The sequence below is a fragment of the Esox lucius genome, chromosome 21 (assembly GCF_011004845.1).
Source record: "Esox lucius isolate fEsoLuc1 chromosome 21, fEsoLuc1.pri, whole genome shotgun sequence".
Taxonomy (NCBI): Eukaryota; Metazoa; Chordata; class Actinopteri; order Esociformes; family Esocidae; genus Esox; species Esox lucius.
Window position 1 is genome coordinate 19,304,916 of NC_047589.1, and position 288,358 is coordinate 19,593,273.

General features: G+C 41.0%; 5 protein-coding genes across 10 annotated transcripts in view; 4 read left to right on the plus strand and 1 right to left on the minus strand.

The window, feature by feature from the left end:
• Positions 1 to 26,132: 26,132 nt before the first annotated feature.
• neto1l (neuropilin (NRP) and tolloid (TLL)-like 1, like) lies at positions 26,133 to 144,568 on the plus strand. 2 transcript variants are annotated; one of them, XM_020042030.2, is made up of 11 exons: positions 26,133 to 26,879; positions 27,503 to 27,556; positions 27,805 to 27,939; positions 29,400 to 29,648; positions 110,776 to 110,817; positions 111,031 to 111,158; positions 122,979 to 123,207; positions 131,345 to 131,458; positions 136,385 to 137,003; positions 138,033 to 138,105; positions 143,679 to 144,568. In XM_020042030.2, the coding sequence occupies exons 1-10, from the start codon at positions 26,852 to 26,854 to the stop codon at positions 138,091 to 138,093; spliced, it is 1,659 nt and encodes a 552-aa protein (XP_019897589.1). In that variant the 5' UTR covers positions 26,133 to 26,851; the 3' UTR covers positions 138,094 to 138,105; positions 143,679 to 144,568. The 2 variants fall into 2 exon arrangements, with proteins under 2 accessions (XP_019897589.1, XP_010883977.1); XM_010885675.3 differs by lacking the exon at positions 143,679 to 144,568 and adding an exon at positions 141,565 to 142,466.
• On the minus strand, positions 116,024 to 118,724 carry LOC105019459 (zinc-binding protein A33-like). The gene is made up of 2 exons (XM_010885676.2): positions 118,619 to 118,724; positions 116,024 to 118,398 (listed from the first exon to the last, which is right to left on the minus strand). The coding sequence occupies exon 2, from the start codon at positions 118,394 to 118,396 to the stop codon at positions 116,738 to 116,740; it is 1,659 nt and encodes a 552-aa protein (XP_010883978.2). The 5' UTR covers positions 118,397 to 118,398; positions 118,619 to 118,724; the 3' UTR covers positions 116,024 to 116,737.
• A 274-nt stretch (positions 144,569 to 144,842) lies between the features above and the next one.
• On the plus strand, positions 144,843 to 149,162 carry timm21 (translocase of inner mitochondrial membrane 21). Its single transcript, XM_010885673.5, has 6 exons — positions 144,843 to 145,415; positions 145,622 to 145,684; positions 145,777 to 145,874; positions 148,063 to 148,136; positions 148,252 to 148,357; positions 148,501 to 149,162. Exons 1-6 carry the CDS (start codon positions 145,130 to 145,132, stop codon positions 148,591 to 148,593), a joined length of 720 nt encoding a protein of 239 aa, XP_010883975.2. The 5' UTR covers positions 144,843 to 145,129; the 3' UTR covers positions 148,594 to 149,162.
• Positions 149,163 to 151,289: 2,127 nt separating this feature from the next.
• si:dkey-118j18.2 lies at positions 151,290 to 161,259 on the plus strand. Of its 2 annotated transcripts, none has more exons than XM_034289411.1 (6): positions 151,290 to 151,697; positions 152,100 to 152,125; positions 152,260 to 152,327; positions 152,485 to 152,644; positions 156,757 to 156,886; positions 159,488 to 161,259. In XM_034289411.1, the coding sequence occupies exons 3-6, from the start codon at positions 152,308 to 152,310 to the stop codon at positions 159,706 to 159,708; spliced, it is 531 nt and encodes a 176-aa protein (XP_034145302.1). In that variant the 5' UTR covers positions 151,290 to 151,697; positions 152,100 to 152,125; positions 152,260 to 152,307; the 3' UTR covers positions 159,709 to 161,259. The 2 variants fall into 2 exon arrangements, with proteins under 2 accessions (XP_034145302.1, XP_034145301.1); XM_034289410.1 differs by having other exon boundaries at positions 151,291 to 151,697; positions 152,100 to 152,134.
• A 33,077-nt stretch (positions 161,260 to 194,336) lies between these two features.
• sema5a (sema domain, seven thrombospondin repeats (type 1 and type 1-like), transmembrane domain (TM) and short cytoplasmic domain, (semaphorin) 5A) overlaps positions 194,337 to 288,358 on the plus strand; it is a 121,744-nt gene continuing 27,722 nt past the window's right edge. The window contains exons 1-15 of one of the 4 annotated variants that reach the window (XR_004575098.1): positions 194,337 to 194,824; positions 233,624 to 233,852; positions 240,336 to 240,435; positions 244,070 to 244,115; positions 253,729 to 253,791; positions 257,631 to 257,729; positions 262,211 to 262,424; positions 263,880 to 264,165; positions 265,258 to 265,393; positions 269,557 to 269,761; positions 272,522 to 272,729; positions 274,045 to 274,162; positions 280,067 to 280,248; positions 280,578 to 280,721; positions 285,759 to 285,906. Coding sequence is in view for 3 of the 4 variants with exons in the window: in XM_034289437.1 (XP_034145328.1) it covers positions 233,687 to 233,852; positions 240,336 to 240,435; positions 244,070 to 244,115; positions 253,729 to 253,791; positions 257,631 to 257,729; positions 262,211 to 262,424; positions 263,880 to 264,165; positions 265,258 to 265,393; positions 269,557 to 269,761; positions 272,522 to 272,729; positions 274,045 to 274,162; positions 280,067 to 280,248; positions 280,578 to 280,721; positions 285,759 to 285,906 (2,115 nt within the window). In the remaining variant the exon portion in view is untranslated. Of the gene's footprint in view, positions 194,825 to 221,253; positions 221,273 to 223,057; positions 223,079 to 233,623; positions 233,853 to 240,335; positions 240,436 to 244,069; positions 244,116 to 253,728; positions 253,792 to 257,630; positions 257,730 to 262,210; positions 262,425 to 263,879; positions 264,166 to 265,257; positions 265,394 to 269,556; positions 269,762 to 272,521; positions 272,730 to 274,044; positions 274,163 to 280,066; positions 280,249 to 280,577; positions 280,722 to 285,758; positions 285,907 to 288,358 lie in introns of those variants that run through there. The other 3 variants (XM_034289437.1, XM_034289438.1, XM_034289439.1) reach the window with 3 other exon arrangements.

The window sequence follows — 288,358 nt, forward strand, 5'->3', positions numbered from 1 at the left end:
CTCCCATAAAAAAGCTTTAAAAACGTGTAGCAATTTCATGGCCTTTGTATTTTGTTGAGAGGCTGAATTAATTAAAAAGCATTAAAGTGTGAACAATTTTAATAGCTAATAGTAAAAGATAGCCTGGAAATATAAAACATCGCTGTAAAACAACTTTGAGGCAAAACCATTTTCGGGAGGTCGAAAATCCCCAAGCTCTGTATTCTTGCCACAGCTCTGACTCTTCGCCCCTATGAACACAACCACTGATGCCAACCGCTCACTGTTCTGGTAGTATAGCTGGGTCTCCTCCCTGCAGTTATTTATTTGACTGATGACTTCTATTACTTGGCCAATTACAGGATGATTCAAATGAATGGCACTTGAATGAATCTGTAGGTAACACTGGAAATAACAATCCATTACATCAGTGACAGAGATGTGCTTTATGTCCCATTGGGTTGAATGCTATGTTAATGCTATCTAGACTGTATTAGGTTGGCCTTGTATTAAGTATTAGAAGTTGCTGACAAAAAGGATTATTATAATGCCTTATAATGCAAATCATAAGTAACAAGTTGTGCTTTTGTCTCTGTTAATCTTTACTGTCAATCAATCTCTCTATTTCTCTGTCTGTTTGTTCATTTAATCGTCTTTGTATTGGTCTACAGCTGTAACTATGAACTCATCTATGGTTACCATTTCTTATTACACACTATGGTATTGGTGGTTCATAGTAACCCCTCGGCCCTCCAATACTTCTATACATATCACTCTCTACTTTAACTCTCTCTCTGGCCTCAGTCTGCCGTTCTATGTGAGACTTCTGGGTCCCTAACGAGATCCTTGGTCCAAACGAGGCCGACGCCTCACCCCCAAACCACACAGGTCCTCGCATCCGTTACATGACTCACACCTGACTTCTCTGTCTTTGCTAATCCCTTCTGGTACAAGCCAGCTTCACTAGTGTGTCTGTGTGTGAGATAACCTGGCTAACATCAGTGATGTGATGCTTTGAGGTTGCCAAGATGCTACATCTGTACTAATACACAACACAACTCAACAGAAGGCCTTGTGGAGGGCCTGCTAATCATCCGTTTTGTGTTGTTTATTTTCCATACCTAATCTTTAAAAGTCCAAAACTGTAATCTACATTGAGACTTTCAGATTACCCAAACTCAGCAACGTAAAGGCAATTACATCTAGATTACGCAGATGCCAACTGCTCACTCTTCTGGGTCCCCTCACTGCAGTTATTCCTTTGACTGATGACTTCTATTACGTGGCCAATTACAGAATGATTCAAATGAATGGCACTGGAATGGGTTCGTATGGTTCATTCAATTAATATTAAGCAGCATAGACCTCTTTTGAAAAATGCTTAATGTTCCGATTCAGATTAGGTTTGACAAGAATGTATGTTGAGACTTAAAAAAATAATGTTTTAACAACATATATGGTTGCTTCTTTGCAGTACCCTTCACTATTGCTCTCACAAACTCAACTACCTTTTTACCAACATGGGGGGGGGGTTATCCCTGTTCTCCTCATGTGCACCCATGTGACTTCTAGAAACATTTTCACTCAGTGAACCCCAACCTTCCTCAATGTTTTCACCACCCTAATCAAAGCCCAATTCATGTTGTTTTTTAGGTCATTTCTAAAAAAATATATATTTTGATGTCATTAGTGATTAATTTACTCTGCCACTGTTAACCCGGTTATGTAACATTAACTTTGGTTTTAACATGATTTGCCAATTCCTTTATGTGAAACACTGCTCAAAATGCATCCAATTGGTAAATTGACCAATGAACCAGTAATTTTGCAGTCTCGTTAGGAATTGACCCTGAAGGTCTCATTGATTAATGGTATACTTGTATACATAAAACCAGTGGCGAACCGTGACTATTGAGCTAAGCCCTCAGTGGTGGAAAAAAGATGTCATACACATACACTGATGTCATACACATACACTGATGTCATAAACATACACTGATGTCATACACATACACTGATGTCATACACATACACTGATGTCATAAACATACACTGATGTCATACACATACACTGATGTCATACACATACACTGATGTCATAAACATACACTGATGTCATACACATACACTGATGTCATAAACATACACTGATGTCATACACATACACTGATGTCATACACATACACTGATGTCATACACATACACTGATGTCATACACAGAGAGCTCGGATGCCTGTGTACAGTAGACCTATGTAGAGCATGACTGAAGACCTTTCTTTTGCAGACCTATGTAGCAGAAGCAATTCTTTGATGACAGAGTGAAACAGTCCTCAACCACGCCTTGTCTGAAGCAGCACACGTACACAACAGTTGCAAATACCGATAGCAGGAATGACATTACAAGAAAATACATAGCGTCATGTCAAAGAAACATTTATCAAAACAAACAGTCACTCAAACAGTGGCAGAACAAATTCAACCGCACAACTACTCACATTGTTAACTGACAGTACATGCTGTCAGAGAGAAAAGAATGTTTGATGTTCTATCTCAAGCATGCAACAATAAAAACATGCACCACAACAAGAAATGTCATGTACCCAGTACTTCCAATTGCAACTTCATTACCTTTGTTTTTACCACACAACCAGTGATCTAAAGTTGAAATAATGTTTTACATGTCATTGTATTTAAAATTATATGAATGACAGCGCAACAAAAAGCAAGCTGTAGATGAAAACAAAAAGTCCACTCATCATTATAATTATCATTTAAAAACAAAGTTCATTCTCCTGTCCTTCTTTATGCAATGGATGATGGTAGGTTCATCATGATTTTAAATCCAAAATAAGTAATTTTTTGATTGAGATCAAAGCCAAGGCTGACAGTAAGGCCATCGTCATTGTTACATACACTCACTGCAAAAAGCTAGCCAGCTAGCTAAGCTCAAGCATGAGAAAACAAGATAAGGCTTGCTACTGGCTCTGAATTCGTAACATATACTTAGGGAATTAAGGCGTCATACAATTTTCCCACCTATTACAGGACAATTTGTGATTGGTTGATTCTACTGTCATTCTAAAATGCAGCTCTAATTGAAGTCAATGTCTATGACGTTCGCTGGTGCCTGAGGGCCTAGCCAATGAACGTTGAGCCCAGCTAGATCATCTAGATTATCGAAACATTTTAATCTGATATTTTTTCTCATGAATATTAACTCTTCTTTTTCCAACACAAACAGAAGAAATTCCTTTCTGTTTTGCGGGTGTCTCAAAGTAAATTACTTGGGAATTATAAAAGCCAGTGTGTTATTCGAAGATTCAATACAACGTAGGACAATATGTTGGACAGTATACATCCAGTCTTCTGCCAAACTGATCCAATTGGTAAAAAATAATAAATAGTGGATACAAGATCAGAATTGGGCTGTCTGTATAAAATCAGAGTACAGTACTCTATGTTCTACCACACTATATACTGTAACTATATCCTACATTGTATTGAATGGAGTACTGGTTGAAAATGTATGTTTTCTCTCAGCAGTTTTAAACTGACGCCTAGAAGTCTCTTCCGCCTAAAAGAAGAGAGAGAGAGACTGAGTCCTCCAGCATATCTCATGGGGTGGATTAGTTGTGCTCCAAGTGCCTATGGCCCCTTAACATAGTTTGGTTCTCTGACTTGACATGGAGGTCTCTCAGCAATAAAAACAATGAAACCGGTGCCAGATGCAATCAAAGACGCATGTTTGAGTACTTAATTTAAATCTACATTTACACAATGGATTCACGTTCTGCAAAGGTTCCAGGCATCCCGGCAGGTAAGTTTGAAAAGCACCTTCTCCTCCATTCAACCTGGCTGCCCATAACGACTGACACGATAAGTAGCCAGCTGCCTTCATTTTGTCTTAGGCATGCCTGCAGTCTGGAGCCCACGTACAGTAAGCCTTCAGTCTGGCTGTAATGGCCATTGATGTCTTTCTAGTCCGACCAAATTCCAAAGGCTGTGACAGAAGGATTTTTTATTAAAAAACAACCACATTATTCACATTCCTCCCGGCACAACCAGCCTTTGTAGGACTAACTCTTTATAACCATTGCTTTAAAACATTCATAACTTAACCTTTATGCTGAAATGTAACCAAACCCAAGCGACTAACACTAAACCAAAGCTACTAATGCCTAAAACTAGTTTTGCCGTGAACCTAAACCTAAGCCAAAAATACCACTTTTCCTTGTGGTGACCAGCTAAAAGACATTATGGCAACCTAAATGTCAGTTTTCAATATATTTACAGGCACTGTTGGTCCCAGCATGTATTGCAAAACAAGGATCACACACACAATATGAGTTGTAAACATCAATAGCCCCCTTCACAACAAATCCCAGTCCAATAACAGCTCATCACTCAGCCAGGGATAAAATATAGCTTTTAGTAAACTTAACCTTCTTCTATCAGGCCTGAATTAAGCTTTCACTTACTCTTTCTTTATTTTCTATTCTAGCTTTCTTTCTTTTTTTAAATACTCAGTCACAAACAATCAGAATACTTACTAAGATCAAATCAAAACCTACACTACAAAAATAAAAGAAAGAAAACACTAAAATTCCCTGAGACTCTGATTCATAATAAACATTATGTTCGGCTACTAATTTCCTTTTGACCAATGTAATATGTAATCTACAGCAGCTTGACTTGCTGCCAGGCCATTGGCTGAGAAAAAGAGTGATGGCAGATGTTCTGTGTTTCAAGCCTATGGATCTATGGTTATGGGGATTGTGGGAGCTATCAGCTGGGTTCAGATTAATGTAACACTGTGGTCTTGGGATTCCAGAGCGGCAGGGTACGTTCTAGGTTCCGATTAATGTAACACTGTGCTTTTGGGATTGCAGTGCGGCAGGGTACGTTCTAGGTTCCGATTAATGTAACACTGTGCTTTTGGGATTGCAGTGCGGCAGGGTACGTTCTACAGTAGGTTCAGGTTAACGTAACACTGTGCTTTTGGGATTGCAGTGCGGCAGGGTACGTTCTACAGTAGGTTCAGGTTAACGTAAAACTGTGCTTTTGGGATTCCAGCAGCAGGGTACGTTCTACAGTAGGTTCAGGTTAACGTAACACTGTGCTTTTGGGATTCCAGCAGCAGGGTACGTTCTACAGTAGGTTCAGGTTAACGTAACACTGTGCTTTTGGGATTGCAGTGCGGCAGGGTACGTTTAACAGTAGGTTCCGGTTAACGTAACACTGTGCTTTTGGGATTCCAGCAGCAGGGTACGTTCTACAGTAGGTTCAGGTTAATGTAACACTGTGCTTTTGGGATTGCAGTGCGGCAGGGTACGTTCTAGGTTCCGATTAATGTAACACTGTGCTTTTGGGATTGCAGTGCGGCAGGGTACGTTCTACAGTAGGTTCAGGTTAACGTAACACTGTGCTTTTGGGATTGCAGTGCGGCAGGGTACGTTCTACAGTAGGTTCAGGTTAACGTAAAACTGTGCTTTTGGGATTCCAGCAGCAGGGTACGTTCTACAGTAGGTTCAGGTTAACGTAACACTGTGCTTTTGGGATTGCAGTGCGGCAGGGTACGTTCTACAGTAGGTTCCGGTTAACGTAACACTAAGTCCCGGCTTCATCGCAGTGGTTTAATGTATAGATGTGGAAATATATTTTTCTGTAACACATCTCAGTGAAGTCAATTCATAGTGAACCCAAAGGGCCATAGGGAACGCCAGGGTCATAGGTCATACAGACCTTGGCACATGAAAACTTTGGTCAGAGAATAAACTGCACTCTCCCCTCCATCTTTACTCCCTCTCTCCTCTCTCCACTTCCTCCATCCCTAATCTGTCATCCATTACAGCCATGTTCGGACAGGGCTCTTCAGGAACAGACTTACGCAGTCCTGTTGTACAGCACACAGTCTTTCAACACAGCATTATTTGTCCTTGCATTTCCCTCCACTCCATCTTTCTCTCCTTGTTGTTTCCTCTGTCTCTCGGTTTCTGTGTCTTTCTTTTTGTCTCCACTCAACCATCCAAATGCATTGTACTCTAAATGTTTATACAGCACAATTGATTTACTAAGTGTGTTTTGTTGATGTATCCTATGAGGGAAGTTAAATTAGATGTGTCCCTTTCTTATCAAAAATGTACAGCAAAAGTAAATAACAAACAAATATGTGTATTACCAGCAAATAAAGCACTGTCAATTCTCCTTCAAAAGATGCTGAATACATTTTGTAAATGGTGTGTGAAACACAGTTATTCCGTTTGCATGACAGGCATGCTGAAATAACACCGTAAATGACATTTATCAGCAGAAAGTGCACACGGCTGCACCGTACCCTGGAGAGAGATTATTCTAATTCACAGAAAGGCATTCAAATCGTGCTTCAACCCTTAAGGACCCACAGTTCCATTACCATCAGGATTCCATGAACCAGGGCCTACGAGGTACTATTTCAATATCGCAGGGGGAAATTACATGTGTATTACTGAACCCATCTCTTTATCCAGCTCTGCAGGGTGCTTTCACAACAAATCAATCAATTATACCGACACTAAACTACTCAATTCTTTCATAATTATCTTGTGTCAAAGAGAGAGAGATGGACAGAGAGAGAGAGAGAGAGAGAGAGATGGAGGAACGTGTGAAAGCTGCTACAGTCTACAGAACTTCTGTCAAATCTTATGGAATTTCAGAGAATTCCTCTGGGAAATTTTAAGACTGGGTTCTTATTCTCAATATATCCACAGTACATACTTCCAGAGACTAAATAATTGTGTGAACCAGAGCCCCTGGGAACTGTTGGGGTTCGAGGTTAGTTTTTAATCTCAATAAATCGTCCAAAACGACTTAATCTGCTCCCTAGGATTCAGTGTACTGTTCAGTGCTTTGACTAAACCAGATAAAATGTGTTGTTGCATACTGTTTGTGTTTCAGTAAAGCCACTTAGAGATTAGAGTAATGGAGAAACATTGATGTGTGTGTGTTTGAGCCTGCTTGTGTGTGGTTCTTTGTGTTTGAGAATGTGTTTGTCTATGTGTAGTCACCATCTTATACTGACCTAATTGGCATAGTCATTCCTAACAAAGTGATATGGTACTTTGAATGCCTCCTGTGGGTCTATGCATGGGATCTGACAGAGGAGCTTGAGTCTGGTCTAATAGCAGTGTTGATCTGTACTGTTCAAAGCAGCATCTGAGGAATCCCAGCCCTTTGGCAGATACATTAATAGACAGAGTACTGAGATATAGTATCTTTCACAACAGCTCTAGATTGCGGACGGCGTGGTCATGCCCAAAGTATAATTGAAGACCTAAAAGAAATTGAAAATACTCATTCCAATGACCCCATTCTAGATAGATAAGACTCGGGAAAATGTGTGTGTTTTCTGTTTTCTTCAGAACCCCTTATTGCGCAGTGTACAGGGCCAGGTAGCGAATCTGACTGGTGCAGAAAAACATCATCATCAATAATAATTGTGTTTTCTAGATGGAATATCACAGGCTACAAAATATTTTTCTAAACCGTACTTGATTCAGACTGGAATATTCTTAAAAAAGTATTTTTAAAACAAACCAGAAAGTAAATATTAGTTGATAGTCATTGTAAAACACTTTTACATGGGTCATTTAATAACGTTATATCATGATTGATATCAAGATTGCATCATGGTCTAAGAAGTTTTGGAACTTGTGTCAAGTTTCGTGTTTCTATTTACTCTTACTTTTGTATTCATAATTGGGGGCCTGTCTAGAGAGAGCCTGAAATAGGTCAAGTAGAGGTGAGGTAGAGAGTGAGGTCAAACCACATTAGACCTCTGGTTGAACGCCAATGTGAGCAGGTATGTCTTGTGGGTAAAACAGGAAGCCTCTGTGGTCTTGTGGGGCTGGTTGACCACCAATGTGAGCAGGTATGTCTTGTGGGTAAAACAGGAAGCCTCTGTGGTCTTGTGGGGCTGGTTGACCAGGTGAGTGACACTGTTCTTCCGGGTCTTCTCCCTGGTCTCCTCCCCTCGAAATACCTCCTAAAGAAAGAAACTCTCAACTCCTCAGATGAGCACAGGCCAAAACTGTCTTTCTGTGTGTGCACCTGCAAATCCTGGCTAACCTCAGCCCAAAGTCAAGGACCCAGTTGGCTCAGCGCAAAAAACTGAATTCATAGATATACTTTTATTAGCCCTAGGCTGATGTATAATCAACTCTCTAGAAGAGTTTCCGTCCCTCAGTGGTTCTAATTTGTGGATGATTTTACATGGGCTGAAACAAAGGTATCCTATCCACACCTTTAGCCCATATTGCCAAGCCCTGTTCTAGAAGTATCCTGATAAGTTCTACTATGGCAATAAACTTATAGTAGTTTCTTTGCATGGCATTGGCTGTGCTTCCATTGACACATGGAAGCCAGACAGCTCATGTCCCACCTGGGTGTTTTATGGGTCTAGCAGCAGACTAACAGATGTCCCTCTGGTTATCATCAAAGAGCTTTATGCAAACTCACTGTTAGATTCCTGCAAAAACATATTGGTCATTTAAATGAATGACATCCAGCTTGAGTAAACATAACCAAGGTTGAATTGAACTTAATGACAACATCGCTGAAGGGTTTCGCTTGACCGAAGGTACACAACACAATGCCAGATGCACTAGATAAAGGCAAAGTATAACCTGGCTTTACACCTGAGTTAAATCCGCTTCCCTTTTTTGTCTACTCGCAATCATATTGTAACATGTGGTACCCTGAAAGCATGAAGTGAACATGAAATTAGACCAGCAACAAACTATCTGTTAATTAGCCACTGATTGCTTTGTTCCCTTTGGGTCAGAGTAAGATTTGAAATAAGGTTTAGTGTGGGGGTCAGGCTTAGGGTTAAGACAAGGGTTTGGTTTAGAGTTGAGTGTACAAATGGGTGAGGGTCCATAGACTGTCTGGAGATCATAAGCAGGTGGACTATTCAAATAGGGTTAGAGAAGGTAACCATCTTTATTTATTGATCAAAAGGGTATAGTAACTTAGTGAACTTGAAATGTATGAACTACTCTAGCTACATTATCTTGCCCTGCGTCTCCAACAATAAGTCTTAAATTTAGAAGAGATTTGTCTTCTACACACACACACGCACACACACACCATCCTGTGGCACAGCAGAGATGGGGGGGTGTTGAAGGCAATGTGGTCATGGTTACTGCACAGCCTTAAGGACTGCCTCAGACAGTTAGACACCATGTGATAAGCACTGATGCTTTAGGGAGATTGGCTCATATTGGATGGGCTCTGAAATTGAACTACGTGTGTGTGCGTGCATGTTTGCGCATGTGACAGGGTGTGCACATATGTGTGCAAATGCTGCATGTGTTTGACACGTGTTGACACGTGTTGTGTTTGTTGCGTATTCATTGGGAGTGTTTTATTGCATGTCTTCTTTGGTTCCTCAAGGAACCGAGATTGGAGGCGGTGATTGTGAACAGAAAGGCCGGGCCAGAAGAGGAACATCTGACGGAGGAATAGCCACGCGAGGCTGTGAATTAAGAGATGAACACGTTTGTCTACTGGGTGGACATTTTCATTCGGAAACCTTATGATGACCCTGTATGTGTGCGTGTGAGTGAGCTGGCATGCATGCCTGAGTGAGTACCGGGCCTGTCTGTCAGTATCCCCTGGTTGGAGGCATTCTATTTCAAATAGCCAATTCAATCTAGACAGGCACCACCAGAGACTATGGCAACTGCTGCCACTAAGGGTCCGGATTGGAGCTGCCAACGGGAGGCCAGAGTGGCTGTGGCATTTAACACAACCGGCTAACGATCCCCTATACCCAGTGCTGGATGACTCTAGACGCGTTGTTAGTCTAGAATATTCTGCGTGACGATGAAGAAAGCCTCTTACGAAAACACCGTCGTAACACCTCAATCCCACTTGCATGCGTGATGGTTAAATGAATGAATAAATGCTGCCCACTGACCCGATCTGATAGACAAATGCGCCCCTTCATTGCAGTGTCGATCCACGGCTTGACAGGCCGTATCTTGTTACAGCACAAAGGTAAGACCTGCTAGACCAGGTTCCATCATGTTTGCCTGTCGACACCATTTTGATATATGAAAAATGAACAGCTAATGTCCTCTTTCAATGTGGGGATGTGACGGTAAATAGCAAACTAGTCCGACATCATCTCCAATTGTCTCTTATGTCATCTGTCATAAGATGGGCGCGAGTTAGAGCTGTTCAGTGTCTGGGGGTCAACAGAGCAGACCTCATCTCTGCTGTCAAACCCAAACTAGAACATGGTTGTTGTTTTGTTAATGCCGACAGGATCACTGAATCAAGCATCAGTCATGTATGTACTGAGGAATGGTATTGACAGCGCAGTGTTCCCATTGAGCTGGGTACCTGAACTCCTCAGTAGTGACTGTAGTTAAATGTCGCCTGCAGTTTATGTTCATACTATATCAGCTCAATCGATCATTTGCTAACCGCATGTCAAGTGAGTCTGCGTCACATTCCAAACCGTTTTGGGAATTAAGCTGGAAGTAAGCTAGAGATAGGGGGCATTGTGCTCTTTCTCCTAAATGCAGTGATTTGTGGAATCTGTGGAATTTTCTTTTCTTCTTTCTGTGTGTTCGGTTTCTCAAATACAGTTTTTCATTTTTTTTTATGTATGAATTGAAATAGCACATGTTAAATGTGAGACAGAACAATATTAAACAGTTTTGTCTATTTGGAATGCATGAGGTGGGGAATTTTGTTCAGTGAATGCTTCCTTTTATTGCTAGCAAAGGCGTAACTTTTTCATATACATATAAGTCATTTAGTTGACACTCTTATCCAGAATGACATAACAGTAGTGAGAGCAAATTTCTGTCTTGCTAATTCATCTCAGAAAGGTGGTGATGTGAATTTCTGTGCCTCTGCCTCCCCACACATTATTTACAAAAAACTAATTCCTGTCAGTAATATCAAATTCCCGGCCATAGTGTCTGGTTTTATTTCATGTGCCACACGATAGCTTAACTCAAATTACACTGTCTGGGCTCTCTGCAAAGAAAAAGATTATCTGCAAAGATTAAATTTCATAATCTGTCATTTGGCGAAATCCTTCATTTGGAAATCATAATGACCCACTGTGATCTACTGAAGGTACATTGCTACCTCAGAAGTGTCTTCTGCTAAAGATATCTACTGTCGTCAGCGGTTTGATCGTTATCGCTAAGCTAGTGCCATAACAACCCTTCACCACTGGATGAGCCAGGGCAAAAACACTGCTCATTTCAATACAGCCCTTTATATATGCATGGTGAGATGTGTATAATTAGAATCAGGCGCAACGCTTGCCCCTTGGGCGAAAGGGGTTACGTTAGTTTACTTAAACCACAAAAATCCTAATGCTGCCTAATGAGTTGATGCAACCATTTATGATAGTTTTTTTCAGATTCTGAAACCTGTTAATGTCCATTTAATTTTTTATTTTTTTACAATAAACCAGGTGTGTACAAATTGTTGAACAGGGGAGCCGTGATTCTCAAGCGGGTGTGTGAGGAAAGGCGTAAGGGACATTACATGTTTTTAATTTGGTTGTTCTTTTTAGACCATAAATATGAACCTAGATTCTTACTGAGGATATAAACTGGTAATTTGATGACTTTATTTTTTTTTATGTTAAAATCAATATATTTCAGTCACTGCTGATCTCGACACTGATGTCTAACCAGTTATGATGGGGATCTCCTTCCTGAACTACAGTGGAGTGTGTCACAGGCAAAACTGGCTGTATGCTGCAAACATTCTCACGCGAATAAAAGAGGGTGGCACTTTGGAAATCAAACCTGATTACTAACCAGGGAAATTAATTATTCAATCAAAGCTTTGATAAGCAGCGTTGGTTGAAAGGCGAAAGGATTGATTACAGTTATTGTCGGTTGCTTTAGTTCTGTTAACACAAGTAATATCTTACCAATTTAAGTACAAAATGCGCAACAGATCAACAAAAAGCTGTACAACAAACAAGATCAACCATAAGAAAAGTACAGAATGACCAAACTAAGGCCATAGATTTGTATGTGACCTCAGTGGCATTCACACCCACAACTGCATTGCATAAAAACTGAAGATATCCACTGCAATCTGGACATGATTTAATGGCTGAAGACAGAATTGACAGACATTAGTGTGTGCTAAACATGGACATGTATTTCATTCCTTTCTGATAATGTTTGTTACAATTTGTTAGACAAATAATGCTGGTTGCAATAAAAAGGTTTTGTGAAGACATTTTAGATCATTGTGGGATAGAAATTATGAAAGTAATTTTCAGTCAGTTGTGAGGGGCAGTGTCCATTATGGGTTTTGCTTATTGTGAAAACAATGAAATAAACTGTAACAGATTACCTTTAGCACTTCAATGAGGCAATTTGAAAACTAAACTGACAGAATGGCACTATGTTATGTTTTGATGACTAATCAATGTACTCATTAATTCCCCAGAAATGTAATGATTGGATCAATGATCTTCAATGATCTTGTGGTGAAAGATGTTTACAAAACAAATGAAAACAAAATAACGTGTTCCGAATGCAATATTTAATGGGTTAGAAGTGGGATCAGTTTAGAGTTTTGTAATAAGAGATGTTAAGACTCTAGCATGCTATTGTACTGAAGCGAGAGGGGAAAACACAATTAAAGAAAGAAAAAAAAAATTCAAGGAACTGCGGCCTAAAATGGATTCCTCCTCAAAATCGATTGCTTGTCAGTTGAAATTTGTTGATTATTTAAATTGATTGGCCGGCTTTCGTCAGATGAAACGTGTTTGTTTTAACGTTGACATTACAATGAACCAGAGTGCATATCTAATGTGATATATTTTAAGGGAGGAGGCACTCATACACACAAACACACTCACCCGCATCCACAAACAAAAATAACCTCATACACCAAAACAAAACACACTCACCCCCACCTCTTCTTTTCCACACCCTCCTACAATGCAGGTTTTTCAACCGAGACGTGCTTTACAGGCAGCTACTGTAGCATCTGCTCCCTGCAGTCCTCTGCCGGCTAAGCTTCTGTTAATTTCACTAACCACCTTGGCCATCTTCTCCCACAGTCATCATCAATCATCCCTCTCTCTCTTCCCCCACTCTCCTCCTCCGCTGCTACTGGCTGTGGCGTGGGGATGGCTAAGGACAGGAGTGTGGATATGGATGTGGGTGTGTGTGTGTGTTTATGTGGGTGTGTGTGTGTGTGTTTGCACGTTCTGGCAAGGACTATAGTGGGTTGCGTAACAAGCTGCATTGATGAGCTAATGCTATGTCGGCTAATGTTATGGAACGCAATGGGACGTGAATGACTATACGGTGTAGGTTAAAGGCACCATTCACCTCAAGGGCTAAATGCAAATTGAAATGTGTACAGACACACCGTAGTCTGACTCACCTACGTGTCAGAATTAAATGCTCGATTTTGCCTATAACTTCCTAGTGAGCAACATGATGGCTTGAATAGGTGGGATGTTCAATCCGAGTTCAGGGGCCTTTCAAAGAGATATGAGGATATGGTTGAATACACAGAGTCATTGAAGTGATCCGTTATGAGATTCTACCTCCAGTCCACATTGGCCAACGGTGGCCAACGACTAAGCTGCTTGCCGCATTGGTTCAGTTCCGGCCTTTTGCTTACTCAGCACACTTCTGTATGTACATCTGTCAACTATAATTAACAATGATTGTTCTAGGCAGTTAATGCAATTCTTTTAGGTACCAAACCTTAAACCTTCTGTTAAAATCAGCAAACTCAACGTTTCCAACATTTCAGGTCCATTTAGAATACCAGGACACATGCTCAAATACCTGGGCACGTGCTCAAATACCTGGGCACGTGCTCAAATACCTGGGCACGTGCTCAAATACCTGGGCACAAGCTCAAATACCTGGGCACGTGTTCAAATACCAGGGCACGTGCTCAAATACCTGGGCACGTGCTAAAATACCAGAGCACAAGCTCAAATACCTGGGCACGTGTTCAAATACCAGGGCACGTGTTCAAATACCAGGGCACGTGTTCAAATACCAGGGCACGTGTTCAAATACCAGGGCACGTGTTCAAATACCAGGGCACGTTCTCAAATACCAGGGCGCGTGTTCAAATACCAGGGCACGTGTTCAAATACCAGGGCACGTTCTGAAATACCAGGGCACGTGCTCAAATACCAGGGCACGTGTTCAAATACCAGGGCACGTGTTCAAATACCAGGGCACGTGTTCAAATACCAGGGCACATTCTCAAATACCAGGGCACGTGTTCAAATACCATGGCACGTGTTCAAAGCATGAAGAGACCAGCTGTCAGGTGTCTTCATGGACATCTTAAACCTCTCCCTAACCCAGTCTGCAATATCAACTAGCTTGAAGTACACCCCCATAGTCCATCAACACAAAGGCGACCTGTGTAAATGTTTACCATCAAGCAGCGCATCTTTAGCCGTGAAAGCATTGAAAGGCTTGTCACCACTCTCATCCCAGACACTCTGACTCTCATACCGCCCACCGAGGATGCAAAGTCGATTGCACTCCACACTAACCCCTCCCACCTGGACAAGAGGAGCACTGTTTGTCAGTCTGTTTGTCATCTACAATTATGCAATCAACACCGTTAAAGCCTTCAACCTCATCACTTAGCCCTGGGACTGAACACCTCCCTTTGGAACTGTATTCTGACCTTCCTCACGTCCAACTTGTGTACTCCCTGTTCACTCCCCACAACTGCTTGGCTCCACACAAATCCAACACCATGCTCAGGTTTGCCGATGACTCGGTGGTTGTGGTCCTGGTCACTGACGAGACATTCTGTGAGGAGGTCAGAGAATTGGCACCATGGGTGCCGTAGTAATCGTCTCTCTCTCAACATGATTGTGGACCATAGGGAGGGTGGAAAACATCCCTGACCGCACTGGCGGTGTGGTCAGGAACTTCGGGATGTTTGTGTCCCCGTTAACAACGAACCAACTTGGTCCACACGCACCTGACAGCACGGCAGTGCCTCTTTCCCCTTAGTAGGCTGAAAAGGCTGTTCTACACTGTAACCATCGAGAGCCTTTTGACACGCTGCATGCCTGCTATGTATGACAGCTGCGCCACCTTTAATCGCAAAGCACTTCGGAAGGCGTGAAGAACATAGTTCATTACCGGTACCGAGATCCCTGTCATCTAAGACCTCTACACCAGGTAGTATCAGAAGGCCTTAACGTATTCAATGTCAATGATTATCAAATGTCTCTTTGCACAGTCTCTTCAGTTTTTAATATATACCGGACCACTATTAAACAACTTAGGGATTATTTCAATTAAATACATCTCTGTTTCATTGTTAGAAGTTCATTGGCATTTGCAGGCGAGTCGCTCTGCTGAAAGGGAGAAAACATTACAAAGAATCATTGATAGGAGGATTGTATTAAAGGAATAAAAAGGGAGAGTAGGTAATGCTTATCAGTACCTGAAGGACGTTTGAAGTGTTTTTGGAAGTTTTTCAAAATAGGGCAGAACGCCAAGGCCCTTCTCTCCCTGTGAATTATTTAGCTGTCACATTGCATGGTTTGGAGTGAGTTTGTAACCAACACAGCCAATATGTTACCTTGTCCTCATCTGTGTTTCATTAAATGGATAGTTCATGCAAATCAAAAAATGATATATTTGTTTCCTTACCTTGGAAGTCAATCAAAATTGGATACCAGCAATCTAGGCTTTGGTTTGGTTTACCTGGACCTTAACCTAATCTTTTGGTCCAAATAATGTTTAAACCTTTGTGGCTAATAATGCAAGTTACTGGAAACTTCATTTGAATTTCCACACTTAATGTTAACATCCTCTTACAATATTTAAACTTATGTCAACTATTGTGCACTTAATGAAGTTACTCACAGTTTTCAGACAATCATAATTTGTGTCAGGGATTTTTAGAATCTGTTAAATAATTGAATGGGTAAATGGTTGAATGGTGGTGAATTCAAATTTGTTTTACTTTGAAATTGAAAAAAGTGATTGAACAGTTCCATTCTGACAAAAAATGGCAATGTGTTGCATTCATGTGCAAGGCTGTGAAATATATTTTACTGTATTATTTGCCTATTTTTGTTATCCAATTATTTTACCCTCTCAACTTCATGATGTCCAATTGACAATGTTGGTTCTTTTATGTTTTATTCCCTAACACGTCCTCTCTTAGCTGTATTCCTGTATGGTGGTGAACCACGGTACCATGACATTAAAGCAATCCCAATAATTGGAGTCCACCAAAGTGAAACATACACACCTGTGACTGATGACGTTAAACTGCATGTTTGTGTGAGTGCACGTCTGTGTACATGTGTATTCCCGGCCTACAGGTCTGTGTGTGCCTGTGATAGCGTACGCGTGTCGAAATGTTTAAGTGTCGGGGGCAGATTTCAGAGGCCTGGTTCTGTCCCCAAACACGCAGGCCAGGTGGAAAAGGTCATCAGAAATCCCCCCCGATCAGCACAACAGCCCACGCTCAGCAGTACACCTGGCATTTCTGCTGGAATTGACTCCTGCACTGTGGAGCTAATAGAGAAGTGAAGGACAAGCATGGTGAGGGTTGGAGAAGAAACAAATCAAAAATGGTCGCTGTTGATAAGAGGCCGAGCACATATCGACGCACACTCTCAAATAATCTCAAATGTTCCAGCGGTCGACAAAGGTCGTTGTTTTAATTTCATTGCTTTAATTCCTGCGCTTCCAAACACTAACTAGTGTTTGAACATTCTGTGTAAACAAACAGAATCATATGTTGCGTTAAACTCCGGCTGTGCTGCTGTCACTGCTGGTGTGCTGCAACAACTGCCTGTGGTTTTGGGTGGGAGGAAGTGTCATTTCCTCCCCTAAACTCTTCCAAACCGCCCACCCCCCACCGGGGGCGTCACAACCTACCAGGTGACACTCCACGGTCTTCTTGGCGCCCCTACAGAGTTGCTAATGAGGTCAAATTATGAATTACAAAGTTGATCTAGCAGGCCCGCAGATTTGGGACTCCAGAGCTGGTACTGCAGAATTGGTGCGACAGAACTGGTACTACAGTACAGAAGTGGAACTACAGAACTGGGACTAAAGAACTGGTACTACAGAACGGGGACTAAAGAACTGGTACTACAGAAGTGGAACTGCAGAGCTGGGACTACAGAAGCGTAACTACTGAATTGGGACTAAAGAACTGGTACTGTATACCACACAGTACTACAATGAGCTAGCACAACAGTAGCCAGATTGGAGAAGGGCGCAACAGTAGCCAGAAGCTCAGACACCAAATAACCTGTCCATTGAGTTTTTGTGAGAGGGCCAAAACAGAACATGGAAGTTGAGAGGATTGGGAGAAGGGATACAGGGTGAGTTAAAAGACATTTCAGTAAAATCACAGAAATGTCAAAGACACAGAGAGGTGACTGCCGAAGGTAAAATGCAGGATCAATTGAGAAACTACGCAGAAGTGACATATCCCTGTGAGCGTTTTGGAAAACCCAATGTTCCTGTCATGTAGTGGGGAGTGTGTCTACTCTGCATAAATGCCTGCGATACAGTTGACCATGCCTACCTAGAGAGTTCCCACAACTCCAGGAGAAGAACCAGCTTAATGGCCGACAGGTCAGCTTGCAATTCAGTCAAGTGACAATGCAGAGTCATTCAATTGGGGTTGGCTTGGAATGTCTCATTTGTCCCATTGAATGTTAATGTGGCCAGAAATCCATGCAATTTCCACTGGGGCAAACGTTTCCTTACATGTTACATTCTAAACTATTCAGCTGTGATGTCCAGTTTTGATATTACAGCCAGTGTGATGTCACAACTGTGGTGATGCAATTTCCATGTAGTTAAGATTCTCTGTGATAATATTTCCAACACAAACACAAGTAACATCTGTAACTGACCGAATCAGTTTGCAGCCATACCACTTTATCTTTCCTGATGTTTCACTCATTCCTAATGTTATAACATACATGCACAAATCATTGTGTAGGCTACAGGTAAACACCCCCAGGTGACCCCCAGGTGTAAGAGGGGGATAAAGACAGTCACAAAGTCACCAGTTAATGTAGCATCAACCGAGGCTCCAATATTTGCTCATGATCAGGCTCTCTCTTCTCTTGGTCGCACTGCTGCTGTTTAATGAAGCGGCAGCGTGTTGAATGACAAACAGACAGCACTGTATTAGACCAGAGTGACTGCTTGGAGCATCACTAATAAGGTTACTATGAGTCCCACTGGGTAACAGGCATTTGCCTCTGGTTTAGCTGCATTAGCCGCGTCACCCTGTTAGCACAGCAAGACAGAACCACCGTGGCCAGTCGGAGCTAGCATGATAGCGAACGGGCACTGAATGCTTGATTATTTCACTGGGTTTATTCATTATCTTTATAAGAAAGCTGTGAAAGTACACCTGTGTGTACGGGGAGATAATAATGTTGTACGTGTTGTAACAAATCTTCTACAGAAAAATCTGTTGATTCATCCTATCCTGTTTTTTTTTAACTTTAACTTAACTCAATTTGCCATACTGTGATTTCTAGGACTCTCATTAGTTGATTTGGGAGTTGGTTAATGGGAAACGTTGTACTGTAGGTATATTATGTTGACCTTGTTTTGACCTTTTAGCTTTTAAAGGACATGCCTTATGTAGACTTTTGTTGTATCAATCTAATGACTTAATCTGACTTTTACACCTCATCTGACTTTTTATGTGAAGTTCATCGGCTTGCGTTTCCACAGTGAGTGATATCCGTATGTTTTGCTGTGTTAATTAACAATAATGACCAACGAACGAGTTAGCCACCAACAGTCATCATCACTAGGCGGTGCAAGGCAGTTTTGAGTGTTGGAGCTAAAACAGGATTGGTTATCACTGGGGTGCCGATCACTCGCATATCGCTGTTAGGACCTGTCTGACGTGCGTCTCATCTGGGAATGGGTAAGACAGCCGCTGGAGTCCTTCACAGGCAGGCTGTCAATGGATGGCCGCAGGCCCAATTGATGCACAACCGAATCTATCTTGGATGTGCTAATGGGGGCGTCGGGCTTATGCCTTAGAGGGCTTTCGCCCTGTCTCGCCACGGCTGGGGCCACCCATGGTCATTATCCTGTAAAACCCATTCCTAAATATTCAAGAATAGTTACATTCATATTTTTGGACTAATTTACATTGCTTTACCCCAGTCAAACTGTAACAAACAATGTAGGCGTTTCTTCAATTGTACAGAGACCTACAGCATTAATATATGAATTCACTTCAGAATCTGTGACATTTTTGCAGACAATCATCTACATCAATTCAAAGTCACTGAAGATTGTTGTATGTTTGGTTTAGTCATTACATTTTGGGTGAAAGGTTGGAAAAGGCTTACAAGGGAAGTGCCTAGCACTGGGATTGAACATGCAATCTTTGGAGTCGGAGCTCAAGGATTAATCCTGTCCACCATCCCTGTCTGTACTGCTATAGCAAGCCGCCAGCGTTCTAGATGGTAACATCCCTCACCATTGCCCCTAGTGGCCAGTTTTGATCAATCTGGAGTAATCCCTCTGGTATTTTATCTTAAATACATGCATTCCTGCCCCTGCATAACCTCCCATTTCCCCTGAAGTGATTATAATTACAAATTTACCCAGGCAGACACAGCACAATGGTTATCTCGACCCAATTGATAAACTTCCTTAATTAAAAACGGCAGTCTTCGAGAAGAGCTCTGGAATGACTTTTTTTCTTTGGAGATGCTCTCTGCAGCCTGTCTCTTTGCTATTCACTCTAACACAACCAGTTCATACATGCCGGAGCGGTGCTAAGCTGTAGGCTGCTCTACAATTCTCCACCAGAGCTAGTGTTGCATACAGCAGGGCCAGATAAGCTTTCATTTGAATAATTCCCATGTTGCCGTTCTTTATCTTTGAGTTTACCAATCAGGAAATGTAGCTAAGTGAGTGATTGAGTGATTGTGCTGTTTGGTTACAAAGTTGTTTGACCATGGTATGCTAACGCTAATCAATCAAAAGCAAGCTTTGGGGAACTATGTTTTTTTTTTCTTAAATGCTATTGACTGTCATTGGCTATAGAAGATCTGTAATAGGCTTTTGACTGTGGACAGAAATTGGCATTTGAGTTCTTTCATTCGTGTCTTTGATGTGTGTCAGAGTGGGGATTTGTGAAGGGCAGAGAGAAAGAGGGTACACTATGTTACCATGTAGGATGCCAGCTTATTCTGATGTGATGGGCCTGTAGTGAGACTTGAGTTTAGTTACACTAATATGATATATGGTGCTTTCTAACCCTCTAACATATACACATCTTAAGTCTTTAGAGCTGTGTATTTCATGTCAGTGTATTTCATGATATACAATTTAGAACCACATACAAAGAAACTGGCAAACAATTTTAAATTGTATATAATGTGAAATCAATGGATTATGCCCTGAGGTCTACAGGCTCTTTGAATGCGTTTTCAAAGTTTTGTGTTACTGTAGTGAGTAAAGCTATAGCAAGATATTTCACAACAAAGTGCTTCTACAGTAGAAATCCCTCATGCAGGCCATGCTGTAAAGACGCTAGCTGGCACAGCAGCTAATGTCAATAAACATTTCTAACTTTTGCGTTGTGATAAAACTACTCATGTGGAGGCCATCAAATCAAAAGAAGACCTGTCAGTTTTATATGGTTATAGGACTGACAGTTTCTATATTATCTACAGTTGTGCTCAAAAGTTTTCATTCCCTTGGATAAATGGTAATATACAGTATCTCACAGAAATGAGTACACCCCTCACATTTTTGCAAAATATTTGATTATATCTTTTCATGTGACAACACTGAGGAAATGATACTTTGCTACAATTTAAAGTAGTGTGTGTATAGCTTGTATAACAGTGTACATTTGTTGCTCTACATAAAGATGGCCTAGGCTATAAGAAGATTGCCAAGACCCTGAAACTGAGCTGCAAAATGGTGGCCAAGACCATACAGTGGTTTAACAGGACAGGTTCCACTCAGAACAGGCTTTGCCATGGTCGACCAAAGAAGTTGAGTACATGTGCTCAGTGTCATATCCAGAGGATGTCTTTGGGAAATAGACGTATGAGTGCTGCAGAGGTTGAAGGGGCGGGGGGTCAGCCTGTCAGTGCTCAGACCATACGCCGCACACTGCATCAAATTGGTCTGCATAGCTGTCGTTCCAGAAGGAAGCCTCTTCTAAAGATGATGCACCAGAAAGCCCGCAAACAGTGTGCTGAAGACAAGCAGATTAAGGACATGGATTACTGGAACCATGTCCTGTGGTCCGATGATACATTTATTTGGTTCAGATGGTGTCAAGCGTGTGTGGCGGCAACCAGATGAGGAGTACAAAGACAAGTGTGTCTTGCCTACAGTCAGGCATGGTGGTGGGAGTGTCATGGTCTGGGGCTGCATGAGTGCTGCCGGCACTGGGGAGCTACAGTTCATTGAGGGAACCATGAATGACAACATGTACTGTGACATACTGAAGCAGAGCATTATCCCCTCCCTTCAGAGACTGGGCCGCAGGGCAGTATTCCAACATGATAACGACCCCAAACACACCTCCAAGACCACCACTGCCTTGCTAAATAAGCGGTTAAAGGTGATGAACTGGCCAAGCATATCTCCAGACCTAAACCCTATTGAGCATCTGTGGGGCATCTTCAAACGGAGTGTGGAGGAGTGCAAGGTCTCTAACATCAACCAGCTCCGTGATGTCGTCATGGAGGAGTGGAAGAGGACTCCAGTGACAATATGTGAAGCTCTAGTGAACTCCATGCCCAAGAAGGTTAAGGTAGTGCTGGAAAATAATGGTGGCCACACAAAATATTGACACTTGGGCCCAATTTGGACATTTTCACTTAGGGGTGTACTCATTTTTGTTGCCAGCGGTTTAGACATTAATGGCTGTGTGTTGTGTTATTTTGAGGGGACAGCAAATGTACACTGTTATACAAGCTGTACATTCACTACTTTACATTGTAGCAAAGTGTCAATTCCTCAGTGTTGTCACATGAAAAGATATAATCAAATATTTGCAAAAATGTGAGGGGTGTACTCACTTCTGTGAGATACTGTATGTACCATTTGTAAAGAAAGTGAGTAGGCAAAACAAATGTCATTTATTTCTTATGGGATTCACATTCAACTGCAGGTCATAACAGAATGGGACAATCATAAAACCAAAACATTTTTTTACTGACCCCTGTTCAAAAGTCTGCATACCCTTAGTTCTTAATACTGTGTATTGCTCCCTTTAGCATCAATGACAGCGTGCAGTCTTTTGTAATAGTTGTCTATGAGGCCCCGAATTCTTGCAGGTGGAATGCCCATTAATCTTGGCAAAAGGCTTCCAGGTCATGCAAAGTCTTTGGTTGTCTTGCATGAATCGCATGCTTGAGATCTCCCCAGAGAGGCTTGATGATATTAAGGTCAGTAGCCCATTTTCTGCTGTAATCACTGGAGGGTCAACTTGGCCTTGTGCTTAGGGTCATTGTCATGCTGGAAAGTCCAAGAGCATCCCATACGAGGTTTTGTGCAGAAGAATGCAAATTGTCTGCGAGTATTTTCTGATAACATGCTGCATTAATTTTCTTAAGATTCCCTGTGACTTTAGAGCTCACACACCCCCAAAACATCAGTGAGCCACCACCATGCTTCACAGTGGGGAAGGTATTTTGTTCACTATAGGCCTTGTTGACCCCTCTCACAAGGTGCTGTCAGGCATATTGTAACCAGGCTTTTTTGTGGCGCAGTAAAGGCTCCTTTCTGGCAACTCGACCATATTGCTCATTTTTGTTCAAGTATCATTGTATTGTGCTCCATGAAGCAAACATACCATTTTTTTCCAGAGCAGCCTGTATTTCTCCTGAGGTTACCTGTGGGTTTTTCTTTGTATCCCGAACAATTCTTCTGGCAGTTTTGGCTCAAATCTTTCTTGGTCTACATGACCTTGCCTTAGTATCAAGAGATCCCTGAATGTTCCATTTTTTAATAAGTGATTGAACAGTACTGACTGGCATTTGCAAGGCTTTTGATATCTTTTTATATCCTTTTCCATTTTTATAAAGTTACATTACTTTGTTACGCTGGTCTTTTGACAGTTCTTTTCTGCTCTCCTTGGCTCAGGATCTAGCCTGCTGAGTGCATCCACGTGAGAGCTAACAAACTCACTGACTATTTATAAACAGACACTAATTGCAAATTAAATAGCCACAGGTGTGGGAAATTAACCTTTAATTGCCATTTTCACCTGGGTGTGTCACCTTGTGTGTCTGTAACTTGGCTAAACATTCAAGGTAAACCTTTGATCAGGGCCATTTGGGTGATTTCTGTTATCATTATGATTTAAATAGGAGCCAAACAACTATGTGATGATGAATGGCTTTATATGATCACTATCCTTAAATAAAAGTCAGTCATATTTTGCATGGTCAGTCATATTTTCAAAAGGGTATACAAACTTATGAGCAAAACTATATGTAATGAATTAATTTACAAATATATGTAATGCATTTCAATACATTTAAAAATGAATACTGTTATTTGGATAAACATATTTATATGTCTCATGTATACATAAATACATCCTATTCAATGCCTTTCCAGTAAGTATATGGACACTGGCTAAAATCAACCTTTTGTTTTTAGGTTTATAAAAAAATAACAATTAAGGACACATATTTCACTTTATTCTTTGAATGGAAAATTTTTAACAGATTTTTCAAGTACATTGTGAAAGATCTCTACATTACCCACAACCCCTCTCACTGCACCAGCAGCCATTTCATACAGTATAAATCATGCAAATCCAACCCACTGAGCACTAACGAAGTTATTAGCATGCACACAGGGGGGCTGTGTCTGGGTCTGGGTCCAGTGGTGAGCTGGAAGGTGGCAATGGCCTTTCTGCACTCTGATGAATATCTGAAGATGGATATTGTCTGCTGGTTGCCAATACTATTTTGAGAGCGAGCTGGCTTAGTTTCTGGCTAACCTCCCCAAAATGAACCTCGGATCAGATGTACATACTTCCTGAATCAGATTGAGATTAAATCTGGTGTAACTGAGGTGGTTCAGTAAACCAAGTAACTTTACCTGGGACCTGATGACTTGGGCTAAAGCAGGCATGCTGGTTATCACCAAGGCAAAGTGCATGATCTGACTGAAAAACAATGGAGCGATCTCTCAATCTCCCTAGTTCCATTTCTCGTTTCAGGAAACTGTATACAGTAGGTGCACAACGCAAAAGATCCCTCATAGAGCAGCGTTATAAAGACCCAATGTGGTAAATTAAAACACACTTCACTTTATTGTACTCTCAGAACACATTTTAAATAGCAGGCTTCCTCATACCTCTTTAGTTAATTTGTAGTTCAATCATCTCTAATTATGAATAAACCCATTAACACTCTCCCAGTGCATCTGTGCTTCCCTCAGATGGGACTATATTAAGGATGCAGTCTGGGATTTTTGCAATTAACAAAATAATTGTTTGAACCTCCCATTTTGGTCTGGATGTGTAATATGTGGTTTATGTGTGCATACAATGTAAGTATATAATCACTAGCATTATCTCAGTTAGGTATGAAATTCCAAGTTTGAAAGGGAATGGTTTTGATGACTTTGGGGCACAAATAATAGGTACATTACATAGTACAACATTTTAATGATGCTTTTTGCCTCGAAAGGCAAAAAAAAAGATTTACATTTTTACTAGCACACTCTCTTCTTTGTAACAGCTGATCCACAATGTTTGGACTCAGAACCATCATCAAGCCAAATGAATTGAGAGCTTGAACATGAGAGGGTGTGGTTACACAGGACAAGGACAGTTATGTACCATGAAGCAGCTGACCAGTTGGCAGAACACGTATAGTACTACAGGGATGATGTAATCTACCTGTATGACTTGAGACAGATTTCTGTGCCTGAGATAGTTATTATAATGACTCAAAGCATCACTGATCTGTTAGTCTGTCTTAGCTCTCTGACCTTGCTTACTAAATTAGCGAGAAAAAACCCAGAGCAGATACCTTTTCGATGTTACTGACCTCAGTTGAACTCTTGCTGTCACGCCAAGCAGAGATGAGAGGGGAGGGGTGTAGAATACAGGATGCATTAATGCAGCTAATTGGAAAGTCTGAGGAGAGATTGACGTTTTTATTACAAAACTAGATTAATCAACATACAAAAAAATGATCCTAGTTATTTATGTCTTCAATCTATCAGCACTAGCATTAATTGATGTCAAAAGGGTGAATATATATTTCTCTGTTCCTCACACCACAAAAGAAAGTGTGTTGGTGTTTATTGGAGATATATAAATATATATATATATATATATATATATATATATATATATATATATATATATATATATATATATATATAAACATTATATATATATATATATATATATATATATATATATATATATATATATATATATATATATATATAATGTTTCTGACATATCCCAGGTCCCTATAAAACACATTTGGAGAGGGGATGTGATGGGTCAGCTAGGCTTCCAAAAACACTACTTGGAGTATGGAACATGTCTTTTTGTTGGGAAGGTTATGCTGTGTTCTTATAGGCTAAGGTTTTCATGTGAGCTTTTTGAATCACGAGATAGGCTACTGGAAATATGCAGTGATTATGATTAACTGCATAATTAGGTCCAGTGTTTATTTATGAATGAAACATCTACACATTGGTTCCTAAACGGAACATAGTTCATTTTCAGTTCAGTAACCTCATCCATTCCAGGTTCAGCGGGAGTCAGATAGACCGCCCATAGGAGCTGCAGGTGTTTCTGTTTGGAGTTACTGGTGTAGTCTATGGACATATATCTGCTTTCGAGTGTCTCTTTCATTTCCTCTGTTAGGGTGCGTCTTTCTGCATACCTTTTTTTTTCTCGGTGCGGCGTGGATTGAGGTATTGGATTCTGCAGTCTGCTTGCAGACAGATAATCTTAAAGAAACATTCCTCATCCCGGTACTTTTTTTCTACTCCTTGGTGCTACATCGAGGAAGTTATATATTCGTAAACACGAAGTATGCATTAACTATTGGTGAAAGGAGAGACAGAGCGAGAGAAAGAGCGAGAGAGAGTGCGAGAGAGAGAGCTAGAGAGAGAGAGAGAGAGAGAGAGAGAGAGAGAGAGTGAGAGAGAGAGAGACTAGTCGACCTACAAGACTGGATGATCCTCAACGAACACCATTCATCGCTTGATACAATAGAGGAAGAAATAATGAGATGAGCAAATTTTTTCATTTCGATTTTTTTTTATCGAAGTTGATTGCCCAGGGTTTTACGCATCGCGGAACAGTAAAACCAATTAGGATGGATACCCACTCAACAGCATGATTTTCTTTTCACCATAAACGGATGGAAGAAGAATAACTAGAGCTGATTTCTTCCGATATCTGTTTCATCGGAAGATTGTAAAGGTGGTGCGATCAGGGAAATCTGATGACGGACCTATTAATCTGGTCAGTGCATCAGAAGCACCAAAAGGTTCTGGAAACGTTTGGTTGGAAATGTTTGGACTTGCTTTTGGTTTTATACGAAACTGGTGACTAGTAGACTAGTTGGGATTTCTCTCTCTTTCTCTGCCTTTATCTCTCTCTGTGGAATGTTCATCTTTTTATTCAAGAAATTGAACTGAGGGGAAGACGTTTGCCGGATTATCAGTTATATTTTTATTGAATGTTTGGAAAGGTGGAATGGTATGCTATTGCGGTTTGCTGTCCATCTCCTTAAATCTCAGTCGTTTCCTCAAGTATTCCTTCATCTAAATGGAATTAGTTGAGCCTGAAGCCCCTTGTGAAAGGTACAGACATGGTACATGGGTACAGCCTCCTTCACGGTAAGTCGTCACTTCTATTAAACATAATTCACTGCCTATACCTTAAAACCTTCATTGAGTAGCGCAGCATTGATGATTTTATCTATTGACTAAAGCAGAGGATCTTGTTTGCGTTGTCAGTGCGTAACGAATTTCGTATGCACCAATCCCTAAAATAATGTGTAGGCTAAATTCTAACAGCATGCGTAGTGTACATTCCAATTGTACGAAGAGACATTATGGTTTATAGCTTGAAGACAAGGTTAACACGTTTTCAAATGTATGGTGAATAGTGCGTAAATGGCCAGTCTGCTGTATGGTACATTATAATGTACTGTAGTAGGTACCCCAAGCCTGCCTATTCGTTGCGCATCCAATTGCAAAAAAAGTTGAGAAACTTTGAGCAATGAGATTGATTGACATTAATATTTATGATAAATTCAATTTTTTTCATGGTAAGCATATTTTGTTATAATGCCCATATTTTAGTATTTTGATAAACGTGAATCTATTATACCAAATACACTTAATTAATGTATCTAAAACAACTATCCAGAAAAGAAAAATAATTTTGAATAGGGAGTTAAGCTGGCATTAAAATCTGCATATAGGTGCTACCAACATTGACTTGTGTCTTATTGCAGTTGTTGCAAGTCTACTCATAATTGGGTTGTCTGGGGCAACGAAGAAGGAAGCAGGTAGTCCTATAATTTTTATCTATCTATCTATCTATCTATCCTTCTATCTATCTATTTCTTTATCTATCTATATATCTATCTATCTATCTATTTACTCACCTCTCTGGTTGTCCATATGTCTATATACATTATATAGCCTAGCACTCACTTGATGGTTCTCTTGGAAGGTTAAAAGTCTATCCTGTATAAATGTATGAATACGAAATCCACTTCACCCTGCTACTGTGCTGTATTTTCATTATTTGTAGTGAAAAACAATTCTGGAGTAAAGCCTGCAGGTCAATGTGGCACCTGGGTGAAAGAAGGAGATGGAGGACTGTTTACTTCTCCCAACTACCCCAGCAAATACCCCCCAGAAGTAGAGTGTGTTTACATCATTGAAGGTTAGTAGTAACTGTCTTCATTACAAAGCCCAGTGCTTGACTTGGGCAGGAGCTAACAGGAGCTGAGTACCAACATCTCAATCTTTTTTATAGCTTGAGCTTTTGAACCTCTTGAATATTAGCTCTAAAGTGTTGTGGCTCCTGCACCTGAATGTAAACACCACCACTGATAAATGTTCTCCCTAACGTTTTCCGACACTCAACACATTTCAAAGGCTGAATGCATACTCGTTGTAAATATTATTTGCAACTTCTAACATTCCATTACAGTGAGCACTGAGACTGAGGCCTGGTTTAACTTACAGTTTTAACTGTACTTGCTATTGTGGCAATTTGATAACATAGGCGCATACTGGCCTACATACTGTCCATCAAACAGTGGAGAGAAAAGACATCCCATAACATTTAAACATGAAAATAGCTTTTGGAATAAAGACTGTATGATCCAGTAGCAGTCAATGTGTGGAGTTCAAAATGGCTTTCATTCCGTGAAACAAGCAGGACATGACTTTGTCTTTCAACACATATTTAGTAACTGAATATGTGGATATATTGCAGACACATTGTGTTGTGGAATATGATACTCTCTAACATGATGGTATCCTAACTACTTAATCATCGTAGATCCAGGCAAGAAATGATAACCATCTGTCTTTTTAAATCCTCGCTGACTACTTGAGTTCAGCCTTCTGTGAATAGGGAGGGGCCAAAGTTGTGGATGGAGGTTTGTCATCTTAATCAAATGTTGAGGTTTGTTCCCAGTAATAAAGTGTAGAGATTGGCCTGTTCAGTTGACACATGTGCAGTGGATGTTTGTCTGATGATGGTAATGAAATCAGACAGTGAGTTGAAATCTCAGTCATTTACATTTTCATACTGGGAGGTTGATATTTGATTAATCAGTGGAAGAGATTAGGTTACATCCCTAATGAGATTAACAAAATGAATACATGAAATATCTTCTCTACCGAAAGTCTTTATTACTGGACTAGAGGAAGTTTACTTCTGCAGTATCATCTGAGTTATGATTTGAAGTGGACCTCAATGATTTGGATGATGGCCCAGACACTTAGCCTCATTTAACATCCTGACCTGAGGGAATTCAGGGTTGCTTGATCAAGATTGTCAAACAAGTGAACCTGTGGGAAATTATCCGTACTGACCAATTGGATCAAAATGCTTGCTTCAAAATACTTAGAACATCCTTCACCAAAACATAACAGTTATTTTTATCAGAGGTGGTCTCAAAAAAGTTAGGGATTGTGTTTTTCTTAGAAGTTCATCCACGTAAGCCACATATAATTTCCCTCATCAATTTTAAGTTATTTTCTTTTTTTTAAACATTGTGCTCCCTGGGTTGTCAGTATTCGGCTTATTGACCTAAAGTAAACACATGCTGAACAATGTACTATGTATGTGATTTATTAATCCGGCTTATATACTCTCTTTGTCTCCTCCAGCTCCTCCAAGGCTGTGTATTGATCTCTTCTTTGATGAGAGATATTCTATAGAGCCTTCATGGGAATGTAAATTTGACAACATCGAAGTGCGGGACGGCCCCTTTGGCTTCTCCCCAATAATCGGACGCTACTGTGGCCAGACCATTCCTCCCTTCATCAGAAGCAGCGGACGATACCTCTGGATAAAATTTGTTTCTGACGGCGAACTGGAGGCAATTGGATTTTTGGCGAATTACAACTTCACTGCAGGTAAAAATCAACCCATAATATCCATGTTACTTATCAAACACAACATAATGATGGTGTTGACACGGCAAAAAGAGGCTAGTTCAGGAGTTCAGTGCAAACATTGACTCAAAGTCTCATTAGCAGTCTGTTCATACCGTATCTGCTGAAAAACACCTACATTGTTTTCACGTTTTTTAGCAGTAACCACTGTTAAGCCAATGCCGTCACTCAAAATGTGCATTGACTGTAATTTGCTTTATATACAATGTATACTCTGAGGGAGACCCTCCAAAAGAAGAAAAAGATGGTTGTAGGTTGAGACCTTTTTATGAACCTGTAAGAGAACAGGTCAGGGAAGCTGACCGATTAGGAGCTAGAAACTTTGAATGCACTGGGCAAGCTCAGAGGTGGACTGATCATTGATTGCATTGGTAGTGATATGACTGTTTCTCAGGAGGGTTAATGACTAGACACCTTGTAGTCGAAACCTCAAGTGAACAACTTGTAATGTCTTCCAGTGTCCAGAAGAGGGAATTATTGTACATTTCAGCTGAAATGCCAATTTATAAAAATAGAAACAAACTCTTAACCCAAGACTACCCAGGCCAGTTCCTGGAGATCTACTGTAGGTTTTCTCTTCAACCCCATGTGTGACTAACCTGATTTAGCTTTTCATCTATCTAATTATAAGAATCAGGTGCGTTAAATTAGAGTTGGAGAGAAAACCTACAGGACAGTAGATCTCCAGGAACAGGGTTTGGCTGCCCTGCCTTAATTTATAGGCATATAATCTAATGGATACATGTCCCTACATGGAGTTGAGAGGAAGTTCTCAGCTAGCGCTAACACAACAACTAGACGTCTATGGAAACAATTATCTTTGCTGTTGCTGCTGAAAGAAGTCCTTGGGGAAATACCTTGCTACTACACAAAGTGTGGCATTTATCTCAGCTTCTAGCCAGCAGCCACAATCACAGGCATGTTGGCCAGTGTGAGTTGCTGTAGTAACATCTACATTGTATATACAGTATATAATTGCCTTTGTGGAGATTTAGTTTGATTGCTTCCATCAGTGTTTTCTGGTCACAGAAGTGTTTAAGGGGGTATGGGGGGAAGTGAAAGTGTGTCAGACTAATTTGTACTGTTGAACAAAATCCTCCCAATTACCTCCCTCTGTGTTCCATGAGAATACTTGACTCTTCATTTGCATCACCTTCTGGCTGGTTTCCCATTAACCAAGCTGTGAATGGATTTACGACAAGCTTTCAAAGCCCAACCATGATTCAATATCTGCTTTTGTCTCCTGTTTGCTGAGCGGTCTGTACCCTTGGTTGGGTCCAGGTAACATTGTCAACCCCTTTAGCCTGTTGTGAAGGGTTCAATGGAGTACTGCCCACAACTGCCTGATACATAGGAGAATCACCATCGCAACTTTGGTAGAGTGACCTGCTGAATCAAGTTCCTTGGAGATTTGATTCTTCTTAAGAACATATATCAGTTCATATCTGGCATTACATTTTGCCCCGAAGCTCTTTACAGAGACATGACCTGCAACTGTCAATGGAGACAGAAGATAGCCCTTCCTCTACCCCCATAGAGTTTACAGACATGATTCTACACACATACATTTCCCATACACCCATATACCCTGACCTTTTATACTACAGCAGTTGATAAATAGACCAGCTATAATGGGGTGAGGAAGTAATGGGATTGTTGTTTTGTACCTGACAGTTTTTTTTCACTTGCTTAGGGTTATGCTGGGCAGCTGAACCTACCCAGTCAGATAGTTGAATAGAGATGGAGTGAGGTCAAGATCAAAGATGGGAAGTGGTAACAGGGTAGTGGTATAGTTAGTTAGGTTGATGCAGTGTATGTTTTTTTTTTTTTTTTTTAAATAATATTGTGGTTATCTTTGAAAAACTGCTGTCTACTGGTGGAGACTCTTTTCAAATTGCTGAGGAAGAAAAAAAAACATGTCTCTCCCAGTCTTGATAAGAAATATCTGTGGCATATGATTTACATAATTAAAGGAGATAAAAGTCTTGAATTCACTCAACTTGATTCTCCAAAATCTGGCTGTGTGGAGAGAGAGGTTCACATCTGCCTCTGCCTGGCTAATGCTCCTAGGCCATGCTAATTCACACGGGGCTACTTGAGATGAATGAAAGCAAGTTGAGAGGAGGAGAGAGAACTGTTCTACCCCCTTTCCTCACCTTCTCTTCTCCCTTGCTTTTTATTCATCCGAAATGCCCTGTCCACGTACAATGGAGAGGGGAGCAAAAAAGAAAAGTGAACTGAAATCAAATGTGATTAATCACAGGTTTTTCCACTCACCATGTCTTCCTGTCCCGCTCGGTTTTGTCAATCACCAGGAGATGAAAGATTAAATAGCCATTATGATTCAGCCACTCCTTCTGCTACAGAAAACTCCCCTCACAGCCTACATACTCTACTGCAGATAGAGGACTAGGCCTAGAGGCAAACTGACCGGAAATATCAGTTCAGATCATTGTAATCAATGGGCAAGTAGTCATATGATTTCAGGGTGGATTTAAACTAATTCCACTTGTCATTGTTTATTTACACAGGTGGTACCTTTTCTATGTAATCCTACAAGCAGCATTCAGACATTTACAAAATGGGCAAACAGATAGGAAATCATTCATTTCCTATCCGTATGTCATTCTCTGGTGAGGACTCACACTGATACTGCACTGAGGTTGGAAGGAGGACACTGAGGTAGAGGTAGAGGTGCCTGGAATCTCATCCAGCCCTGAGTCATGCTAGGTTTTGAAGTATGCCATGTGGAAGTCGGACGGTGCTGATGCCCATTCGCTGTCATTTCAATCCAAACACACCACAGCCCTGGCAGGATATGCTGCCTCAATTAGAACTATATTAGAGATTTCAGAGCAGTTTGTCAAAGCAACTGTAAGGAGAGCATGTCATTGTAATGAGAGAGTACATGTATTGAAAATAAGAGTATGTAATTGTAGTGCAGTGTTCCAATTTGAAACGCAGTTCAAATGCAAATACACTTGTTGGAATTATCTTGTTCAAACTAGATATTAATTAGTTCAAACGACTTCATTGTTCTTTTGTTTAATTATGCCTCGTTTGTTTTGCAGCACGAGTTATCAGACCACCTAGTGCCTGCTAAGGCCAGACAGAGTAATGGTTGCTGCAGCTATTTACTGGTTTCAACCATTGGAGTGATTATAAATTCACAGGTCTTGGATTGTCTTACACATTGCTGCATTGGAATTCCAGAGCATGTAAGTGGACAAATGTGGAATGACGAATGGAGTGTTATTGTTTGAGAGCCCTACTCTGCCGCTCCAGTTTCCACTTAGCTACAAGCATATTCTTGTTGTTTATCAATATTATTTTAATTACAACCATCCTGCTTTATTCTCAACCTACTGTAACTCTTATTAATTTGTATTAGTTTGTAATTTTATTTTATTTTCAAACTTTCTGAAAATATCTATTTTCTATTTACAAGGATATTAAGTGTGCCTTGACGACTGTCAAATGCCTTCAATTTTTTTTTGTAATAGAAGTTAAAAACCATGGTATTGATATATTCAACTCATATTTAAATTAGATATCCTTAATATTAAAGGCAGAATCAGATTCCTAAGTTTCTGTTTTTAGAAGGATTACTGTGTCCCTGAAAACCAGATGTTTCCATTTCCTTGGTACACCATGGACCTGTTGACCCAAACAATTAGGCGTAGAGTATTCAGTAAATATGAATATGTGTTGCCTTGGTCTTCAGGCCTTCAATAATTTTCTTACAAATATTTTGCAGTCATTATAAATTGAAACCACTCAGGACATTATGGTGTCACATGGGCAATGGCCACAGTATAAACTGCTCTAGGATCATCTACTGACTTGGAAATAGTGAAAACCCATCCATTCCTTCTCTTCCTCCCAAGGACAAGTTGACTGCCCACACTGTCTGTCTGATATACCGCCATGTCTCGTAAAAACCCCCAACCCCGTTCGGTTCAAGTTCTGCTGCGGTCACCCCTGCCTGCTCCGCACATTTCCAGTTGTGAAAGATGGCCGCTTTCCGTAACCTTGGACCGTTTTGTCCTTTCTAGTATGGCTATATCTAGTGCAAGGGGAGAGAGTCCCAGGGAGGGATCATAGTCTGAATTGTAATAGGGAAAAAGGTGCGTGCAGAACGGGTTGTCTGTCTGTGTCTCTGGGGCAGCGCAGGATAGAACAACGCTGTTACCCTTCACTCTAACCTTACAGAGATGCTGATGAGGGCTGGGAAACAAACTGCAAGAGGGTTAGCTAAACAAGTTGCACCCTGGGGAGATTTTGTGTGCTTGATTGTGTGTGCACACCCACCTCTGTGTGTGCGTGTGCGTGCACGCACTTACATCTGTGTGAGTTATGTGAATCGTCATGTGTGTGTATCTACCTCAAACCCCTCCCAGATTCCAATTACCCCCCCCCCGCCCCCGGAGACACTATTCATACTCTGATCTCACTGTGATCAGTATTGGAGCAGTACGGTCTGTGAGGCGGGAGATGGAGTCTAGTCTTTATCCACCAGCTGCTGAATGCTGTTGTATCATGCAGAGAAGAAATATTTCCTTTGTTGTTGTTTTTTTTTAACAGTGTAAAATATAGTTTCTGGCGTTGTGGCTGTGTTTTGAAATAAAGTATACAGGAGGTATAGCTCTAGTTTTGATCCTTTGGGGCGATTAGGAGGAGGAGGATTTACGGGTAGTGTATTTTTGCAGTTCTCTTACACTGTGTAATATTTCACTTATTTATTTCACTTATTTAAGCCCTTCCAGCTGTTTGTCTTATTGCACTTTAATAATTACCAATGCATTTATAACAACAGTCTCAAAGTTAGCTGCTTAGTTTCAAGGTGAAACTTATCTCCCCATGTCCAGTGGTTGATATATGCTCATTGCATCCGCCCTTTGAAATGCCTGGTCAGCATTATAATGTAAGCTCACACTATCATGACTTACAACCTCATCTCCTCCATTTTCCGGGGAGGCTGTTTTTTCAGATGCTAAGAGGTCAGGCCATGACTAATGAATGTGTAATCTAGATTAGATTTTGATTGATCCCAGGCACCTACACCCACATGCCTATTTGGCTTATAATGGACTGGGAATTGTATTTGATTGAAATCTATCTAATGACCTTAGAGATTACAGTTGGAATAGGATGTATGGACCCCGTCGTCCAGGAGGCAACTCCATGAGATTGGACTTCGATGAATTCAAACTGGAAAATTGAAAAGTGAACTAAAGCAATCGACCCTCATCACTCCTTGGAGAAGATATACTTCATAGCCAGTTAATTTTCCCTCTCAGTTTCAGAAATGTCTATAAAGGCACTGAATAAAGACTGAACGTTTAGTTCCTTAACATTTACTGTGCGTTTTTGGAACTGAAAATGTCCCTTTCTTTTGTCTTTCTACCTCTTTCTGTAATAGTAACAAAAAGTGTGAGCAGTGGCAATCGAAATCTTGGCAGAGGTAGAAAGGGATAATCACTCACCATTATTTCGAGACGGGTGAAGCATGTGAGCGAGCTTACTTTCACCCTGCTTAATTTGAGAGATGGCACCCGGAGTCTGGCAAAACAAATGGTTGGCAAGGCGAGGCTAGAGGAGTGTGGCAGTGTGAGGAATGAAACGAGAGGCAGTGCAAGTCTGGAACACTAGTCTAGAGAAACAAGGAGCAAACTGGGTAAAGGAGAGGGGAACTTGGGAAAGACAAGGAGGAGAGATATTAAGAGAGGAGAAGATGAAAGATAAAAAGAGTCAGAGAGAACTGTGGAGAGGAGAAGACAAGAGATAAGAAGAGGAGGGAATTTAGGCCAGGAGAATGGAAAAGGAGAATAATAGGGCACAGGAGAGAGGTGGAATATTCCTTTTTAATCTGTTGTCCCTTCTGTTGGGTAAAGAGCATATTATAGTGTAAAAAGCAGTGATATAGTGATAGTCTAGTGTTATGGCATCTCTCTTGGCTTTTGTAATGATGTGGAACAGAAGTCTACTTTGGTCCTTCCACCTGAGGCAGGCAAGCAGGCAGGACGGCGCTGGGAATATCATTTCATTTGGAGGGCCCAGGAATCTGTAGGGAGCCAACAGAGGAACCCAAGGTAAATGTGCCCTGAAAAAGTGGAGAGAGTGAGAGAGAAGGGGAGAGAGGGTGAGAGAGAAGGGGAGAGAGGGTGAGAGAGAAGGGGAGAGAGGGTGAGAGAGAAGGGGAGAGAGGGTGAGAGCGAAGGGGAGAGAGGGTGAGAGAGAAGGGGAGAGAGGGTGAGAGAGAAGGGGAGAGAAGGGGAGAGAGAAGGGGAGAGAGGGTGAGAGCGAGAGAGAGAAGGCTGAGAAAGTGACCTGGGGCCCTATTCCTGTCAACTGGGGTGATCTTCATGTAGGACTTACAACTCGTAATGAGCACACGTAGCGTCTGCTCATTTATCGCAAACACTGGGGATCGTCATGCTAATGTCACACATTAATGCTTCTTCTCATTACAGATATGAATGCAGCAACACTTAATACCTCAATTTCTCCTCTTCTAGAGAGATTTTCCCCTATGGGTGTTACTGTAACGCCACTGTTGTTAATATGAGTGTTGCTGTAATGCCAGTGTTGTTACTATGAGTGTTACTGTAACGCCAGTGTTGTTACTATGGGTGTTACTGTAACAACAGTGTTGTTACTATGGGTGTTACTGTAACAGCAGTGTTGTTACTATGAGTGTTACTGTAATGCCAGTGTTGTTACTATGGGTGTTACTGTAATACCAGTGTTGTCTGTGTGGTTCCTGCTGTACTACCAGTGATTATCTCTTAAAACAAACTGGAGGCCACGTACTCCACACAGTTTGTCTTCACTGTTCAAGTTATATTGGTTGCGTATGGCAGATGATTATGGCTGGTTTATGCAAAGTGCTGGTGAATCTAAATTCACCGGGGCGGTGTCTATATCTTATGATTGCCTGACGGTAGCAGCAAGAGTAGCCCATGGCTTGGGTAGCTGAGGTCCAGGATGAGGTTTCTGGTCCTCCTGTGGCACAGAGTTAATCTCCTGGAGGACTGAACATTACATCCGCCAAGGGGCCACCCGATTGTGGACGGTGCAGTTGCCAAATCTGGCGGCTTTGTAGCTTAAAAAATGACTTTCTATGTCAGATCTGTAGGTGTTTGTGATGGTCCTGTGGGACTCTGCAAGGGCTGGCGCCCCCACCATGTTGGCTGTGTTTTTAGATCTATCACTGTGGTGTTGTTAACATACTTGATGATTCAGTTGGAATCAAATGTGGACCTAATGTGGTGGGTGAACAAGGGGGTATAAGTATGGGCTGAGTATACACCCTTGGGTCAGTCACAGTATCAATGTCATCTCCCATGGCTCCGTTGGGATGGAATATGAATTGCAGTGGGTCATAGCTGGTTGGTATGACATGGTCTTAAAGCATTTTCTGATGACTGTAGTGAGTTTGTTCTACTGCTCAGTCAGTCAGCTTTGGTGACCTCGCAGTGTTTCGGTAGGGACAAACAACTGGGAAAGGGAGAGATTGTATATTAATATTAACATAGCAGCCTCGCAGTGGTTAGCATGCTTGAAAGTTGACCTCAGAGAATATAAGCCCACCATTGACATTAGCAGAGGGAGGGTAATGCTGAAGGCTCTTTTTTCATTTAATCGAAACATGAGATTTTTTTTTAGCTTGACTTTCCCTTTCATAATCCACTTTTATGCCTGATATAGTTCCCTCATGTTTGAACTTTAGAGTTTTGATTTTGACCTTATATTTATATTTACCATCTCTTTGATTGCTTTATGTGGAAGTCATAGCTGACACATTTCTACTACCTCACAGTTGTTATATGCTACAGTATGTGTTTGTCTGCAAACTTTATTTATGCCATATGTTTGTAGCTACTTTGCCTTGAGCAAAAGCATATAGATTTTGTCTTCCTGTAGCTTTTGTCACTTCCTGTAAAGGTAAATGCGTAGACGTGTCTTTCAAAGAGGAGCGATGCAGCACTATGCAGGTCTAATGTAATTTCCCAAAGTAATGCTATCAGACTGAAATGTTTGGCAAAGAAAAAGCCCCTGGCCAAGGTGGAACACAATGCAATGCAACACCACTCACTAATCTAGTATTATTTCTATTAGAGATGTTTGACTCATTTCAAAGGGACAATGAAAATTGCTTTTGTTACATAAAAATACTTTTTTTGTGTGGCAACCCTTTTTTTGTGTGTGTCTTCTATTGGTATTTTGTGAGTGACATTGAGAAAGAGTTATTCCTCCCTGTGCATTATAGGAAGGCAAAATCAAGAGAGGGTGTCTCTTTTGTTAAATTATCTGGCTTTTTTTCCAGCTGCACCAAAGCAACTGGAAAATAATAAGAACATTATTATTGTAATAATAAATAATAAGTTATTGTAATAAACAAAAGTGAAGCACATTTTAGTGTTTCATGTACACACAAAGTACAAAGGATAAAGATATTTCAAATGTTATATTAATATCCATTTCCAAAAAAATGTGACGCTGGGTAAAATGGAAATAAAAACAGAATGCTATGATGTGCAATTCATTTCATCCATACATTTAATTGGAAATTGTACAACGACAGCATATAAAATGTTGAACAGGATAAAGTAGATGTTGTTTTTTGGGGAAAAAATATATGCCCATTTAGAATTTTATGCAACACGTTGGTACATAGGCATCTTTATTACTCTGTTGCATCTCCTTCTTTTAACAGGGTTTAGGCACTGAGGAGACCAACTGCTGTAGCTTTGAATGTGAAGGATAGGATTTCAGCTTCCCAACAGTTCAGCATTATTGACGCCTTCACAGATGCAAGTCACCCATGCCATGTGCACTAATGCACCCCCATACAGATGTTGGCTTTTGAACTGTGCTGATAAGAAGCCGGATGGTCCCTTTCCTTTTTAGCCTGGAGGATGCGGTGTCCATGATTCCCAAAAAATAATTTCAAGTTTTTATCTCGATTTCACATTTTATTTTCCACTTTGTATCAGTCCATCTTAAATCAGCTCAGGCCCACAGAATGCACGGGCGGTTCTGAATATTCTTTATATATTGTTTCTTCTTTGCATGGTTGAGTTTTAACTTGCATTTGTGGATGCAGCGACGTAGAATGTCCACAGAAGATGGTTTTCAGAAGTGGTCCTGAGCCCATGCAGTGATTTCCACTACAGAATCGTGTCTGTTTTTAATCCAGTGTGGTCTGAGGGCCCGAAGATCATGGCCATCCACTATTGGTTTTCGGCCTTGTCCCTTGTGTACAGATCTCTCTGGATTTTCTGAATCTTTTAATGATATTATATACCGTTGATGATGATATCCCCAAACTCTTTCAAATTTTATGTTCTTAAATTATTTGCCTGTGCAGTCTTTCAGAGTGGTGAACCCCTCCCCATCTTCACTTCTGAAAGACTCACCCTGTCTGGGATGCTCTTTTTATACCCAATCAGGTTACTGACCTGTTGCCAATTGACCTAATTAGTTGTGAGATGTTCCACCAGCTTCATTTTTGTGTTACACAACTTTTCCAGTCTCTTGTGGCCCCTGTACCAGCTTTTTAAAACATGCTTCTGGCACCAAATTGAAAGTAGGCATAAATATTTTCAAGGAACAATGACATTTTTCAGTTTCAACATGTGATTTGTTGTCTTTGTACTATTTTCTATTGAATACTGGTTTAAATCTTTGCATTTTCATTTAATTTCATATTTTTATTTTCCACAGCATCCAAACTTTTTTAGAGACATGTTTGTATGTACTATATATTGTTCTGTCAATTTGCAGATTCTAAAATTAGAGTAAGAATGGCAAGGGAACATAAACACACACATTTTCTTGAGAGTCAGGTCTGCCTATGGCAGCCTCTCTCAAGAGCAAGGCAGTTGGAGTCTGTGCATTTTAATTCTGGGACAGTAAGTGTTCAGGTATTCTGCCACTATATTCCTTGTTTATGGCAAGGCAGCATTCCAATTAGTTCTGTTTTCAGTTGATTCTTTCCAGTTTGTCAAATAATTCTCTTTTTTGGTTTTCTCATGAGTTGGTTGGGTCTAATTGTGTTGCTATCCTGAGGCTCTGTGGGGTCTGTTGTTGTTTGTGAACAGAGCCCCAAACCAGCTGACTGAGGAGGCTCTTCTTCTGCACAATCATCTCTCTGTAGATGAAGGCTTTGTTATGAAAGGTTTGAGAATTGCTTTCCTTTAGGTGGTTGTGAAATTGAATGTCTATTTTTTGGATTTTAATCATTAGTAGGTATATTCCCAATTTTGTTTCTGCATGCATTATCGGAGGTTTCACGTTGTACTCTGGTGGTACTTCTGCAGAATTCTACATGCAGAATCTTCATTTGCTGTTTGGCCTATTTCATGAAGTGTTGGTTGGTAAGTGGTCCCAAACCACTGTTCTATAACTGATGAGTTTAGTTTTTTTTTTATACTGTATGTCAATTTGTCTTCATCTTTATTGTTTGTATTTTTCAGCTGTTTTTTTGTTATTGGTTCATTTTTGTACTGTTGAAGTGTTTTACAATGAGGAAGGAATATACCCAGTTTTTTGGGTATCTGGAATTGTTTGGTTTCTCAGTTTCTTCAGTAGGCCTTTGCATTCTTCATCAAACCATTTGTCATTGTGGTCAATAATTTTTGGCTATTTGGTTTAAATTTTTATATTTGTTAGCCTAGCTAAAAGATGAAATTCAGTTTAGTTTTTGTTACAGTATTGCCAGGCATATACCTACTCTATTACAGTGTAACAGTTTGTCCTGGACATTTTCTAAAGAGAATTGGAGTTGTTCTTAGCCAATAATTTTTTGGTAGGTTTCTACACTACTGCCCGTCCTCCTACAGCATTTCCTAATTGCATGCAATTTGTTCTGCTTTGGTGCCTCTCTCAGAATGATACAGAATAAGGCGCTGAGTATTGACCATACACTGGCCCATCAGTCCCAACCCAACACTCAGATTACGCCCAATAGAATCACACAGTGGAACTTAACTCACTATCCACCGGTCAGCATGTCTTCCTTTCAGTATACCTCTAACAGTGCTGCTCCGACCCCAAGCCAACTGCTCCACTAATCTATCAGAGAGTTAGCCAGCATCACTGCTAGCCTAATAGCGCTTCTTAGCCTTTCTGTCCCTGCAGTTAGCTGGCAGCCATACCCATATTGTGCTGTGGGGTTAAGGGACTGTGGTTGTTTTGGCTGGTTCTCTGCAAAGCAGTCAAGTTTTTTTTGTTTTTTTTCTGGTAGCAGTCCTACTGATATAGCACAGCTGGTATATCTTCCATTCTCTATGTCTTTGCTCTTAGTTTTGTCATCAAAGGATAAGAGTTGGACTTAACCATGTAAATTGACCACGAAAACAACTGGATGTATTTGGGCCTACGACTGGATGTATCATGGTGTTAGCCTGACTCCTTTCATTAGCCTGCCTCTGTGGTGGATGGTGCTCCATCATGGTGTTAGCCTGACTCTTTTCATTAGCCTGCCTCTGTGGTGGATGGTGCTCCATCATGGTGTTAGCCTGACTCTTTTCATTAGCCTGCCTCTGTGGTGGATGGTGTTCCATCATGGCGTTAGCCTGACTCCTGTCATTACCTTGCAATAACGCAATTGCATTCTCCTGGGTGTCTTATCACCACACACATTATAATGCCAGCTGGTGTTTTCTTGTTAGGCTGTTGTTTTATTAAAAGTGACCAAAAAATTCTGACTTTTTTGTGTCATTAGATGTGAATGACTTTGGGCGTCATGTTTAGTTGCCTATTCTTGATGATTGGATTGTAAGCTATTCTTTGGTTCTTCATCACAGAAGAGATTGCTTTCCACACTTGGGTCGTTTTTCCCTTTTGTTTTCAACAGAGATATTTCCTTGGAGGGTTGAGATATTAACTTACCTTTAGAGGAATGTAATAAATGGGTTGGAAAATGTATGAAAGTACAGATTTCTCAGTGTACGTTAAGTGCAGATTTGCATTGGGCTTGATCTTCACTCTACTCTTACGAGAGCTCAATTCAATTAAACCTGCATTGCATGGTTAAATCAAATATCACAGAGTGTGTTTGGGTACTGTGATTGAATTCTACCTCCATTATTTGGTAAGAGTCCCATCACAGGCAGATGATGCTAGTCTGACTAACACCAGCTCTCCAAGTCCAGGTCTATGCTCTATAGTTACGTTTGAAAGGCTACAATAATATGTCCGTCTTTCAGGATAAGAAACCTGCAAGCAAAGGCAGTCTGTAAACAAAGCACTACATACAAAGGCAGTCTGTAAACAAAGCACTGCATACAAAGGCAGTCTGTAAACAAACCACTGCATACAAAGGCAGTATGTAAACAAACCACTGCATACATAAGCGGTCTGTAAACAAACCACTGCATACAAAGGCAGTCTGTAAACAAAGCACTGCATACTGTAGTAATTGTCTTGGCTGGATATATTCATGTTGCGTCTTCGTTTAACAATAGTATTTAAATATATGTATTGAATTTCTCCATTATTTCAATTGTTGTTGTACTGTCGCAATGAAACCAGCATGTAAGCATTTTGTTGAATGGTCTACACCTTAATCCTGTTCATATATTAAAATAAAAAAGTGTGAACTTCTGTTAAACCACTTGGTTTTCTTTATGTCCTACTTTCTCTGTTATGCCTAGTGTATTGTTTTTGTTTTAGGCCTGGATTGGGTAATGGACTGGATTCTGTTATTTTGTCCCTGGATTGGATTAAATAAATGCAATGAATACAATTAAATGAATGCAGTGAATACAATTAAATAAATGCAACGAATACAATTAAATAAATAGTGCTGTTCACTGTGTCCACCTCTTGTTAGTAGAACCAAAAACTGACTGACCTTTGAACATCTTAAGATTTTTCTTACAATAAAAACATTTCATAATTGAAAATAAAATCTCTAGATTATAACAATGGCAATGTTTTTCTGTCAAAGACTTTGCAAAAGAACACCTGCTATATTATAAACAGTGGCAATTCAGCTTCTTATAAATGCATCAGACAGCTATTCAACAACATACCTGCATTGGATTGAATGCAAAGGCCTACTAAAGAAATGAATGGCAAGCTTCTTCATACTGCAGACAGTGCCCAACTGACGTGAGGAAACATAAGTTCGTACATGCATGAAAGAAGCTACTGTACAACTTCTCTGCTAGCATTCAAGCCTGACATTCTACAGAATTATGGACAGTTCACTAGCAACACAACATTGGTTGGAACACATTGTAATGCATGTACATTATTTGTCACTTTTAAATGGTCATGAATATAGATTGTCATTCTCACATAAGCAGAGTTTGTGCAATTTGCGAAAAAAAATTGTATATTGACTTAATTAACTGAGATGTTCATTTTAGTGTCTGACCTGCTGGCAACAATGAGTCCTACAAGAGGATTCATACACAGCCATACGCAGCAGTTGATACATACTCCGACTCTGTTTCATGTGCTTGGAGGAAAATACAGGCAGGATTTAAGAAGAACAATAAGTAATGATTTACAACCGCTCATTGAGCACAGTGCAAGAATTAATGCAATTAATGTATTGTTGAATGTAATGATAGATTAAGCTTTACCGAACCAAGACATAGGCTATACAGAGCCTGCTGAAAAAACCAAAGAACAAATCGTTTGCCAGGCTGCTATCGTTTCTTAGAAACATAATCCTTATTACCCTTACAGTTGTCAATCCGCAAAGAAACCACAACTCCAATTTTCTGAAATGCATGAAGATATCCTATTATTTGTTTGCCTATGAATCATGAATGTGCAATGATTAAAGAATAACTTCACAAGTTTCAGCTGCAAATGATTGCTTCAATAAGCCCCCTATGCTGAATGAGATGTTAATGAGAGGTTTAGAGAACCATAACCTCAGAGTTTTCAGTTAGTCGTTTCCCGGTAGGGGTCCTGTGTTCTCTTGGCATGCAGGACCCCTAACGTGAACGAAAGATATTAGTAAATGACAGAAATTAGTGGAAATATTTGTACCTTTTGACTAAACTAGTGAAAAAGAACTGAGTTTATAAAGAGGTCAACTTCCAAACTCTCGAAATCTCTTGCAACTGATTCCTGGGTGCAGCCAGCCAGAATACACCACAAAGCAGTCCTTACTCTCACAATTTATGGATATGGACCATAACAAAAACAAAGATGATTTAGGTTACATACATTAAAGAAACTAGGGTGTTAATATGCTTTACACTAGCACGAGACTTTCTTCAGCCAACACATCCTCCCAGGTAAGCCAATGATGCAGAATCCCTGGGCACTGAAGGGTAAATTGAATCAATATTGCTGCATCTTGTTTCCCAAAATTTTGGGTTGCTGTGTATAATGTAAATCAAAACAGAATGTAATGATGTTCAAGTCATTTAAACCCTGTATTCCACACAGGGATGAAATCCGTTGGTGTGAAAGTAGATTGAACAACAACCTCTACTAAGTCCATTTATAACCTTGGTGGCTGAGATCCCAGGGTGGGAGGCAGGTTAGAGGCTTGCTAAATATTTCCCTATACTCACGACCCGTCTTGTATCCTGCATGCCTGTGTTAGGCTGTCTCAACAGCTTGTCTCAGTGGGCCCTGTTAAGAGACAGCCACGGTTCCCAGAGGATACACTGAAACTTGGCCAAACTGCTTTTTCTGGAAAGACAAAGGGCGGTAGGAGCATGTCTCAGGACTACCTGGGCTGACACTACTCTAAACCGTCACTGTCCAAAGTCCACCAGGTCGTGTTGCTGGTCTATATTCTACCTGGTAACTCCTGTCACTGCCAAAACCCCAACTGGTCATTTTGCTATTTTTGTTTCAACCTCTTAACTCACAGTTATGAAAAACAGAGAAAAATGTACATGACATTACATTTATTTTCTGACCTGCCTGTCATCTGAATAATTGAATATTTTGATAAAGTATTCGGCTTTTATAGGTCCTGTGCTGGTATAATCTCCACCCAGCAAAGTCAGAAGAGGACTGCCCACCCCCCAGATCCCAGCTCTTCTACCTTTCTTCCTTCCGCCATTTTATAAAGTTTTCCAACCCACTGTGCATTAAAACCCTATATACCCTTTTGGGTTTTAGGTCAGGTATCTCTGAATGCACTTTGTGACTGCTGATGTAAAAAGGGTTTCTGATGGTATGCTGCTGTGCCTTGTTACATACCGTATGTCATGTTCAACATTAACCTTTGATTGGAATTGGTCACCCTCCGCTTATACACAACCTTGCCATGACTGTAATTACAGGCATCAAATTAAGTGTTTATACAAATTCTCCATCTGCTATGCATCTTTATCTATGGGTCATGCTGTCATTCTGCATCTGAGAGCCAGTCCATCATTTAAAATGAAGTGTAGGAGTGCACACCAGCACCCAGCGTCTCGACCGTCCTTCTCTCCTCAGCCTTGTTTACCACTGCATTTAACATGCCTGGCTAGTCAATTAAAAACACTACCTGTATTCCAGTAGGAATATCAAAACCCCAGGCAGGTAGTCAGCATCAAGGAGAGCAAGGTACCCAAAACATTTAAGAAGTTCATTGTGTGTTCTTTGTTGCAGTTTAGACAAAACCCTAAACAGCCGCTGCGGAACAATATGGCCTTCCTAGACATGTAACCTTTGGCAAGCTCAATTAGTCACAACTCCTCTATACTCTTCCTCTCTTCTCACACACTGGCTGCCTGCTCAGCCAGAGTATCTGACTGCTGCCTATTATAATTTGTGTTAAAATGTATTAATATTATCCTTGTCCCTGGGAACCTAGATTCAGGGACAAAACAGGATGGTGAGGGAGAGACAATAGTGAGATAGAGACCAATGGGAGGAGAACAAAAGAGAGGTGAGAGAAATGGGTTTCTCTGTTTTATTGGAGACATATTACAGCATATGGAATCATGGGTGTAGGCAAATGCTTTCATTTTCAGCCGCTAAAGTACAATAAATGCAAATACAATGAAATCGATTATCCAAATTGGCAATTTAGTGCATACATGAGTCCAAGTAGCTATGTTTAAACATGTAAAAAAGTATTCTGATAAACAGGCTATAAATCAGTGAAAAGTGACCATCGTTTCTAATCCAGTGTTCACAATGACCAAGGGGCCACAGTCTAGACTTAATGTGGGCACGCACGTGGGTGAATATATGTGTGTGGGAGAATGGTGTGTCTCTGGACAGCATGGGTGATTGTGGATGTGCATGTTGAGTGTGTGGAAAGGCAGGCTGGTCTCAGAGACTATATGAAGGGTAGTTTACATTCGTATTGAGTGCAGAACAGATGGGCTGGTGCTGTGTCACGTCCAATGAAAATGGCGCCCCACGCATTGATGAGTGAGACTTATAATTTTGCACTGTGATCAGAGGACTCTAAAGGTTTGTCTGAGAGTCCTTAAAAACTGAGTATCCAGGAGAAAAGGACATGAGTCAGGGAGGCCACAAAGAGGCCTGGGGTTATTCTGAAGGAGTTTGCAAAGCTGGTAGAGACTTTTCCCAATAGACTCATGTAATTGCAGCCAAAGGTGCGTCTACCAAATATTGACTAAAGGGGATGAATACCTATGGAATCAATTATTGTCTGTTTTTTATTTGTAATTTATTTAGAACAAGCTGTCGATTTTTCTTTTCACTTTCACTTTCCAGACTTTTTTTCATTGATCAATGGCACAAACTTCACTTTGATTTAGAAATGAAATGGGGCAAATCATTTTAACCCTATATTCAATAGGAAATAGTACACAGACAACATATCAAATGTTGAAACTGAGAAATGTTTTAGTTTCTTGAAAGGTATGCCCTCTTTCAATCTGATGCTGGCAACACATTTCAAAAAAGCTGGGACAGGGGCAACAAAAGACTGGAAAATATATGTAATGCTAAAAAAAAAAAAATGGTGGAACATCTCACAACTAATTAGGATTGTTGACAACAGGTCAGTAACATTATTGGGTATAAAAAGAGCATCTCAGAGAGGATGAGTATTTCAGAAGTAATGTTGGGGTGCACCAATCTGTGAAAATTATGCAATCATATAGTGCAATAATTAAAGAATAACGTTTCTCAACATAAAGTTGCAAAGAGTTTGGGGATATCATTATCTACAGTACATAATATCATTAAAAGATTCAGAGAGTCCAGAGAAATCTCTGTACGCAAGGGACAAGGCCACAAACCAACATTGGATGGCCATTTGATATGTATGATATGTTGTCTTTGCACTATTTACAATTTAATACAGGGATACATGATTAGCACATCATTCAATTCTGTTATTATTAGCATTTTACGCAGCGTCCCAACTTTTGGAAATGGGGTTATATGTCCATAATATTAATTTATACATTTTTTGATTTGACATAATTCAGAGGTATCCCAATAATAAAGATAGAGCAACAACTATAAAAAGAGGCAGAGAGAGTGCAAGAAGGAGCAAGAGTGTGCGTGTGAGTGCGTTTAGGGGAGTGAGCAAGGCTGATAACAGTTCTGGGCTGTGTATGTCTCCCTAAGGCTGTAGCTGGGATCTGAATATTCATTGAGCTGGGACCGGGTTTCCTGCCTCCATTTGTTAAAGGATAACTATCAGTTCGTACCATGTGTCCACGAATGGGCCTGTTTGCAACACACACATATACACACAGAGAGCTTTGACGCCTCAACAGTTTTCTTAAAAATATGAAACTCCAGTAATGAAAATCTTATTTCTTTTTCACAAATCACCCTTCGAAAGCTGTTATGGTGGTTTATTTTTCTGAAATACAAGATTTAATCTTTTTTGAAGGTCTGCTTTTTGACACACTGTGAAAGTCAGATGTGTCTTGTTGGAGGTCTGCATTTTGACACAATGTGAAAGTCAGGTGTGTCTTGTTGAAGGTCTGCATTTTGACACACCGTGAGAGTCAGGTGTGTCTTGTTGAAGGTCTGCATTTTGACACAATGTGAGAGTCAGGTGTGTCTTGTTGAAGGTCTGCATTTTGACACAATGTGAGAGTCAGGTGTGTCTTGTTGAAGGTCTGCATTTTGACACACCGTGAGAGTCAGGTGTGTCTTGTTGAAGGTCTGCATTTTGACACAATGTGAGAGTCAGGTGTGTCTTGTTGAAGGTCTGCATTTTGACACACCGTGAGAGTCAGGTGTGTCTTGTTGAAGGTCTGCATTTTGACACAATGTGAGAGTCAGGTGTGTCTTGTTGAAGGTCTGCATTTTGACACACCGTGAGAGTCAGGTGTGTCTTGTTGAAGGTCTGCATTTTGACACAATGTGAGAGTCAGGTGTGTCTTGTTGAAGGTCTGCATTTTGACACAATGTGAGAGTCAGGTGTGTCTTGTTGAAGGTCTGCATTTTGACACACCGTGAGAGTCAGGTGTGTCTTGTTGAAGGTCTGCATTTTGACACAATGTGAGAGTCAGGTGTGTCTTGTTGAAGGTCTGCATTTTGACACAATGTGAGAGTCAGGTGTGTCTTGTTGAAGGTCTGCATTTTGACACAATGTGAGAGTCAGGTGTGTCTTGTGGAAGGTCTGCATTTTGACACAATGTGAGAGTCAGGTGTGTCTTGGGAAAAGATAGTATTTTTACTGTCATAAAGTCTGGCTGTGTTGTCAAACTGGTGCAGTGTACTAAGGCTTAGCAGGTTATGGGAAAATGTGGATGTGATCAGATAAGCAGAGACAGTAATACCACAGTCAACATCCAATTTGCTGAAGCTACATGGCACTGAGGACATTTAATATATTGTCAAAGTCTCACTGGCAATGCCCAGCAGATCCCAAAGTTACCAAGGTTACAATGAAATTAGTTGAGTCAGGGATCAGGCTTGCAGAAAGTGCAGTTACACAAACTCTCAAACTCTGTAACACACACACACACACACACACACACACACACACATACACACACACATGAAGAAAGGAGATGCCGAGGAAGAGACAGATGGGATGAACAAAAAAACGAAAAAGTGATAGAGAGATAGAGAAAGATCGAAAAGAAAGTTGCAGTGGTTAAATGGATTCTGAGAATGGGTCTATTACGTTCTGTGCAGAGACTATTCTTTAACCTGGACACACCTGGGGCCACACTTATCAAGGTTCATGTGCACATAGACCTTGAATGGGCCTCTTTTTCTGCAACGGTTTGTACTTATCAAATGTTGACTATGGGTAATTGTGCATATCTTCACACAAATGTTAACCCGTTGGTAGGCGCAGCAACTTTCTAAGAACACTGCTTGTTTGTCCATAACTTTGAAATATCAAAGTAAGACTATATCTTAGAGTACAGAAACTTTCACTATTGCCGAAAGTACTATTAACAACAGTTACATCACATGCACATTAAAAAAAAGACTCCACTTTTACATGCTGAGCACATTCTCTTGAATTTTCTAATAACCATTTGTGTGAAAGAGAAACAAGACACAGTATGGGAGAGATGGGGAAGGAGAGATAGCGGTGGTAAAAAAACTGTGATCAAGAATTTGGAGAACAGAAAATCTGACGTTGCTGGGTGGGTATTTATAGTTCATAGAAATTATGGACTTAAAAATGAAACTATGACTCATTGGCTTTTACTCTTTATCTCATTAGAAGCCTCAACACTGTTATGATAGATATATAACATGGTAGCAGACAGAAAGTGACACACAATAGCGATCGGAGACTTTAACATTTATGCATATTTCCTTAAAGGCTTTACCATTTCTCAGAACAATAATAGACTGATGAGTTTCAGAAGAAAGTTCTTTGTTGTGGACAACAGAAATTGACCTAACTGTATGTATGTATATATATATATATATATATATATATATATATATATATATATATATATATATATATATATATATACATATATATATATGTTTATATGCATACAATTTTTATTCAAGGGGTGAAAAAAAATATCATATGAAACACGTTTAGGAATTGCAACCATTTTCACACACAGTCCCCTTATTTCAGGGGCTCAAATGTCATTAGGCAAATGAACACAATCATTCATAAAATTTTACTTTTTAATACTTTGTTGAGAAACCTTTGCAGGCAATGACTGCTTGAAGTCTGGAATGCATGGACATCACCAAACAGTGGGTTTCCTCCTTTGTGATGCTTTGCCAGGCCTTTACTTCAGCTGTCTTCAGTAGTTGTTTGTTTGTGGGTCTTTTTTGTCTTCAGCAAGTGAAATGCATGCTCGATCGGGTTGAGATCAGGTGATTGACTTGGCCATTGCAGAATATTCCACTTCTTTGCCTTAAAAAACTCCTGGATTGTTTTCGCAGCATGTTTTGGGTCATTGTCCCTCTGTAAAGTGAAGCGCCGTCCAATCAACTCCGCTGAATTTGACAGAATCTGAGCAGACAGTATATCCCTATACACTTAAGAATTAATCCAGCTGCTTCTGTCTTCTGTCACATCATCAATAAACACTAGTGACCCAGAGCCATTGGAAGTAATTCATGGCCATGCCATCACACTGCCTCCACCGTTTTTTACAGATGATGTGGTATGCATCGGATCATGAGCCGTTCCAAGCCTTCTCCAATACTTTTTTAACCCTCTTTATTTGCTCATGTGAAGTCTACTCTTCATGGTAGACTTGGATAAGGATATGCCAACCTCCTGGAGAGTGTTCTACACTTTAGATGTTGTGAAGGGGTTTTTCTTTACCATGGATAGGATCCTACAATCATCCACCACTGTTGTCTTCTGTGGACGTCTAGGCCTTTTTGTGTTGCAGAACTCACCAGAGCATTCTTTTTTCTCAGAATGTACCAAACTGTTGATTTTTTTTGCACCCTAAGGATGGCCTGTTTTACTTGCATTGAGGGCTCCTTCGACCACATGTTGTGGGATCACAGCAAAAGCTTCCAAATGCGAATGCCATACCTGCAATCAATTCCCTAACCTTTACCTGCTTAATTGATGAAAAAAGTAAGGAGAATAGCCAACACCTGTCCATGAAACAGCTGTTGAGTCAATTGTCTATGGCGTCACAGCAGTCTCAAAACTCACACGCACATAAGATAGAGTCGAGAGAGCTGAAACACAAGCTGCACGTGCAGAGGACCAAACTCGCGCGCACAACGGTGCCAGTTTAAGAGCCAAATGAACGGCTCTTTTCTGTTCGCAAATAGGCTCCTATCGTTCACCAAAAAGAGACAATCGTTTGCGAACGACCCATCACTGGAGAGCAGGGGATTTGAAAAGGCGCAGGTGAATTTTGAGAAGTCACAGAGAAATTTCACGCAACGATATCTGTGCCCTCACAACGTTGATACGCTTGCGCAACTGGTCATTCGCTCACACGGCTTGTGTTTCTCCTCTCTTAACGTCACATTCTGCTCTCTCTACTGTCTTTTTTCTTCTCGGAGTGGCACCGGCATTCGCGAGTTTGATCCTCTGCACGTGCAGCTTGTGTTTCTACTCTCTCGATGCAATTTATTATTTTCGAATTGGCAAGTGCGTGCGCGTGGGTTTTGAGACTGATGTGACGCCATAATTGTCCAAATTCTTTTGGTCTCTTGAAAAAGAGGGGGCTACATATTAAAGAGCTGTAATTCCTAAACCCTTCCTCCAATTTCGATGTGAATTCCCTCAAATTAAAGTTGAGAGACTGCACTTTAAGCCCATATTCATTATTTAACTGTAGCTTCGATATATTTTGGTATATACACATATATATATATATATATATATATATATATATATATAGAGAGAGAGAGAGAGAGAGAGAGAGAGAGAGAGAGAGAGAGAGAGAGAGAGAGAGAGAGATACATAAAAATATATTTTTTGCATTTAGCACCTAAGATCCATAAGTAAATGTTTTGGTAATTGGAATTCAGACTGCAGATGTGTGGACACTTAGGCAACAAATGCAGCAATCACATACCGTACTGGGTCCTCAGCCTGTGAGACTACTTTCTGACATCTGATTAAACCCCATCCATTCCAATCACTAAGGTAATGGAATTATAAACAGGTGTTCACAGCCAAACCCAGTGAAGTCTTTTCAGCAAAATGGAATGATCAACTGTATTAAAGGCCTTTGACAGGTTAATAAAAAGAGCAATACATGCTCATCCTAGGCTTTGTCAATAAAACATACATACTTTGTGGTGGCTGTTATAGTACTCCGCCCAGGTCTAAAACCAGACTGATATTTTTTTTCAAAATGCAGTCATGTGAAAAAGAGCACAGCTGTATTTTTACCAATTGCTTCATAATTTTAGGATGCAAGACAATTCAGAAACACAGGACAATATTATCAAGGTCACTATTATCCCCATACACCCTTCTGTAGTGTCTGGAAATGGAGCTCCTGATGGCCTGGGTCAAGTTTGTTGGCCTTGTGGCTTTACTGATGTTAGTAGCTAGAAAGCCTTCAAAGGCTTATTTTTCTGTGACAGTGTTCCTGTATAGTTGCTTGATTATCAGCCATTTCTTAATCGTTTATTTCTCTTTCATTTGGGGTAGGCATGAAAGGTTTCTTAAACATTTAGACTGCTGATAGCGTGGTGAAAACCAATTTATATTGCTTGAATACAAACAGCATAGCCTTTTCATGTTAAGATTATCAAAGGTTCTTAAAAAGACTGCAACAAAGTTGGTAAATGTACAACTGAAATTCAATATACTAGATTATCCCTTAAGGGACATAAATTGTTTTTACATTTATTAAATTATATCAGGAGAATGTTTTTAATATATCAGAACACATGCAGATTTATTCACAGTAGTGAGTACTGTGTACAAAACTGTGGTTTTGTACTGTAGTAGTGATGTTGTTTTGTACTGTAGTAGTGATGTTCTGCATGTGGAATTCCAAATTCTGTAATGCCATTCTTAATTTTTTTTTTGCAGAAGCTCTATCAAACCTGGCGTTCATTAGTCAATAAGAAATTGTAAGAATTTCCAGCAAATGGCTTATTCGGGTTAGTCATGTTTTGTGCCCCCGAGCACAAATCACTACATTGTGATGTTCTGTGGGACTGCTGAGCTTGCTTAATATATACTGCACTGACTCGGGGCAGAACAAGGCAGTTCTTACTTAATTAAAACATAGTTGTTGTGATTAAATTGTGTTGCTAGAGTAGCTAACTAGCTTATAGAAAGAAACATCTAGTGTTTTAGGCTATTAGCTGGTTAGCTTCTCTTTTGTATAATAAAGTTCCTGGGCTCTGGCTACACTGGATATAATCAACAAGTCTTTGCCTACATCAGGGCTGTTGAATAATATCATAATAACTTTACTCCCTAATGGTTAATGTAAATATCCACTTGAAATTGGGTACATTTTCACCATTTTGCATGGATTGAGTACATATGATTTGCATTGGGGGATTTGTGTTTAGAATGGGGCACTTCGGCAGTTATGCGTTTTCCTGTTTCTTTTTTTCAAAGTTAAAGATTAGAAGTATACTGTACAAGTTTTACCGTGTGAGAGAAATGGTTTTATGCGCCATGGGACCAAGGTCTACTGGGGTCTTCAGGCCAGCGTCAAATGGTTGTTGTGCCTGACTTAAATGAGCTGTGCTCAATAGCCTCTGCGCAAGGTTACAAAGCAGCTTCTGGTTGAACAACGACATTTAGCTCTTGCTGTATATTTGATACACCACCATATGTAATGCATTATTGCTTCATATGGATGTAGGCAGGAATGTAGTTCCTGTCAGTGCCCAGGAGTTCATTATTAAAATCACTGAGTCATGTTATCACTACTCAAGCACTGACAATAATTTGCTACCATGTTATGATTACAAATGGGTTGTAATTTTAACTGTCTTAGCGGCATAGGCTTCTCCCTACCACAAAATCCTATGACTTGTTTGATAGTTAGATTATCAAAAAAAGATTTTTTTGTAACTGAATCTTTGCTGTTTATTGGTTTAATTGAAACAAACAAACACTTAGCTTGCTAATGTGCTCATATGCAACCAGAATGATTTAGTTTGCTATTCTTTTCTATACATATCAATATATAGTTCCAATTAAAATGTCCTTGACATAGGATTTGTTTAATTTTAATTGTAAAAAAATTATTTGCAGTAATAGTGAAAGGATGGTGTTTTACAGTATTACCTGTCAGTGTTATGATTGACTGTGGTTTTTGCCTGTTGATTTGTTCTCCAGGCCTGGATTTGTTGACGAAATGGAAAAGCTGTTTAGATTCTGTGGCTTGGGCAATTGGCCAGTGTAGAAATCCTTGTCTTTTCTTGTTTGCTCAGTTTGCTCAATTTCAGTTCATGTGAGAAAACAGGCACTAAATTGTTTAGAGAATCATGTAAGGAAATATTGTTTTTTCAGCAGTTTAAAGTTGGTGGATTAAAGAGAAAATAAAAAGTTAGCCCGATAAAGGTCAAGCGGGGGAAGGGGAGATTTGTTTTGAATGAAGCAAAATGCTCTGTGAATTCATCTGTCTTTAACATGTGTAGCATTTCCCTATCGCTTCTTCCTAAGACGCTTAAAATTGACATAGAAAAGCTTACGTCCAAGTGGTTTAACAAGTAGGCTATGCTTTTCTGGTCTGTTCTAGGGCCCATTTTAGAGTAACCACCCACTTACAATAAACCTTTGCAACCAGCCCCTGGTCGCCAGACTGACACTCGTCCCTGACATATACCTGACAGGTCTGTGAGATGGTTCGCTGACTCTGATGGTGTTATGTAGGCTGTCTCCTTAAAAACCAGTACCTGTTTGAAACTGTTGAAAAAGTACAACATGGCATTGGATTATGGTTCATAATTAACATTCTAGGATGCCCTTTGAGATATTTGCTATTGATACAGTTCTGAAAACCAATACGTTCATAGTATTTGACACGCTAGAATTACCCATACCGCATCAACAATCAAACTGCATTGTTGATATTGGGATGTGTATTTGAATCTCTCTTCGTATTGCTTTAAACACTCAAACTGGTCTTACATGACTGGCCCACTGGGCCAGATCTCAGATTTTCATTAAAGGTAAATCTTTATTTGATTCAGATCTTTTAGTACATTTTCACGTTAATACCCTTTCTGATCTCTGATTAGAACGGATACAGTAATGTTCTGCACCCCCCCCCCAGCCCCTTCCCTACCACAAAAGCCAATTTGAGAAAATTAAAACATATTTTAAAGGGGATGTAGTTATCTCTTTTGCTGCAACATTTTTATGTAACTCAATTGATGCATGACTGCTTCCATTAACTCTTGATCCCTGGGCTAGTATAAATACTTTTTTCAATTTAGATAGAGTGGCAGAACGGTAAGTGGTGAATCGGTTCCGTTCTGCTCCGTGTGTGTAGCGGTGACCTCCCAGCGACTTCCTGACAAATTGCTTCTATCCGTTAATGATTAAAGAATGTTCACCTGACATTGCGGTTCTGCTGTACTCTTATTGGGCAATCAAAGAGCCAGCTAGATTGAGTGACAGCCAATGGAGTTGAAACATTCTCCTTTTATTACCTTTATGTCAACAAAGTAAGATTTAGAGCTCAATTCTTTGAATGGTTTTATGTCACCTGTGCATTCCATGGCAATTTTAACCTGAAACCCCAGAGGTTGATTTCTTGTCCTTGAGGCAGCATGATGTCGTCACATTAGGTTACAAATAGCTCAGTGTGTGTTTTTGGTAGAGACTTCCTGTTTGTTTTACTATGTCTGCATTTCATATGCCTCTTGTCCTGTGCATCTGGCTCCACTAACCCTAAATATACTCCACATAAATGAGTAAATACATGATAGCCAGTTTGTCTGTAGCTATAGGCTTAAGTGAGAATTGGATGACCAACTAAGTCAATAAGGCATTTATATACAGGTTTCATTCCCTGGCACCACAGAAGGAACTGATAGTGTACTACACATCCTTTATTAGACAGAATACAGAACGATTTCATTGAAACACACAGTGATAAGGACAGACTTGGACTTCAGGTAAGGTATTTTTTTTACAGTTTACAGGTTAGGTTTCTGTTCAGTTAATTTGACCCCAAAGATATAGACTATAGACTAGTCAGTGCGTGATTGGTCGCAAGCTGGAATGTCTACATTGCTATGTTGAGCAGAGCTATGTTGAGCAGTGTCATTTTTTTTAAAATAGGCAGCCTTCGTCGCTATCTTTTTTTTTTTATAGGCCCACACTATTATTGAATTTGGACATTAACTCTGCTTCTGGTATTCAAGCTGAACTATATGACCAAAAGTGTGTGGAACCTCGAGCTTTTTGGACATCCCATTCCAAAACTGTTGGAGTGGGTCCCCCCTCTTCCTATGACAGTGCCAGGTTTAAAGTCACTGAGCTCTTCAGTGGGACTCAGTGCACTGACCATTTTTGTCTATGGACATTTCATGGATGTGTGCTGGATGTTATGCATCTGTGAGTAATGGGTGTAGCTGAAACACCTGAACTCAATAATTAGTGGGGATGTCCACATACTTTTGGTGTATCTGTTGATTGGTGAACATGGGCTTCATCACTGTGAGTAGCACGTACATAGCCCTGCATTTGGACTCATTATATTAATAGCCAGTGCCTCACTTAATGTCACCAGGCTCCACAGACTGTATTATTGACCATTAATAGACATCTTTTACACACCATCTATCCAAGCAAGACATTTGATTCATAGAAATGTCTCTAATGGTTGCCCATTCCTTTTATGTTTCTAATTTCAACGGGAGGCGTTTCTGAAATGTGTTTCTGAAATTGGCTTTGCTTGATTGTGTAGAGAAGGTATGGTACACCCGTGAAGTATGTTCATGTTAAATAGATTTTTCTTTTTTAGATATGTCCATTGCTTGTGCACGCATTCTTAAATGAACATTTATTGGAAGATAATATGGTCTATATTTGTGTTGAACGTGGTCATACTGTAGCCTATAATGTTACTGTGTAGCCTACTTTTTTTAATGAATTAGTTATAATGTTTGACTGATACATTACGATGAATAGACATGACCTTCTGCAGAATTTGGGGTTGATGTCAACAACATAGTTTACTAAAGTTAACATATGCAATTGCTTTAAAATATTTTTTTCAAGGATCGTTTTGCATTTTGGTTTGAAGTTGTATTCATTATATTTTTTCCAAAACATAATGGAAAATAAAAGGAAGGTGCTTTTAGTGCAGTGGTGAACCATGACTATTGGAGCTAGGCCCTCAGTAACGGAAAAAGATCATACATATAGACAGAGAACTCGGATGCCTGTGTATAGAGAGCATGACTTGAGACCTTTCTTTTGCAGACCTATGTAGGAGAAGCAATTCTTTGATGACAGAGTCAAACAGTCCTAAGCCACCCCTCGGCTGTGGCTCAGAAACAGCACACGTACACAACGGCTGCAACTATCGATAGCAGGAACTACGTTAGAAGAAAATACGGTTGTGTTGCTTCAAACAAACATTTGCCAAACAGTCACTCAAATAGTGGCAGAATAAATTCAACCACACAACTACTCACACTGTTTCAAGACCACGGACAGTATATGTTGTCAGAGAAAAGCTGTGCTGTTTTCTGATGTCCAGCAGGCAACAATAAAAACATGCACCACAACAAGAAATGTCATGTACCCAGTACTTCCAATTGCAACTTCATTACCTTTGTTTTTACCACACAACCAGTGATCTAAAGTTGAAATAATGTCATTGTATTCAATATGATATAAACAAGATAGCAACAAAAAGCAAGATGGAGATGAAGACAAAAAGTCCACTCATCATTATCATTTAAAGTCCTTTCTCCTGTCATTTATGAAATGGATAATGGCAGGTTCATGTAGCTTTTCTTTTGATTTAAAATGTTTCAAGAGAGATCAAAGCAAAGGCTGACAGCCAGGCCATGGTGACGTATTTTTAGGCCCTCTTGAGGCGTCACACTATTGTCACACCTATTACAAGACAATTTGTGATTGGTTTATTATGCTGTCATTCTAAAATTCTGCTCTAATTGAAGTCAATGTCAATGACGTTGGCTGGTGCCTTCGATTCAAAGCCTGAGGGCCCAGCCAATGAGAAGTGAGCACAGCTTGATAATTTCCACCAAAGAAAAATTCTGATTGGATATTTTTTTTCCTTGGATATTAATTCTACTTTTTTCCCAACAAACTGAAGAAATTCAATAGGAAGATCATTACAATTAAGACAAAAAAGATTAAATCAATGAAAATAAAAGAGCAAATTATAATATATAAATATACACTCACCTAAAGGATTATTAGGAACACCATACTAATACTGTGTTTGACCCCCTTTCGCCCCTTCAGAACTGCCTTAATTCTACGTGGCATTGATTCTACAAGGTGCTGAAAGCATTCTTTAGAAATGTTGGCCCATATGGATAGGACAGCATCTTGCAGTTGATGGAGATTTGTGGGATGCCCATCCAGGGCACGAAGCACCTGTTCCACCACATCCCAAAGATGCTCTATTGGATTCAATCAATCAAAAAAAAATCAATCAAAATTTATTTATAAAGCGCTTTTTACAACAGCAGTTGTCACAAAGTGCTTTACAGAGACACCCGGCCTTAAACCCCAAGGAGCAAACAACAGCAGTGTTGAATTTCAGTGGCTAGGAAAAACTCCCTAAGAAGGTCGAATTTTAGGAAGAAACCTAGAGAGGACCCAGGCTCAGAGGGGTGACCAGTCCTCTTCTGGCTGTGCCGGGTGAGATATTAAGAGTCCAATTGGAATAATAAATAAATTTCTCTTGGCTAAATCCAGAGTATATTCGATTTTAGATTAGGTCAGAAGTATGACCAGGTGGACAAGGACAGGAACAGCAACGGTCCCCCCAAACCAGGTAATCCGCCGGTGTGGACCAGGACCTCATCTCCTTCTAAAATTTAAAATTGGAGGAAACTGAGAAAAGTTAGTAGTACATCCCTCATGTCCCCCAGCACAATAATATAGCAGCGTAACACCTTGGAAACTGAGACGGGGGGGGTCCGGTGACACTGTGGCCCTACCCGGGGGAGGCCCCGGACAGGGCCCAACAGGCAGGAAATCAATCCAACCACATTGCCAGGCATCAACCAAAGGGACACCCACCAACCGCAACCCCCCTGAATGAGGGCCGAGTATTGCTAGCAGCGTACAGCCCAACTGCACAAGTGCGCAATAGAGAGTCAACAACAAGCCAGTGACTCTTCCCCCGAAGGGCATTGGAGGGAGGGCATCCCAGTGGCGACGAGAGCCCACCTGGCAAGACAGCAAGGGTGGACAGTATCAAGCCTACTGGTCACCTTCACGCCCCCGGGCCAGGCTACACCTTATTATAAACCGTGCTGTAGAGATGAGTTTTTAGTAGACACTTGAAAGTTTGCACTGAGTTTGCATTTCTAACCTTAATTGGCAGATCATTCCACAGGAGTGGAGCTCTATGAGAAAAGGCCCTGCCGCCAACTGTTTGTTTAGAAATTCTAGGTACAATTAAAAGGCCTGCATCTTGCGATCTAAGGTTACGTGTAGGTATGTATGGCTGGATCATTTCAGCAAGGTAAGTAGGAGCAAGTCCATGTATTGATTTATAGGTTAAGAGTAAAACCTTAAAATCAGCCCTAACCCTAACAGGCAGCCAGTGTAAGGAAGCCAGGACAGGAGTAATGTGTTCAAATTTTTTTGTTCTAGTTAGGATTCTAGCAGCTGTGTGCAGCACTAATTGAAGTTTATTTATTAATTTGTCTGGATAACCAGAGAGAAGAGCATTGCAGTAATCTAATCTAGAAGTAATGAAAGCATGAATTAATTTTTCTGCATCAGTTTTTGATAGAAAGTTTCTAATTTTTGCGATGTTTCGAAGATGAAAATAAGCAACTCTTGAGACATATTTTATATGTTCTTCAAAGGAGAGGTCAGGGTCAAGGGTAACGCCAAGATTTTTTACAGTTTTTTGGGATACGACCATGCAGCCGTCGAGGTTCACAGTGAGATCTGCTAACAACGCTCTTTGTTTTTTGGGTCCTAAAAGGAGCATTTCTGTTTTATTTGAGTTTAAGAGCAAGAAATTCTCTGTCATCCACTTCCTAATATCTGAAACGCATGCTTCCAAAATAGCTAATTTAGGGGCTTCTCCATGCTTCATTGAAATATATAACTGTGTGTCATCAGCATAACAGTGAAAGTTAATATTGTGATTTCGGATTACATCGCCCAGAGGGAGCATGTATAGTGAGAAAAGTAATGGGCCCAGAACCGAGCCTTGAGGAACTCCAAAGCATACCTTTGACTTGTCAGAGGATATGCCATCCACACTAACGAACTGATATCTTTCAGATAAATAAGATTTAAACCAGGCTAGAACATGTCCACGTAGCCCAATATTGGTTTCCAGTCTCTCTAAGAGAAGGGAGTGATCAATAGTGTCAAAAGCAGCACTAAGATCAAGAAGCAACAGGACGGATGCGGAACCTTTGTCTGAGGCCATTAGAAGGTCATTTGTTACCTTCACGAGTGCAGTCTCTGTACTATGATGAGATCTAAAACCAGACTGGAATATTTCATAAATGTTTTTTGTCTTTAGGAAGGCATTCAGTTGTTGGGAAACACATTTTTCTAAGATTTTTGAGAGGAACGGGAGGTTCGATATTGGCCTATAATTGTTTAATATGTCGGGATCTAGATTAGATTTTTTTAGAAGAGGCTTAATTTCCGCAATTTTTAATGAGTTTGGTACGCATCCGGAGGAAAGGGAGCAATTTATTATGTTCAGCATTGGCTGACCTAGCACAGGAAATAACTCCTTAAGTAATTTTGTAGGAATCGGGTCTAGCTGAGAGTTTGTGGGTTTAGAACTCATTACAAATTTTGTAAATGTGTCGAGCGATACGGTATCAAAAAACTCAAGTGTCCCCATAGACACCTGATCAGGGAGGTTCCGGAAATTTTTTGGACAACTGAGATTTTTAGGACCATAACTATTTAAGGATTCAGTTATTTGTTTTCTAATGGTGACGATCTTTTCATCAAAGTAGTTCATGTATTCATTACAACTAAAGTGAAGACCCACTTCACTTGCTAAGCTTTGCTTTTTTGTTAACTTTGAAACTGTATCAAAGAGAAATTTTGGATTGTTTTTGTTCGCCTCAATCAGGTTGGAGAAATAAGCTGATCGAGCAGACGTGAGTGATTTTCGGTATTGTACTGTACTGTCTATCCAGGCTAGTCTAAATACTTCCAACTTGGTGGAGCGCCACTTTCGCTCCAATTTTCTGGAGGCTTGCTTAAGTGCTCTAGTATTGTCGGTGTACCAAGGAGCAAGTTTCTTATTGCGTATTTCTTTAGTTTTTAGTGGTGCAACTATGTCTAATGTATTTCGCAGTATTGAGTTTAGATCCTCGATTTGATCGTTTACAGATTTATTTACTCTGTCATTTATGAGCGAACTAGTAAGAATATCAAGGAATTTATTTGTAATCCGAGAATTTATAGTACGGCTTTTGAAACTCATTGTTTGGGGGGCAAGTGGATTTCTTGTTTTAACGGTAAATGTAATAAGACAGTGATCCGATAATCCAGGATTTTGGGGGTAAATTATTAGATCTACAATATCTATTTCTCGTGACAGGACTAAATCTAAGGTATGATTGTGGCAATGTGTTGGACCTGAGACATGTTGGATGAAACCCATTGAGTCGATTATGGCTTGAAAGGCTTTTTGAAGAGGATCATTGGGGTTTTCCATATGGATATTGAAATCGCCAAAAATTAGAATACTATCTGCCATGACTACAAGGTTAGACAAGAATTCTGGAAACTCATTGAGGAACAATGTGTATGGCCCGGGGGGCCTATAAATAGTAGCTATGTAAAATGATTTATCGGCCTGGTTAACTTTCATGAGTAAAGCTTCGAAAGAATGAAACTCTGTGATATGTTTGAGAGTAAGTTTATATTTACTGTCATAAATATTAGCGACACCCCCTCCTTTTCTGGACGCACGAGGGATATGATCACTAGTATAGCCAGGAGGAGAGGCCTCATTTAAGGCAGTGAATTCATTAGGCTTTAGCCACGTTTCACATAAACCAATAGCATCTAGTTTATGATCAGAGATTAATTCATTTACCGCAACTGCCTTTGGAGCAAGAGATCTAATATTTAGGAGTCCCATTTTGAGATGCGAAGTGATACAATTATTTTTGACTGAGGTGGAGGAAGGCTTTATCTTAATAAGGTTGTTTTTGTTAGCACTACCTTGTTTAACTTTTCTCAGCCTGGAACAAGTCACAGTGACAATAGGTAAAGCTGTACTAACTACTCTGGCTATGCTATTGACAGACTCCACTATGCTAGCAGGCTGGCTAACAGCCTGCAGCCTGACCTGCACCCTATCTCATGTTAAAGCTATAGGAGTGAGACTCCTGTCAATGTTCCTAGACAAAAGAAGAGCACTACTCCAGCTAGGATGGAGTCCGTCGCTCCTCAGCAGATCAGGCCTGGCCCTATTTCTGGGAGAGTCCCAAAAAGAAGGCCAGTTATCTACAAACTCTACCTCCTGCGACGGGCAGAACTCCGTTTTCAGCCAGCGATTGAGCTGCGCAAGTCTGCTGTAGAGCTCGTCACCACCCCTAGCTGGGAGGGGGCCAGAGACAATTACTCGATGCCGACACATCTTTCTAGCTAATTTACACGCTGATGCTATGTTCTGCTTCGTAACCTCTGACTGTTTCATCCTAACATCGTTGGTGCCAACGTGGATAACAATATCTCTGTACTCTCTATACTTGCCAGTTTTAGACTTCGCTAGCACCAACCCCAGATTTGCGGCTACGTCGGTGGCTCTGCCCCCCGGTAAACAATGTACGATCGCCGGCTGATTCTTTAGTCTAATACTGCGTGTGATGGAATCGCCAATGACTAAAGTTTTCAGTTTTTCAAGTCCACCGGTAGAACATGCCTGCCGACCATTCCCCTCCGAAGACGGCTCGGGCCTTGACTCCGACTCCAGTGGGGAAAACCTGTTCAAAGTCTCAGTTGGTTTTAGCAACGATTCAGGTTTAACTGGTCGACGGCATTTCTTCCCAGTGACCAAGAGAAAGTTATTGCCCGGCTGCAGGAGCTGTGCCGGGGGGCTAACAAAACTATCGTTTCTACCTGGTGGCACTGACGCAGATTTTTCTATTTCTACACTAGCATAATCCTTGCCTGGCATTTGCGTCAGAAGCCGAGCCTCTAACTCTGCTATCTTTAACTTAAGACGAACATTCTCCTCCGTGTTGTTGCTACAACAATTACAGTGAAAAGGCATTGTAATGATACTTAGCCTCCGGTGTTCAGGGGTGAGTAGTTCTGTTAATTATGTCCAAAAAGAGTCCCGGTGTAGAAAAGTTGGGTAAGAGGTCAACAGATAAATATTGCGTTGGAAAAACTCTAAAATAGAATTTTGACCAATTAGTTTATATCGAGTAAATTCGAAAAAGTTTGGCAGGTAGCCAGGTAGGTAACAGCAGGTAGAGTACAGCACGTCAACAATCCCACAATGCAGTTCGTCTCCAAACCACCAAGCATGCAGAGGTCTGATTGAGATATGGTGACTGTGGGGGCCATTTCAATACAGTGAACTCATTGTCATGTTCAAGAAACCAATTTGAAATGATTTGAGTTTGTGACATGTTGCATTATCCTGCTGGAAGTAGCCATCAGAGGATGGGTACATGGTGGTCATAAAGGGATGGACATGGTCAAAAACAATGCTCAGGTAGGCCGTGGCATTTAAACAATGCCCAATTGGCACTAAGGGGCCTAAACTGTGCCACGAAAACATCCCCCACACCAATATACCACCACCAGCAGCCTGCACAGTGGTAACAAGGCATGATGGATCCATGTTCTCATTCTGTTCACGCCAAATTCTGACTCTACCATCTGAATGTCTCAACAGAAATCGAGACTCATCAGACCAGGCAACATTCTTCCAGTCTTCAACTGTCCAATTTTGGTGAGCTTGTGCAAATTGGAGCCTCTTTTTCCTATTTGTAGTGGAAATGAGTGGAACCCGGTGGGGTCTTCTGCTGTGGTAGCCCATCCGCCTCAAGGTTGTGCTTGTTGTGGCTTCACAAATGCTTTGCTGCATACCTCGGTTGTAACGAGTGGTTATTTCAGTCAAAGTTGCTCTTCTATCAGCTTGAATCAGTCGGCCCATTCTCCTCTGACCTCTAGCATCAACAAGGCATTTTCGCCCACAGGACTGCCGCATACTGGATGTTTTTCCCTTTTCACACCATTCTTTGTAAACCCTAGAAATGGTTGTGCGTGAAAATCCCAGTAACTGAGCAGATTGTGAAATACTCAGACCGGCCCGTCTGGCACCAACAACCATGCCACGCTCAAAATTGCTTAAATCACCTTTCTTTCCCATTCTGACATTCAGTTTGGAGTTCAGGAGTTTGTCTTGACCAGGACCACACCCCTAAATGCATTGAAGTAACTGCCATGTGATTGGTTGATTAGATAATTGCATTAATGAGAAATTGAACAGGTGTTCCTAGTAATCCTTTAGGTGAGTGTATATGCAGATTTGTATCCTTTCCTAGGCCCTTGTCTGTAGCTCCGGCCACAATGAGCATGTTCCCCTGGCTCTATTCTTCCATTTGCTGTATACCACTTGTTTGTAGCACGGTTCAATATTTACCGACGTCTTTGTGACTTCTGTCTCTTCCGGCACTCTTCCTCAGCAAAAAGACTACAAAAGACTGCAGTGCAATAGATGAATTGCTTACATAGGCCGATTCACCGGATTCTGCAGCGCACACACTTATATGGTCACTGTGGAGAAAAGAAACATTCGCAAACAATGTTTTACTTAGAACGTACTGTAAGTGAGGAGCTTGTCAATAAACCTCGTAATTCAACTGGCTACCAATGGAACAATAAGAAATGCTCCACATTACACAGATCGGCAGTATAGTTGGAAATGGAGACCCTAATCCATTCACCTTTACTTTAGGTTTGGTTATTGGGTCCTTACAGTAGGGTTTCGCCTGGAGATCATGTCAATGAAAATGGCGTTGATCTGAAGCTCATTTTAAATTATTCTATTTGTCTTACATTAGGTGTGGTATGATGATCTGTCTTTTTTTTTTTCAAACTAACTCCATCTACTTTGTATTTTCCCCATTCCCCAAAAAATGCGGGATTCAAATCTAGGTGTGATTTCTCTTGGCAGAATCAGGCTACACTGATATCTCCACATAGGCTCCCAAATATGTAGTGCATGTTGCCATGATATTTTAATTGAGGAAGTGTGATCATAATTATTATTTCAGTAATCCACATTAGACAACCTAAATGCCCGCGGCCTGCTGATGAGAGCAGCACAGTTGTGTTTTTAGGCTATGGATGAGAAAACTTGTAATTTCCTCATTAGCTCTGTTGAGAACCTATCATCCTGCTTTGCAAGTTTTTAACAGCAAGAGTTTCACCAGTTATTATTTTATTGATTCATTTTTTTTTCAATCCATTGGAACACAGTTTAGACTCTAAATAAAGCTTTCACTTAATTTTATAAGCTTCAATTCTCAAGTCAGTTGTTGAAGCCACAAAAAACAGCTGTCAGTCTGCTTATTATTATAAATCCTAGAGGTCCTTCAGCCAAAGAACTATAGATTTTTGGAGCTATAATTATTACTCACCTGCTGTAGTCAAAATGGCCATGGCAAATGCAACATTGCACCTGGAAGTGGGGACAAGGGTATAGTGTCTGAGATGTAATGGCCATTTAGTCCATCCCATACGTTACCGGCTCACAAAGGCTGCGCCATGTCAACTGATTATCCCTCATGCCTGCTAGTGGGTGCAGATTTCCTAGCAGTTGTGTGGTTATCTGTTAGCGATTCCCTCTGCAGTATTTCATTTTGTGGTGGGTTTGTGGTTATCTGGTAGCAATTTTCTCCATGGCATTACTCATCCTGCTCGGTAGTTGGAGGGAGTATATTTTTCATGTCACGTCCCAAGTATGGGCAACAGCATAGCTGGAGTGCCTGAAAAAATTTGGTGAGTGGAGTAGGATCAAGAGTAGAGGTGGGAAGACCCAGCTGCTAGGTAGCAAACACACAATGGGTCCCATACCTGTCCGGGATGAGGTGCTTGCGAAACCACGCCTTAGAGGGTAAAAATGTATTTCATTTTTGCTCTTGTGGAAGTTCCGTATCAGTACGTCTGCCTAAAACCTTTGCCACTGTGCCATTTCTGTCTCACTAGACTTCCCTTGCTGTCTTCTTTCCTGCCATGCCTTGTTAATCGCGCCCTTACTATCTCTCTCAGCCTGTCTTACTCTACCTCACCAGACATGCCTTTTCTTTTTCCTTATCGCCCTCCTGCCCTCTATCTCACTTCTGCTCCATTCCTCCATTTACGTGTTCCCATGGTGCCTCTCTTCTGCTCTATTCCTCCATTTACATTGTCCCATGGTGCCTCTCTTCTGCTCCATTCCTCCATTTACATTGTCCCATGGTGCCTCTCTTCTGCTCTATTCCTCCATTTACGTTTTCCCATGGTGCCTCTCTTCTGCTCTATTCCTCCATTTACGTTTTCCCATGGTGCCTCTCTTCTGCTCCATTCCTCCATTTACATTGTCCCATGGTGCCTCTCTTCTGCTCCATTCCTCCATTTAAAGTTTCCCATGGTGCCTCTCTTCGTATGGGTGTGGCACCAGTGTTCTTCCTCCATTTGTGTGTCTTCTTTGTTTTCCTAATTCCCTTTTCTCTTTCCCTGTTTTCTGACCCAGGTTTAATTTGGCGGTAGATAATGTTCTTCCGGTGTGGATAGACAGATAGTGAGAAAGAACAATAACAAGAGAAAGAGAGGGGGAAAAGAGAAGAAAACAGGAGAGACACAGACAGGGACAAAGTAAAAGAGAGAGAGTTGGGTTAGAAACAAATAATAAGTGAATTTGGAAAAAAAGGGAGGAAAGCAATTGAAGGACATGTAAGAAATAATGAGAGAAAATGAAGGAAAAAAGACAGCGAGCATTAAGGGGTTTATCAAAGTCAACCTGGATCCAGAAGCATTCAGTCTGGTCAGTGATATCAAAGACTAGTGTTTTCTCTGTTGCCCACTGTGTGTCTGTCCAAAATGACCTTCTTGACATAGTTAAATAATTGGACCTTGGACATTCTTGTATTGTAAATGAACAAATAAGTTTGAAATGTAAAAACAGTAAATGTATGTTTGAAAAGCATGGTTTTGATAACTTGACAGTTCTGCAGAAACACAGACACGCACACAGGCTAATGAACACACACACACCTTTCCAATGGACTGCCTTGTGTGCGCTAGCACGTGCCTGTTTTTCACATCATATTGATCTGGGGGAAAAGATAAAATGTGATTTGTGTTGTGGTTAACGTTAAGTCTATTGACAAGACTTCAAAGCGATTCAAATCTTGGTGGCCACCCAGCCCATTTGCTCTGAAAGATCACAGTGGTTTCTCTCACTTTTATTAGACATCAAAGGTTGCATCCAGAATAAATGCTGCATTTTATTCTTTTTGATAAGCAGTGACTGTGTTTTTTGGAAGTGCGCTGCTTATCTTCTTGAATGTGTTTGTGCATGAAGAAATCTTTCTGTGTGTATGTGTGTGTGTGTGTGTGGGTGTGTGTGTGTGTGTGCGTATGCATGTGTGTGTGTGCGTGTTGCAGAGAGTGTTAAAGCGTGTGTGTGTGTTGTGTTTTGTATGTGTATGTTTTCCCGGCAGTGATAAATTGAACTATTTTTTAGAATAAAAATATGGAGGCCTCGATGCTTTAAACCCTGTAAAGGATGAAAATGCATTATGAGAATTGCTCTCCACATTTTCCGCAGGTCACAGAACACATACATTTGCATAAGATTGATCACGCTTCACTTTGAATTGCAAAAAGACAGATCATCTTCAGAGAAGCCATATTTTCCCCTCTCTCAAATGAAGATTGGTTTTACGTTGGACAGTGCAAGTGCGTAAAATAAGAATAGATTTTGATATCATGTCGCTTGGTCCTGAGCAGTAGAAAAAAGCAGGCAATTACAAATAATTCGTTGTTGAGTTCAGTTGTTTATATTTCACGGGAGAGGAAGGAAGTAGGAGACAGAGGGAGAGGTGTGAATATAAAATGACAAACGCATAATGTTTCAGTTTGCTGTAGTAATTAGTGCGGATGAGTAATAGTGTCCACTCAATGGAACATGATGAAATATTATATCATTATTATATACGTATCAAACATTGTCAGGTACTGAGCTATCTACAAATCAACATTTATTAAAAAAGCATGCATCCCACCTTCCACAGGCACTAACATAAGAAACTGCACAAACAGATATGGACAAATTCACACACAGGCAGATGGGCACATACATTAAGTGATGAGTTATTGATCGCTCTATATTATACGCTGAGACAGCTTATCTGTCACTGTAGGATGGTCTCTAGGGGAGACAATGGAGTTTGGCTGCTGGTTATTCTTTCCTTTCTGTGGGATGAGACCAGCTCTGTTTACAGCACACAGTTGCCCTCTTTTTAGTTTTCTCGCTCTCTCCCTGCTTTTCTGCCTCTCTCTCTTCATTTCTTTTTCACACTCTTCCTCCTGTCACTTCTCTCAATCCATCTGCTCAGCCTCAGTCCCTATTTCTTCCCTTCCTCTTCCCGTGCCTCCCGCACACTCTCCCTCTCTCTTTCACGCTTTCCATTTCTCTCTCCCTTCTCTCCCTGATGACAGCCCACCCTCATCTCTCTGTCAGTCAGTCTGTCAGTCAATCTGTCTGAGTTGGTCTCAGGGGACAGGTTGTGCCCTGGCCCTGTTGGTTAGCACCATGCTAGGCAACAGCAGGGTTACTTCAGGTTGTTTTGTTCCTAACTATAGTATCATCCCAATGTATTGAGATACATACACAAGTAACTAGGTAGTATCTGAACCTCACATGGGAAGGTGTAGCTGAAGGTAAACTAATCAATAGCTTTCAGTGGATGAATCAACAGAGATAATAATTGATAACTGGCTTGCATCATGAGGTAGACCAAGAGAGACACAAAGTGTGTCCTTGGAAAAATAGCGTAAGTAATAAAGGTTGGGCTAACCTCATAGTGTCATGAAAATAGACCATATTCTTTACCCTGCAATAGTAATCAACACTAGCAATTGTCAGAAATGTCCTGGTTTTAACCCTGATAGCTCAAGGGAGATTATGGCAGATGGGTTTATTTATTAATTATTTATTAATATTCTGAACTTGGACACATAGAGTACTGAAACATTCTGAAGCTTCGCTAGTGTGAATGTGCTAGGAGCTAACGCTAGTGAGCTATCTAGCACTTGGCTAACTTCCTCTTTACATTTTGCTCTCATCTCTGCCAGTGAGGCCTAATATATTGTGTCTATCCAAAAAAAAAAGATGAAGTATTATTAAGATGGAATCATCAGCTCTAATGGCGAGGTGGTGTTAACAGAGGTTGTCAGGAAAACACATGAATCTAGGGAGGCACATTTCTTGAACGATTTATTCTTTTAGAAAGACACGTTTTACTGCTTCAAGAGTGGAGAATAATATTTTGAACTGTGTTGTTCATTCAAACGGTTTGCAGTGAATTTCTACAACTTGATCACTGGTTTCTACTCAAGTGATTCAATCAATGACTGTTTAAATTTGCTGAGAAAAATAGATCAAGCTACAGCAGCATTTACAAAGACACGTTTATTCATTGATTATTAATTAACATAATTGGACGCAGGGTGCAAACATGAATGCAGTTCGTTGTTTATTGATTGTCACGATAGATGCAGATTATAGGAAACTAAACGTACACCAGGTTATGTATGTCACTGGGTTGGCAGCATTGCAAGAAGACAAAGAAATATACTGAACTCGATTTTTATGATTAGCACGATCTACTTACACTGACAATCAGATTTTGGTGACAGACAGATACTGTTGCTTTGAATAACTGGACTCAGAGAGCTACAGCTCTAACAACTTGGGTCATATCTTGTTTGCTTTCCATGCTTGCGATGCAAAACATCATATCCATTTCTGCCTGAGTCCTGTTTTTTTTTTTTGGGGGGGGGGAACTGAATAAAGATGCAGTACATTGCTGTAGGCTCTAAGCCAGATGTGACAACGCTGGTGTCACTAAAATGGATGTGCCCTGAATTTGCGACAGTTCAATGAGCAAAATGTTTTCATTGGTATGCAAAACCGTTCTACATATACAGATACATGTTTCAATCCTGCCTAGAAAAGTTCCCAAAAAGGATTCTCTGCATTGGTTAGAGTGGCCTTTAAGTTAAAAGGTGTTGAGAGTCGCTGAGTGGCTCGTTCAAATGTGTTATTAATTTCATTAACTGTTTTGTTAATTGAAACAGCTGAAATTTTTTGCTTCTCAGCTCAGTGTATCAACCAACAATGTTTTCTTATGTGAATGCGGTAAAATAGATGTTGATTATTGAATTTGATTTCTATTTTAAAAACAGGTGACAATCTACATAAATGAGATAGTAATAGAAGATGACAAAAAAAATTAGGCACTCACTGTTGTAGCTCTCTCTAGATGGGTGTCTGATAACTTATGTAAATGTGAGTCTCCTTTAAACGACCTTGTTGTTTGTACACACATAAGGATGGATCAGATCAAAATAACTCTTCAAAAATCGTGCGACCAAGATTCATATTTGGGTGACATTTTGCTTATTCTTTTGCTTACACTGAGCAGGTTTTGTTGCTCGGGACACAGTTTCAATTCATGAATTTGGACGATGCAAATCACGCTAATTCCAGGTTGGGACAGAGGTGAATTATGGCTTATTGTGAAAAATTACTCCATGGGCCTTCAAGAACAACTCAGGGTAATTGAAATTTCACCCAAATATTAATCTAGTTTAAACTATCTGAGAGTTCCTGATTTTAATTGTTACATTGCTTCATTAAATTTTTCTTTCAGTTTTATAAATCAGAATGCAAAAACAAAACAGTGTAATTTGGGCCCCATCCTGTTGCTGACTGCATCATTAAAGGCTTGAGAGGGATGTAAGAGCTAACCTTTCCAGTGGGCTGTGATTTCAATTTGTTTGCTGGGGTCCACATTTTTAGATCGCAATGTGAATGTGCTCGTTGGATTTGTCTCTAGTACACTGTTTGAAATACACAGACATGGGATGAAGAATGCAAATGAATGCTTCAAAGACTTCATTTGGTGTGGAAGGCACAAACAGTTTTTAAACTGCCAGTGCAAACAATGTTTACTAAAGTAATAAGGAAGGTGAAAGATTTTGGAAAGATTTTGCAAAAACTAATTGAGTATATTTGTGTATATTATAATGTATGACCACATATATTAAAATGTCCTATTATGTCATCATATTTGTATATGTTTTGCTGTAGTTTTATTGAATAACTATTTTATTTTTCAACCATGAATAAACAATTCCATGTGAAAGCCTAAAGCCATAGCTTTCTGAGGGAAATATTACTACATTACTCAAAAGACTGGCCTTCTTTCTTGATTTATGAATTCATTGCTGCTTTTGTGCAGTCAGTCATTAAAGCATTTTTATGAGTGGTTAAGATTTGAACTGGTAATTTCTATAAATCTCTCTGACTAACATGAGATATTTTTCCTAATTTCAGTTTTTGACCAAACATACCATCCAGTGAGAATGACAGAACTATAAATCACATTTCTCCGTCCATTTGGTTGGGTTGTACACAAAGCTACATAGTGGGCCTATATTTTCATAACATAATACTATGAAGTAAACCACTGACATTCTCTGGACTTGTCAATGGCATTGGCCTGATAGGAGTAAGTCAAGGTCTTTTGGGTCAAACCTTGAGGGTTCAATCCCAATTGTTTTATTGTTATTGCAAGCACTGAAGAAAGCATGTATCCCTGTCATGGGGACCTGGACAAATGTATAATATAGCCATCTAAATATTGACATAAGCTCCAGAGCTTAGAGCAAGATGTAACACACATATATACGCACACACAGTTGCATTGGTTGAATCTGGTCTAAAAGACACGCTCAGACATATGCTGCGGTTTTGTGTGGGAGAAGGATAACTGTGTTAACGAGATTCAAAACACACTTGTGCCCATTTTAGCCTCTTGTGTGTTTAGAGTGGCTATAACATAATATTCGGCATGACACTGACCGCCATAGACTTCGATGAGACGTTCAGAGCCAATTGAAAAAACACAGTTGTAGGAGATCAGTAAGAGAGCTATTTGCTTCAGTATTCCGATCTCACCCGCAGTTCTCTGGACAGAGGCAGTAGTCGTACAGAGATCACACATCGGAGACAGAAAGAAAGAGAGACAGAGACTCAAAGAGACAGACTACCGCCGCATATCTTGTTTGCTTCCAGTACACTAATGGACTCTCAGTAGGAGGTACTCTCTCTGCGATCAATTCTCAGGTATATGTAGAGACACACATTACAATGGACCATATCAGACACCGGTTGACCCAATAATAATGATGTAAAATATATAAAATACAAAATAAATAATGCGCTACATACCATATTTGCTAATCTCCCTGTTGTTACACTAAATTGGAGGCTAGTCTCACAATTACACGCCGACAACCCCATTTCGATACCTAAAAATTCACGACCCCAACCATGTGAAGAAAAATTATATAATCATTATGTTTGCCGGACCGCTTAAGCGGAGCCGGCGAAGAAGAGCAAATGTCTCTTACTGAGTGAGTGAGTGAGTGAGTGAGTGAGTGAGTGAGTGAGTGAGTGAGTGAGTGAGTGAGTGAGTGAGTGAGTGAGTGAGTGACTGACTTCCCATTGTTAAATAGCGTGGTGGTTAGAGAAGCGGACCTGTGAACTATAAGTCTGAGTTCATATCTTCTCGCAGGCAAAGCGCAGTACGTGTTATGAATTATTCCGTATAGACGAAAACTTTGCTGGCTAAAACCGTTATAGTAAGCCTGAAATAAAACAGTTTACAGTTACATTACGACTGTTTCTGGTGGATTTTCGAAGTACGCATCTGTGCATGCGTTTGGGGTCAGGATAGACAACAACATTTGCTGGCTACAACATACAGTAGTTACGTTATAGTAAGCCTTAACAAAAACTGTATACGGTTATATTGCAACTGTTTCTGGCATGGAAAAGTTCATCTTCAGTCTTGCTAGCAAGAGCTCAATTCTTATGATTATTCCTAGGAATCTAGGAATAATAACGTGGCGTAGTGGTTAAAGACAGTGCCTCTCATGTGTAAGACCTAAGTTTGAATCTATTGAGAGTAAAAAAATATATATATATTTCTGGTAGATTCCACGATTCTCTCATCTTTTCACTTGATGAAAAAGTTAGTTATCATTGCCATTATTGATTGTGTAAATGTAATTCACAAATGAAAGAAAAAGTATGCCACGAAATGAAATAGCTTTGGCAGACTCGCTAGCAATTGCTCAGTTCTTATGACTATTCCAGTAAGTTAGTAGATACCGGTAAAGCTTATTACTGGCTAATACTCTGTTAAAATGGCCAGTGGCTAACGCTATTCATAGACGCTATTTGTGGTGGAGGTAAACTTAGTAAGAAATGTTAGTCAGTTTAACTGTATCAATGTCATTCATGAATGGCCAATTAACTGTTAAAACGGCCAACCTTGCCTTGTTTCTTGTTTTTATTTGAGGCTATAAGAGTAAATTGTAAAACTATCTCCCCTGACCCCTATTTCATATCAGGTGACCCAACATGGGGTCGCGACCCCTAGTTTGGAAACCTCTGCCATAAACCATGAAAATGTTTAAAAACTATCTGAGAAATAGTAGACGCAGCAGGGTAATCACAAAATAGAACACTTGGTTATAATGGGTTTTGTAATGTCAACCATGGAAAACCAAACGTTTTGTGTTTAAATGATTTTAGTCTACCATAACTAGCATCACAGATTTCAATTAAAGTGAAGGCAGGCAACCCACATTTAAATGCAGTGCATATTGTTGTGTTTGTAGAAAAACACGGTTCAACATGAGAAAGCTAAACTGGCTCTAATTCATTCCCAGCATGGCGTGTGTGTTGCTCTAATCAGAGAGCTGGTGATGTAACATTATCAGTTAGATAATTAAGTGATAACGCAGAGAGAGTTATGGTGTGATATTATTCGGGCTTTAATGAGGACGTCCCTCTCTGCATTCTGATCAAGCAATATAGGGACAACACAGGGATTACAATCTTACTGGGTGGGCTCTTTGCTGTCTTTTATCAAATAGCCTACATATCGCAGAAGAAGGGAAGAAGAAACAGAACCCTTATAAGCCAGACTGCATCGTCCACTTGGCCCTGGCAGTGGGCTTGGCCAACCTTGTCAATCTGACATCTGCTCCATGGGCCAAGGGTGGAGGAGAGAAGACAGGAGGAGACATAAACCCTCTATGTGACAGCTGGGATCACACACACACACACACATGCGCACAGAAACACATGCAGACACACATACAGGTGAACCTAGAGACACACACCGGCTCAAAGATGAAACAAGGTTGACACCACTGTAAACACACACATCCAGTCTTCCCAAACATATTCTTTTTTTTTTTTTGTCTGTATACTCCGATAAAGATTTAAAGCTGTTGACAGGGATGGCTGTTAAAAGCCAATCACAAAACACAATTTTAAGGAGCATGAATTGTGCCCCGAAATTGCTCCCTAAAGACCATAGATTTAAACATATCCCAGAAACCGAGATGGCAATGATTTAGAGGAAAAGACAGAGAAGGGTAAATCCATAAAATCTGAAATTACGGTCTACGGCTGTGGGAGGATTGCTCAGGGATTATTTTATAGATTCTAGATTAAACTCTTATAAGTACAGTCAAGGCCATCACAAGTTAAAGGTTATGCAACATGTGCTACACTCAGCTGTTTGTTAGTGTTGTATTCATTTCCCGAAACAGTAAACAGATAAATGGAAAACACAGAGATTGTCACATAAGAATGTGGTTTGTGTTGTCGTTTGGATTAAACACTGTATCCATGTTCTATCAATGTTATGAAGGGATGGGACATCACTTTCCATTCGGTTTTGGCTCACTACAACAAGTGGTTATTTGAGTGCAGGAGTCAATGTTTAGGTTGCAGTGGGGAGGATCATTTAGTCCAGTGTGTGTGCAAGGTCAAACAGGGGCTCAGTTCCAATCAGATCATTAGACATGTCCCTGGTTACAGTCCACTGTGCATTCATGCCTAACTAGCCTAGATACAGAGAGATCCACCATCACAAGGGACATGCTGATTCCTTTTTTGGGGCTTTAATTCAGTCCATAATGTATTCAGTAGTACCGAAATGTCTTGCCTCTAGAAGTCAAAGTCATTGGTAAATATGGCACGTTTCTTTGTATCTATATTGCTGCTGTACCGCTTTTCCATAGTCCAAGAGGCCATGGCTGTTTTTGTATCTGAACTCATCATTGCAGAAGAGTAATTGTAAACTTGACTGGACAAGGCATTGGTTCACATGCTAGATGCACTCTCTTTGCAAACCGGCCATCATGTAGGCTGGGGGAAAAAGTATTCCCAGATGCACTTATGCCAAGCTTCAAGTTGTGTTACATGTGGTGTTGTTTTCACTCTTTCTGTGCAGGTAGGTAACAACTGATTTGTGCAGTTTTTTTACAGCTACAAGCACGTAAATGTTGAAAATAAGGCCACATGTAAAAATTACTGAATTATCACTTCTAATGGAAAGGGGAATAAAGGCTTGACTGAGACACTTGAAAATTCATAAACATTCCTTACCCCTGGACACTTCAACATACCCCTGGACACTTCAACATACCCCTGGACACGTCAACTTACCCCTGGACACTTAATCTTACCCCTGGACACTTCAACTTACCCCTGGACACTTCAACATACCCCTGGACACTTCATCACACCCCTGGACACTTCAACTTACCCCTGGACACGTCAACTTACCCCTGGACACGTCAACTTACCCCTGGACACTTCATCACACCCCTGGACACGTCAACTTACCCCTGGACACTTCAACTTACCCCTGGACACTTCAACATACCCCTGGACACTTCATCACACCCCTGGACACTTCATCTTACCCCAGGACACTTCAACTTACCCCTGGACACGTCAACTTACCCCTGGACACGTCAACTTACCCCTGGACACTTCATCACACCCCTGGACACTTCATCACACCCCTGGACACTTCAACTTACCCCTGGACACTTCAACATACCCCTGGACACTTCATCACACCCCTGGACACTTCAACTTACCCCTGGACACTTCAACATACCCCTGGACACTTCATCACACCCCTGGACACTTCATCTTACCCCAGGACACTTCAACTTACCCCTGGACACTTCAACACACCCCTGGACACTTCATCTTACCCCAGGACACTTCAACGTACCCCAGGACACTTCAACGTACCCCAGGACACTTCATCTTACCCCAGGACACTTCAACGTACCCCAGGACACTTCATCTTACCCCAGGACACTTCAACGTACCCCAGGACACTTCATCTTACCCCAGGACACTTCAACGTACCCCAGGACACTTCATCTTACCCCAGGACACTTCAACGTACCCCTGGACATTTCATCCTACCCAGAATTTAAAAAAAGTCTTGATGCAATCCAAGCAGTTGATCCAAAAAGCCTCTTTCTGTAACCGTTCCCTTGCATATCAGGATTTGGGAAGATTTGATGCACACTATTTGAGTGAGGGGTTACTCGGAATGTGAAAATGTTGGAGGATGACACTTCATAATATCTGTGCTTGCTCTGATCATACTCAGTAATGCACAATGTTGAGGCGACTGTCACTGTACTGTAGCTGGTTACATTGTACTGTTACACTGTACTGTAGCTGGCACTTATTATTATTTCACCTTAGTCTAAGCAATTGACCTGTAGGGATATTGCATTTTAGGCATTCTATTTATACATTTGCAGGTAGTTACAAGTGAGACTGGCAAAGGAAAAATAAATGAAGATGAGTATTACTTTGGCCCTTTCCTCATGGCAATGGGTCACACATTTTGCTGCTGTTATTGCACATTGCAGAATTTCCCCTTAACTATTCAGGAGTTTATGAATGTTTGATTTGATTTGGAATTCTTTGTGCGTTCTGGGGTAAATACAGTGGGGAGAACAAGTATTTGAAACACGGCCGATTTTGCTGGTTTTCCTACTTACAAAGCATGTAGAGGTCTGCAATTTTTATCATAGGTACACTTCAACTGTGCGAGACGGAATCTAAAACAAAAGTCCAGAAAATCACAATGTATGATTTTTAAATTAATAATTTGCATTTTATTGCATGACATAAGTATTTGATCCCCTACCAACCAGTAAGTATTCCGGCTCTCACAGACCTGTTAGATTTTCTCTAAGAAGCCCTCCTGTTCTCCACTCATTACCTGTATTAACTGCACCTGTTTGAACTCGTTACCTGTATAAAAGACACCTATCCACACATTCAATCAAAAAGATTCCAACCTCTCCACAATGGCCAAGACCAGAGAGCTGTGTAAGGACATCAGGGATAGAATTGTAGACCTGCACAAGGCTGGGATGGGCTACAGGACAATAGACAAGCAGCTTGGTGAGAAGGCAACAACTGTTGGCTCAATTATTAGAAAATGGAAGAAGTTCAAGATGACGGTCAATCTCCCTCGGTCTGGGGCTCCATGCAAGATCTCACCTCATGGGGCATCAATGATCATGAGGAAGGTGAGGGATCAGCCCAGAACTACACGGCAGGAATTGGTCAATGACCTGAGGAGAGCTGGGACCACAGTCTCAAAGAAAACAATTAGTAACACACTACGACGTCATGGATTAAAATCCTTCAGTGCACGCAAGGTCCCCCTGCTCAAGCCAGCGAATGTCCAGGCCCGTCTGAAGTTTGCCAATGACCATCTGGATGATCCAGAGGAGGAATGGGAGAAGGTCATGCGGTCTGATTAGACCATATAGAGCGTTTTGGTCTAAACTCCACTTGCCGTGTTTGGATGAAGAAGAAGGATGAGTACAACCCCAAGAACACCATCCCAACCGTGAAGCATGGAGGTGGAAACATCATTCTTTGGGGATGCTTTTCTGCAAAGGGGACAGGACGACTGCACCGTATTGAGGGGAGGATGGATGGGGCCATGTATCGCGATATCTTGGCCAACAACCTCCTTCCCTCAGTAAGAGCATTGAAGATGGGTCGTGGCTGGGTCTTCCAGCATGACAACGACCCGAAACACACAGCCAGGGCAACTAAGGAGTGGCTCCGTAAGAAGCATCTCATGGTCCTGGAGTGGCCTAGCCAGTCTCCAGATCTGAACCCAATAGAAAATCTTTGGAGGGAGCTGAAAGTCCGTATTGCCCAGCGACAGCCCCGAAACCTGAAAGATCTGGAGAAGGTCTGTATGGAGGAGTGGGCCAAAATCCCTGCTGCAGTGTGTGCAAACCTGGTCAAGAACTACAGGAAACGTATGATCTCTGTAATTGCAAACAAAGGTTTCTGTACCAAATATTAAGTTCTGCTTTTCTGATGTATCAAATACTTGTGTCATGCAATAAAATGCAAATTAATTACATAAAAATCATACAATGTGATTTTCTGGATTTTTGTTTTAGATTCCGTCACTCACAGTTGAAGAGTACCTATGATAAAAATGACAGACTTCTACATGCTTTGTAAGTGGGAAAACCTGCAAAATCGGCAGTGTATCAAATATTTGTTCTCCCCACTGTATGTGCCTTTAATGAAGTCATACACTTGGCAGAAGCTTAGCAAGTTGAGGAAATTGAAAGACAAAATGCTTTGCTCAATGTCAGTTGTCCCCAAATAGTCCATCGTAATCGACTAGTTGATCTCCAAGGCCTTCACAGGCGATCGCCAAACATTTCCAGAAACAACCAAGCAATGTAGACTTGCATTTCTACATTTTCAATTTGTATCACACTGTTGCTGATTAATGCACTTGTTTCAACTGCACTGTGCGGCAGGTGGGCTAAGTGTTCCCTAGGGTTCATTTGTCTGAAGATACAACATATGCCTACTCCACAGAACAAATGGAGCTCAACCGAATATAATGTGCTCCTAAAGTATAGACAGGCCAATCAGATGGCTTAGATAACTGAGCCTTCTGCTTCCTCACACACAATGCAGTTGGTGCTATGATATGTATAAAATGCATAACAAACAGGAGGCTGAAACAAATGCACCAAAGTTGATGTCTTTATGAGTGAGTGATGTTTGGTCATTTATTCAGCACTACAAAGACTTTAAGTCAACACTTTTATAAGCCATAAAATGGCCTTCTGCACTAACACTGCACAGACACAGCAGCTTTATGAGTAACAAAGTGTTTCGATAGGCTAAGGTTAACTGCTTGCTTTCTTTAATATCAAATAGTATTTTACGCTCTCTTCTCTGGTGGAAGTAGGAAAGGATGGAACGTTTTGGGAAATACAGAAGGGGCTCTTTCCCTCCCTCCCTCCCTCCTTCCCTCCCTCCCTCCCTCCCTCCCTCCCTCCCTCCCTCCCTCCCTCCCTCCCTCCCTCCCTCCCTCCCTCCCTCCCTCCCTCCCTCCACAGAGACTGACCAGCCCAGTTAATGAATGCTCACACTAGACCACTTGGTTCCTAGAATAAAAAAGTATTGTTGAAAGAATAATATCAGACTTTTTCAGGTTTGCCATTGTGTCTGTGTTAGAGTATTCTGCTTCATTTCAGAATGTTTTGCTAGAACCAAGATTTTGTCACTTCATTCTGAATTTTATTTAATACAACAGTGGTTTTCATATTCTTTAAGATTTTCTTTATTAATTTATTTGCAGAAGCATCTTTTGCAGGGCACGTCATTTGTGATACAACAAATTATTTATTACCAGTGTGATGAAATACCTCAAATCTGTAAATCTACAGTAAACTTTTAGGAAAATGATAATGCAATGCAGGGCTGCCCAACCCTATTCCTGGAGATCTACGGTCCTATAGGTTTTCAATTCAACCCCATTTGTGACTAACCCAGGTTAGATTAGGTTACAATCAACCCATAATTATAGTTGATAATTACAGGACAGTAGATCTCCAGGAACAGGATTCGGCAGCCCTGATTTAATGTATTGGCGTATACCCTACCTACCACAGAGACCTGAAAGTTGTTTCCCTACCTTTTAGATGGTAATGACAATATGTCTAACTGTTGTTTGTCTGGTCAGAGGCCCTTTGGTTGTGCTCAGCAGTATGCAATTGATCTGTGGAGGAAACAACACTGTGACATACATTAACAGATTTCAGTTTTTAAGTCATGTTTGGAAAAAAAAACTAGTTAAGTAAAACCTTCTAAATCGTTGCACATGTGTACATGCTCAGGTCCAACCCTGGTTCACAATGAGAACAGCTGAACACAACACAGCTATTTGCACCAAAAAGGTCTAAGCTATCTCTTGGCACTACATGAACACCAACCAGGGCTCAGCCTCAACTTCTGTGGAACTGAACAAGTGTATCTTATACTCCAGTGGTGGTAGAATGAATTGTTATGGAGAGAGACATTTTGGAACCAACTGCTTAGATTATGCCAGGCCAAAAGGTCTAAATGAACAACTCAATTCCTTTTTTTGTTTCATATATTTTTCTTTCTTCTCTTTTAGTGACCAAGTGGAATATGCACATGTCGGAATCCTACGTGATGATCAGACTCCTGTTTGCTTCAACTGTAGTTGACAGTACTAATACATTTTTGACTTTCTGTCAGTAATATACATCTTTTAGTTTTCTGTTTGACTGACAGCATGAGGATTGGGACAATGTCCTGAGGGTTTAAATGTGCCTTCCAAAATGTCCTACTCAGTAGTCTAAAGGAGACAAACTGTGCCAAAGGTTTTGCCTTTCTGATGTCCATAAACACGTCTTTCAACAGAAACAGACTGCTCATTTCCTTTATTCTCTCAGAGTCACAAGCTGAAGTATCCTGCGGTAGGAGGTCTGCAAGACATGAGGCGTAACCTCTTATTGCCCTTGGCTGTGCATCATTTTGCTAAAGGGTTTTTGAATTTGACTATTCTTCCAGCTGTAGATCATTTATCAGAGTGTTGTTATTTATGTGTGGTGGATATAGGCCTCCTGGTCAGGGTGGAGTGTGTTTTATGTTCTGTACGGCTCCGGTTCAGTGTTATTAGATGGGGCCAGGGTCCATGTGACCTCCAATTCTTAAAGTGATGAAGGTGGTCAGGCCATGGGAGTGTCCTTGTGACAGCTCATCAGGAACGCAATGAAGGTAATGACTAGGGCATACACATGACAAATGGCCATGTGTAAACGCACACACACCCACACAGGCCGCATTAATTAACATGGACACACATAAACAGATACACAGGGTTGCAAACGTGCGCAAACATGCAGCGTACAACCTCCTCACAACGCACACGCGCAGGTTCTCATTCCCCCGCGACCTCTCTGTCTATCTCTCACACGCGCTCTCTATCACGTTCTAGCATTCTGTATGATAGACTGCCGACCCGTAACCATCTTTAACCTTTTCTAATGAAATCCTCTGTGGCTGACAACGATCAGTCATGTCGTGAGAGGAGGGGCGGTAATGAAATGTGTTGGGCCATATAAATGTATCTACGCCTTCATCAACTTATCCAGAGAGAGAGGAAGGTAAGATATGGAGAGAGATAGGAGGGGTGGATGAATAAGAGATGGAATGAGAAAGGCTGACGGATAAGATGTGGAGAAATAAGAGGTGGAGGGATGTAGTTGGTTGAGGGAAAGAGAGTTGGAGGGATGAGAGGGGTTGAGGAATGGGAGGCTTTATAATGAGAGAGATCGTGGGATGAGGGGTGGAGGGATGAGAGGTGGAGGAATGAGAAAGGTGGAGGGATGACAGAGGTGAAGGGATGAAAAGTTAAGGGATGAGATTTGGAGGGATGAGAGATGTTCAGGGGGAAGGTGAAAGGATGAAAGGTGGAGGCATGAAAGAGGTTGATGGATGAGAGAGATTGAGGGATGATAGGTGGAGGAATGAAAAAGGTGGTGCAGTGACAGAGGGATGTGAAATGTTGTGGGATGAGAGAGGTGATACTAACAGAGGTTGAAAGACAGATAGTGGGGTAGTGGGTTTGTAGGGTCACTCGAGAGGCTGTCTCCTTCACCGTATGGGTAAATATGTGGTTTGTATTAGTGCACAAGTGTCCTTGAGTTTACTCGAGTTTCGTACTTCATTGTTGCGTGAGACTCGACGACGTGAGCCTATTAAATATTTTCTGGTGTACTTTGAGGCAGGACCTGTCCAGTAAAAAAAGTACATATCAACCTATACATGGCCATAAACTAAACAGTCAATCCAATTGGCCCTTACCTATGAACCCAGATGACCACACGCAAACCCTGAACGGTTTTCCCTCAAAAAGCAAGTCCTTAACATACAAAATGGATCCCACTGTGGCAGATCAATGTTCACTGAGATGTCACTGCTTCTCCCATCTTCTAACTTCTCTGTTTTCCTGATTGGAATTAACAGCCAACTGAGGTACGGTTAGGCAGAGAGATTAGGTTAGTATGTATGAGGCAAGTGTTGACGTCAGTGGGAACATCTGGTGACGATACGTAAGTCTGCTCTCAGGCCAGAAGGAATAAAGGTCTACCAAAGATTAGTTTAGTATAGCTGATGGAAAAGAAAGATTCAAGGTTATAGAATGGGTTTTTTGAGAAAGTGAGTCAAGTTTAATTTCTACTTATGCTTGAAAGTGGGTGCCTGGTCACCATTTTTGCATGCATATATTTGGTTTGTTTTGGTCGGGGTTTGTTTTTTGACAAGGCGGGCTTTGTCAGTTTGTGCACGTGTTGCACACTTGAACAATTACGACGACTTTCAGCATGCTTTATTTATAACAGGTTACCTCAGGGCTGCCCAACCCTGTTCCTGGAGATCTACTGTAGATGTTCTCTTCCACCCCATGTGTGACTAACCTGATTTAGCGTTTCATCCATCTAATTATACGAATCAGGTGTGTTAAATTAGAGTTGTTTCGAAAAACTACAGGACAGTAGATCTTCAGGAACAGGGTTGGGCAGCCTTGGGTTACTTTATTTCTGCAAACACACTTATGCCAAAAAACATAATGCAGAATATTAATCATTAGAACTTTAAATAAATTAACAAAATCATTTAAGGGGGGGCGTGGCTAACTTTCCAACAGGGTCTCACTGGTTGTTAGCTAGCTCTCCAGCAGGGTCTCACACAGATTATTTATTTATAATTGCTCACTTGCTGTAAATTCTGAACTGACCTCTTTTACCTTTATGGCCGTCAAATAAATTCAATGTTTTAAATGTTTAATAAGAATAAGTCACATTTGCAATTGTAACATTTTAATAATTTAGCAGATGTCCTTATCCAAAACAACATACAATTAGAATGATCATCTTAAGATTGCAGGGTAAGACTGTAACATATAACAAATATATCAATAACTTTTTCCCACAACATGTTATTCATCAGCCAAGTCAGTGCTAGTGGGAAGAGTGCCATTTTTGTATTTTTCTAATGGTTGTTAAAGATTCTGTGGTTTGTTTTTCCATCAAGCACCTCAAAAGCACTGAAGTGCTCACTCCGGAAATGTTTTTGAGTAGCATGTAATTGTGTTTTTGAGCGGGGTCCTGATTTTGACGGATGTTGTTTGTAGCGCTAACTAAAACGTTCACAGTACCTGCATCTGTACAGTGAGTTCAATAATCATACAGTAAAATTAGTGTGACAGCTCATCTGAGTATGCCAGGGATTGATGTAAAGTAATTGGTTTGAAATGCCATCAAGCGTCCCCAAAAAATCTGCTGTCCTGGGGAGAATTGACATTTTGCTACCAATCATGAGATAATCTCATCAGGAGTGATCTGCTGAGCTAGGTAAATATGTTCTACCAAAAATTGCCTTAAGACATCATCAAAATTGGCTGGGTAAATATAGTGGGCTAAGTGTGGGTCAGGGAATAGGCCAGAGAGAGAGAGAGAGTGGGGTGAAATAGAGAGAGGACAGGTAGGGAGTGTGAGAGACATAAATGAAGAGCAAGAGACAAGAAGTGTGAGAGAGTGAGACCAGGACAGTGTAATAGAGGTAGAAGAGTGTGAGAGACCAGGAGAGATAGAGATAAAGACACAGTGAGAGAGAACGATGAAGAGTGATAAGGAGAAAGAGCATTACAGCGACACTGTAAGAGAAAGAGACAGAGACAGGGAGAGACAGAGTAATAGACGTGTAAAGAGTGTGATATAGAGATACAGGTAGAGTGATAGAGAGATACAGGGAGAGTGATAGAGAGATACAGGGACAGTAATAGAAAGAGATACAGGGAGAGTGATAGAGAAGCACACAGAGAGTGTTAGAGGAGCACAGGGAGAGTGAGAGTGATACAAGGAGAGTGATAGAGAGATACAGGGAGAGTGGTTGAGAGATACAGGGAGAATGATAGAGAGATACAGGGAGAGTGATAGAGAGATACAGTGAGAGTGATAGAGAGATACAGGGAGAGTGATAGAGAGATACAGGGACAGTGAAAGAAAGAGATACAGGGAGAGTGATAGAGAAGCACAGGGAGAGTGAGAGTGATACAAGGAGAGTGATGGAGAGATACAAGGAGAGTGATGGAGAGATACAGGGAGAGTGATAGAGAGATACAGGGAGAGTGATAGAGAGATACAGGGACAGTGAAAGAAAGAGATACAGAAAGATATTAAAAGAGAGATCAGAAAGAGAGAGATTAAAGGAGGAATACATCCTAGGTTCACTGACTAATTAGCAGACTCCATTTCTCAGTTGTAATGGCTTGAGAAAAACTCAGTCCTGTTTTATCCAAAAATCTAATCTACCTAGGTGTTTGAACTCAGATGACCACCCTCTTCACACCATGATGAGTTCAGCCCTGATAATGCACATCTCAGTCAGTGTAATCATCTACAACTAATGGACATATGAGGTCCAGAAATAGATCTAGGGGTGATTATTTGTGTGAATGCACATGCATTGCTAGCAAACTATGAAACCAGGATATGCTATCAGATTGCGATCCTGTCATAGTAACAGTCTGTAAGGGGGAACTTACTATCATGTGGTGGAATAGAGCATACCAAAACTTGAATCTGCCTGGACACATCTTGTAATGAATGAACACACACACATATTTGTACAAATGCACCACACACACACACACACACACACACACACCTACATACTGTACAGTTGATAGAGAGGAGAAATAAGGTGATGGTGAGGCCAGTCTGTGGATGTCAGGGGAGCTGGATCGATGCTCTGCCCTTATGGGGTTATCGAACTGACCACTGACAGATCACTCAGACAGACAACACACTTCTTGTCTTAACTGTCCAACACAACGCCTCTGCGACCTGACCCACTCTGGATGGATGTAACCCATTTCCATTTAACTGATTAAAATCATAAAAGGTCATGAAATTTATAATGAAATTGTTAACTTTCATTTATTCATGGTTCTCATCACATTTTGCACAAAAGACTTGGAAATAAATTGTTTACTGTTCCCAGTCTAAATTAGAGGTTTGCCCCCCAGGATGTTAATGTGTGCCTTGAAAACCGGCCACTAAGGAAAACGTGAGTGCTACTACAGTGTAATAGGCTGACAGCTAACTGGCATTTTAATGCCTGGTTGGTCATCTATGGAAGGTTGCAGTGCCATCCTGCTTTCATTGGCTCACAGCAAATCATTCACCCGCATGTTTCAGTAAAATACAAACTACATTTAAAAATGCAGTCAGTGACTTTAGCTATAGTGAAAATAAGGATGTGTAAAGCAGTGTATTGGTACATGTGCATAATCTATAAATATAATCACTGTCACATCAGTTAGCCAAGAAATGTTGAAAAGGGAGTGATTTTGAGGACATAAAATGTGGATATTGTAAACTATTTTTGGGGACCCTTTTTTGCCTCGACTGGGCCACTTTTACAACTAGTGACCAAATTTGAAGAAGGCATCTTCAAGAAAATACAACATACTTTGAAACATTGCCTGCTCCTGAGCATTCTCACTACTTTCACTAGGGCTTTTCAACATACTTGGTTTCTGTTTCCACCTGGTAATGATTAAGGACATCACCTGGTGTGAAAAATAGATATTGTCCCCCCAATATCCAACTAACTCACACAAATCAAACAAGATGTTGACCTCAAGAAACTGCATTACAGAGAACACAAAAAGTGGGACCATAACTGGCTCAATAGCATTATTTTGACTACTGCTGGCTCAACAGACAGAACAAGTCAGTGGTGTATCTTCAAAGGTGCAGAAAGTCATATCTGAAGTTAGCAGATTCATAGCTGATTCCAATAAAAACACGTTTTGAAGTTCACTGTATTATGAATCTAGTGGAGACCTTTTCTGGGTCAGAGTGCAGCATTTATTTAATAAAATAGCACAAATATTTAGTAGCATGTTTCCCCCAGTTACCCGAGGAGGGAGCAGGCCAGCCCAGGCAAGTGCATGGGGTTGCCTAGCAACATGGGCCTCAGAGGGAGACAATGTCACAAAAGAGCAAAAAATTCCCATTTGGTTGGGATCTATCCGTTAGCTCTAAAATGGCTTCATAAAACAAAAGTTTCTAAAAATATAACTACATTATGGTATTTACTTATCATAAAACTACTTTTAAATAATATAATTTGCTCAATTTAATGCATCAAAAAATCTGTTATTGAATTCATACATACATTGTGTTTTAAAGGGTCTTTACTTTCTCTAAATCAACACGCCACAGTGAGTGAAAAAGCCAAAGCACATAGTTTAGCAGGAAAGAGCCCATCAGGTCTGCAATTTTAGGTGCACAAATAAAGACAAAACAATACCGATGGTGAAACCAGACACACACACACACACACACACACACACACACTCTACAGTACTTTGAAATTACATGCCCTAATGCCCAGGACTAACACATACATATCTGTGATTGTCTCTGATTCTAGATTAGCATTTCATTTCATGTGAATTCTGCATGAAATCCATTCCGTGGGAGATGAAAAAAAATGTAAAGTTCATGTTGCATTGTGACAACCCCAACAGCCCTCTCACTCTAGCTGTCTTTACCTATAGATGTATAGCAGACCGTGGTTCCTAACATGTGTGTTAGTCACACCGCTCTCTATGAAGCAACGGGAAGCATCTGCAGGCAAAAATAGAAGTTAACTCGAAGTACTGACAGTACTGACCATAACGAGGAAAAGCACAAGCCTTACAAAAGCAATGAGGGTTTTCTAACAATGGGTGCAAACGCGCATACTGAGAAACGCCCGGTGACCAGCTGGGGAGGTGGAGGCAAGGCAGTCGGTATGATTTCTTCATCCCTCCTGATCAAGTCTCACGGACTCAAAGTGAGACCGTGAGACTTCTTGACAGGCTGTCCTCAGGTGGTAAGTGTAGGGGGGAAAAAAACACCCTCCAGGCTGAGTTGTTACTCCTCTCCCACACAGGCCGTATGGCCATTCCCACAGCATGGTGAGGTCTGCTACCGACACGACGGCCCGAACCCAGAACAAGGTTGCGCGGTTGCAACGTTTAGAGCAGAGTGACCACTTGCATAACCCCCTTTTTGCATGACAACTCCGCCACCCTGCTTTGCAAAGTGCTTTAAAGGGTGGTGTGAATTGCAGCGTTTATCACTGTGGCCAATCTCCCTGCCGTCAGGGACATGTAAATGATGAGTTAAGAGGAGAGACAGCAGCCACCCAAGACATACACTTTGGACTTCTGCATTAGCAATACCTGTCACCGTAGTTTGAGAGTAGCCAAATCCATAAAACAGGGAAACGTGCAAAATAACTAGCCAGACTTTTTTATACAGCCATGTCTTGCCATTCGTTGATGACATTTGCTATTCATTGTGTACAGATTCCTACCTGGGCAATTCTTTTTCAGTATTTTGTATTTATTCTTATCTTTTTTACTCTACATTATTGGAAAAGTGTTTGACTAGTAAGTCTATACCTGATTTTTACGTGACAAGCGCAACTTGATTTGAGCGTTGGCTGTCAGTCAGACTGCAGATTTCATTTATTTAATTTGTGGGAACAATAAATCCTCTCAGTTTTCTGTGAGACGGACAGACATGGCAGAATAACCATAGGGTTTAGAGCAATTGCCTTCATGCATACGGTTTCAGCTAACTTTGGAAATGGAAAGAAGATTAGGGGAGCTCTGTGTGCTGTTCGAAGGGGGATATTTTATTCAATCATATTCATAATTTCCTTAGTTGCCATGTTTGCATTTCACCCCACAGTGAGGTTAAGTAAGCCTTATAATCGTCCTAATCAAAAGCTGATAAATGAGTGTGCCCAGATTAACTTCTGACATTTTCTTTCGGGAAAAAAAATCTCTTTAGTACGCATACGGGTTTTCGCAGTCTGTATTAAAATTCAATTTGGAGGCTGCTGTGTGTTTCTGTGTAGGTTATCCCAGAGTCAAATTGAATCCTGTTGTTGTGATGCTTTCTTTCACTGTGTTGTTCCACTCAGTGATCCTTGACAGAGCCGTAACCGTGGTGACAATTGAAAGATGAGACTGATATGACTTTCATATTTCTGTGACGGTGAACTGAGACACAGCCTCAAGAATGCAATCAGCATCTTCAATTAGCTTTTGGGCTGTGTTTGTTTGGAGATCAATAGAATATCACTTTTATCTGCTATCTCCCATCTCCCTCTCGACACACACAGTGATTCTCATGTGGGTGATGGGAAGCAAGAGCGAGAGGTAAAACAGTGGGAGTGGAAAGGTTAAGGGATGAAAGTACTGGCCTGAATTGGACACCCAGACTGCATATGACCCCATCACTATCCCCCAAGAAGGAAAGGAGCACAGAGCGAGGAAACCGCTTGATCAATGAGTGAAAGAACATAATATATACTGTATGGCCACAAACGCAGGCTCCTAATCTCATAGTACAACTGAATTGTTAGTCGGTTTCTCCCTTGCGGTTGATTTTGATTCAAAGATTGTAATGCAGCCACACGCCATCCACTCTTCCACCTCAACTCCACAAATCTGCACATACACACATCTCAAAACCCACAGCAAATAGACACATTAATCATCCCGAATTGGCACCACAAAAATAAACACGAGCACACACTGACACATACACGTGGGCGCACAAATCAACAAATTCGCTACGGCTCTTGGTCAAAGTGCTTAGCAGACTTAGCTGGGAGGGGCACATCCTCACTAATTACAGTTCATGGCGCAGACCCAGCTCAGTAAATGTGGTGAAATGGACGGTTCCCTGTCAGTTCCTGTGACCACTGTCATTTCATGCCACTGTTACCCTCCATCAGTCTCTGTTCACCAGCTCAGTAAGACACTGGGATGGGGGTGTGTTTATAGAGAAAGGAAACAATATAGCATACCCTTCAGTATAACATACCCTTCAGTATAGCAGACCCTTCAGTATAACATACCCTTCAGTATAGCAGACCCTTCAGTATAGCATGCCCTTCAGTATAGCAGACCCTTCAGTATAACTGACCCTTCAGTATAACATACCCTTCAGTATAGCAGACCCTTCAGTATAACATACCCTTCAGTATAGCAGACCCTTCAGTATAGCATGCCCTTCAGTATAGCAGACCCTTCAGTATAACTGACCCTTCAGTATAACATACCCTTCAGTATAGCAGACCCTTCAGTATAACATACCCTTCAGTATAGCAGACCCTTCAGTATAGCATGCCCTTCAGTATAGCAGACCCTTCAGTATAACTGACCCTTCAGTATAACTGACCCTTCAGTATAGCAGACCCTTCAGTATAGCAGACCCTTCAGTATAGCATACCCTTCAGTATAACATACCCTTCAGTATAGCAGACCCTTCAGTATAACATACCCTTCAGTATAGCAGACCCTTCAGTATAGCATGCCCTTCAGTATAGCAGACCCTTCAGTATAACTGACCCTTCAGTATAACATACCCTTCAGTATAGCAGACCCTTCAGTATAACATACCCTTCAGTATAGCAGACCCTTCAGTATAGCATGCCCTTCAGTATAGCAGACCCTTCAGTATAACTGACCCTTCAGTATAACATACCCTTCAGTATAGCAGACCCTTCAGTATAGCAGACCCTTCAGTATAGCATACCCTTCAGTATAGCAGACCCTTCAGTATAGCAGACCCTTCAGTATAACATACCCTTCAGTATAGCAGATCCTTCAGTATAACATACCCTTCAGTATAGCTGACCCTTCAGTATAACATACCCTTCAGTATAACATACCCTCCAGTATAGCAGACCCTTCAGTATAACATACCCTTCAGTATAGCAGATCCTTCAGTATAACATACCCTTCAGTATAACATACCCTTCAGTATAACATACCCTTCAGTATAACATACCCTTCAGTATAGCTGACCCTTCAGTATAACATACCCTTCAGTATAACATACCCTTTAGTATAACATACCCTTCAGTATAACATACCCTTCAGTATAGCAGACCCTTCAGTATAACATACCCTTCAGTATAACATACCCTTCAGTATAGCAAATCCTTCAGTATAACATACCCTTCAGTATAGCTGACCCTTCAGTATAACATACCCTTCAGTATAACATACCCTTCAGTATAACATACCCTTCAGTATAGCTGACCCTTCAGTATAACATACCCTTTAGTATAGCAGACCCTTCAGTATAACATACCCTTCAGTATAGCAGACCCTTCAGTATAACATACCCTTCAGTATAGCAGACCCTTCAGTATAACATACCCTTCAGTATAGCTGACCCTTCAGTATAACATACCCTTCAGTATAGCATATCCTTCAGTTGGTTTCGGCCGATGCGATGGCATTATTGCTGTTATAACAGCAGCGAGATGTTTGATGTTTTACAATGGGCCTTTGCGTTCCGACTTGTTAAATGTCTAGGCATTTGATTGTATGATAGGCTAAGTGTTATAACAGCTGCGTGTGTAACAGGTGGTTTATAACTGGTGGCTTGTAACCTTTCATTGTGTATGATGGGTGACTGCTGGGTTCTGTTCGTAATTATGTGGAAGTTAACATATACAGGAAGTTCCACCCCAGACATACGTCACACAGGAAGTCCCACCCACCAAACTGGAAGTACCGTCCACCTGTTAAATCACTTGACGGTAATGCTCACAAGGGTCATAAATCAGGAAATTAAGAGAAGCCATCCTATATAAACTACTTGCATAGCAGATGGTCTGATTTTGCATGACGATTGTCACGCTGTTAATCCATGTATATGAAGCCCATAATGTAGCCGACTAGTTGTCTTTAAAACTAATGTCTGGGGCTTTTCTTATAAAAACTCTTAATCTGTGCAGGATGTGTAATATGTTTTTTTATATGTAACTCAGCCATGAAATTTGAAAGTGAGATGTAATGATGACACAGGACACTTATCAACATAGAAATGACATTGTGGGTCAATTTCTTAAATCCTGCAATGCATCAGCAATTAGGAACATCTTAATGTTGTGTCTGACGTCTAAAAAACCCTCCTCCAGCGCTCCATGAATGATTGCTCACCTTTCAGTTGAGGCACAAGGGTATGAAAACGCTCTGAGTTCTGCCCAGGTTTGTCCTTAATAGAGTGGCAACAAGCGGTTCAGGAGAAATGTACTGATTTTAAGATTGCGTTGGTAGATTAGACCCACTCCAGACTCTAAATTATGCCCAGAAAATATGGTGGAATAAATGGGGTCATTGCTGAACACTGAAATTCCTCTGCTGTAGCCTACTGGTCTGAGCTATCAGTAATTCACTCATTCTGTGTATTTTGGAGTAATAACAATAAAATAAAAAACTATTGCATTTTTAAGCACTTTTCATTATAGAGGAATAATCTCAAAGTGCATAAATCGAAGTGCAGTATCACTTGTAATCCAATGAAACTATGGTTTCATGAAAAGCCTGTTTTAGGCTCTGGTTCAGTCCTTGAGCACTGTTTGGCTGCCTGTCTACTTTTGGTTAGTATGGTTCAGAATAGCCTAGTAAATAACCCCCCAGGCTTTCAATAGACCTCCCCCTAACCCTGAGAATCTTATAGGAAAACATGTATACGTTACATTGCTGTGAAGTTGCCTTCCTTGGCCATTAGATCCCTGACTAATTGAATCAGGAAAGTATGTAATGAAGGAGTTAATGACAGCCAGCCACCCTCTGGGAACCTGATTTTGAGCCAGGCTGTCTGCATTTTTGTGTGATTGTCTTTATGGTTTGCTAAGAAAACAGATTGTTTTGTGAAGTGGTCCCATGCATCATTTAAAACATTATTTTCTATATGAAGCTTTTGGATAAGCAAAACATCAGTGTCTAAAAACATTTAACGTCAGTCCCTGGTGTGTATTGACTAATGACAGTTGTTCATTAGACTGATAAAACGCTTCTGCATCTTAGGGACATTGCTAATCACCTGCTTATTTAAATGCCACCAGAAGACAAGAGCTCTGGGAAATTAAGTTTTTCTGGCGTGTATGTTGCCTAATCTGATGTTCTATTCTGTATGGAACATGTCTTCTCAAAGAAAAACATGTGGTTTGTGCCTGTTTAACGTAGGGCAAGGCTGATGCAATCACGATTAATACCTGGAAGGCTGTGAAGTTATTAGAAATGCAGGTCCCAGTTAGATGAACCCATTCCAAACTGTATGGTTGGTGGCATTTGTGTGTGTTCTTGCGCATTTGCCATCCTGCGTGGTTTGTAGTGCATTAGAGAACACCATTTCCAAGGCTGGACGAATAAACCGTATATTTATTTTTCTCTCTGTGGTTGAGGGTAAATACTGTAAGCTTCTGAAGATTACACTCTAAGCCTGGGTTTACAAAGGGAGGAGGGACTTGAGCTGGGACGATAAACTGAAATATCCAATCCGACCAGAAGGACCACTTATCACTGGCATTTTGCTGATAAAGTTACAAGAAGTAGCCTGCACAAGAAACATGTTAACTTTAAAATATAATACATTTGCTAATCTGGTTGATTATTTATATACAGTGGGGAGAACAAGTATTTGATACACTGCTGATTTTGCAGGTTTTCCCACTTACAAAGCATGAAGAAGTCTGTCATTTTTATCATAGGTACTCTTCAACTGTGAGTGACGGAATCAAGTAACAAAAATCCATAAAATCACATTGTATGATTTTTAAGTAATTAATTTGCATTTTATTGCATGACATAAGTATTTGATACATCAGAAAAGTAGAACTTATTATTTTGTACAGAAACCTTTGTTTGCAAATACAGACATCATACATTTCCTGTAGTTCTTGATCAGGTTTGCACACACTGCAGCAGGAATTTTGGCCCACTCCTCCATACAGACCTTCTCCAGATCTTTCAGGTTCCAGGGCTGTCGCTGGGCAATACGGACTTTCAGCTCCTTCCAAAGACTTTCTGTTGGGTTCAGGTCTGGAGACTGGCTAGGCCACTCCAGGACCTTGAGATGCTTCTTACGGAGCCACTCCTTAGTTGCCCTGGCTGTGTGTTTTGTGTCGTTGTCATGCTGGAAGACCCAGCCATGACCCATCTTCAATGCTCTTACTGATGGAAGGAGGTTGTTGGCCAAGGACTCGCGATACATGGCCCCATCCATCTTCCCCTCAATACGGTGCAGTCGTCCTGTCCCCTTTGCAGAAAAGCATCCCCAAAAAATGATGTTTACACCTCCATGCTTCACGGTTGGGATGGTGCTCTTGGGGTTGTACTCATCCTTCTGCTTCTACCCAAACGCGGGGAGTGGAGTTTACACTAAAAAGCTCTATTTTTGCCTCATCAGAACACATGACCTTCTCCCATTCCTCCTCTGGATCATCCAAATGGTCATTGGCAAACTTCAGACAGGCCTGGACATGCACTGGCTTGAGCAGGGGGACCTTGCGTGCGCTGCAGGATTTTAATCCATGACGGAGTAGTGTGTTACTAATGGTTTTCTTTGAGATTGTGGTCCCAGCTCTCTTCAGGTCATTGACAAGGTCCTGTCATGTAGTTCTGGGCTGATCCCTCACCTTCCTCATGATCATTGATGCCCCACGATGTGAGATCTTGCATGGTGCCCCAGACCGAGGGAGATTGACCGTCATCTTGAACTTCTTCCATTTTCTAATAATTGAGCCAACAGTTGTTCACAAAGCTGCTTCCCTATTGTCCTGTAGCCCATCCCAGCCTTGTGCAGGTCTACAATTTTATCCCTGATGTCCTTACACAGCTCTCTGGTCTTGGCCATTGCGGAGAGGTTGGCTATATGTGTGCATATACACACACACATATATATATATAAATATATATATATATAGTATGTGTTTATCTTGGACATGCATTAAAAAGTTTGAAAACCTTCGAAAACTTAAGAATGTGAGAGTACAAGTAGAGCCCACATAGTGTCGCCCACATGGCTCGGCTTGGTTCCTGCTTCTGCTGCCCAGTCCTTGCCTGTCCCAGTCCAGCGATGGGCCCTCATTGGCCCTCATACCCAGTGACACTCCAGATGGGTGCGGTGTTCTTGTGAATGTAGAAGTCAGACAGGAATCTGTTCTACTGCACATCCCCTCAATTTCAGCTTTGTCTCAGTCAGGCATGACAGGGGAGGTAGGAAGGAAATTATACTTTTAGAGTGTTCTCCATCAGACACTGGCATATCCATGGACATTACGGTTCAATGTGATTACGGAGTTTCATTGCAAGTGTCTGGCAGCCTCTCGGATGATGAAACTGATGAGATACCCCAAAAGGGTCACGGTGCCATGCCGCAGGTCTATCAAGTTCACTTTTTGGCAGAACTCAGCAAGGTTTTAAATGTCAATGTCAATCCTATATCAACTCCATACTTCGTACGTCTCGAGGTGTCATGCTGGAGCTTGGGAAAAGTGAGAACAGAGCGAGACAGGCCAAACCTAATAGGTAGAGCCTAAACAAGACAATTTCCCCGAATGTTCTTGTCTCTGCAATGAAATCCCTGCAGCAGGCTCGAGATAAGGACAAGGAGAACAGGGAGAAGGCGATTTGCTTTTCTTGACCTTGGAAGCCATGCGCTCAGATTTCTGTCTTCTCTCCTCATTCTGCGGGCCACAGCTGCTCAGCAGGTGCAGTATAACCTGTGACTGTGGATACTTTTTGTGTGCCTGCAAGAGCTCCTTGAGCCCACTTAAGGTTTACCTGGCAGCTATTTTGGAATGTCATATGGAAATAGATGGGGCAGCTAGAGGGGCACATTGCCGGTTGGTCTGTTGTTTTCTTAATAATGGCTCAGAAGGATCCGCACAGAGTACATCAAGAACCAGAGCCAAGTCCTGACACTGCACACTTGTATTAAAAACCGCCCTCACCACGTAATATGTCGTAACAAAATGAGTCGACTGAAAGGGGGACTGGAGATTGTGTCTATAACCATAAAGCAGGGTCCTTCAGCTCTAACCCTACAAATGAATGAATCAATTACCCCAGTCCACTACTCTTATTGTTTTTATTTATTTTGTGCAAAATTGCTGCACTAATGGACCAGAACAAATTACTAGCTTGTTGTAAAACTTGGCAATAAAAACTCTTTCTGATTCTGATACGAGGGCTGGAGCCTGATGGTTTTCTGTTCTACCTCATCATTAATTGCACCCACCTGGTTTCTCAGGTCTAAATAGATCCCTGATTAGAGAGTTGCAATAATTTTTTTTTAAGTGGATCTGGCTTGGAGGGCCAGAGTTGAACCCCCCTGCCATAATGTCAGGGAACCCGGTTGATACAAATACATTGTTATTATTAAAAAAACTTGCAAAGAAAAACCACAATGAATGCAGAGTCAATCTTAAATCGGTTTTAGGTCGGTAAAAAATATTTTTGGGGGGCTATAGTTACACTTAAATTAAAGTGAGCGCCTGAAAAGAGGCTGTGTTTTTTTATTTTTTATTATGTTCTCAGAATAAATATGACACTAATGAACTGTACCTACTATAATAACTGGATGGATTAAAATAATCACGTTACCATTCTGCCAGGGAAGGATAGGCTACTTTGAATTTAACCTTTAATCACAAAGGTTTTTTTGGGAAGGACAGAAGCTTCCAGGGATTATAACAGAGGCCCCTTCCAAATTTCCATATACTCAGGCAGAGTTAAAAGCACTCTAAAGAGAACAATGGAAGAGTAAACACCAGTGTTTACAATCTGAACACGTTTTTTCGAAAACAGACTATAAAAAAGCTCAGGATAATTTTTACCACCTGTGTTAGTTTACAAATATATCACGTTTCATGGTTTTACAGTGTAAATGTATAGTTCTATTTATCGTTATTTACTATAAATCATTTATCAGCACTCAGCCAATTTGTCATACCATGGAGTATTCTTCCATATGACCCAGCTGCAGGAGAAGGGTACACCATAACTGTATGGGGAGAGGTTTGGATGGTTGCATCTGCTCTCTTGTAGTTTGCTCACTCCCACAGGAAGCCCATATACATACATACACACTTACTCATTCACTTGAAATACTATAGAATACTGCCTTCAGAATTCTGCTCTTCTGTTTGCTTCAGTCCTCTTTCCTTTCCTTCTTCTACTATCCAGTCTTCATTTGTCTCCTCGTCTCCTCTACAATCCTTGTTCCTTCCCTCGTTTCCTCTATCATCTTTTCCTGTTTCCCCTCTTCTGTACTATCCTAATTTCTCTCCTCATCTTCTCTAAAATGCTAATTCTTCGCCTCTCATCGTTTTTGCCAGGTTGTTGTCCTCTCAGGCAACCGTGCTAGTACGGTGAAAGTATGTAAATGAATCAATAAATCAGGGTTGGAGGATAGGTGAGGAGGAAAGGATGTGATTGGACAGAGCATTCAGGGGAAGGAATCTTCAGAAGTTCAGGGGTTGCTGTGGGCGTGTGTTTTATGGAGTGGTGTACTTTTATGAAGTGTGAACTTGCCTCAAATTGGTAACAGTGCCATCATTGGAAGATCATCTTAGCAATCACGTTTTTTCTTCCAGTAGTAGTGCATCTGGAAATGGAAGTGTCGCACAATTAAAAAAAGGATTGGAACATATATCAATTGTACTATAACTTGATAAAATGGATAAAAAGAGAAATAGTCTGACATGAAGAGCAGAAGTGGAAGCTTGGTGGAAGACACTCCCTGCAAACTGGATATTTCAGTTGTCTTTCAAACTGGCTAGGGGTGATGAAATTGTAACCAACAACCATTTCAAAATCCATGCTATTAGTGATATGGAAATTAAATCATTGGATGGAACTGTGGACTGAGAATGTGGATGGGGTACATAGATGGGCAGATTAATGTTCTTACTCCTTTTTATCCAGTTTTTATCTTAATTGTATTGAAAAGGGAAAATCTGCGTGGAATAACTGGCACTGCTCCTATGCCAGCCCCCAGCTGTGTATTTATTACAGGTCCTTTTGACTAAGTCACCACCTATTATCCATTTTTTCTTACCTGGCTTTCTGGAATGCACTAACAGTGAGTCACTCAGATTATGTGTAGATGTGGTTTGTAGCAGACACACGTGTGTGTGTGTGTATGTGCATGTTCATGTTCAGCCGTAACATAAGTGTGTATTAGAATACACCCAGTCTTTGTGTGTATGTGTTCATTGAGTGTGTTTCCCTGGAGGCTGCGTGGCCTTGTGACTGTGTTGGATTATGCCTTGCCAGCGCCCAGTAATAAATCTCTTCTGTAACCAGCTGATTTGACCAGAAGGTCGCTGTTTCATTAACTGTCTGCCACTGATTTTCTCAACCCCCTCTCTGTGGCGAAATGCACAAACAGCACGCAACTCATCTGTTTGGAGAGGGGGGGGGGAGAAACAGAGCGCGTCGTCTCCACACACACACATACTGTAAGCATGAACACTTGCACACACAGTTTCACACATACAGTACACTTACATTGGCACAGAGCCACACACACAAACACACACAAACTCCTTTGCCACACTGTTAAGCTCTGATTATGTTTTGTGATTGGTTGATTGGAATACTGAATGACTGTTGACACTACAGAGTCTCATTTCCTCATACTGCTGTGATTGGCAGGCTAAATGATATCTCAGTGTAAGAAATTGTTGCTCATGTTTTGTTGGTTTTTAACCAGCAGGAAAGAAAAAGTCCCAAGATCACATCCCAGTTCCAGATTGAGCAGAAATGTTAGCATATTCCCTGTGTGTTATTCCACACAGTCCAACTAGATCATAAAACAGACAACAAAATATAGTGAATGACAGAAAGAGAAGAGAGAGAAAGGGAGTAAGCTAATTTGATGGAGGCATCTGAGCTGTAACAGTAGGAACGTTTGAGATAAGATAAACACCTTGGACTTGTATCTGTGCGATATCGGGGACATTCTGGAGGAGAAAGAGCCCTGTTCTGTTCTTTTATCTGAGTTTAAGGACTATCCATGTGTATTGCACAAGTCCTTCCCTCTCTATCGGTCCTTTGATCAAGGGTTTTATCCTCCCGTTGCCAACTACCATTATGCGATACAGTGAGTGAGCCTTCCTCTGTCTGTCTCTCTCTCTCTCTCATTCTCTCTCTGTGTGCCTCTCTTTCGCTTGCTTCCTCTTTCTCTATTATCTCTCCTCCCCTCAGATTCTTTTCCTTTCTCTTGCTTCCTCTCCCTCTCTACCTCTTCCTTTCTACCTCTACCTCTGGAGTAGACAATGAGGCTCTGACTGGGGCGCAGTTTGAAAGGAGTACAATGAAATAGACAGGGAGACGGGTTACGGCTCACGCTGTGCAATCAGCGAGCGGCGGCCAGTGTAGCTGGATCAAGTTTGAACCAATCAGGGCAAGGCTTTTGTTAGGTTGATGTGCTTAGCAAGCTGTACATGGATTGCAGCATATCCCCGGAAAAAAAACAAAAAAGAGTGTCATCTGCAAAAGAAAAGAGAGCTGGTAGTTCCAGTCTCATGGATTTCAAGTGTGTGTTGGTGCTGTTAGTCGATAAAAACAATTGGTTGCCATTTACTTTGACTTCATCTTTATATTCTTCACACACCTATGAGCATTTTACTCCAATGTTATAATAATTATTGAAGTTTAATTAAATGTACCTATCGCATATCTGCAACACATTAATGTCATGGTTTTCAAGCACTCATATTCAGGGGTCTGAAAAGAGTCACCGTTATAATCTCTCATTATGGCTATTGTTAAATGTGTTTCAGCCATGAATAGTGTCACTGAATATGCCAAGCCACGTTTGGCATTACATTTTGAGTAATATCTAGCCTGTACCCAGACCCATTTCCCCCCAATGACTGGTTAGCTGATTAGGAGCTGGCCAGTAGCGCAAGCTATAAAGAAGTCATCTTCCTCAATCCCTTCAAGTTTCCCAGACCTTGCAGATGTGAAGCTTTCTAAGGCCTCATGTCAAAATCAAAATGTTGTGCAAAGGATGGCTTTTTCTTCACTACTGTTCCATATAGCCCAGCTCTGTGGAGCCCTTGGGTAAGTTGACCAATGGACAGCTTCTCTTTGTAGGCAGTTTGTACAACCCTGTTTCCCAAAATGTTGCAACGCTGTGTTAAATGTAAAGAAAAACAGAATGCGATGATGTGCCAATCATTTAAACCCGACATTCAATAGCACATACTACCAAGACAACATATCAAATGTTGAAACTGAGACATTTTATTATTCCTGCTCAGTTTGAATACATGCTCACTTAAAATTTGATGCCAGCAACATGTTTCAAAAAAGTTGAGACAGAGGCAACAAAAGACTGGAAAAGTTGTGCAGTGCTAAAAAAAACTAAACCTGGTGGAATGTCACACAACTTATTTGGTCAATTGGCGATAGGTCAGTAACCTGATTGGGTATTAAAAGACCCTTCCAGAGAGGATGGGCCTGTCAGAAGTGAGGATGGGGAGGGGTTCACCACTGTGAAAGACTGCATGGGCAAATAGTGCAACAATTCAAGAAATACATATCACAACATAAAATTGCAAAGAGTTTGGGGATCTCATTATCTATGGTACCCAATATCATTAAAAGATTCAGACAATCTAGAGAAATCTCTGTGCACAAGGGACAAGGACGAAGAACAATACTGGATGGCCGTGATCTTCTGGCCTTCAAGTGGTTATGCTTTAAAAACAGACATGATTCTATAGTGGAAATCATTGCATGGGCTCAGGAACACTTCTGAATAACCATTGTCTGTGAACATTGTATGTCACAGTTAAAACTCTACCATGCGAAGAAGAAACCATACAACATCTAGAGACACCGGCGCCTTCTCAAGCTCATTTTATATGGACTGAGGTGAAGTGGAAAACTTTCCTGTGGTCTTACAAATGAAAAATGTAGATTATTTTCGTGAATCATGGACACCGCGTCCTCTGGGCTAAAAAGGAGAGGGACCACCCAGGACAATGCCCTTGTCCCAACTTTTTTTAAACGTGTTCCTGGCGTCAAATTCAAAATGTATTTTTCCAAAAACAATAAAATTTCTCAGTTTCAACATTTGATACGTTTTCTTAGTATTATATTTAATTACATATAGGGAGAAATTATTTGCATATTTTTATTTGCATTTTGCGCAGAGTCCAACTGTGTTGGGAAACAGGTTATAGATTCATAATAGTTAACACTGGCATTTGACCACCAACAACTCCTTGCCTGGCCACTTTTTGTGGACAGTCTTTATTAGTCACCGTTTAATCGAAATTGTTTTAAACAATAGGTGTAACTGTGCTCCGTGGGATTCTTTTACAGCCCAACACTGAGTTTCGCATTTCCAAAACGTTCTCTTGGCTTGTTTAACACTCCTTGGTTTCTTTCTCCGGTCGCTTCATACTCTGGGGCCTTCGAGAAGCAGGCTTATTGAATCTGAGATCATTTGACAACTTAATATCACACATAGTGTATTATGAACTTATTATGTGAATTCTAAAGGCCTGCAACACAGATTAAGTGTGTCGTAGTAGAAAGAGTGAATACTTACGTAATCAAGTAGACTTTTCAGTAGAAATGATGCTATTTTTACAACATCAACATTGTTTAATATTATTTGTAGCTCAGTGACAGAGAATCAATCAAATGTATTTATTTTATTTATAAAGCCCTTTTTACATCAGCAGTTGTCACCAAGTGCTTTTACAGAAACTCCCAACCTTAAACCCCAAGGAGCAAACAACAGTAGTGTTGAATTTCAGTGGCTAGGAAAAACTCCTTAAGAAGGATGTTTGGAAGAAACCTTGAGAGGACCCAGGCTCAGAGGGGTGACCAGTCCTCTACTGGCTGTGCCGGGTGAGATATTAAGAGTCCAGTTGGAATAATTAATGAATGCATGTGGGCTAAATCCAGAGTCTATTTAAATTTAGACTAGGTCAGAAGTATGACCAGATGGACAAGGACAGGGACAGCAACTGGCCCCCGAAACCAGGTACTCCGCAGGTGTGGACCAGGACCTCATGTCCTCCTAATGTTTAAAACGGGAGGAGGCTGGGAAAATTCAGAAAATGCATTCCTCATATCAACAACAATTTATAGTGGAGAAGGAGAACTTAGTGGGGAAGGAGAACTGACCCAATCCTCCAGCACAATAATATAGCAGCGTAAGACCTTGGAACTGAGACGGGGGGTCCGGCAACACTGTGGCCCTACCCTGGGGAGGCCCCTGACAGGGCCCAACAGGCAGGAAATCAATCCACCCACATTGCCAGGCATCAACCAAAGGGACAACTACCAAACGCAACCACCCTGAATGACGGCCGAGTATTGCCAGCAGAGTACAGCTCAATTGCACAAGTGAGCAACAGAGAGACAACAACAAGCCAGTGACTCTTCCCCCGAAAGGCATTGGAGGGAGGGCATCCCAGTGGCGACGAGAGCCCATCTGGCAAGATAGCAAGGGTGGACAGTATCAAGCCTACTGGTCACCTTCATGCCCCAAGCTAGGCTACACCTAATCATACACCGTGCTGTAGAGATGAGTTTTTAGTAGACACTTGAAGGTTTGCACTGAGTTTGCTTTTCTAACCTTAATTGGCAGATCATTCCACAGTAGTGGAGCTCTATGAGAAAAGGCCCTGCCTCCGGGTGTTTGTTTAGAAATTCTAGGTGCAACTAAAAGGCCTGCATCTTGCGATCGTAGGTTACGTGTAGGTATGTATGGCTGGATCATTTCAGCAAGGTAAGTAGGAGCAAGTCCAGGTAACAATAAACAATAAAACCTTAATATCAGCCCTTACCCTAACAGGCAGTCAGTGTAAGGATGCTAGTACAGGAGTAATATGTAAAAAGAAAATTGTTCTAGTTAGGATTCTAGCAGCCTTGTGCAGCACTAATTGAAGTTTATTTATTGATTTGTCAGGGTAACAGGAAAGAAGAGCATTGCAGTATTCTAGTCTAGAAGTAACGAAAGCATCGATTAGTTTTTCTGCACCAGTTTTTCATAGAAAGTTTCTGATTTTTGCAATGTTTCGAAGATGTTCATCAAAGGAGAGGTCAGGGTCAAGGTTAACGCAGAGGTTTCTTACAGTTTTTTGGGATACGACCATGCAGCCGTCGAGGTTCACAGTGAGATCTGCTAACAACGCTCTTTGTTTCTTGGGTCCTAAAACAAGCATTTCTGTTTTTCTTAAGTTTAAAAGCAAGAAGTTCTCTGTCATCCACTTCCTAATATCTGAAACGCATGCTTCCAAAGTAGCTAATTTTGGGGCTTCTCCATGCTTCATTGAAATATATAACTGTGTGTAATCAGCATAACAGTGAAAATGTACATTGTGATTTCGGATTACATCGCCCAGAGGCAGCATATATAGTGAGAACAATAACGGGCCCAGAACCGAGCCTTGAGGAACACCAAAGCATACCTTTGACTTGTCAGAGGATATGTCATCCACACTAACAAACTGATATCTTTCAGATAAATAAGATTTAAACCAGGCTAGAACATGTCCACGTAGCCCAATATGGGTTTCCAGTCTCTCTAAGAGAAGGGAGTGATCAATAGTGTCAAAAGCAGCACTAAGATCAAGAAGCAACAGGATGGTTGCGGAACCTTTGTCTGAGGGCAGTAGAAGGTCATATTTTACCTTCACGAGTGCAGTCTCAGTACTATGATGGGTTCTGAAACCGGACTGGAGCATTTCATAAATGTTATTTGTCGTCAGGGAGGCATTCAGTTGTTGGGAAACACATTTTTCTAAGATTTTTGAGAGGAACAGGAGGTTTGATATTGTCCTATAATTGTTTAATATGTCAGAATCCAGATTAGATTTTTTTTAGAAGAGGCTTAGTTTCCGCAATTTTTAGTGAGTTTGGTACCCATCCGGAGGAAAGGGAGCAATTTATTATGTTCAACATTGGCTGACCTAGCACAGGAAATAGCTCCTTAAGTAATGTTGTTGGAATCGGGTCTAGCTGAGAGTTTGTGGGTTTAGAACTCATTACAAATTTAGTGAATGTGTCAAGCGATACGGTATCAAAAAATTCAAGTGTCCCCATTGACACCTGGTCAGGGAGGTTCAGGACCTTCTCAGGTCAACTGAGATTTTGGGGACCATAACTATTTAAGGAGGAGTCAGTTATTTGTTTTCTAATGGTGATGATCTTTTCATCAAAGAAGTTCATGTATTCATTACAACTAAAGTGAAGACCCACTTCACTTGTTGAGCTTTGCTTTTTTGTTAACGTTGCGACTGTATCAATCAGGTTGGAGAAATAAGCTGATTGAGCAGACCTGAGTGATTTTCATTATTGTAGTGTACTGTCTATCCAGGCTAGCCTGAATACTTCCAACTTAAGTGCTCTAGTATTGTCTGTGTACCAGGGAGCACGTTTCTTGTTGCGTATTTCTTTTGTTTTTAGTGGTGCAACCGTGTCTGATGTATTTCTCAGTGTTGAGTTTAGATCCTCGATTTGATTGTTTACAGATTTATTTACTCTGTCGTTAATGAGGGAACTTGTAAGAATATTAGTAGTCCGAGAATTTATAGCATGGCTTTTCAAACTCATTGTTTGTGGAGCAAGTGGATTACTTGTTTTAACGGTAAATGTAATAAGACAGTGATCCAATAATCCAGGATTTTGGGGGGAAATGTTTATCTACAATATCTATTTCTCGTGACAGGACTAAATCTAAGGTGTGATTGTGGCAATGTGTTGGACCTGAGACATGTTGGATAAAACCCATTGAGTCAATTATGGCTTTTCCATATGAATATTGAAATCTCCAAAAATTTGAATACTATCTGCAATGACTACAAGGTTAGACAACAATTCTGGAAACTCATTGAGGAACATTGCGATTGGCCGGGGGGCCTATAAATAGTAGCTATGTAAAACGATTTATCGGCCTGGTTAACTTTCATGAGAAAAACTTCAAAATAATGAAAATCAGTGATGTGTTTGAGAGTAAATTTATATTTACTGTCATAAATATTAGCAACACCCCCTCCTTTTCGGGATGCATGAGGGATATGATCACTAGTATAGCCAGGAGGAGAGGCCTCATTTAAGGCAATTAATTCATCAGGCTTTAGCCACGTTTCACATAAACCAATAACATCTAATTTATGATCAGAGATTAATTCATTTACTGCAACTGCCTTTGGAGCAAGGGATCTAACATTTAGGAGTCCCATTTTGAGATGCGAGGTGATACAGTCATTTTTATTTGTGACTGAGGTGGAGGAAGGCTTTATCTTAATAAGGTTGTTTTTGTTAGCACTACCTTGTTTAACTTTTCTCAGCCTGGAACAAGTCACAGTCGCAATAGGTAAAGCTGTACTAATTACTCTGGCTATGCTATTGACATATTCCACTATGCTAGCAGGCTGGCTAACAGCCTGCGGATCCCAGTTACATACATTTCAGTTCCAGATAATAACACAAAAAAAATTGTAGATGTCCTTGTGGCGTATAGTTATGCATTACATTGTATAACACCAACATTAAACATCTATACATTGGAATTTTACACAATGAAGGTGATCACCACTTGGCTTGGGTCTCTGCCTACCCACTGCAGGTTAAACTGTAACTCACTGTGAGGTCAGAGAAAAGCAAAATGGCTACTACATGCCCTTCATCAATGTCCTACATGCAGGACAAGTCAGTGTACTGGCAAGGTCATCCTTGACCTCTCCCAGCCCAGACACTCACTGTTTTAATTAATACCCTCCGGCAGGCAGAGGGACGGCGTGCAGTACAGGACACTGTCTTTGCCCGTTCTTTGGCCCTCAGCAACTAGCCATCTGTCTCAGAGACACGAGAAAACTATGCTCAACACGTCAAACCACCTCCGCCTCCTCAATAGCTGCACAAATCTCCCAGCATCTAGACATTCTACACTAAAGTGTAAATAAGCTGTTAATCCATGTATATATTGTATTGACTGCTCATATCCTAAAACTAGGGTAGTCTGTTTTAAATGCTGGGTTATGTTGAAGACACAGCGTGTTTTAATGAAAACTATGGACAGTGCTTGACTTGGAATTAAACAAATACAAGTTGTCAAAGCCCTTAAATGTCGGCCGGTAACCACAATAACTGGCAAGCTACTTGAATAGGCAACGGCATAAGGCAGTCAAGGTGGCTAGAGATGTATATCTACAAATATAAATCAGGGGAGATCTGTCATTTACGCAGAGCATGGCAGTTGTTTTTTTAATTCCGCTTTTAGAATATGTTTTGGTGGAAACTCGACTGGCAACGGCATTAATTCTTAGCTTAGATGAGCAAAAACATTAAATAATGACAATTTATCATGCTGCAAGCAAGGTGGATTCACACAACACAGCGTCTTGGAACCAGTTGGAGAAGAGGGGTCAGAGCTAATGGAGCTAGGGTGGGTGGGACACTGGGGTGCGGGACACAAGGAGAGGTATTCCAATTTACCCTCATCCATTGTAGTAATGGATGTGTAGCCTACTAACACGTTGTTAGGTGGGTTTCATTAACTAGTGCCGAGTAAACATGATTCACAACATGGGAACATGCCTGCTCTCCAAAGCTATATTTGAAACAAAAAACCTGTGAATCACTCAGGAGAAATCAACCGCCAATAAAGTTACCAGTAAACAATTATGGGCGGGGTCCAAAATCCTGACAGCCCCTTCAAAAATCAAGTGCTAACTATGGATGGCCGTGAGGCTCAAGAAAAGAGAACCGGGTCAAAATATTTTTACTGCAATAAGTCTTTTAAATGAACGCTAAGACGCATTGCATGTAGTTGTAAGCCAATTTTGTTTTCAAATATTGTGTCTCTGTGTGGTCTTCCACTAGCAGCTACATTAAACCCTAGGAAACTGTTAAGTGGAAGCGTAATTGTATAGTATTAGTGGTGATTCTGCGTCACAAGTTCTTAAAGCAAAACACAATGTGGCTGTACTTGCATCATTTTACAAACAGAATTGTTTTAAACTGCTGGGCTGAAATGGCTGCTAGCTTGCCAGCCTGGCAAAATGTGTCACCACACTTGGGGGCCAACTAGCTAAGCTGTTAATTACATCCAGTCACTAAATCCTTATCAGCAAATTAAAATTGTCCATGTAGTTGGATGCGATCCAACACTTTTTTATTAAAGCATCCTTACCACATAACCAGGCAAGTTCTAATAGTGAAATGAACTAGATCACCACTCGACAGGTGAGAATAATTAGCTCACAGCAATTGATGACCTTTTTTATTTCACTTGCTGTGTGAATTCGAAACCCCCACGTTGCGATATGTGGATCTAAATTAATTGATTCATCATCACCTTGAAAACTGCAGAATGAGGTCCTTGGCCTCCCCCTTTCTTCAGCCATCTTCAAAGACACACTACTCGAGCTAATAATAATCATCATGTTGTCAAATATATATTTGTATAGGTAATTGTTTTGTAACGAAGCTCATGAATCTATATGTAATATTTTATAGACCTTCCCTCGACTATATGAGCTGCTTCACTTTTCGAACTGAGTGTATGAAACACATTAGGATGAATGCTAAGGTATACAGTACTCTATGTGCCTCTCACACTGTAGACCCAGGTTCAATTTCCACAATCTCTGTCTGCAGCAACTTTCATCCATTTATTTATAAGGCCAATGCCGCAGCTCTGCCTTTCCTCTGGCCTTTCACTCAAAGGTGTCTTTGACACTCTGGGTTTGGCGGCTTCTGTACGTGTGTGGATCCCGTTTTGCAAGATGTCTTGTGCTGTCTGTACACTCTTTCTATAGTCAGGTGCCACTTCTCCCTGCCCTCCTCACTTTTCTCATGTTCCCTGGATGTTGCCTCCTCCACCTTGGACTAGCAGTAGCAGCGATCCATAGATATTCCTATAACCTGTGTGCAATGTTGCGTGATCCTCCTCCTTTGAAGGGCACAGATGGGAACAAACGTACGCTGCCATGAAAAGGTACTTTTCCCCTTTTCTAATTTTGTACCTTTTGACATCAAATGTTTTCAGATCTTCATCCAAAACATAATAAATAAAGGGAGTTTGACTGACATGTAAACACGACATCTACAAACTTATATTTAAAAAACGTATGCAGAACCAAATGTCCCCCTGCAGGAGTGGTGGTTCGCCCTCTTACTCAGTAAGTCGGTTGTCTCACCTTCAGCTGTGACTGCGACCAAACATTTCCTTTAATTGTTGATCCGCCTATCACAACACTCTGGAGGAGTGTCTTTCATATGGACCAGCGTTAACTCAGTGAGATTATTATGCATGAACTGCTCTTTGTTGTCCCTTTATACACCCTGCCGCAGCATGTCAGTTGGGTGTAGGTCTGAACATTGATTAGTCCCATAAAAACTAAAAAAAAATTTAAAAAATGTTCAGCCAATCTTGGTATATTTTGGATCATTGTCTTCATCTCATGGACTGATGACCTGACATTTAAATGTAAAATCCTTTGATGCAGAGCAGAATCCTGTTTTAATCACAGCAAGACCTGAAGCAGGAAACGCTTCTGGAAAACATCACACCACCGCAATCGTCTAAATACTGTGAAATGCCGAGTTTTTTTTTCATCAGATGTAACACATTTCATTGTGTTTAAATGGTGGAAAATATAGAAAAACTCTCTGCTGACAGCCACATTAAATGTAACATCCATCACGCTGATTTTGGCATGAAATGAAAGTTTGAAGAGCTGTGTGAAGTGGTTAATCAATGAACATGTGTTCGTAGCACTTGGATTCGTTTGGATTGCCTCTATAAAAGATTTTGAATAATCGTGGAGACTTCAGGAATGTCTTCATCCACAGATGTGCTACTTATATAATAAACAGCTCCCTCTCTGATTACACTCACAATGATTAAAGGTGTTTGAATGCGTGTGTGTGTGTGTGTGTACAATCCATGTGTGCACGTGGGAACCCAAATTCCTCATGTATATAGTAAAACCTGAAAAATCTGATTACTGGCTTAAAGCTGAAGTACATATCTTTCAAGAACAGGAAGTATTTCCTCATCATTTTCCCAGAGATCTCGCCTGTCACTGGTGTGATGTCAGTTCACTCTTAAAGCCCCCCACGTTATCCGTTCACTTTATTCTGCTAATTTAAAATATACCTTTATCCGACCAGGTGTGTTGATATGCCATTTAATTATATACTAAAATAAATTAAACTAAATGTATCTGATGTAGCATAAATACAGAAACGTCTAAACTTGCCCTGGTAATGTTTTCTGATTACAGTACTAGTAGCTGGGCTGGTAAACAAAGCCAACAGCATGTACAGATGGCTACATAATTACCTTGGCAAAAGCATATGTACTTCAGCTTTAAGGTTTAAGTGCAAACATAAATTTGGGCATACAGTAATGATAGAATTGGGGTTACTTTTAGGTTTAGGCTTTACCGGTAGGGTTTGTAGTTATGTGGTTGTTGATAGGGTAAGGGTAAGAATAACGTTTAGGTTATCAGGATTAAGTTTAGAGTTAGGATAATGTTCAGTACTAGGCAGTGGAGAACATGGATTCCGGGTTAGGATTATTGCTCGGCTCCCCAAAAGCATAAAAAAACAAACATGGATGTGTCTGTGCTCACTCATTTTATGTGTATAATGTTTATCGTACATTACGGGCCTTCCTTACAAAATCTGTATCTTTGGGTTTAAGTTTTAAGGAAAAATATTATTGTGGAACAACATTTTCAGCCCTCACTTAGACTAAAAGGTTTGAGCGTGCTCAGACGTGAGTGCTGCAGCTCTCTGCCAAAACACCTTTTTTTAAATCATACATCCTTATACCCACCCAAGACAATGACAATGTTATAACCAGACTCCCAAGTCCCCCCATGCCCTCATGCATATCTTCAATGCCGACCTGATCAATGGACATGTACCTGACTCATGGATGTCCTCATCTACGGAATAGCAGAGAAATACCATGTGACCCCTCGGCACAGAGAGACATCTCTCTCTTACCCTTTATCAATGAAGTGTTATGGAAATGTTTTCCCTCCTGAATATTGTTGTTGGTAGATCTTTATTGTTGTCCCAAAGCATGTCTGTATATAACTTCTGAAATGAAATCAAATGTCTTATTTAGTTTTGCTGCAACTGACATGTGGCTGATACACTGCTGATGTTTTCCTTTTTGTTTGTTTCTCATCTTGGCATTTTGTGCAAATGAGGTGATAGAATGTTGATATATGTATTTCTGACAGGTTACAGATATCCTGTTGACATGCTGCTGATTATCTACAAATAACTGTTTCTGTAGAATCTGTAGATGGACAAAATACTACTTTGTTAAAATTAATGGCACATGATAAAATATTGCTGTTTATATACTGCTAATGGTTGATGAGCATCATAAAATGGACCCTAGTTTGTTAAACATCTACAGCTGGACTATTCAAACTATCAAAAGCGTTACTAAGTTATCAACCATTTGCTGAAATGGCTTTAGCACTACGGCCAAGCCCATGTGTGGTCACCAAACCCTGTACAGAGCTATGGCAGGACATTGTAATCAAACACAGGCAATTAAACACAGTTACTTTTTGAAACGTTCTGTGCTGGAACTGAAAAGTGTCAAGGAACTACACATTTTGTCCCCAAAATGTACACCACTGAATAAACCAATCAGTGTGCTCTTGTCATGAAAATGTACAGCCACAGTATTTTGGACATAAGTTTAATGTTTTGAACTCCCCTCCGCCAGTGGTCAAGATACAACAGGACAAAATTCAACATGTGCTTGCCAATGTGCATATTCCACAAAAGGTCCTGAGAGAAATGTGCAGGACGGTTTAAGCGGTGGCACACTCAACACGTGACATTATTTACCTGAGTCAAAATGATGAATGTCGCGTGGGTTTACATGACATTACTCAGTCATCGAACACAGTCAATTCCAGTGTAATGGAGATTCACAGCTGACCACCTCTGATGCTACACAGAATGGACTGACAAAATATTTCTTAAATGGTTGAAGTACGGTCTGTGGTAGTCCTTGTAGGAAGTGTATTGGTGTGTTGTTATTTTCCATTAGTACTTTTAAGAGGGTAATTGTCCATTTCTGGATGTTAAAGTCTGTAATAAACTTTCATGAAGAACATGATCAAAAAAATGTCATGTTTCAATTGTTTTTAAAGGTCTGCAGAAGGCATATTTCATTAGGATTTTATAATTGCAGGCCATCTGAACAGTATACATGGCCAGGCACCCCTCCATAATGTTATTTACATTTTATAATGTACATGTCAATGTACATATCTATCTACCTGTTGAATGTAAACAGGTTTTTAAAGCACCTTTACTGTTAACAACAAATTGCTTTCACAATATTCCTGGAATACCAGAAATATTCAATGATATTTATCAGTACAGTTGAAATGCGTATCAGTACATTTGTAACAGCCCACTCATTACTAAACTTCCATTGCTTCTGATAAGCCTAACATAAGTCGCAAATTAGCAATGCAATTTTATGATGAGGCAAAGCTCTCACTTTGCTTCTTCTCCGCCATTACTCACATTCTTACATTACTGTAGTGATTACAGTAGTGATCAATGTTACCTGCGTGGTGATTCTGTGAACACAGTATGTTTTTCTTTATTAAAAATGCATGCATTTCCCATCTCCCTCTCTGTTTCTCTTTGTGTTCAGATCCGGACTTTGGAGACTTGGGAATGCCTCAACCTCTTCCCTGTAGGTATTTTCTCTTTCGCTCCATGCCTTGCTCCATCTTTCTCTCAATCTCTCTCTCCCTCTGTTTCCCTCTGTCTCTCTCCCTCTCTCAGAACTGCTGATGTATTGTGCCGTGTTGCTTTGTCCCCTTCCCATGCGTTTGCTCTATTCACTGCTGTGTGTGTCTGTTGTGTGTGTGTGTGTGTGTGTGTGTGTGTGTGTGTGTGTGTGTAGTTTGTGAGTTTGACATGGGAGGACCAGAGGGGATAGTGGAATCCCATCAGATCACCAGAGATGGAAAGGCCTTAGCAACTGAGGCTGTGGACTGCAAATGGTTCATCCGCGCTCCGCCACGCTCCAAGGTCAGTGACACACTTGCATATGCACATAAAACGCACACAAAAACTGTCAAGCGTGCTTTAACTCCCAACTCCACAGACTCGCACATTCTTTTAAATAGGTGCCCACATGCACACCACATCACAGGGTTTCTGAGTACGTCCTGGTATTCCTTGTGTCGGTGTGTGAGGGTTACGGCTGATGTAACAGCCTCTAGCTGTATCTCTTATCCCTGCAGAACACAGGCAGACAGTTTCATGTCCATGACCAGCGTGTTTAATATGTTGTGTGTTTGGGTTATTTCATAAAACCATAGAAAGATAGCTGTAGGCACAGCACTTTCTGTTACAGATGACAGACACGACGTGTGGCAGGGAGTTGTCTGTTTGTACGTGCATGGTGGAGGTTAGATTAGAGCAGGAAGGTTTATTTGGGGCCAAGAAGGGGTTTTTTAGCAGTAGGAAAACCAAGCCTTGAGAGACCCTAGTTTTAGCCAATTAATTGTGACTCTGACAATTGAAGAGACAAAAGAATTTACACTATCAGGCAAATTAGCCCAAGATTGTGTCAGCACGCAGAATATTATTAATTAAATGATCAATTTATATAAATGACTCTAAAAAAACATTTCTGCTAGTTAGTTTACTGCAGGATATTTGTTGTTGCATGCTCATGTGTTGAGCATATTGAACAGTGGTTATTCAGCGAGCCATGGCCCATTGAAAGGGAGAAAGGAGATAGAAAGAGAGGAGGAGGGAGAGAGATACAGAAAGAGCGAGTAAAGGAGGAAGACAGAGAACACAGAGAGCAAGAGTAAATGAGGGAGACGAATAGAGGGAGGAGAAGGCAGAAAAGAGATTGTGTGAGAGAGAGAGAGAGAGAGAGGGGGGGGAGAAGGGAGGGAGAGGAGAGAGGAAAAGAGCTTTAGTGCTGATGAAATAGCTCTGCTCTGTTGTTTGACCCTAGGGCCTACTACAGCCCACATTTGTTTTCTCTGCCAGCACTCTGCACAGTGATGCAGAACACACACACACACGCATACGCAAACACGTATTTCTATAATACACATATTCAAGCAGATATTGCTACAAAGACAAATGGACAGTTGTATTTGTCAGTGATACCCTTTCCACTTCCACCAGGGCCATGGAGAGAGACAGGGATTAACAAATTGGCCTCTGTGAACGGTGTAATTCATTACTTACCCCGCCTCCCTTGTCTGTACGTACGACGGGGAGATAAGGTTTCTGTGATACAGGCCTAATGATGTCACCATTTGTTACTGTTAATTGGCCTCTGGAACACAGCTTTCTGTCTAATCCTATCCACCTTCTCTCCACCACTCAAGTGACCGTGCACACACAACCGTTTAGTCAGATTTGAGGAAAGGACCGAACTTTCCATGCTGTTGAGTAGGCACTGAGGCACAGACACACGTGTATACAATTAGAAATGCCCACGCATGCGTACAAGCATGCCGTGTTTGCTCTTTCTGAGCGATGATGTCAATGGCACTTTGTTAATATTGAAGTTGAATGTGATTTATCACCACTCTCATTAATTTGTGTTTTATCTGATGCCCTTCAAGAATTCAGCACGGCTTGCCCTTATAATGGCTTCCGATGTACTTTAAATGTCCAATGACTTCTGTTCTTCCAATATATTGTTACCCAAACCATTAAACATAGCTAACAACAATACAATCCAGCTGCCTCACTTAACCGTGAATAAGAGGGTGAAAACCAATTTTCTTATGAATTACATACAATGGGTGTTACAGCAGAATTTGGCCCCCTCGTTAAATAGACATCATCATTTCTGTTGTACATAACCTATTCATTTATCAAAGTGGCCATCATATTCTAAAGAATATCCGGGTAGCGTAAGTGAATGTTCCTTTTCTACACTTCCAGTCCGAGTAGGTATTTGCAAAGCGTTTGGAGTCATTATCGTGCTGAAAGATAAAATGTATGAAAATCTAGTTGTTTCCTCACTCTTGTCTCCGGGGTTGTTTCCGGGGTATCTCACTCTTGTCTCCGGGGTTGTTTCCGGGGTGTCTCACTCTTGTCTCCGGGGTTGTTTCCGGGGTGTCTCACTCTTGTCTCCGGGGTTGTTTCCGGGGTGTCTCACTCTTGTCTCCGGGGTTGTTTCCGGGGTATCTCACTCTTGTCTCTGGGGTTGTTTCCGGGGTATCTCACTCTTGTCTCCGGGGTTGTTTCCGGGGTATCTCACTCTTGTCTCCGGGGTTGTTTCCGGGGTGTCTCACTCTTGTCTCCGGGGTTGTTTCCGGGGTGTCTCACTCTTGTCTCCGGGGTTGTTTCCGGGGTATCTCACTCTTGTCTCTGGGGTTGTTTCCGGGGTATCTCACTCTTGTCTCCGGGGTTGTTTCCGGGGTATCTCACTCTTGTCTCCGGGGTTGTTTCCGGGGTATCTCACTCTTGTCTCCGGGGTTGTTTCCGGGGTATCTCACTCTTGTCTCCGGGGTTGTTTCCGGGGTATCTCACTCTTGTCTCCGGGGTTGTTTCCGGGGTAGCTCACTCTTGTCTCCGGGGTTGTCTCCGGGGTATCTCACTCTTGTCTCCGGGGTTGTTTCTGGGGTATCTCACTCTTGTCTCCAGTTAACTGTTTGCTTGATGATGGCTTGTGGTAAGCATGGTCTAGTTTAGAGACAGATGTCTATTTGCTGAGGGCAAGGGGAAAGAAACTGTTCTGATGGCTTGTTTTTTTGCATGATTGACCTGTACTACCTGTCAACCGATGGTTCTTTCTGTGGACCATACAGTGTGTGGCAATTTAGCCTATGCAGCACGCAGATACAGATCAAACTGACAAGCATGAGAGGTTAGGGTTAGACAATGGACGGTAGAGTTAGGATTATATTCCAGACAATTATTCAAAATAAATGGTTACATTTATTGAAAGGATCTTGATAGAACATTTCAGATTAAGAAAACATTTTCCATTAAGGTTGTATAATTAGTCATGAAATTGTTCTGTATTGTCCACAAAAAGGGTTATAATCACAGTGGAACCTGTTTTTGGTGCTATATACAAATATTTGTAATGGTTCTTTATTGGACCTTAACAAAGCGTTATCTACAGCACTTTACACGTTCCCTTTAGCTCCGTGTGGACATGGCTTTATACAGTCTTTAAAAAAGGGTTTTATATACTGAATAAAGGAACCCACTATTTGGATGCAAGCCAAAAAAAACTTCACCTGGTACTATTTCGAACCCATGTCATTGGGAGAACTGGTTACAGAGAAAAACAGGACAAGACAGTGATGTATTTTCCTTGGTTTAAATCAATTTCTTCTCCAGCTGTTCTCTCTAAGGACAAGTGAACAGCTGAGAATCAGGCAGTAACAGTGACAGACAGCCACCACCGAATACCACCTTTCCACTTACATCTTAATGCCACTCACACAGTGCATTCACCTACACACTGGTTTACCTGTAAGGAACTTTTAATAGGGCCAGAATCCGATTCTCCTGGGATTCATAATGTCTGTGTGATTGACCAGAGAATGCAGCCAGTTGCGCCAAGGTGCAATGCTAACGACAGTGAGTAACTTTCCTCTGGATACTTGACAGCCAATAATGTTTGTGCGGCAGCTATTTAACTATGTTACTGGTAGAAGCTAACATGGCCAAATTATTTTTAAGTCTTTATTCAAAACTTATTTGGAGTCTGATAGCAAAGTACAGGAAATGTTTTTTTTTGGCAATAACCAATTGCCTATCGTTGTGTGAAACAATTTACTCAGTCAGGAGAGTAAAAGTGTCCTTCACTCCAGGTTGCCGCTACACTGTTGTCCACAGTAAGTGACAAAAGTAACTAGTGTTAATGTGGCCAATATCAGGGCGACTGCTTAAACACTTTACTGCATTCTGGGTTTTTTTTTCACTGAAACTGCAACTTCTTGGCTACATGTTGTTTGGGAAAGCAAACTTCTGTCAAAACTGATTGAATCTGAATATCCTCTACTCTCGAGCAAGTATGATGCTACTTTGACAGGAGTCGTGTCCCTTGTGGCCTTGACCCTTTAGTGGAAGGAGAATAAAATGTAACGTTCTGACGCAGCCCTCACACTAACTTGACCTTTCTCTCCCTGAGTGAGAGAGTCATGTGCATAGAGAGTCTGTCCTACAATGCCATGGTAGCAACATTTTGGTATTTGTTCGTCCCGTTCAAGGCCTCACTTTGCCTGATTTTCCATGGCTATTGTTGTGAGGACATCCATAGAAGAAAAGTCAGCGTAGAGTAGTATTAGAAGAACATAGAAGGATCTGAAGATGTTTATGAAGGATCTGAAGGTGTTTGGGGATGTTTAAACAGCAATAATTCTTGGTCATCCAGCATTCCTCACTCTGTATGTACTGTATCTATCACTTCATTAAATTGTTTCTATATCCTCCCCAGTTCAGCTTCTGTTAGGGAAATGTTCAAAACCTGATGCATTCTTACTGATTAAAGGACTGAGTCCCATTGTTCAGATAAATAGATGAGTGTGTTAGAGACAAATCTGGTATTTGTCCTAGGGGGCATTCTTGATTGGTAATAGTAGATTATAGGGTTAATCATCTGCCTATCTGTAGGTTGTCCAGATGCTTTAAGTTTCCCTCAAGGGTTGAGAAGGTAACCCAGATGGGGGAGGACAACATGTCCCTTGTGTCAAGCCCAGGACATGTGATAGAACAAAGGTCATGTGTTTGATTGACATGGGACAGATGGGCAGCATCTTACCACACCCCTTTTTCCCTCCTTACATACTGATGAGTGTCCTGTACTAATTTGGAGATTATTCATTGTTACTTTGTAACCTGTGTATTCTCTCCTTGCAAGAATAAACTGTATTGTGCATTTGAGTTTTCCTCTGTCTTACCCCAAATTCATAAATCGTTTTGACTTTAGAAATTGCCATCACACTTCCTTCTCACCAGCTTTCTTTTCTTTCCTTAGAGGGACTCCGTGATTACACTTATGGTCTTTTTCAATGCAGAACGGACACTCACAAATCTAGTCAGTCCTACAGAATGGATTGAGGGGTTGCTTGTGGTACTTATTGTCCTGCTAGAAGATCCAACAATGATCCTGTTTTAGTCTCCTGGAAGAGGCAGTGAGATTTTAATCTAAAAGCTTCTGGTACCTGACAGATTCCATAATTCTTTGTATACTAAACATGACCTCTTGGCCTTTGGAGGCAACAGTCCCACAATCACATATCTACCACCATATTTCACAGTGGGGAGTATGGTATTTCTGCATGACCGTTCCTATTTTTACACCAAACACACCTCTGGTGTTTTTTGGGCCAAAAAGATCAAATTTTTACTGACCATAGAATACATCTCAAGTCAAAGTTACAATGATTTGTTGTAAGTACCAGGTGTAGACATTTATGTATTGATATTTTTTTCTGGCAAGTCATCTGTTGAAGAAATGATTTGGTGCAGGCCAACCACAGACAGCCTAACAAACTGCTATTCCTCTTCTGTTACTATAATATAGACAAGGGGTTGAAGGCAACATATAACAATGTTTTTTTAAAATAAATTAGCTTTTGGAACGAACCACAAACCTCCCTATCTTATCACCCTTAGGGTGTTAGATTGACAGGGGTCATGATCATTGGGGCTGAGTTTGAACCATCATAGTCATCGAATGGGTTTAAGTATGGATACAGCTTCTCTGTGAACTTGCATCCGGTGAAAGAAAAAATATGAGACCTGGTGTCCACATCGTAGAAGGAGACCTGACCACCCTCATAATCCACAAACACCCCCAACTTCTCTGGCTTGCTCTTTAGTGACAGAGTGGTATGGGGTTCTGTACAGGCCTCATAGTCAGTTTGAAAAGACAGCCACACACTCCAGACCCCGTCCTTTGGGTAAAGCACACTCCCGCTCCTCTTGATGGATTCTTTTGCCACTCCTACATTCCAACCAGTCTTCCCCTTCACCAGTACCTCATAATAGAATCTCCCTGAGGAGTAGCCCTCCTTTGCCAGAACAGCTACACGACTTGTAAACCTCTTTTGGTTGTAGAAGTGGTTCTGTTCAAAATAACCTGTTCTCACAATTCTTCCACAGCCAGACACAATGATAAGAGGATGCGCCGTGTCAGGATCCAGAGTGACATCCACAGCGTACTGTTGCATTCTCTTCAGCTCATCGCCCTCTGACCTCTCCAATACATTTATCCATTTTTCCTTAAGCTTAGAGAGGGCTCCTTTCACAGTCTTATCCAGTTGACCTATGTCTTTGTTAAGGTTTTTTGTACTCCGCTCCCATGTTAGACTGAGAACGGACCCAGTCTTAGTGGATGTAGGGAGGCCCAGGGACGGAGAGCTCTGAAGGAGGAGGAGCTTATCCTTAATTTGTGTGAGTTGCTCCATCTCAGAGCATTTCTTCTGTAGCTCTGTTATTTCTTGCTCCAGCTCTTTAACGTGTCCCTCTGCCTGAATCTGTACTGCTCTCTGCTTCTCTCCAATCATCTGTTCCACCGCAGCCTGGGTTCTCTGGACATATTGTATTAGAACAGTGAAAACCTGATTGCTGTTGGCAAGCTCAAGCTCGGAATCTCTCTTGCTAACCTCTATAAAATGTTTGACCTCTTTCACCTTCTGAACGTGCTTCTTGATCATCTGCTGAACTAGATTTTTTGTCCTCCCCAGCTCAGCTTTCCTCTCACCAAACACTTGACTTAGCGAGGCAGTTTGATGACCATTGTGGACCGTTTCAGTGCAGAACAGACACACACACATCTGGTCAGTCTTACAGAACAGCTCCAAAGGCCTCTTGTGGGTTTTGCATATCCTGTCTTCCAGGTTTTCAACCGGGTAGATCAGTTTGTGTCTCTTCAGTGCTGGGGCTATCTGATGAGGCTGCAGATGAGTCTTACAGTAAGAGGTAAGACAATCCAGGCATGACTTCAAGGCCTTGTGCTTCCTCCCAGTGCAGACATCACAGGTAACTTCTCCAGGCCCGGCATGAAAGTCATCTCTGTCTCTGACTATGATCCTCTTGAAATGATCTACAACCTCTCTTAGTGTTGTGTTGATCATGAGCTTAGGTCTTTCCTCAAATATTTCCTTACACATTGGACACTGGTACTGTTCAATGGTATCCAAGTATTTGCTGATACAGGCCTTGCAGAAGTTGTGTCCACATAGGGTGGTGACCGGATCAGTGAACATTTCCAGACAGATAGAACACAGGAACTGCTCTTCAGACATGTGACTGGGAGAATATGCCATATCTGGAACACAATAAAAGTGAAGCTATTAGGACTTCCCAGAATGATTCAGCGTTTGATAGGTTTGATAAGAACAGTCTTAATCTGATTCTCATTCACCAACACTACCACTCACTACACCAAGAAACACATTTCAAGCCAGGATTTTCCCCCTTTCTTTCTTTAAAGCATGCAAAGATACTGTCAGTTCAGTCAACTATTTTCACAAACGATTATCTCTTACCTTATTATTGTTTTATGCTTGAATTGTTTCTTTACAGTACAGTACAACAAAAGGTTGTCTTTGGGCAGATCTGTAGGCTTTCTGAGAATGCCAGCGAGTCCTTTGCTTTCTGTTTACTTTCATTTACTGAAAGTGACATCACAAAGCTCCTCCTTCAAATCCTGGCTATGGTCTTGCTTTTTCTCTCTGTCCCTCTTTTCCTCCCTGCTTTCTTGTGTTTTCTGCTGTTAAAACCTCAGGAAACATTAGACACTGCTACCCTCAAGGATCTGAGTATTACACGTTTATAAGGTTACTTTTGGGTCATCCAATCAAAGATATTACCCTTCAATGTACACATACCTCTGATTTTATAAAACCTGGATTCAGACTAGTATTTTTTCTGGTTTAGTCAGCAATGGATGTTGTGTCATTATTCGGTGCTTTGGAATCAATGGTTTCCCCAGCTTGTTTTCTCACACAGAAGCCATTTCCACATGATACTGGGATTTTATCTGCCTGGTACTTGACCATCATTAGGCTTTATAAATTATTCCAGCTACTAATATTGCACAATCTTTAGCTAGTAAGGAAAACTGCACTTGAACAGAGTAATGCAGTAAAAACAGTGGGCATACTAGTGTATTAAAACCATTGGTGAATAGCTATCTGTTTGCTTTTGTCACAGGCAAACCTCAGAAGATATGCCACAATTTTAAGGTTCAAGACAATTGCATTTTGAATGTTTAATTTGCCTTCATCCAATCACATTTCTTATGCAGGGGAATTCTAACATGTGTGAAATTGTTAATGTACATTGAATATATTGCTATTTGCATTATTGACTTTAAACATTAATTTTAAACATTAATTTAAAGCCAAATTTAAAAAAAAAGTGTGTCCATGTACTGTAATTTCAGGGAAACTAAGGAAGATTATGTAAATATTGTATCCAGACATCTTAAAAGCCTTAGCCGATAACTATTGTGGTGGTGTCACATAATATTTGTTTATCCACTGATATGGTGGTGCCACAATCCATTAAACCACAGAGCTATTGAGTAAAGTGATCATCTCAAATGTATTATTGAATTATAATCCCATTTGGGGCAATATCATTTTAGGGAGAAAACCTGCTGGTTCTCTTGTTAGATGCAGTTTATTAACTCTTAATAAATTGCTTTCATGACCGCCTGTGTGCCATCAAATTCTACAAGTAAATTGAAGTGCACGCTACACTAAAGTATTTTATGCATACATAGGTTATAATGCAAGAAGTCATAATTTAGTGTGTATCACCTACAATGGCTCTCAAAAGTATTCACTCTCTTTTCCACATTTTATTTTGTTACAACGTGAAAACAAATTTAATTTAATTAGTTCTTGCTACTAATCAACACCAAAAAAAAGTATTTAATGTCAAAAAAATAGAATATTGAAATTTTTCTGAATTCAATGCAATTGGAAAAGAAAAACTGACCAAGCAAAAAAGTCCTTACAGTGAAATTGTCTTCTAATTCTAGTCTGCTTTAAAAAGTAGGATGCATTGTTTGAACGGTAAAAGGTGTTAAATTAAAGAGCAGGAAGTGCACTTGTGGCTAAAATGTGAAACACATTTACTTGTCACGCTAATAAATTTCTCAGTGATATGTTACCAAACATTTAGTTATAACATTTCTCACAATATACTGCGATATGCTTTGTGAAGAAACACTATCACCCACAGGGGATTCAAACGTACACCACAAGTGAGGAATAAATGGAAACACTGGGCGTGTTCATTTCTGTGACTTCATTATCCTGACACACATCCTGTGATAATGTGTTTATGTATACCAGTGGACTTGTATGTAGTACGTAAAGTTGCAAGACAGGCTGCTTCCCTAATATTCTCTGACCTGTCTGCGTGCTCTCTGACTTCAAGATAGCCAAAGCTGCTCCCCTCGTCAAGAAAACAACACTTGACCACTCTGACATCAGAAAAAACAACACTCCGGTATCGCTGCTGTCTTTCCTTTCCAAAACACTTGAGTGTGTTGTCTCCGACCAACTCACCTGTTATCTCTCTCAACAATCTCCTTGACCCAAACCAGTCAGGCTTCAAGACAGGTCACTCAGCTGAGACCGTTCACGTCTGTGTAACAGAGGCTCCACCTAACCCACCTCTCTAGTGTCTGTTCTCATCCTCCTAGATCTGTCCAGTGCCTTCAACACTGTGAACCATTTGATCCATCACTCCACCCTCTCTCAAGCCTGCCTCAGGTTCTGCCCACCCTTGGATTGTATTCTACCTGACAGGTCGTCCTACCTGGTGATGTGGAGAGGATCGCTGTATGCTTTGCTGGCTCCCAATGCTGGTGTCCATTAGAGCTTGAGTCCAGACCCTGTACTTTTTCTATATTCTTTTGACACTTAGGTGGTGATATACATTTGGTATTTCCATTATTTATGTATTTTTCTTCCCAAATTCCTGATTAATCGCAGCAATTCAAATTGTAAAGTAGTTTTTTGAGATATGGGTCCTCAGAAGCGTATTTGGTGACATTTTGTTTGATATCATGCAGCTTACTTCACTAGCTATTTAGACCGGGTTTTTTCAGTGATGAAGTGTGAAGGAAAAACCCCAACTGCTGCTTAGTGCTATACGTCATGTTTTTTTGAAAATACTTTTATTGAATGATCACATAAAACACAAATTGGCATCAGTTGTCATAAGGAAACTGTTATGTCAGGCCTTATGACAATCAAGATCATGCTGAGAGAAAAAAGAGATGAATAGAGAGAGAGAGAGGCAGCAAGAGAGTGTTGGCGAGAGAAACAGAGAGAAGGAAGAATGTTTTTTCCTCTCCCTACCTATTGAACTTGTCTGTTGGTTGAAGCTGAGCTGACACTGCAGGCTCCATTAGTTCCGTGCATCTGTGCCGTTTTTCTTAAACAGTTAAAGTGTTACATTTCCCTGCCACGCAACCCGAGCCGGCAGCTCATTAACTGTAATGATGCCAGGCCTTCTGCGCAGCGGGCCAGAACGGCAGCTGTGATTGGCCAACCCCTGTCTGATGAACGAATGGCAGGCTCCGATTTTGCAGATGTCAAGAAGTTTTAGCCTCACAGTGAAGAGTTGCTGTGGATAAGGGCTGTTATGAAATATGTGGTTAATATTCATAGGCAGGGATTCAGACCAAATCTGATTGGTAAGGATGTAATGTGGATGAGTGAGTGACATTTATAATTAGAGCCTTGAGTTTTTACTGATCTGACATGAAAAAAATCTGTGCCTTGGTGATATTCCATAATTAGAGAAAATGAGTTTTTCCTGGTTAGGTCATACCATTGGGAAAACGTTTTTCTCTGTGATTATTCTCTGAGAAAGGTTCCTCATTATCATGGTATGCTAACTCTCCCTACAGTCTAGTAGAATGTGATGAGTGAAGGTAAATAGTGTGTGTTTTGCTTTCTTCCAGTGGGAGATAGTTTAGGAGCTGTTTAGGAGCTGAGAAGCAATCTTTTTGCTACACCTGCAACAACATGCTACAACATCTGTTGCGTGAGTTGTGTGAGAAGGGGGCGGCAGATAGCTTACTGGGTTAAACCACTGGGCCTGGAACTTAAAGGATGTTGCTTCCCAGAGCAGACAAGAAAACAAATGATATAATATGTCACTGTGTCCTTGAGCAAGGCACTTACCCCTTTTTGTTACATTAAGTCCCTGTGGAAAAGTGTCTTTTAAATTACTTAAATAAAATTGAGAAAGGTCTTGTAAATGTCTTTAGTCAATTCTTCAAAGAGAAACTGTACTGTGATGTGGAACTGTGTCTTCTGAATGTAGCCTAGTGATTGTACTGTTAAATGATTCATCTACAACTTGGTTTCTCCATAGACCTGAATGGGCTGGTGGACTTTTGTCTAGACGGGGCAAATGTTTGATCTGGAAGATTCACTGATATGAATGAGTGTGCAAACCTAAGAACTCCTCTCAGTCTGTTTGAGGAAGTTTATCCTTGATAGAAGTGTTCTGATGGTATAATGAATGCGACGTTATTCAAGCATGTCATTCCCAGGCTTTGTTCTTAATGCAGTATCGGAACGGAATGATGATGTGACAGAAATACACATACAGCAAGCAGAAGGACTAACCCCTCCCCCTGCACGCACACATTTTTCTCCTTCTGCCTGTCTCATGACATCTCTGGCTAATGTCCTCTGTCAATCTGATAACTCCATCCATACCTCTTTTTCTCCTTCTACCTCATTGTATCCATTATTCAACTCTCCCACCTCTTGTGTAACACTCCCCTGCCTTCTCTCCGTCCCCTGTCTGTTTCACACTTCTCTCCCCTCCTCTCTGCCTCCCTCACCGGCCCCACCCACCAACCCACCCCAGATCTACCTGCGTTTCCTGGACTACGAGATGCAGAACAGTAACGAGTGTAAGCGTAACTTTGTGGCGGTGTACGACGGCAGCGCCTCGGTGGAGGACCTGAAGAACAAGTTCTGCTCCACGGTGGCCAACGACGTGATGCTGGTGTCCACCACGGGGGTGGTCCGGATGTGGGCCGACCAGGGCAGCCGACGGAGTCGCTTTAGAATCCTCTTCACCACCTTCCAAGAACGTAAGTGTCTGTGGACGGCAGAGTCACACACAGATACACACTCATGCACATCCACCGCCTTCCAAGTCCATTAGGGGATTACTAGACACAAATAGGAGCATGTATTTACACATACACACACACACACACACACACACACACACACACACTGACTGGGTCTTGAATGGTATAAATGTTGTCTCCATGTATATTGTAAAATCTGCCTGCACATGGAACACTCTAACTAACAAATCTCCTAGTCTGACGTTAGTGTTTGGCATTTCTGCAGGGATAGATACATTTCTATAGGTGATGTGAAAACAGAAAAGTGATTTAAAAAAATATTTCTAAAAGTTTGGGGTTAGGTTTTATGGTTAGCATTGTGCATTCCTGTTGGGGTCCTGTGGCTCGGTGTTGTGATGGGGTACGTTCATGTGTAGACGAGATACATGAACTCCCTCCACACGTTGGGATCCCTAGCCCATAGGTTGGCGAACTACTGTAGATTTTAGATAAAAAGAATTGTATTATTATTTATTATCATGTATTATGTAATGTATGTATACATTTGTGAACAGCGGTACCTTTCTGGACCAAGCGTTTGGACAAACAAACCGGTCTGGAGAAATAAGCGTGTGGTCCCGGAGCCAAAACATTTGCCCACACCTAGCTGCACCCTCCACTGAACAGAAAATCAAACCAATCCAGTCATCATCTCCTGCGGCCATTAAGGAATCATTTCTGGCCCTGTTCATTGAGAGGGAAAGAGAGTTTGATTGAGAGGCAGAGTGTGTGTGTGTGTGTGAGTGTGTGTGTACATGTTTTAAAATCCTTGTGGGGACCATGAAAGGATAGTAAAACAAGGGGCTTTCTACCTTGTGGGGGACATTTTCAGTTTAAGGTTTAAATTGGGTTTAGGGTTAGAATTTGGGATTAGGGGAAATAGGATTTTAAACCAGAATTGCCTTTGGGTTTTGGAACAACTATTGTAAACCATAAATTGCGTGTGTACCTATACACCCAAGCGGGAATGGGAATGTGCACGTATTCATCCACTGACTGTCCAGTTAGGACCAGAGGGAATGGGCTCACGCCAAAATGCACAGCTGAAAGGGTCCACTGTAAGGATCTCATTTAGTGTTACGAGCATTTAAACAGCTCCTGGTGACCGGAGATAGAGAGTAAAGTGTGGGAAAGAGATAGACATAGAAAAACAGATAGTGAGAGAATGACAGACAGATTTAGTGCGACAGAGAGCAAGAGAGAGCGAGATGTCAAGACGTGCTGTTTCCCCGGGAAACCGTAGTATTCACTTCCCCTCTCACTACAACATGAAAGCTACCATAGCGCGCGCACACACACACACACACAGACCGAACAAAGACAGAAAGAAGAGGTATTTACACAGTACAAAGACAGACAGACAGAATAAAGCACACATCTCCCATTGATGGAGTAGTTTAAATTGACAGTGGAGAGAGGATTTCCCTGTGAGGCCATAGTACTGCTGTGGCAAATGATAGGGTGGCTAAAACGGAAGATGACTCAGCTCAGAGTGAATGAAAGGCACTGAAATCTTCTTTCAAGGGTACACACTCTCTCCCACATACACAAGCAGACTCTCATTCGCTTTTGGTCTCTCTTTAAATAGACACAGAGATCTGCATCAGTTACAAAAGTGTTTGATTGGTGTGTGTGTGTGTGTGTGTGTTTGATTGGTGTTTGTGTGTGTGTGTTTATGAATAGGCAGTGCAGTTGTTTGTGTGGGAGTCAGTGTCTTCTTTGTGTGGCCAATCCACTGAATGAAGCCAGGTTGTGCCGTTTCCCCGGTAACACTGCCTAAATCTCTCAACCAGTACCCAGAATGCCTCTCTGCCAGGATTTTGATCACTTCCCAATAATGTTTTATGGGAAACAAACAATATTAGTGTATGAACACACAATACATCGCAGGTTTCAGGGCCTTATTTCTTAAAACAGTTGCCCACATATTGAAGAAGAAATTACTTTAATATAAACGTTTATTTTAATGAGTAAACTGTTTTTATTTCAACCTCCTACCAGACAATATATGTAGTTCTCTCACGAAAAGACCACAAAAGAATGAGGTATGTTTACCCACAAGTGAATGTTTATTTACAGGGAAATATGTACTGAAGCCACCAGCAAATCCAGTTCCAGATAGATTACTTAAGTATAGGAAGCCAAAACCCAGGTTAAACAGGAGAATATCTGGGAGTTTCTACTGCAGGGATAAAGGCCACATCCTGTTCCCAGGCCAGTAAAGGTCTCCTGCCTCTCAATAGCATCAACACTCTTACTGGACAGATGGGCTGAGAAAGAACATACAAAGGAAAAATGTAAGGTTCTCCACCATCTCAATGCTCATGGAAATGCTATAAATTACTAAATTACCCCACAGTTCTGAGACTCTAAATATTCAAACCAAGCAGTATGTTTGTAAATTATATTAGGATGCTTTGAACGGGATAACGTGCAGGTATGCCAAAGCTGATGCTCTGTTAGACCCTGTAGAAGTCTGCAGAGACTTCTCAACTTCTGTGCCACATCATCTAAAGTGGCCCTTCTGCCAAGTCTCTGTTCACACTTTCAGTAACACTAGTGTTTTATGTTCATTTAAACTGCAGCTTTAATATGTTCCAACTAAGATTGTGACTGACTTCCCCTCTGACCAAGGCAGCCTCATGCATCCACCTGGATCATCATCCGCGAGGAGATCCCTTCTCTCCCTGTGAGACAATGCCCTGTGAGACATGCCTGCCAAATGACCTAATCGTATTTGAACCAACTGTAACATTTGCATAATACAGTGACTCTCAAAAGTATTCAAACCCCTAGAAAAGCAGTTTCAGTAGCACTAATCAATGCAAAAAAAAAAAATCCATGATTTCATTCTGTAAAATAACATCTGCAAATGTTCTAAATGAATTTCAAACATAAGCATGACACACATGAATGAGCTGTGGTGCCACCGATGGTCTTCAGACGTCACGTGATTAGTCCCAGTCCAGGTGTGTAGATAAGGTGCTTCACATGATTTCAGGATAAATACACCTGTCTCTGGCAGGTCCCACAGTTGGCTGGTACAATTTCTAACAAAAACTACATGAAGATGAAGGTCCATTCAAAGGCAGTGACTAATCATTTTACACACATTTTCACAACAAATCTTGGCTAGAGTTTGCCAGATTGGCACATGGGAGACTTTCAAACTAAGTGAAAGAAGATTATATGGTATGATGAGACAAAAATAGCTTTTTGACCTCAATGTTAAGTACAAGCCTAACACTACACATCCTGGGAAAACCACAACTATAATAAAGCATGGTGGTGGCAGCATCATGCTATGGGGACACATCCCTACATCTTGGCCTGGAATGTTTGTGAAGACATACGGCAAAATGGATGCTGCAATGTACAGAGGAATCCTGGAAGAAAACCTGATGAACTCTGAAGGGACTTGGTAGACATAATAACTCTGAAGGCACATATTCTCCCAGCAGGACAGTGACCCCAAACATGCAGAAAAGTCCACACTGGAGTGGCTTGAAAACAAATGTCCTGGAGTGGGCCAGTAAGAGCTCTGACCTCGATCCAATTGAAAATATCTGAAATGGGTTGAAAATTGCTGTTTACCAAGGTTACCCTTGTAACTTGATGGAGCTTGAGCAGTTAGGCAAAAAAGCTGGTAGAGACTTATCCAAATAGACTCATGACTGTAACTGTAGCCAAAAGTGCCTCTACCAAGTATTCTATTTCTATTTTGTCGTTTTAATGGATTTAAAACAATTTATTTTTCACTTTGACATTATGGACATTTGTGTTGATCTGAGGCAAAAAACCCTGAATAAATCCATACATGGAAATAAACATCAGGTTTATAGGTTTAGTTATTATAATTATGTTCTGGCCCCAGATCTTCTACTGCGACAAAATACATTCTCGTGGCTGAATCCATTTGTCTGCTCCTGATTTAAACATTCTTGTACCCCAGCTGCAACCTACCTATAATGGGCAATAAATACAATAAGGGGAAAAATCCTCAAAAACACTCATGATCGAACACACTTTACACAAACTTCACCAGCTGCATTCTGACATCCGGAATAACAAGAGATACAGAGTCCTATCATTACCCAGCATGCAATTATACATACACAGGCAGGGTGAAGCGGGAGATGTGTATGTGTGCATGTGACAGCAAAGCTGTCAGCCTTATCACACCGTCAATACCCAGCATTCCCCTGGGGCTTATAGATCTACGTCCTCAGTGGGTTCTCTTCACACACCAATTTCTGGTCTGTATTCACACAGATATTGAAATGTGTGAGATCAGAGATCACCATACTGTATATCCACGTAGACACACGGATCACTGACACACAGGGAATGCCTTATGACACGATTACTCTCCACATGCAGTATTTGTTCTTAAAATGTATAATATCCTTTAGACAGTTTCCATTAGAAATACGTATTTTGGATCCTTCAGACCTGTAGTAACTGAGTTGTAACAAAGAGTTTTCTCATGAGTGGATAAGAGACCCTTTTATTTCGGAATGGCTGGGAATTACAGCTGCAGATTAGTTCAGATCCACCTCTTCATACAATCAACTGCAGATTAGTTTGTATCCACCTCTCAGTGAAATCAGCTGTGGCTCTGTGGAGCTAAGGAGATGTTCTGAGATGGAGAAATGTTTTGCAGTCCATCGATGGGAGGGAGAGCACCTCCCCCTGGTGGTTACAACTGGGACTGTGCTGGAAGAGCCGGTTGAAGATGACTCCAGGCAATGATCTAAGATCAGCCTTGTATTATTTTACCCATAATAGTTTAACATGAGGTTTAGCAGACCCTGAGTGGTGACTGTTGTGATGTATTGGTACCAGTGTAGGGGAAAGGCCTGCGTTTTATGTGTGGATTAATACAGTCATCCATCATCCAGGTAGTTCTGACCAAACTTCAGTCCCTTTGTACTATGCAGTCAGCTTGTATTAATGCCCAGGGCAGTTTTGCATGTGTGTGTGTGCTGAACACCTGTACACGGCCAGTAAATAATTATGTTTTTTTTATGCAGAGGGTCTGAATTCTAATGATTTCCAAAAGGACATAGAGGGTCTGAAGTTAGAGCTTCTACCAGTTGTCATGATTCACTCCTCACAGAGCCAGGAATGACAGAGCATTTAACCAGAACATGTCCACGTTAACTGTAAATAATGAGTCTGAATCTGGACAGCGTTTTAAGTACCTATTCTTAAACAATGTGTACATAGAAGGGGTTACCGTTCTAAACTGTTACCCTCACAAAATAAAAAATATTCAGAGCAGTAAATTGTTCGGATAAAACACTAGAAACAGATTACCTCTAGGGTGCAATAAACATGTGTCAATATAATTAAATCTAATTGAAGACTGTCTTGGCTTGCGGTCATTGAATTGGTCAGAACGCCTGTCTGGTAGACTTTGTGGGCTGTGGTAAGCTGGTGCATTAGTGTAATTGGTGATTGAGACGGGAGGTGTTTCCTGTTTCTGAAAGTCACCTTGCTTGTATAATTAGCAGTTTGATGATAGGCCAGCTGACGTATTGCCCCATTGACTTTAATTGGATAACATACTTCCTGCCATCTGTATTTTTTTCTCTGTCCACAAATCTCAGGCTCTCTCTTCTCCGCAACCTCTCTCATCTGATCGCTGGTCACCGTCTGCTTTCACAGGAGTACCAACAATTCCTTTTTGTTGCATGTTCTACCTGTGTAGGGGGTCTATCCATCAAATTCGCTGCCTCCACACATACAGTGCCTGTGAAACCAAAACAAACAAAAGTATTTTTAATGATCAGTGACAAAGACCCCTAATTAAATTAGTTTTGCTTTCATGTTGTAACACAACACAAACGTTCAAGGAGTTGTATACTTTTGGAGGCACTGTATACTGCTGAATGATGGGTTGGATTCCAGACTAAGGCTATTTCAGCACACCTTACTATATATTCCCCCTCTTTTTCTCCACTGAATTAAAAACTAAATAACATAACACAGCTTTCTTTAGAACCGGCAAGCTGTCTACAGTAGTTGTTAACTGACAGCGGGATTGAGATACAAAATAAATGTGCCATTGTGGACAGAGCAAGTAGAGGCATGGACATGGTGAGGCTCGGCTTGAAGCGCTGGGCATAATGACTTACAGTACATGACATTCTTTAACTGACTTACGAACTAAATACACACCTACTGAGGAGTGGGTATTAGTATGGAGTACCTTAAATGCCTTTTGAACTAAGCTTTAGGGTCTGGAGCAGTTAGTTCACAATAAAGTAGTGATGGCCATTTGAGGCTTCATTAGTGTTATTTTAGCAGCAGGATATTATGCTGACTACATGGTTAACTATTTTGTCTTATATATTTCAATGATAGCTTTTATTTTGAAAAAGAAAATCTGAGTTAGCACTGCTAGCATTATATCCTGCTGCTAGAAGAACGGTAATGAAGCCTCGAATGGCCATCACTACAACAAAGTGAGCCAAACAAAAAATATACATAATATACATTTACTGGACAAATACTGCAGACGCGTTCAGGTTATTTTCCAAATGACCTCTGCCCTCACACACGATATGCTTCAGAGCAGGCTGAATCTGAACCAGTATGCGTACCGGTGTTTGGGCCAGATGTGGACATTAATTATCGGTAAAAATGGAAGTTAATTCATGTACGTACACAAACGGTATCTCTGGCCCTTAAGCAGGTGTCGGCAACTTTGGTCCTGGAGGGCAGAAACACTTTCGATATGCCTACCGGTTCATTTGACTCACCTGATGTAGCAGAGCTCATTTACTCCCTGATTAGAAGTAGAGGATGAAGAACAGAAGGGCTGCAGCCCACCCGGACAGGCGTTGCCTACCTCTGCCCTAAAGGATTAAGGCCTGGATGATTACTACATGTGTTCGACTGACATGTTCAGGATGTCAAGGTCTCCTCTACAGGGGTTCCCTGCCCGTGTATTTAAACAGCTTTATGAGGTACACTCCCAAAGAGATAACTATGCACAGCCTTGTCTCAGAGATTTTCTGAAGAGGAGAAAATATGTAAATGAATGAAGCGCAGAGCAGGTTCCAGGTCTGTTTAATGCGCTTCTGCAAATTAACTCTAAAATTGGTGTCGCTTGATACTCTGTATCAGGTCAGATCTGTGTTTGATATTGATTGATATTGTTTGATCGTTCTTGTTATACTGCTGATTGGGTTGATTTGTCAGATCCGACTCAGTCAAAAATGGTTATGTGCCATCAATTATACTCCTTTAATTAAATTCAAATTCATCCCCGCTGGCGCATAATGTTCTGAGAACCAAATGCTTCTTAGAGCTTGGTGAGAAAGCATGGCTGTCATATGGTCATTTTGCATACAGTCTTCTCACATCATTCTGGGCATAGTGTTAGATCCCCATTATCTATTCAAAGTTTGAAAATAATTCTAAGAATTGTTAAAAAGAAAGTATGTCAAGCTTACACCTACACACTGTCTGGTTAACGGTGTTCTCTAAATGAATGCTTGTGTCTTTTGAAATAGTGTCTGTTCGAATGGATCATGGTTTCCCAAAACCTCTCCTCGGGCCTCCCTGGACCGTTTAGTTTTACCATAAACCGGCAAACCTGATTAAGTTAGACTTAATGGGGATGTATCTAGGAAGGCCCCAGGAGAAGTTTGGGAAGCCCTGGAATAGATTTACATCAATGTGTAGAATGTTTTTTTTTTTTTTAAAGATCATTGCTTTAAATCTCACTTAAGCTGAAGATAAATAAATGTTTGCTTGATTGCTTAAGGAAATACATTACATTTCTGGATTCAATTCTAAGTTAACCCAAAATAAAATAGCAGGGTTGTGAAATGTCTTATTGAAACATTCAGTAGATGTTGTAAAACCATTATTGCAAAAAAAATTAAAAATATCATCATTTACATTTTTGGAATTTATTAAACCAGATTAAAACTTCAAACACCTCAAAACCAGAACTTTAAAAGAACCAAGTTTAGAGCCTCTTTCCCACAGTTGATGAGCAATGTAACCTACTGAATCCTATTAGCGCATAGTGCACTGTATGTCACTGTCTTATGTGATGTGGTTTTCCCTGTCATTACAGCTCCTTGCGAGGCGGATGCCTTTTTCTGCCACAGCAACATGTGCATTAACAACACCCTGGTGTGTAACGGCATTCAGAACTGTGTCTACCCCTGGGATGAGAACCATTGCAAAGGTGAGAGGTTAAGCCCTGACTAATCCACACCAGATACACGTGGTCTATGCTGGGCGTGGTCTATGCTGGGCGTGGTCTATGCTGGGCGTGGTCAATGCTGGGCGTGGTCTATGCTGGGCGTGGTCTATGCTGAACTCCCTCTGGAACACATTCTGTCATGCTTCACAAGTTCTCACAGTCATTACTGACATCTTGCCTGCCCTCTGTAATCGACAATCCACATCTGAAATGTCGTGTGTATTTCTCTCCCAACCACGTCCTCCTCTCCATCTCTCTCCACCTCCCTCCACCTCTCTCCCGGCTCACTCCTTCACCCTTTCTCTTTTGACATGATCACATGATCCACCTTAAACCCACTGTCAATCTGGTCCAATCCACTGTTTATCCCCTGACTGTCTCCAGGATGTGTCCCTCTCTATCCATTAATTTCCCTCTGCGCTTCCTTCACAGTCAAGCTCAGTTCCACTTGTGTTGCTCCACGTCTGTATTACCATGTGTATTATCGTGATATGTTCCATACAAAAGAATTGAGTGGAATTCTCATTCAGCAAGAGTTCCTACAACTTCCTCTCTACCACTCCCCCTTCTCAATACATATCTGATCTTAATGCACACTCCCATTAAAATTGCATTTCTTTTGACTGCATTTCCTGAGTTTCGTTCTGTCTCAGCCTTCTATGCAGCCCTGTCTCCCACTACCCTCTGTTATTACAGCAGTCCAATTAGATCCGTGATTCCCGTGTTTAGCTCAGTGTCCTCTGAGTCCCTGGTCAATCGATATGTGTTCTTACTGCCTGGTGTCTAATGTAGCGGTAGTATACAACAAGGCACATCAATAGGGCTCACCCAGCAGAGGGAAGGCAAACTGGACAACGCGAGGACAACTTGGGGGCGATTCAGTTCTGATCAATAATAACATGTATACAATGAAATTATACCTCCGACTAAACGGGCACTTATGAGACAAATTATGAAGTGATGGAAGAGCGAAGGGACCTGCCCTCCGAAAATCTGTTTCGGTCAGCATCTTCCCTGGACGTGTTTTTTATTCTCCTTAGCTAATTTGCTGATCTCCCCCCTTGTCTCTGGTAATGTATAGATACTGAGCTGCATGCATCTGTCTTCATTAGCAAAATGTCATTTTACGAGCTCCTTTCCTGTTGTCAGTGTTGCTGCCTTAACAAGGGAGTTGATGACATGGAACAAAGAGATGAGTGCACAAACACCCAGAAAATATGATTTTCTTCCAGCATATGTGGTTACAAGAATCCAAGTCCGTTCTGTAGTCAGCTTCTAACATGTATTGGCATGCTACACATCCATGATCAATGAAATAAACAACAGCATGTATACCGACTGTTTTCATAGTTCATTAATTAATAAAATAAAATGGGTTCTGAACAATTAGCATTGACTATATTAATAACGATGTCTAAACATAATTACTGAAATATAATCATTAAAATCGAAGCAGAGTGTGCTCATAAATGTGTTAGGCCTTCAACTGGTTTAAAACAAATCTGGTCGGGTCAGTCCAAAAAAATCTACAAGATTGCTGAAACAGGGCATCACTTGGGACCACTCCACTGCTGACTTTTGCAGGAGAAGTAATGCTTTCGATTACCAAATTCAACAAGCCTGAGCTGTGCTTCAGGCTGTAAGTCACATAGAGACGTGAAACATGTTGTCACATTAACAGCGTGTGTAAATCACCAGGGAAACAAAGGAAATAAAAGGGTTCTAATTGTGGTGCTTAGGATATAATATGATGTATAAGGCTGAAAAGCCATGTATTAACATTGTTCCGCAGTTCCAAAAAACAATGACATTTGGTCATAATTTTAACACTAGTAACAGATGAAGAAACCACATTCCCTCTCTTTGGTTCAAAGCAAATGCAATTGTTTTGTCAATTGCAAGGTCCAAGCAAAATGTAACCGAGCTTTCAACGCAACCCCGCCTACCATAACTGGGGAGGTGTGGGGGGGTGAAACATTCGGCACCCTGGGAGCACTTAGGTTTGACTGTGTTGCAGAAAGACAGGATGACATCTAGGCATTGGGGAAAAACCACTCCACCCTTGGCTTGTCTGTACAGAGCACATTGTTCCAGTAGTTCTCTTCATTTGTGGATTATCTAGAAGACTATGATTGTTTTCTGATGGCTCCGTAAACCCCTCCAGAGTAATGAGCCTCATACATTTCTTCTGATGGCCTTAGAGAGCTCTTTTGATTTTGGCATAACATGTTACCAGACTTTTGTATGGTTTGAACAAAATGTATTGATCTTTACTAAAGAATGGACTGTCTGAGTCACAGACACAAACAATGTCAATTAAAACACGAGATTATTATTATGGGAGATTGTTAAAGAACAAACAGCTCATTTACTCAGCTAATAAGCCAGTACACCCCAATCAAAACCATAATCATTTAACAATTGCAACTGAACATACCAGCTATATTTCCCATTGCAAGCATTACCTCACAAAATAACCTGGTGATCCAATGTTCAAATCCAACAACGTTTCACACATTACATCGAAGAGATCACAAGCAAACTGCAATGGAGGGGGAAAAAAACATACTACTTACCATTAAGATGATCATTGGAAAACTTAGTCCATCCTCCTGCTTTTTGAAATGGGCAAAGGACATGTCATAAAGTCTGTCTTTTGATTTATGTATCTCAAAAGGAGTACATTCTCGATTGAGATCAAAGACCCGGTTGACATTCAACGCTGTCTGGTGGTGTTTCCCCTAGTAAGTCTTGATGGCTTTCAAGGCAGAGAATGCCCTTTCAGCTGAGACAGTGGGCACCAGGCCAAGATCAGATCACTAAGGAGAAGTTTTTACCCTCAGCCAAGATGAACATTGAATGGTGTTTTCATTTTAGCCATCATGATGGTTGACTATGTTTTCAAAGGGTTCTGTAAGTAAAGGCTTTGCTGTTAAGTGGGCCAAACAACACAAATCAGAATAAAAAAATTGACAATATTGGCAGCATTTTGTTTGTTTTGATAAAACAGTAGGTAGTATGAACATTCTAGCTGTTCCACTTTATGTCCCACTTTTTCCAGAATTCACAGACATAAAAAAAGAAATCGACACTGTTAACCACAATGGCTGAGTATACTTAAAGGCCCAAATTGGTCATAACGAATTTTCTGTAGCCTATAGAAGCACACTGAATAATGCATTTTAACATGCGGGAAAATAAAATCATATGATAAAGATCAATCCCATGCACAATCACAGGGCTGGCGTCAGGAATCCCAGGTCCAAGAAAAGGATCTTATTTTTTATGTGCTTTATATTGGTGCAGACACACTCACTCTGGGCCAGTTACTTGCAAAGGTCTCCATGAAAGCTTTCTAGTTATACAAAATATTCAATTCAGTCAAAAGTTGTGCTGTAGATCTTAATGTGAGAAAATTGCCCTTCAAGTGCATCTATTGGATCATTCATTTATTTTGTCAGTTTCTTACATGAAGCACTACTGTCCTCATTGCACATATTCCTGAATGTTCACATTACAGAATATTTAAGTATGAGTATTAAGTTGATTGTGTGTGGGGGAAGAAACAATGTTATGTTCCACTAATATTCTCCTCTGCTATGCTCAGTCTATTTTAACTCATTTACACGAAAACTCTCTAGCATTTGAATTCCCATATTTTCCATGTTTGTTTTTTATCCACTTTTAAGTGCTCATGACTTTTAGTTCATCATTATTTTCTCTCATTGCTAGTTACCAAGCAGCTTTGGCAACTGCCACACATGGGCTGGGAGCTAACAAAATGGTTAATAATGAAAGTAGCTCTATGCCCTTTGACTGGACAATTGATATATTTATTGATCTGGTGTACAAACATATCAAGTTAAAATTTCTCTGTAAGATAAACTACTGATAATTTTTTTAAGTCATAGAAGAGACTCCAGGGGAACTGGAAGTGTTAACCCTTATTTTAAATACAGTTTAAAAACTGTAACCTTTTAAAAATAACCAGAATCTAGAATAGCCTTTTTTCTCAGGTGACAGCAATCTGTCAAGCTTAAATTGTCTTTGTTTCACTATCCTGTTGGTACTCACAATTATTGTATAATGAGCACAGTCACATAAACTTGTGAGCATTACCAACAATACACTATGAAATAACTTGCTAAAAACAAGCAACACATCAGCGTAATTAACTTTCACTAGACATTTTTATAGGTTTTCAAAATGATGAAAAAATAGCACATCCCAATGTATATATTATTCCCTAGCAATGGCTATCGAGAAGAAATGTGGTGCTCTGGGACCTTTCAGTCGCATTGGCCAAATTCTCTATATAACTGCTCACACACACACACATAACAAAGTATATATTATATCCAGCCTAGCTACTGAAAACTTTTCAGCCCTTTCCCCACAGGCAGGTTCTGTTCTGTTGGAACAGCCTTAGTTCTTTAACACCAGACCTTTTCAACAAGCTGCTGTTCATCAATAACATCTTGATCTTTCTTGTAGCTCCATTTCCTTCTGTGTGTTGGGAATCACCTTTACAGGTTTACTGTTATGTATCTGTCTGCTGGGTTGTGATCTTTCACAACCTGGCTGGCTGTGTGTGCCTTTGCTGCTGGTTTCACGAGTGGGTGTGAGTTGGTCATATCTTAAATGGGCAATGCCAGCAGAATTGCTCTATAACTGCAGTGTGTTTTACCAGTCGGTTACATTTGCATAGAGAGGTTGAAAGCAGTAATTGTGCCCTAACGGTCACTCTTCTCCTCCCTCACTGTCTCCACTCTTTTTCTGCCTCTTTTCCTCTCTACACCTATCTGACTCTCATCCCTTATTTGTCCCTACTCCCCGATCTATCTCCCCTCCTCATACTCTCCTCCCCTGTCTGTCTCTCCTCCCTTTCCTCCTCCCCTCCATCTACAGAGAAGAGGAAAGCCAACATCCTGGACAACCTGAACAACACCAATGGCACCATCATCGGTGTCACCTGCTGTATTGTGCTCCTCCTCCTCATTGTGTCCATTATCGTCCAGATCAAACAGCCCAGGAAGAAATACATCCTCCGCCGCGAGGAGTTCGACCCCACCATGTTCCAGGAGGTCTTTGAGCCCCCGCACTACGAGCTCTGCACGCTACGGAGCGCCACGGCCACTGGCGCCTCTGCGGACCTAGTCGACCTGGCGGAGGACTTTGAGAACTACCACGCGCTGCGCCACTCGTCCTCGCGCTGTGTCCACGACCACCACTGTGGCTCCGCCTCCAACCCGGGCTCTGCCCACCTGTCCCAATTGTCACTCAGTGGTCGGGGTAGCCGCGGCAACCTAAGTATGCGTGAGGCCGCCACACTCCTCACGGACCTCCCCCCCCAGCCGGTACGGCCTCTTCTGCCTAACGTTGCTACGGGGAACCGGCGAAGCATCCTGGTGATGAAGCACAGCTACTCGCAGGAAGCGGCCGATAACGGGTGCGACCTCGACGATGACCTGGAAGACGTGCCAACGACGAGTCACCGGCTGTCACGTCACGAGAAGGCAGTCCAGCGGTCAGTATCTATAGATTTCTGATGATGGTCAGTCGATCAAGACATCCTAGTAGCAGGTGTCATGGGAAGGGGAATTGTTTTCTTCTGTTTCAAGCTTTTTTAATTCCTCTCCTCTATTTTTGTTCTTCCATTATTTTGTTTGATTTTTTTAAGGTTCTAGCAATATGTTTTTTTGCTTTTCCTTTTTCTTGCCCCCCCCCTTCTCGCACACCTCGTATCTCACTACCTTTCAGTATATGTCTCAATCTAAATCACTCTTTCTGTTTCTCAATCTTTATATTTCATTCTCTTAATACGTAACATAGCATAGCATGCAACGTCAGACCATGCTTAGTACCCACAAACATGGCCAGTGTCTTTGCCAGGTCTGTTGATCTATAACAAATTTAATAACTGTCTATTATGTGCAAATAATGCATGTAATTCATCAAACACACACCCTTGTTTTTCCTGTAGAGGACGTTTATAATCTCAATCCAGTCTTTTCAGTTTATATAAAAACAAGGGCTTTTATTGGTGCCTGCCGTTGATAGAGATTATTGAAATATTTTGAATGCCAATAACTTTATTTTGTAAACTGAAAGTATAACACATACATTTCTTTGTTAAAGACAAAAGGTGAATTTTACTTGATTTGGTAAATTTCAAACCTTTGGCATGAACCTGTTTTCTATACAAAATAAAACATATTTATTGTACGGATAACTGCGACTTGCTGTCTTGACAAATTAAATGTTTACAAGCATACACTAAGGTACGTGTACTTCCAAAATATCGTCCAAGTTGCAGTACCTTTGTTGTGCATGCAATTTGTGTGACCTACTTTATTCAATATAGAAATACTTCAAAAAGTATTGTTTTACTATAATACCCAGCACAGCAATTTCTATGCATGCAAGACTTTCAGAGTCAAAAACTCTGTTGAAATGTAATGCTTTTATGTAGCAAATAAACTGTTCATGTATTTGTATATTAATCACTATGCAAAACAAACGTTTGATATTAAACGACAGAGCGGTGACATTTCAGGTTCTGCCTCATTGGCTCTTTGAGCAAACACGAATCAGAATACAACACGACTAGGGTCTAAGACAATCTCAAGGTAAGCCCACTTATACAACAATAAACATATTTTATGTTTCTGTGTAGTTCGTCGTTTGCCCATGTAAGTCTGGAGTTCTATGTGGTTTTTATTTCTTAATGATATGTGAAATTGGTGTAGATTTAGGTTTTATTTGTAAGAATCTTTTGATATGATTCATTGTCTTCAAGATGGTTACTCTGCTTGCGGCCATCTTGGTTTGTGGTGAATTTTTGTGTGACATTTTTGGCTGCTGTTTTTTTGCGTTTTTTTACATGATACATTTATGTTTTCTTCTTACTGAAGCAATTTCATGAACATAATTTTATTATTTATTAGCATGTCATTTTTTGTTGAACCTGTGAACATTAATAATATTCCTAATCTTTGACCTGTATTTCTTTTATCCTTGTAGCACAAAATATCAAAGGTGTATAATTTAACATGAGAAAATTGGATTAGCACACATTAAAATTAAGCACATTAAATGTACCTATTCTAAAATGTGATTCTAAACAAGGTAGTATAATGTAACTTTTTTAGAACTTTATGTAAATCTCCTGAAGTCTTTAACCTGTATTAATCTGGTATTTTGACTTCAAGAGCTTGAGACTAGACAATCCTCTCTACCTATTTGATAAATAATGAAGCCAGATTAAGTCTTTTTTAGGTAGGCATTTTCATGTGAGATAAAATGATATGTTTGCAAACTACTTTTAGCATTGCTATAAGGTTCTACCTGCAATCCAATCACACAAGGCTGGGGTGGTAATACAAAATAAACTATGAATAATAATTGAGTCATGAAAGTGAAAGACATCAAAAAACTGTTTCGAGTCATTCATATTATAGGATATTGTCCAATGAAATAAATTGAAACTACGTTGAACAATCTTTTTCTGTAAAATTTCAATGACTAGTTATTTAAGCTATAATTGAATACAGGGGTACCAGAATACATTTAAGGACCCTTAGAAAGGTGCTTATGTCTTTGACTTGTTCTATGTTAATATAAAAACATGGAAGCAGTATTTACAAATAATGACCACATTATATTGACATTGGCAAGTAATTTACTGACTCAGAGAACAACACATTATACCAGTGTACTCATTCAGAATTTAAGCTCTAACAATGTTGCTTTCTCTCTATAGGATCTAGGGTATTTGTCATTTTTGTAAATTATTGCTTTAGAACTTAACTTTAACATGAATTCCTATATACTGCTCTGGAAAAAATTAAGAGACCACTGCAAAGTTATCAGTTTCTCTGGTTTTACTATTCATAGGTATGTGTTTGAGTAAAACGAACAGTTTTGTTTTATTCTATAAACTACTGACAACAATACTCCCAAATTCCAAATAAAAATATTGTAATTTGGTTATTTTAACAACTTATAACCAAAAGAATATGCATTGTTTTCAGACCTCAAATAAGGCAAAGAAAACAAATTCATATTCATTTTTCAACAACAAAATACTAATGTTTTAACTTAGGAAGAGTTCAGAAATCAATATTTGGTGGAATAACCCTGACTTTTAATCACAGCTTTCATGTTGTGTTACTTTATGCCACTCCTGGCAAAATAATGAATGTAGCTCGGCTTTGTTTGATGGCTTGTGACTATCCATCTTCCTCTTGATCAAATTCCAGAGGTTTTCAATGAGGTTCAGGTTTGGAGATTGGGCTGGCCATGATAGGGTCTTGATCAGGTGGTCCTCCACCCACGTCTTGATTGACCTGGCTGTGTGGCATGGACCATTGTCCTCCTGGAAAAAAACTATTCTCAGAGTTGGGGAACATTGTCAGAGCAGAAGGAAGCAGGTGTTCATCCAGGATAACCTTGTACTAGGCTTGATTCATGCGTCCTTCACAAAGACAAATCTGCCCGATTCCAGCCTTGTTGAAGCATCCCCAGATCATCAACGATCTTCTTCCAAAATGTACAGTGGTTGCGAGACACTGTGGCTTGTAGGCCTCTTGAGGTCTCCATCTAACCATTAGATGACCAGGTGTTGGGCATAGCTGCAAATTTGACTCGTCAGACAAGATTACTTTACTCCATTCCTCTATGGTCCAATCCTTATGGTCTTTTGCAAACTTCAGCCTGGCTCTTCTTTGCTTCTCATTGATGAAAGGCTTTTTTGTAGCTTTGCACGACTGCAACCCTGCCCCTAGGAGCCTGTTTCAGACCGTCCTCACCGTGCACTTCACCCCAGCTCCTGTTTGCCATTCTTTTTGTAGGTCACTTGATGTCATCCTACGGTTGTTGAGTGACATTTAAATGAGTTGACGGTCATCTCGGTCAGTGGACAGTCGGTTTCGCCCTCTGACAGTCTGTAGCTTTGTTCCCCAATGTCTGTTGCTTGACCTTGTTCTTATGAACCGCTGTCTTTGAAATTTTCAGGATGGACGCAACCTGACGCTAAGTGTATCCCTCTGCCAGTAAAGCCAGAAATGAACCCTTCTTTTCCCCTCTCAAAGCTTTTCTTTTCAACTCTTATCATACTGAATAGTTTTTTTAATTTTATTCAAATTACCTTTGAGGTACTACTTGCACTGTTTTTGCCATCCAGATGGTCCTATTGCAAGAGGATAGTGATGACCACAGCAGTGGTTTTTATACTTTTCCTTGATAAATAAGATTTGGTTCAGGTAATCACCTAATCAGTACCTCATCAAGTAAAATGAGGTGTACCTGTGTTGGAATTTAACAGACACTGGAATGGAATGGCTGCCATACATGTAGATATGCTGATTTAAGAGAAATTAGGAGTGGCCTCTTAATTTTTTCCAGAGCTGTATAATTCAATGTGATTAGAAAAAAGAAAGGGTATTCTCTTAATTGACTCATTAAATATAGGATCATCTCTATAATTTGTGCACGATCGTTCAACATCCCCACCTTTATATTTACATTGTATTAATAATATTATACAAGCCTGTGCAGATATATTGCTGAAAGAAATATGGATCGTAAGTTCTATCAGCGAAAGCACTAACCTAGAAAAACAAGATTGTCTGTACCTACACTTGAGGGCCTTACTGGGCTATGCAGGAGGAGTACACTACAAGGCAGTTCTAAGTTCTGGAATGTAAAATCTGTGATGTTCTATCTTAGAACTTTGCTCCAAAGTTCTAGACATGGCTTCACCATGTTGTGTTCAATTTTAAGTTGCTTTAATGGAATAGCATATAACTTAGTGTTTTTAGTTGGGTAAATACTTTATTAGAATGTTCGGTCATAAAGCGTCCACGTGGTTGTCCTATCATTGCACGTAATGTCATGTATTTGACTCCCTGGTTGAATCCCTCAATCAGTATTATGCTGGGACATTCAAATAAAACCGTAACCTAAGTTGTGTCATTCAGTAGACTATGAGAAATGTTTAGTCATGTTATGTTTGTGTGTTTGGGTGTGTATGTGTTTTTTGTGTTTTCTTACGTTCTACATAATGTTGCATTGTTTCCATCATATAGACTTCTTGAAAATAGTGCAATCCTGGATCAGTACGAACGGGCTTCAAAGAAATATGAAAATACGGACCGGAGATTTACATCAGCATGATGGTGATGAAGAAATAGAGAATATGTAATATGTAACAAAATGAAAGTAGCTACGGAGTTGGAAAAAAAACCTCAGGGGCATGGAGGTCTTGAAAGTATTGAATACTAGTAGGCTTACACCCTAACCTAATATTGCCTAGTCATATTTTGTATTCTCATAAAATGGATTTTAAGGATGCTTATTATCGAACAAAACATTTTGAATTAATACATTTGAGAAAAGCTTTTGTTGCTCAGATTTACCTTTAATCTAAATGAAGGATCACGACACCTCATTCAATGTTCAGAGCATGTGATTTTTGCATCATATTGTAAACATTATTTTGGGTGGTCTGTGCTTGCAAGTTTTAAATTTCAGGGAAGTTGACACATCTATTAGTTATAATTAGGTGATCAGTCAGTAACTAATCCCAGTGTAATATAGCCTTTCTGAATAAGCCACCATCTAATTATTTTCCAGGAAAACTGGAAATGTTATGGTATGCATGTCCACTGAAACATGAACTAACAACTAGATTGGAAAGTTAAGTCATCCAGTAATACAATAAATACATCTACTTTTTAAATGAGATCCCTATAACAAATCTACTCATAATAATATTTTGGTGGTATGAATTGATTGCATGCAAATTAAATTAAAAGGCAAATGCCAATGCAAATGAATCTTTGACTATTGTATTTTAACATGTTGATTCCTCTCACTAATGTTGATTGTTTAAAAGTTTAGTTGATTATTATTTTACTAAAACATTTCAGTTCATTTATCATAGGCCTCTCTTATAGCAACCTCGCCAGTGATCTTTGTACTCAGACTTTTCTACTCTGGGTATTTAAAGACAGTTTTTAAAAATATAAATATGAATACCATTTAGGGCTGAATTTCTGAATGCTTTGTAAGAAAAGACTAATAATAAAGTCTAATCACTTTTCTTTTAAGTTTTTATGTAATTCTTTTTGTCATGTGTTTTTCTTCTGTCTTAGTTCAAGCTTAGTTAGGTCAAGTAATTATTTATAAAATGTAATTCAGTTGAGATAGATAAATATACTGAACAAACATATAAACGCAAAATTCAGCAACCTATAATATTTTACTGAGTTTCTGTTCATATAGGGAAATCAGTGAATTGAAATGAATTCATTGGTCTTTAATCTATGGATACATATAAATGGGAATACATATAAATGGGAATACAGAAATGTGCGCGCAGACAGTTTCTGGGATATTCAAATTCAGATCACAAAACATGGTACCAACAATATATAAGTCCCTTTTATATTTTTGTTCAGTGCTTGCATGGTAATGAGTGCCAACACTGACACAAATGTGTTCGCACTGCTCCTCGCACACACCTATAAGACACCATTCAGCCAAATGACCATTATAATAAGTCAAGGTATTTGAACTCCTCTATCTGGAAATACAGTTCACTCTCACTTGAATATTAGGCAGCTGTTATGGTGTCGACAAGGACTAGGAATTATGATATGGCAGACTTCATTGCAACTATGCTGACACTGCCAATATCCAAACAATAAATCAATCTTTAGTTTAATTTGACGTTTGCTTGGTTTTCTGCTTCGCTGTTGTTTATGTTAATGTGATTTTCTTTTCAGTGATGCACTGCATCTTTTTGTGTTCAATTAATGTGATGTGCTCACTTCACGGGAGCATATGCATCAATACAATTCCATGCATACACAATCACACAGACTCTGCAAATATACAGTACATGGAATTACCATTCACTATACTGTAGGTTGTATACTACAAACAGGCCTACCATATTTTGGAATGAGTTATTGCAATTCAATTCACAAAGTTTCTAATGAAACCTCAGGACGGAGACAGAAAGGTAAAGTGATATCATAAACTGTAATACATTTAATTCCACAGTTTAAAAAGTTTAAAAGATTTTTTATTGATTCTTAAAGAACAGAACCAATGTAAGCAAGCGCAAGACTCAAGAGTTTGGGCAATTGTGGGCTAGAGTGGTCTGTAGGCTAATAGTGTTTTCATTTCTCTACAGATACTTCAGACAGATACATCATTCTTCAGCATCTTGTCAGGTTTGACAACTTGTGGAACACTAATCTCCCTCATGCATCTTGAGAGAGTTGTTGCATTGAGTGACAAAACCATTTTGGAGTGCTGTGATAAGATAAAAAAGACAACTTTTTGTGTATGCGCTTGTTTTGTTTGGATAACAGTGATGATGACGGAGGAGATACCCTGTTTGTGTTCCTAAAATGGCGAAAGATTGTAAAGCCAGCACACACAAATCCTGATACTCAGATACTGGACTAAAACATTACGAGAAATACCTTTAATGTACATTGTTCATGGACTAAAAAACTTAACCTGTTCTTTGAAACTTGATGGATTATTTTTTCATTTAGAAGTTAACGTGAGGAAGTAATTTTGGTGCTGAAATCCCATCTGGAAATCCACTGTGTAAGTTTTGTTTGTCATGTGAAGTTCTTTCCCCGGACAGAGTTTCACACCCAAAAGAAAGTTGTGATGTCATGAACGGCATACACATTAGTTTTATTCCACAGGACAGGAAGGGTCACTTTAGTGCTTTCTGAGAACTGAAATGGGACATTGGGAATGGGCTTGAATTGAGTTTGTAGTTTTAATGATAGACACAAGCTTCATTGGGGTGTAATAAAATTGGTTTTCCAGATATCCCTGTTTAAAAAGTTTTCAGTCAAATTTCATTCTAGGTACTCAAACATTTGGAAATTGTTATATTAGTGACTTATCTATGCACACCAGGCAGTGTGCTCAATTACTTATAATTAATTATTAGGCTACTACATTATTCCAAATAGCATTAGGCCTTCTTTGCATTTAGCCTACATCAATCTTTAATTTCCTGTCATTCAAAATATGTGTATGGTTCAACACATTGAAGAAATGATGGCCAGAATGTTTTCAATAAACTAATACAAAATCTCATCAAATCCTACTGTCTTGTGTATTTGAAAGTGAGATTAATTAGTTATGTGCTCTTCTTTATACTTACTGTTATTTGTAAAACATAATACATACACACACACAAATATACACAAAAAAGGTTAATTATATAAAAAACATTGGTCCAAAGTTAACAGAAATTACAGTGAGACTGGACTACATATATATTCCCCGTCTCGGAAAGCTGCACTGTTTTGAACTTGTAGTTCGGACGCCAATGTCAGATGACTGTGTGACGCTGCTGGAAGGGTCGAACGTCGTCAGTCACGTGACGAATTAATAGTGAAACCCGACGTTCTGTAGGAGCTACACTTTTTATCGGTCCCATCTCTAGCTGCAAGTATTTGGAAATATAGAGTGAATTGTGTTGCAATAAGGTAGTTTATGTTCGAATAGTTCTATTTTCTTATGAGATCATTAACATCGGGTCAGTTTACGACAGACACCGCGTGCGTTTGGACAATTGTAGTGGCTAGCACGTCAACTTGAGTAGAGGACAACATGGTGTATTCGTTCGTACTGAAAGCTGTGCATCGTAATTTGCAACTTCACCCACAATCAACTCAATTTATGTTGCAACTATGCAAAAGCACACAGAACAATGTATACCTTCAGAAACAGACTGCTTCCAAATTTGTTTCTTCAAATCGCTTTATTATTATGAGCAATAAATTTTGTGCACAGAGTCGAAGCATTTCTCTCGACACAAGGTTGAGAAGCAAAGTAGAAAAGAAGGCTGGTGGGCAGGTATCGGTACCGAGACAAGGACCATCTACTGCACATAAAGGTAAGCGTCGCGAATACATGCATACCATCAATCTACCAAACCCTTAAATGTAAATAATCGTTTTCTTTCCATTTGGTGAAACTCACCTTTACATCTTAAGACTGGAAGAGTGTTGCAGACATTAGTGTGGTGGCATCAATATTTTGTTCCAGCACTCAAAGGGGTTTAAAACTAAGTGTGTAGAAGAGTTATCTCCCTCTCAACAGTGAAGGAAGCTGGCAAAGACTTCACCTACCTGATGGTTGTGCTCATCGGACTCGGAGTTACAGGTGACTTGCCGACAACACACAGAATATGATATTCTTCGATTGCCCTGCAGTATTGCTCCATCTTGCTGACCCCTGTAATTTTGTTGTCTTAGGTGGACTGCTATATGTTGTGTTCCAGGAACTTTTCTCCTCCTCCAGCCCCAACAAGGTCTATAGTAAAGCCTTTAACAAAACCAGGTTACACCCAGAGGTGAGTTAACAGAAACTTCAACAAGACAATTTCACTATTGTAAATTTGTTTTAGACTTTTCAGGAATTTGCCTTGCATACAAGAGCATCAAGTTAACTGTCAACATGTCATTAGTATATTTTAATTCCTTGTCTGTTTTCTAGACCTGAATGGAACTCCGGTCAAGCTGTGTAACATTTAGTCATATTGCTAGTTGTGGCATTAGCTGCTGCACCTGTTTTAGCAAGAGGACTTGCATTGGATAGTATTTTTAATGATAGATGGTATTAAAGGAAATGTGGTTATTTAATCCTACAGCCTTGCAAAAATAAACAAGTCAGAATGTTCAAAGCCACTTCTCCCTTCCAAATCAAAACCAAACATGTTGTCTCGCTTAGCGTTCTCACATGGGGCATGTATTCCACAAAACCAAAGTTCACTTTTAATCCAAATTTGTTTTAATTCTGCCAACCAAATATGTTGGTTAAATGTTTAGTCAGAGTTTCTATTCGACAAATGATTGTACTGTTGGTCCCCCCCCCCCCCCCCCCCCCGTCTTCGGTTTGACAAAATATTTCTCAGAAACGTTTGCTTGAATTAATATACCCGTCTCTGTTTCACATGTCTGTCAAGCGAACACGCTACTGCTGAAAGGCGGTAGAATATTGGGTGCACTAAAACCGCAAAAACCATATTGAATTGGTTTTGAGGTAGCGTAAAACATTTGGATTTAATACTTCCTTGGGCACTGCTTTGCAGTGCAAATGACCACCAGGTAGCCCAGCAGTTGAACCGTTAGGGCCAGTAACCCAAAGACATTTAAATTCCAGAGCCAGCAAGGTGAAACATATGTCAGTTTGCCTTTCAGCAAAGCACCCTGAATTACTCCAGGGTAACATCACAGGTACAATTTGGATATGCACAAAACAAAATGCATCTAATAGTCACATGTCCTAAATGCGACATATAAGCCCCCACCTGCAATTCCCAGTAACTAAAGAATCTATGTAACAAGTGGAATCTAGCGCTGATCCTATTCAGTCAACTAGTCTGTTTAGTAGTGTGTTGCTTTTATTCCGTTGCGGAGCTCTTCCGTTGCGGAGCTCTTGTCGTCACATGGTCCTGTCAGGCTATATGTTTAGTCCATCACTCAAGAAAATACATGCTATAAATTATATATAGTTCTATTATGTAAGGCCAGTGGTGTGACACTAATAAAAATAAATTGATTTTATGGCACCTGTTTTTCAAATGGGTATTATAATGGGGCTTAGCCTAATGACAAAGATTGCCTTTGTGTGTCTGCTTTTTATTTATGCAGACAACTAATTAATTTAACAGCTGCAGTTTATTAGGCTATTTATTTAATTGTTTGTTACAAAAATGTATGGTTTGGCTGTGCTTGGGCAAGTTCAGAATTTTAACGATCACTTTAACAATACGCCATTTGAATCTTACCTGGTTGTTGTTGAAGGTTGATTCCTTATATTTAAATGTACAGTTCTATATTAAAATCATCAAATCAAAATCCAATGGCATTCTCTTGTCCAAGAGTGTTTTCCTGCCATGGCCAACTTTTGTCTCTAATACAAAGTATTACAGTATGTTTTCTACCATGCTGAACTCTAATAAGGGCATTTTCCCACAGTGGATAGTGGTTGCTGTCTGATATTCTGAAATATAGGCTACTCTCCAGGATGCTTCATTTAATTGACACAATGCTGGTTTTCAGGTTAAACAACGGTTTTCATCATTTCCAACATGGCATTTTATGGTAGTCTTTCAGCTTTGGGCAACATCATTAAAAAACATGGAGTAATGTTATAGCAGCTGAATCAGGAAAGGTCAGGAACAGTTTTTAAAAAGTATCATTAGTCCCCTTGCCTTATTTATTTCTCATTATTTCATTAAACAGTGGCTTGAAGCATCAAACAGCTAGGTTGGTGTGTGTTTTTTTGTGTGTGAGTAAAGTGGCACTTTCACTAGTTGGTTTGTCGAGAAATCCGTTAAGAAATCTCTGTCGGGGATAGCCCTAGTGCAGTTATTAGCATGCCTCTCCTACTGTATGTAATGCACTAGGGTAGAACATTATAGTCCAAATAACTGTAGTGACGGCGTGCAATGGCTAGCCTTGTGTTATTGCATTACCAAAGTCACAGGATTGGTAAAGCAATATAACCTGTTCTCTTTTTTTTTCTTTTTCTCACAGGTGATTGGAGTCTTTGGAGAGCCTATCAAGTGCTTCGGTGAGACTTCCCGCCGTGGTAGAAGACAGCAAGTCAGGTGAGAAATGTTTTATTTTTTCTACTGGGATAAGAATACAAGACCACTGAATCAAACAGGCTGCCGGGTTTTTCTTTGCAGTGGGATCACTTCTGTAGCATATTTTTCTTCACAGTCATGTTGAGTACATGAAGGATGGATTGAAGCACATGAGACTGAAGTTTTACATAGAGGGAGAAGAACCAGGACGGCAGGGAACAGTTCACACAGAATCTAAAGAGGTTAGCCTTTCCCTAGTATTCACATGCATTTTGTTCTGCTGGATTGATCGTAACTTGATTTTCTTATTGAATATTTTAGGTGATCTGCAAAAATAAAACTGTTAAGGGTCACTAAAAGTTAAACAATTGCCTTCTTTTGACAGAACCCTGAAACTGGAAAGTTGGAGTTTCGCTACATTTTTGTGGAAGTAGACACTTACCCAAGGAGAACCATTGTCGTCGAGGATAACAGATAAGACGGTGTCTGAACCAGTCTCAAATGGCGTTGTGGCTGATCGAGTCTTTACATAAGTTTGTTGTTGAGTAATATTTGTGACACAATTTCCAAAAAATGTCAGTTACATTTTAAAAAGTGTATCAGTGGTTTAAAACGCAGGTGGAATTAAGTGCCTGTCTTGTTTTTTGGGATTGTTTTAGTGTTTGGAGCTTTTGCACTAATACATTGGGCAATTTAGAAAAATGAGAAAAGTCTCCTTTGTAAGCTAAACAGATCCAATACCAATGATTTACAGATACACCATATGATTGACAGGGGCTGCTTTTTTGAAGCCACAGTGCTTCTATTTCCGTGCTCCCCACCATTTCTTTCAAATGAGTCCCTAAAGCTGGCATTGTGATGGAGAGCACCAGCTTGAATCCCCCCAAAATTTTAAATAGGCTTTTCTTATATATGTCAAAAATGCAAGATTAATTAATATTGTGGTGTTCTGTATGACTGTTAAATTCTATAGCAAATAAATGAAATCTCCTTAGCCTGTGTACAACATAACTTGAAATTAAACTATTGTCTTTTCTGAAAAACAAACTTTGTGCCTCTTTGTGAAACCATTTGTTTTGGATTATACAATAAGATATTACTGCAAACAACAAACACAGGATTCCATTGGTGAGAAATATGAGTTGAAACAATAACAAATCATTATCACAGCCCTGTTTCTATGGATGGACTGGAAAAATGTAACCACAGCATTCATAGACTATCATGGACGCAAGGACTGACCATCGCTAATAGCCAAAAAAAAATTGCTTCAACCATGATTTGAGGCTGTAGAGGTTTTTTTACATTTAGATAGGATAAATGTTATAAATTCCAAAATGTGTGTAGCCATTTCAGATTGAACCACTGTTGTAGAGTGTACTAATGTAGGTAATTTTGAAACTCCTTATTGAAATAAGGCAGTCCTGCTGTATTTTAAATTGATATTTTACTCAATGTTCAGTATTTTGTCAAAACAACCACAGAAGTGTGCATGTCTGAAATGTATTTTGCATGTGGTGTTGTCGCAAAGATTGAAAAGAAATACAGTGGTAATGCTTTTTTGCTCATGGTGATGGTTTGCTAAAGACACTAAGGATTTTAATAAATGTATTATATGTTTGCTTTAAGGATAAGCATGGATGTTAAATGGGTGTTCAGTGCACTGACTGTATCAAATATAGATCCCATGGCACTTATTGTAAGAGGAGGGGTTTCAACCCAAGTGAGATGGTTACATTTCCAATCTGGCATTCATAGCATCAAGGCTGCCTAATCATTCCAGCTTCCAATTGGCTCATTCATCTTTTCATCCCCTGTAGCTATTCCCAAAGTTGCTGTAAATGTGTTTTCTTACTCTAATCACCTCGTAAAAGGATAAATTAAATGTTCTGCGAATATGGTTATGTACATTGATAAACAAATGTACCATATTTTTAGGTACATTGATAAATATTTATATTGCAGAATTTGTGTTCAGTATGTAACACGTAATGGCCACTAGATGGCAACAGTCTCTAATGCCTTTCATGCATTTTAGTCTAAATTGTTGTGAGTCAGTGCAGTACATGGAAAGCACGTATAGCCTCCATAACCATAGACTGGTCAGGACATTAGGGCTGTTTCCTAATACACTGATTTTGAAGTAAATAACTGGGACAGATACAGTATGGTGGACTGGAGTCATACAATGTTTTCTTATTTGACCCATCGTAGGTAAATGTAAGTGTCGATCTTAAATATTGATATGAATACTGGTACACAAAAACATGTTATTTTTATAATACTTTTGGAAATGTTGAATAGGTTGTGTACAGCAACACTGTTACAACAAGGGCTGAACCAGCAGTCCTCTGAACACTGATAATTGTGGGAAAAATTACTTCAATGACTCAAAGTGACATAACCAACTGAAATGCTACCAGCGTTGACCACTAACTGGTTTGCTGTTTCACACCAGCCACACTCACCCCAATTTCATCTAATTCACAGTAACACCAGCAGCCGGGCAAAGCCGAACTGAGTGATCCGGGTTACAGCACCACTGTAACAGTATCACTTCCGCTTTCAGACCACTTCTTGGGATACAAACCAGCAGTCTGTATCCCAAAACAGTGATAATTGTCACCCACAAAGCATTGTTACCATCAGCCCTCAAAAGCCACAGCCCTTGCGGTGGAAAGGGAAAAAACTACTTCAAGGTCCCAGAGCTTGATGATGTAACCACTTGAAATGCTGCCAGCATTGAGCAATAAGATTTGGACATTTCACACTACCCACATATGTATGTGTGGCTAGTTTGAAATAGTATATTAAAGTAATATATAAGTCACCTTAAATCATATTTGCATTGATATTACATGACAAGATAATTTTGCATTAAAAAAAAAAACATGCTCACCATTTTACTTGCGTATGGTTTTTGCTATTGAGTCTGAACAGCAGGTGTCAAAACCTCAGCAGCTCAGTGACTGTGTAGTTGATGGACAACTATTATTAAACCGTGTCTCCTGATTTCCAAGCAGGCATTTTCCACTATTCGAAAGCTATATCGATGTGCATGTGGTATTTCAATTTGCGTATTGTCTCTCAAAAAATAAAACCATACTCCATGGTAATGCTACCTTTCTCCTGCTCCTTTGAAATTGCTCCTACTAGAGATCGCTCCTCCCCCTTTGTTGACCAGCCCCAAGCAGCTCTCAACGTGAGAGCGGCTAGCTACAGTAGCTAAATGAAGTAGGAAGTCAATGGGCGTTAAAGAAAGTGCATTTTAGTTTGCTTCAGATTGTGTGGTTTTTAGAAAAAGTAGTTATATATACTTCGGAAACAAGAAAGTAATTTGGACAAGTTACGTTAGCTGTATTACCTTCCTCAGCATGGATTATATCAGCCACACACCTTGACAAAATTATTGTTTAGGCTAGCTAACGTTAGCGTAGCTTGCTAAGACAAATAGTAATCAAAAGCTCACTGGATGGCTGGTTTAGTTTATATCAACGTATGTTTAGGTAACTTGCGCCACACAGTTGAAATGGAAAAATCACAATAATAAAAAGGTTAAGTGTTGACTACCTGACTGATACGGTAAGTTTTAGCTAGCTGTTTTAAAAAAAATATTCGCTTGCTACGTTAAACAAGCTAACTAGCTAGCTATGTTAGCCCGTTATTTGTTAAGTTCACTAAGGTCGACGTTAGTTACTTAAAATGAGTAAATGTAACGAAGCTACTCGCTAACTTAGTTGGCTAGGTAGGTAATGGTTATCTATCTAGGTAATGTACAATCATTGTTTTAATCTTGTCTCGTTTGTCATGTAAAATATTTTCGCCACCCGTGTTTACATACTTGGGTAGTTAACATTCGTCGCAAGACTATAGTTGTTTTTCTTCGTTATTTTGTTTTGATTACTGTATATTATTAATTGGCTTGGCTTATATTAGTATGTGTTTTGAACTGTTGCTCATTGTGGTATTGTACGTCTCCTGCAGATTGAGGATTCCTTTATTCCCAAAAGGTGACGTAGGTATGGTTTCCATTACATTTTTCCACTTGGGGTTTACAGTAAACATATCAGCCCAACTACTTCAGATGATCACACAAAATGAGCCATGTCTTTGAAATGTCTAAACCACACTACTTTGTTTTAAGGCATGTACTGTGTTTTAACCATGAGACCCTGCAACTAGTGATCTAAATATGGAGTTGTACTGGTATATGTAAGTAACTTGAAGTTAATGCTTATTTTGCTTTAATATTATACATATTTTTATAGCTGTAATCCAATGTGTTTTCACTAACATTGTCAGCCTCTTAATGTGTGCTTATAACCTAAATAAGACATTAACTTTGTCTTTATTTTCTGTGTTCCTTCAGAGTGGTCATCATATTCATCATCATCAAAATATTCTTCTATGTGTGCTGGTACCGCTCACGCCAGAGACAGCTGGCCGCGTACCTCAGCAACCCCCGCAATGCCCAGATAGTCATTGTTGGAGGGAGGGCCTACCTGCATCAGATGTGTGAGAGACAGAATGTAAGTAGCCAGAAATGCGTGCAGTTATTGCCAGGGCTTTGAACCAAGGCCATGAGGACAAAATACAAGGGCCAATGACACGAGTCATTGTATATCATCTGGCAATCAACATTTGTTTTTCGGAGTAGGGGCATCCTGTTTGAGCCACAGCTTTCATGCATCATCTGTGTTCTGAGAAATGGTGACGTACACTTACCATTTATGGTTATTTGTTCTTTTTGCACTCTGTCATTCACAGTGAAGCACATCACATTCAGTCTGAGTAAATAGGAAGGAGCCTGGGGGATTGATTAAGGTTGCCCTCTCCAATGTGTGTGTTTGGGGGAGTTGTTTGCTTTCCTGTTTGCTTTTAGATGAGTCACTTGCGCTCTGAACGAGTGCCTGGGAAGGGGAGGCTTTCTCACTGTGTGGATAAGTTGACTCAAACCTCCCACAAGTGTGGTGTTTTACACCATGTTCATGCTTTGTTTAGTAAGTGTGCGTGCACGTTCCTGTTTATCAGTGAGGGCTGTGACAGTAATTGGAAACATCACAAGACCCGCATTTATGTGTAAAGACAGTCATTGATGTATTAAAACTGCCAAAACTGTCAGTATTTTTCTTCTTTAATATTGAAGTTGAGCAGCTGATAATGTGTTGTAGAAGCACTCATCTACATCCAAGTACTTCAGTCAACTGTTTGCTGGGGTTGTTTTCTTCAACATGATATGTTTTCATTGCGTGCTTGCTCTGAAATTTCGTTTAAAACGATTGACGTCTCTGAATATTAATACATTTTTCAATAGTAATTGACGAGGTTGCGGCATCATCTGCTGATATTGTGTCCAATAGACAAGGCTCCATTTAATTGTCAAACTTGGCAATGTAAACTGGTATGCAATATTTACCTTTTCAATCGACTAATCAACTCTGATCGATATGATATAGACAAGCTGCGTGCATTTCTTTCTATTTTCCTAGTTATCAATTCCGTCTTCGTTGTCTTCCACATCACTGTTTCCTTGTCTCTTTTAGGATATACATGCTAACAGATGAGTCTTCATTGACCCATCCAATCACTGAGACCTGAAATCTTGTCTGTCACAGCCCTTGTATCCGTACTTGTTTGTTTGTGTATGTATGTGTGAGGGTGTGTCTGTGTGTACATGAGACAATGACCTAAATGATATGTCAGAACTCTGGCAAGTCTTAGGTAGCATTGTGTGGGTTAGAGAACAGGTCAGATTGAATAGCTTTGTTGTGTTAATTGGCCTACTGATTTGCTAAGCTTTTCTTTTAGATTTTTAAAATATTTTAAAATTCAATCGTGATAAAAACCTTCCAACCCATATAACCTTAGAAAAGAAGGCCAAAATGCACATTATTTCCTGGAGTTTGCAAAGTAACATTCAAAGTCACTTCCCTTAGCAACTTGTGTTTGTACTGCCTAGGGACTTCTCCCAAAATGGCAAGTTTTACCATCTGCTGTGAGTGGTTTTATTGTCCTTTGTGGACTAATATGTCCTGAATCACTGACGCATAACTTTAATCACTGATGCATTGATATTTTCAGACAAGTCTGGGAGAACACTTTCAAGCCCAGATTGCGATACATAATCTTTCAGTCCACCTTCCAGTTCATTCTTTTTGTACCGCAGAGGTAATTACAACGTGAACACCTGGAAGCCATCTCCCTTAATAAAAACCCTGGCTCCAGCATTCTATGAATTCAAAGTCACTCCTCTCCGACTGAACTCCACCATCACTTTTAATCGTTCTCAAAACAAAGCGAAAGAGGCAGAGCTGAGAGGTCGAAATCTGTCCAAGTAATTTGGCAGATCTATAAAATGTCCGCTAGCTTAACTTTCTCCGGTTCCAATGTGTTTATCATGTATTTATCAGTTCCCGTTCCATTGGTGTGCTCTTGGCGTGCTCCCCTCTCTGTTGATTAATAGTTGAGGATCAACTTATGTCGGTCATTTGCGATCGCTTATTATTCCTTGATTAGTAACATTAATGCTGAAACATTAATCATTGTGATGTCCAGATTGTTCAGTATTGCAAGCTGTTACACCCTTTCCAATTCAATTAACATTTATTTTTCGATTGTTAGGGTTCTGGGTATTGTTGCACCTGCATCCCTTAACCATGAACACCGTCCAATCAAATCAGTTCACCTAAATCTTGGAAGTTGTGGGAATGGATATACAGTGGGCGATAGGAAACATGAGGACAATCAAAGCCAAATATCAAGATCTTCAATTTGGGGAATCCCCTTAATGTAGTGTTATATTTAGGATTTTAGCAAACAATTATTTCACCCATTGCCATGTATCTCTTCATTTTTATTTGCCTGAAGTGTATTTTACATTAATGTTAGCAAATGTCTATATCCTGGTGAAACTGTAAACTACCACACAATCCCTTAACACTAAGGAGTACTTAAAAGAAAGAAAAGGCAGTGGATGACCCAAAATTGTCTATCTAATGGACATAACTTAAAGGTCACTACCTGAAGGGAAAAAACTTAATCCAGTAAATTGTTTGCTTGTCGTATGGCATAGTCATCTGGCACCAAAGTATACCCTTTGGCTGGGAGACATTTTACTCAAATTGGCCTTGTAAGGTGTGTAACAGACTGCTTTTTGGGTCTTTCCAATCAAGCCTTCAGTCTGTGTTTTCCTTGCCTTATTAAAGCAACATGGTTAAGATGAAATATCGCCCACATATGCACTTTACAAGATAAGTCATGCTATCAGTACTCGACCAAACCCTGTCTTTGTAACTACATGTTCCTGTGAATGTAATCCCCCCCCCCCAAAGTAATCTCTGGTAATTGTGATAAGGGCATTAGCTAGCCACTCAATAAACACCCCCCCCCCCCCTTAGTTTATGGTTTAATATATAGCATTTTAACCCTGAAATTCATTTCTCATTCCTTCTAATCTGTCTTTGGATCAGACAACAGTCCCTCGTTTAGGGTAGAGACGATCTGCTCAAACCCAATCTATACCAAAATGACTAGGTAAAAACATAGTGGAGGGCGCACAGTTTTTCTAAGCTATAGTGCGTTCAGTACTGTAAAAGCTTTGCTACACAAACAAGTGTCTCTTAATTTGATATGAGGGCACCAAGTCACTACTCTCAGAGCGAATGGTCTTGTAACTACTTCAGATTCTACAAATTAAGCTTTTAGATTTGTTCCTGCCCTGCATTTACAAAAATTACTACCTGTGCCTTTTGTCTTCCAGATGTGGTTTTTTGACTATTTATAGTCGTTAGGGCTAACATTCTCAGAGCAGAATTCCCCCAGTTCTTAAAATGTCTGTTAGAATGTCAGTATAGGGAGATTCCAGCCTGCGGCTAGCTTGTAAAGCACCCGCCTGTAATGAGAATACTCTATCTGCCTTACTATCAGCGCTTCAGATGTGATTGGAGCATGTTGGAGACCATGCGCACACCAGACAGTTGTGCTTAGATGATGTTATTGTGTTTGTGCCTGGAGTGAAATGGGCTCGTTCTGCCAGGACATTTCTCAGACTGAAATTAGAATGTCAGTCAGAATGTAGCTCTGTGCTATGAAGAAAAATCCCAACCCCATGAAAGCTGTGCTGTAACCCAGATTGTCCTAACCATGGTTCCACCTGGTCTGTCTCAGCCACACCCCAGTGAGCTAGCTTTAATGACCTGTTGCACTCCACTCCAAACCTCTGCTTCCTCACTGCTAAGTACGACCCCGCCATTGGCTCAGCCTCTCCTAATTTTTTTTCCTCTCTCCTCCTTGTCGTCTTTCAATCTGCCAGACTAAATCCTGACGCTCCCTGGTTAGATTTTAATGGAATGTTCAGCGAAGAGGCCCTGGAGTCATCCATAACTCCGGCAGGCAGGCCCTGGAGTGAGGCCAGTGGGGGACGAGAGACACCAGTTATCCCAAATTGCTCCCTATTCCCAGTGTAGTGCTCTGCTATCCATCAGTGGGAAGCCATTTGGGAGGGAGCAGGAAGCAGGGGGAAGAAGCCTGCCTGCGTGCCAATAATGAGCTTTAGTTTCTGTTTGGCTTGTGTTTATCGTCACACTTCAGTTGAGAATGAGCGTGTGTGAGTTGTTAATTTCCTTTCTTTTTTTGCCTCCAGACATCTATCTGGCCCAGTTGGTATGGGGTCCAGGATGAGGGATCTGTGGGCGAGCCTTCTGCCTCACTCCCTCCGACAGCATCTTTCTCTCACCTAGACATGCCTCCACCATACGAAGTTGTCTCCGGAGGTAACGCGCGCGCACACACACACACACACACACACACACACACACACTTATATAAACCGGATATGGTTTAGGTGACCTTGTTTGGTGGTGACAAGACAATGCAGCAGGAAATGTATCATAGAAACTACTTCCAGCTTACTAAAGATGAAGACGCTGTGCAGCGACTTTGTAAGACTACATTGAGCCTGTACATTTTGTAAGGGGGTGTCCAGTACAAAGTTTGACCTGGTTAACTGACATTGGGACGTGTCGTTCATTTAGCCCGGGGCCTACAGCTCTACCGACCAAGAGAAGAACAAGCCGTTGAGAAACGGCCTCATCGCTCAGTAAAATTACCATGTTTGTTTGGCCCTCTAAAACCTCTGCAACCAGTGTTTTACAGCCTCTAAATTCCCACTGCTGCCAAAGGGAGTGTGTTCTGCCCCTGTCGAACCGAGGGCACACAAAGATGGCCCGTTGTTGGGCGTTCCCTGAAGTTATACAGTAACATTATCTTTACCAGATTGTCTGCTTCGAAAGGGGACGCATTGTTTCTCTTTCTGCCCTGTCACTAATGCCACCTGTAGTTTGAGTAAAAAAACATGTAGACACAGATGTCTGGTAGCACCACGTCTTGGGTCAGTCATGCTAAGTTCACCTGTCGAAACCTTATGATTTTCAAGACTCCAGGCCGCAAACATTTAGGTGAATTTTCTGTCCCCTTCACTTGGCTGTTTGAGCTACATTTACATGAGGTTGCAGTGGGCGCACACCTTATATTTTAGGACACTGAAATCTGGATTTTGGTCTAATGTCAGTGTATTATCCTAAGTTCCTGAGTGTTCATGTGGTTGTTTGCTGTATGTGGTCTGTGGCGGTGTGTTGGGCAAGCCGCTCTGTCCTTCTCCTTTCCTGGGTGAGAAAACAAATGCATTCTAGACCAATGTGAATTTTAATTGTATAAAATTTTTTAACTCAATTGTGGAGAGGTGTTTCTTTAAAGATACCAAAATTATACTTAATACCGAAACGAGAGCAGAGAAGTCAGATTGTTATCCCAGACTCAGGTTGAAACTGCATCTCCACAAGTCAAAGTTAATTTAAGCCTCAGTTGCTAGGTAGCTAGAATACCGATCTACTTACAACAATACCACTGCCAATATTGGATGAGGAAGTAGGGGATGTGCAAGCGCTTTGGCTCGATAAGCACATAGAATTTGGTCAAAAATCAATTTGCTGGCTGGAATAGGGCAGTTATTAAATCTAGGTCCATTATGGTTTCTAAACACTATGGATCTTGTTTCGGACATTGAACATAGGGGTAGGCTTAACTCCCTGTCAGGGGTAATTGTTAAAATCTTACCATGTTCCACTGCCCCTATTTTAACTTTAACTTCTGTCATGATGCCATGAATTGTGCTCTAACACGTCTTAGCGATCTGGTTGTCTGATTGAACATGGGATAACAGTTGCTATGCGTATACTTGTGTAGAACACATCCATCCATTTCTGTTGTTCTGAAACCAAGTATTTTGTTCAAGTGTCCTTACAGTACTCTGCACTGTCAACTTAATATCCTTTTGTCTTAAACCACCCTGCATGCTTGCAGACTCTTGAGGAAGCCAAGCAGGGTTTCACACAGCTTTGACCCAGAAACCCTATCTCTAGACCAAGCTGAAATTAAAATGATCATACAGTAGTTCTCACTGATGTGAGCTTCCTACCACATGGACAGGTTTCACGATTTGTTTCTGGCATTGGATTGCTCCTTCTGAATTAATATCCCCGTTGCTGACTAACGCACCATTCTTTACCGTTGTTTTCCCTTCAGACTAGGGATGTGCATTGGACCATATTTTATTATCCCAATAGTATGTTGTTATTCGAATAGTATTCGGTTAACCGAAATACATGTTTTTTATTAAAATGTTTTACTACCGATACCACATGAACGCTACTACAGAACGTGTTCTCATGTAACATCGGCTCAATAACCGCTGTGACAAACAAAGCGACTGCGTGCTTGGAGGGAGCCGTGTGGTTGACACGCAAAACCACAGAACTAGAAGACAACATGAATCAACACGTTGGATGGAAGGGTCTAGAGAAGCTAGGTAGCTAAGCTAGCCAGCGATGTGCCATTTGCTTAACTCACCGCACTCTCAACCCCTTTTCTGTTCCACAGCTGGACTTTACGTAGCATTTTGTGGCCAACAATTCCGGAGATAACATTAATTCAGTAAATATATTCCATCTTCCCTTGAATTAGTTCACTTTCATACAAAGAAGTAGATATTGCATCATTCTGACTGACTAGGCCCGACCACCCTACTGCGGCTTTGATTGAGGAATATAAACAACAAACACGCGTGAAGGAGCGCATGTTAGAAAAACGACTTTAAATATGTCATGGTATATCATCATATGTAAACATTTTAGATTGGAATTTTAAAAGTATTTAGAAAAATAACATTCAAGTGTATTTTTTTCAAGCAATGGGGGTTATTTGAATACACACACAAGTATTTGACTATCCGTGCCCATCCCCACTTTAGACCACACAGAAAAGATGTGAACTTGTCTCTATTGCTGCTAACTGACCTCTGCCCTCTGGTCTTACAGCGGACGACCTGAAGCCTCCTCCATACAGCGAGCTTGCCCAGAGTAATGAGGCTGACAACTCCTGCCACGCCCCTCTCCCCCTCCTCCCTCCCCCTCTGTCTGAGGGAGATGACTCTGTCAGCATCATCAGCGAGGCCCCACCACCGTACACCCCCAGCGCCAATCTGCAGGAGGGCCACTTCACCCTCTGCCAATCACACTCTGATGACCGACACAGCTAGACCAATTGCAAGTCCTTATGCCGACGGACTCTTTTCTGCCTATCCAATTGCTGCCCTTCTCCCTGCCTTTTGACCTCAGCAATCCCTGCCAGCTATGCTCTTACTAAACTGTGGGCAGATACCGTGTTTTAGTTTTTCAGGTTTTAAAACGGTTGTTTTCTATTTTCTACTATTTGAAAGTGATTTGTGTTGCTGAATATGATAATCAGAGATGATGGGGTGGAGTTGATGAGTTTGGCTTTGTCTGACCTCTCTTCTGCTCTGGAACCAGTAGAGAGTGGGAAAGAAAGATTTACACAAAAGCCAGTTGAGAGGAGAAAGGCAACTATAACATCCACTCCCCACTCAGTCCATTGATGGCCTTTATTGCTGTGTGCATTTCTCCGGTCCATTTCTCCATCACTTCTACTAAAGACCCTCTTAGAACTGACAAAGAGGCTCTGTCCTGCTCACCTGTCTGTAACGTCCAACAGTATTTGCCTTGGAGATTGAGAGCGATAGATTGATACACATAAAAGAAAATGTTGGAAAAAAATCATGTTGCGGGCATGATTATTGTTGTACATTGTAGCTTAATCTTATCTCTTAACTCTTACTGGCTTAGTTAGGACCTAACTGTTCTGTGCATTATATTGTCATTTTCTGTTATTGTCATCCCATGGGCAAAGAGATTTTTTTTTACGATTATGGTCTTGGTCCTATTTTCTGGTGAAGTTGTACAGTATGCCAGCACCCCTAGCCCTAGGCAACCCAATGCCACAGTTTACTGTGAGTTTGAGCGGCGACTAGAGTGGGCGGACTGAAGCTCCAACTTCACATGCAATTATTTAGTTGGATTTCAGTATGCAAAGAATAGCCTGCATTTACACAATTTGCTCCTGTTTCTGAAATTGTGGAGTTTTGTCGGCTATCCTTTCCATGGTCATCTCCATTGACACATTGGCATGTGATTGCTAGTGTCATAACTGCTGTCATTGTAATGTGTCGACTACCCATGGCCCTGATTGGCTCTTCTCCCAAAGTGTGCCTTTGTTTACTGTACTTCGTTTCAACTGTCTGTTTTTTCCCTTCCCATGGCCATGAAGTACATGTGATAATTGCCTGATTGTGACCTCTCCAAATTTTGAAGTGAAAAGTACCGTGTGAAATTTGGGAACGAACCCTTTGAAACATGACTATAGGTGTAGAATGGTAAGATTGCCAGTGCATTTGAGGGGCCTTTTAAATTATCGTTTTATGGTCGATGATATGATAATCCTTCATTTTATAATGACAAGTCGGTGTGCTCTCGTCCCACATTCATTACATTGGCCCAAGAACACCAACTGGAATTAGTATTGAGGTATTAAATTAAATCTCTGCACATAAATCTAGTCCAGAATTAAGTAGATTACTAAAATGTTTTTCATTGTTATTTGCATCCCTATGGATTAGGTGCTAGATGTATTGGGAGTGTAATTATTTGATCCTGCATTTCAAAGACTTGATTTTATTTTTGAGTAGTCATTTTAGACTGTTACTCATGACATTAAACATTGTTCATGTATATCGTTTTGAGTCTCCCTGCTTTTGTGCTGTACATATGTAATTGTCTTTTTGAGGACTTCTATTGAAGGATTATACATGAACTGTAGCTTCAATATTTTTCTACATGTCTCCACCTGCTTCTCCTTACTCTTACACCCAACCAGTTGTGATATTTTGGCCACTAGGGGGAAGCATTGCTCCATTTTTGACTGCCAAGGAGTAGCCTTTAAGAACCACTTGTTGACAATTAAGGATTTTGGGTGTTTCTATTTTCTATTCTCTTCCTCTTGATCAATGACACAATTTTATTGACATTGGCTTTAGATTGCAGGAATTGTATGTTTTTAAACCAAGTTTTGCCTGTTTCTTCAGTGAACACATCTTTAGCCCATGTGCTTGGTCAATGTGTGTGTGTGTGTGCGCCCAGGCGGGCGGGCATGTGTGGGCGGGCGGGTTCTAGGTATAATGACTAGTAAACAGACATGCCTAGCCGTGGGTGGCAGTGATGGTTTCAGCCAGCATACAATGCAAATGCTACTGTCTGCCACCTCACTCCAAGATGTTTTTTTAATTGGCAAAACGGATAAATGATCCCAATTTGGTACCATTACATATCCAATTAGAAAGTGGAGCAACAAAGAGGTGTGTTTTGTATATGTGTAAGTGTAACTTAAGATGACTCTTGTTAATGCAAACTTTACTAATTGGAAACTTTACAAGATTGGAGTACCTAGAAATGAATTAAATGTCACAAGTATCGCAACGTTTTCACGTCTTTCCTCACATGTTCTGAATATGTCCCAACTGCCCATGGCTATTCACTGTATTAATCGTATCTATTTGATAATTCACATTCATCCACAACCTTAATGTAAAGGTAAGGTAGGTGCAGTGCTACAGGAGTTGTTTACTGTGATTGTCCTTGACTAAATGTGAGCCAGTGGAGTACCACTTTAATTAATAAACTCCTTAGGGATAAGTCGCCTCCGCAACTTAGTCTTGCACTGGAATGTGTTATAGACCCTCAAGGCCGTTGACTTCACCATTTCGGATTTCTCTTTGTGAAAACATTCTTGTGGAATATGCACATACAAGGGAAATGGATGTAGAAAAGCGTGCATAATTGTGCAGGGTCTGACATCTCTATATAAGGCAGGGAAGGTCGTTTGTACTTGTCACCTCAGCAATACACCCCACTGACTCCCACATGAAAAATGATGCGTTCTGTTTAGGTGAAATGTTTATGTTGTAAAAAAATTGGACTGGCAACTCATACTGTGATATGTTTTTCCTAAACAATATGTTTAAAGGTGACTCATGGGAGACCATTTCAGTTGGATATTATGAAGATTGATTTGTGGTCGGTGTGGTCCAAATATCTGCCTGTTCCCCACGTTTGTCCAAAGCCCCATGATCTGGTGAAAAGTAGAGCACTGTAAAATGTATCTGATTTTGTCTCAGCTGCCCACGACGCAGCTCCACACATGATATTCACGTAAATCAGCAGAGAATCACTGGCAGCTTCAGAATCAATGTGTAATTAGACATTAATTAAGATTAAAGTTTTGTTTTTGACAATGGCATTCAGAGAGCTTTTGCTCTTGAAATACTTGCCTGAAGTTCAAATATCAGATATTTGTGTTTGAAGTTTAGGGAAAGTACCAGCCCTTATGTTATATAATTCCTCAATTACAATTCATGATTATTTTTCTTAGCTAAATACATTTGGTTGGGTTTGCCCATGTCTACTATAATTGAATATGATTTTATACATTTCAAGTTATTTAACATTAATATTTATTGTTCAGGAGCAATATAACGTTTACCTTTTGCAAAAATTGATTATTCTGCCGATGGCTGACAGGTTAAGTTAGGATCCAGTTAGCTGTGACGTTTTGATTAGTCTGTGATCTCAAATCGAGGGAGAAGGCTGGAGTATGCGTTTAAAGGCATATAAAGATTCAAGTCTATACATCCTGTTTGACCAAGAAAGATGAGATCCATAACTGCATCGGATGTGCTCTGGAGGACTCATCTCAACATCGACTGTCCTGAGTCTGCTGGATTACGCTGCATGCTGCACTGATCACATATTTAGAGGGAAAATGGGGTACAGAAATACTATCTAAATACACATTTCCACATTTGACCGTCAGCAGAACTGTGAGGTGTTTTATTGCACTAAGCTAACACCGGCCATTGGCCAAAAATGTATACTGTATATGCATGCGCCTTTTCCCTCCACCCTTGGGCCTACAATTGTACATTCACATGAACCTCAGCCGTTTGCACAGGTGTCCCAAATCTGGGGGTGTGAGAATGATCAAGGGCCTAAGGGCTAAACGGATCCTTCCAGTGAGTGTCGAATGATGTAACCTCAACAAGTGATGTGGAATCCCATGAGGAATCAGTAATTTACTAAACCCCTAGCCACACAGGATGTCATCTACAAAGGTCTGTCAGCAACATGTGACCATGGAAGGCACTCTGAGCAAGTGCCCTTCACATTCTGAGGGGCTGGATTAGGATTCACAGATTTGTGTGTGCGCTCAGTTTAATGCTCATGGCTGTCCAGGGAGCTGTTAGGCCCATAGATTTTGCATATTAGATATGTGCGCTTACACATTGCTATTATACATTTACAAATATAGATATTACATTGTATTGTGGGTGGGGAAGTGGGGGTTTCAGAAAGACCTGTAGCTGAGAGGTAATTTTGAGTAATTGCTTGAATTGCGTTAATTGTCATTTTTTGGGGAATGAACAGCATGCATACACACACCCAAGCACACACACAGCTAAGCAAAGAGACAGGCAGCCAAACTCCTGCCAGTTTTGTTTGTTCTGTGCAGTCATTTTCACTTCCAGGAATGTATTAGCTTGTGTATTTGATATTCAACAGCAGTGTTATGAAGAGGTTGTCGTCGTCTACCTCATCAATTCACAGTGTTCTCAGAGAACCTGCCAACAACCACTCTAAACGCACTCTCTGCGTCAAAAGAGGTACAGCCAGCACAAAGAGGCAGGTAGGGGGGGACTACTACACAAATCGCTCCGAACTACAATATAGCAATCATAAGTTTTAATGTAGCCGTTATAATTAGAAGCTCTAGTCTGGGGAAAGCTTTTTGATTTGCCAGAGTCAGCTTAACTGATGTTGTATTGCATGAGACCTGAAAGGAGCTCTGTACTTATATTATATTCAATAAAATCCAGCTTGAGTTGGTGGGGAGTGAACTGTGACGCATGCCTGATCTCCCTCGTTGACCACACTCATCCTCTTTCCGCTCGAGCGTTCTGGTACCCCGTTGACCTTCCCTCTATCCGTTAATAAAAGTGTCTGAAATCTCCCTGGCTGGAAATCGTGGTCCGGTCCTATCATAGTCCTCTTTGTTCTTTATTTTGCATCGCCTTTTCCAGCCCCTTTGCGATTCTTTCTGTAATAGAAGTCTCTTTAGCCGGTGAAGGTAAGGTGGGTGCAGTGCTACACGAGTTGCTCAACGTGATTGTCTTTGACTAAATGCGGGCCCTCCGTCAGTGGCACCTCATTAACACCGAAGTAAAGCTGCTACCGAAACTGTAGGCTACTCCTGTACATCCCCATTGAATACGTTAATGTTATGTCAGGACCCTTTTATATACCGTCTGCTCAGTTTTCGGGAAAACAAATCCACTTTTGCTCATGATGTGAGCCTAATGATGGGAAAGTTCAACAACGGCGTAGCCAGCTGCTTTATGATACTTATTATTCATTATTTCATAATTATGTGCGCTTGACATGTTCGTGTGTGTGGTCATGTGAAAAAGAAACATTCTGGAAACAACATTTGAGCTAAATTCCAACCACATTCATTGTTAACCCAGTTTGACAAATCAAACACAATAATATTGACCTCAAATCCATTAATGCAATTAAGATGAAAATGTATTATTACATTTACATCTGCATTTACCATCACATGGAATGGCTAAAATTTGAATCCTGTGCAAAAAAAGGTGCAAATGATTAGAAAACTGTTGGAGAAGGAATATTGTTGAAGCCCATGTTTCTGGGAATGGTTAAAAAATAGATGGCCTGTTTGGCAAAGGGACAAACGTCCTTTGAACAGAAGAACCTCATCAATCAATCAAATGTATTTATAAAGCCCTTTTTACAACAGCAGTTGTAAAAAGATGTCTTTACAGAGACACCCGGCCTTAAACCCCAAGGAGCAAACAACAGTAGTGTTGAATTTCAGTGTCTAGGAAAAACTCCCTAAGAAGGTCGAATTTTAGGAAGAAACCTAGAGAGGACCCAGGCTCAGAGGGGTGACCAGTCCTCTTCTGGCTGTGCCGGGTGAGATATTAAGAGTCCAATTGGAATAAAAAATTAATTTCTCTGGGCTAAATCCAGAGTCTATTTGATTTTAGACTAGGTCAGAAGTATGACCAGGTGGACAAGGACAGGGACAGCAACGGGCCCCCCAAACCAGGTAATCCGCAGGTGTGGACCAGGACCTCATCTCCTTCTAAAATTTAAAACTGGAGGAAACTGAGAAAAGTTAGTAGTACATCCCTCATATCCCCCAGCACAATAATATAGCAGCGTAACACCTTGGAACTGAGACGGGGGGGTCCGGTGACACTGTGACCCTACCCGGGGGAGGCCCCGGACAGGGCCCAACAGGCAGGAAATCAATCCAACCACATTGCCAGGCATCAACCAAAGGGACACCCACCAACCGCAACCCCCCTGAATGAGGGCCGAGTATTGCTAGCGGCGTACAGCCCAATTGCACAAGTGCGCAACAGAGAGTCAACAACAAGCCAGAGACTCTTCCCCCAAAAGGCATTGGAGGGAGGGCATCCCAGTGGCGACGAGAGCCCACCTGGCTAGACAGCAAGGGTGGACAGTATCAAGCCTACTGGTCACCTTCACGCCCCCGGGCCAGGCTACACCTAATTATAAACCGTGCTGTAGAGATGAGTTTTTTGGAGACACTTGAAAGTTTGCACTGAGTTTGCATTTCTAACCTTAATTGGCAGATCATTCCACAGGAGTGGAGCTCTATGAGAAAAGGCACTGCCGCCAACTGTTTGTTTAGAAATTCTAGGTACAATTAAAAGGCCTGCATACCACCTTGCAACAATGATCAATGACAATGATCCAAACCACACAAGCAAAACTATAATATAATGGCTCAAGAAGAACAAATGCATGGCTAGAGAATGATTGAGTCAAAGCCTAAATCTCAATCCTATCACAATGCTGTTGGGAGATTTGAAGTGGTCGTGCATGCAAGAAAGACCTGAAAGATGATTAAAGCAGTGCTGTAAAGAAGAGTGGACCAATACTCCTCCCAGTCGATGTAAGAGACTGATACACAGTTACAAGTTATGGCTACATAGATATATTTCAGCCAAAGGGGGCAGCACCAGCTTGTAAAGCTAGGGCAGTACACATTTCTTCCGCAATATGAAAATGCATATTTGTCGATTTTTTTGTTTGCAAAGTATAATCTTTCAGTGTCATTTGTTATATTAAGTTAGCTTAATTTGTCAAGTGAAAATTATATATCCGAATTTCCAAATAATTACAAGAAATAACCCTTTTTCAGTATTTCTTTATTTTTTCTATTTTCCACATGGTAGAATAATAGTGGAGACATCAAAACTATCAAGAAACACAAATGGAATCATGTGGTAACCAAAGAATGTCATATTTTCGATTCCTCATAGTTGCCATCCTTTGCCTTGATGACAGTTTTGCACACTTTGCATTCTCTCAACCAGCTTCATGAGGTAGTCACTTGGAATGTGTTTCACTTAACAGGTTTGCTTTGTTAAAAGCTAATTTGTGGAATTTCTTTTGCACTTAATGAGTTTGAGCCAGTCAGTTGTGTTGTGACTCGGTAGGGTTGGTATACAGAATACCATCCTTATGTCTGCTCTCCATATTATGTCAAGATCAGTTCAAATAAGCGATGAGAAACAATAGTCCATCGTTTTTTAAAATTAGGACATGAAGGTTAGTCAATCTGGAAAATCTCAAGAACTTTGACAGTTTCTTCAAGTGCAGTCACAAAAGCCATTAAGCGCTATAATGAAACTGGCTCACACGAGGACCACCAAAGAAAAGGAAGACCCAGAGTTATCTCTGCTGCAAACAATACATTCATTAGATTCACCAGCCTCAGATTGCAGCCCAAATAAATACTTCACAGAGTAACAGATACATCTCATCATCAACTATTCAGTGGAGACTTCATGAATCCGACCAGTGGAATTGCTGCAAAGAAACGATTACTGAAGGACACCAATAATAAAAAGAGAATTGCTTGGGCAAAGACACATGAGAAATGTACCGGTGGAAATCTGTTATTTGGTCTGATGAGTCCAAAATTGAGATTTCTGTCCAACCGATGTGTCTTGGTGAGACGCAGAGGGTTCTCCCCATGTGTGGTTTTCCCCATGTGTGGTCCCCACTATGAAGGAGGATGAAGGGGGATGTGATGGTGTAGGGGCGATTTACTGGTGACACCCCTTTGGGGGGGGGGGGGGTGTTAAGCAATTATATTATTTTAGTTTTGTGTTTCTGACGACCTGAGTGATTTTCCTATTATTGCATTATTTATGTATTCTGCTTTAAAAGCGCATCTGTTTTTTTAATTGTGAATCTAGTGAGAGGGGAATATAATGGTTCTGTAGTGCTCTACTGCTGCTATTTCATTCAATACATTATACTTGTGACAGGTAAGCCTGCTTTGTAGTTGTCAGGTTTTAGGGAAATTGCTGTAAATCATTCTGAAAAAAACTCATTGGGATTTGCTTTTCAACCCAGTAATGGCAAAACAGCGCCGAGGCAATGTCAGTGCTGTGTTAATTAGTAGCTGGGTGCAAGTGGTGTCTGATTCTTGTGCGATGTGTTCATGACAGTTTCTGATGTGACCCGGGAAAATGAAATTAACCTTGATGATTGTTTGTTGAGCTTCTCATGAATGGCTAGCAAGCTACTTGATCAACTGGTTGGAGACACCAGCACTAATCATCCAGTGTTTCAGCTAGTGCAGACCTATCTGGCATGTGGCTTGTATGCTTGAATAAAGCTTTTTAATGCCATTTATATTAATTGAACTATAATTGTTTTAATGTGCATAAACTCCCCAATGGATCTGAATGTGGCTATTTGGACCTCTGCTATTCTCAAATGTTCTAGTTGAAGCTGGAAACACTATTTAAAGTTGAAAGTGTGTTTTCCAGTCAGTCTGCAGTGGTTATTATGTTTTGAATACTTGGTGTGTAGGAGGGTCTACTTGGTTTTACTCGGTGTGTAGGAGGGTCTACTTGGTATTACTTGGTATGTAGGAGGGTCTACTTGGTATTACTTGGTATGTAGGAGGGTCTACTTGGTATTACTTGGTATGTAGGAGGGTCTACTTGGTATTACTTGGTGTGTAGGAGGGTCTACTTGGTATTACTTGGTATGTAGGAGGGTCTACTTGGTATTACTTGGTGTGTAGGAGGGTCTACTTGGTATTACTTGGTGTGTAGGAGGGTCTACTTGGTTTTACTTGGTGTGTAGGAGGGTCTACTTGGTATTACTTGGTATGTAGGAGGGTCTACTTGGTATTACTCGGTGTGTAGGAGGGTCTACTTGGTATTACTTGGTATGTAGGAGGGTCTACTTGGTATTACTTGGTGTGTAGGAGGGTCTACTTGGTTTTACTTGGTGTGTAGGAGGGTCTACTTGGTATTACTTGGTGTGTAGGAGGGTCTACTTGGTATTACTTGGTGTGTAGGAGGGTCTACTTGGTATTACTTGGTGTGTAGGAGGGTCTACTTGGTTTTACTTGGTGTGTAGGAGGGTCTACTTGGTATTACTTGGTATGTAGGAGGGTCTACTTGGTATTACTTGGTATGTAGGAGGGTCTACTTGGTATTACTTGGTGTGTAGGAGGGTCTACTTGGTATTACTTGGTGTGTAGGAGGGTCTACTTGGTATTACTCGGTGTGTAGGAGGGTCTACTTGGTATTACTTGGTATGTAGGAGGGTCTACTTGGTATTACTTGGTGTGTAGGAGGGTCTACTTGGTATTACTTGGTATGTAGGAGGGTCTACTTGGTATTACTTGGTATGTAGGAGGGTCTACTTGGTATTACTTGGTGTGTAGGAGGGTCTACTTGGTATTACTTGGTGTGTAGGAGGGTCTACTTGGTATTACTTGGTATGTAGGAGGGTCTACTTGGTATTACTTGGTATGTAGGAGGGTCTACTTGGTATTACTTGGTATGTAGGAGGGTCTACTTGGTATTACTTGGTGTGTAGGAGGGTCTACTTGGTATTACTTGGTGTGTAGGAGGGTCTACTTGGTATTACTTGGTGTCCATGACTTCTCTGATCTTTGGGTGGACAAGACACTATAATTACTTTTTATGTGCGACCATTTCCAACTGACAATTAGTCTCTTGACTGACAGGTCATTCCACAAAAAGGGCAATGTCAATGTATTTCTCTGTCTTACTCACTCTCCTTCCCCACTCTCTGAAAAATAAAATATTACTATATGCTGTATAAACTTTGATTAGGCAATTAGGCTTCCTGTTAAAAATACTTTCAGCAGCAATCACATCTTTGAGTCTTCTTGGGTAATTAAACTCTAAAAGCTTTGCACACCTGGATTGCACTATATGTTTTTCATAATTTTTTTAGATATATTACATATATTTTAAAACTGATCAGGTCAAAACTGTTAATTGGCCACACCAGCATAGATTGGGATTTGTTTTGTTGGGGAGTTCCTCATCCAGTGACTGGTGTAAAGCCAGATGAAGCAGGTTTTCCTCTAGGATTTTGTCTGTGCTTATCTACATCCTATTCCTTTTCATCTGAAGAATTCCCCAATCTTTGCTGATGTCAAGCATACCCATACCAAGCCACCACCAATCAGAAACATAAGAAGGCAAATAATGTGTTGATTAGACGTCCAAATATCAAAAATATTTGTGGTATTCTTTTGATGTATATCGTTTGAATATAAATGTTTATCCTTATGTTATGTTATGCCAAACTGTACTGCATAAATCAAGGGTATGACTACATATGCAGCAATTACTGTAAAAAATATTAGTTTCTAAGCCTTTGTAGAAATTAATTTTCACTTTGTTATTGTAGAACATTTTGTGTAAATCACCTCACAATTGCACTTTATTACACAACAAAACGTAAAAAGTCCACATTGAATACTTAGCAGAAGTGCTCATTTTAGCCTAGTGTACTTAACCATCGTAATAACTGCAGAAACTACCCCGTAATAGGTCTGAATAACTATATGTATAACTACTATTCCTCAACGATAAATACTTTAAGACTAGCAAGCACACCACATTTACTTCTTCTGATTTGTCTATTTTCTAGTTCTCTCTTTTTCAAGCTCCAGCTTATCTATCCTGAGTAGCCTGTTATCACATTTTCATTAGCACTGGTATTAACAGATTAAAGGTAACTGTGGAAACTGACTTGCGTTTGCCACTACCGCAGCCCTGTCACTAATGATGCACAGCTTGCCACGTGACTAGACTTTATAACAAATGTAGCTAATTGATTTGGAGGCCATTATGTGATATGTACCATTGATTTAAAGGTGGCAAAATGTGTGCTACGCAACTGTTTCATAACATTCATGATATCAAGTAAATCCCAACACTTACTGGAGTTTTAGCTGGTAGATCTGTGGAGCACTTTGATTCTCTACAACCTCACTTAAATTGCATAGGGACAACAGGTAGGGCAGATTAATGACTAATCTGCTTGCTCAGACTGTGACTTGTCTCTCACAGGAATTGTTTAGGGATAACTTAAGTAGAACATTTTGATTCCAAATGACCAACTAATGTCCACAAGACAGAGGTACAGAATACATACCACATGACAACAGAATACAATGTCATAGTGGTATTTTTTGGCCTGCTGTGAATGGGTAATCATTCACAGCAGGCAAAGACAAGTGAAACCCTGACCTGAGAGGATACTGCATGGTACTGCATCACAGTTCTCCAAAAAACTCGAAAAGATGCTTTCCCCTATTACATAGCCTGTTGTCATTAAGTCTGGTGCTGTCTTCATTTCAACAATAAGATTGTGTAAAAAAAAACCTGACAACTGCTTTCTCACCCCGCTTATCCTATGAATCTCAGACCAACTCAGAAAGGAGTGTCATCTTCTCAGACTTACAGATAAGATCTATTGTGTCTGGTGAAGTTGAAAGCTGCGGTGGTTGTTGTGTTTTTAACGCTTGGTGTTCCTTGGTGTCCATGACTCAGAGTTTGTATGTTGCGACCAATTCCAACTGACAATAGCCTGTTGGCCAACAGATCAGGTCACCAAAAGGCCATGTATTTCACTCTGTCTTTCTCTTGTTCTCTCTCTTTCTCTCTTGTATCCTCAACATCACTCACTCCTGCACTTTCTTCAATATGTCTCAAAACTGTGCATGTTCTATCAAATCTATGCAGAGGCCAATCTTCTATTATTCATCACCTTGTTAAAAGATAATAATGAACATACACATTTGCGTTTCCAAGCAGCAGTGCTGAACAATTAAAGCATATATTAGCATATTCAAGCAGAATTACTGAACACAAACGCAACCATTTTCAAGCAGCAGTGCTGACAATGAAAATATACATTAGCATACAGTTGTGCTCAAAAGTTTGTGTGCCCTTGGCGAATTGGTAATATATGTATCATTTGTAAAGAAAACATGAGTGAGCAGGTATATTTCTTATGGGATTCACATTCAACTGTAGGTCATAACAGATTGGCACAATCATAAAACAAAACATTGCAACAAAGAAATAAGAAATCTGACCCCTGTTCAAAAGTCTGCATATCCTTAGTTCTTAATTCTGTGTATTGCCCCCTTTAGCATCAATGACAGCTTGGACTCTTTTGTAATTGTTGTCTATGTGGCCCCAAATTCTTGCAGGTGGTACAGCTGCCCATTCGTCTTGGCAAGCTTGATGATATTAAGGTCAGGAGACTGTGATGGCCACTCCAGAACCTTCACCTTTTTTCTGCTGTAACCACTGGTGGGTCAGCCTGGCCTTGTGCTTAGGGTCCTTTTCATGCTGGAAAATCCAAGAGCGTTCCTTTATTTTCTGATAATATGCTGCATTAATCTTGCCATACATTTTCACAAGATTCCCTGTGCCTTTAGAGTTCACACACACCCAAAGCATCAGCGAGACACCACCATGCTTCACAGTGGGGATGGTATTCTGTTCACTATTGGCCTTGTTGACCCCTCTCCAAACATAGCGCTTATGGTTGTGACCATAAAGCTCTATTTTGGTCTCGTCACTCCAAATTACAGTGTGCCAGAAGCTGTGAGGCGTGTCAAGGTGTTGTCAGGAATACTGTAACCAGGCTTTTTTTTTGTGGCATTCTTTAAAGGCTTCTTTCTGGTAACTCGACCTTGCAGCTAATTTTTGCTCAAGTATTGTCGTATTGTGCTCCTTGAAATAACCACACCGTCTTTTTTCCAGAGCAGCCTGTATTTCAGCCTGAGGTTATCTGTGGGTTTTTCTTTCTATCCTGAACAATTCTTCTGGCAGTTTTGGCTGAAATCTTTCTTGGACTACCTGACCGTAGCTTGGTATCAAGAGATCCCCAAATGTTCCACTTCTTAATAAGTGATTGAACAGAACTGGCCTTTTCAAGGCTTTGCATATCATTTTTTATCCTTTTCCATCTTTATAAAGTTATATTACCTTGCGACGCAGGCATGAAACAGTTATTTTCTGCTCCCCACGGCTCAGTATCTAACCTGTTCAGTGCATCCACGTGAGAGCTAACAAACTCATTGACTATTTATACACAAAAACTAATTGCAATTAAAAAGCCACAGGTGTGGGAAATTCACCTTTTATTGGCATTTTCACCTGTGTGTGTCACCTTGTGTGTCTGTAACAAGTCCAAACATTCAAGGGTATGTAAACTTTTTATCAGGGCCATTTGGGTGATTTCTATTATAATTATGATTTAAAAAGGAGCCAAACAACTACAGTATCTCACAAAAGTGAGCACACCCCTCACTCACCCCTCAATATTTGATTATTTGTTTTCTTGTGACAACACTGAAGAAATGACACTTTGCTACCATTTTCAATGATCATGAGGAAGGTGAGGGATCAGCCCAGAACTACACGGCAGGACCTGGTCAATGACCTGAAGAGAGCTGGGACCACAGATTTAAAGAAAACCATTAGTAACACACTGACCAATGATCATCTTGATGATCCAGAGGAGGAATGGTTCATGTGGTCTGATGAGACAAAAATAGAGCTTTTTGGTCTAAACTCCACTCGCCGTGTTTGGAGGAAGAAGAAGGATGAGTACAACCCCAAGAACAACATCCCAACTGTGAAGCATGGAGGTGGAAACATCATTCTTTGGGGATGCTTTTCTGCAAAGGGGACAGGACAACTGCACCGTATTGAGGGGAGGATGGATGGGGCCATGTATCGCGAGATCTTGGCCAACAACCTCGTTCCCTCAGTAAGACATTTTTTAGATGGGTCGTGGCTGGGTCTTCCAGCATGACAACGGCCCGAAACACACAGCCAGGGCAACTAAGGAGTAAGAAGCATCTCAAGGTCCTAGAGTGGCCTAGCCAGTCTCCACACCTGAACCCAATCAAAAATCTTTGGAGGGAGCTAAAAGTCCGTATTGCCCAGCGACAGCCCCGAAACCTGAAGGATCTGGAGAAGGTCTGTATGGAGGAGTGGGCCAAAATCCCTGCTGCAGTGTGTGCCAACCTGGTCAAGAACTACAGGAAACGTATGATCTCTGTAATTGCAAACAAAGGTTTCTGTACCAAATACTCATGTCATGCAATGAAATGCAAATTAATTACTTAGAAATCATACAATGTGATTTTCTGGATTGTTGTTTTAGATTCCGTCTCTCACAGTTGAAGATAAAAATTACTATGATAAAAATTACAGACTTCTACATGCTTTGTAAGTGGGAAAACCTGCAAAATCGTCAGTGTATTAAATACTTGTTCTCCCCACTGTATGTCTAAACACTTTAGAGGCAAAAATTGTCTCATTTCAGATAATGCATTTAAAAATATAAGTCTTAAAAGTAATAGGGTTTTGTAAAGACATAAAAGTTACGCTTGTGGCATATATTCCATCCATTTACACATAATATGGTTCTGAACATTTGTTTACAGAAGATGCAACAGTAACTGTGCCCGTTCTAGCAGTTTCTGTAAAGGTTTTAGGGATAGGGCTGGAGAAAGGTAACCATCTCAAATTCATAGACAAAGCCATGTGTCTTTGATCACAAAAAGTGACTTTCCTAATCCAAGTTATATTTTTAACTATGTTATGAGGCTTATAGTTTTATTTCCAGGTTTATTTCAGCCTCAGACCGTGTTAAGAATAATTGTCTTGAACCAGATGATTAAAAAAATAAATAAACGAACGTACAAAAGCCTGCAAACACTTAGGTGATTGACCTAATGTTAAAGAAATGAAAAAAAATGGTGTTGTGTTTCAGAACATGATCTCAGAAATCATTGTTTTACTGATTTTCTTTTACTGCATTCATGTGCTGGTCAGAACTATGAAGCTCTAACATATTCTACGTGCTAGATGGTTGTATTATTCACTTACAACCAATGTTGCAAGTCGGAATTTCTGAATGCTCAAGCCCTAACCATCATGTGAAAATGGCAATAGAGACAGAAGACAGAAACACCCTTATTCTTGACAAGTAATGCACTGAAGCATGGAAATGCCTCTCCTTCTATGCCTAAGCCAGTTTTCTCGGCGTGCAGTCATTTCTGAGAAAAAGGAGATATCCTAGAAGATGCTTTTAACCAGCTTTTTATCTCTACAGGTTTTTATTTGACATGAATGCTTGCTTCATTTGCCCTGCTCAGTGAGACAACTGCTCCTCCTCTTCTCAGATTCTAGTTGGCTTGTTAGAATATCCATCAACAACTAGAGAGTCTTTGTTTTAATTTAAACCTTTTTTTTTTTTTTACTTTGATCTGTTACTTGCCTTAAGATTTATGTGAGTAAACAACTTGCTTGACCATTCTGATCCTGTGAATTCAGAACATTTCACTAGAATTTTCTGTCTACTATGTATTGTACTGTCCACTGGATCCCTTCCCCCGGGTCTGGAAGGTGATGACTCTTGTTACAAATGTTTCAATGTCACCATCCCAGCTACGCTAAACCCTCAGGCTGACCAAAAAAGATCTTACTCAACCTGTCCATTTTTCTAATGTAACCCAACGCGGTTTAATTTTGACTACAAACTCCGGGTAATTGGTAGAGATTTTTTTCCGAGGAATAATTGAAGTAACACCACAAAACTCAGTTTGGAAGCCTAAGAGAAAATAACAGACAGAGATCATTTGTAAGTGAAGTGTCATGATTTAACTTTAAAATAGGCCTGCACACATATGGGAGATTATGAAAACAGTTTTTTCATTTATAGAGTTAAAGCAATAATATAGAGTTAAAGCCTATAACTGAAATTCTTAGCCTGCAATATGTCACAATTGCAATGGTAGGCCCATTACATAGTGAATATAGGACTAGTATTTTATTCACCAACAACACGTTTTCTATTTTAAGTTGTAACCCCAAGGGAATAAAAACATCCTGGCAAAAACCTTTTTGGTAGAACTTAGCTATGATTTTTTATAACAATAATTACTTGATATAAACTACTAAAATGTTGTGCTCTTTTTTCATTCCATCAGGTTTTCTGTCACAGTCATGAGGACCCATTTAAATGTTGTGAATATTATGTAATCAACCAATAATCAACCAATCTGTGCTTTACCTATAGCCTAATGATTTAAATGAGAACCAGCCTTCACGGAACTAATACTTTGTGAGTCTTCCGTGTTAAATGCTAGCCACGTCAGTTTGGTCTATTCCATTGTACTAGTGATATCACATAGCCAACGAGTCCTCACTCCGGAGTTCTCTAATGTCTTGGATTTATGTTTCCTAAGTGCCAGCTCAAAAGCTGAATATTACACATTTAGCTTTGATAAGATGTGTCAAATCCTATAAACCTCCAGGATTTGTTTACATACAGTATCACGGTAGCATATTGCTATGTTAGCTTTGCATTACCTCGCACTATTTTGTTGAGTGCTTCTTATATAGTCTAAAACCAACCTACATAATCACAAAGTACAGTAGAATGGGATTAAATTGGAACTTTCTTTGAGCGGCCAGAGAGTGCACAGAGACCACTACACGCACAATGATTGACATGCTCAGATTTCCTGCTATGTTATCCAGGTGCTGTGTCAGGCATAATGCCCTAAGAGGCTGTTGGCTGAGTAGTAGGTAAGTAAAAACAAGTTTCTACAATATTTTTAGAAACAGTAATATTTACAATTATACATTATGATTTGTGTTACATGTTAAAAAATAATGCATACATTGGTCATTCTTCAACTAGCTGCATTTTTGAGTCCTTGGCAGAAATTAAACAAACAAAAACACATTTATGTAGAGACATTTTTTTTTTTGTCAAACATACTTGACACCAAAAGGAACATACAAAAATTAAATGATAGGTTAGTCATTATTTTTATTACATAAAAATTGCCTTTTATGTGTAGTTTTTACCATATTGCCTTTGTCCCTGACCAAAATCTGCACATTCAACCCTGCTTGATTTATAATTCAATGTTGATCTAATATTAACTTAAATACAAATTGCACATAATTGTCCTATTTAATGAAATGTATCATGTGTTGTAAGGTATATTATTATTTTATGTCTTTTTTTTATAAAAAGAACACCTTGTCTCTTGGGTTCACTGTCATTTCCATCACGCGGTAAAAAATGTAGATTCAGGGAGTTCTTTTAGGATTTGTATGGTTGGTGACTACAGCAATAGTCATGTGACTGGAAAGCACATGGCTGGAGGACAGAGTTAGCTCCATGGAGGGAACTGAAATAAGAATAAATCAAGTTTTTGTTAAATAAAGAATATGTTTATTGGCTGTCATTTCCAAAAAGCTCATATTTTCTTTAAACGTACAAATAATATCGCATCGCATCGCATCATCTTCCGCTTAATCCGGGGCCGGGTCGCGGGGGCAGCAGTCTAAGCAGGGATGCCCAGACTTCCCTCTCCCCAGACACTTCCTCCAGCTCTTCCGGGGGGACACCGAGGCGTTCCCAGGCCAGCCGGGAGACATAGTCCCTCCAGCGTGTCCTAGGTCTTCCCCGGGGTCTCTTCCCGGTGGGACGGGACCGGAACACCTTCCCAGGAAGGCGTCCCGGAGGCATCCGAAACAGATGCCCAAGCCACCTCAGCTGACCCCTCTCGATGTGGAGGAGCAGCGGCTCTACTCTGAGCTCCTCCCGGGTGACCGAGCTTCTCACCCTATCTCTAAGGGATCGCCCAGCCACCCTGCGGAGAAAGCTCATTTCGGCCGCCTGTATCCGGGATCTTGTCCTTTCGGTCATGACCCAAAGCTCATGACCATAGGTGAGAGTAGGAACGTAGATTGACCGGTAAATCGAGAGCTTCGCCTTACGGCTCAGCTCTTTCTTCACCACGACAGACCGATACATCGACCGCATTACTGCAGAAGCTGCACCGATCCGTCTGTCAATCTCCCGTTCCATCCTTCCCTCACTCGTGAACAAGACCCCTAGATACTTAAACTCCTCCACTTGAGGCAGGCACTCTCCACCAACCTGAAGTGGGCAAGCCACCCTTTTCCGACTGATGACCATGGCCTCGGATTTGGAGGTACTGATTTTCATCCCCACCGCTTCAATTTTCTTATTGTGTATTCTGTGTTTATTTAATGCTAACTCTGCTAACAAACAGCAAATGTCCACAACAGTAATTTCCGTCAATTTGTTTATTGTGATGGAAAATACATATTGTAATGGAAATGACAATGCTAGTGTTATAAATGTATTTCAGTTGGCTTATATCACACCACAGCTCAGCCCATTGCAGACCTTCATGAGGGACTGATTGGAAAATGGTGTGTGGTCAGATATGATGGGGATCCTTACCTGGGCATCATACAAGATGTTGGCTCTGACAGCTTTTCTTTGGGTCGTTTGGCAAAAACAGGTTTATCTGGCCAATGAGAGATGATGTGGTCTGGTATCGGCAAGAAGATGTTCTTAGATTGGTCCCAGAGTATCAACCAGTTACAAAGAGGCATGTGATGTTGGATTCTGCTGTTCGGGTGTAAGTATGAGCTCTCCTTGAATATGATGGATGAAGTCACCTTTGGTGAGGGTTGTGAGGTATAATTGGCTATGCCTATATATACCAATATTTAAGTGCAGGTCTAGATCTGCCACCAAGTATATGTTTTTTTGTGAAAGCAAATCCCTATTTGTAACATTGAAACTGTAAAATAGGATTGTTGAAAGTTTGATTTAGCATTGTTTAATATTTAGTGTTTTAAAAAGCTAGTTTCAATTACATATTACCAATAAGCTCACATTTAAAGTTAGAGTTTTTCTTTGTTTCATTTTGAACTTAAAATGTCAAACTCAAAAGTAATGTAGTTCCAATGTATTACCTTTTAAACAGATGTCATTTCAAGCTATATAAATCTATTGTCTTTTCCACCACACTATGTCATCAACACATGTTTTTAGGAAAAAATCATAAAAAGAACACAATCCCACTTATAATATTTTATAGTTTTCAAAGATATTGCTAAAATAAATTATATAATTGGAAAACTCATGATTTTGCCATGTAGGAAATTGAATGTAAGACTTTAGTGAAACAGTTGAAAGCAGTTTTTCATCTAAACAATAGAAGAATATTATCCCTATAATACTGAAAATAAATAAAATTATGCATTTGGGCACATCAATGTGTGAAATTTCATAAAATATTTTGAAAACACTAGATATGTTAATAAAAAACACCCTTTTTGTGGTGTGATGGAAATTGTGTTTTTCTCTGAGTGTTAGAATAAAATGACAGAAATTATATATTATTTAAATAATTCCATCACAGCCACTATCAGGAAGTGTTTCATCACAAGATGGTGAAAGGTAATATAGTTGAAGAATAATACACATATTGTATTTAATGTTTTACAACAAGTCTGTTATTGCCTCCAACGCCGTAAAAGATTGGCTGAAAGTGGATATACATAAAGGGGACAGTCCATTTAAGCAATCCTTATAGGAGAGACTTTCTATTGGCCTTCTTCTGTCCGATGGAAAAGCTGCACCCTCCCTTTCTTCCATCAGATTTGCTATGAAAAAAATCATCAACTCATGAAGCACATCGACAAACAATGGCAGACTGGGGCAAGTGAAATCCCTCTGCAATATCCTGGTTTCAACAAAGTTCACTGTCTCACAATGTTCATGTGAGAGCGTGAACAAGCACTGAATAGAGTAGGAAATGACTATGCCATCTAAATCACTATTTTCACCTTAAATTCTTTCAGAATGCTAACATTTGTGTTTCTTCTTAAACCTACACATCATCGGCATGCAAAAACTGCCTTAAGTCTGCGACGTATTGACCCACCAGATATTGTTTAGGCAAACATACAGACTAGACATTGACAGCTCACTAATACCTACCCTAATAATGTGCAGCAATAATGAAGTGATACCAATATTTAAACAAACTCCCTCAACTAAGAATCTTTATGTTAAACCCAGTAATAGCTTTCTTTGGGAAATACACACTTTTTGAGTTGCAAGCCTAAATAGGACTCTGCTGCCAGCATGAGGCATCAGGCACAATTATAATTGAGATGGCACAGGTATCCACTTGATTTACGCAGAAAGAAAAACAGAGAGCTGGAGAGAAGAATTGATCCATGATTATGGTTTGTCACGCTGGCAGGTTAGTTCATGATCTTTATTGGGCTGTGCATGCCACCACAAAGATGAACTAGTTGGGTGAATAACCCAAAAAGATGGAAGTAGTTGGGTTTATAACCAGGGGAGGAATTAGAAAAGCCTGTTGAGTGGAGACAGAGTAGCAGCCAGGGTCAAAGGTCACCTCCTGATTCCTCAAAGTGGCCATATCTTGCCTTGATTATATGTGAATAGCAATTACCTTTGACCTTATGCTAATTACCTTTGACCTTAAGCAATTACCTTTGACCTTTAGTCAGCTAGGCTGAATGTCTGAGTTCATTGCTCAGTCACTACCGAACCCTGTATGAAACACAGTTCCTGTCCTGAAGCTGGAAGAACTGAAGGCCTTTTGTTCTTCGGTTATCAACAGAATTCAACAGAATGTTAAATTTACGTTTACATTTGTTTGTGATGTGGCCATTGACACACTACACCTGCTGTTGTAACTTAAACACGAGTCAGAGGGAAGTGTTATTTAGCTTTTGTGTTACAAGTGCATTAAAGACAGCTAATCAGTTCAACTGACATCAGCCATGCAGATTTCAAATTGGTCAGAAAAAATCTAATGGTATTTCACTGGGGTTTTCCTTGTGTTTGAGGGCACTGCTGTGTGTATGTTTATGTTCACGTGTCCGTTCCGTTAACAGCTTGTGTGTAGACACATCATTACTTTGATGTTCATGTTGAAGAACACAACATGAGACACAGGACACCATAAGTAAAACTGTGACTGATCAGCTCCTTTTTGATTGAGTTGATGCTCCATATCTACAGTAGTGTATTACACTGGGGAGATTCTCAGGGATGATCAGTTGATGACATTGTCAAGACTATTTTGCTGACAGAGCCAGAGTCTTTGCAGTGTATCCTTGTGTTTTTTGGGGGGTTTATTGTTTTTTTAATTAGGTTATTTTAGATACAGGCCAACAGCTAATTCACATTCAGTGTTTGATTAGTTTAACTCCCAAATGGCTCCTTGCAAAAAAAAATTTAAGATAATCTGTTGCAGATTGGGCTGACTGTAACATTGTTGCCCCTCAACCAGTAGCATTATTTTTCTTTGTAGCCTATTGTTTTTATAACTCAACCACACACAGCAACATAATCTTAACAAGTGTAATTTCCAACCACTGATCGTTGAGTGCTTCTGAGTTCTGTTCCACCCAGTCACTAAACTACTCACTTCACCCTTGACCTTGGGAGACAGACTAGATTGGATCCATCAGGATATATGATTGGTTGAATGAGCATTTTAATTGGTTCAATCAGGTTGGGGATTGGTTAGATGAGGAAGTTTATGTCTCTGCCATGAACCTCTGCCCACAGCCAGTGCTTCACTCCAGGAAGAAGAGATGTTGTGATGTGAAAGGCAGTACGTACTGATCATGTCTGGTCTAGCTATCGCTCCCTCTTCTCTCTCACTGTGTGCGTGTGGGTGTGTGTGTGTGTCTGTGGTTGTCTGTCCATGCAACCACACAAGCAAGAGTTTAGCCACTGTTCAAATGTGCTAGCAAACATTTTTCTATAAAATGTAATTCTGTATTGCCCGGGAAAGTGATAAGTGCATCAGTTTAAAGGCCAGCAATGTTGATTTTACATTTTCCCACAGATTGTAATTAAGATACTGCACTACACACTCCATATATCCTGACCTTCCATTCTCATAGCTTCAATTAAAAAAAAAAAGAATAATACACTCTCCTTACAGTTCCCAAGTGAATATGAAAATCAATATGCAACATTAAATAGCAAAAACAAAACAATACATTAACTTGACTAAGAATTGGTTTCACAAAAACATACAGGTAGGTCTTGGACACTGACACAACTTTTGTTATTTTAGCTGCTTACATATATATATATTCAAGTTACAGTTAAACAATGAATATGTGCAAATTGGAGGAAGTGTTTAGGAATTACAGCTCTTTAATATGTAGCCTCCTCTTTTTCAGAGGACAATTGATTCAAAAGCTGTTTCATGGACAGGTGTGGGCTATTCCTTCGTTTTGTCTTCTTTAGTTAAGCAGGTAAAATGTCTGGAGTTGATTCCAGGTTTGGCATTCACATTTGGAATATGTTGCTGTGAACCCACAACTTGCAGATTCAATGCAAGTGAAACAGGCCATACTTAGGCTGCAAAAAAAAATCCATCAAAGAGATTAGGCCAAATCAACAGTTTGGTACATTCTGAGAAAAAAAGAACACACTAGCGAGCTCTGTACCACAAAAAGGCCTGGATGTCCAAGGAAGACAACAGTGGTGGATGATCGTAGGATCCTTTCCAGGGTAAAGAAAAACCCCTTCACAACATCCAGCCAAGTGAAGAACACTCGACAGGAGGTAGGCATATCATTATCCAAGTCTACCATGAAGAGAAGACTTCTCGAGAGCAAATACAGAGGGTTCAACACAAGATGCAAATCAGTTCACTATCCATAAGCCTCAAGATAAGAAAGGCCAGATTAAACATTAAAAAAAGCCAGCCCAGTTCTGGAATAGCATTCTTAGATGAAACTAAGATCAACCTGTACCAGAATGATGGGTAGAAAAAAAAATAAAGAAGTCTTGGTATGGCTTCCAATGGCACTGGGTCATGAGTGTTTATTGATGTGACAGAAAACAGAAGCAGCTGGATGAATTCTGAAGTGTATAGGTATATACTGTCTGCTCAGATTCAGCCAGATTCAGCAGATTGGATGGCGCTTCACTTTACAGATGGGAAATAACCCAAAACATACTGCAAAAGCAACCCAGGAGTTTTGGGCAAAGAAGTAGAATATTCTACTATGGCCGAGTCAATCACCTGAAGGTGAAGGATTCAAACACAGTATTAACAATGAACATTTTATTTGTGATTGTGTTAATTTGTCCAATTACATTTGAGCCCCTGAAGTAAGGGGACTGTGTATGAAAATGGTTGCAAGTCCTAAACTTTTCATATGATATTTTTGTTAACCCCCTTGAATTAAAGCTGAAAGTCTGCACTTCAATTGCATCTCGGTTGTTTCATTTCAAATCCATTGTGGTGGCATACAAAAATTACAAAAACTGTATCAGTGTCCAAATATTTCCAGACCTAACTGTATAGTTTTGTTATTGCTATTCTGTCATTGCAGGTAGTAGATAATGAACTAATGATGTGGCTCTATGAAGTGAGAAGTAAAGCAAATAATATGTGTGAAAGGACACTATGTCAGAAACATGTATATTAGAAATAGCTTAGTAACATGTTTAATTAAAACCAGAAAGATGTTCACATTGTTTAAAGGTGAATCTGAACAATAAAGGTTATTCTTCACACTTCAGGCCATAAAAGTAGACCAAAATGAAGAAATAAAGTTAAATGTTTTTATTCTATTCTCAGTAGAGAAATCCCCTGCTTTAGGGATTGAAACAGAAGTTACCTATAACACAGACCCAGAACAAGATTAGCTCCTTGCATTCCAACTTTAACTATTATAACACAACTTTATCTGTGGTAAAATATATATATTCACCATTACTAGCTGATGATAGATTTATTAGGTTTAAGGAGCATGGCAATGTATCGTTGTTTAGGTAATCAGTGCCTATACTGGAAGGGAAGTGGTTTAATCTCTGCTAGAAAGTCATTAAGGTTTCCCCTCGTCTCCAGGCTGTTGTGGACATGAGCCTGGACCACTTTTTGTTGTCAGGGGGACTTTACTAATGGACGTTTTTGTCAGGTTTTCATTTTAGCAAATAAAAAAAATGCAAGGCTTTTCCAAATGGAGTCAGGCCGATTCACACACTAAAATATTCCCAGTGACTAGTGACTGAGAAAAAAATATGCCCTCTATTTCTGCTTAATTAGGAAATTACCTATCTCAGTTAATGGCCTTGCCGAGAAGAAAGACTGACCCCTTAAAATTCTAGTAAATGTGAACATTTGGGAATAAGAATTGCAAACACCATCTCATATCGGACAGATACAAGGATTTTAACATGTTTAGCTGGAAGTTGATTTCAGAACTAGTACCGTAGTGATATCAAGATCACAACACTAATTTGACACTGTTGGCATTTTGCTCCCTTTGTCGAGCAGTCACCTTCGTAGAGCAAACAGCTCAGAGACTAGTCCCTCTCCAGGAGTGCAAGCATATGCATCCAAACCCCCCTCTCTCGGGCGTGGTGGGCAAACCTCGCCACTCTGCCTCCCTCCTGCTGACCAAGCTCACCCCTCACAGTGACGTCAAGGCATACCTCCAATTCTGAGCTGTTGGCAGAGATAGACGAATGGGAGTCGGCCGATTGGGCTTGTGTCCTGGCGCCGTTCCTGAGAGGACCAGTTCTCCTCCCATACCCAAGGTTGATGGAGGGGGTAAGGAACCTCCCCTGACATACCACAAAGTCCTAGGCACTTGTGGATATTGGGGGGTTAGTTCGAGTGTCGCTACCTCTTGGCGGCTCCTCCCCAATCTAATGCACATAAAAAGGGCCCACAGAAGAAAGTTGTGTGGACACTGAGACCGGCGCCGGAGTGTTGCTGTACCAGGAGTGGTATGAGGACATGCTCGTGCCACTCCAGGTACAGCATGTCACGTTCATGAGCAAGACCACGCACCACAGAGGGGTGTGGCCCAGGCCAAGGAAGTTCCGATGGTTCCTGGCCCTGCAGGACGGTGAGACACCCAGCTGGATCTTTTGAGAGGACGCTGGTAAGGCCAAAAATCGACCCACAGGTGAGGTGTATAAGACAGAAGTCACTAACAACCTGTGTGTGCCTCTCTATGGCTTGAACAATTGTCAAGTTGATGCATCACCACCGCCAAGCCAGACCCTCCAAGCCAAGCTACCCGTTTTTTCCCCCAGTACTACTGAATACCTGAGTTTCACGTATTTACAACTCCCTCTGGCTTCAGATTTCTGTCCGTCTTTTGTTCTTGCTTTGCCTCGCTACTTTATGAATGAGAGCATTTGCTAAATAACTTAAATGTCATACCAAATCAATACAAGCAATACTAGGAAATTTGAAGAATTATATGTTTAGTGAAACAAACTCAAAGATTTTTGTCTGAAATAAACACTGTTCTGCTTTCCTGGATATGACGCTTTTGATCAACTTTTCCACCCAGGCAAGTCGGCAATGTATTGGTTATATCTTCTCAATTCTCTACACCAATGCGAAACAATGTGCTTTATTCCATTACAGAATAAATCCAATCTCATGCTTCACGGTCTGGAGAGGACTGAAGAGAGGGATGAGTGAACAAGACCCTGGTGCAGAGTGAGGGAGAATATTGATAAAAATCCCACAATCCCTAGGGCGTCTCCTCGGCTGTAGTGGTAAAGAACAGCAATTAAATAATAAATGAACAAATCAATTAAGCCCATCAATGACTGGGTTGATCACAGAGTTAATTGTAATTTGTCTGGATTTTAGAAATGTTTAAGGTGAAGACACCAAAATGAGCACCAATGCATCAGAGAAGCATGGTTTATGTTAACACGTAAATGACAAACACAAAACAAATACTATGCAATTTAGAAGATATTGGCAAAAAAAAATAATAATCATGTTTATGGTTAAGTATTCTATTAATGAATGTTAAAGCAAACATGGATTGCAGAGTAGTTGTGAAGCTTTTATAAAATATACCAAACACATATAACAAGGTTTCATATTGGTCAAACAATTAACTTTTTGAAATAACCAGACCACATACATGCCCTGCACTACTGCAGTTGATTAAAAACAAATTAGCAATGAATGCATGTCTTTCCTCAAGTCTTAAATAACCATATCCACTGATATTGTGCTTGTCAAACAATAGTTTGCACTCAACTGCCCAATAGGACAATAACAACATTGACCCAAACCTTTGTCACATGCACAGTAGTTCTGTGTTTTACAGATTAGCATATTCAGGTGTAAATTGGAATGGGTCTTCATAATTATTTCTATGGTGCCGTAAGTATTACTGCTAGTAAACAAATGCAGACAATTACTATGGCCTTGCTCTAATTGTCTAATTGTGTTGTATATCACTGCATGTTTTTCATACTCATCCATTTCTCCATTTCAAACGGATTCCCTGGTAAGTGTCCTGATTACAATGCAGTGATGGCCCACCCTGCTGTGGTGCTCCTTCACATTTATAGAGGCAATACAGGATAATCACACTGTGGAACACTTACAGTCCACCCAAGTTAACACGTAGTCTCTGGTCTTTCTATGAACCCAATCGGCTACCTGCACGCATTACCGATTTATCTGGGATAGGTGATAGATGTTACTAGAGGTTTTTTAACACTGGTCCAGTTCTGTCATGTCAAGACGACAAAGCTGATTTATTACTGTTTAATGCCCATCTCAACTCAGCTTATCAAAGCAGGTGACATCAGACATATACAATTTACTGTCCGCTCTGAGGAAGAACACAACAATACACTTGTTTTGAGTTCGAGGTTGTCTGTTCCTTCCCCTTTCTCTCTCTCCATTCGACCCCAAAGCAGATCACTGCTGGTAATTTAAATGAATTAATTTGTCAGGCGTGAAGCTAAAACCAATTATCTGGGCACACACTTGATTGTCAACAAAGCACTGTTTGGTTGGGAGAAGAATGGGCAGCTAGTTAAAATGTCCTGCCGTTCACCCTGCTGGAGACCCAGTGCAATGATGGATGTGGGAGTGTGTGTGTATGCACACGCACACACACGCACGCGCATGTGTGTGTGCATGAGATCCCAGTAAGCATGCATGTGCATGATGTGAGTGTTATGTTTATGTATGGGTGACAACTACATACCAACAACAGGCTGGGAAGGAGGTTTTCAAGCTAATAAAAGAGGATAATATCCAGGTGATGACCATGACGTTATTCATTTCTCCATTTTGCTATTATTGTTGTTGACGCTTTTTGTTCTGTGCTTCCATTTTGTTTTTGGTAAGAGAAAAGATGAATTACGCACTTTTAAATGTGACAACAACTTAGAAGGACCGTGGAGGACTGTTGCAGTACATTTACCACAAAAAGAGGATTTTCCACAACAACTACGCAGAAAACCTGTTGCTGATCCAAGACAAAATTGTAACATAAATCATTCACTTTCTTCCTTCTCTGTAGCACACATTGACAGTTACAGTAATGTGTCCATCAGTCCACGCTGTAAAAAGTACTCAGCAGTACACAATTCCTGTGCCTCAGCAGAGCTTCAAAACACATAGAAATTGAGATTTTTCTCCAGAGAAAGAGTCAGCGTAGCGGGAAGCCCAATCTGGATTTGCTTTGCACACCTGCTCAGAGAGCCTCAAGACTAAAAGACTCACACATACACGCCCAGCTAATATAGTGTTAGTATTTGCATGTTTGTCTTTGCATGCCATCCAGTTGGAGGTATGTTCACTGTGTGTGTGTGTGTGTGTGTGTGAGAGACTGCTCCGTGCAAAATGTATATAGCCACTGCTGTGGCCTAAATGTACCTTTTGGTTTTTAACGTTAAGAAATGCTCTTACCCAGAGCGAGTTACTGAGTGTATCCATCTTAGGCTTAGCATGAAAGGGGTATGAGTTACATTATAAAGTAGGAAAACAAAACATTAACTGAAGGATATCAGTTTCATCCCAGCTGGAATGTAAAGGCGGTGAGAGATGTTGTTTTAAAAGGGTTTGTGACCACAAATACAGGACGCACTTCACACTGAGTGTTTGTGATTATGCAGGAATCTTTACAGCTGCCACTACGGCGGTCTGCTTCGTGCTTAGTGCGAGGGTGATTTTACAAATGATTTCACAAAATTGACTTTGAATGTCTGTTTATCTGCCGCATATACTACTACTATGTGTAACAGAGTCAAGAATGTCCCGGTACCTTTTTACATCTCATGCAGTTAGGAAGCTGTTGAGCAGAGGATCACTGGTTCACACCCATTGTGGCAAGTTTGGCAGCGTACTGTTGTAATCATTTTTCAACCGGTTTCTTATATTTGTTTATGGCTAGTAGGCCTTTTACATTTACATAATCAGGAAAACCCTATATTAATACTAAAAGTGGTCTGACATTTTTTGTCCTACATTTTCACTTACTGCTGTGGATGGCTCCCTTCTCGTGGGATAGCGGCAGATCATTCTTCCCTACAATTTTCAGCTGTCGTCGTTTGTGACATTAATTAATTTGGTGTAATTTAACGGCTGTCTGTGGACGGGGGACCTTACACCTCCTCAGGCCGCCACTCCATGATTGAATTTCACAAAGTTAATCTCTGCCACTCTTAACTTTTCCGCTTCACTTCACATCCCAGGGATAGAAAGGAAAAAAAACATTCCTCAAAAACTCAAAGTATCAGCCTTATTCTGGTTACTATCCATCATGGTGGAAGCAGGGGAGGACAGTGAGGGATCTAGCCAGCCAGAATATCAGCAGAGTGGAGAAAGATGACCCTACGGACCGAGCGGTGCATTTCATTATCTCTGTCTTGTCCATTCATTCTTTGGCTGCTGGGCTGGAAGATGGCACAGATCTACTTCATCACATTGCAGAAGCCATGAGGAAAGACAGAGGCCAAATACAGGGCAGGTGGACGCGCGCGCGCGCGCGCACAAACGCACGTACGTATATACACACATCAGACCAAGCCAATGCCCTGACCTGAGGATGAGATAAGGATAGATTGGACAATGATGGTTAAAGAGAAAAGAAGGCACTGGGCAACGACACTAAATATCTACCAGACAACCGTTTTGTATGGAATGTTCATCGCGAACTAGCTTTCTAGAATGGCATATTTAGTGACAATGTAGATTGCTGATTGCTGTAAAGATGTAACAGGTCAGGACTATTAATGGACCAGGGAGACACTGGGTCTGTCCTTTTCAATCATTTCCCGTTCCGTCTCCCACAGCACAAATACCTCACGGAGAACCTTGATGTTTATGACATCATGGCTCCAATCCCTCTTCATCTGAACCGGAGCCGTTGCTGTACACTGGACTCAGGAGTCGTCGTCCCCCCCCCCCCCCCCCGCGCTGGGGCAAGGCAAGGCTGGCTAAGCCTGAAAAATCACCTGGCCTTGGCCCCAGTGCAGAGTGGGATGGCTCATTTGGTCAATGCAGGTAAAGAAGTAGGATGAACGATTACTGCCAAGATTCACAATTGGCCGCAACTCCTCCTTCCCCCAGTCCTCTACTTTACTCCTCCTTCAGGGAATTATGCGTGACTGGCTCCTTCACCCTATTTACCTATCTTTACTGACCCTGTGTCCACATACACCCCCTGAAGACAGTCTTTCTAAGGTGATTGATTCACTGCAACTGCTACGGTATAATTTGTGTGTGTGTGAGAGAGAGAGAGAGGGAGAGAGAGAGAGAGAAGTGTGTGTCTGTGGGAGTGTGTGTGAGAGCTGATCAGCATTGGTGTAACAGTTTTGCAATATGATAGATGGATTGTTGGTTCTTGGAGGGAGTTTGGGGAGTTGGTTGGGCAGAGAGAGGTGCTCATGAACACACACACATACACACCAACTCCTACCTTTACAGCAGTAATCGCAGTTGGGCCTGGTGAGGGATGGCAGAGAGAAGGAATGATGGGATGGCTGGCAAAGAGAATGGATGAAGGGATGAGCGGCAGAGAGATAGTATGAAGGGATGGAGGGCAGAGAGATAGGATGAAGGGATGAGTGGCAGAGAGATAGGACGAAGGGATGAGTGGCAGAGAGATAGGATGAAGGGATGAGTGGCAGAGAGATATGATGAAGGGATGGAGGGCAGAGAGATAGGACGAAGGGATGAGTGGCAGAGAGATAGGATGAAGGGATGAGTGGCAGAGAGAATGGATGAAGGGATGGAGAGCAGAGAAAAGCAACATTGTATCCCAGACTAGAGTTGCCTGGCAACTCGAGTTCATTAGATTTGATTCCTATATATATGATTTGGTTTATGGAGATAAGGATAATATATGGTTTATGGAGAAGGACACATACACACACAAAGGGGGTCCGGGGGACACTTGAATTCCTCCACCATCAATGCACTGATGCATTAACAGCCATCCATCAGTGGTCCCATTTAACTCACGACTCTGTTAAGACCCACCATTGTCTGGTTAATGAATCTCACTTGAAGCTGAAGCAAAGATCACTCTCCTGAGGGCGTTTTGTTGGGTTTTAGGGGGGATCCAGATTGAAGCCAAATAAAAACATTGGAGAGTTGATACAAGTTACATTGGTGTTACAAAAAGCTTTACAAAACGTTTCATAGGGGTTCAATGTGAATTCAAATTACTGTTCGTTCTAAATGCTGCTTGGCTGAAACCTGTGTTATGAAAAAGAAGTATTACATGTAAGTAACATGTCGATTTGAATAGTTGTAGAAGTCACTGTGACATTTCTAGGGTCAAACTGAGGATCCCCTTGATCCCCTCAATCCAGTCATTCCCTGGCAATGAGTTACAAGCACATCATACACCTTGTTTGACCTACTCTTTGCCTGTTCTTTACGTATGGTAAAGTTCTCTGACAACTTTGGCATTTTGGATTGAAGCGTTTTCGTATTTAAACAAAGAAGGGTTTCTCCCTGTGCGTTGCTCGGCGGAGAAGGGAGGAAAAGGTTACCCACACACTTCCCGTGTCGAGGGAGAGAGAGAGCAAGGGAGAGAGTTGGAGGAATGCCACTTGAAATGTAAATCTTAGCCTTACTTCATCCTCTATTGTGGGTGGTTTTTCGTTTTAATACGAAATGTTCCTGATTTAAATGTAGATGTGTGGGTACAAAGAGCCTACCCAATGATACCCTGGGCAGTGCATGCAGAGGCAAAGGTGTATTTAAAGCTAAAGTCCTTAAATGAAAGAATAATAAAATGTTTGCATCGCCTCTATTTCTGTAAAAAGTAAAACAGAGGGGTTGGTCTGGAGACATGTAACCACGAACATATTTATGCAGTGAAGTACTAACCAGGCATAATATGAACATGTACAGCTCAGCAAAGAGAAGTTACATGACAATTAATAACACACAATTGAAAATCTTGTTCCCAGAAACATTCTCCCAAATTCACTGAAGGCTTGTTGGAAAATGTGATCAAACGTGACCTTGTATCTGACAAGTATGACGTGAATGGCTCAATCTCCAAACTTGATCAACCTATCGCCTCCTATTCATACTTCCCTGTTCGACTATTTGATTTGATTTTTTAAACATGGACATTTCAGAAGTTGTGATGATGCAGTTCTCTCTCAAGCACAAACAAAACAAAGTAACAGCAATAAAGGATACACAGCAAGTTTGTTCGCGAAAGCTAGTCTCCTATGAATTGATTGTACATATCTTACTTGGTCATGTAGCAATGATGGTAAAAGGTAAAACAGGGCTAATGTTATGACCAAATTATAATTATTAATATGATGACATTGCTAAAGTGGGCAAATATTATGTATAAAACAAAGCTGCCGGCATTGTCATGTGTTGGAAATGATTAGACAGAAAGTAATGTTGTCAAAAATACAGTACTGAAACCCAACTTGCTGCCTACTGCTTTATGAGACATATACACAGGGAATGCAATTCTGCAATGCAATAATTGGCAGAAGAGCTGCTCTCTTCAGATCTGAACCAATTAATGAAAAAATAATCAGCATTGGCCAACCAGTGTAAACCAGACCTAAATGAGCTGGCATGAGTTTTAGACTATTTTTGATAGAACTAAAAGAGTGCATGTAATCTCGTGCACATAGAAGTTGTAGTAGGTTGGTACAGAGTTGATACTGAGTGCAGCCTCATGACCGCCTATCCATCAATACACAGCATCCAGGCTGTGGTTTTCATTAAAGTCTTTCCTGAAACTAATAAACATAAAAAATAAGACACGATGACACCCCAGCTTCCTAGAAAATTGTGTTAGTGCCCAACACAATTACATGCTCAGTCCCAACCCTTGACTTTTCATTGCAAACATACTTAAAATAATTTTTTAAGACTGTTGGAACTAAGAAAAAAGATCTATGTGATTAGTTATTTACCTTATACAATCAACGGAGGGATGTTGGTTAAGGGCACAAATCTCTGGATGTCAGCAGGTGCAGCAGACAGTTGGAAACTAAAACATTGGAAAAGAAACATCCTCAATGGTTGTGTGTGTTTTCGTGTACGCATGTTGAAGAGAGAAAGTGAGAGAACAGAACAGCAACAGAAATGTATTGAATTATTTCCGTCCCATTCGTTGATGCAGTGCATGTGTGCTGGAATTCTGTATCTCTTTAATTACTTATTTTATGACATGTTAATTCCAAGTAATAAATCTTTCAACTAAGTTTATTTCAGTCAATAATGCATACAAGAACCCTACTGGTGAATGATGAGCTGAAAACTCAAATGAGTCATGATGATTCTACAAGCCTCATGTTCAAATCTTGTTCATCATACATTTATAAGAAAGGGTTATTGCAGGATCCTTTGCTTTAAAACCATGCGACAACCCCTATAGGTTTGTCAAGAGAAAAAGGTAAAAGGGTCATTTAAAGTACTTATTTTAATGATTCCCCAAAGATCTATTGGAAAAAAACTAAAATCAACCCCAAAAGGTTCCTTGAGAAAGAATTAGAAAGGGGTTGTTAAGACAAGCAGCCCAATAAATGATTTGTTCCTCAGTTTTTCTGCAGGGGCTCTGTGCATTCTCTGGTTTTATAAGCCTGTGTTCATAAATCATTAATAGATTGCCTTCATTATGACACCAATCCTTCAATTAGTTACAAACAAGTAAAAAATGTATCTATGGCACTTGTTGCAGCTAATATAGCTAATGCTCAAACAGACACGCTCAAAGAGTGCTTTAAGTTTGCCAAATAGCTTGCCCATAACAAAAAGTTAGCATGATCATTTGTGAAATGTACAGGAACTTGTCAAATCATTTTCTGCATAAAAAACCCCATAAGGGCTCAAAACCAGACATATTTTACAAGTGTACTTCGTATTCAGTTGTTATTATCCATAGTCATACTTTATGGTAGAAGCACCAACACTGAACAGTCAGCCTAAAATCTGTGCATATTTTAAACCAGTTGTATCAAAAACTAAACACTGATTCATATTAGACAATTTTTTGGGTTCTATTTGCATTTATTACTGGTTTGTAACATAAAATAGCTTGTGGCATCTTGGGAGGATGTGGGATATTGCCAATATACCACGGCTAAGTGCTTTATCCAGGCACTCCATGATGCAGTGTGCCTAAGAACAGCTCTTAGCCAAGGTATATTGATCATATACCACACCCCCTCTTGTCTTCATCATAAACCTAGTGGTTTGAAATCTGAATGCTACTTTGCTGAAACCTGTGTTATGAAAAAGAAGTATTACATGTAAGCAAGCGAGTTTATTTATATAGTACGCTTCATACATAGAAGCAATTCAATGTGCTTTACAAAGAAAAGAAAAAAAATAATACAATAGCATGAAAACAAATACTCAAATTAAAACATTAAAACAACATCATAATAATAAAACACATATTTGCAGAAAGCAAATACTCCTGTATTTCCGTTAAGCAGCTTGTTGTGCCATGACGTGTAAAGGATCATAACGAATGGATGTCAAAATCATCAGGTAACATGATATATGATAACAATTGTAGAGGCAAAATAACTCCCAATTACTGGTCGTGCTAAACACCACCTGCCATCGTCTGTTGAAAATTAAAGAAGTGGACTATTATTTGACAAAATACTGGTTGTGAAAGTGGAACTGGGTAGCCAAAACTGGTCACAGAATATTCATTAGTTGTGGTGAAACGTACCCCTGAATAATATGAATAATAATATTTGGTTCCTGGAAAGGTCTAAAAAAGATGGATGTAAAGAAAGTAAAAAATAAATAAAAATACGACGCTGGTGTTAACCATGCTGAAGAAGTCTCCCATCTTGGACTTTCAGTTGTCTAAATCCAGAAAGATAGCGCAGTACCTTGTTAAAGACAATTTAGAGTTGCAAGTATTAATTAGCCCAATTCTCAACAGTTTGAATAGGTCAAAACTGTTACCAAAAACGAATGATAAACGAAAGTAAAGTAAATACCTAAAGGGGTCTCAAAGAGACTTCGCATTGTCACGAAAATCACTGTGATCTCAAGAGTCAATATTTTTCCATTTCCCGTTGTGTCCGTCTAAAGGCTACCTGCAGGACTGCTGTGGGCCGTCGAATGCCACGTCTTCCAGCAGCAGAGACGCTACAACCATTGCCAATTCATCCACTGTGTGAATAAACTGACGCGACTAAATGGGGGCGCACTGTTCCTTCAGTAAAAATCATGCGAACCCGATGTCTATCACAGAGATCTAGACTTGCAACTAGCAACACAGAGTGCCGCGCAAATCATTGCAATACCTTATCGCGGTACAGTAATAACTAAGTTTTTTATAGTTCGCGTCGCTTGCCTTGCGTTGTCTCTCGTCGGTGGCCAAGGTATTGTCTGTGAGGTGGAGCGGAGCGCGGCAGTGCGGTACCGTGTGGTGTCCAGTTTCAGTTCGGAGACCTGAGAAAACTGCGCAGCAGTCAGAGACTGACACGGAGTTACTGGACTTTTTGGATAGCAGAACACAAACTGGGATTACTCCGAATTTACTTTTATTTCGGGAGGGGGGTTACTGAACCACAAACAACAAGACTTACCTTTTTATTCAGGCTGATTGAGACTTGCAGCTTCGCTCCTGCTAGATGAACGGGAGTAGTTGGGGACTTCACTTGGTAAGTGGTTTAGCCTACATTTCTTGGTGTTTTCATAGCATTTCCATATTGACCTGTCTTTGCCTCTTTCCCAACTTGAACGAACTGGTGACTTTGCAGTCTTGAAATCAAAAATACGTCAATCTCTGCAATTTTCAGTATTTTATTTCAGAAATAGATTAAACGTTTACACCTGCTCTTTTCTGTCGTTTTGCACAATTACTGCCACACACATTTAATCAATACATCTATGGCCATGAACATCAAATAATAATACATATAGTATATTGCCCGTATGATATTATTCAGACAATAAAAAAATAGCGCGAGGTAGAAGTTTATCGTATCTGAAAGGTTTTATTACCGCTTGGTGGTGCTAACACTGTGACTAATCACTTCTCACGTAATTCATACCATGTCCGCGCATTTGCTCTATGTATATGTATTTCCGTCTACTAATTTTAATAAACTGATTTGATAGCTGGTTTCTTTCGGTGTTGTCACATTGTGTTTTGTGCTGTGTAAATTACAGGGATACTGGTCCGTACTGGTCAGTATACTCTGAACCCCTTTGCTTGTCCGTCTCCTAATCCCCTTACAGGTAGAAAAATAAACAGTTAAGCAATTCATCGTAAAGGCTCAATCTGGAGTTGCTTCATTCATTTATGTGCCAATATGTTTATTATATCATCCATTAATTCCTGAAGAGAATTACTGTTAAATGTATCTAAATTGCTTAAACTGAACTGAATTTAGTTTAACAAATTTGCCACAGCAGAACCCAACATACCAGTTTATTTTCCCCCTATGTTTGTGAACAAAGTAAACAAATGAAAACTCTCTAAAGCCTGAAAACATGGTTTAAACTACGCGTTCCATGTACTTTATGGTCTGTCCATGCATCCGTAGCTCTATCTATGGATTTCAGAATGGTTACATTTTCCCAGCGCCACCCCTCAGCCCCTCAGCTTTTTATAGAAACGGGCTGTGGACATGTTTTGTTACTGTTAAAACCGCAGACTCACACTTTTATTGAGGTGCAGCCACTCGTTATTTTGATTTAAATATGTTGGATTTTGTTCATATTTTTAATCAAGTTATAATCCAGTTGGAAAGGGGCTTACCAATTCAACAGAAGAGGTTGATGTAAGGTGCTGTTTTGTTTGTGGATTCTCCTGATATAACTCTATTTCTGTTGACTATTTTGACAGTGATTTTGATGACATTGCCAGCAGTGGGTGTTGAGTTCCTTTCATATCCCTTCTGTTGACTTGGGATGCTTCAGGTTTGGCACTTATGCTGTGTGTGCAAATTCTGACCTTGGCAGTCCTCAATAAACAGTACAGTACACTGCCATCCATTCTAATTCAACACAGCTGATTTTGTTTTACCCATCTATTACGCGTCCTAACCTTTAGTTAGTATGAAGGACATTCATATTGACACTGGAACTGGTTACATTAGGCCTGGATTGCCAACACAGAGGCTTAACAGGAAAACAAAGCCAAGGAGAAATGCTGGAGTTTCATTGTCCACACTTGCAGTGCATTTTTCAAGAGAAGCAGTTCAGTTTAACACACTGCATTTTGATGCAGACTTTTACATGTGCGAGTCACCTGGTCAACATGTGAAACCACAGAAATATCACTGTCTAGCTCCTTACATGGTCTCATATTAGCCTCCACCTCTGAATTCTAATTACTGTGTTTGAAGATAAGATATCCACTGTGATTACATACCAGAGTTAATATTTTACTATGGAACTGCTAAAAGCATTCAAGCACCCTCAGGCCTTCAGAGAACATGAATGTGACAACAATTCCTTTTATCACAACCAACAGTAGACTACAAGTTATTTATGTATTTACACAGTTCTGGAAAAAAATTAAGAGACCACTGCACCTTTTTCTTTCCTTTCCAAAAAAATCTAAAAGGAAGGTTTTGAGTGAAGAACAGAACGGTTAAAATTATGATACCACTACAAATTGAACGCTTCTGTTCCTCACTCAAAACATTCCTTTTCGACTTTTTTGGAAAGGAAAGAAAAAGGTGCAGTGGTCTCTTACTTTTTTCCGGAGCTGTATATATATATATATATATATATATATATATATATATATATATATATATATACAGTGGGGAGAACAAGTATTTGATACACTGCAAATTTTGCAGGTTTTCCTACTTACAAAGCATGTAGAAGTCTGTAATTTTTTATCATTGGTACACTTCAGCTGTGAGAGACAGAATCTAAAACAAAAGTCCAGAAAATCACATTGTAAGATTTTTTAATAATGAATTTGCATGACATAAGTATTTGATCACCTACCAACCAGTAAGAATTTCGGTACTGATGTCCTTACACATTCCGGTTGTGTAAGGACATCAGGGATAAAATTGTAGACCTGCACAAGGCTGGGATGGGCTACAGGACAATAGGCAAGCAACAACTGTTGGCGCAATTATTAGAAAATGGAAGAAGTTCAAGTTGACGGTCAATCTCCCTCGGTCTGGGGCTACATGCAAGATCTCACCTCGTGGGGCATCAATGATCATGAGGAAGGTGAGGGATCAGCCCAGAACTACACGGCAGGACCTGGTCAATGACCTGAAGAGAGCTGGGACCACAGTCTCAAAGAAAACCATTAGTAACACACTACGCCGTCATGGATTAAAATCCTGCAGCGCACGCAAGGTCCCCCTGCTCAAGCCAGCGCATGTCCAGGCCCATTCTGATGTTTGCCAATGACCATCTGGATGATCCGGAGGAAGAATGGGAGAAGATCATGTGGTCTGATTAGACAAAAATAGAGTTTTTTGGTCTAAACTCCACTCGCCGTGTTTGGAGGAAGAAGAAGGATGAGTACAACCCCAAGAACACCATCCCAACCGTGAAGCATGGAGGTGGAAACATCATTCTTTGGGGATGCATTTCTGCAAAGGGGACAGGATGACTGCACCGTATTGAGAGCAAGATGGATGGGGCCATGAATCGCAAGATCTTTGCCAACAACCTCCTTCCCTGAGTAAGAGCAGAGAGCAGAGAAGATGGGTCGTGGCTGGGTCTTCCAACATGACAACGACCGGAAACACACAGCCAGGGCAACTAAGGAGTGGCTCCGTAAGAAGCATCTCAAGGTCCTGGAGTGGCCTAGCTAGTCTCCAGACCTGAACCCAATAGAAAATCTTTGGAGGCAGCCGAAAGTCCGTATTGCCCAGCGAGAGCCCCGAAACCTGAAGGATCTGGAGAAGGTCTGTATGGAGGAGTGGGCCAAAATTCATGTGTGCAAACCTGGTCAAGAACTACAGGAAACGTATGATCTCTGTAATTGCAAACAAAGGTTTCTGTACCAAATATTAAGTTCTGCTTTTCTGATGTATCAAATCCTTATGTCATGCAATAAAATGCAAATTAATTACCTAAAAATCATACAATGTGATTTTCTGGATTTTTGTTTTAGATTCCGTCTCTCACAGTTTAAGTGTACCTATGATAAAAATGACAGACTTCTACATGCTTTGTATGTGGGAAAACCTGCAAAATCGTCAGTGTATCAAATACTTGTTCTCCCCACTGTACATATATTATAGAACAATGCATTTGTTTAGCCTATGCCATTTCTACCCTTTTTGCATAATATGGATGTTTCTGATATTTTGTCTTGTATTTTTGGGGCTCTAATGAAGTGGACACGTCCCTGTCATCTGACAGGCTCACTTCACTGTCATTCCGTCCATGCAGCGCTGTTTCCTTCAGTGCAGCCCGCTACAAACAATGACCCTATCCAGATGTCTCCCAGAGTTCACCCCTCACACAGGCCTGCCTGGCTTGGGCTGCTAAAATCATTCCTGATGATATAAGGAAGAGAGAGAAAAAGAGAGACACAGATAGTGATAAGTAAAGAGAGAGAAAGAGAGAGAGAGGGAGAAAGAGAGAGAGAAAGGAGGGAGAGATATATGGTTGGACTAGAGAGGGCTGAAAGGAAAATTGCTGAATGGAGAAATGATCTGATCTGATGGCTCTTGGCAAAGTTTCTGGGTTCATATTACACTTGAATTTCAACAAAGAAAACTGGAATGAAGAAAAAAAAAACTGATTTACTCAAAGACCCTCATCCTACCTTCACCCTTCCCAGAACCAAAACAGTGATAACCACCGAAGTGTTAACTGTACTTCCAGATAAATGCAGAGCAGCTGAAATATATTCTCTCTATCTGCTGTTCTCTCTCACCTGTTCTCCCTTTCACATCTCTCGTTCTCTCTCTCTGCTTGTCTCACCACTTCTCAATTGAAATAAAATGTGACATGCGGCAATGCAACCAAATGTTACATTGCAAGTGAATAATAATAAAAGCATGTGGACAATAATAATAGTCATAATAATTACAATAGTCATAATAATTATTGTTGTGAAAACAACAATAAAATAAACAAATCCACAAGTAAGTAGACATTACAAAAGTCTTAAGGATAAATGCATTTTGAATGTTATATTATATGCTATGTAAAGTGACACTTTTATGTGGTCCTATATTTGGCGGGAGGTTAGAAAGTTCAGCTCTGTTTCCACCTCATTTTGGGAGCAGTGTGCACAACAGGCTGTCTTCTCTTCTCATCTATAGTAGCTTCTCTCAAGAGCAAGACCATGCTCTCTAAGTTTATACATACAGTGGTCAGTGATCTGCCACTTTGTACTCTGAATAAGATCGGGTACTATTCCAGTTTGCTTTGTTGTTTGGTTTCTTCTCTCTCCTGCTCTCTCTACATCCTGCGCTCTCAGATTCTCCAGTCATTTGGTGTGAATAGCAGCATATGATTAGCTTGGGTGATTGATATTTGCGCTGTGCTTGGAATTTGCCTGCTTGCTGGCACAGAACACCAGCACAAACACTGCAATTAGTCCCTGCTCAGAGAATTCTGGAATTAAAGTGACCTCACGGACCCCAGCGTTCTATGCTTTCACCATGGAGACCTGCTTTGTGATTTGGCATCTCTTTGGGGACGGGGACTTGGGAGCATGGGGGAATTCAGTTTAGTAGTAAAATAATCATTGTCATGCGTATGTAAACTAAATGCCTATTACCCTCTTTCCCTCTGTGCCCTTCAAAATACTTAAGTTACTCATTCAACTGATATGGGCGAGAGAGGGCGACTGAAAGAGACCGGCCTCTCATAGAGGAACCTTTACAACCTCACAAAATAATCTGCTATTCATGGTTTGAAATGGGTTTTAAATCTGACGTGGATTCTCTCTGGAATGGATTTACTGCTGTTCAAAGCAAACATTAAATCTCAAACATAAAAGACAGTAACCTAGATATCCTGTCTGCCCCAGGCTCTCTCCCTTCCCTCTGGGGCTGTTTATTATCATGTTTTAGTTAAAATTTATAGCCAATTTGTCACTATCTCCTGTCATCCCTGTCCAGTCGCCTGTTCTGGTTTGAGTAGAGGTCCTTCTGTTGGCTCAAACTAGTAAAAACACTAGTCTTAGACAGCTAGCTTCATGATGTTTCAGAGGGACATGTTAAAGGGAACCTGGGATAAAACTCTAAGGGATCCTCAGGTTAAAACTGTATGGGACCCTGGGGTAAGACTCAGAGACTGACAGCAACCTTTTTCTGCCTAGACTTTGAGTCTAAGAAAAGCGCTATATAAATTCAATTTATAATTATTATTATCTAGGAAAAAAAATCCTGCCACCAAATTCTAAACTTAATCATCAAATCTAGACTGAGGTCTGAGGATGTCATGACCTGACCTGGCAAACACTATACTTCCTATTGTATTTGTCCCAGAAAAGTTCTGTACAGAAATAAGTAGCATGATTATTTTTTTGTCCTTCCCTCTGTTCATCGCGCTTGTTCATTTATCCGTTCATCGAGATGGGCATGTTGCCATGGCTACCCTCCAGGGTTCGGGAGGTGATTGCAGTCTCCGTCGGATACAATGGGAAATGGAAATGTTGACAAAATGATTAAACTTTATCATCCGTCGGTCCCTGTTTAAAGGCCAGCATTGTTGAAGTGGCTGGTCAGCGGTTACCATAGCTACTGCAGGAGGATGCTACATGATGTTAGTCTCCTGTTGTTTGCTAAGTGCTTCGGTTTTCACGATCTTGACTGACTGACATACTGTGTCAACCTGTTGGTTTTGTCCTGCATTGGTTACGGACGATGTAAATGTCCATTGTTGTCGCATAGTAGGCCCCATGTCATAGATTGTTGTCGGTACTTGTTGATGATAACTGCTGGAGCCACGAGTGACAGCTGAAGAACATCTGCATTTCTGTAAATATGCAAAAAATATTTAGGTGGGTGATGAGCCTCTGTTCTGGAGGCTTGTCTGAAAGAGACACACATTTCTAGCATTGGAGGTGAAGGGAGAGAGGGACAGAGCGATAAATGCATATTGATTGATGCTGTCCCATGGTTCCATTTCAGAGGGTTCCTCTGTCACGGCTTGTCATTGTTTGTGGCCCTCCTCTCTACCCTCTTCTCCTCTTCTCCTCTCTGTATCCTCATCTACCCTCCTCCTCCCTCTCTCCTTTCCTCTACCCTCCACTCTCACCTTTGCTCAGTTTTAATCTCTATGAAAACTAATTAGCTACAGCTAATACCTTGACTTTTCCGAGTAGAGAATGCTAGCAGACATCGTCACCCACGCCCTCATGTGACAGACCCCGTGAAAGTAGCAACATAAACTGGAGTAATTTCACGCTGGCTGCTAGTTTGAAATCATTTTAATTCACACCTTAGAGGTGGAAGCAGAGAAAAACAGGTGTGAATGGCTGTATTATAATTCACCCTGCTGTTTGGGTTTCTGACTGGGTGAATTCCTGTGTGGTGAAGGGAACAGGCTGACATGTCTGACATGATTTAGAAGCAGCAAACCTGTGTTCAGCTACCCTCTACTTATACAGTGCAGTTTCTCTGGTCCCTACACCCAAACGTCAGACCGCCGTGGGCCTGGAGCAACGGAAACCTTCCCTGAAACCATGACTCTCCCTCAGGATGTCTGTGTATCGGAAACGTCCTTAACAACTCTCTTGTTTTCTCAGTTGTAGGGTGGTGTTCACCTGTCAGACACAAATAAAGACAGACTCAAAGGTTGATTCGGCATGTGACGTAGTTCCACAAAGTAAACGGCGAAGAGGGCAATTCCCCAACCGCTCAGAATAGGTCTGCACAAACGCGACACTGTGTCTCTGCTGTTTTGGTCTGATGGACACCACCATGGATCTGTGGGAAGTGAACCTGCGTACTTGGGCCGATTAAATGTGTAACTGTGTGTGAGCAGTCTTCCATCCCCCTGGTCACAGCGTCTCACACAGCCTCTTGTGGCGACGCACGTTTTCCTGAGCCAAGCTTTATGTAATTACGAAAACTTCCGTGTACAGAATTATGGGGTCTGGTGATCTTGAGTGTATTCCGCTCGCTCTTCAGAACAATACAATCAGGACAAAGACTATAGATCTGTCTCTGTACATAATTTAGTGTTTACATATGACACTTGCAATATCTCAGATGCCGTTGGTGGATGGTGGATCATGTCAGAGCGATGTGGCATTAGCAGAATTACACTGACTGGCCTGAGGGGGGCTTTGCCTCTTCATTGGGGACGACATGTTTACTGTTGTCGTCTTTCCCTTAAAACAAGACTGTTGAAAGAGAGTAAGAGTGCAAGGGAGAAAAAGAAGAGAGAGTGGCGAGAGAGAGGAGAAAGAAGAGAGAGAGAGAGTGAGAGGAAAAAGGGAGAAGAGAGAAGAGAAACGAAATGGAGCAAAATATGTTGTCGGGGGTAGTGAGTCAGGAGAAAGGTGGGATGATGGAGTATTTAGAGTGAAAGGAAAGGAATGAAGGAAAGCGCTAGACAGGAAAAAGGCATATTGATTGAGTACCAGAGCATCAGCGCAGAGGATCCTGTTGAAGGAGAGGTGATGGGAGTCATCATATCAACGTTTCTGAGTCATTTTCTGTTTTTCTCCCCTGTTCCTTCTGCCATGGCACTCGATCTGTCTCTCTCTTTGCTTTCATTCTCTCTCTCTCTCAGAATTGGCAGTGAGGTGTCGATGAGAGGATCATTTCTTCGCCTCTGGAAGTTGTATATTATTTAAGTTGTAGCCCGTGTGATGTACACTGCAACCTGTGGTTGTAAGTATTCACCTTGAGTTTATTCTGACCGTGACTGTGCCTCTTAATCATTAGCCCAATGGCCAACCCATCTGGCCACAGTGAATATTTTTTTGCATTCTGCATTCTAAATCTCCGGGGATATTGGCTTGTCGTAGTAAGATATGGTGTATCATCACGATAAGCAAGCTTTTTGGTGCAGAAGCATTTAGGGCGATATGATATTCATTTATCATGTAGCTGTGTAGCAGTGCAAAACTGAAGACAGCTAATTTGATCAGCAGATGAGATTTGAATATGGAGCCTTCTTTAATCTTTGGCTAATGAAAACATTTTTCTTAAGCCCTAAAATCATTATGAAGAGGTAATAAAGAAGATTTCTTCTGACGGAGTTATTATTGTTTGTGAACGGTAATGACTTTCACATAAAAAAAAAGATGCACCACAGTCACTGACAGTAAAAAAAAGCGGTGTTTTTTCTGAGGGGAGATTTTGTAATCATAGGAAAAAGGTACACCTACACAGACGTATTGCATTGTAATGGAGATACAGTTGTTCTCATAAGTTTGCATACCCTGGCAGAGATTTTGAAATGATAACTGATCATGCAATTTCTTTTAATTTAATCATAGTGATCATTTGAATCCATTTATTATCACGTAGTTGTTTGGCTCCCTTTTAAATCATAATGATAGCCGAAATCACCCAAATGGCCCTGATCAAAAGTTTACATACCCTTGAATGTTTGTCCAAGTTACAGACACACAGGGTGACACACCCAGGTGAAAATGGCAATTAATGGCTAATTTCCCACACCTGTGGCTTTTTAAATTGCATTTAGTGTCTGTGTATGAATAGTCAGTGAGTTTGTTAGCTCTCACGTGGATGCACTGAGCAGGCTAGATACTGAGCCATGGGGAGCAGAAAATAACTGTCACAATACCTGTGTAACAAGGTAATGGAACTTTATAAAGATGGAAAAGGATTAAAAAAAGATATCCAAAACCTTGCAAATACCAGTTCATGGTTGAGTTGCCAGAAAGAAGCCTATACTGTGCCAATGCCACAAAAAAGCCCAGGTCACAAAATGCCTGACAACATCTTGACCTGCCTCACAGCTGGAGTGACGAGACCAAAATAGAGCGCTATGTTTGGAGAGGGGTCAACAAGGCCTATAGTGAACAGAATACCATCCCCACTGTGAAGCATGGTGGTGGCTCACTAATGTTTTGGGCGTGTGTGAGCTCTAAAGGCACAAGGAATCTGGAGAACACTGATGGCAAGATGATTGCAACATGTTATCAGAAAATACTGGCAGGCAATTTGCATTCTTCTGCATGAAAGCTGCTCATGGGACGCTCTTGGACTTTACAGCACGACAACGACCCTAAGCACAAGGCCAGGTTGACCCTCCAGTGGTTACAGTGGTTCCAGTGATTCCAGTGTCGATCACTATTTCTTGAATACATTTTATTGAGCCACTCAGGGGAGATCTAAAACGTCTGGTTCATGCAAGACGACCAAAGACTTCGCATAACCTGGAGGCATTTTGCCAAGTTGAATGGGCAGCTGTACCACCTGCAAGAATTCGGGACCTCATAGACAACTATTACAAAAGAGTCCACACTGTCATTGATGCTAAAGGGGGCAATACACAGTATTAAGAACTAAGGATATGCAGACTTTTGAACAGGGGTCAGTTATTAATTTTTTCTTTTGTTGCCATGTTTTGTTAGATGATTATGCCATTCTGTTATAACCTGCAGTTGAATGTGAATCCCATAAGAAATATAAGACCTGTGTTTTGCCTGCTCACTCGTGTTGTTTTTGTTTAGTTTTTTTTTACAAGTGGTACATATATTCCCAATTCTCCAAGGTTATGCAAACATCTGAGCACAACTGTAAATATGGAGAGACTTAAAGTATACATTTTGTTTAGCAGGTTTTGCAAAATGATTGTTTCGATAACTAAACAACACGGTCAGGCAAATCTAATGTGAAACAGTAAAGTGAGTCGATGTAAATGGGTCATGTTGAGTCCATGCAATGGATTGTATATTAATGAGCAGGAGTGTGAAATCGTGTGTGAGTGTGTAAAACAGACTCTAATGTACCAGATCACAGGGCAGGGCAGATGGTCTGTTAGTTTAACAGTCTGATTGCCTGGGAGAGGGAGCTTTAAAAAGTCTCTTTATCCTGGTTATGACCGTCTGACGGTAGCAGCAGGAGTAGCCCATGGCTTGGGGAACTTAGTTCCAGGGTGATGTTTCTGGGCACTCTGTGGAGTGAGCGTCCTGGAGTCGAAAAAAGCTGTGCGATAGCAGATGTGTTAAACTGACGATGACGCAGTGGAATCACTCTCAGTGATGCATCGGCTGTTTGTGTGGGTCCGGTGGGATGTCTCGTCTGTTGCCCGGAGCTGGGATCGGGTGGTGTGACCCCCTCAACAGTTGGGGGTCGTGCTCTTGGTTCCATCTCCCTAAGAGCACGTCAGCTTCATCATTTCTGTTTCACACTGAGGGAAAGGTTGTTTCCCTGGTACCACTCCACTAGCACCCTTCTGCCTATAGGCCGTTAGAAAGACACGTGGCGTCTGGGTCCGTCGGCCGATAGAGAGACGCATGTGTCTGTAGGCGAATAGTGCGTTTATGTGTGTGTGTGTGTGTGTGTGTCTGAGGAAGAGAGGGAGATTATGTGTATGCATGTCCATAGCCTGAGAGAGTTAGAGTGTGTGTGCCTGTGGGCTGAGAGATAAAATGTGCCTGTGAAAGAGAGAGCGACGGTGTGTGTGTGTGTGTGTGTGTGTGTGTGAAGGGGAGATAGGGTGTGCCTGAGGTGAGAGGCAGTGGGTGGAGGAGGATAAGTATTGAAAGAGAAAGGTGAGAAAAAGGAGACAAAGATAGAGAGGGGGGTCTGGTACCTGAACTACACATTGGAGTAAATGTAAGAGACAGAGAGAGGGGACTGGATTGAGGAGGAGGGTTGCCCGGGACAGAGTGAGACACACTGTTTCTATGTATTTTCACTGGGCTGGGTGCTCCCATGGGCCAGGAGCTCTGTAGGGGCCATTCTGTCCGTGGACTCCATCCATCACTGACACGGCCCCACACTGGAGGAGAGAGCTGAAGGGAGGGAGTGTCTGTCTGGAGAGATTCATTAGTGAAGATAGCAGACAGGTGGTTTAGCAGTCGGTTCTCCACAGGGTTTAAATACAGTTTGCTTTGCTAATAAGCACACCCTCAGGGCTCACTCAGAACACACTCCACTGCATGAAGACCCACGCATATCAACACACACACACCTTCCATAATAACGCATGCCTTTTTTTAACCTGAAAGAAATGCCCTGTCAGAATGACATTTGGGCGTGAGATGTTTTCACGGGTTAAGAACGGCGCTGAATGCACCTCTTAGTGACCGGATTTTCTGTTAAGAGTGCTGCGTTCAGGATTAATTTGGAGTAACCTTATATGAGCTATAGTGTATGAGCTCTGGTTTACTCACATTGTTGTGTGGGGGAGATGCTATAACCGTATGTTAGGATATAGTCGCCTATCAATCATCTAGCCAGTGCGTTTTGTTAACCAGTAGGTTAAGCACTTGAGACAGCGTGTAGATATCGGTTAACCTGAAAGACAAGTGTGAAACTTGAGCGTTATTGCCGAGGCTGACCCTCTTCCAGAGACTGTTAGGAGCGGCGGTCTGATTTGGCTGGTTCTGAAACAACTGCATGGGATTCCTATGGTGTTCCGGTGTGGACTCATGGCTGAAAACCCATGACATGTGGAATCTGTTCCCTCCTGTTCTGTATGCTGACTGAACAGGGTCGTTTTAGGATTCTGTGGGAGGTGCGGCGTTTCTCCTGACAACTGCTGAAGAGTTTGTTTCTGCTCTCACACACACACACACACACACACACACGCACACACACACAGAGAGGAATGCATGAAAACACAGAGGTTATCTGGGTATCTGACAGGTGGACCAGCACCATGCCTCTAGGCAGCAGACGAGTCAGAGGAGATCTGACAGGACAGAGGCAGGGAGGGAGGGGGGATGGAGGACAGAGAAAGGGATTAAAGAGAGAATGAAAGAGAAACACTCTTCGTTTTTGATACTGTGACCAAAACACCACCCGACCGTTGCCCAAACATTTGGAGTACTGTAATCCAAATACAACAAGCGTGACTCTGATGCTATCGTCAACATCGCTGCTTTTCCATGCAATAAAGCCCTCCTAGACATAAGCAATCGCACACAGACCTCATCAGAAAGGACCCTATCAGACATGTCTAATCCCCTATGTGGTTGTCTCTCTCTCTCTACCTGTTACACATTGGCAAGAATCTAGGTGTATCTCACCCTTGCTATCCTAGCCTTAAGCGTTGGAGAGACAAAGCACTCTGGGATCGATAAAAACCATGTAGAGTCAATACCAGATCTGTTCTCCTGAGAGGCCATTGTCATTTCTATTTCAGGGTGGAAAATGGTTTTCCAGGATTACGATCTATACTCTGTTTCTGTGAAATGCTTTTCAATTCTTAGTGGAATTCGTTTTAAATGAAAGAAATGCTTACAGCTGAATGAAGTAGATTCCCCTAATGCTAGTGTTACGCCATTCTCCTTCAATGAGAATACATTATTATCAGTATCACGGTCATAGACAGGACCAAAACTAGCTTGATCTAGTCTTGATCTATAGTGGATAATGTAGAATATTTCTGGATAGCCTGTTTATTTGCCATGCTCTCTGATTTCAGATGTGTGTACTGTACCAACCATCCTGAGGTCTCATGGCTGGGTTAGAGAGGGAGAACAGGCTCTGGTTTCAACAAACACTGTTTCCCACTTCTGATCAAATATGGCTATATTTGGCGGTGGTCCTTAGATGACCAGACTGGGTTAAAACCGAACTTGGTTCACCCCAGAGATGGTTGAATCTGGAATCGTCAGTGTTGCTGGAAGCATTGTATTGAATCTATCCTGGTTGTTTTTTTAATTAAATAAAAGTGTGATGACAGAAGTGAACGAGTTAGGGTCCCTTCAGCGAATACATATCCTATCCACCTAAGGGGCATTTCGTACCCTTCACACTGCTCTGTATCAGGCTAGCTAAGGTTTCTAAAATTAGCCTAGGAGACCTGCACCCGTCTGAGTTTCTGTCTTCTGTGATCCTGTGGTTCTTCGTCAATCTTGCTCTGGTCTCTCTCCGTCTTGCTCTGGTCTCTCTCTGTCCTGCTCACTTGTTTTCCCCCGTTTTGTTTAGTCTGAGTGTGAAAGAAGCCCTGTCGTTAAGGGTGGAGACTGAGCGGAAGTGGGTTCTTTACTTTTTAACATCTTTTAATTTACTTTAGAAAAGCCTGGAGAGGGGAAGAAGGCGTTATGGGTGAGGGAGACTGAATGTAACTGTCGCTGTAGGCAACAGATTTCTAGGAACTGATACTCCTATTAAGTTGAGGTGCTTTTAATTACATTTTCAAATCATCATAATAACTAAGGGTGTATTTTTAGAATATCTCCTACATAAAATGTGTAAATATACCTTTTTATTATGTATTACCCTTACCTTTAGTCATAGATTGCTTCTGTAGAAGCCTATGCAGCTCAGTTGGTTGAGCACTGTACTGGCTGGGTTCTGGGTTAAATTCCACGGGGTTAAATAATGTCTTGGAGGATAAAGATCTGCTAAATACATACAAAAAATTGAAAGATATTGCCAACAATAGAGAATCCCCACCTAAACGTTCCTCATTTTACAACAAAACCATAAATGGCTCTAACGTTGATAACACACTTGTAACCCTATACCTTAATATGAATTAAAAACCCAAACACACATTTCTGTTTTCAGTTTTTGACTTTGGGCTATGGATCTTTGTCCTCAACACTCACTTGCTTTTGAGCTTCCTTAACGGTGTGAGTGATTATTCAAACTGGGTGTTGGTGTTAACAGCTCCAGATGGACAGGACTCAGAAGACTGGAGACATTGCCATGGGATCTGACTCGGAAAACATCAAAAATGTTCACTTGAGTTCAGCCGGTTCACTGTAGTTCTGTCATCTTGACCGACATAAAAACAGACCTGTAATTGTCATCCGTTGCTCGTCCTTGTCTCGCTCTTATCCCTCCCGTCATCCTCTCCCTGTGTCTTCTTGTCTCTCATCTCTTCTCTTTTTAGTCACAAATCAGCGGGGAAATTATCACACAGAACATCATATTTGTTGCGTTGACATATGAAAGATACCACTTATAAAACTCTGTGAACTGGAAGATCCCTTTTTACCTTTGGGCAATTACTGTAGTTGCTAAGCAGTGTCTGTCCTGTAATTTTCCCTTAGACAGTCAGCCGGACAGTGAGTGGTGACCGGGCCGTAGAGAAGGTTCTAGAGATGTAGAGAACGCTAGTAAGTGTGGCGGACGATTATGGCTGATCAATAAGGGGAGACAGTTAGAGGGGAGTAATGGAGGAAAGTAAGGTGAAGAGTTTCCCTTTATAACCTCTCTCTTTGTACCGAAAGGTTGAAGTATAGCACCAGAATGTTTCTCAGAAGCATATTCAATTATTTCTGCTCAAGTAGTCAGCTTGTGTTACTTCCGCCCAAGTGTATTTTTGTGTGCATTTATGTGTGTTTGAATGCACGCGTGCGCGCGCGCGCGCGTGTGTGTGTGTGTGTGTGTGTGTGCGAGTGCGGGCGTGTTTGTGAGTGTGTGTGTACACCTGGAGGCCACATGTAGACTTGCCCCACACAAACCCCCATGGTTATTGTGGGTGGAAAAGTCTGGAGTCATCATGAAAGTGAAGGGTGGAGGGGCTCATTAGGACGTTATTTATGAGAGCTCTATTACTTTATCACCTCCAGATACAGCACAATCAGCCCGGTGCTACACACATACAAGCACAAAGTGACAGAGGAGGTTTTACAGACAATTTCCTCTATACAAGGGTAACTGTTAGTCTGATGAACCAGGGTGTAAATAAAGGCAAAATAGAGAACATTTAAACCACTGTCCCTCATCCAATTTCAGGCTGTTTTTCTCTGTCTATTTTTATTTTATTTTAGCTGTTTCCATTGTCAAATTTGCTTTGTTTACTGGGTCAATACATGTAACAGATTATTCGGATTTCAACAAGGTGCTTGACTGGCACAACTTAACCTTTGATCTTGGCAATCCAGTGTAATAGCAACTAATCTTAATGGATTTGGATGACAATCCATGAATGAACACAAACATTCTGAACGTTATTGTGATGCTTCATCTAATGGACAAAAGGGTAATTCCTGTGTTCCAGAATATAAGAAATAGGAGAACAAGGTGGTAATACAATGGTAATAGAACCATATGCCCGTTGGTTCTGTAGAACTGGGAGGTAATAGAATCATAATAGAACCTCATGCCCTTTGGTTCTGTTGAACTAGGAAGTAATTGAATGGTAATAGAACATTTGCCCAGTGGTTCTGTACAACTGGGAGGTAATAGAATGGTAATAGAACCGTATGCCCTGTGGTTCTATAGAACTGGGAGGTAATAGAATGGTAATAGAACATTTGTCCAGTGGTTCTGAACAACTGGGAGGTAATAGAATGGTAATAGAACCGTATGCCCTGTGGTTCTATAGAACTGGGAGGTAATAGAATGGTAATAGAACCCTATGCCCCGTGGTTCTGTAGAACTGGGAGGTAATAGAATGGTAATAGAACCCTATGCCCCGTGGTTCTGTAGAACTGGGAGGTAATATAATGGTAATAGAACCTAATGTCTTCATTCTGTGGAACTGGGAGGCCTTTGTCTGTACTGAGAGGTAGAGAGCTATAAGAATAGACAGTACTTGGTTGTAGGAACTAAAAGGTAGGGCTGGTTACTTGTTGTGTTTCCCTGTAGTGTACAGAGTAACTCTTGCTTTTCCAGCTGTGTCTCCTTGCCTACCTCACCCTTTGGCCTGCCTCACCCCTAGTCTGCCTCTCCGCACACACACAGGGGTTTAATGTTGAGGAATGTAGTCTTCGTTATTTATGGAGATCCCAGGAGCTCTTTATAGCAAGGCCACCCTCTCCCCAACACATTCAAATTCAACACTCTGCTCTCCTCTCCATTCCGTTAACTCTACTTATTTCTCCACTCTACTCTTCTTTCCAACATTGTACTCCTTGAACTTTGTTTGCTGTCTGTATACTGGCCCTCTCTTCTGCATTCATACTCACTGGACTTCACAGCAAGTTCAAATAAAAAACTCCTAAGCTCCTGTACCCTCTCCTCTCTCCATTACCTATCTCCCCCTCCTCTCTCCATTACCTATCTCCCCCTCCTCTCTCCATTACCTATCTCCCCCTCCTCTCTCCATTACCTATCTCCCCCTCCTCTCTCCATTACCTATCTCCCCCTCCTCTCTCCATTACCTATCTCCCCCTCCTCTCTCCATTACCTATCTCCCCCTCCTCTCTCCATTACCTATCTCCCCCTCCTCTCTCCATTACCTATCTCCCCCTCCTCTCTCCATTACCTATCTCCCCCTCCTCTCTCCATTACCTATCTCCCCCTCCTCTCCCCATTACCTATCTCCCGCTCCTCTCTCCACTATCTCCCCCTCCTCTATCCACTATCTCCCCCTCCTCTATCCACTATCTCCCCCTCCTCCCTCCACTCCTCCTCCACTACCAACCTCCCCAATCCTCTCATCACTAAGTGGCAAAGATGCAGTGGAATACATGTGGGGATGTGCTGCTGTCTCACAGGCTGATGTTGAAGCAACCCCGCCCCTTTCTTATGCATTAGCCAATCACATTTTAATATCCCACATGTAAGCACGCTTCAGAAAGAGGATTTCACTCTGTAGCCTTAACCCTGGATTTGGCAGCTAAAATGCAGCTAGCTATGCAACGTCAGCTAATTTGAATAAAATTTGAAGTACTTAATGGATAAAACTACATCTTTCTATAATGCCGGCTGGGGATTTGATCTGAAAACCTATTGGTTACATGTCAGATGCTGTACCACTAGGCTAATTGAAGCCTACATGCTACCCTCTCCTGACAAACTAGTTGATGTTTGGCTGATATTGGGTGATGCAGAAGAATGGCTGGAGTTGTTTAAACTTGGCCTATTTGCTTAACATCAGCATGTGAGGCAGCAGTATCTCCTGGGCACATCCCAGGGCACCATTGTCATTTCTGCCTCCTCTCTCTCTCCTCTGCTCTCCTCTCTTCCCTCTCCTCTCTCACCTCTCTCCTTTCCCCTGTTACGCTCTTTCTTTTCACCTCACCTCTCTGCTCTGCACCTTTTGCGTCACATTCACTCTGTCTTCTCCTTCTAATCTTTTCTCTCATCTCTCGGCTCCCCCTGGCCTTACCCTCTCTCCCTGTTTCATTCTATCTTTCTTCTTTTGTGTTGTCTTCTCTCCTGGCCACAGTGTGTGCGTTGTTGAATGAGAGTGAACCAGTCAGCCTCTGTCATTAGTCAGTCTAATGCACACTTACACACACACTGAGTCACAACACACACACACACACACTCAAATCCCAGACAGCCATTCACTAATACACAGTTTCATAATAAATCATGTTTCAGCATGTTAATCCCACTGCAGGCTTAGAGGTCAGATAATATGATCCACAGATACGTACACATGAGTCTGTTATCCGTCTTGGTCCCTCTAAGAATAAAGCTCTGCATCGTCATGCAGTCATCTGATATTGCTCTTTGTTAGACACCACAGTTGGATGATGACAGATGCCATGTAAAATACAGAGGGCTAACAGATGATTGGTCCATACAGGTGGACAGAGTTTCGAGCTACAGTAAAACGGCCTCCCCAGTAACGCAGAATACAGACGGTGTGGTTAACTTGAGACCAAGAGAAACACTCCTTCTCTAGACAGACATCTGCTCTTAGCCTACAATCACACACACACACACACACACACACACACACACACATAGACTGACACACACAGACCTGAGGGGCCCTTGGCTGCTGTTGCTCTGTTATCCCAGGTGTTCTTTATTACCAGACCACGCTCCACCCACACTCACCCTTCAGCCTTACTCCAGCCCTCGCTTCTGTCCACGCTCCACCCACACTCACTCTTCAGCCCTACTCCAGCCCTCGCTTCTGTCCACGTTTGATCGCAGACAGACATCTATTTTAGACTTTTGTCCAGTTGGGAAAATGTGTGTATATATATATATATATATATATATATATATATATATATATATATACATTATAAAGTGAAGAATCTACCACTAGAGGCAACATTTAGCACTAGTCTAATAAACACTCCTAAGTTCTAAACTTTACTGATATCATTATTATTTACTGTCTATTATTTCTCAAATTGTCTTTCACTGCTTGTTCATGATTATAATGATATGCACTATTTTAAATATTCAATTATATTGAATGCTGTCAAATAACAGCTTTGCTATACAAGAGAGGACATTCCCAGTGTGACAATTTTTTCTAAAACAGATACAGTATTTGACAAAAGTACACCGCTCACATTTTTGTAAATATTTGATTATATCTTTTCATGTGACAACAAGAAATGACACTTTGCTACAATGTTAAGTAATGAGTGTACAGCTTGCATATTTACATTCCCAGTGTAAATTTGCTGTCCCCTCAAAATAACTCACAGCCATAAGTGAAAATGTCCAAATTAGGCCCAAATAGCAATTTTCTTTCCACTGTCATGTGACTTGTTAGTGTTACAAGGTCTCAGGTGTGAATGGGTCTCAGGTGTGTTACATTTGGTGTTATTGCTCTCACACTCCCTCATACTGGTCACTGGAAGTTCAACATGGCACCTTATGGCAAAGAACTCTCTGAGGATCTGAAAAAAATAATTGTTGCTCTACAGATGGCTAGGCTATAAGAAGATTGCCAAGACCCTGAAACTGAGCTGCAGCCCGATGGCCAAGACCATACAGCGGTTTAACAGGACAAGTTCCACTCAGAACAGGCCTCGCAATGGTTGACCAAAGTAGTTGAGTGCACGTGCTCAGCATCATATCCAGAGGTTTTCTTTGGGAAATCTACTTATGAGTGCTGCCAGCATTGCTGCAGAGGTTGAAGGGGTGGGGGGTCAGCCTGTCAGTGCTCAGACCATACGCCGCACACTGCATCAAATTGGTCTGCATGGCTGTCGTCCCAGAAGGAAGCCTCTTCTAAAGATGATGCACAAGAAAGCCCGCAAACAGTTTGTTGAAGACAAGCAGACTAAGGACATGGATTACTGGAACCATGTCCTGTGGTCTGATGAGACCAAGATAAACGTATTTGGTTCAGATGGTGTCAAGCTGCACTGGGGAGCTACAGATCATTGAGGGAACCATGAATGCCAACATGTACTGTGACATACTGAAGCAGAGCATGATCCCCTCCCTTCAGAGACTGGGCCGCAGGGCAGTATTCCAACATGATAACGACCCCAAACACACCTCCAAGATGACCACTGCCTTGCTAAAGAAGCTGAGTGTAAAGGTGATGGACTGGCCAAGCATGTCTCCAGACCTAAACCCTACTGAGCATCTGTGGGGCATCCTCAAACGGAAGGTGGAGGAGCGCAAGGTCTCTAACATCCACCAGCCCTGTGATGTCGTCATGGAGGAGTAGAAGAAGACACCAGCTGCAACCTGTGAAGCTCTGGTGAACTCCATTCTCAAGAGGATTAAGGTAGTGCTGGACAATATTGGTGGCCACATAAAATAAAATATTGACACTTTGGGCACAATTTGGACATTTCCACTTAGGGGTGTACTCACTTTTGTTGCCAGCGGTTTAGACTTTAATGGCTGGGTGTTGTGTTATTTTGAGGGGACAGCAAATGTACACTGTTATACAAGCTGTACACGCACTACTTTACATTGTAGCAAAGTGTCAGTGTTGTCCCATGAAAAGATATAATCAAATATATACAAAAATGTGAGGGGTGTACTCACTTTTGTGAGATACTGCATATACTTATGCTATTTGGGCGTTAGGGATTCATTAGAGGGTCAGTCTAGGTAAGTAATTACATAAACACAGAAATTTGCATTCCAAGAACGACCCAATAGAATATTCTTCTGTTGAACGTTATTTGACATTAACTTGTCAAATCAGACAGAAGTTTGATTAGAAGCTAGTAGAGGACAGTTTCACACCATGTCCTAACATCTGATCTGGCCCCTGGACACTGCACAACATCAGGAATGTTACCAAGAGATGCCTATGACTAATTAGTATAGGACTGGTACTTGGATTGGTTTCCCAAAGAATCCATGGCATCTTTAATAGAGATGTGGGTCAATTGAAAAGACCATGGTACAGAATGAAGAGATAGACAGAGATAAAGAAACAGAGAGAAGTAGGTAGAGTGGATGAAGAAGAGTTTCATGAGGTGTGTTGTGGTTCCACTAACATTTTTATTTTCCTGCCTGACAATATGGGCCAGTACATGCTAAAGATAGATGTTGAATGAATACATTGGAGTTAGAGTGATGGCATGTTCCTTTGAAGTGAAGCATAGCATCAAAGGCATCACTGATTAGGTCAGCTGGGCTGGACTGGAATGAATATTAAGATGGGATACGAAATTAGGCCTGTCAAAATTGTAGACACATACCATACCAAAACACACTTCTTGCTGTTAGATTCACTGTACGTTTTAAGGCTGTCCTGTTAGTTTAAATAGTCAACAGACAGTTCCAACCTATAACCTTTTTTTTTTTACAAACAATAAAATGGACATTACATGCGGCAATATTTATTTCTAAATATTGCATGCTCTTGAAAATGTTGGCATTAACATTTGCCTTAGATGTGCATCTCTGAGACACTTCATTTAGGATTTGTTTAGCTGTTTGGTTTAGACAGCGATGTATCTCTTAAGATGTCGTCTGTGGTCCGGGAAAGATACCAGACTCAGCCAATCAGCTTCTCATCAACACCTTGATTAGATTAATCTGGTGCTGCATCATGTGGGGTTGTTCTGGGCTAGAAACAAAGCCCCTACAGGACAAAGCCTGAGAAAACACTGGTCTGTCAGACTGAGAGAGGAGTCTTGAACAGTTGTTGATTTGGGATGTGTTGACAATTCCCTCTAGTCTAATTAGACTGCTATACGTACCTGCTAACTCACCTGGTATACTCCACATTGTGCAGCAACAGAGTGTAGAATAAGAACGGTGGCACACACACATAAACACACACATTCACTGCCTGGCTTTGTTGTGGGAGATGCAGGAATGTAAAATAGAGTGTATTACAGCTGTTCTACATGTTTTGTTGTTGGGGCTAGCGCAGCCCAGACAGACAGACAGTCGGACAGGCAGAAGCCTTGTCATCAGTTTTGTAAAGGATTTTCAGGGGATTGTTATGTAGCGTGTCTCACATACAGACAGGATGCTGTACACCTAATAACTGAATGTCTTTCCACTTCAACTTCTCTCTCTCCCTCTCTCTGTCTTTTCAGGTTTCAGTTTTGTCTCCCTTTTATTCTCTCTTTATATCATTGTGTGTCTCTGTCTTTTGATCTTTCTATTTGTCTCTCATCCTAGTTTAGTTGCCTGCATGTGTCTGTGCAGGGATTCGTTGCTGAGAAGTGATCGTATGTAGCTTTGGAATTTTTTCAGTACGCATTAAGTTCAATTTGGATAATCTCTTTTCATGTTGCCTGTGTTTTTAGATAGTGCTTTTGTGTCCTGAAGATCTACAATTAGCTCTCTGTTATTTAAAAGCAATAAAATATTCAAAACGTTTATCCAGATCTTTCAGAAAGGCTTTTTATAAATGATGTGAGTTGTAAGCTTGCAGTCTGTGATCATGCCACACTAGTTGATGAGCAACAGCTCAATGTTGGAATGTGTGTGTGATCCACGTTAATGTGTACATGTGAGAACCCAGGTTATAATCATACCAGGAAAAACAAGTCCCTGCTAGAGTAGGTGTTTTGGCAGGTTCCCTAGGGAAACTTCCAGATTCCGTGATGGGTTGAGAGTAAAAGGTACAATTGGTCATAGTGGCAAAAAGTTGGCATTTCTGCTTCAGGTTAGGGTAAGAGCTGGGGAATAGAGAAACGTGTGTATGTGTGTGTGTGTGTGTGTCAGTGTTCTGACTCTAAACCAAGACTACACCAGATTTGTCTCTCAGGATTTTACATTAAACTCATACATTAAATTGTCAGTGCATCTCAAATGCACAACTGCTGAAGACACTTGAGATTTACTTGGAACCACCGATGACCGCTTGATTATCATATTAGCAACAGATCAAACAATCAATATGCCAACAATTTTCCACATTCTTCCCGTGCTGATTACAACCAAAACATGTCCACTTTACACTTGTTTAGGATACAGCCCAGTAAACACAATTCACTTAATTAGCACAAGTGGAGAAGTCAGAAGAAGTATGGTCACATGGCACAAGCCTGTTTCGGTAAACGTTTGAGAATGTGGTTTGAGAAAACTCCCATAAGGGTCCTGATTATAGACACATGTTTTGTGAACTACCTGAGGGGATTAAATCAGAAACCATTTGAAATCACTTTGGGTTTTAATTTTTAATTTTTTTATTCTTATTGACATATTTCAAAAATAACTGTTACAGCAAATGGAAATAGAATTTGTGCACATTTTGCAGTTACTTATATCTACAAAAATGTATCTTCCACTTAGTATTCGATCAAATCATTGGAATTCCATCAACCTCATCAATTGTGTTTTAACCACACTTTCTTCTCCATCAGTGCTCTGTTTGGGGCATTATCCCTCAGTTCAGGAACACACATAACACTTCATCATGGTTTATCTTGTCAGCTCCCGCCCCAAATACCCTCAGTGACTTGACCTTCAGGGGACCTTTACACTGGCATTTACACGGATGTTCCTGCTAGCCTAAGACAACCTATCTTCTGGAGCACTAGTGTTACATTTCTGGCTAATGACCTTTAGTAGGAAAGACAGGTACCTCAGATGACCTCACTTATCTTTACCCCATTTTGTGAGCCTATTTGATATGGAACATGATTTGTGACCCCACCGTGCAAAAACAGATGATGTATTCACTGACTAATGTTTACTGCCTTAACTGGAGCAATAACTGTCCATATATTTTTGGTGACTAATTTGTATCCATTTAAATCTGAAGGAAGTAACTTTTAAAAATCACCATGGGAGATCAGGCAATAAATGTGTAGAAAGGACCATTATCATTGATTTTCTTTCTCCTTCAGTCTGATTCACTCCCTGGTACTGTCCAGTTTTGGTCTAAAGGTTTCTAAACCAATATACACACACACACACACACACCTTTCTGAAAGTATTATCCATGGTGGCATCATATTTTGTAGCTTAAACCATTGTTCCTTTTTAGTCTATCCCCAATCCTATACATGTACAACATTGGGTTGTGAACACACGTTTGGGAAACACTCCCTTGCATGATAGAGACATGAGGGCATAGGGCATTGGTTCTGAAGCTTTTAGAAGGTAATAGGATGGCTGAATAGGTGGTACAGGTTAAATGTGTAGTGTTAGTTGAAGTGTAGGACTTTAAAAACACTTAAACTTCAACTCCAGAGTTTACATTGCAAATAGAATGTATACGGTGTATATACTATATCAAGATGGTTTAGCTACAGTGGATATAAAATGTCTACACACCCCTGTGATAATGCCAGGTTTTTGTGATGTAAATTAATGAGACAAAGATAAATCATGTCAGAACTTTTAATGTGACCTATAATGTCAACAAGTTAATTGAAAAACAAACTGAGGGGGAAAAATGAAAAATTAAAACCTTACAATAACCTAGTTGCATAAGTGTGCACACCCTCTTATAACTGGGGATTTGGCTGTGTTCAGAATTAACCAATCACATTCAGACTCATGTTAAATAGAAGTCATTACACACCTGCCATCATTTAAAGTGACTCTGATTAATCACAAATAAAGTTCAGCATTTTCTTAGTTGCATCTCAGAGAAAAAGCCATGGTCCACAGAGAGCTTCCAAAGCTTCATTGTTGAAAGATATCAGTCCGGAGAAGGGTACAAAATTATTTCCAAAGCATTAGATATACCATGGAACACAGTGAAGACAGCACAACAGTGACATTACCAAGAACTGGACGTCCCTCCAAAATTGATGAAAAGACGAGAAGAAAACTGGTCAGGGAGGCTTCCAAGAGGCCTACAGCAACATTAAAGGAACTGCAGGAACTTCTGGCAAGTACTGGCTGTGTGCTACATGTGACAACAATGTATTCTTCATATGAATGGGCTATGGGGTAGGGTGGCAAGATGGAAGCCTTTTCTTACAAAGAAAAACATCCAAGCCCGGCAGAAATTTGCAAAAACAAACATCAAGTCCCCCAAAAGCATGTGGGAAAATGTGTTATGGTCTGATGAAACCAAGGTGGAACTTTTTGGCCATAATTCCAAAAAGGTATGTTTGGTGCAAAAAGAACACTGCACATCACCCAAAGAACACCACACCCACACAGAAGCATGGTGGTGGCAGCATCATGCTTTGGGGCTGTTTTTCTTCAGCTGGAACCGGGGCCTTAGGGTGGAGGGAATTATGAACAGTTCCGAATTCTAGGCAATTTTAGCACAAATCCTTCAGGCGCCCATTAGAAAGCTGAAGATTAACTTTTCACTTTTCAGCACGAAAACGACCCAAAGCACACATCCAAATCCACAAAAGCATGGCTTCACCAGAAGAAGATTAATGTTTTGGAATGGCCCAGCCAGAGCCCAGACCTGAATCCAATTGAACACCTGTGGGGTGATCTGAAGAGGGCTGTGCACAGGAGATGTCTTCACAATCTGACAGATTTGGAGCGCTTTTGCAAAGAGCAGTGGGCAAATATTGCCACATCAAGATGTGCCATGCTAATAGACTCCTACCCAAAACGACTGAGTGCTGTAATAAAATCAAAAGGTACTTCAACAAATAATTAGTTTAAGAGTGTGAACACTTATGCAACCAGGTTATTGTGAGTTTTTTTCTTTCTTTTTTTTCCGGTCACATTAAAGGTCAAAAAAGTTCTGACATGATTTATCTTTGTCTCATTCTTTTACATCACAAGAACCTGTCATTTTAACAGGGGTGTGTAGACTTTTTATATCCACTGTATGTTAATATTTATACTCCAATCACTCTATACTTTGGTTGTGCCAGTGTTCAGACAAGCATACTGAATACAGATGAAACATGAAAGGTACATGAAAGGATGGACGGCATAAACAAATGTCCATTTTTGAAGATTCACATTGAAGGATATCCCATTGGAGATCTTCAAAGTCAAACAAGATCTAACGTTTTCAGGCTACACTCAGGAGTTAGTTGTTCTTGTTTGTCCAGACCCTAGGTAAACAAGAGTGACTCAGGTCTCAGCAATGGAGTCTTTTGCGATAGAGGAACTAAGCCAGTGTTGTCTTTAGACTGACATCTTATTTGACAAATTGATAGGCAGACATGCCTGAAAGCTGTGATTCAAATTCAAAGTTATCAGGAAGAATGTTATTTCAGCAGGGTTTCTGTAGTTGTAGGTAGTTGATCTTATAGATGTATAGACGTATATAAGTTGTGCGTCTATATCACAAGGGCCTCATATGCTATGGTTTGGCACATACTAAGGATATTCATATTGTCACAAAATGTGGGATAAATCCAGCAAACAATGTCAAGAATTAACCAACAGTTACTCATTTTGTTGTGTTACAACATGAAATCAAGACTTAATCAGGAATGTTTGCCGTTGAATACGTCAAAATATTCTACAACGTCAAATTGAAACATTTATTCTACAAATTGTTCTAAATGAATTACAAATACAAATCAAAACATTGTGGAGTGCATTGCTTACCACGGAGGCTTGTTTGGAGGATTATTGGATTGTCATCTCAAATTGTAACATTGAAAAAATAACTCGTGTTTTTGGTTGGGCCCTTAATAAGAGTGTGGATGTAAATAGCATTCCACATCCAGCAGTTGTGGCAAGGTCAAAAGAATAATTTCCATAAATCAAAACCAAACATTAAGCATCTTCACAAATCAAAATGCAGGTAGTCCGATTAAAACCACTTGGCAATTGCGTGCATCAAAATAACTGGTGCATTAAATGCATTATTGTCAGATCCATACACAGAAAGGTTCCAAACAAAATAGACAGTAGCCTGCAAAAACCAAATCTAAACCTTCCTTTTAAAAGTGTGTGTGATGTAAATCTCTAGATCTACTGGTGTGGAGCTCTGTAACACCAAATTGACAGCGCTTCTGTGTGGTTTAGCCATGCAGGCAGATAGACATGCGCAAATGAAAATCGTAGCGGGCGTACAGATCAGTGGAAAAGGTAGGATAAATAATACATTGGCACTCGGCGAAAAAGGTTGTAGACTCCGGATGTCTCTCTGTTACATAGCATAGGTCTGGAGAAGAGAGGTTTTCTGTTGTGATACTTCAAAAACAGTCCTTCTCTCTGGGGAAAAATACATCAGATATTGAAAAGGAAGAAAAGAAACACAATTACCCACTCCCTATAGTGCCTTAATCACCATGCCTCGGCGTAAGAAATCTGCTCTTCTATACGTGTACATTTCAAATTCCCTGCAACTGCAAAATGTCTGATTTATTTACTCATCTCTCAGGGATGTAAATAAGCTGGTTAGTGAGGTGTCCATTTTGAATTTCTAATCCTGCTGTGCTTTATGACTGTCTGGGAGAGATATATTCAGTGTGTTGTTATTAAGAGTTGTCTCGGAGGACCCAGGGAAGTCCTGTTATTTATGCTGAATATCAAATGTCAAACTCCTCATTCCCCTCTTTAAGGAAGTTCATCTAATAGACACTCCGGAGAATTCTTATTTTTCTTCTTCTTACTCTCCTACGTGTTTTTCGTCTTCTTACATGTTACTAAACAAGTACGGTTGATACATTTTTCATCTTTGTACAGTTGATCTTAGGATTTATTGCTCACACATGCTCATTTCAAATATTTAATTAATAAAAAAAATAAAAAAAGAGAGAAAACGTAACACGTTTTAACTGCACCATCTTGATTCATGATAGGATTCAGCTCAAAACAAGTAACTTTCAACCAAAGGGACTGGCACATTTTGAGTCTCTTGAGATGAGGATGTGTGACACTGCTGTTGATTTAACCAGGGGTACTTGAAGATTTAGATCCTGCTCATTATCTGCATTATCTCTCAATACTAAAAGCAGAGAAAATGGAGCGAGTAGAGAAGGGGGAGGAGGCACTTAGATCAAAGGATCTGGTCCTCTTTTCTTTAGTTGGCCAATTAGGAGTCAAATGCCCAATGCCAGCCTTTCTACCCCCTGGCCCATGGCACGTCTTCCAGATCTGAGAGGAGGAGATAATGAATATTGTAATGACTTTATATGGTTGGCTGGGAGGAATTATTTCCAAGCTTGCGTGTGCCTCTACTCAATCCATTTAGATCTAGTTACAAGAAAGGCCGAAGGGTTTAGACTAGGGCAGAAGTCGAACAACCGGGCTATGATTAGAAAACCAACTCCTAGTCTGTGGAGAAACAATTCACCGAATGGCTTTGATTCTCTTCCCGCTCCCCCGCCCATCAGACGGCACCACGCAGGCGGACACATGCAGGGGTACAGACGCATCAAGCCACATCAGCCACCAGGAGACACAGTCCCCTCCATCTGTTTCCCTGGTCTAGTCGGGACGTGATCAGATCGGATGCCTCCGGGCTCTGTCTCCATTCCTCTCCTTTCTGCTTCTCCGCAGTTTTGTCATGCCCTGAGGAGAACACGCGCGCACGCGTGCACTTTTTCTCGGGGTGTCTGTCCAGCTGAGATGTCTCTCATGCCGCCTGTGACTCTTCTTTCATCTCTCTGTGTCTCGTTCTCATCATCTTTTCACTCCCTCGCTTTGCGGTATTGTGCCTGTCTGTATTTTAATGGGACAAATTATACCCTCCTCACACACACGCAGAGACACGCACACGCGCACACACACACACACACACACAGACACAGAGGGTGATTAATTGGTTCCAGTGGTGCCAAGAGCTTATTTAGTATCCCATCCTCCACGTTGCCTCAGTCTCAGTCGCATCACATCACATCAGGAATGCTCGAGTCTTTCAGAGGCCATTTGATCACCTGTACATCAACAGTAAGCTTCATTCACACTTTATCCCTCCCTCTTCCTTCCATTCATTTTTTCTCTCTCTTTCTCTACCCTCACTCTAGTGTCGGAGCCAAGTGTAGTGTCTATAGACAGTATGTATGCAGGGGAATATAAATGTGTAAGTAGATGTTTGTTCCCTTGGTTTTATCTGCAGTATCTGTGGACGACTAGGGAATTATATGTTTTGCAATTGTCTCTTTCCCTCTTTCTTTCTGTTTCTCACTCTTTATTAACACTCTCTCCCCTATTTCTTCCACTCTTTCTCCCCCTTTCTCTCTGGATTGTGTTGTGGTGATTTCCGTACGTTTGGCAGTGTTGCCTGTCTTCATCACCAGAGATATGTTAATTATTAACTCGCACTTCTTCTCACTTGTTATCACTAACCAATCCGAATAGCTCTTCTTTGTGTTGTTCATTTAAATCCTGCCACTTTAGGCACTTGTGCTGTCTCCCTACTGTAACTTATAGGAATGAAGAGCTTTCTTTAACCTTCATTGCAAATATTTCTTTCATGCAGGACAAGTGGACATTTGTTATTGATAGTGGTATCATTTTGGGAAAGCTCCTCTTCCTCTCAGCTGCTTTAGACAGGGGACAGAGACTGTGTGTGTACGAGATTTAAATGGGACCGGGGGGGAACAGTGATAGTGTAATTCCCTGCTAGCTTGAAAGCCACTTGGCTCACGTTAGCCAACCATGTAATTAAAGCCTTAAAAATGTCACCATCCTTCTCAAGATGGCTTTATGTCTCTTATCACTGCATTACCAGGTATGTGTTTGTGTGTGTGTGTGTGTGTGGCTCTAGCTGTGTGTGTGAGATAGGTGTTGGGTGAATATTGTTAGCGTGTTGGTCAACTGAGTGATCCACTCCAACCACTAGACAACAACGATAAAAAGCGCTTAATGTTGTGCCCATTTGGGACAAAAGCCTGAGAAATACATTACAGACCGGGTAATATCCCAGCACATTTTGTTTTAGAAGAAACAACATTTAGATTATTGACATCAGACTCGCTGATGTCTTTTTATGTTATTATTGCTCCAGGCATGGCAGGATTCCATAAAAGCAGAATCATTTCTTAACATTTCAGCAACCCAGGACACCCATCTCCTCAGATTGTTATCTTTTCTAAAGTTGATAACATGTTTACTGGAACATTATGAAACATTGTTTTGTTTCCATTTGATTTAAGATAAATTAATCAGATTGATTGCAATTGGCAATTTACATTTATAGGATTGAGATACCATTCAATAAAGATGGTACCCAAAAATCCAATTTACTTTAATGTTTCTCACCAATGAGTAAGACAAGACGAATACTAAATGGTCAGAAGCAACCCATGGACCCCCACACTCCATTACAATCCCCACCCCACCCTAACAACCAGTACACATTGTCAGTTCACTGTGTTTATTCAGTAGTATAAAGATGGGGTATGGAACATTGCTTTCTCCTCCTTTGTAATGTACTCCCTGTCAGTCTAGTGATTTCCCCCTCCCCCGTCAATAGAAATTAATCATTAAAGTTGCTTGCATTGTCATTCTTTTCATCCATTTTGCTGGGCTATGAAATACCTATTAAATAGTGTAGAAGACAACATTTTTGCATGTAATACAAATATATTGTGTTCTCGTTATTGGCCATTCTTCCATGAAAGTAATTCAGTTTGTCCTTCTCAATGGCTTCAACAAAATGTGTTTTGAATAGCGCAGCAAGGGGCATCTCTCTGCAAAGGCAATTTTTATGCTAAGGATATCATTGTGCTGCAACGGCTATCATTGTGGTACAAAGCTATCGGTATGGTGCAAAGCTATCAGAATGGTGCAACGGCTATCGTTATGCTACAAAGCTATCGGTATGGTGCAAAGCTATCAGTATGGTGCAAAGGCTATTGTTATGATAAATAGCTATTGGTATGCTGCAAAGCTATCAGTATGGTGCAAAGGCTATCGTTATGCTAAAAAGCTGTAGGTATGGTGCAAAGGCTACTGTTATGCTAAAAAGCTATCGGTAGGGTGCAAAGCTATCAGTATGGTGCAAAGGCTATCGCTACGCTACAAAGCGATCAGTGTGCAATAAAGGAAGTTGGAGGTGTAAGGTAGTATGTGCAACTGAAATGCAGGGATAGCAGCAGTGAGGTTCCCGAGTTAGACATGTGCATATAACAACTAAAAAATGCAAGCACAATGGCAATTCTAAATCTGCAGTGCAGGCAATTTGAAGGTGCAAGGTGGCATCTGAAATGCAAGGATAGCAGCAATGAGGTTCCCAAGGTAGACCCGTAGTACAAGGGAGTAGTGCAACAAGGTCCCCGAGAGGCAGTACTAAGCGGTGGGCAGGTGGGTACGGTTAGTGCTGGGTCACAGAGTTCAGCAGGGTTACAGTAGCTGAAAAGAAACTGTTCCTGAGCCTGCTGGTACGAGAACAAAAGAGACCTGTACCGCCTGCCTGGTAGTAGGACGACCAACAGTTTGTGGCATGCGTGTGAAGGTCTTTGAAGATGCCACGCGCCCTGCGCAGACACCACTTGCGCTAGAGGTCTACAATTGATTGAAGCTGGGCACCACTGATGTGCTGGCCGGTTTTCACCCCCTGTTGTAGGGCCCTTCGGTCGGCCACGGAGCATCTGCCAAACCACACTGTGGCGCAGTTCATCCGAATGCTTTAGATTGAGCAACGGTAGAAGTTCGCAACGATCTTGGAAGACAGGCCGGGCCTTCATCAGCCTCCTCAAAAAGTGCAGGCACTGCTGTGTCTTTTTGACCAGGGTTGAGGTGTTGAGGGTCCAGGAGAGGTCCTCGGTGATGTGGACACCGAGGAATTTGAAGCTGGACACACTCCACCTCACTGCCATCAATGAGAACTGGAGCATGACTGCAGCCTTTAGCTCCTTGGTCTTGGTATGGTGCAAAAGCTATTGTTATGCTGCAACCTTTCTCATATGAAAACTGTTCCTATTAGCCTACGACTATGATGGAGAAATGGGTTAGGGAATAAAATCATGTTACAACCCTATGAAAACATTGATTATACCATTTAAAATGATTTATATATTGTTTCACCAAGTACCAGATACAATTATGTCAAACTATCAGGGATATAAACACGATAAAGTCCATTGAATTGTTTCCATTATGGTCATCATTGAGGGTAAGTTACTGGTAACTATACACGGGAAAAAAAAGAAAAAGTGCACTTTGTTCCTGACTGCAGTTAAATGTTTATTGATGGAATGTTATTAGGCTTATGTTTCTGTGCTGTTTGTCTTTAACAAGGTGGGCTTTTTCTCCCCCTCCTTCCAGATAGTCACCAGTCAATGTGTTCTGTGGTAAGGAAGGTTTTTGAATTTTCAATTCCCTCGGTTGACCACCTTATTCACCTTTTCTTTTCAATCTGGGCAGAAACAATGCTTTTTTCCACTTCTTGTTGTGGTGAGATTGGAATGGGGCTCCATAACTGACCAGAAACTGTCATGTCTCAATCAGTAGTAGGAAGACATTTGGTCTAAATTGGATGTTGGTTACTAAAGGTCTTTGAATATTATGAATCCAATTAATAATGATTGGCTCCAAAAAATTGCTGAATTTTTCAAATATCAAAATATATAACAGAAAATATTTCAGGAATGCATAGCAACCTGTACCTTATTGAAGGCTTACCTATGAAGCTAACCAGGGTTGGGCTGGTTGGTTCTTGGATGGGAGACTAAAGCTCCAGGAAGCAGTGTTAAAGGGCTGGTAAGGGGCACTCTTCTCTCTGGCCTAAAGATAAAATCCCAATTTCCCAGGGCAGTGATTTGGAAATTGCCCTGTGTAGGGTGCCTTCTTTCAGATGGGATGTGATCATTAAAGATCCAAACCAGGTGACTGTCATCATTAAAGATCCAATAGTTCTCTCTTCCTCAATTAACGTTCAGATGACTCAACTCTTGTCACAGTAATAATGGAAGTATTTGAAGTGATGTGAATCTTTGATGTGGAGGCATTACCTGTGAATTTTTTTATCTCTGGAAGACGTCAGAGATTTCGTGGTGGGAGTACTTCTAACCCATGTCATAGATCTGTTGAGCCATCTGTGGATCAATATGGTATTTTCCTATTTTAAAGAAAAAGCTTTTGTTTAAAAGTGAGATTGTCTGAAATGTGCACCGTCACTAAGAGAAAAAAAAAGGAGTACAGGAGAAAGAACACAAATCAGCAAACCTCCACGTACAATTTGACAATCAACTACCATGCAGATAAGGTTGTTTCTTATGTAAACTTATAGTGCTCCGAGCCCTTTAAGAGATTTCACCGGTCAGGTCAAATGGTCTTTACCGTATACTTTACCTTGGCATCCATGCAGAAAATATTTTAATCACGTCATGGTGGTGTTAGGGTGTTATAGATTTGATTCATTTATTTTCTCCTTTAATGCGGACACTGTATGTAAACTGCTTTAGTTTACCTTGACCTCAACTTCCTTCTGTAGTATGTGTGACGTGTGTGTCCCTTTGTGTGTTTGTGTGTGTACTGGAGCTAGAGTAGAGTCACCTGCTTTTAAGTCATGCTCTGTATTCAAAGGCCAGATCCCCCAGGCATTCTATAATGGGTTTAACTCTCTGTCCCCTGCTAGAGTACCTCCAGAAACCACAGGGCAAGGTTACATGGGTAATTGCTTGTGTGTTTGTGTGTGTTTTTGTGTGTGTGTTTGTGTCTGTAAGAGAGAGTGATCTCCCATCACAAAAACCAATGCTACAATAACCCATTTTTAGGATCGCCTCTTCCCCAATCTGTTCCACAAACCTTGTTCCAGCAGAATAAACATTCCTGCAGAAACATACATCAGCCAGTCAAGTGTGTGTGTGCGTTGCTCAAGTACATATCCCTACGTTCTTCAACCCAGTGGTTTTGGAGACCGTCTAATGTCAGTCCTCACTCCTAACTGTGATTGTTTTCCTCTTTCTCCGACACACACACACACACACAATTGTGATAAAAATACCAGTAGGATTTGGGAACCTTTGGAGAGATAGGGAGGTGCACTGCTGAAATTGCTGGGTGTAATATGTTTGTGTGTGTGTGGGTATGTGTGTGTGTGTGTGTGTGGGTATGTGTGTGTGTGTGGGTATGTGTGTATGTGTGTGGGTATGTGTGTGTGTGTGTGGGTATGTGTGTGTGTGCGTGTGTGGGTGTGTGTGTGTGCATGTGGGTATGTGTGCGTGTGTGTGGGTATGTGTGTGTGTGTGTGTGGGTATGTGTGGGTATGTGTGTGTGTATGCATGTGATTGAAATGGGACCAAGATACTTGCCCATCGAATCACTTTATACCTGATTGACGTCTAAATTAGACATTTATCCAAGTGGAGAAAAAGTCGATATATGATTGAAAATCTGCCACTAGGGACAATAGTCAACACTATTATATTAAAACAGACTGGATGGGCGGTGAAGACATCGACTATGGAGCTGGTTAGTTTGCATTGAATGAACGACTGGAGTTATTTGATGGCACTTTGGTGCTTTTTTTTAATGACTTTCCTAAACTTTAACCATTAAATTTACCATTCAGAATGAATATACAACCCTGAACCAAACAATAACCCCGCTGCCAACCTTAATAGCTAACCCTAATCTTTTTTGGGTGTTCACATTTAATATTGACCTGAGACTGAGAGGTTTGTCCATCATCCCTGAAAACAGGCTGTTGTGTTGAAACAGTCACCTCCATTTTTCACTACAGTCTGTTACCACAGTGGGTTTCTGAGTTTCTGTCACCAAACACAAGGATTTAGTAGAGTTAGTACAAAATCTGAGTAGTCATCAGGGTTTCAGTACATTTAGACAGCATAACAGTTGTCTCATTGCATTACTATTTTTGTGTCGTTTCTGAGTATTAGGCTTTCGTAAATTATCTAGGATCTTCCCCCCGACAACATATACAGGCACCCGTTTCTGTTAGCCCTAAGCCCTGTGTTTCATCGCTCATCAGGCCTGTCCATGTGGCAGACCGAGAGAGCACTCACTGTTGAACTGCTCTGTATCCAAACACTCCACTCATGATAGCCAGCCACAAACTGCCCTGATTGGAATCTCAGAGCAGTTTTCCGAAGGGACTGACTCACACACGTGCACACACACACTTGACTGGCTGATGTATGTTGCTGCAGTGATGTTTATTTTGCCGCAACAATGTTTGTGGAACAGATTGGGAAAGCAGCGATCCTAATAATGGATTATTGGCAGTGGTTTTGTAATTGGAAAAAAAAATATCTCACTAAGGGAAATATCAAGACACACTTATACACACACAAATATACACAAACACACGCACACACACAAACACACGCACAAGTACACACAACACAAACTCATTCAGAGGTCTCCAATTGGCCAAATGCAAGCCATCAGTAACCAACCACCCATTTATGAGTAGTTCGCCAAACAAATCTGAAGGTACCTTTACTTTTCATGTTCCTCAATAAAACAGGGTAGCTTAGTAGGTAATGCATGGTCCTCACAACACCAGGGTTGTCGGTTCAGTTCCCACAGGGCCAGTATAAAATATTTATGCACTTACTGCTCTAAGTGGCTCTGGATAATAGCATCTGCTAAATAATTTACATGTAAAACAAATCACACGAGTGTCAGACACTGCAGATTCCCAGGTTTTGTCAAACCATGCCACATTGCCATCACCCCACAACTGTTTAGCCAAGCCAAACCTTACACAATAATACCATTTTACTATGTTGTCCCAGTCATGTGAGCCAGCTCCTGGCTAATGATACCTGTGTTATGGGCTCTCAGAAATACTTTGAACTTTCTGTTATCCATCTGAAATGGCAGCAGTAAGCTACAGAATCATCCCCCACCAGCATATTCCTCCCCAACTTAAAGCACAGTTATAGTGCCAGATGTTCTACTAAAGGGAAGTCGCTCTAAAAAAAACATTTCTACACACACGCCACTTGTGTGTAGAAAAACCTGCTCAGATAGCTGTTTGCTCTGCTCAGAATTTGCCTTTAATGCTATTTGTGTGCCTTTGTGTCTTGTCACAGAGATGTGTAAGTGTGCGTAATCCCTGTTGAAAACCCCACGTACCAGGAAGGAAGATCCAAGGCTAAAACAAACAGCTTTCTAATCTGACTGTGAAGATAATCTTTTATTTGAAATGGATCAACATTTATTTTACGGCTCAACATTCGAACCCGAATCTGGTTTTACATTCTCATTCCCATGATTTTACGAACACACTGACTTCATTTCATCTCTGACACATTTCCCGTGGTTCATGTGTTTAGTCTAGGCGCAATAACAGAACGACAATCGACCAACCTACCGGCAGTCAAAATACAAAACCACACGTTAGGCCTGTCACATTGGGAATACTAGAAACTTAGTGTCAGAATTGTGTGGGCACTATATCGGGTTTCTGTGCGGTGTGCATGCATATCGCTTGATTTTCTCTCGATTGACACCCACAGTCCTGCGTGTTGTCTCGAACAATGCAGGTGTAAATTTGAACGCTATGGAAATGATTACGCAGACTAAGATAAATCCATCTAGTGTTTTATTCTCGCCTTTGTAATGTAAATAAGCCCATAGATTTTAAAGTCTGTGGTTGTTTAAATGCATTTGTGTGTGTGTGTGTGTGTGTGTGTGTGTGTGTGTACATGTTTTTTGTGGAGAGAGGAAGCATCTATCAACACTGTGATGTGACCCCCAGACACCCAACTGTCTGTTTGAACAGATGGACCATTAAGGCTCAGGTACACCTCAGTTGCATGGCGCATTGAACCATTCCTCTTGCGCAGTCAAACATAGTGCGCTCGGATAATTTCATACGATCTTTGGCTTATAAAAAGAAGGGATGAAGCAGTGATATTATCCTGGTACAATGGAAAGTGCACGACCGTCTGACCAATCAATGTAAGGAAATTTAAGCGAAACCAACGAAATTGAAATAATGCGCACGAGACGCAAAAGTCCCCTCCCGTTGAAGCAACCCTCCCCACTAAAACAAACTACCTTTATGCAATCCATGCACAGAGGATGACCATGCACACGCTTTATTGTGGAAGTTTAAATTGACCTTTATACCCACTCTCTCCCTTTCTCTCCCTCCCTCTGTGTGTGTGTGTGTGTGTGTGTGCATGTGCGTGAGTGTGTGTGTGTGTGTGTGTGTGTGTGTGTGTGTGCATATGTTACTGATCTTGTGTGAACCAGAACCTGTGGCAAATCTGGCTTTTTTCCGATCCTGACATGTAAAACATGGTTTTTGACTCGGGTTAAGTTTAGGGCTAGGGCTATATTTAGGTTTAGAATAATTGCAGACATATCTGTAAGTTGTTACTTTTAGAGTCTGTTCATTAACTGAGTATCAGGCTCTAATTCAGATATGATCAATATGGTTGTGCCGTAATGATCCTCCGTCATTTTATCCCATATTGATCAGTTAAAGGACACCAAGTCACATGGCGACTGTTTTTCATTGCACTCATAAGATCAGTAGCCTGGCTTGAAACATGACAACATGCCCTGACCCCCCAACATGACCCCCAGGCTTTGGTTCAGCCGGCAAACCTCCCAGCCTGCAGAGTATAAAGTATATATGCTTAGACGTGTTTTATATTCCCTTGCATTTAAAATATGCTTAATAACATTCAAGAGGATACCATTTAAAGCAAATCAAAACTTTGGGAATATTCCTTTATCCGCCCGCTCTCTGATTGAGTGTTGAAAACAGCATCCCTCCCCAGCATTATATTTCCACAACCTCCCCAGCTCTCCGTGCGTTGACAGGAACAGTGCATTACATCTAACCTGCTTGGTGTGTCTGACTTCAGGAACGCCGGGTGATTGTTGTTAATGTAAAGACATGACCTTGCATTTATTTTAGTCCTGTATAGGGAGTAGCAGTTTGTTGTGTGGTCTGTAAAGCCATGCTACTCAAGGAGTATTATCCTGAAGATGTCCCCCGTCGAGGAACAGTGAACTGTATGATTAATGGTCCAGTGTTTGTGTGAGAGATATAAAGCAATTTACGCAATCAGCCTGGGTCTGATTTAGACACATTTTTGAATTTTTTTTATTCTGTACAGTTCTTACAGTTCAGTCGGCCGTGAAGAAACATGTATCATCCCACCCACCGTAAACCATGGCAGCCTCAGCAAAGCACAATGGTGTGTGTGTGTGTGTGTGTGGGCCCCAGCCGTGGCCCCAGTTTCAGTGTGCTGATATAGATCCAGTGGGAGAGAGCTATGCTGCTGCAGGGATATGTTCCGCAACACACACGCCCGCACGCACACACACACGCACGCGAACGCACACACGCACGCGAACGCACACACGCACGCGAACGCACGCACGCACGCGAACGCACGCACGCACGCGAACACACGCACGCACACACGCACGCACGCACACACACAGCGCTTCTTTAGCCCTGCGTGGATGGAGCTGTGCAGTCAATCAATAGTATTTCTTTTTGGTGATTTCCTCTGGCATGTTGGTATGTGTGCTGACATTGTGAATACAGGCTGAGCCGTGAGATAATTGACTGCAGGTTTGCTGCCTCTCTCTGACTGTTTATGAGAAATGACATGCACCCTGTCAGAATAGAGGGAAATGTCACCCTAGAAAATGCTATAATGGGTAAATATTACTAAAGTGAAAAGGTTCCTGATATAATAGGTAAACCCTTTAGAGAAATAATGGACTGCCAGGTTCTGTAGACTATGCTGTCAAAAGGCTAGGAAAACTTTACTGAAGAAAAATGACATTTGGACAGTTATATTATATGGCGTTATATAGAGTGAAAATATTCTCACAAAAGTAGAGGAAAGCTAAAAGACATTCATATTCTGTTCATGGAGTAGGGAATAAAGAATAGCACATAGACAGATTGGTCTTGACTGGCAGTGTTAGACAGGTGCTTTGCATTAGATAGTGTCGCACATTCCACCTTGAAGCCTTCCTTCAGAAGAGACTGGTTTGTCTGCTGGAATAGCCATGCCCTGAATGTACATTTAAACAGATCCATTTGGAGTGTTGTTTTATACGTTTTATATGGGCTCCGCATTTACTGGGGCCCACGAGGAGGAGTGTGTCCCACATGTGGTTAATTTTGAGCACACATACATCCACACACACGCTCACACAAATGCACACCCATACATGCTCCTGACATGCTGTGTGAGGGAATGCAGAGCTTGGTTTGGGGTAGAAGGGGTCGGAGATTAAAGGTGATCTGGGTGAATGAGAGGACGACAGCAGCTGCCTTAGCTCAGCATGACTCCGAAACTAGAACCATCCCTCTCTTTGTATCACTCTCTTTCTATCCTCTAATATTCTGTATCTTCCTCTCTCCTCTTTCTATCTTCGATTATTCTATATCTGCCTCTCCTTCTATCCTTGAATACTTTCCCTCTCTCCTCCTTCTTTTCTCTAATACTTTTATCCCCTTTAATTTTTTCACTTAATTTTTCCTTCAGAATGCCTTGTTGGTAAACTGAAGGAACTTATCTTGCCTTTGTCTCTCTACAGGCGTGTCTCTCCGATGCGATTGGCTCACGGCCCAACAGCAAGTGAGCGACGCACCACCTCCCCATGGCTCCGCCCCCAGAGGGTCGTCCCTCCCTTACCCAGCATGCCGTGCTGCTTCTGCAGTGCATGCTGTTCCTGCGGGCTGGGGGTGTGGTCGGCAGGAGAGGGCCAGTACTGCTACATGAATCTCCCTGTCACCGAGCGGAGCATCCTCTCATTTCACACACAGGTAGGTCACACATACAGACACGCACACACACACAAACGGCTAACGTGCCCACACTCCTCCCAACACACTCGTCCCAACACAAGACTCCCTACACACTCATTCCAACACGCTCATCCCTCTCCTCATATAGTTTGGGATTTTGTTGTTAAAATCATATTCCAGATATTTCTAGCATATTTTGTTCCAGTATTTCCTGTATTCAACTACTTATTTAATAGACCGTTTCAGCTATAACACTGTAAAACTTTCCTGGATGAAATCAACAGAAATCAATTCACTTCTCTCCTCCAACTACATACCAGCCAAATGCCACTGCGCCCATTCCATCCCTGCTCAAATTGAGTCAGCTAATCATACAGCTCTCTGTCTGGGGTCTAATTGAGCGAAAGGGCAAGGTCACCACACACACAAACACACACACATACACACACACACACACATACACAAACCAGCCTCCCCTGTTAGCTCATGGCTAGTTGATCAGTCTTAGTGCTCAGAGTTTATTGAGCGTGATGTCTATGACTAACAGTCTGGGTAAAGCGTTGTGCTGTCTTCTGCTCTGTGGTGGTTGGGGTGACCAGACCGGTCTAGCACAACCGTCCGGGGTCAACCTTTTGTGTTTCCTGGTGTGTCCCAGTAAGGACCATTAAATGCCTGTTGCTGTCCTGTAAATGTGGTGGTGTTAATAAAGCATGGAGACATTTTGGTTAGTAGTCAGACTGAGCTCAGACACGGCGGAGAGGAGAAGAGCAGGAGAAGGAGATGAATGTATTGTAATGGAGCCCACATTTCCATCTCAGGACCTCCAAGCCCACTGCACTTTCCCATGATTCAGGGACTGATTAAGATCTAGGATCTCAATATCAGGTAGAACAGAAAAGGGACAGTCTCTGGACCTTGTAACGTCAGGGCTACACATTCCTGATCTATAGTGTAATACGATCCACAGGTAAAAAAGGTGTACGCACACACACACACACACACACACACATTGTTTTGTCATATGCTCTATAATCTGTGTCCTCTATAATCTGCATCCTATAATCTGCGTCCTGCTCTAGGAGGGAGGTCCAAAGGTCCTCCAAAGACAGGGAACATTGACACAGACCTCAGACATACGTATGGAAATATAGAAATGATATAGAAATCAAGTTCCCTGGAGGATGGAGCGGTTCTCATTGAACTCCCACTGGGCAAGACATCATGGCCTTCTGCAGTTTGGACACACATCTGTACACATTATCCCATGTCTCCAGAGGCCATATTCAATCCAAACCAGCAACTGGCTTTCTGGAATAGTAAAAAAATATATATAACTCCTATATCGAGAAACCCTGTTATTTCTATTGTTGGCCTTTTTTTCCCTTCACAGTGTAAATGTTATTTTGTAAATGTCAATTACCCTATTTTGTTAAGTTAAAGACAAGCTCCCTTTATGGTAGGTGGTTAGTGACTTTGACTGGAAAGGATTCCCAAGACGTTTTTCAATGACCCGTCTTCTGCTTTGTCCTGTAGAGTCTGATGCCTGTGGTTAGCAGGATGTGTCACTCAAACACATGACGGACTCAACCTGAACGGGTGCTGGAGTCTGTGACTGGAGTCTTTAGCCAGACAAACTTGCTGTTACTGCAGAGCAACGCTCACTTTTTGAAGTCGTGTAGTACACAATTTGTTCTTTCCTTTGTCACTCTGAGTGCCTCTTTAGAAGGAGTGGGATTCAAAGTTGAATTGCTCAACAAAGACACACAACATTTAGAACTAAACACTGAACATCTGATATTTCAAGTAACATTTCAAAATATCTTGTCAAGGCCAATTGTGATGAAATGGCATAAACATTTTGAAGAAAAGTAAATCTGACAAGACATTAATTGCATATGCAATTAGGGAAATCAATGAAGTGTTATCATTAGCGTCTGTTCCTGAATGAACGTTTAAGTTACACGCAACAGTTGAGAGTGTTCAGGAAACCGTGTCATCTTATTGTCTTGCCAGACACACGGTCTGGTCTCTGACGAGTTCCTAAGACTTTAACAACGGTGTGTAGGCCTTCACTGTTATCAACCTACACATAATAACACATCATTAAAGAACTGGGCTGAGTGTGTGTACTTTGTGTGAGACTATCCAAACAAAACCAACAAATAGACACATCAGATTCAGAGCAACTGTCTGTTGCTTTGACGATTGGAGACAGTTTAATTGGTCCGTAGGGGAATGGTTTTTACAGCTCGCTAAGTCCACTGCAAGCCGGCTAGCTTCTTAAACATCAATGCATTCTATTCATATCTAAACTTCCCACAATGTTGCATGTTAATACCCAACCCAGGAAATTAAATGTAGTCCACACTGCCTCTATGCTGTGAATCATAATACTGTAATTTGTCCCAGTAGTCAAACCTCTTTATGTGTTTTCCTTAACTTTTTGTGGGTTTTTTTCTCCCTTAAACAGTGTTGCTCTAAAGTGCATGTTATATTTAAATTTGTTATTGCACACTTGTTTGTGGATAAGGAGGTTTGTCAGGTATGATTCAACCTCGGTCCTACGAACTCTGCAGAGCTCTGCACACTGTCAGTCAAGTTGCCGAACTTCAGAAGTAAAATGCTTTGTTTTCACGTAATAAATAACACTGTAAGGGAAAACCTAGCTCCTGTCAACATGGACCTTGTTTTCTAGATCGAAACAGGAGATATTCTTTCTATCTGGGCCAAGAGTTTTCCCTGTTTGGGAAATGTGGTCAGGAAAAGCGTTACACATATCTGAACATATCTGAGCTCCTCAATCCATCAAGATAGTTGTAATTCTATATTGTTGCTCAGACATTTTAAACCCACCAACTACCCCCCATTTACTCCTAGTGACCTTCACAGTATTCTAGTCACAATTAGTTCCACATGTGTATATTGTCCCTAGTCAGGCTGTTCTGTACAATTTGAGCACTCCGACTGAAGACTGCCCTACTCTCTGTAGCTGTGTTGTAAATATTTACAGTCTGTCGTTTTGTCATTGTGTGTCAACTGATCTGTGTCAGATCCCCCAATAACAAACCAGGAAAGATTGATGGAGGAGAAAAAAAGGCAGTTCTATTTTGGAATTGAGGACTGAAACGAGGAGTGAAAGGGTTGAGGATTGCCTCGTTGCCATGACAGCCCTGGCCACGTTCGCCGAGTTATTTTCCCAGTCCTTACGTACTCCGCGTGGCTCTGTATGGTTCTGTCTCATCGACAGCCAAGCCCCGAATCCACCCGGCTGTGGTGCAAGCACAGTAATGATGTGATTACATTATCGCTCACACATTTTGGGCATGAAGAAGACTAGAGCGACAGGGGCCAAGGGATGTATAAAAAACACATGCATTTTGTTTATGGAAGAAATTATATAAATGCCCAGCATTTTTTGTGGAGGTCAAGGTCAGAGTTGATTTAAGGTTCAACGTTAATAAAGTGCTCCTAAGGGATCCTTAAATCCATTGCTAGTCCCCTAGAGCAGTAATTCCAGCCCTCATTTACTCCCAGCAGTACCATTTCTGGTTATAAATTCATTCACACCTGAATCAAGTTGTCTGCTCACCACGAAGCCCTAAATGAATTAAATCGGGTGAGGTTGTCTGGGGCTACAACACAAAATGTGCGCCGTTGTGGTTACTAGAGGATTTGAGTTCAGAAATGCTAAACTCAAATTCTGGCTTGAAAACATACTAATGTTCTACTAGTCCACCAAGTTGTTAAACATTCCATAGACCTTCACATGACATTTTAAGGAAGGACAAATTTTTTATGAACTTAAAATACTGGATAGTTTCCTGTGTACTAGTGTTCTGCCCATACCCCTCACTCAGCCCAAACCAAACCAAAATAAAAATGTCCTGACATCCTCCAACATTTGTCTGGTCTGTTTCTCATTAGGGCCCAGAGCCCTGGGTAACACATCTGCCCTGCCTATGAATGCTTATCAACGCTTATGAATGTTTATGAGCCCTTCACCTCATAATAAAACACATAAATCCTCAGTGTTGTGTAGGTTGTATTCACCTCCCTTTCCCCTCTGAGAGGGACCTGATTGAGGCTATACCCAGGCGGACCATACTGTGATTTATGGGGGAAACACTGGGTAACTGAATCCTTGGGTTGCCTCGGGGTGTTACCGGCACATTTGTATGCTCTGGATGCTCCCCCCATGCTATGAAAAACGAGCCCATTGCCAGCACCAGAGAGGCGCATCCCAAACTCCCATTCCCCTGTAGAATTAGAAGGGAAGCCACTGCTGAATCTCAGGGCAGAATTTGCTGTGATCTCTCTCTACCATATTTATTTCACCAAGGCTAATGAAAATATATTATATTTGGGTTTCTGAGTTGAACCTTTCTTCCTCTTAGCTTATGCTTATTTTTCCTGAATACGTAGAACCCTGGGGCGTGGGAGGAGAGTGGCAGGTCTGGGTTAGCTGGGGTGCCCTATGGTTGATATTGATGTACTACTATATGGGTATCAAGACTATGATAGTGCTCTAGTACTACTATATGCTCTATGATAGAGCTCTAGTACTTCAATATGTCTATGATAGTGCTCTAGTACTACTATATGCCCTATGATAGAGCTCAAGTACTACAATATGTCTATGATAGTGCTGTAGTACTTCTATATGCCCTATGATAGAGCTCTAGTACTGCAATATGTCTATGATAATGCTCTAGTACTACAATGTCTATGACAGTGCTCTAGTACTACTTTATGCCCTATGATAGAGCTAGTACTAACCATATGTACTATGATTGTGCTCTAGTGTCTGTAGTTTGACTAAAAGGGAAATACAGTGTTATTCGTCTGGTTTAGTACTAGCAATGATTCAGTACCATCGTTGAATTGGTCTGAAAGCCTTGGTTTGACAGACTAACAACAGGGAGACTGTGGTTTCATTTCAAGATACTTTCTGAAGCATTTTTAATAGATATAGTTCTTCAAGGTGAGTTTTTGAATCCATCCTGTACTTTGGACAAGCTCAGCTTTACTTGATCACTGCTAGGCCAGTAGGATAATTGTCTGAAAAGAGACAATTCATAAGGGCCAAAACTATAAAACTTTTATTTATATCTACCAAGTAGTTGAAATTAATGGCACTACATCAAGCCCTAATAAGGAGAGGATGAAAACCACTGTTTTTTCAGCCCTCCAGGACTGGTGTTGACTAAAATATGTGTTATTGTACATGTAAAGTATAGACTGTAATTTCCTTAAAAGGGCTTATCTCTCCTGAGTCACGGTGGTCTGAAAGGTTTTGAAATACTGTACTTCAATGTACTTACATGAAACACAAGACATGTTGTTAGTCGTTTCAGACAGTACATATTAGCATACAAAATGGTCTGGTATTAATGTGCACTGATATCTTATTATGACTGCAGAGCGGTTTTGGGCTAAATAACAGAGTAGAAACACACAGAGAAGGAACTGCCTCTATCCACAGATCTTGGATCCGATTACTTTCGCCCCCAGTCCTAATCTAACGTTCTAACAAATCTAAGATGTTGTCTTTTGCACAGTTCAAGCATTCCAGTAAATGAGCAGTGTCCTCTCCTTCCTGCCAAAACCAGCCTAGCTTAGCTGTTAGGAAGACAGCATCTGACCCTGGTCCTGGGGTTAGCGGTAACTTCATTCTAGTCCATAGAAACACGGGTCGTCGCCTTACATCAGGTTACAGGACAGTAGGAGGCCGACCCTAATCGCCCAGCAAGCAGACAGGGATCTTTGATTCTTCTGGTCAAGGGTTAATGGTTTGGGCGCCATGGAGAAACGTTTTGGGGGGGGTCATCTGCATCCAAGTGTCTGGGTTTCACTTATACAATGTGTTTGTGTGTGTGTGTGTGTGTGTACAGTACCGTGAGAGAATCTCTGCACCTCAGGGGTCAGGGGCAAGGTCACGGCACTGACAACCATGTAATGGATCGGTTTTAGATTCACTTCAGATGAACCTTGGATTCAGACAAGCACACGTGCACACAAAGACGCACACACACACACACACAACCATTTTCCTCACACATACTATGTACAGTATGCATTTGTTGTAGGTACAGTAATGATTTAGTAAATGGAGCATAAAGAGTGTGGCTTAAAGCCTAGAGGGGACTGCTGTGCCCTTGAACCAGACTTTTAACCTGACATACCTCACTAAATTCTAATGCTATTTTAAAGACATACAGGATATAAGGAACATCATGTCTTCCTGTAATGCTCTCAGAATAGAAGTGCTTTCGTTTTTTTTTTTTCTCATTTAATCTTCATTCAGCCGAGGACTCCTCAGGCTTGGAAGTCTTAGTGAAAAGCATTAGTGTTTTAGAGAAGACAAAGTGTTAGGACACCATCCCAATACAGAGCGAATTATACTCAAAGACAATATAGACCTACAAAGCTTTTTTACACACCATGACTCTTGGCTAGACATGTCTCTGTCTCTGTTCCCCATTCCTCATGTTTCGTCGGTAGACATGGAGCCGTGGATCCACAGGTTCCAAGCTGAGGGCACGGTGGATTACTCTCAGCTAACCTTTGACCCCAGCCAGAATGAACTGATAGTTGGAGCCAGGTAATCTATTATTTTTTTCTCTTTCTCTCTGTCTTTCATCTACCTCTTTCTTCTACCTCTGTTGCGTGCTCTTTCTCTGTATCGCGCTACCCCTTACTAAACAGTGAATACATCATCAATCCCTTATGAAAATAATTTGATTCACTTGTCACATGCCACAGACATATAGCGTTTTCTGGGGTGTTTTTCAGTAAAGACTTTGTCAAACACAAATTTGACCTTGTGGGGACATTTAGCCAGCACCCATGAGGATAGATCTGACCTTAAATACGTGGGTGCCTGTGTGTATTATGTGTGTGTGCCTACGTATGTCCCGCTGCCGCTAATGACCGTGGTTGTCAAAGCCTTCTCTCCAGAGTTGAGCAGATACCTGAGGAGACAGAGAGCTGGGGAAGCAGGACCAACCGAGAACAGTTGACCTCGGGGAATAAATACATGTACTGCAGATGGATGCAGTAAAATAATGGAGGACTTAGAAAGCCATGCAGGAGCTGACAGCTCAGACAAGGAAAGGGTCCTTGTTGTAGGCATACAAGTCATGCCTACGTTTGTGCGATTCCACAAATTCACAGTGTGTTGAAAACCTTTTCCAGGTGAATGTGCTGAAAGGGTTCCGGTTTTCGTAAAACAGAACTCCTCACAGACACTAGTCCTGTATTTACTTGGAATGGACAGGGTCTAGTCTGGTCTGGTCTGGTTTAGTCTCTCTGGTCTGGTCTAGTCCTATTTAGTTTCTCTCAGGTCTGGTCTAGTTTTTTTCTTTGGAAGAAATGGTTGTAGGAACTTAGTAAAATTGATGTAGTCAATTGTCAAATGTCATGGGCATTGACCTTAGTGGTTATTTTAAAACAATACCTCTGTCAACCTGAAAAGGTGAGTGCAATGGATCTTTAAGTGTCTAAGCTTAAGGGCTTGGGGTTGATTTTGGACTGGTCTACTCTGTCAACACAAATGGGTTCAGTAATACTAGAAGAGGTTTTGAAGTCGCTAGGAGATCATTTTGGATGAACCAGCATTGTCTGAGTGAGTGGGATGGCTGAGAATTTTCTAGGAGTCTGGAAATGGATATGGGATTAGGCCTACTCTGTCTGGATGAATGGGCTATAAATGCTTTGTGTTTGCTATTTTTTACTCCAGATTTAGCTATTTACTAACACAACCAGTGTCAGTCAGGTGGTTGTTCCACCTGACTAACTTGCAATGGCTGCATTAACTGTACTTCACTCTGTTTAAGAACATCTGCCAAATGACTAGGGTGTAAAGAATTACATGAAATAGCATTAAATAACATCAAACTTGCTGGAAGTTTACAGTCCAATTAAGACTGTATATTGGATCCAATTGGTTTGATTCAAGACTTCACATCTGAGCAGGCAAATATAATTGTCTTAGAACTAATTAACCAGAGACGATTCGTCTGTTTGAAAGGACTGAGTGACGATGGCAGCGTCAAGTGAACATTCCCTTTAAGTATGATTTTATATCATTTTATATAACTCGTTAACCAAGAAGGTTTGAACTGAATCTGAAAGAATTGATGCTCTGACATTCAAGGCCAACATTTGTTATCAATTAAACACATCTGCCCTAAAAAAAAATATTACAAAGCTATTATAATGATTAATATTGTGTTACAATGCCAAACCTAATCAAACTGATCCATTTCAAACAAACTAATTCTAGCAACCTCATTCAATAGACCACTCTGTAGGTAATGTGTTGTGAAAAATATGATGTTCCAAATAAATCATTTTGTTTGTAGATGGTATCATTCAAAAGAGATCAAGGCAAGGACAGCACAGCACTTTATTAGAGTGAGGCTTTACCGTCAGCGTTAAAGTTTACTTTAATTTACTCATTTATTCTCATATAATACACATACAGTTGCGCTCAAAAGTTTGCGTACCCTTGGAGAATTGGTAACATATGTACCATTTGTAAAGAAAACATGACTGAGCAGGCAAAACACATGTCTTTTTTTTCTTATGGGATTCACGTTCATTTGACTTGGCAAAATGCCTCCAGGTCATGCAAAGTCTTTGGTCGTGTTGCATGAACCCCATGTTTCAGATCTCCCCAGAGTGGCTTGATGATTTTAAGAACTGTGATGGCCACTCCAGAATCTTCAACTTTTTCTCCTGTAACCACTGGAGGGTCAACTTGACCTTGGACTTAGGGTCATTGTCGTGCCGGAATGTCCAAGAGCGTTACTTGCGCAGCTTTTGAGCAGAAGAATGTAAATTGTCTGCCAGTATTTTCTGATAAAATGCTGCATTCATTTTGCCATACATTTTCACAAGATTCCCCATGCCTTTAGTAATCACACACCCCCAAAACATCAGTGAGCCTCCAACATGCTTCACAGTGGGGATGGTATTCTGTTCACTATAGGCCTTGTTGACCCTCTCCAAACATAGCGCTTATGGTTGTGACCATAAAGCTCTATTTTGGTCTCGTCACTCCAAATTACAGTGTGCCAGAAGCTGTGAGGCGTGTCAAGATGTTGTCAGGCATATTGTAACCAGGCTTTTTTGTGGCATGGGCACAGGAAAGGCTTCTTTCTGGCAACTCAACCATGCAGCTCATCTTTGTTCAAGTATCGTCGTATTGTGCTCCTTGAAACAACCACACTGTCTTTTTCCAGAGCAGCCTGTATTTCTCCTGAGGTTACCTGTGGGTTTTTGTTTGTATCCTGAACAATTTTTCTGCCAGTTGTGGCTGAAATCTTTTTCGGTCTACCTGACCATGGCTTGGTATTAATAGATCTCCAAATTTTCCACTTCTTAATAAGTGATTGAACAGTACTGACTGGCATTTGCAAGGCTTTGGATATCTTTTTTAATCCTTTTTCATCTTGCATTGCAATTTAAAAAGCCACATGTGTGGGAAATTAACCTTTAATTGCCATTTTCACCTGTGTGTCACCTTGTGTGTCTGTAACAAGGCCAAAAATTCAAGGGTATGTAAACTTTTGATCAGGACCATTTGGGTGATTTCTGTTATCATTATGATTTAAAAAAGGAGCCAAACAACTATGTGATTATAAATGGCTTCATATGATCACTATCCTAAAATAAAAGTCAGGTTTCTTTGCATGATCAATCATATTTCCAAAATCAATGCCAGAATTTCCCAATTTCTGTCAGGGTGTGCAAACTAATGAGCACAACTGTACATATCAAAACAATGATTGAGATCAGTTTAAAAAATAAAATCTCTAATGGTAGCGATTTTACTTTGCATAGGGTGAGCTGATCTTATGGCAGAAACTCCTGCCCAGATTAGGGCATACCACTAGGGTACTTTTATATCTGAATCTTCATTATGGTTTTGTCAGGACTTTGTTTATAAACCACAAAGATACAATATATCTAGTTTAAGTCAATGTTAGTGAAGTAGCATAACCAAGGATTCCTTCATGTGGTTTTATTTGAACACAAGTTAAATAGTAATATTTAGGTGCTTCCTCCATGGTTTGTTGAGAGAAAATGACTTGAATATACAGTAGGTAAATTAACTAAAAGATATTGTTGAGCACCTTATTTTTGGACCACTTCTCACTAGTATCAGGTTCTGTCCTTTTACAATAGATCACGTGGTCATCTCTCCTTTCTCTGTCATTTCTTCCTTTCAGGAATCATCTGTTCAGACTTAATCTGGAGGACCTCTCCTTGATCCAGGTGAGATTGAGCATTACCCGAATCCCACTATCACTCTCACTTGCTCCCTCTAAATCATATTCCCATCTACTGGAGATCTCCCTCTCTCACACGCTCCTACAAAGCTCTCCTTCTACGCTTCCCTGTATAATCCTGCTCTCTTTCTTGTATTGTCTCTCTTTGCTACTCTTCCTTCATTCCTCCCCCATCTCATGGTGTCGGGTGAGAGAGTAGCTGTTTGTCTTATCTCTGTGTGTACAGTAATGGCAGTAATGCAGTCATTGTCCTGATACTTCTAGAACCAGCTCAGCCTCCAGCCATGTGAACAACAACAGGTTGTTAGGACGTCCCTGGAACACCAGGAGGTTGTCACGGTCCCCAGAACATTCCCGATTTGTCCGGGAGGGCTTTGGAAAACTGTCGCAAACAAGACAACACGCCTGTGATTGCGTACATGTAGTTAACATAATGACAACCCCGGGAACAATTCAAGTGTTGTAATGGTTTCGCGGATCATCACAACATCATTATGTCAAGTGGAAAGAAAATGCAGGATCTTTATTATTTGGGGCCTGAAATGCACCATGCGCCACAGGGGGTTGTCATCCAGCAGTGGAGTGTGAGAGGCCTATCTGGGATAAGCGGGATCTGGGTTGTCTGCCAGCCACCGTAGCTCGTGTTAATGCCCGATCTGTCTGACACGGGTCTTCTCTGCAATCAGTGTTAATGCCCGCTGGCGGTCTGACATTCCTCTGGTTCTCCGGATCAGCCCGGTTCTGCTACTGTCCTTGGTATATTTACCATTTGCTAGCTATTTACCCCTTGTGTTCTGTCCACCTCCCAGAGAAGAAATGAACCGATGACTGGATCACTTTTGCCCTCTGTACTAAGTTAAGACTGGCAGAGCCAAACATTTTCACTTTGTAAACTCATGGATAAATTCTATGACATTTTTTTTTCAGAATATTTTCAATGTCTTGTTGGTTATCAGTCAACAACACTTTGTCAGCATGAATATGTTTTGACCAGAGAAAATATTGTGTCTCTCAACATACAGTCTCTCAACATACAGCCTAATCAATAAGTTCTCAATATGCAACCAAATGTTTCCTTATCCAACGCTCGTTTTCCCACATCTGTCTCTGCCTCATTCATCCCTTCATCTCTTTATGACATAGGAATCATTATCCCAGCATGCTTCTCTCGTCTACTTGATTTCCCTGGTTGAATGCTGTATGTGTGTCTGCCCCCTGTGAAGCTAAGCATCTTGTTTCCCAGTGTGTAACCAGGCAAACATTGACACGTTAGGGGTTGATCTGGATCCACTCCTGAAGATAAACAGCAGGCTCCTTCGATGCTCTAGACTGAGGCTACACTCAGGCTGTATACACCCTCAGCAACCAGAATCAGAGGGAAAGGAGGAGAGGGCAGAGAAGGGGGAGAGAATAGGGCTGATGGAGGAAGGGAAGGAGAGGGATACATTGATATAGGTGAAGGAAATGTGAACAAGGGAAAATGTAGGAACGAGAGATGGGAGAGAGACAGTGACAGACAGATGGGAGACAGTGACTGACAGAGACGGAAGACAGTGACTGACAGAGACAGGAGACAGTGACTGACAGAGACAGGAGAGAGACAGTGACAGACAGATGGGAGACAGTGACTGACAGAGACGGAAGACAGTGACTGACAGAGACGGGAGACAGTGACAGACAGAGATGGGAGAGAGTGACTGACAGAGACGGGAGACAGTGACTGACAGAGACAGGAGACAGTGACTGACAGAGACAGGAGAGAGACAGTGACAGACAGAGATGGGAGAGAGTGACTGACAGGGACGGTAGAGAGACATTGACAGACAGAGGTGGGAGACAGTGACTGACAGAGACAGGAGAGAGATAGTGACTGACAGAGATGGGAGAGAGACAGTGACAGACAGATGGGAGAAAGACTGATAGTAAAAGCAAGGCAGAGTGAGTCAGCAAAACCAGAATAGAGGTAGACCTCATTGAGAAAGGCAGAGCTCCATTGGGTGGTACTCTTTTATTGTTGCTCCCTGTGACAGGGCTGGTTTTAAAAAGCTCTATGCCGTCTCTACATCCCCTCCTCCCTCTTTATTACCAGATCCAATCACCCCTCTTGTCCTTTATACTATGCCTTGCTCCGCTATCCTACAGAGCATAGAATTTTAACAGTTTGGCATTAAAGTGCCCAGTGTTTACAGATTTAAATTGAATATCACCTATTATTGCAAGAATAATCTGAAAATGGCTTTCTTTTATTCATTATGTTAATAGGAAGCTATTCCATATTGGAAGGGTGTTACTCCAGCAACAGCATGGTGAGGTCATTAAAAATAGGAACTTGAAGACACTGCTGATTGGTCAGCTGACTGATTTCTCTCAGCAGAATGACGTCTTCCTGTATGACATTATTGAAACTCTGTTTGTGATGGGTTTTTTTCTTCCATTATTTTTGTTTGGCCACAATTTCAAGTCAACAACATTATTTGGGTTGAAGTTAACACACTGAAGTTTTAAAAAGTGAGATTTCACTGGGTCGTTACTTAAAGTTTTGTGATATGAAGCCCCCCCCCCCCAATACGTTGAATTGGTTTTTCACTTTTTGTTCCACTCTTTATACTAAAGTCCCAGGTCTCTTCCATGACACATTGAAACAGGCTATTGAGTCTAGGAAATTAAAGGAAGAAAGCAAATTATTCTGACTGTACCATCTATTGGCCGATATGGCAATCAAGAGCAGGGTAATTGCAAGTAATAGTAACATTCGAAGTTCAGTTGGTACATCCAAATAAACAATACATTTCCAAGCCAATGTTATTCCAAATGTTTAAATGTATTTTATACATTAAGATAGATACATTATAACATGTATAATAAACAGTTCAAATGTATCCTTAAATCCATTCTCTCTTGTCCTCCTCCCTGTTTCTGCTCTTATTCAGCCTCCTGGCTCCTCCTCTCATCTTTCTCTTTTTCCCTCAATTCCACAACTCCTTTTACATTGAAAGTTTTTCAGTGGGTATATTGTTATTAAAACAGCAATGCCCTCAAATATGACTTTAAATCAATTCTCATAGGTTTTGTTGCTGGTTCTTCACTACATTCAAAGAGAAAGGAGTTCACTGTACAGATCATTATATTGGAAAATAGTGTACACCCACTCATATACACCCACTCATGTCTATTTGATAAGTTCCTAAAATAATGCTTTAGTACAATACATCCATACCCATTGGAATTAGATTAACACAATGTATTACCCAAATAGTACCGCTTTAAATAACTGAATATGTACATAATGTGTTCTTGTCACGGTTGTGGTAGGACACAGGCGCAGAGACGAAAAGGTGAAAAAATAAACAAAACAATAGCAGCAACCAGTGACGTAAGTCAGCATGTACAAACCAAACCAAAATGAACCACCCCGGGTGTGGCCACACCCAGAACATAAATACAGTCCCCAATTGGAGGCAACGATCTACACCTGCCTCCAATTGGGGAGACCACAAAGGATTAAAGGTGGCTAAAGGCACCACCTTCTGTCCTGTCCTGACTGTGGCCCCCAGCGCAGAGATGGCTAGGGTCATAGCCAGGACGTGACAGTTCTGATTAAACTGAACGCTGAGATCTGGGATGTCACATGCATGCTTTTTTGAAATAAAACAACAAACAGGGAAGACGTAATATTTCATTTTCGATCGATATTATGTCCCTCATGTTTAAAATATTTTTGAAGCCAACTTCCTTCTTCAAAGTACTGTATTAATGACTAATAAAGGAGACCTTCAGCAGTGTTTCTAGTGATTTAGTGGGTGGTGGCAGTTGCCAGCCAGCTAAATACCCTCTATGTATCCTGTGGTACTGCAGATATAGAGTTCACCTGGAGATCGATACCGGCTGAGCCCTGCTATCATAATCTCACTGGCCTCTGTTACCTCAGCAAAATACTATTTTTCTCTCATTCCCCCCTTCCAGCCGTTTCTATTGCCTCAGTCTCTCTGCCAGTAATAAACAAATGCATTAAAAGTTCAGAACAACTGCGGAGAAAAAAATGAGTCAAGTCCTCTTGGTGAGGAAGAGATGAACTGGAGGGATGGAGGGAGATGGAGCGAGAGCAAGAGAGGGAGAAACAGAGAGATAGAACTCTTTTGCCATTGCTGTGTGTTTGATTGCATTCCCTATGGATTTTCTCTTCAATTGGGGCTATGAACAGGAAGGGTACAGGCGACTCAGACGTGAGATAGGACTTTGATGTTTACGACACAGAAAACCTCTCAGAATACAAAGCCAAACAATGATTTGAAGTGAAAAGTTTCTGAAAAGTTTCTGATTGCCATCAAAAACACATTCAGAATACAAAAAGGGGATTGGAAAGTTTCGGGTTCATATAGACTCTGGGAGCAGAAAACCTGTGCTCGGCTATGATTTGCTCGTGCGAACAGCCCTGACACCTCTACCCCTACACCCAATATCCACCTATCTTGGTCCCGTTCTCTTACCCACAACACCCCACTCTTATTTCTGTCGCCACCCTACCAGCCTCACCCCTTGCCAACCCTAGTCAGCAGTCAGGCTTGGCACCACTGTGCCTGCACCCCCATGAGCTCATGCACTCTATACAGTGGCTGCTGTGTAGTAAGCCGAGCAGCTTGCTGATTAATCACCTGCTCTTTATCTGCATTGTGTTCACATCCTATTGTGTTGCCCACTGTGATGGATGATCACCTGGGCTCTGGACCTCAGCGTTCTTTCCAGCCTCTTGGCTCATCTCCTTCTTTCTCCCTCTTTTTTCTCCCTCTCTTTCTCTATCTCTCTGTTCTTCAGAGAAGGAAAAACATACAATTTTGAATCTATTATTATTGAGCTGTTTTCGTTGAACAGGAACTCAAAGGCGGTGTAGTTGTATAGATGGTGCCGTGGATGGAAACCTTACATAACATTTTTATTGGATGGCTTCCGTAGGTGGTACAGCATTGTCCACAGTGAATGGGGAGCACAGTTGCTGAAATGAACCTTTCCCTGAAACTATTCACTGAACCATTCATGAGTATGGCATGAAAAACACTAGATTTTTATATTTGCTATAATGAAGGCTTCTCCGGCAAGATGCACCATTCCATTTCCCAGTCTGTTGTATTTCATGAGCTTCTTTCTTCCCATTCCTCGTTCTGTCTGAAAGACAATTACCCCTGCTAATCAAATGCTAATGAAACACCTCCGCTAGCTCGAACAGCAGCGCTAATTCAATTGGCCAAATCGGAATAACTTGCCCATTTAAATGCATGGAATAATACAGAGGGGGGAATCAGCGGAATGGGGGGTACACAATAGACATCCACATCACTCAAGGATAACTTGGACTGGTCTTTTAAAAGGACTGAGAAGGGTGATGGGGTTTAGAACATAATAGTTTGACCCTGGTCACTGTTGACCCTGATTACCTGACCACAGTGTCTGTTTGCCTTGTCTGTTCTCTCTGTTCAGATACGCTATGGGATTGTTGGAACGTCTTGATTTATTATGTCCTACAGCATATCCTACCCTACAATATGTTATGTTACATCCTACAGTGTATTCTACATTAAATCCTACAGTACATTGTATATTACTTCCTAAAGTACATATCACATTACATCCTACATAACATCCTACTGCACATCCTACTGCACATCCTACATTACATTCTACATAACTGTACATCCTACAGTACATCCTACATTACATCCTACTGCACATCCTACATTACATTCTACATTACTGTACATCCTACAGTATATCCTACAGTGCATTATTGTACATTCTACAGTACATCCTACATTACATCCTACATTACTGTACATCCTACATTTCACCCTACATTACATCCTACAGTACATCCTACAGTACATCCAAGAACCTCTATGAAATTAACATGCTTTGCATACAGAATTTTACAACCAATACGAAGAAAAACCTAAATGTTTTTTTTTAAATAGTTTTTCTAAATTATATACAAGTTTACATTATTTGGCTACTGGTTTAATATATAATTAGGTTAAATATTTGTTTTGAACCCTACATCAAGATTGTACAAACTAAGAGTTAAAAAAATAACACTCAAACCCACTGTTAAATGGCCACAACTAAAGTGAAAGCATGTAGAAGTGATTATGGACTTCAAATCAAATGTTTAATGTGGCCCTCAAGCTAAATTGTTTGCTTACCCCTGCCCTACATGCTGACTGACAGATGTGCTCCAACTATGCTGTAACTCACTGGACTGAAACACATTCAGATATTACTTTCAATTTCCAGCAGCCACTTTCATGTCAGAACCTTTCTTTGGTTTACATCAGCCGACTACAATCAGAATCCTTAATGTCGCTCAAACACAAAGTAACATTGATCAGATACATATGTTTGGATCACGCCTCAGTGTCTCTCACATCTCCCCGTATCTTTATCATAACGGCCTTATCTTATAGAGGAGTCCTTAGATTCCCAAGAAAGTCCTCAGTGTAGACAGTGTTCTGGCTCTCTTCATTCAAAATATATGCAATGATATGTGCAATATCATGTCTTCCATCATCCCTCTCTTTCTACCTACTATCTGTCGTCTGTTCTGTATCTCTCCCTTTCTTCTTCTAGTGTTCCCGTTTTTTTCTCTCTCTCTGTGCTTGTCCAGAAATCTTTCTATGTTCTGAGCCCCCTGACCCACTCTCCTTCTCTCTCGCTCCTCTGTCTCTCGCTGTCTCTCTTCTGCCCACGCTCCTAATGTGTCTCCCTTCCACCCACCTCAGGGTGACAATAGTCCCTCAGTCAGTAAAGACACACACATGGGTCAGCACAAAGGCTCATCTCTTGGTGACCATACATAACAGGGGACAGTGTAGTGAAGAGGGTGGGCTGAGGGAACATGCATGCCTTACCTCCAGATTCAAATCGCTTTAAGCAGCAAACACTGAGTCCCTCCCCCGTATGGTATTATGCCTTAAAGCTGCTTTCAGATCAGTAGGTAGCTTCTGAAAGTCAGCTACAAAAGTATGTGTGTCATGGACCCTAAAGTTGAATGCTAAATATAACAAATGTCAGTACATTCTAGGGATTATATTTTACTCTGAGAGCTGATTCGTCTTCGGAGCACAATGAGGCTAAACAATAGGGTTGTAATGGGTTTTTAATGTTTAAACACGTTGGCTCTAGACTTGGCATCACTGCACGGCAGCCCTTTATACTGGTCCATTTGATGTCTAGGACTTGAGGTACCATGGTGTGAGAGTTGGTAAATGATGCCAGTATTTCACTGGTTTAAGGATAACGGAGACTATAAACCTCATATGTTAGTATAGTTCTTTTTTTTTTTTTAAAGACTGTAGTAGGTATATGTCATTTTTCTGTTTTGAAATGATTGTATTTCAGTATTATGAATTTATAGAAAAGTGATTTGGGCTAATTACTTATTAGTGTCCACAAACTCTTGTAAAATCATTGCTTTTCTAAAAAGGCGCTCGTACAGTCACACGTGGTATCGCAGACAGACCATAGAATCTATATGTTGGAGGTGGCCCAGACCTTATTTCTGAGAGCACGTACCACACACACCTCGCAGGGACAGCCCGTGCTGTGCGTGCCGGGCTGCTAGTGCTGATGTGTGGTTTGTCAGAGAGGCACTGGCCCCAAAATAGCCAGCTTCGTTCTGGAATGTCAGCTGGCCCCCTGACAGATAGAGTTGATTGGTGGCCAACCCCATACACCCATTCTCAACGGCCACACGGAGTGGACACTCGCACGCAGGCATTCACGCACGCACACACACACACACACACACACAAACACACACGCACACACACACACAAACACACAACCACTGGCCCCCCATCCATTGTGTGCTTGGTTTCTACACTGGTGGCTTTTCATGTAGCAGCCCTGCCCCCCCCCCCCCCCCCCGCCCCTTCACTTTCCCTCTCTCTCCTGACTCCACTTGAACCTGCCACTAGGCGTGCATGCGAGTGCACGCGCGTGTGTTTGATAGCTCCTATTTCTCGTTCCTTCCTTCAGGCCATTGGGTCGGCGCAGTTAAGGTTCCCTCATAAAACACAAAGGGTCTCAGGTCACTGCTCGTCTCTGAAGAGGAAATGAAAGAAAGTTTCTGATAGTCCTGAGGGATTTCAGAGTATCCTCACTATCTCTCTAGCTGCCTGATATGGAGATGATGTACAGTTGCATATTCTTGGATTCGGAAACATAATGATTTATCTACTAAGCACCTGGTCTCTTGTCGAAAAAGACAATTTCAGCTAATTCAATTCGAATGGTCCTTATATGAAGTACAAATAAGCAGTAGCAGGTTGTACTGTACGCAGTTGTTCTGAACTTGTTGTACTGCACATCCTCTGAATGATGTAATGCCTAGTTCTTTCTAGTAGTTTTTAATAGAACACCCACTATGACTCCATGCTAAAACACAGATTACTGTTCATTTTAGTGGAGTTTGTGCATTTAAGGACGTTAGCGTGAATTTCTGTTGGTACAAGAGAGAGTAATTCAAGCGTTTATTGAATGGTATCGCAGCAAGTGTTGTTTCTTTGGTTGTTGTACGTGTCTCAGTTAGGAAATGGCAATACACACTCAACCCGGAATTCACCAGAGTACTATAAGCCCATTGGCTAATTTCAGTCGCAAGCTTTGCCAGAACGTGACTTCCTGTGAACCTGACTTCCTGAGAGAGTATAGAAACAGTGTAAAGTTGTTCCTAACTTAACAAAGCATAAATTCACACGATATTCTCACACTGTACAGTTACAATAGCTAATAGTGGATAATTAAGTTACATCAGGACAGTGATTTATAAAGAAACATTCCCTTCAGTCGCTAATCTCTGAGGGCGCACAATGGCCTGTCCCCTTAAACGTGATTAAATTGTCCCTCCATCATCTCTCTGGCTTGACGACTGCTATCATTTCATTCAATGAAAACGGATCTTTTATCAATGAAATCTCCCTGGAAGTTCACAAGTGAAATGACAGTGGAGGAAGCCGTGTGTATTGGATTCTCCCCCTTAGAGGATAGTCCTGGGTTTTATCTTCTAATTCCTTTCGGGCCAGTAAAAATGTGAGTAACATCCACCCTTTCCTCTCGTGTAAATCAAATTGACATTCAGCCCTGTGCTCGCTCTCTCATGTCTAAGTGTCCCTCATTTTCTCCGTTGGCGTAAATCACGTTGGGATTTGGCTCCATGCTCTCTCCTTAGTGTCTGGAGTGGACTCTAGCGGGTGAGCATGTTAATTGGATTCAGTGTTCGCATTTAACGTTCACATCTTACACAGACATGGCGCGGTCTGTGTAGACGTGTCGGGCCTATCCTCTTACTCTAAGCCCAAGTCAATTCTGCCTCATCCATACAAATGAATGGCTAGGTCGTAGTGGTCAGTACAGCCGCACCTGATCAATCTCACCTATCTCACGTATTTAGAAACAATTGGATGGGAGATCTCCTGCCGACTGCACTGAAATGCTAATATCGCGTTGAACTCTCACCATGACTATTTATCGGGTTTCCACTGTCTCGTGTTTTCAAGCTGTTTCACTGTTTGTTTGTAATGTTCTGGTGTGTTTATTATTTTTTTTGACAGGAGGCGGAGTGGCACTGTGATGAATTCACTAAAGGAGCCTGCTTCAGCAGGGGAAAGTCAGAGGTGAGCCCATTAACACACATATCCCAGCATAAAACAAGGCAACGCAAACAAGTAGCCTGGGGTAGATAAATCTGCGGTATGTAAAACATGGATGAACATTCCATAGGAATCACATTTATTGTACGCTGTTCCAAAGTAACTGCCCTATTTGCCTTTATTTATAGAAAAGCCATAGTTTTTTTTAGGCCGATGAATGAATGCAATAAAATAACATGTGCTTTTATGTGAAATAATTCCTCCCACCTTTGACACAGGGGTGCTTTCCGTGGTACTGAACCTTTTCTGTAGCTTGTCTGTTTCAGTAGTTGAACAATCTGTAAGTTAGTCCATAGTTCCCGCTGACAAAATCAGTGCAATAAGTGGGCTATCACTTACAGTAAAAAAAAAACAACAACACTAACTTGAAAATGAAAAGGAGCTGCACCTTTCAGTAAAAGAGAACTAGGCTGTTAGATGTTTACATTTCATTAACCTTGGAAAGCTACAATATTATCAGATTATTATAATTTTTTTGCTGGGCTTAAATGCTCTTCAATAGCACTTCCAGTTAAAACAGGAATGCCGGGAAACCTGAAAGCCCTGGCAAGTTGATAGATTCTCAAGAAAACATTCAACCTTGGTACAAGTGGACAGAGACAGATTTGTAGCACCCCATGATTTCGACATACCTCTTAGTGGTTGAGTTATATACAAATCAAACCTGAGACAATATTTCTTGGACAGCAATGTGTGATTAATGTCTATGGTAGGATTTAGTGGGATAAGTCCACACCTTACATTATACTGAGGGTAAACGGACAGTGTTGTCCTCTTTCTTCTGTTTGTGTGATGGAGGTGAATGTGTTTCTTCTGCTCCCCTCTGCGCCCCTCTGCTCTTCATAACTGAACAGGACCCTGCCAGTACTCAACTGGAGCATTTTGTGAATTCTTTTGAGTCATTGAGAATGGCCTTCTATATGTTTATCCCCCTGTGTAAGGTGGTTAGAGGCCCGTCACACATACACTCACAGCACATAATTGGCATGCAGCAACTGGCCAGTATATGATTGTCATTTTAAATTACAGACTAAACTCCCTTAGTCCTAGGGTGTTGTTCCCCACTGTTCAAGACTGTCAACTTCACTTCACTTCACTTCACTGGTTTTTCGTGCTGTTGCTACTGACCAAAGAGATGTATGTTGTTATATTTCAGTTGTGACTAGATGTAGTTACAATACAGTGGTGACTCAATGTAGTTATAATATAATAGTGACTAGATGTAGTTATATTACAGTAGTGACTAGATCTAGTTACATTACAATAGTGACTAGATGTAGTTACAATAGTGTTGTGACTAGATGTAGTTATATTACTGTAGTGACTAGATTTAGTTACATTACAGTAGTGACCAGATGTAGTTACATTACAGTAGTGACTAGATGTAGGTGCATTACAGTAGTGACTAGATGTAGTTACAATAGAGTTGTGACTAGATGTAGTTGCATTACAGTCGTGACTAGATGTAGTTTTATTACAGTAGTGAATAGATGTAGTTATATTACAGTAGTGACTAGATTTAGTTACAATAGAGTTGTGACTTGATGTAGTTATATTACAGTAGTGACTAGATATAGGTAAAATAGAGTTGTGACTAGATGTAGTTTCATTACAGTTGTGACTAGATGTAATTGCATCACAGTAGTGACTAAATGTAGTTACATTAGAGTAGTGACTAGATGTAGTTATATTACAGTAGTGACTAGATCTAGTTACATTACAATAGTGACCAGATGGAGTTACAATAGAGTTGTGACTAGATGTAGTTATATTACAGTAGTGACTAGATGTAGTTCCATTACCATAGTGACCAAATGTAGTTATATTACAGTTGTGACTAGATGTAGGTATGTTTCAGTAGTGACTAGATGTAGTTACAGTAGAGTTGTGACTAGATGTAGTTATATTACAGTAGTGACTACATGTAGTTACATTACAGTATTGACCAGATGTAGTTATATTACAGTAGTGACTAGATGTAGTTACAATAGAGTTGTGACTAGATGTAGTTATATTACAGTAGTGACTTGATGTAGGTAAAATAGAGTTGTGACTAGATGTACTTACATTACAGTAGTGACTAGATGTAGTTACATTACAGTAGTGACTAAATGTAGTTATATTACAGTAGCGACTAGATGTAGTTACATGTCTTTCTCTCTGTCTGTCTCTCTCTCCTTCTCTTTCCCTTTCTTGCACTCTGTCTATCTTTTGACATTGTTCCCGCTATTTCTCTCTCTTGCCTCTCTTTTTTGTTGTTTTATTACTTAGTCCACCACACAGCCATAACTTCAAAACTTCAATTATTCCACAGATATGGTGCCTCTGCCCTGACTGAATTTACAAGCAATTGTGTTCTTTAATGCCGGCGTCTGCCTCTCAGCTGTCTTTGATTAATTTCCACCAGTACAAGAAAAGGGAATTACATTGACTTGATGGGAGTCGATCTGCTGCTCTGGTTTGTAATGTGAGAACCATGCATAACAGTCCTCACATTACTGTAAGAAGTTTGAAAATTTATCAAGAAGATTTCATAAACAAGTCACCACTGTGACGCAAGAGATATTAAAATTGTATTTCTATTTACCAGGGGAACAACAACTGAGCTGAGTTACACACCCAAGTAACCTCAACACAAAAGACAAACACACACACACAGACACACACACACTGTTCTTAGCACAAGAAATGACTGTCGCCTTGTAACAAAGGAGCTGAGAGAAAATAGACAGATAGGGTCCTGGGCATTTGTATTACCCCTGTCACAAGCTGATATGCTGGCCATGCATCTAAGCAAAAGCCCCACAGAACAACAAACATCAGACGCCTAAAACCTATACTTCTACTTGATAGTGGGTGCATGGTCACCATTGGAGCATGGATTGCGTAAATTCTGTTTGTTTTGGGGGTGGTTTGTGCCTCAACTGAGGATTTCTGTTGTTCACACGCATGATTTATTTCCTGTCTTTCGTTTCACGAAAGATAGGAAACATGCTGTTTGTTGGAATTGGTCCAAAGTTTGTGCACCTTCCAATGCCCCGGGGTACCTACTGTATCTCCACCCGGTTTGAATGTTATCATTGTATTGAATGGGCGTTATCAGTGGTTATCAACCTGATAACGCCCTATCAACGCCTACTGGTAGGCTCAGAAGGCAGTTATCATCCATTTGCATGGTTAAACAGGGATAAATACACAAGAAGACTCCAGATCCAATCCCAGACGAATTCAGGTCACTGCTACAGGTAAGACCATTAAAATGGGTTAGGGTAAGTCTACAGGTAAGACCATTAAAATGGGTTAAGGTTAGGGTTAGGGTAAGTCTACAGGTAAGACCATTAAAATGGGTTAAGGTTAGGGTTAGGGTAAGTCTACAGGTAAGACCTCTAAAATGGGTTAAGGTTAGGGTTAGGGTAAGTCTACAGGTAAGACCATTAAAATGGGTTAAGATTAGGGTTAGGGTAAGTCTACAGGTAAGACCATTAAAATGAGAACCTTTAAACTGTGATAATTTTGTCAATACTAAATGATCTAAATACTAAATTAACCATGTGAATGGATGATAACAGCCTTCTGAGCCTACCAGTAGGCTAGCAGGCCCCTTCTGACCCATATCTATGAGGCTGATAACCACGGATAACGCCCATTCAATCCAATGATAACATTCGAACCGCCTGGTATCTCGAGGTCTTATTAAAAAAAATGTGTGTAATCACATTAAACTTGAAACCTGTCTAGAGTTTTGTTATTGTGTCTGTGTCCAGCATTGAGTGCTAATGTTGTGTTTGCTGTTCTCTCCCCAGGAAGAGTGTCAGAACTACATCAGAGTGTTGCTGGTTAATGGAGACAGGCTGTTCACCTGTGGAACCAACGCTTTCACACCCATCTGCACCAATCGCACTGTAAGAATATAGTAATCTACTGTCTCACTTCTGTCCTGTTTGGTTATGTTCTCCTCTCCTCTAGTCTTCCTATTCCTGTCTATATTCAATCATATTCTTTCCCCTACCTCCACTCTCCTCTACTTCCTGTTTTTCTGTGTCTTCTCTCTCCCCAACTTCCTGTTCCTGTCTGTATCTTCACCACTCTTCTAATGTACTCTCTCCCTCTGTATCTACTTCACCTATTGTGTGCCGGTACAACGTACTGTTAAAAGTGTGTTCATTGTTTGATCTTAGAATTGAGGATGGAAGTTGAAGAGGGGGGGGTGGGGGTTACCTTTGTAGTGACATTTGTTTTTCTTCAAAAGCAGTCATTGCAAAGGTCAATGTCTCAAATTCACTATTTAATGTGGCAGAAATATATATGGTATAAATGTCAAGACATTATTATGATGGTATTTTATTAGTCATAGGAACACACATTTACTCTGAGTGGGCATAACTATATGAATATATATATAGAGGCATAACTATATATATATACATGTAGAGAGTGAGAGAGAGGGGGAGGGAGAGAGAGACTGGTAGACATACAGACCCCACAGAGCTCATGGAAAGAAACAAAGAAAGTTAAAACAAACAAAAGCAAAAACAGAGCAAAAAACTATAAAAAAAGCTAAGCAAATTGAATGGTACATTGGCTTCAGGAGAGAATACACAGTGGGAGAATATCTGAACACTGTCACTGACCCCAAAATTAAGAAAAATCTTGAGAGCATGATGATTTGAGAGGAGGGTGTGTGCACAGCCCACAAACTGTGGTGGAAGCAGAGCTGTTCTTCCACAACTCAAAACGTGTAACCACATTACAGACTCATATATACCTCAGACCTTACAGACCCACAAACAACTTCAAATGTAAACAAACATTGATAAACTCCTGTGTCAGTTAGGTGAATTACTGCAATGAGCAATTGCAGCAATAACAGAACAAGATCTGAGACCCGGAGCCATGAAAAGCCAATGGGAGGACATTGTAAACATAACACTATTTGTTTTCCCTTGTCATTTATACTTTTTTAGCACATTGTTACTGTACATAGCTAAAATTATAACAGTCGGCATTAGAGCATCCATCATCCTACAGCTGACATTTATCTGAGGCTAAGCAGGGTCAGTGCAGGGTGGTCCCTGGATGGGAGACCAGATGATGCTGGAAGTGGTGTTGGAGAGCCATTTGGGGGCACTCTTTCCCCGTTGTAAATATCAAATCCCAGGGCAGTTAAAGGGGATATTGCTCTGTAGGGAGCTGTCTATTGGATAGTATGTTAAACGGACGTCCTGACTCTGTTGTTGACCATCATCCCTGGACACTGTTCATAAGATTTGGGGTGTACTTCAGCAATCTTCATTCCCTACTTGTTTGGGGGCCTTTTGTCTTCAGTCCTGTCTTTAGCATGTGAAAGGCATGCTAGATTGAGTTTAGATCGAGTGAATACTTTTTGGCCCTTACATTTTTTTTCCTGCTGCATGATGAAGCATAGTCAAATGAGTTTGAAACGCTTCTCTACTTCAGATTGTATCTGTGCACTCAGCAATAATATTATAATGATGATACGTGTGGCAGTTCCAGTGGCAGACATACATGCCCAAGCCAGAACTATGTAATTTGTAATTCTGTAATACCGGGCTGAACTGTAAAAGAGAATTTACTCTCTTTTCATTATCTTTGTTTCCTAACTAAAATGCAGGGACTACAAGACCTGCATGTTTTCTAATTTGTTCATGGATGAAAATGGATGAAAATAACCCCGAAATTATTGATGACAATCTGCACTTTTACTCCATAGTTTTTGTATATTAATAAATCCAGCGTGCTAAAAAAACGTAAAATGTGTAACTGTCCAAGCACTGAAGAGGTGTTTCATCACTCAGTCATACTGTGTACATAACCACAGATGAGTACCCTCCTGGTGACCTTTTCACCTGCATTTCCTGAAAGTGATTTCAATCCAAATATCCTTTTCCCGAAAATACCAGAATGAATTCCAAAGCCTTATAGATATTTATAGCCTTATTTTCACCAACTCTCTATGCGTTTGCTAGTAAAGAGAGAGTGTAATCATCTAGCGTTGCTTTTGATGATGGCAATGAGGAAATTTCCAAATGATGGTGGCCATGATGAGTATCACGGTTATGACATAGAGCTTTTTATTACAGACCCGACGTCCTCTTTGTTGTCCTGTAGAAAGCGTTGAGTCATTGACTCAGGCATCCAACACCTGCTTGGCAGTCTCAGTCTCTGTGTCTCGTTCACGTTCTGAGACCGCTGCAAGGAAGTGTCACATGACATCCGACCAGGAAGAAGAGGAGCAAAAGAGAGATGAAATCTCAGTCAATAGTGCTGTGTCAAAGTGGTGTGCATTTAGTGGTGTCAATGTGAGCCCATTCTTCCCTAGCAACCACAGCTGCTATGTGTCCCAATGAGAGGACTCATTCACTCTGTTGCTTTAATATGCATGATAGATGCAGGCTCGGTCCATACTATATTTTCGCCCCACCATTCTTACTGACTGAACTCGACCCAAACACTTCCCTGAACACCCAGAATGAGCTCCATCAATATGTCCTTTCAACTCAGACCTCAGGCCCAGACACAGAAACACTGTGTTGGGCCGAGCTGAGACGTGCCGGAAGCCTGGAGCCGGAGGTGGTTTGTGTCGCCAGAACCATCAGCGGTCCAAATCGACCCACTCTCATTAATCTATCCTAAGAGACCCATTTTTATACTGTTGGAACAAGCATCACATCCCTTAGGAAGTTGGATTGTCCATCTCTCCAATGATTATACCTGAAGCTGCCATTACAGAGAAACTTTAGTCTGACAAAGCTTGTGGTCTGTGTATTTAAATATTCCCCAGCTGAGACTCTTCCTGGCACATTCTGTAGGACGTGAAGTATTATTTTTTTTTTTAAGTAGTCCCAAAATCTGCAACTACAATGGGAGAATGAGAATTTGAGTATTTATAGTTCATTGGAATGGTTTCCATGGAAACAAAAGATACATTCAAAGAACAGTTTATGGCTAAATAATTTAGGTTTATATAAATTCACTTTGTAAAGCATTACCTCACATTTTAGATTAAGAGGTAATCACAGAATGTTGGAATATATAAATGCAGTTATTTCTATACCAATTCCTCACAGTTTAGATTAAGAGGTAATCACAGAATTATACCAATTCCTCACAGTTTAGATTAAGAAGAAAAAAGCTGTGAGTCTTGCTTTAAGTATGTCTTGTGCTTTCACCGTTTAACCACGAGTTATAATTGCATATTGGCTAAGAAAGACTGTACACATTCCACCTGAAATTCAAGGCTGCTGAAGCAATGTGCACTGGTTGAGTTTTTACTGGGAACAACTGCACTGTCTAAGGGCCAAGGGTAGGACGATGGGCTTAAAGGATCTCTAAATCAGAGAGCTGGGTTTGGCCACACTATCAAAGGCCAACAAACCAAAACGGGGAGATCTGAGCTTTACATTGAGAGGCTGGTGAAAATGGAGAGACTTTACCTTAGTTACTGTTGTGGTTTAATAATACTTTAAAACATATCGATTTTCAGCCATTACAATGACTCAATATCCCAAGACACAAAATGATCATACATAAATATACATCCGATAACATTTAAGGTATTGCATTTATTATATTTTTATCATACTTGGGAACATTCACTTAAGTGCTAATTTAAAAAGAATACATTTCCCGTGAAATACCTTCAATGAAAAGTCTATTTAGATTATATAATATGTTAATGTATTTTTACTTTAACCAAAGAGGAATCCAAAGAGGAATCGCATGAACCTGTCCATGAAATACCATGCTATAATGAATGTGAGGTTTTTGCATTGCATCCAATGGCAGAATTTAGGTTCATGACTTTAGTGTGTGGTTTTGATAGGGTAAGCTGATTATAAAAGTCAGTCAGAAGGGTCTTAGTCCTGCCTGAATAGCGTTTATAGCTAATTAACAGGAATAGCCTGGCAGTACATATGGTTTTCAGGACCTTCAAGGATAATGTATTGTAGGCTGCCAACTGAGCATACTGGAATGCAGGTTGCTAATATTTTCAAGTAAATTGTCTATCTAACCTTGATTGCCAAAGGTAGGCTAAGAGCTATGGTCCTGTAAGATAGTCTCGAATTGTTACTATCACAATGAATTATTGAAGTCCAAATCTCTTTTGTAGTAACTAAGCAGTAACTCTCAGCTCAATGTTCAGCCTTGTTTTATTGTCTGATGGTTCTGCTGTAACTCACAGTAGTGAAGACCAGTCAATGTCGGTTTGGGAGAGTGTGTCGGAGGCTAGGACAGGAGAGCAGAAGCTCATGTCACGTATCCCGCACACCCACTCTGTTTACTCCTGTATGCATTTGGGTTATGTATTGCATACTGATAAACATATTAATTATTCATCTCCACCTTCATACCACCCCTCTAGCTGACCAACCTGACAGAGATCCATGACCAGATCAGTGGAATGGCCCGGTGTCCCTACAACCCTCTCCATAACTCCACAGCCCTGATCACCTCCAGTGGAGAGCTGTATGCTGCTACAGCCATGGACTTCTCTGGAAGAGACCCGGCGATCTACCGCAGCCTGGGGGGGCTGCCTCCTCTACGCACCGCGCAGTACAACTCCAAATGGCTCAATGGTAAAGTGGGCTCAGAGCTGGCTAGAGGATGCATGTGGAGGAGACAGGTGGAGGAGACAGGTGAAGGAGACAACACAGGGAGCCTGATCACTGCCCCTCCAAATGGCTCAGTGGAGGTTTGGAACAGCAGAGAGGGTGGGGGTTAGCCTGGTTGAGCAGAGATGGTTTTAACAGGGAATAAAAGTGGCTGGGTTAAAGAAAGGTTACAGGTGGGCTGATGGTATATATACTAAAAGCGGCAAAATGTCACTGTTATCACTGATGACAAAGAACGCGTTCACACTGTTTTGTTTCCATTTTTGTCCTGGCAAGTAGCCCAATCTGGATCAAAGACTCAAACTTTTTTTTATTACTACTTTAAAAAAGTTGCCTCATTCATTTTTCTTTTTTCCTTTTGAAGGACATGAAACTGACATTTCCATCTGGTACAGAAACAAAGAAATCAGTGTGTCGGTCTGAAGAGCTCAGTGGGTCACAGTTCAAGAGCAGCCCCTCACCTGGAACAGGGCTGCTGATTGAATACTCTGCTTCAGTTGTTTGCTTGCTCTAAAAGAGCGGGTCAATCGCTATCTTGTCAGCCAAGGATTTTATCTGATTCGCATTAAAGCCAGATTGAAAAAATAAATTAAAAGCCACCACATACATAGTGCCGGGACAACCTTTGAAGAAAAGGTTTAATAACTAATTTTATGGCAAATTGATTTTTTTTTCTTCTCCCTCTCTCCCTGTTATGCTTTGCAAAGGTGTGGATGTAGAAGAAGGTTTGAAAGGAGTGAAGTAGAAAAAAGAAACTATTTCATTTAAATGTGAATTAAATCACTGTCAGAGAGGATAAAGCGTGCGGTTAAAGTCCAATAATGTCATACATAAAAATGAACACCACAGCTATGAGTACCCAGGGAGGTCAGCACTTTTAGGCCATTACACTACACCACTGTTTTGGCCATTCCTCATGCTAACCTTTAGGTTTTCCCTGGGTGAATAATGAGCCTTGCTATTGAAACACAAAGTCATTAATTTGAATGCCATATTGAATTAATTTGAATCACCTCTACTTCACAGCTCTACCTCACACCCCTATGGACCTTTAGTCTATCATTCACAACTTACTGTCGTACAGCTCCCTGTGCCTCTCACTATTCCTCTCCCTCTTTCACTTCTTCTCTCTTCTGCTCTTCTCTGATTCTTATTTTTCTTTCTATCTTTCTCAACCTAGTATGTCCCCTCTCTCTTTAACATGTTTTCTTCCTTTCTCTCTCCCTCCCTCTCCAACTAACTGTATTTCAACTACAACTGTATTTCAGCTTCTACTGTATTTCAACTTCAGCTGTATTTCTCTCAGCCCTTCACTTGTCCCAACATCACCCTCTTTCGGAGCTGTCTCCTTTTCTCACCAGATCGAAATAACTCTTTTGTTCTCCCCTTCCCTCTCTCCACTCTTCCGTCCTCCGATAGAGCCTAACTTCGTCTCGTCATATGATATCGGGAACTTCACCTATTTCTTCTTCCGGGAGAATGCGGTGGAACATGACTGTGGTCGAACTGTGTTCTCGCGTGCCGCCCGGGTCTGTAAGAATGACATTGGAGGGCGGTTCCTATTGGAGGACACCTGGACCACGTTCATGAAGGCCCGGTTGAACTGTTCTCGTCCAGGAGAGATACCCTTTAATTATAATGAACTGCAGGGAACATTCTACTTGCCAGAGTTAGAACTTCTCTATGGGATCTTCACTACTAATGTGTAAGTGTGAGAGACATACTTTACACGCGCATAAACAACAGCATTCCCGCTCGCACACGCACCTAAACACACACACATACTACACAAACATAATACATACATACACACAGAGCATTCTCTGCCCAAAATGAACTTAAAGGATCATTATCTAGAATGTATTCTAGAATGTGGAATCTAGGTAGATTGTAGCTGCAATTTCTCCTTTTGACCAATTGAAATTCCTAATTTTAAGATATTTGAAGATAATTATGGATTTAAACTTTCTGGAGAATAAATATTGTGGAACAATATCATTCCCTTATTACTACAGAGATGTTATGGACATTTTTGGATATTCTAATGTAAATATTCTAAATATTGTCCATTTAATTGCTTTGCAGAAATGGAAAACTCTTAAATTGACCAAAACTGAAGTACCCTGCAGGCACGCTTATTACGGTCTTTCACACAATTTTTAAAAAAAGTTTTTACACTGATTTCTCTCATTTGCTATTTTCTCATCTAGAGGAGAAATGCCTTTGTGGCTAGTGACTGTTTGAAAAGTCAAAACTATCGATCAGTCTCAACCAATACTCTTAGCCAGAGAGGCAGAACATCTTAATTGAAGCCTGGTTTTATATGTATACCCACGTTTGACCATCACTCACAGCGTGCCTGTGTTAAGGACACTATCTGGTGGGGACAAATATGGAGGTTTATTTATAGTTTACCAAACTTTTATGGTAACTGAATTTCTGAATCTCAGTACCACTGAAGTACCCCCCTCATGTGTATTTTACCAGTAAGCTTAATGTCTCATGAGTCTTTTCAAGTAACCCCTGTGGATAGATCTAGTACTGACTGGAGTCCCAGTACCACTGGTTGGGAACCTGTGATCTAGTGGACCAAATCGCAGACTGGACATTAGGCAACCTGTGATCTAGTGGACCAAATCGCAGACTGGACATTAGGCAACATAGATTACACAGAGATGGAAATTCCAACAAAGCACAATTCTTTCCACCATCAATACATATCATTGTCTCTCGCTCTCTCTCACTACATATCACTGTCTCTCACTGTCTCTCTCCGTGTCTTGGTCTTTCTATCCAGGAACAGCATAGCAGCATCTGCTGTGTGTGCCTTCAACCTCAGTGCCATCACCCAGGTCTTTAGTGGACCCTTCAAGTACCAGGAGAACTCGCGCTCCGCCTGGCTGCCCTACCCCAACCCTAACCCTGACTTTCAGGTAAGGAACATCACCCAACACGGTCTCTGACTCAGCTTACATGGACATCTCCTATCCCAACTGTAGGAAAGTCCTTGTAACACAGGTTCAAAGTCAACGTCTTTTTTTCTTGACAAATGCACAAAATATGACATGGCACACGACATCTACGCGGTGAGACGTCAGCTGGGTGCGGGAGTTGCTGTATCAAAATATTTCGATTAACATCATATTTTGACTTTTAGATCAAGCTGATGAACCACAGTGACATTTATTGACAGTGTTCATATTTTTGTTCATATTTACCTGAGGTGCCAATAACTCTAGAGGGTTGGAATGAGGACCCTGAATCCGCTTTTTAAAGTCTGAGATATACCAGACCTCAATATGGCGTTATAGCTAACATAGTGTGACAAGACAATTGTCAGGTCAGTGCCTTATATAAGATGGGCCAGCGTGGCCTGTGTCTCTTCTGAACAGTTACCTCTACTGCTAATCTAGTCGTCATTTATTGCCATTAGACTTGTCTGGTGATGCTGAGTCAACGTGGAAGGTGACATTTTAATACTTGAACAACTCGGTCCAATTAACCAACACACACAAGCACCACCACACACTCTCTGCTTCCGTTGGAATCTTCTTATGGGTAGGTATGTATTCATGTATATTTGAGGCCAAACGGGTGTAGATTTCTGTGCCTCAGTGTCCCTGCACGCTTCTCATTAACTCAATGAGAAGCGTTGAGTGCCCCCCTCAATCACTTCACTAACATGTTAATAATGACAAAACAACATTACACAACTCACTGTTGTTGAATTTATATCGGCATAATGGCGCCATTGATGTGACCGTGATAATTTGAGCCAATTTACAACAGGAAATGTGAATTGTCATGTTGAGTATAAATACTGGTGGTTGATACATTTCTCGTTTTGGCAAAAGAAAAGTCTAGTGAAATGTTGTAGTCAAATGTGTACCTTGAATGCATTACAAATACACACACGCCGCTGCTCAAAACAATCCCTGCAGCAGCAGCCTGTCAGGTGTTGCTGCTCGTAACAAACCACTACAGTTCTCTTCCTGGAGACGTAAGACGTTGCTCTGACCTTATTAAATCCACCTCCTAGTTAATGTGGGATTGGTCGACATGAATTCTGAAACTAGATCGTGGTTGGAGGGCAGGGACAACCTCGACCTCCATAAGGCACCTCCATACCTCCACTCAAAAGCAGGGAAGATGTTTTGGGCTCTCAATGTTAAAGAACATGGTTCTGCAGTTTCTTAGTAGCCTGACCTTGCCTAACAGATCTAATAAATTGTTGTCAGCAATATTTTTTTATTTTTATTGAACTAGTAGCAGAATTGCGTTGCCATTTAACCTGAATATTTGCCATTCTGTTATTCTGTAATTGATTGGTGTTGGATTTGATGAAGAAATGCTTAATATACTGATGACACTATTTGGATGGCAATAACTGAGCTTCTTCTTGGTTTCAACTATTACACAGGGGTTTCTCTGAGACCCAGAGGGGCTCCTCAAGGAACCTTTTTAGCCTGGAATGGTTCCGCCCTTCTGAGAACCCAATAGGTTTTAAGTAAAGGTACCCAAGTACCTTTACTTAAAATAATGTAGAGGTAGGAGAATTTGGATGCCTCAGCCAATTCAAAGCTTGGGGCTCTGTAGCGATGACACAGAGAGAATGGTCCATGACAGGAAGTTCTTGCAGCTCTCGGGGCTAGACGGATTAGATAGCATGCAGGCTATTCTACACAGTAGAATCTAATTATCTCAGGGGGTTGTGGGAGCCAGCATGGGCACATATACCCAGGCGCATCCACGCGGCTGCTTGCGTTCTATACCAGAGCCTACTCATTAGCCTGGGGTGGACTTGATCAGCGGGTTATATGCTTGATAGACACCCATTTGCACATGAAGATTTGTAGGTCTGAACAGGGCCACAGTTGAGAGGGTGCAGAGTGGACGTGAGTGTGTGTGTGTCTCTGTGTGCGTGTGTAGTCGTGTGTGCATGCATGTGTACCAGCCTTCTCCAGGCACAGGAGGAATTGCGTTGAGCTGCACTTTTTCCAAACACACACGCATGCACACACACACACACACACACACACACTTCCCCATTGGAGCGTTGCACACTTTATCTAGGTTGGGGTGACATCTTCATCAAGTATTTGTCAATGTTGGAGGATTAGATTTACGAGCTTTGGATTAATGGCAGCCCTGCATTGATGTAAAATGGCCTGCCCATATATCTAGCCCTTCAGACATGGACAAATACACACAGATACGAGCACAGATACACATAAATGCATACGTACGAACAAACAAGCAAATGAATGTGTAAGTGGAGGGGTGGGTTTTCACACACACCCACAAGGATCATCCCTTTCCTCTGGAATATTATTGCCACAAACCCTGGCTTTAATATATTTGTCAATGTTGGATGTAGACCAACCAGCGATCCACTGACTGTTTCTGTGCAGTATCAGGTCATCTGGCATCTGGCTGGGTTCTGTGTGTTGATAGATAGTGCAGATAGTTATCTTCCACTGTAAAGTGTAAAATTAACATTTCACTCAAAATGTGAGGAGATTGATGTGTTTTTCCGAAAACTCTTGTTGATGATTTCCCAAAGGTTGTTATACATTACACTGTTCGTGCATATCTGGCTATCCTATTAACCTGGTAGCCCTTTCCCTCCAGCTCAGAAGTGTATAACGGCTGTGTCTGGTGTTTAGTATCATCAAGCCTGCTGAAGCCTGTACCGATGGGTGTCACGGAAGAGTCTCTTGAGAAATGACAGACGCGCGCACGCACACACACACACCGACATGCGCGCACACACACTCAACACCCACCCATTGACAAATGACAGCTATGCCCCTTACCTTCACTTCCACATGGGAAATCATACATCACTCACAGAACCCATCACCATATCACTCTTTGTTTTACTCACAAACTGTTCACACTTATACTACACACACACACACACACACTCAAGGCAGTTGTAGTGGTGGTTGTAGTAGTGGTGGTAGTAGTGATGGTAGTAGTGGTGGTGGTAGTAGTAGTACTGGTTGTAGTAGTGGTGGTAGTAGTAGTACTGGTTGTAGTAGTGGTGGTGGTAGTTGTAGTACCGGTTTTAGTAGTAGTAGTGATGGTAGTAGTAGTACCGGTTGTAGTAGTGATGGTTTTTGTAGTGGTAGTAGTAGTACCAGTTGTAGTAGTGGTGGTGGTTGTAGTAGTGGTGGTGGTAGTAGTAGTGATGGTTTTTGTAGTGGTAGTAGTAGTACCAGTTGTAGTAGTGGTGGTGGTTGTAGTAGTGGTGGTGGTAGTACTAGTAGTAGTGGTGGTAGTAGTACTGGTTGTTGTAGTGGTGGTTGTAGTAGTAGTGGTGGTAGTAGTAGTACCAGTTGTAGTAGTGGTGGTTGTAGTAGTGGTGGTTGTAGAAGTGGTGGTGGTAGTAGTAGTACTGGTTGTAGTAGTGGTGGTAATGGTGGTGGTGGTAGTAGTAGTAGTAGTAGTAGTAGTGGTGGTGGTGGTGGTAGTGGTTGTAGTAGTAGTGGTGGCTGTAGTATTAGTGGTGGTGGTAGTAGTAGTAGTAGTGCTTGTAATAGTGGGGGTGGTAGTAGTAGTGGTTGTGGCAGTAGTAGTACCGGTTGTAGTAATAGTAGTGGTTGTAGTAGTGGTGGTTGTGGTAATAGTAGTGGTAGTAGTAGTGGTTGTGTCAGTAGTAGTACTGGTTGTAGTAGTGGTGGTTGTAGTAATAGTGGTGGTAGTAGTAGCACCGGTTGTAGTAGTGGTAGAGGTGGTTGACCCCTTCCTATCCTAGGGAACCTGGAATCCCAGTTGTGAGCATGTCAAAACCAGGGATTAATTTGTATAATGTGTGTGTGTGTGTGTGTGTGTGTGTGTGCTGAAGGATTTATATTATACACATATACATATATAATAAATGTCTATCTGTTCATAGGAGAGCAGACATGGTTAGTGAAGGTATCTTCGATTGAAAAGTAGATGGGAAATGAGTCCTCCTTATCAACCTGTCACCGTGGTGTGTTGTTGTTATTCTGCCTGACTGCTCTGGGTGTTTGTTGCTCTTGAATAATGTACAGTATGAGTTCTAATGATCTCCCTCCATCGCTCCCTCTTCATTTCTGCTCTCCAGTGTGGTACCATAGACTATGGCTCTTACGTGAACTTAACAGAGAGAAATCTGCAGGATGCCCAGAAGTTCCTGCTGATGCATGAGGTAGTTCAGCCAGTCCAGCCTGTCCCCTACTTCATGGAGGACAGCGTCCGCTTCTCCCACGTCGCTGTGGATGTGGTGCAGGGCAAGGACATGCTGTTCCACATCATATATCTGGCCACAGGTGAGGGGAAACTGTGTGTGTGTGTGTGTGTGTGTGTGTTTGTATGTGTATAACGAAAACTGTACTTCATACATTTATTATGAACAGTATAAAACATTGAAATGTTTTACTGCAGCATCCTGTAGCCAAATTGTGGTGGAAAAAATCCTGCCCTGGTGCTATACTGCTTCGGTACTATAATTCCAACCCACATAATACCGTTTTGAATCTTTATAGCAGTGGTTCTCAAACTAGGGGTACCTCTGTGGCCAGATCACTTTTTTGTAAAAATAAATAAATAACATAAACTCAAAATATATTACCAGAAGGCACCAGCAGAAAACATTTCTTTTATGCAAGGTATCTGTGTTTAGATGGTGTAATACAATACAGCGAATATCATTAATGAACACATTGGTATTGGTATGCCTTTTTTTAATATACATTTTTTGTAATTCAACCTTTGCAACAAAACAGCTTTCTCAGTCTAATTACAAAATGTGTAGAAAAGAAATTAACCTTCTTTTTCCTTTTCTGTTTGCTTCCTCCCTGAGCCTAGGACTTAGTTAATCTTATATATCCCTTATTCCTGTTTGTAAATGTACTCTTGTCATTTTATATGTATTTGTATAGTCGTATTAGGCAGTTATATATGTATATATATTGTTTATATTTTTTTCAATTGTTACAGTATTGATGTTTCCTGTGTCCTGTATTGCATTTGAATGACTTTGGTCAGGTTATCATCAAAAATGAGAAGTGACTTATATGATGGTTAAATCAAATAAGGTGTGCTTTGTAAAACGTCATATGTGTTTCCCCATTTAGTATGAGGTACAGATTTACATGTAACTTCAATATGTTTAAAGTGTCTCATTAATGTAAAATATGCAGTATAAGGGATTTAAATGGCGGTAAACCCATCATTTTTAAGCATCTGGTCTGGTTTGCTCTGTAGTCACTGCCAGTTGAAATGCCTTGGTCAAAGCTTTCACTCTAGAAGTAAATGTGACATAAAACATCAAATATTCATTAATATGCTCTAATGTGTAAACACTTAGGAGCCAATCTGCTGCCACAAATCCCATGTAATTATACTATAATCCAAATCCCTGACAATTACTAAATTTGTTTATACATGTATTAATTAATTACAATTGATGTAAACTGGTTCAGGGGGGTGACCCAGCACATAGACCCAGTGAATAGAGTGGTTCTGGGGGGTGATCCAGCACATAGAATCAGTGAATACTGTGGTTCAGGGGGGTGATCCAACACATAGACTCAGTGAATACAGTGGTTCAGGGGGGTGATCCAGCACATGGACTCAGTGAACACTGTGGTTCAGGGGGGTGATCCAGCACATAGACTCAGTGAATACAGTGGTTCAGGGGGGTGATCCAGCACATAGACTCAGTGAATACTGTGGTTCAGGGGGGTGATCCAGCACATGGACTCAGTGAATACAGTGGTTCCAGCACATGGTAGTGGGGTCAGGGATGAGACATCAAGCTGTCATTCTGCTGACATGAATGGAATCACAATGAATCGCCATGTGATCTTCATATGCAACAGCATACACGAAAGCATACACACACACACACTTAACACCCAGACACATGTACACCAACCCCCATCCACAAACACATTCCTTTCCACAGACTCCCCAATCACAGAGAGATGGTAAACACCATGAAATTGCAACCATTGGCCTGACAGTTGTTTGTAGCGCATCGACACAGGATAGAACAGAAAGGATTAACCTCACTTACGCTGCTGGCTTATGCCATGCTCTGTCTCATTTTGTCTCCCTGTTATTTCTGGATCCCCCTCAAACTATTCTGCATCACTAGCCTTAGGGGCTTTTCTCCGTGTCTGATGCTCTTGCTAGCAAAACATTGCTTCCATTGTGTGTTTGCACAAGGCCATGGGTGTGCAAGTTTACATCTCCCGTGGGAGTGGGTCTGTCTGTCTGATCAATGTGGCTTTAGAGTGAGAGCGGTGGGTTCACACAGAGCAGAGGAGTTTCTGGATGATAACCAGACGCTAATGAAAACATCTGAATCGGTGCCAGGGCCATTAGCGACGGCTACCGCACATAGCTAATCACTAGTGGTTGCAGTGCATTGTACTGTTTGGGGCCATTCTCGGGTACCTGATAAGCTGACTAGAAGGCCAAAGGACTAGAGGGTAAAATTCTGTGCCTTTTCAACTCCTGCACAAAGCCTCTTTTAATTATTGCGTGTATGAATGCCTATAATGTTGTAGCCAACCAAATTATAGCCTACTCTTCTCTGCCTGTAGCATTTTGTCAAGTCCACTTCTTTATTTCTGAGTATCTTTGCCATTGGTTTCTCAGTTCCCAGATCTATAAAACATATTTTTCTGCTTCAAGGCAGAACTGTAGTTTTGTATTTTACCATCTTGAATATATGTGTTAGGGTAGAGGAATTCGTCTTTCTTACTGTACCATTTTAAAATCTAATTACGTTCCCCTCCCCACAGGGACTACATGTATAATTGACTATGCTTGTTTGAGTTGCCTCCAAATTCTGTATCTTACGCAATCACAAGAGATTTTAGCCTGGCCAGGAAAAAATGGAAGTTAAAGGAGAGAACACATGACACCATCTACATAATAGTGTTTTAGAGATTTTAAGCCAAATGCGCACCTAATCTGTAAAATCAAGACATTCTATGATGAAAATGTTTCATGTATAAAAACACAAGTTTCCTTCCCCTCAGACAACCAAACCTTCTCCCCCTGTTCTCTCCCTCCAGACTATGGCACCATCCGGAAGGTCCTTTCTCCTCTGAACCAGTCCACGGGCAGCTGTCTATTGGATGAGATTGAGTTGTTCCCGCCCAGGAAGCGACAACCAATCAGAAGCCTCCTGATTCTACACAGCAGCAGTGAGCTGTATGTCGGTGTCAGGGACCAGGTAATCAAGATACCACTGATGAGATGCAACTTCCACAAGACAAGAGAGTGAGTACTACACACACACAGACACAGACACACACACACATGCGTACGGACACACATACATACTCTTATCAGCCAGACAACAGAAATGTGTCGGCATTATTTAAGGAAGCTAGGCACCGGTTTCATTCCAAAACAACTCACAGAGGCACACCGTACAGCACTATTCCACAACTATGGAGTTACATAGCTGTTACAAGCTGATTACTTCAGTGAACCAAATTATAGCCAGCCTGGGATGATGCCAAGGTAATATATACTGTTGGCCTACCTTGTCTTTTCAGCTGCTGTAGCTATTGTAGTGGAAGTATGTTAATGAGACATATTGAGTTTCTGACAGAGAGACGCCAGATCGTTCAAAGGAAAGGCCTGGATATGAAACCAGGGCCAAGGATAACAGTAGACCCATGATTCACAGGGACGTGTTTCCCAAATTGTACCTTATTCCCTATTTAGGGGTTCTACTTTTGCTCTGGGCAAATGCAATGCACTACAGTGTATAGGATATAGGTAGGTTGGTATTTGGGATGCAGAATCTGATTTAGATTCACTGGAGCAGGGAGACTATCAACTCAAATGAAGAGAGTTGGAGAAAAAATAGCAAAGTTAATCACTTCATTAAATTAGGTGAAGACACTTCAGCGGTTTTTGTCTCACAGAGATAAGTTATTCACTGGGTTTAGATTTAAAGATGGAATGCTTGTACTCGGTCTGTATGAGATAATTATGAATTGTTATGTATTCACTTCTGACAGACACAGTGTTTGTGTGTGTTTGTGTGTGTTCGGGTGTGTGCTTGCGTGCGTGTGTGTGCACATGTACTGTACAAGGATGTGTGTGAGTTTGCGCACTGTGCATTCTCTTGTGTGTCTCTTTGTTATTTGCATGACAGAAGAGAGATATCATGTATTTTACTATGCTGTTACCAGTGGTTCTGAAATAGATTTGTCTTAGGACCAGAATGTATCAACAATATTAGAAAAGGGAAAAACATTCCCAACTGTTTCATTTTCAATAATTCCATTTGCTCAGTATGAATATAGGAAAATTCAGGAATTATAAGTGTTTCTTTTAGAACCACTTTATACAATTGTTACAGCAATGGTATTTAGCTTAGCTTTAGATGGCCACCTAAGCTTGTGTGCATTGTACAGAAAAACCAAACCGAGGGCAAGCTGTTCTCTGGCTGGTTCCATGACCTATCTGTACTAATATCTAATCAAATTCAAAGCTAACTAATTTATACTTACATGCAAATTGTACATTTACATTTTCAATGAAATCAGTCAACCAATCGATATTTTCCGTCGTTGGTCAGAGCATGTGTGGGGGCCAGGGACCCGTACTGTGGATGGGACCGGGTGTTAAGAAGGTGTTCCACTCTGGAGGACAGTGTCAGCATGAGCCAATGGGAACAGAGCATTACTAAATGCCCCGTAAGTACCCAGAATTCACACACAAAAAGCACACACACACACACACTCAGTAACTCTGAGAAATGCTCTCCCCAGCAAAGCCTGTTGAAATGGATCGGGGTACTAACTCAATTATTCTACTCTGCCTCTGCGACCATTAGCAGACTCTTAACAGTCCGCCCATTCATAGTTCCCTCGCCCAAAGACGGGGGATTCATTTGATTTTGACACTGTGAAATGAATGCAGTTGTAATGTGTCCGACAGACATCCATTCCTGCGGCGATGACCAATGGCAGTGTTGAGAGCTTTCCCAGTCTTATGTGGTTTCACGTTCAACCGTTTTTTTTTTTGGCAGTACTACACAGCCCATGGCACATGATGCTGGATACACACCCAAGCATTACTCGTGCAGTTTCACTGTAATTCAGTGTCAGACCTAAGTGGTACTCCACCGATCAGAAAGTGGCTGTCTCCTGGTGACGTCGTAGCCATCTAACCATCTATTACTGGGGTCATCATCCGTCCTCTGACTCTGCTGGCCGGCTTTTGTTGCATTTCAGACACAACTGCCAAAGATAACAACAGGGGAACTCCCTGCATATCTGCTTGTGTAACCTTTATTTAGCCAGGTGAATCATTGAGTATCACCATAAACAGTAACTATCCCAATAATTTTTTTTTCAAGCTTATGCCGATGTTTGAGGCATTAAACATTAATTCTGCCCTTCCTTTTTTACCGTTGGTTAAGAGTTATTTATTCAAATCCAGATTTCTTCTACAGGTTCAAATAGCCCACTTTTTTAATGTGTTTGATTGTCATATAAAGGAAGGTTTTTTTTAAATGAAGAAGAAAAAAAGAGTTTTGGCAAAAGAAAGTGTAGTGCTGTTGCTTTTCGTCCTACTTAACGTTAATCATGTGTGCACTCAAAGCATTTTACACACCCCTAAAATGAGTATTTATGGACAGTTGGCCCCACTGACGAGTTTTCACTTGAATGCATTCTTGTATCTTTTGCAATATAGAATATTATTTACTATGAGTTAGTATGAATAGTCTGTCTAATACTTGGGATTCCATCCTTTTTCCCCTTGAAACAACACTCCAATAAAAGGCGCCTTTCCATAATTCTCACCATTTCAGCTATATTTTGACCTTGCAGTGTTGAAAACATTTATTTTTCAAAATGGAAAATCTTGTTTTTTACTGCCCTGCCATTTTCAGTTTTCAAAGGGATAGGACAGATGAATTGGAAACAAAATCACCTCAAAATCAAAAACACATTAGTGAAGATATAGATCTATTCATCAAATATATATATTTGTATATAATTTATATGTGTCTACATACTCCTTCTGTATTTAAAAAAGGAGTATATATAAAGGAGTATTGTTTGCATTGTATTATAAGAAAATGTCCACAATACTGTATCCCCGCAGTAATCAAACTAAAGCTCTTTTCAATATGCTGTTACTTTAATTCAGATAGCAAAATCAGGATATCGCCCTTGAAGCATTCTTTCTTAAAAACAAAAATAACTGAATGTAAAACCCACAAATCTGAATAACAGGTTAACAATGCACATGTTTTTAATAATAAACAGCCAAAAGTACCCAGCAATCAGCACCTTCTCCTTTGCCTATAAAAGGAGAGAAAATGGAGAGCAGTGACTTCCATTTCTGGAGAGATGCTTTTATGAGAACTTAGAGGAGGGATAAAGTCACATTTGACATGTTTTTTTTGTTTAAGATTTGGATGAGGACCTGCTCCAAGGTGGTTTGTGTGTCATGGTGAGTGGGTTGACAGGAGACATGCTGTGACGTGTTCTGGAGGGTGCAGGATACAGGAACAGAGGTGGATGTACACAAAATGTCTTCAATAACACGAAAGACAGGAAACAACAACACTGTGACTGGACTAGAACGTTACATATAAAACAGTGACTAACCAGAAACACCGGGGCAGGAGGAAATGAAATAGAGATACACTCACTTAAAGGATTATTAGGAACACCTGTTCAATTTCTCATGAATGCAATTATCTAATCAACCAATCACATGGCAGTTGCTTCAATGCATTTAGGGGTGTGGTCCTGGTCAAGACAATCTCCTGAACTCCAAACTGATTGTCAGAATGGGAAAGAAAGGTGATTTAAGCAATTTTGAGCGTGGCATGGTTGTTGGTGCCAGACGGGCCGGTCTGAGTATTTCACAATCTGCTCAGTTACTGGGATTTCCACGCACAACCATTTCTAGGGTTTACAAAGAATGGTGTGAAAAGGGAAAAACATCCAGTATGCGGCAGTCCTGTGGGTGAAAATGCCTTGTTGATGCTAGATGTCAGAGGAGAATGGGCCGATTGATTCAAGCTGATAGAAGAGCAACTTTGACTGAAATAACCACTCGTTACAACCGAGGTATGCAGCAAAGCATTTGTGAAGCCACAACATGCACAACCTTGAGGCGGATGGGCCACAACAGCAGAAGACCCCACCGGGTACCACTTATCTCCACTACAAATAGGAAAAAGAGGCTACAATTTGCACGAGCTCACCAAAATTGGACAGTTGAAGACTGGAAGAATGTTGCCTGGTCTGATGAGTCTCGATTTCTGTTGAGAAATTCAGATGGTAGAGTCAGAATTTGGCGTAAACAGAATGAGAACATGGATCCATCATGCCTTGTTACCACTGTGCAGGCTGGGGGTGGTGGTGTAATGGTGTGGGGGATGTTTTCTTGGCACACTTTAGGCCCCTTAGTGCCAATTGGGCATTGTTTAAATGCCACGGCCTACCTGAGCATTGTTTCTGACTATGTCCATCCCTTTATGACCACCATGTACCCATCTTCTGATGGCTACTTCCAGCAGGATAATGCACCATGTCACAAAGCTTGAATCATTTCAAATTGGTTTCTTGAACATGACAATGAGTTCACTGTACTGAAATGGCCCCCACAGTCACCAGATCTCAACCCAATAAAGCATCTTTGGGATGTGGTGGAACGGGAGCTTCGTGCCCTGGATATGCATCCCACAAATCTCCATCAACTGCAAGATGCTATCCTATCAATATGGGCCAACATTTCTGAAGAATGCTTTCAGCACCTTGTAGAATTAAGGCAGTTCTGAAGGCGAAAGGGGGTCAAACACAGTATTAGTATGGTGTTCCTAATAATCCTTTAGGTGAGTGTATAACAAGGGGCAAAAGATATTCAAATGAAATTAATATAATAACATAGAAATAGAACCAAAAGAGACTGTCCGGCTTGTTACACATGCCTTAACAACCTAGTCACACCTACCGTCTGGTGAGTTGGCCTGACTGGACTCCACGAGGAATAGAAACAATAGGGAAATGTATGCTTTTGTTTCAGTTTCAAAATATTTATTTTTGCTCAGGTTTGAAATAAAATAAGTGTTGGTCACCATGTTCACCGAAGCTCTCCTAAGGCAGTGAAAATGGAAAAACTAAAACCATAATTGAAGTATTTACCTTTCGTTTTTCACACTAGAGGCCCAGTCAGGACCCTTTCCTACCACTGAGTAGTCATTTTACATGTAATATATTTATTTTATATACATGCTATTTTACAAATTATATTATTTTGGTCTTGTTTATTTAGGCCTAGGGTTTCATTAGCACAGAACAATAATATTGTATATCAAAAAATACAATAGGGTTTTAATTGTCTCATGTTAACGCAGGCTGAAAAAACCTTTACATTTTTTTTGGAAAGCAGTTAGAGTTAAGCCCAAATGTATTTATACCCATGCCAAATTTTGAGTTATAGTGAATTTTCATTTGACCAATAGGTTTTTTTCTGGCTGTAAATGACATAAACAAGTGACAAAACACGGTAAGACATTGTGCTGGAGATACAAATGAATAACGTAACTATTTCTGTTTTTAGCCATGACTTGCAGTTGACTAGTAACTGACTAGAGAACTACAGCTGTTCAGCTGTTTTCAATTTATAGGTGATTAGAATGCTAAATTAAATTACAAGACCAATGGTCTAGAAACGTGCATTTTCTTAAAATTCTTAAAATATTTGTTACATTATTCATTTGTATCTCCAGCACAATATCTTACCGTGTTTTGTCACTTGTTTATGTCATTTCGAGCCAAAAGAAACCTATTGGTCAAATAAAAATTCACCATTGCTCAAAATTTGGCATGGGTATGAATACTTTTTGGCTTAAATTTATATTTTGAAATAGAGGTCATATAGAGTTAATTGGCAATGGTATGTGTTTTGAGTGCACTCTTTTGGATATTATTTAGGTGTTCAAATGTATTACCTGTGGCTGCATGTGATTCTGTTGGAGGATCTACCAATGAATCATCTCCCACAACACACCTTCCCTCTACTTGTCTTGTGCACCCAAACACCAATCGCTATCTTGTAATGATGATGTGGGACAGCTAAGCTGTCTAGTTAAGCTGAGCTGTCTGGATAAATACTACAGAGACTCTGGGCGTAACATGACTACTGTTGCACCGTTAAAACCTGTTCATTGTAATGGCAAAGGGTTGCAGGCTAGGAGCTGGTTTGTTTCTCTTTTGATTATGAAGTGGCTGGCTCAGGCTAGATTGGATGTAATCAAAGTGTTTGTTTACATGATCAAACGTCCAAAATACAGCTCCATTTGAAGCCATATCTTGCGGTATTTTGATTAGCTTCAATCAAAAGATTTTCAAACACTTTCCCATAGAATGATACAGTTCCTCCGTAAAATGGCCGACTTCCACGGGTTGTTGTTCCAGGGTCTAAAACTGTGGTAAATATTCAGAGATGCTCAGTGGGTCAATAATCCATAATCCATAATAATCTTGTTAAAATGTGCCCCCAAATTGTTTTACCAGATATGCAATTGTCCTTACTGCATATCTAATACCTAATAAACCTCTACAAAATTTGAACAATTTATTTCAAACTGGCCCTTAGCCAGTCAAATCTCCAGTTTAGAATGACCATCTTCTCTGCCCTCTGACACGGGGTCATCAATCAGCTGTTAGCAGGACTAAGTTGTTATGTAAAGAAGATTAAACAGTAGAAACAGATTGGAATTCAATATCTGCTCCACATGTTGACAAAATGCTGAGCAGTCACTAGATGGGAATATTTACCACAAAGCATCTATGGATAATCGTCTCCATGTATAGCTAATAGCTTGAACTAAAAAAAAAACCTGTGGGAATCAGTTACAATGGGAAAAATTTCAATTTTATTTTGAGCTTGGCCAGTTTAGTATTGACCTTTTGAACTGAAACTAAAATTGAATGGAAGAATCCTATTCATTCTCACTCTACAGCACATAGATTTGAATGAAACAGTTTTACTTTCTCTAATGTACTTTTTGAGAGCAGCAATAGAGCAGTGTACTGATACTCCAGACTGAAATGAGAAATGATTCTGGCTGTGATGTTTCTTACCATCTAAACATCTCACTTATTTTCCTCAAAAATTTCTTTAATCTAGCCCCCTTTGACACAACGGAAAAAATCTCTCTCTTTGGTCCATCCATCTATTCTAGCTTACTTATTTCATTAGTAAGAGGGGTGTTAATAGGGTAGGTTAAAGCGATGCAGTGTGGCCTCTCTTTCTCTCTCACTCTCACAAAATGAGGTGGTCCAATTTAGACTGTCGCCTGGGTTCAATTACAATAAGAGGAGGGCAGACACTATATTTCCATTACTCCCAAAGCAGCCCTACATCCAGACTTCTTTCTGTTCTTAAATCTTTCTTTTTAAATCACTTTGGTGTTTCATCTCTCAACAATGCTTTTTTTCAGAATCTGCTGGATTGGGCGGGGGGGGGTGGGCTCTGGTCTCTTCCCATCCCCCCTCTCCCCCCTCCCTCATTGTGTTCCATGTGTGTCCTTTCTAGGTGTACTGATTCTAATTCCACTGTACTGTGCTCAGGTGCGTAATGTGACGGTGGATGGAGGGTTTGGGTCCTGGTCGGGTTGGGGTGCCTGTAGCCATACTGACGGGGGCAGCACTGGTTCCTGTCTGTGTCGGACGCGGGCCTGTGATAACCCTGCACCTCAGTGCGGTGGTCAGTCATGTCATGGACTCAACGTGGAGGTTTCCAACTGCTCCAGGTCTGTCTGTCAACTGTCTGCTATAATGCCTGCAGTCACTGGGCTGTAGCAGAAAGCCAAAGGCCCTTTTTCCATCCTAAAGAGTTAGTTTAGGTGTTAGGTTTAGGTTTAAGGTCGCATATGGAATTAGGGTTGGGGATTGGGTTTGGAGTTAGATGTAAATGTTAGGTTTAGGGGTTGAGGATAGAGTTTGGGGCTTTGGTTAGGCGCAAGGAGGATTTAAGTTAGGCAAACTAGGTTTTTTGAATAGGCTGAGCAAAATGTTTGAGGTCCGCACAAGGACAGGAACATGTGTGTGTGTTTGTGTGTAACTCTGCGGTCCCCGGTAGGAACGGAGCGTGGACACCTTGGACTCTGTGGGCTCCCTGTAGCACCAGCTGTGGCATCGGTTTCCAGGTCCGACAGAGGTCCTGCAGCAACCCCACCCCGAGGCACGGAGGACGCGTTTGTGTTGGGCAGAACCGAGAGGAGAGGTAAAGATTACCAACATCCACGTACACACTCACACCCAGCCATGTAAAATAATATACAGCACAAAATCCAGACCAGATTTCCAGCGCCTGTGTGTCACAAAAGTATTAAGTAAGTAAATCTTATGTTCTTCATCCAGCTAGTAAAACATTCTAATGTGAAACGTTTGGTTGGGAAAGAAACTTGCTTTGTTTTTAATTGCTTCATTTTGAATCTGACAGTAAATTAAGAGAGAGGGGGATGTTTCTGAGCCTGGTAATTATCTGGGCCCACACAGACTTGGGGGGCTGCCTTCTTTTTAAACGCCAGGCTCGGCTGCTTTGGTCTGGAATAATCACCTCCAACAAGATATTTAGAGAGGTTTCTAAGCAACCTGCCCTCTGAAATACAATATTTGCTGAGAAATTGAGAGAAGAAAAAGAAAAGATAACGAGGAACAGAGAGAAAACATGAAACGGTGAAGGTAGAGAATGTCAAGATGCTAGAATGGAAAAGGCTTTACCTGAAACTTTACTACAAAGACTATAATATTAGGAGAATATCTTCAGACAGATTAAGGGTGTCTGGGTACTTTGTTCCTCTATGTCAGTTTAGGCATTGTTTATGTCATCGTAATGAAGCATGTTGAATTCAAGACAACTTCTCCATTCTTTATATAAAGCTGCAGCTTGTCTCCCCAGACATCACAATGCTATTTTGTCTGACCACCAGAGAATAAAGGGGTGATAGTGAGAGAGGGATTAGGAGAGAGAGTGGCCTGAGTAGAGGAAGAAAGACCGTGAGAGATATGTTTAAAAAGTATGAAAACGTTTCCATGGTGATTGAGTATAACCTTCATGCTAGAAAAAAGATTCACTTTTTTGAAGGCTTGCGTCTCTCTCTCTCTCTCACCCCACCAACTCTCTCTCTGGAGTTCACATCCTCACTCTCACCCTCTCTGCCGCTTTCACACTACCTGCTCAGCTAATAAAACACCTTGGGCCGGTCCAGCGGTAAACAGTAGAGCTGTGAAAATAAAGCATCCATCAGGGGCCTAGAGAGGGCATGGTGGTTTTTCACACTGTGGAGGGAGATGTGACTTAATGGATAAAATATGCTGTGTCAGCATCACTCTCCTAGCGGGGAGGATGTGGGTCCGTCTGTCCAAGAAGAATAGTGTTTCTTGATTCTGCACACACTCCGTTCCAGCGTTCCCTCTCTATCGCTCTCACTCTCTACCGAATCATCACTCGTTTCTGTCCTATATGAACACGGACTGGCTTGACTTGTTAAAGGCATGTTTATATTCCATCCAAATGCAAGTGGATATTTACAGGATGGATGAAGTGTGAAGTGGACCTAATATGTGATGTGGTCTCCCGTTGGGGCGCAGGGAGTTTCTGCTGACCTAAGTGTCTTTCCAAAGGATTCATCTCAGATGTACCGGCCCACTTTACACTTTACACACATTACTCTTATATAATATATGTGATACACTCCGGGTTGGGGAGTAACAGATTACGCACAAATGATTCCAAAAAACGCTAACTGTAATCCGTCAGCATTACAGATAACTATGAAAACATTTAACAGTACTTCTTGATTACTTCTAAATAATGTTGACACGTGACACGTTGGGGCTGGTTTCTAAAATAAGCCTTCTGTATTCCAATAAATGATTATCTACAAAACACTGTTAGTGCTTCATAACTTAGAGTTTTGATACCTGTAACATGTTGTCTTTAATATAATGGGGATGAAAATGCATAATATTACATGGAGTTAATTAGGATATTACAGTATAACAACTGCTGCACTGGATACAATTTGGCTATGTGATTATCTTCCTTTGGACTCCAGAGAAGTGACATCCTCTGTTCATTTTGGCTGCTGACAGCACTGACATTAAGCTAACGAGACAGGTATAAATCACTGTTTATTTCTGTATCTCACGTTGTGGAAATCCGTCCCAGATGGCCCTAATAATTGCAGGCTAATAAGTCTGTTTTTGTACCTGTGTTTATATTTTGCATGTCGGGAGATTTTGTTGTCTTTTAACAGCTACGTGCTGGGTGTCCAGGGAAATGTATTTGTCTAAAAATGTTTGCAAACCATGGAGACCTGCACATCCATGGGCTTTTAATGGTCATTCTTATTTGGGCTCATTCAATATTGTTTTGTCACATTATGATCTGACACATTTAATAATAGACAGAAGCTTATATGTTAAGATTTCCAAAGCCTCATGAACAAAAATGGGAACGTTTGGCCAATCAGCCAAACGAGAGCCATTTCGTGAGAGCTGCATTTATTTTTAATTAAGGCACTGCTTCATCACAACAACTCCCAGTGCATTTGGGACACTGTCACTGTCGAGACATATGTCGTTCAAAGCACGTTCGATGCTGTTCTGGTTCTTATCGAGCTCCTTGGGAAAAACCAAGTCCAGACCAGATCCCTACCTGCTGGAAAGAACACACATTCTGGGCTTAATTAAGCTCACAGACGCCCAAGCCACCCTATGTACACTCTAGAGCATATTCCATTACCAACCCTGAAAACCCAGACACCGCTGGCCAATGGCAGCACCCTCTGGAAGACCCCTGGCCTAATCCACGAGTGGAATTCAAACCCTGGTCCCGTGCAGCAGTTTTCAGCAATATTTAAGGGCTAATGGTCCTCCATGGAGATGGTCCTCCAACAACTGAGTTGATACATTCAATCATATTATTGTATTGAAATAGAAAGCAATGCTTTGGAAACGTCCATAAGCCATACGGTAAAGGATTTAATGTATTTATTGCCGGCTATTTCAGATGTTACATTTAGTTATCCTGTTTGATGGTGTTCAATTGATGATGCTTCTTTGTCTTTTAATTACTTCGCATTTTAAAATAATATAAAAGTGACTGCAGGTAATTGGGTCATGTCACAGAGTGTGAGTAATACAACAGTTACATTACTCATTACACCTTTGTCCTATCCAACCCTGAATGCAACACACATAACAGAGACATGTGCCAAACACATATCTATGATAAAACGGTATGCGTTTTCATGCCCAACTGTCTGAGTACCTGGCCCGGGGCTCTCCAGACGTTTAGCTGAGGTTGTCTCCTGTAAGAAGAGAAACACTCATAAAAGCAAAGCAAACGTACACCGCTATACCACAAAACGCCATTGGCCGAAGTCTGGCTGGCTAATGCTTAGGTTTATGTACCTTATGCTAGTATCCCAGTCAGCACATGCCCCTCTGTACCCTCCTGCTTACTCAGCTCCTATGGCCCAGTAATTAGCATCATTTTCTTCTTGACTTTCTGCCCAGTTTTACTGGGGGTGGAGGACGACGTTTAAACAAAGGCTAATCTAATCTGGGGGCAGAACAATTTGCACGGCCGGATTGACGAGGAGTTTAGTGAAGCTCTAAATCTATTTACTATGGATCTTGCTTGGGTCTGTCTCCTCCATTCTGAGGCTCGGCAGGGAGACCCAGATCAATGATGCTATCACTACCATACGCATTTTATCCCATTTTCACCCATTCTCTATTTGTTCCTTTCTCTATCATTCCTGCCCTCTTTATCTCTCATTAGGTTGTTTCCTGCACTCAGAGCTTCCCTTCCTCTGCTCTCTATCTTTCAGTCTCCCTCGTCCTCTTGTTTTGCTTATTCTCTTTGTATCCATCTTTCTTAATATCTCTATCTGCCTCTCTTCATTTCTGTCTCTTCTCTTCTTTTGTCTCTACCTCTCTTCATTTGCACCTACCTCATTTCATTTGTCTCTACCTCTCTTCATTCTCACCTACCTCATTTCATTTGTCTCTACATCTCTTCATCTCATCTCAATTTATGTTGTATTGTTGAGAGGGAAGCTGCAATGAAGCATTTCGTTGGACAGTATTTCTCATACTCTATCTTTCTTCATCTCTCATTCTCTCTAAGCCACTCTCTTTCCTATCCAAACTATGTAATGCTCTCCAAAAGTAGGTAACCTTGTGGTTAGACCATCTGACCAGTAAGCAAAAGGTTGCTAGAGTGAATCATCAAGCTGACAAGGTGTAAAATCTGTTGTTTTGTCCCTGAGCAGGGCAGCTAACACAAATTGATCGCAGGTCGTTTATGTAAAAAGAAAAAATGGTGTCCTCTGTCAACTTTTACCGGCTAATCTGTATCTGCATATTTCTTTCTCTCAGAGTGAAATCTCAGGAAAAATATGGAGAACATTGTGAGTCACCACAAATTTCTCAACTTCAGACAGTTTTTTTAATGCTTCAGCCAACAGAGTGAGTTATCACTGTTTCTGAGGTAGCTTAAGGTTTTTTTTGTAGTTTGTGTAAAACTTCTAAAATAAATTATATGGGCCCTTAAGAGACTATCAATTGCATCATGTTATTGGATAATAAACATCAGTAATGAAGAATGGAACCATTGAGTAATCCAGTCTAGTACATTTGTAATTGGACTCGTTTCATAAGCGTGTGGCTTTTTCAAAGGCAGAACTATTAACATTTTTGAAATACGCATCTAATCCTCTAGATTCAGCTTTCATTGAGCCACATTACATGCATGTGAACGGATCAGTTTCAGGGGAAATTCACACTCCGAGCTCATGTAGAGTGTTTACTGACTTTGGGATGCCAATTTTCGGTGTGGTGCAATTGTCTTTCATCGATGGTAACATAAAAGCGCTATATTTCTTTTAGTTAGAATGTGTTTCTTTTAATGGGAGCCTTCATAGATTGCTACTCTTGTCTCGTGGCAGCGATATCCCACAATTCTCCTTAGAAGCTATTTGTGTATTGACTTTGCTTGTGGTCTAAAATATGAAAACGTTTTTAGAATCCCAGTGCCGCTCTTTTGGAATTGGAGCTCAGTGTATCATGCCAAAGAGACCACTAAATTACAACCCACCATTATAGCGACGTAGAGGACATGTTGGGATGTAAAGTAATGACGATTGTATCACTCCTCTCTCAACACACTTCCATGGCCTTCTGTGTTATTCACCCAAACACACACACACACACATCCTCATCCTCTGTTGTCGTCACACCTGCCCAGGTATTGTAACGAGCACTTACCCTGCCCCCCACACGTGTACTGGTCGGCCTGGTCAGCTTGGGAGCGCTGCACGGTGCCCTGCGGTGGAGGCATCCAGTCACGTCGCAGGACCTGCGAGAACGGCAACGAGTGCCCAGGGTGTGCCCAGGTATGTCACACAAACACACCCAGAGACCCTGACACTAAATGCCAAAAAGTAGATGTCTGACCCTAAACACTAACCATGTACCTAAGCCCTAATGTTTTAACACACACACACCTCTTTGAGCGCCAGATATTGAATAGACATCTTTGTGGTTGAAAAGAAATAGAAAATAGGTCTTTTGTGGTTGAAAAGACATTGAGAAAAAGTTGTTCTGGTTGAAAAGGCATTGAAAGGACGTCGTTCCAATTATTTTTTCTCCCTGGGAGAGACGATAGGTCTGACATCTACTTTTAATGCAGACTGGCCTTGAACTTCTTAACTGTTTAAATTGCAATACTGAACTTAGTGTCATCCTCTCCAACATCCCCCAGTTTTTATTATTGGCTGTGGCTCTTTGCAGGCTCTTAATAACAGCAGATACATTACCAGGGCTATCTATGCTGTCATCACACTTAATGATCCGATATAGGGCCTCGCAGTATCTTCTGACTCTCAGTTTAACACACGTTATGTCCTGCATATAAATATGTACATAGTGCATGTTTAGTCAGAGAGTGGGAAGATACAGCGATGTATTCGTGCCATATTTCTGCCGGCATTTATTAGATGATGCAGTATGGTGTCTCCTAGCGCTGCATGATGCATTCTGGGTGATGCAGGAATGATGCACCGCCACAAGAGGCGTGTCAGCCGCAGTCAGGTTCTGTTGGCTGTAGAGGCGATGACGAGGCTGTCATGTTATTTGGAGGCTATTCTCAGGCACACTCATCCACTCTTTTCCTGGTAAAGGATCCCACATAATGCGCATGACTTGGATTCCTCGAGGGTCTTTTGGTGGGCTGGAAGTGGTGAAAGGGGGTCGGAGTGAGACGCTGACGGTTTCATGGGTGTGAGAGCGTCATTTACTGAGCGCAGAGACGTTTATGGAATGTTAGCATGCTGGTTGGTGCATTGGTTAAACGGTTAGATAAATGCATTTTACAAATGTGGTCCTGTGCACGGTTAACCCCTTTCAGAACTACGTGTACAGTACATAACTGGCGCTCCAGCAAACCACATAAGGGGCTGTTAATAGCGTATAATGGAATGATACATTTACACTGCATATGAGTCATTTAGCAGAGACTTCAGAGGATAGTGCATTTTAAGACTGCTATGCGGGACAACCACACAACTCTGTCATAGTACATTTTAGCTCAGTAAAGTAGTAAAAAGTTAAGTGCTTGGTTAGTTCAAGGCAAATTATTATGTTTCTCAGGGATGGTTTAAGACATTTTTGGAAGGTGGTCATGGACTCGTGTCCTAGGATCAAGCACAGCCAAGCTGAATACACTGTCCACTTCAACCCATCTCACAGCAGCCAGGCTTAATACACTGTCCACTTCCACCCATCTCACAGCAGCCAATCTGAATACACTGTCCACTTCCACCCATCTCACAGCAGCCAAGCTGAAAACACTGTCCACTTCCACCCATCTCACAGCAGCCAAGCTGAAAACACTGTCCACTTCCACCCATCTCACAGCAGCCAAGAAGGAGTGACTGGCAACCCACAGTGGAGTAGTGAGGTACTGCCTGTGATGATGTTCTGAGCCCTGTAGGAACACAGACAGCTGGCCAGCCACAACGTAGGAGGCCAGTACTAACGAAGCATGGAAGACCCCATAAAACAACTGAGAAAATGACCCGGCCACCCACAGATACTGTATATAGAGGAGCTGCAAAGGTTCATTGCCCCGAAGTGTTAATACTGTACTGCCATTATAACAACAAAAGCATCTTGGGAATGCTACTCCATTCCCAGAGGAGAACTGAGTTTGTCCCTGTCTGTCTGTCTACCTGTGTGTGGTTTGGAGATCACCCATCGTAACGCCATTCCAAGACGTGAACACTGTGTGCTGGAGGATAAGGTGTGTTTCCAGTTTGGGATTAGGTTTAGTAGCAGGGCAAGTAGTATTTTTACTGGGGTCAGTCCAAGCACAGCCAACAACAGATTACAGAGCAGGAAGTAACAAATCACAGAGGAGAGAAAGAGGGAAGAGAAGTCCATGTCTAATGTTACCTCCCTTATTATTTGTCTATATCACACACATTTGTCTTTGTCAGTAATGAACACATGCACACTTTAAGCCTCAAACCACATAGAGCAGGAGTTTTAAGGAATTTTAAAGCTACCATAAGCTTTATTACTCCTAACAGTTTTATCATTGCTCCCATTATGGCTAATGTCGACCACAAGTTGTAAAAACTTTCCAGGCAAATCAACACGTCTTTGCGTAACACCCCAACGCTTTTTCTACACACCATGAAAAGATGGCGGATGATGTGAGGATACAGTATTTATTTCAGCCAGAGCCAGAAAGCTAAAACCGGGAAGAGGGATGTTTTTATGAGCCATCTGTCTGTTCTCTTTCCCCAGGATACTAGAGACTGCTTTTAATGAAGACAGACAGGC

Bases quoted from the DNA above. Each gene is read 5' to 3' on its own strand.
- timm21 (XM_010885673.5), top strand. From the start codon at position 145,130: ATGGTGTATTCGTTCGTACTGAAAGCTGTGCATCGTAATTTGCAACTT. The intron at 145,685-145,776 runs GTGACTTGCCGA...TTGTTGTCTTAG, and splicing joins CATCGGACTCGGAGTTACAG to GTGGACTGCTATATGTTGTG. The intron at 148,358-148,500 runs GTTAGCCTTTCC...TTCTTTTGACAG, and splicing joins TTCACACAGAATCTAAAGAG to AACCCTGAAACTGGAAAGTT.
- si:dkey-118j18.2 (XM_034289411.1), top strand. From the start codon at position 152,308: ATGGAGTTGTACTGGTATAT. The intron at 152,328-152,484 runs GTAAGTAACTTG...GTGTTCCTTCAG, and splicing joins ATGGAGTTGTACTGGTATAT to AGTGGTCATCATATTCATCA. The intron at 156,887-159,487 runs GTAACGCGCGCG...CTGGTCTTACAG, and splicing joins ATACGAAGTTGTCTCCGGAG to CGGACGACCTGAAGCCTCCT.
- neto1l (XM_020042030.2), top strand. From the start codon at position 26,852: ATGGTACATGGGTACAGCCTCCTTCACG. The intron at 26,880-27,502 runs GTAAGTCGTCAC...GTCTTATTGCAG, and splicing joins TGGGTACAGCCTCCTTCACG to TTGTTGCAAGTCTACTCATA. The intron at 131,459-136,384 runs GTGAGAGGTTAA...CTCCATCTACAG, and splicing joins GGATGAGAACCATTGCAAAG to AGAAGAGGAAAGCCAACATC.
- LOC105019459 (XM_010885676.2), bottom strand. From the start codon at position 118,396: ATGGCATATTCTCCCAGTCACATGTCTGAAGAGCAGTTCCTGTGTTCT.